Source organism: Chrysemys picta, chromosome 2 (assembly GCF_011386835.1).
Source record: "Chrysemys picta bellii isolate R12L10 chromosome 2, ASM1138683v2, whole genome shotgun sequence".
Classification (NCBI taxonomy): domain Eukaryota; kingdom Metazoa; phylum Chordata; order Testudines; family Emydidae; genus Chrysemys; species Chrysemys picta.
The window spans coordinates 205,977,449-206,240,199 of NC_088792.1; the positions used below are offsets into that span (position 1 = coordinate 205,977,449).

Consider the following 262,751-nt stretch of genomic DNA (forward strand, 5'->3'; position numbering starts at 1 on the left):
GTTGGGCCTGTCTTGTAGTAGGTGACTTCTGGGTACCCTTCTGGCTCTCTCAATCTGTTTCTTCACTTCACCAGGTGGGTAGTGTAGTTTTAAGAATGCTTGATAGAGAGAGATCCTGTAGGTGTTTGTCTGTCTGAGGGATCGGAGCAAATGTGGTTACCACTGTTTCTTTGGCTCTTTCTCCACTTTCCTATCTGAGCATTTTGAAAAGCTCCAGCATTTGCAACAGGTGTGTTTTGCAGAGATTACTTTCTAGGAGCCTTTTATGTTAGGAAGAACTGCTCTAAGCCCTCAGGCCCTCTTCTTTCCTAGGCCAGCCTGACACAATGCTAATTTAATGCAATTAATGTACTGGACCAGGAGGAGTAGAAGGCTTGCATACATGTGTGCACCTACACACACACACACTATTCATTTTATTTAGCTGCTATGTTGCTCATTGCATTACTTTTAAGAGTTCCTGGCTTTTTCCAGCATGCACAACTTTGTACTGAGCAATCCCATATATTGAAGTCCGACATTAGGAGGCAAACAAAGCATCCTTTCCCAGCTACTGAAAGTAGAGACTCACATGATGTATCAAGTCTAAACAGCAGGGATCCTTAGACAGCTCTTTGAATTTTTCTTGCCGCACGTTCTGCTTCTCCTCTAGTCAAGCTGTGCAACACGCCCAGCTAAAATATTGCTCCTTTCCCACTGCTTCAACTGTCACCCCTTTTACTTTTAACTCCCCTCACCGTTTCACACACACTCGCTCTCCATATAAAAATCAAACTTCTCTTCCTTAATTTTGCAGCTCTGCACCATCAACATCTCAACCTCAGTTTCCTCCCTCCCGTGTCATTCTGCTTTTTCTTATCATTTATTATTAGTTCTGTTATGGTAGATCCTTAAATCCCAATCAAGGTTTAGGGCCCTATTGTTGCTAGGCATTGTACAAACAAGTAATAAAGATAACTCATTCTCCAGCCAGTTTACAGTCCTGCCCCCACCTTCTGACAACACTTCTTGGTACCAATGCCACACCTTCAGCAGCACAGCTGTACCTATGCAAGATCTTGTGTAGCTGCTCCATGCCGGTGGGGGAAGAGTTCTCCTGTTGACATAGCGCTGTGCATGCTGCCACTTATGCCAGTGAAACGTATGTCGCTCAGGCAGGTGGTGTTTTTTCCCCTCACCCCCGAGCAACATAAATTTTGCCAACATAAGTGGTAGTGTAGACATGGCCTTACTCTCTGCATCATCCCATGTGAAAGTGCATGCCTATTTTCATCCTGTAACTTCCCTTTCAAAGTATCACTTCCTCTCAGATCTCACTTTTGTTTCTTTCCAGTGCTGACATCCATGCATGCGCTAGCTCTAATTCCCGCCCCCCGCCATTATCAAATCAATATTCCATTAAAAATAATAATCCGGATTTTTGTTACATCAGGTCTTCATGCAGGGAAGATCTTTCTTTTCATTTCTATGGGTCATGCTAATTTTATGATCCCACATCAATGTTTAATGGAGTTGGTTGCAATATTTTGCATATTTTTTTCCTGTTCTTAGAATTGAAATATTTTGACGAGCCCTAATATTAAATAATAGCAACTTGGCTTGGCTTTGAATAAGTGACCTACAGATTAAAGATTACATTGCCTGTTACCAGTGCCACACGCTGAATTATCATATGAGAAACTTGATTAGAGCTGCAAGGTTCCAGACAGCTTTAGGATGAAAAGGAGAGTGTATACAGGGATAGACCCCTCCTCCCCTGGATGCTCTGCTTCCCATTGGCCAGCTAGAGAGATGTAAACTAATTAATTCTTGCTTCCCACATTTATTTAAACCCTGGTCTGGGGTTTCTTAGGCCTCCTGCCTCATTTTTAGTTGAGATCACCATTTCCCACTGGGGACAAATTGCTGGGAGCTAGTGGGGTGTGGTGTTTTTTTTTTTTTTTTTGCCTTCCTTATAACATCATGGAGACACAGGTTAAGTAATCATAGGATTTAGGAATTTAATATGAGGAATTGTATTAACTGTTTGTTTATCGCAACTTATAGCCAGCATCCAGTGCAGCTAAAAGGCCAAAGGACCAGCAGCCAGAAAATAAGAGAGACATGGGCTTTTCTTGGTGGACCATATGTCAATTGGAAAAAAGGAGACCTGAGGTTCTTGCAAATCAGGATCCCTCTTTGGTACCTTCTTTACCTTTCACAGTGGGGAAGGTGAGAGGATTCAGCAGAGCTAACTGAATCCTTGGGCTAGGCATTTGGAGTGTCTATCCTGAGTTACGAGCTATATGATAGATGCCTGAAAACACCACACTGGACAATCAGCCACTTAAATGCCCAATCTGGGGAGATGAGCAAATAGCACCCCTCTCCAATGTTACAATTTAATAAAATGGCATCTGCCATTTAAAATCCAATCCTGTGTCTGTCCTCATTCTCTTTCATGTCCTGATCAATGCTAGAAGCTATCGAGCTCCATCAAGTGCCACCTGCTGCTTTTTTGTTGTTTGTTAAATGACTGCTGTGTGAGCCTGACAGTAGTATAATTCTGAAAATATTTTAACACTGAGATCAAGTCATAACTTTAGAATTTTCTTCCGTGTGATTCTATAATATCTGTGTTAAAATAGATTAGTAAGAAAAACACTATATCACTTGCATTCCAAGCGCACTGGTAAGGTACCTGTGTCAGACTCCCGAGCCATACCTGCAAATGAAATAAAAATCTAATACCAAGCAAGTAAATATAATTGCACTTGCTTAATAGTAACCATCTCCTTGTAACCCACCATTTTCTTTTTCCTCTTTGTGACTTTAAGAAACATTTGGAAAATGTGCTTATGAATTACTTACCAGTGTTGAAGCTATTAAATTAGAGGCCTCTTTCTTCAGTATAAAAAGTAGATTAAAACTCAAGTCATTTCATGGTCTGAATCTGCAAAGTGTGTCAATAAAAGAGAAATAATGTTTGTACAGTTTAGTAAAGCAGGCCAACCTTTCCTTAGAACACAGCAAATTCTTTTTGTGTAAAGAATTTCATTCCTGAATCCTTTTAGCTTCACGGCAGTATTTTTTGTAATATATCATGAAAGAAGCAAAATATCTGTATTGAGCTGCATGTATTCTTATCATTACCACTTACTAGATTTAAGATACAGAGCGGTCAAAGAATCCAACAGAACTGTCTGAAAGATCAGTTATGTCAGTCCCAGCGTCTTTTTTGGAGGAATATTTGTTTTCCTCTGCAGTACTAGGATAGTCCGTATAGAGTAGCTTTAGAAGTTTTAGCTACTGTGTGTCTACTTTATATTATGCTGAGTTCACTGCGGGTTTGAAGTGGCAAATGCTGCTTGAGACATTTCAGCAATCTATAAGCCTATTTCCTTTCACCGATGATTCAAGACAAGACTATTGGAGAGTGAAGTTCTTCTGCAAGATTACATCCATTGCTATATTAAGTGGCACAAAATCTAGTCATTCTAGCCTTTGAAAATGAGGATCTAAACTGAGTGATTGTGCTCATGTTCTTTATTTGACTGGGTGGCTGCTGCTTAGAATCTATCTTCATTAATACCAAATGACTTTGACCGTAAGAAATGGGGGAAAAAAGCATACAAAAGAACCTACAAGTGTGTATTTAAAATAGAAAAAGGTAGCGTATGTGATGCAGTGTGAAGCATTGTGTACAGTTAATCATTTTCCTTCACACATTTGTTCTGTTCCATGTAATAGCTTACTTGTAATCTAAAAATTAGCCAATTAAGAATGTAGTTTTTTCATTTTTAATTTTAGAGGGACTTTTAGAATCTTAAACCAAACCCATTTACTGTGAAAAAGCTGCTAATTAAAGATAACACATAAAACAATCACATGCTGTACTGAATATGGTTAAAGTCACCAATGTACTGAATAACCTCAGATAAATTCAGCTGCTGATGGGAACATATCCTGCTGCCTCTTTGATATTGCAGAGATTTCCCTGTCAGTTTCAAATCTATCCATTATTTTAAAATACCATAGTCCCAATGGCTTAATACTTGGCAACCAGCCCAAACCAAAGCATATTCCTCTTCATATTTTGGCTGTGACTTCCCCTTATGATGCAGCACTTCATGTTGTGCATCACAATGTAAGCTGATGTGATACATAATGTAACAAACGTTCACTCTACCAGTAAATGATGCACAGTGACCACAACCCATATTTTTTTTTTCGCCCTTTCCAGTTGATATTCTTAATTTAAACTGCTAGAGGCTGGTCTTTCAACAAACTGTGATAATAGGTAACCTACCACTCCCACCTACATATTTCAAATTACTATTCATTTTCTTCATAATTCTCCTTCTCATATGTTTTCCTCATTAATGTATATAGCAGCCCAGGATGAAGTGAAGCCAGCTAATATGCCAGGTATAAAACCCGAAGAGCTCTGTGTAAGCTCAAAAACTTGTCTCTCTCACCAACAGAAGTTGGTCCAATAAAAGATATTACTTCACCCACCTTATCCCCCAGACATAAAACGCTAATTTGTTTAATTTTTGAAACATACTTGATCAGTTTGTGAGAATTTCAGGATACTGAATTAACTGATTCAAATCCAACCTTGTTTATATCTCCAAAAAGTCAGGCCAATCCAATTATGTTCAATTCCCCCATCTTGGTGTATGCAGAGAAACTTACTATCTTGGTATCAAATTACATGCCAATTTAGGGATGCTAGCTAAATCCAGTCTCATCTTTAAGAAAAAATCTCTGACGTGAACAGATGCTCATTGAGACAAAGGTTCAAATTCATCCTTTGTATAACTCCATTAAAGTTGATTATGTTTGCCAGGGATTAATTTATTCCAGGGAGTTCATTGTTGACACCAAGGCACGTATTCAAGATGACTAATATACCATGTGATCTCAATGGAATCAACAGGGATGCACAAGTAGTAAATTAAGCAATGTATCTAATCTAAAGAGTTGATTGGAATTAAAGAAGTGGTGGGTATATACATAAACCAGTGCTACATGAACACCAAACTAAGATATATTTAAAGGGATAACAGCCCTCATACTTCAGGAGATGGTTGCCAGCAGGGACTTCTTAGAATGAGAACAAGTACTATTAGTCCATTTCTTTCTTGGGTATATTAGGATTGCTTTGAAGGTGTTTTGGCCAGTGGCAGGATACTAACCAGACGAATGGTCTGGTCTACAGGTGGCTCTATTTACAGATGATATTTACACTTCTAGTTTGTGGCAGATACATTTCTCTGTGTTTTAAGTGTTTTATTTAATGACAAAGACACTCTCATATGAAGAATGTTTCCCTTCCCCTTCAAAAAGAAACATTGGGCCTTATTCTTATTTACACTAAGGCATTGTTCTGGGAGCCTTGAGATGAACATAACTGTTTCATTACACTCTAAGGCCCCTTTACACTGCAAGAGACATGAAGAGACTTTAGTGTTAAAAATAATGGACTTGATTCTCATTAATATCATTGGGAGAGTATTAGAAAGCTACTTGTAAATTAATAAATGAGATTGGTAAGAAAGTTTAAATATAATTATGTTTGGAATATATCTCACATCTCCCAGATAAAGGATCTTATGATTAAAAGTTAACTAAAAACTAAACTTTCCCCAATATTAAATATTCCCCTGTCCTCCTCAGTTCTATTTTTGACTTTAATTATTAATCGCAATCTACGCCAATCTAGGAGTGCTCGGCTTTTCAGTCCAAAAACTGCCGGTATAACCTCATTAAAAATACGGCAGCAAAGGATAACTTGGCAGAAAACTGTTGCAAATGGCTAAACCCCCAGTTTATCCAACTACCATGATAACCAGAAGGAAATAGAAAATGAAATTGCTCACCAGGCTGACCAATGGGGATGAGGGGGGAAGGTGTATCTGTATGTGGTGGGTCTCTGCAACATGTGGATACAGGCGGGTATAATCCAGTCCTCAGTAATTACTCTATTTATTCTGATACAATGGAGTGAACAATAACTACATATATCAGCCATTCTATTGCATCTGCTTTGCTCAAACAAGCACATGTAACTTATATGGACAGGTGAGGATAGAATATCTACCTCGCACGTAAACTAAAATTCACAACAACAAAAGTTACTTGATTCAAAGGCTGTGTCTTAAAAGACAAAAAATGCCTAGCAACATTTCCTCAAGATTCTCCAAGTCACTTCTATTTAAACAAAGCAATGAAATAGATGGAATTTTACTCACGTTTCTCAGAATGTGTGATTCCAAGAGAAGGGCATTGTGATTGACAGTAGGAGGGAGGGAATCCCCTAGTGGTCAGAGCACTAGCTCACTATACCCCCTTTTCAGTCAAGTCCACAGGTTGGTGGTAGGGGAGCCCAGGCCCTCACATTCCCACCCAGAGCCCTGGGGCTAGCAGTTCAGGTGTGAATCCTGAGCAAGGATATCACCAACCCTGTTCCCAGTCACTTCCTACTGCCCCCCTGCCTCTCCAGAGGCCCATAGGGGGGCTGATTATTGACTTGCAATGCAAGTGTTGTGCTGTTTCTCCGGCGGCATCCTGCAGCTTCCTACTGAGGTCAGCTCTGGGAGGCATGGGACTCCTGCTATATCCCTGCAGGAGCTACCAGAGCAGGTCTACTCCCTCACACTGACCGAGCTATGTTGCGCCCTTTTAAGCTCAAGCTCCACCTCCACTGCAAGCACTCCCAGCAGATGAGAATGGGCAGAGCCTCCTGGGCCCAGAGCTGCTTCATAACTATTTGTTCCTCAATGTGGAGCTTGTACATCTGGTCACAGGTATAAGTAGAAAATGGCAACTTAGACTGTTACTAAATTTGAGTACGTTTGTGTCATGGAGTCATAAACTGATGGATTCCAAAGCCAGATGGGATCATTGTGATCATTCAGTCTGACCTTTATAAGACAGGCTATAGAACACCGCAAAAATAATTCCTAGAGCAGATCTTTCAGGAAAATATCCAATCTTGATTTTAAAATTGTCCATGATGGAGAATCAACCACAACCATTGGTAGGTTAATTACTCTCACTGTTAAAAATGTACACCTTATTTCCAGTCTGAATTTGCCTAGCTTCAGCTTCCAGCCATTGGATCATGCTCTACCTTTCTCTGCTAGAAAAGCCCATTATTAAATATTTGTTCCCCATGTAGGTACTTATAGACTCAACAAAGAGAAGGTGAAAGGGTGACTTGATAAGCTAAATAGATAGACTGGAGGAGCTCAATCATTATAAAGCATATTTTAATCATTCTACCAGCTCCTTTCTGAACCTTCTTCAATTTACCAACCTCCTTCTTGAATTTTGGACACCAGAGCTGGACACAGTATTCCAGCCATGGCCACACTACTCTAAACTCAAGAGTCTCCTGTTTTAAGTAATCCAGGATCACATTAGCCCTTCTTTTGGGCATCGCATCACACTAGGAATTCATGCTCATCTCATTATCCACCACAACCTCCAAATCTTTTTCAGAGTCATTGCTTCACAAGAGAGACTTCCCCATCATGCAAGTATGACCTACATTCTTTCTTCCAGATGTATACATTTACCCATGTTAAAATGTAGATTGTCTGCTTGTGCAGATTTCTCTGAATCAGTGACCTGTCCTCTCCATTATTTATCACTCCCCCCAGCTTGCGTGTCATCTGCAAACTTTGCCAAACACAATTTTAAATTTTCTTCCAGGTCATTAATAAAAATGCTGACTAGCATAGGGCCAAAAATTTGATCCCCCCAGAATCATACTAGTAGCACACCCATTCAATGATGATTCCCACTAGTTAATTGTATACCTTTCTAGTTTTTTTTTTTTTTTTTTAAACCAAAATACTAGCAAGTCAAACAACTCGCAGAAGTTTATTACATCAACACTATAACCTTTGGTGAAACAAATTTGTAATTTCAAAATAAAAGCTCCCTAGTTAGACAGGATCTATTTTCCATAAACCCAGGCTGATTAGTGTTAATAAAGCATTAAAGGAGGGCAATATAATTAATAATAAAGCATTAAAGGAGGGCAATATAATTATTAATTATATTGCCCTCCTTTAATGCTCCCATATCAGATTGCTCCATTATTTTGTCCAGAATCGATGTCAGACTGACAAGCCTATAATTATACAGATCGTCCCATTTACTCTTTTTAAATACTGGCACAGCTTTAAGTCTCTTCCAGTCTTCTGGAACTTCCCCAATTTTCCAAGATTTTTTGGGGGAAAAAAAGCCAACAAAAGAACCCCAACATTAATGGTTCAGTGAGCTCCTCAGCCAGCTCCTTTAAACCTCTTGGATGCAAGTTACCTGGACCTGCTGATTTTAAAAATGTCTAACTTTAGTAGCTTCTGTTTAACATCCTCCTGAGATACTAGTAGAATGGAAAGAGTATCCTATAATATGACATCATCATAGTTCCCCCCCCACACCCCACCCCCGCAAATGCGGAACAGAAATATTTACTGGACACCTCTGCCTTTTCTGAATTATTATTGCTAATTCTACCATCTCCATCTAGTAACGGATCAATACCATTGTCAGGATTCTTTTTGTTCCCAATATCCTTAAAAACGCCTTTCCCCTGTTAGCCATAGATTTCTCTTGTGTCCATTTGCTTTCCTTATCAATTTCTTCTATTTCTTTACATCCGTCCATATTTTTTATAGCTACCTTCATTTACTCTGTAAGCCAGGTCAGTTTTTTAACTAATACAGCCTTCTTCCTCAATTGTGGTTTTGGGGCATCTGGTAAAGTGTTCTTAAACAGTTCCCAATTATCATTCACATTTTTCTGACTAAATTCTTCCTCCCAGCTGATCTAGCTCATAATTGTTTTCAGCTTTGCAAAAGTGGCCCTTTTAGAGCACCAAGCATAAATTCTACTGGTCTAGACATTATTCTGTTTGCACATCATAAATGTGATCAAGTGATGATCACTTTTCCTAAGCTACCATTATTTTGGAGTGCTAATATAAAATTCCTTCATGTTGAGTACACTTTTTGAGTTAGGAAACTGTCATCTATAATATTTAGAAATTCCAAGGATGTTTTATTTCTGGCAGCATGAGACCTCTAGCATACATCAATAAAATTGAAGCCACACAGGTTTTTCCCCCCTACACATTATCTATAGGTATGTGAGGAGCTAGTCATCCTGTTCACAAGTGTGATTTGGTGCTCTGTAGCAGACACCAACTAATACTCCATCTTGTGCTTTATCTGTTAGGACATTGATCTATAAGCACTCAAGACCATTTTTCTTCTGAATTATCAGTGACTCGGAAATAGGTAATGCCATTTTTGAGAGAGTGCCACTCCCCTTCCCCTTTTGCCGATTCAACACTTCCTAAATAGATGATACCCATTTATTTTCACATTCCAATCATTGGATTCATCCCACCAGGTTTCAGTAATACCAACTAGATCAAGTTTATGCTCATAAATGAGCAATTCTAATTCCTCGTTTGTTACTCAGGCTGCTAGCATTGGGGTATGGACAATTAAAGTATTTCTTCTCAGAAGGGGGAGGATCAATACTGCACTGTAGTCTCTTGTCTTTTATTGCTCAGAACAGCAGCAGCTCGCCTCTCAAATAAAAGACTGCTCAGAACACATGATGTTGGGGCAGCACTGGATAAAAAAACTTCTCTACCTGCTTCTAATATCAAATCAGGCAACAATGGGCCAAATTCTCTTCTTCCATTGGCAAAACACAGCATAGCTCAGTAGGATTACACCAGGGTGAGGAGAGGAGAACTTGCTTTTAAGGAGATCAACAGATTGATGCTTCTGACTGAAAATTTGTACCTATAATTTTTGTAAGAAATATCTAAGACTACTACAATGTAAGAAGATTAGTGGGAATTTTTTTCTGTTTTCTCAGTTTATTTACTGTATTTGACAGTGCTTTGGGTATAGTCAGTTTCAACATCTCACACACACAGGCAATTATTGTATTGTTTATATTACAATAGCACCCAAGGCCCATGTCATAGTACAAGCTGCCCCAGAGCACCCTCTTGTGGTTAGGCATGGTGCCACTGGTGAGGCCTGACTTGATTTCCCTTCACCCAGAGTATAAACAAATCCACCACGCAGGCTTCAGATATTAAGGATGCCCCCTGGGTGGGTGGGGATGTGTCATTTATTTAACTGAAAGTCCACCACAAAGCATAAACAAAACCTTCATCCCAGCTAAGAGATAGTCAGACTTGGTCCATCTGTCCCCAGGTGAGTCTACATCTTGCCTCTATCCAGTCTCTTCACCTTGGGCTCTCTCAGCTCAGATCTCCTGCTACTATGTGGATAGAGCCCTTCTCTAGAGACAGGGGTTTATGCAGCTCTATCAAGGGCAGCTCTTCCCCTGGATAGCTTGCAGTACCTGGCAGGCCAGGCTTCCTGCCACTGTTTGAGACTCCCCCCTGCTGAAGCTAGATCCTCCTGGATCTCTGCCAACTGCAACTCTTCCTCCAGAATTCTCCCATCTCTAGGAACATCCCTCTGGTAAGCTCCCCAGAAGTTCTCTGGCTCCAGAAACACATCCTATACTCTCCCTGCCTTAGTAGCACACCTTCTACTTATTTCCCCAGGTAGCGCCCCTTCTCAGGAACTTCCTTTCTCTCTCTCTTCCTCCTTTAACTGAGCTTGAATGACCTTTATTAGGTCCCGGTGCTCATTTACCACTTAACTCTTAATTGACCACCTGGCCACTCAGTTGCCCCCAGATTGGCCTTCAAAAGGCAGTCACAGGCAGACTGAGGCCCTGATTCCCTTTAAGAGGCCTCTTGCCCTTTGACAGGCCCAATCACGATTAGGGCGCCATTGTGCTCAGCGCTGTACAAACATATAGGTAAACATTGTTCTTGCTCTAAATAGCTAACAGTCTAATTAGGCAAGACAAAGCAAGGCCTTGATCCTACAAAGACAGTTCCACCACAGCACAATCTATATCATGCCACGGAATTGTAATCCAGAATCTAAGCTTCCATTTTAAAAATAGCACTTTTCAAATATGAACCAATGCAGCAGTGTTGCCTTTCTAAGTCTGCAGACAGCCTGAAATAATGGCTCTGAGGTGTAAGCTGCTCCCATTCTTCTTACTCTGGTGTTAACTAAAACCCCTAAGGATCATAAATAAAATGACAGCATTATTACATATTTTGCTGCTGAATATATTAGCAGAAACATCCAGCTCATGTGCTTATTTTACATTTCCAAACCCACATTTTTCTGGGTGCCAAAAATCACCACCCGTCCCTTTCCCAGTTGCCAAAACATCCAGATTCCCTCTTGATAATACCTCGGCTTTGAGTTAAACCTCACATTAGTAAAGATTTTTTTAAAACTTACTTATTTTACTACTTCAGTTATGAAATGCTTTTCTATCCACTCAAAGAGATGAATAAAGATGATCTCGGTGTTGAAGAAGAACTGAATGAATATCATGATGGGGTTATCAGAAATTATTAGTTTTACTATGGGAATGAAAGTAAGATATTAAGGCCCTAATTCAAGAAAGAACAGTAGGGTCAAAGCAAATAAATGGAATTTAATATCAAAATGAATAGCACAAGTAATACTTTACTGATTGTAATACCCATTTTCATATTGAATTAATAAAACTTCCATCATTGAATTTATCTGGAACTTTGCCACAAAATGTTCAGTCTGTTGAACCAAAATGCCACAGAAATCAGAGAGAATTTGCCACAATGCCTCAGAAACTTGCAGGAGACTTTCAGTCCAGTTTGCTGCAGAGTTTGTAACAGAAGGCCTTGGCTACAAGTGTTCTATCATACACTACGGTGAATATTTTCCAGGAAGGTGTCTGACAGTCACTGATGCTTCCTCCCATTAATGCTCCTCCTTCAGATTGCCTGTAATTTGTGCTGTGTCAGACTCCATACTCCAGCTCAAGCAAATGAGCTGTTGAAAACATTGCCAAAGAAATTATTTCTTTATTTTGCCATACTTCTAATGCTCCTTTAGAGCTTGGGTCTGAAGCACAACGATGGGTTGGTCTTCTCAAGTTAAGGCTAAACTTTCAAATTTTTCCTTGTCTATGAAGAGTAATTTGCATTTTCACAGGTAGAGCTGTGTGTTGCAAACTGTGTTTGAATATAAAATCTCCCTGAATGCAGTTCTGTGCTCTCAGATCAGAAAACATGAGTAAGGAGAAACTTTTCAAGATGGGACAAAATTTTCCACAATACCCTCCCTGGACACCAGCTACCAGGTCACTAAGATGGTTGCCCATACTAGGCATGGCTGTGAGATATGGTTGATATGGATGCAACACTATGGGTACATGAAAATGTGTTAGCTAGAACCATGCCAGACAATGATTTGAAAGTATAATTGAGGCTAACATAGTTGTAAGTTACTGTATAGCTTTGCCCTTGGTTGTTTATGGTTGCTCGTGTCTTTGCGTTCATATTTCTCTTCTCACTCTTGATTCCAAAAGCTATCCCATTATTTTCTAAAATACCAAAAGTATTATTCTTAGATTATCCATATTACTATGAAATATTTTTCAGAATTTTTGCTATAGCACAAAAATCCTAGATTTAAGGAAAAGCTAGTCACTGGGCTGACTCTAGTGGAAGCAAATGTTATATTGGAGACTCCAATGATGAGTTTGTTTAACATGAATATTTCCAGGAATGTTATTGATATATGAATAAATGATAGAACCTTCAACCTGATTCTCCACTACAGGTGTAACCTTACTGACATGGAGTTACACTAGTGAAATGGAGAGGGGAATCAGACCCCATAGCTTAGCTTTTCTTAAAGGCTTTCAGGTGAAGCCTCTGCTTCTGAAGATATGCATTGCCAATGGCCAAAACTACATGGAGGGATGAAAGAGAGAGCTTTTATGTCAAGGCATGAGTTTGTATAATCACTGCTGTAAAAATCAAATTAAATACTTCTGTACTTTCAAATCAGAAAATATGAGTAAGGAACAACAAAGAACCTCACAAGAAACATTTCCAAATGGCACTAAAATTGATATTGAAATACCTCTTAAGCTGCTAGCCAATACAGCCTGCACTATTGTGTCAAACTTCCCCAGTCTGTCACTTTGCTAGAAATAAGGAAAAGCCTAATCTGAACTAGATCCTGCAGTCTGCTTGAAATAGACTCCACTTGTGGTCTTGGAAACAACTAATCAATAAACACTTTAAGATCAAGAATTTATTTCCCGTCACTATCATACCTTCTATGTGTCTGGCGTGGAACACTAGAAACCTTCTCTTCTTATGTACTCAGTACAAATCCCGTTTCCACTAAAGTTAGCATTTAGTTCAATACATCCTATTTTGATCTCTTATCATGGAAATATAGCATTGGTTATATTGGCCTACCACCAAGGCCCACTTGACAATGAAGTGGCAGCAACTTTGCCATCACTTCTGATGTACAGAAAAAAGGATTGGTAAGCAGGCCACACTGTGTTGGAGGATACTCAAGTTTGCACAACTGAAAGACTGGGATAGAATGTAACAAAAACTAAGGGGAAACAGGTTTCTAGCTATACTATATTTTATGATAAGTCAATCTCTGCATCTTCCTCACTATATAGTTAATCTTCTCTGAACTCTCTCCAATTTGCTAATATCTTTCTGGTATTAATGTGGTCAGAGCTGGGGAAAGAACTCCTAGTTTCCCTTGAGTGATATTTTTTATTAGATACAACAGATACTACTTTAGTGTGTCTGATATTCCAAAAATATTGTGGCTATTCTGATCTCATAGTGAAATATTCTTTTTGTATCTCTTGAGAAGTGGGGGATCCCATTAAAGAGATTTTTTTTTTAAAAAAAAGTCCTATTCTACCTCTGACCCTATAGTGAACAACTTTTCCTATGTAAGAATAAAAAAGATTAATTGTATAAATGCACTCTGAGGCAAAATTTCAAAAACCATCAGCAATGGAAAGTACAGTACTATAGATCCACTGAACCACTTAACAATTGTATCCAGACCTCTGAGTACTTCTGACATTTGACCTACAATAAGAGTAATTTATTTGGCCTCTTCCCTTCCGCAAGGAAAACAAGCTAATGGCTTATTGTTTGATAAGTGACTTCAAAGGAAACATTTCTTATTCTTCAATAACAATATAAAATCAATTGTAGAGGTCTTTGCTCAAGTGAAAGGTTGTGAAGACTCTTTCAAAAGTCCTTAGCTTAGCTCAAGAGTTTGCATAAGTAATGTGATTTTTTTTTTCCTTTGAAAACTGTTTTCACTGAGTGTGAAATCCATCCAGTTATCACAGAGAAAATAATCCAAAATCTGATACAATTTATGTTCTAATATAGTCAAATACCAACTATTTCCTCCTTATAAAGCCTTATTAACCAAAACACACAATTGATGTGTTTCTACTTCTTCCCATTTGTTATTGCAATGTGATTTTGTTCAGCTTCTTATCAAGGAATTCCTATTTTCTCTAATTTTGTCTCTTCCAACAAAACAAAAACCAAAGATTATCAACAAGTGACTCAGATGAAAAATGCTCACAGTTGTAGAAATTAGAGTGGTTACGATGTTTGCTGGGTAACTTATTTCAGCAAAGAGCCAAAAGTGTTGACTCTAAAGTAGCAGACTCATGTGCATATCTCTTATGCCCTAATACTGCAAATGAATCTGCCCAGGAAGACCTTTTGGCCAGTGTGGAGTCTCATTGAAGTCAGTCTGCAGGATCAGGGCCTTAAACTGACTCAAGGTGTGTTTAGTGAGAGGAAATGGTTGTTTAAAGTGGCAACCTTCAAAAAGAGCTACAAAAAACTATCAGTGACTATTTCTTAGACTTTGTAAAGAAATTTGCTTCTCAGCTGGTTTGTTCTTGCTTCTGTGTTTGCTTTCTCAGACAGTCTAGTAAATAAGTTCAAGAACAGGAATTTACATGGAAACAGCATTTTTTAAGTAAATATTGAAGAATATTGACAATAAGCGAATTTGACTTCATAAACATGAGTATTTGCACCAGATAACAGAAATGTGGCATGTCCTACTGTATGTATCTAAATAACTAACCAATACATCTCAATCTTATTTCCTGTGTATTATATATTTATTTTCATTTAATATCAAATGCTTTGGGATCATCATTTTCACCTGATCCAGTCAGGCTAGTGATTTGAAATGGCCTTCTTTCTATTTCTGTTCAGTATAGATCTTCAGACACAAGCTAAATCTGACAGTCATTACTATGCTGGCAACTGTTACAGCAGGTAAGGAGATTAGACAATGACAGCTGCTTTTTGAGAAGAGCAGATATAGTTTTCAGTTTTACTGGAATCACATACAGTGTAGGAAAACATTTGTTTGCCGCTGTATCCAAAATGCTCATTTGAGATCATAGAATTTTTCTCCCTTATGTGAGAGGGATCTTATACTGGATGATAATTTTGAAGATTATAGAACTTTTAATTTGCCATGTGATTAAGACCAAGGTTAGAGAAATCCTGAGATCTAATTTTAAAACATACAAATTAAACTGGACCTCTTTACAGAAGCTAATAGTAAGGATTCTAGTCTCAAACACTGGAGTTCCTTTATAATTTTCTGAAAGAAAAAACTATTTAATAGGCCCATATTTAGATTTAGTGTAAATGGGTTAAACGCCATTGAGCTCATTGGAATTTGTACCCACCTACATTAAGTCTGAATTGAATCATTAACATTTTATATCAACTGCCTCAGCAACTCACAATATGAATCAAAGTATGAAGTCTATTTTAGGAGCTACCGTAGATGGCTTGAAATTTTATAAACAAGATAAAAAGGATAACACTTCCAGTCCCAAGATATTCATTCTGGAATGATAATGCTTTCTAGGCAAGGGAGAATATGATTTTACATTGAGAGGCAGATAAAAATTGATAGTTTGTGTTGTCTTTCAAGAACATTTACCATAGACATCTCTGTAGGATTGTGTGAGCAAATCTTGTACCTTAAGTGTAAAATTCTGAAGTTGAGAATGTTTGACTTATTCTATGAAATCTTTTATTTTGAATTGTGCCTTCCCTGTTCCTAGATGCATTAGGAATGAGAGGTTGTGCAGATGACCGTTATAGATTCTTTTTTTTTTCATTTCAGGGTACAGTCAAAAGTGTTTTCATCTTTCAGGAAACATTTCATAGTGAAAGTAATCTGTTTCAAAAGTAGTAGGTTAGTCTTCTACTGGTGCTTCTACTGTAAAATTCTTGTAACTTCCTGACAAAATAATCTTATAATAATTTGATTGTAGTTTGGGAACTCAATTTTTAAAGGATATTGGACAAAAACAGTGCCATTTCTCTAGGTCTCTCGTGTCTACATGGAATGAACTGAAGTTTCTGCATTTGTTTTAGGGGGGGAAATCATTTTATGGTAAGAATAATCCATAGTGTCATAAACTCTTCTTGACAGTACTAGGAGAAGAACTATGGCAAGAAAAGAAAGGGGTTCACCATCTCCATCATGTTGACTGAATTGTTTCCCAACGCTTGCCTTTCAAAAGAATGCCGTTTGGCAATCAAGATCCATTAGCCATTTTGTTTCTGTCCTATTATCATTGGAACTGTCAAATAATACGATGGTTACCAGAAATTATTAGTTTTACTATAGAAATGAAAAGAAGATATTAAGGCCCTAATGCAAGGAAGAATTTGAATGTGTGTCTAAGTCCATCCATGTACATGAAAGCACTTAAAGCTTTGAAGAGGAGGCTTTCCTGAATTAGAGCCTAAAGCACTGTGCAATTTCATCAGAAGATCTCAAAGCACATTAAAAATATTATAATAAATAAGAAAAAAATGTGCAAATTCTGTAATTGGGTTCTGTTCAATCACCAATAATATGAAACATTTCAAAAGCTAAGTGACAATTCTAAGCACTCTGTTAGTTCTGTAAGTACGGTTATGTCCTCTGAATTGGCACACATACAGACCAAGTAATGGAACAGAAACTTGTACAATGCACAATCAACCTTCCTGCAGAAAGTGTTGATGACACCTTTAAGAGTGGTGTGTCATTGCCTGAATAGAGCCACCTCTATCAAATGCCAGTTTACACCAGCCAAGGATGTGGTACACAGTGTGCAAAAGTTAAGGTTTGGTTGAAAGCACCTCAGAAAGATTTTTAACACATAGATTAATTGAATGTGTGAAAAAACAGATTGGCAAAACAAGCCATAACAGTTGCTACATAGATAGATACATAGGTAATATATACAATGTCCCAAGATAAAGTATAGTGGGATAAAAATACTAAGATACTAAATAAAAGATACTAAGTTGCACAAATATGTCATGGTTTTCATATAAACAATATGTATATGAAAATATTGGAGAATTTGAATGTTTAAAGAAAATATATGTCTGTAATGAGCCCACTCAGATTGCGAAGCCAAAAGTAACCATTGTGAATATGCAGTCTAACCTCCTGCATAACACAAGCCATAGAACTTCCCTGAATTAATTCCTGTTTGAACTAGAGGATATATTTTAGAAAAACATCCAATCTTGATTTTAAAATTGCCAGGGATTGACAATCTACCTTCGTAAATTATTCCAACAGTTAATAACTCTCACTGTTAAAAATGTGCATCTTATTTCTTGCTGTATTTGTCTAGCTTCAATTTCATGAGTATGAGCAGACATGATTCCTCTGTTAACAAGTTCAGTCCCCATCCTGCAATTTTTTGTGCTTCGATAGACTGCTACCCCATTGATGTTATGTTCCATGTATGTGCAGAGGTTTGCCCGCAAAGAATAAATTGCAGGATGAGGGTACGGTGACCATATTTCCCAAAGGAAAAATAGGATATCACATGGGGCTGGCCCCAGCCCTCCCCCCTCCTGCAGGGCTGGCCCGAGCTGTTCGCCCAAACCCTCCTCCCCATACTAGAGAAGGTAACCATATTTCCCAAAAGCTTGGGCTGGTGTCGCTGCTCGCTCGAGCCCTGTCTGCCCCCAGTACAAGACTGTGGCTGGCGTCACTGCTCACTCGAGCCCTGCCTGCCCCCACCGGAGCCCTGCCTCCCCCCTATGTGGAGCTGGCATCGCTACTCACCCCCTGCACATTCCTCTGTACCCCCCTTGATCAGTTGGCAATAGCAAATGGGACAAATGACTTTTTTGGCAAAAGTGGGCAGGATGGCAGGGACAGGGCTTAAAAAAGGGACTGTCCCAGCTGAAACGGGATGTATGCTCACTCTAGATGAGGGACTTGCATTCAATTTTTCTTTAACTATAACTTAATTAATTTTACACTCAGTCTTTACATGCATATTCAAATTATAAAAGAAATGAGTAACATGGCACCTTCTCACTCGATATCTGCTCTCTGTGGGCCAAAGTTTTAAAAAATAGTTAATTAACTCACTGAGTTTATATCTTTTGGGTAAAGATTCTCTACCACTTTTGGTTAAACCTCACATTTAGTAAGATTTTTTAAAAAATCTATTTATTTAACTACTTCAGTTATGCAATGATTTTCTAGCTACTCAAAAGATTAATAAAGATGATCTCTGTGTTGAAGAAGAACTGAATGAATATCTGTGATGGGTGACTAGGCCCAGAGGCCCCTTGTTGGGGGACTAAGTCTCCTGCGACACCTGTCCCAGAAAAGGAGCAGTAGAGTCGTCCTCCAAGCAGCCTACAGTGGCTGCAGGGGAAGCACCCAATCAGGGCCCAGGAGGGCCATATAAAAGGAGCTGCAGAGACAGTCAGTTCCTTACTGAAGGAAGAGGAGTGCAGATGATACTTATGAAGGCCAATGGGAACTGCAGCACCATGGACAGCTCAGTGCTGGCACACACTGGGGAAATGAGAAAACGTTCCTAGCTGGCTGCTGGACCTGAAGTTAGATGAGCCGTGAGTTAAGCGTGAAGCTTTAGTGAAGGCTGGGGCCAGGGATAAGTGGCCCAGGGAACTAAAAGCACTGTAGTTAAAGGGATGTGGTGGCATGTGGCAGCTATTCTTAGGGTCCCTGGACTGGGACCTGGAATAGTGGGTCCCTTCCATAGGTCACTGAGGAACTGGCCTACAATTGGACAGTGATAAACCCCAGAAGGGAAACTGAACTACATAGTGGCCAAGCTGAGGCCAGAATAGACCAAGAGGGTGAAATCATTGCATCCTGGAAGAAAACCTGATACTAGAGCCACTACTATTTAAAGACTACAGACACACCTGACCAGAAGGGGGGCTAATTTTAGTGTCTGCAGTTGGTAAACTTTATAGCAGTAGCCCAGAAGTTTTCAAACCGTGGGGCATGCCCTCTTGTGGGGGGGAGCATGGAGGAATGTTTAGGCCAGCAATAACATGTGTCTCAGACTGGCAACACATGGTAGGACTCAGGGATACTTGCCACCTCCACCCTCTGACTCACCTCAGTGCACCACCCAGCCTGTCTACAACCAAAAATTGTAAATCAAAGGGGAGGTTCAGCTCAAAAAATTTGAAAACTGCTGCAGTAGCCAAATATACTGAAGTGTCCTATTTGAACCTAATCAGTATTACTTTTTATTTGTTGATGACCTACATTTTATTTGCGGGGTCTACTTAATACTCAAGCTGATTTGAAGTTGTTTGTGTCTCAGACAAGGACCTAATGAACATTAATAACCTTTCTGCTTTTACAATAAGTGAAAGACCTATTTAGGATCCTGTTTTAATCATTTGTGTTATTTTTCTTTGAAATTAAAATTGTGGACTCAGACACATTTCCATACTAAAGAATTATCACATTTCTTCTATCACCGATGCCAAGAAAATTAGTCTTGCCCATTCTCTTTTTAATGTTACCGTGATAGGATGTAAACTCCACATTGGCACTGAATAATTAAGGGGAACTGAGGAACTCAATTAGTGCACCCAGTTGCACCTGGAGGATGGACCAGGACCACTTTAGGATGAGACCCAGCTAGGGAGGAGCTAAGAGGTTACTAGAAAGGAAAATCTTCACATGGGTGGGAGGAGAAAGTATGTGGGCTTTGGTTTCAGAGGGGTAACCGCATTAGTCTGTATCAGCAAAAACAACGAGGAGTCCTTGTGGCACCTTAGAGACTAAGGCATTTATTTGGGCATAAGCTTTTATCGGGACGGTCCCAATTTTATCAGGACGTCTGGTCACTCTAGGTGATTATCAATCCTTGGAAGTCTCGCCTAAGAAGATGCTCTGGTAAGGGTCAGCAGAGACATGGAACAAGTTCCAGTGGGGAGTTCTGATAAAAGGGCAGGATCTGGACCTAAAGGGAGAGAGTCTTGGAAGGTGTTCAAATGAGGAATGGAGCAGGAGATAAGGCCAAGCCTGCGGAGGGAAGAAGTTGGTGTAAGTTTATATCTGCCACTGGAATTTGTTGGAGGACTCTAGAGGCAACATTGTGAGCCTTGGGCCTGAAGAAAGGTGAATCTTGAGAGGCTGTGGAGCCTGAAAAGAATGCAGATACACAATGCTCCCAAGAACAGATTGTGGGAAAGGCCTGCTGATAGTCTGAGGCAGGAAAAAGCCCAAGGAGGTAGTAGAGGATGGGTCTGAATGGACAGTCCTTGGCTGCTCGCTATAGAGTCCCCGGGCTGGAACCCAAAAGAGAGAGAGGGCCTGGGTTCCCCTATCGTGCACTGAGGAAGGTAGTGTGAAGTTCCCTGACATAAGGAGACATGGACTCTTGAAAACCTGGAGTCAAGAGGATGTATCGACCATGGGGCCCTGAGTTAGGGGCTAAAAACCTGATGTAAGGACATTGGACTATATTGTTGGTGGGAATTACATCAGGAAGGGGCAGCAGAGGTGGGAGGAAACTATAAGTAACCTGGCTGGAGGACTGAGTCATGAGAATGGGATGACCAGAGAAGGGCTGGAGCAGTTATCTGTAGGGGGCGTTAGATGAAGAGAGCTATACCATGCCTAACCAGAAGGGGGTGGCTGGCAGTAGTGAGTCCACTCTTCTACATACACGTGTTCACTTACTTTTAAGTGAATCTCCTCTAGCTGTCAGGAGGTTTTATCGTTCCCTTTTGGAGCTTGGGATATGTAGGGTGCTCAGATATAAAGAGTACAGTATAAATGCTCAGTTAGATCAGCTACTAGACCAGTGGCTACCTTTTGCACCTCCAATATGTTTTATTTTATGTTATATATGGTATCCAAATTAATAATTTTCAAAATATACAATGTATTTTCGCAGTGACTCTAATTCATGAACTATAAAACTGTAAAAACACATACAATAACCTAAATTGCTGTAATTCTAACAATAATAAAAAATAATTGCATAGATACTACATTTACAATGTGGTCAAGTTATGGCTGCTATGGAACACTTAACTTTGAATTTTTTGACTTTTAGATACCTTAATATTCTTTTTCTTCCCATTGTCTTTCTTGGTTTGCTTTTAAGGAGAAAAAGAAGCTGCAGTAAGCATGTAGGTAAGATGCAGTCTTAAGTAAATGGGATCTCATAGTTAACTAAAAACAGCTTCATTTATTTCTGTATATGACTCCCCAGATAAATGCATGTATGTAAGGGTGTATCATTATGGGTTTGTCTACGTTAGCAGATTTAGAACCTGTCACGTATACTCACATACACTGGACTTAGGCATTTTCAGCACACTGATTCTGCTCACCCTGTGCTCAATGGCAAATCTTCAATAGTACAGGATTGGGGTCTACGTCCTTTAGCTCTGCTCTATCAAAGGCTTCTAGACCTGGTGCTCAAAGTGACTGACTTCCTGCTTCATTTCTAGCATCACAGCTAGTGCACCAGTGCTGAAAAAGAGGCACAACATTTGCTGTTGTAGATATAACAGAGGTCCACAACATGACGTACTGCTAAAAAAGGAAGTGGAAAGTCATGACTCAAGAATGAACAGTATGCAATGTTCAAACACTTACAAAGTCGTTCTTTCTAAACCAGATTTCTTTACTCATAAGTAAGGCTGCGGGTTTGTCATGGAGGTCATGGAAGACACTGATTTCATGACTTTCTGTGACCTCCGTGACTTCTGCAGCGGCCGGTGAGCCTGGCTTAGCCGCAGCTCAGGCAGCCCCTGCACCAGGATGCATCAGGCACAGCTGGGGCAGTCTCAAGCCACCCCCACCCCAGCAGAAGTAAAGTTTGGGTGTGCAAGGGGGCAGGGGCAAGGGGTGGGGTGGGGTGAGGCGAGGCGAGCTCTGGGTGGCGCTTATCTAGGGGGCTCCCGGAAAGTGAAGATGTCCCCCTTGCTCAGCTGCTAGGTGGAGGCGTGGCCAGCCAATGGGAGCTGCGAAGCCAGAGCCCAACTCATCCCATCCCATACCCCAACCACCTGCCCCCTCCCACACCCAAACTCTGCTGCTGCTACGTGGGGAGGTGCGGAGCAAGGTAGGGAGCCTGCTGGCCCCACCAATCCCTGACCCCAGCACCAGCGGGAGTCCTGGGCCACGCACTGCTGCCCCTGCCTCCCACCCCCAGCAGCCGGGCTGCCCCCGGGCAGCCCCCTCCCCCAAGTTTTATTCACTGATATTTTTATTAAAAGTCATGGACAGGTCACAGGCCCGTGACCTGTCATGACTTTTAATAAAAATACCTGTGACTACAATGTAGCCTTAGTCATAAGGTCTTTGTTCTCACTGAGGACTAAGGGCCTACTTCTGTTCTCTCCTAAGTTCATGGAAATCTTCCATTATTTCACTGGTGTTTAATTCAGCATTAGAAACTTTATTTTTTAAGTTTTATTCTTCAAGTAAAAACTTACATGCAAAAATATCTTAATATAATTTTTATATGGTCAAAAATCAAAAATGGTCATTTAAACATGCAAAATTAAAATAGTCTTTGGGCTGCATGAGAAACTTCAACTCAAAGAGTAAAATTTTGTAAAAAGTTGAAAAGATGAGCTTATAATGAAGCATTGCTTCTGCAATAGCATAATATCCTGAAGGTATTTGTCGTGTCATTGGGGATGACCCATTTTCCCTCCATTGCAGCATTCCTGTAGACTGCTCTAGGAAATCAAGCTGTGACAAACATCTGGATACCTCGGTACACAAATGGCATCATATTTAAAGATGAGCAGCTGGCAACAGAAAAATCAGTGGTCCACGTAAAATTACACATTACTACAAATTCTCAGTTCAACAGGAATATGAGAGACTGAACTGCTGACGTCAACTGAGAATTGTGTGTCAGCAAATGTTCCTTTTCATGCCACAGACCATTCAGCCATGAAAACCTACCTGGAGAACAATCTAAGGGATAGTTGACTCATATTTTTCCATTTAAAAAAGCTGTTATGACTGCATGCTTTGAAGAGCACAAAGAAATGGGAGACAATTGCACAAACTACTGTCTGCATTGAAATAACAGGTGTATAAGCCTAATGCATTCAGAGAAATCAGACCAGTCTAATCTTAAGAAATTCATCAGGCTGGAGCTATTGAAGCAGCTGAAAGAGTTACTAACACAAATTAGATGTTGCTTCCTTATTTCTCCAACAATAGGCCATGGATTCCTGGGATGAGATTTTCCATCAAAAGGAAACATGAGAAAATGGCAGCGCTATCTTTGTGAAACCAGAGCTCAGCTCATCGTCAACACAACATCTATAATGGAGCAAAAGGGTATCAGTCTTGACCGTCAATATGAACAATATCTCCGTAACATCTGTGTATAAGCTCCCGGAGGAGTTATTTGCCTTTGGGTTCAGGAAACCAAGGTCACAACAAAGCCCATGTGATCATTGGTGACTTCAATAGCTGCAGCGTCACATGGGGTTATAGCGAAAACAATGAGAATCATGACTTGGTCAGGATGTGGACCGAGGCATAAATCTAAATCTGATCCATGATTCAGACCTCTCTGGGTCCTTTAATAGCTCCCGATGGAAGGGAAGATGTAATCCAGACCTCACCTTTGTTGAGAGCAACATAGAAGTTATGTGAAAAACAAGATGTTGGAACCCATCCCGCATATACAACACAGACCAATTGGAATCAGTGCAACAGCAGCCATAACTCCAAATCTGATATCAATGCATAGATGCTTCAATTTCAAGAAAGCAAATTGGAGAGGCTTCCCTAAAGACCTTGACAAAAAATGACAGGCATTGATCCAGCCTCGGAGAATTACAATCTCTTTGTGAATCGCACTGCACAGCACCTCCAAGAGGTATATACCTCGAGGATGTAGAACTAAGCACATGCTAGGCTTCACTCCCATGCTAGCAGCAGAATATAAAAAATACCAACAAATGTTCCAAAGAGACAGGGACAGCTCTAACAAGCTTCAAGAAGAAAGGCAACAGAAATGGAAGGAATAAACATGACTCACACTAGTAGGAAAGCATGGCTGACCATTTACAAATTGAATAATGATTCAAAGAAAGTAGAGCAACATCACAGACAATCAGGTGACACACCAGCTTCTGCTCAGTGTGAAAGCTCTGAACAAGAAGTCTAAAACATTAGACAGCAAACTGATCTGGAAGAAAATCATTTCAGTGCACCATACACAATAGACTAACTCAATGCCAGAATAAGTCACTTGAAGAACAGCAAAGCACCTGGACTCAACATATGCATGGAGCAGATTAAGCATTTTGGTCCTGCAACTAATTTATGGGTATTGTACCTTTTTAACAATTGCTCATCAACCCTTAGAATACCTAAATTACGGTGACAAGCCCATGTAATAGCTCTATTGAATCCAGGGAAGGATGCCTCTGACCCAAAAGAACTTCAGGCCAATATCACTTCTATAACACACTTGTCACATGGTATGCACACCCCATCCTCCTTTGGGGCATGGCGGGTTTGTAACATGGTTAGTGTCTTCCTGGCAGTCTTTAGTCTGAAAGCTCTCTGGCCCAGAGGCCAGAGACAATACGGTGGCCCTTGAGGTCCAGGCAGTGTGACTCAATGGCCAGAGTCAATTATAACTGCCCTTGCATTGAGGGTAGCATGGCCTAGCGACCAGAGTCAATATAACAGTCCACTGACACAGGGCAGTATGGCCTAGTGGCCAGAGTCAATTACAGTGGCCCTTACATTCAGGGCAGTGCGGCCTAGTGGCCAGAGTCAATATACCAGCCTAGCAGCCAGGACCCGGGGGGCTAACAGTGGCGGAGTGGTCTGCCACTGGGTCAACTAGGAATCCCATGGAAACACGCTTGCCTCACTCGGGTGGGAGATACCATTCGCTCACCGTCCCTGGGTCACTTCCTACCATGCTTCCAGAAGCTGCTGTCCATGGTGTGTCAGGGTCCCCAGGCTCCTCAGCGCAAATGATTCCCTGGGACTCCGACTCTCAGGATCTCTGGCTCCCGCAGGCAAGGGCTGTGATGGCTCTTCAGCTGGAGCCTCCACCAAAGGTCCTTCCTCTCTGGTGGTCAGCCTAGAATGAGCTGGACTGCTCCCTTTTATACTGAGGCAGCAGTTGGAGGATGCCCACCATGATCTGACGGGCAGGACTTCCACCACCTATACGTGCTGTTAACCCTCTCTTGTCCAATGCATGGTATGCACACCCTGTAACACACCTTTATAAACTCCTCATTCTCAGTCGCCTCTCAGCTCATATCAAACAGCATCTAATGCCAGAACAAGCCGGATTTAGAACAGGAAAGTACTGTACTGGCCAAATATTAAATATCATCCACCATATTGAAGATGGATTCAAGTGAGGGATGATAATGGGTGCTGTGTTCGTAGATCTAGCAGCAGCATACAATATAGTCAACCATCAAAACTTGCTTGCCAAAATCTACAATGTGATGCACAACTGCCATCCAGTGCAGCTCATCCAATCTCTTTTGGAGAGCAAACACTTACATAGAACTGTGCAAGAAACAGAGCCATTGGAGACAATAATAAATGGCCGCCCACAGGGCAGTGTGTTAGCCCAATCCTCTTCAACATATATACCAATGACCAGCCCATACAGAGCAATACAAGAAACTTTATATATGCCAATCTATGCATCACTTCACAGGAGAAGGACCTTGCCACTGTCAAGAATAGACTGAAATGTCCACTGAGCAACCTCTCGACTTATTACAATAAGAACCAGCTTCATGCCAACCTAACCAAGACATAGGTGCTGGCCTTTCACCTATGCCATCAAGATGCCAAGCGGAAATTAAGCATCACCAGGGATGGAATCCCACTGGCTAATCATCTGAACCCTGTCTACCTTGGGGTGACATTTGACCAGACCCTTTTCTTCAAAGTACATGAAGAGAAGACGAAAGGGAAAGTTATCACCCATAACAACATCCTCCAAAAGCTGGTCACCTCAAAGTGGGGAGCCAATCCAATTACTTTGTGAACCACTGCTATCGCCTCGTGCTACTCCAGAGCAGAGTATGCATGTCCAGTGTGGGAACAATCTGTCCATGCTAAGAAATTAGACCCTGTTCTAAGCAACAGTTGTTGCAGAATAACAGGAAGCCTAAAGCCAACACCAAAGGAAAGCTGGTACTTACTGGCAGGCATTGCACCACCTGATATCAGGAGGAAGGTAGGAAGCCAAAGGGAAAGATCACGGCAGATGGACGATCCAAGACATTATATGGTCACACAGGAGTAATCAGATGCCTTAAATCGCAGAAGTGTTTTGCCTTTGACTACAGCAGCTGGTAAGGCACAACTGAGGTTATGGAATTAAAGACTATATATGTGCAGTCAAATGCACTGAAATAGATCTGGAGCCCCAGGAGGACCTTCCTGGAGGGGCCAATACAGATGGTCAACATGGCAATGCCTGAACCACCTGCGCACAAAAACTGGCGGATCAAAGACTATATGATCAAATGGGGCTACTCTAATGACATGAATATATGCAAGTGCGGTGAAGTGCAGACTATGGAGCACCTGCTTGTTTGCCAACTCTTTGGGGACACCTGTACAAAGGAGGACCACACTGCAGAGACGAAAAGAACCATTGCTTGTGTATCATTCTGGAAAAACATCTAGTTTGTGACAAGGACATGAGAAGAAGAATGATTTGTCCATAAAGAAAGGCATGGTTCCATATCTTTGTGAAACAAAATGAGATGCCAACACAAACTTGGAGTAAGGCTATAAAGTTAATCTATCCTCTTAGCTTTTGTGATGGAGGGGATGAGTGATGGTATATTGGGGGGGGGGGGAGGTTTACTCCTTTTGGGATTTATGAAAACATAGTTTAAGAGTTATGATATGAGGATTATTGTGGGTTATATGACATTGCACTTTGATATTTCCCCTTGAGCAGTTAGCCAATATTTGAGCCCTTGCTAGGTTTGTTTCTATTAGGAGGAGGAGACATTTATAACAGTGAGGTATTTCTTTGATGCAATCCTTTTTCATTACACAGAACGTCCATAAAGTCCTGTTTCCCTGAACATAGTAGGAACAAACAACTGGAGGCAGTTTCCATGCTCACAATTTTCAGGAAGGCCTTTCCAGCAGTCCTGTGCCCAAAACGTGCTCTCTCAGCTACCTCTCAGGATTACACTCATGCAGCTTCTCTCACTGCCTGCTCACTTCTTGTTTCTTTTCAAACACACTTGGACACAGCGGCAACCAAATCAATGCAACTAGTCCCTGAATTTGAAATCGGTCCCCAGGGAAAATCCTTGGGCCACATGGCTCATCTTCTACTCAGGTCTAAACATGATAGCCTGTGTCTTGGGAAGTGGCTTTTATTGTTTCAGCTGTCACTAAGCTAAGGGGCATTTAATTTCTCCCTCATTTAGCCTGAGTAATAAATGGCTAGCATGCCCGGTACACGTAGGTGCTGGAACTAGGGGGTGGGCGGTGCTGCTGCACCCCCTGGCTTGAAGTGGTTTCCATTTTATATACAGTGTTTACAGTTTGGTTCAATGGCTCTCAGCACCTCCACTATACAAATTGTTCCAGCACCCCTGCCGGTACACTCCAGCGAGGACTGTGATTGCTCATAGGTCAACAACTTGTTTGACAGCACCAGCAGAACAGTATAATGCAACAAAGACTCCCAGGATTTGTAATTTAATTATATTAAGGATACATATCTGGTTTGTCTGGTTTGGACAGTAGCTTTGATTTGGACTGCTGATCTATTGCAAGGCAGACTGCTTAATCTGTGGTAGTGCAATTTCACTTGTAAATACCTTAATTTGTTTGATCAAAAACATGGCTGTATAATATTAACAGTGCATATTTTTGGACTGAAGAGACAACATTCTAATCATCTCACACTTCATATATAAATCTCTTTATTTAAAACAAACATACAACAGACCATCTATAATTTCCCTACTGATTGGGAGACCCATTGTGAATTACTCAAGCTTACAGGTTAGCAAGTAAATTAATATACACACAGAGTAATGATGATGCATAATTCAATTAGACCCAGGGGGAAATTTTGGAATGGCAATTTTTTTCAGTGAAAAATACAGATTTGGGTTGACTGAACCATTTCATGAGTATGTCAGTTTTGATAAACTGTTTTGGTTAAAAAGAAAAATCTTTGGAGATGTCAAAATGAGCCATTTTGCAATTAATGAAATGTCCTGTTTGGGCATTGGGTGATTTTTTCCCAGGCTGGATTCACACACCAAAATGCAGAGGGGGAGGGCCTCTGAATCTTTAGCCCAGTGACTAGGGCATTCCCTGGGATATGGGAGACTCACGTCTAAGGTAGGGACTTCAACACAATTCCCCCCTATTCCCAGCTGAGTGCTTTAATTCCCAGGCTTTGGGTGTTCTAGGATCGAGTGGTCTCATTCTCTCCTATTGAAGCCGTTCCATTCTGAATAGTTATTGGGCCAGAGAGAGCCACTGTAGCCTCGTTTAGGAAATGCCCTGGGGGAGGGGGTGAGAGACCTGAGTTCCACTCACTGCTCCTCTGTTTTGTGAACCTAGCTCTTCCTTTCCTTTGCTTTTATTCTACCTATCCAAAACAAAGCACTTCATTCAACCTGAAACATTTTCTGATCTTTTGATTCACCAAAAAACCTTCAGTTGACCTAAACCAATTTTTTTCTTTGGAACGGTCAGTAAATTGAGAAATCAGTTATTGACAGTTCTAAAGTCAATTTACACTGTTCATGTATTTAACAAGTGTAGCATAGCTTAATACATTTCATGATATACTAATAATGAACTGCATAGTTTGTTAGTCAATAAGTCTTAGTAATATGAGACTTCAGTATAATATTCTGTTGTTCATCTTTGAGAAATGGGGAGAGACTGCTGTTTAATGTGTAAACTAGTGGTGTTGATAAGAAAGGGTCCACTGTGAAATCCAATGTAAGTGTACTTTTCACTGTTGTCTCTAGGGGGCAAGTTGTGGAAGTTGAGACCTCAGCATATCACAAGATGAGGCCCCAGTTTTGTAGAAATTTAAAGCATTTCCAGTACATTTTGCTAATCTGAAATTATATGTTTTAGAACAGTGACATTCTCATGGAAATTTATAGCCTCGTGGGGGAAAAAAAAAAGAACATTGTGACCCAGTGAAAGAACCACATTGGGGAAAATTCCATTCCATTAGGTGAAAACATAGCGTATGATTTTAGAACATAAAGCAGCATATAATGCGAGTATGTAATCACAGAAGTCAGAGCTACAACAGACCTATCAGATTATCCACTCAGTTTCCTTGTCAAGACTGAAATGAACTTTGCACAAAATTTATATATGTTTTGTAGGTAGTGTTTGTGCTTTCTGCAAATCTGAAAAACACACTTTTGAATAAAAGTAACTACTCTGTTTCAGAGGTGGGTATGGGAGGGAGAGAGAGATGAAATCGCTACACTTCGTCATAACAGGGCCAGGTAATAGATTAAACTAATCAGTGTTGGTCCTCCCTTATAGCTTATTCTTATTTGGGTTTTACAAGAAAAATGCTATCAAGTTTTATAATCCAGTGCAAGCAGGGCAATCAATGGCAAAACCCACATTGACTTAAGTGGGCATAGAATCAAGCCTTGGGTTGTAAATTCTTGAGCCAGGGACCCTGTCTAACAGTTTTTTGGAAAGCATCAGGCACATTTGACATTACAAAAAATTATAATAGCTTTGGATAAGTCTGATCTAAAATAATCCTGGTCCTTGATTCAAAAGCAATCTCTGATGGTTGGAAAAATTCTAACCAACTATTGCTTAAAATTTATCAAACATAGTGCAAGGCTCCCTAGTTGAAAATAGAGGATTTAGACAAACTTCTTTCTATGGCTTTTTAATCTAAGGCATTCAAATTTTTCCAGGAGCAGATTTGCAGGGTAAGGGAAAGAGGATTTGTGCTGCAATGGCAGGTCTCCATGTTATGCATCAAGGGGCAGATAATGCCAGGTATGAGTATCACCAGCTATTATCCTAGTGGAGATTGTAGCCTAGAGAATAGAGAAAGGACTTTCTTTACTGAAAACTCTTGTGCAGTAAATGTGATATCCCTCTTTTGTTGAAGACAAATTTGTTTGTAAATGAAACACTGAGATTCAATTAAAGTAAAAATCCATTAGTGCAGTTCCAATAATATTAAGGGTCCATAAAAGTTTGGATTTATGAGGCCAGTCAGATAGTACTGATGTGGCCCACATCATTTCTAAAGCCTTCTAATGCTGGCAAAACATTTTGTCCGGATTCTCATCTCATTTTATACTGGTTTTGTACTGTTGTAACCACATTGATTTCATTGCAGTCATTCCAGATTTACACCAGTGTCAAGAATCAGGCCCTTTATGTCCACATGCAGAAATTCTGTGAATATTGCAGATGAATTGTTAGTGCTCTTATGGTTGCCCCATCTCTGACAAAGTCTCAAAAATGCCTTTGCTCATATTGGTTTAATTCTGTTTCAGTGCTACTACAATAGAAATCCAGCATTTGCAACTGTATTGATGCAGCTATTCCTCCCAGTGCAATCCCACAATGCTCCAGCTTTTCCTTTAGCAATTATTAAGGATGAAACTCCCTCTGTATTCTTTCTTCCCTGCCATGCTGGGGGTTATCGACATTCACTTCTGTGAGATGATCACCTCCCCAACTGGATTCAGCCACTGAACTAAACCACTGGAACTACAAACCAAACTAGCAAAACATAACTGTAATATTGGTATTATGGGATGCCTGGTAGCATACCTCTTATAAAGGTCGACTGACATTTCCCATTATAAGAACCTTTTTCAGTTGCTTATAACTTTCTCAAAATCTAAGTGTTTGGGTTGAAATTATCCATTCTAGCTCTGCTTCAGCCAGAATAGTTTTTGGAAAGTTTCAACCAAATCAGTCCAGCTGTTTCTGAGAATAAGAGTAGAAAAATATACAATATTTTGCAATGACAGAAAAATTTGACCAATTCTTTGAGACACTCTAGTGCCCCCACGCTTTGTCTAAGGACTTGATATTTGGCAGGGGGGTGGCCTTTGTGGCAGTGATGTGCCTTTTGCTATTTCTGTGAAAATGCATCCAAATTTGGGAAATTATAAGCCTCTGAAAAATAGCATTTCCACATGCTCAGTAGAGACTTGCTAGAGTTAAACTCTCTAAAGATTTCACCCTCACTGAGCATGCTCAAGCCTCTCACATCTCCAAGGCTGATCAGACTGTTCATGCACTATCCTCTACAAAACAACTTTCAAGGTACCTCTTTTGACCCAAGCAGTTAGCCGATATTTGTCTGTTGGACACCAGTCTCATGTGTTGCAGAAGTTGGAAGGTACATAGAGAAAGAGGCAGGGAATTGCAAGGGGGCGGGGAAAGGATAGTAGGATGGTAGTGTAGTTGAATGCTGCCCTGGGAAACTGGATTCTACCCCTGCCTCTGCCACACAGTTTGTGTGTGATGCTAGGCACATCACTTAAACCAAACTTTTCAGAGATGGTCACTAATCGTGTGCTCTTCATTTTCTAGGTGCTCAACTGGAGATCTTGGGGTCTGACTTGCAGTCATGCTGAGCACTTACAGCTGCAACTGATGTCAATGAGAGCTGTGAATTCAACATGTAAACTCTATAATGCTAAATACTCCAAAAAAATCTGTCCTTGGGTGTCTCAAATTGGGCACCTAAAATTAGTGCATACTGTACATTTCACCTTAATCTCTTTGTGCATCTGTTCCCCATATGTGGAATGGAGATACCATCCACTCACTTAATAGAGGCTTTGTGAAGCAAACAATAGTGTGTGTGAAGCACTCAGATATTACAGCGATGAGCTCCATAGAAAAGTTAATTACGAAATTAATAATCCTGTATTCAGATTATTTGAATGGTGTGCAGTAGACAAGGCATGGGGCTACACACTGCATATTGAGCACTGTCAGTCTTGTGCACTGAATGATGCAAGGGTCCTGTAGAAAAAAGTATATGATCATGTAATTAAAGCCTATATCACAACGTATACACACAATGGGGCAACCCTAATTCTAGCATTTCCTAACATTGAGTGCTTGAGAGTCTAATCTTAAAGTACATCTACACAGCAGGTGGGAGGGCACTTCCAAGTGAAGGCAGACATACACTAGCTATGCTAAAGCTTGCACACTAAAAATATCAGTGTGGTTGCAGTGGCACGGGCACCAGCTTGGGCTAAGTGTCCAAGTCCAACCTCATCTGACCCCAGGGTACTTACATCTCAGAAACTAGGACGTGGGCAGTCATGCCTAGTGTTTAGAGCAGGAGTCACTCCTAGTGGTTGGACAAAGAGTCACTAGCCAGGAATCGGAGCTGAGGGTCAGAGCTGGGTTACTTGAAGTGAGGGAAGGCAGGATCAGGGTTGGGTCCAAGACAGGAGCAGGAGCTATTACAGCCATGGGTGAATACTTTGAGCAGCTGACAAACTGCTACAGCTTCTGGGCTTAAGAGCTGGTCTGCTGACTCTTCCCACCAAATCAGGCAATGTTGCCACTCAGACAGCCTACTGCAGGCCAGCTGTGCTCATTAGGCTGCTCAGAGACTGGCTCTGCAGGCCCAGATTCCTGACAGTATTGCCCTCTGAGGTTGCCTCAGGGACCAGTTTCTGGGGGTACTTCCAATAGAACTTTAGCAATAGGTCTGCAGTGTGGATGTTCTCTACTGGTTCCCAAGGCCGTTCATCTGTATTGTAGCCTTCCCAGTCTACCAGGTACTGGGTCCTTCCCCTAATTTACCGAGAGTCAAGGATTCAGTGTGCCAGGTACTCTTCCTGCTTGTGGACTGTATGAGTGGCAGTGGCAGACTGGAGTGGTTTGGGTTGTCAGTGTAGGGCTTTAAAAGTGACATGTGAAAGATGGGTGGATCTTCAAGGATTCAGGCAGCTGTAACCTGAAGGCCACTGGCGCTTTACCTGTTCTAAAATCTTGAAAGGGCCCATGTATTGGTAGTCTAATTTAGTGAATGGGCAGCTCGATTTAATGTCCTGGGCAGAGAGCCACACCTTGTTCTCTACGGACAGATCCGGGGCCAGCCTGATAGTCTCGGTTTGCATGGTGTTTATAAAGGCTTTTTTGGCAAACTGCAAGTGTTCTCTGAGCTCCCAGTGTAGGTGGGAGGCTAAATCTGCAGCAGCTGGTACTGAGGAACTCCTGGGTAAATCTGGTTGGAAGTGGAAGTGCAAACAGGAGTTTGCAAAGAACAGGCTCTTCTGGGTTGAGACAGGGGTTGAATCTATGAATTTGGCCCAGCAGGAAGAGCCAGTTGTCCTCGTGGTAACTTGGAAAGCAGCAAAGATCATCAACTGTTGGAGCAGTGACTCTCTCTGTCTAATCTCCCATTAGTGGGTGGATGAGTTGAGGGATTTGATGCTAAAGAGTCTGAGAAATTTCTACAAGAATCGGAAGACAAACTTGGATCCCCATCAGACAATGCCTGTCAGTAACCGTGGGAGTGGAAGATCTTTTCTAGGAAGAGCCGAGCAGCCTTCCATGCAGTAGGAACAGCAGGGCACAGGATCAAGTGCACCATCTTTGTTAGAAAGTCAACACCAATCAGGATTATTGAGTGTCCCCAAGAGTATGGCAGTTCTACAATGAAGTCCATTGATATAATAGACCAAAGCTGCCAAGGCATGGGCAGAGGCTGGAGGACACCTAGTGTTTTTGATTCTGGCTTCTTGGTATGAGGTCACAGGACCTAATTCTTGATGCAAGCTTGTAGGACTGGCCAATAGAAGCTCCTCGATACTAGATTCAAAGTCTTGAATTGGCCAAAATGGCCTGCAAATAGCAAATTGAGGCATAGTTTCAATGCCTGAAGCCGAGGTTGTACCTCCAGAACATAAATACAACCCTTGAGAGAGGAGGCTTGTGATGGGGTGTGCATACCCCGCACTGGACAAGAGGTAGTTAACCCCACACTATGGGCGGCAGAAGTCCCTCTCCTCAGACTGTGCTGGGCATGCTTCAACTACTGCGTCAGTATAAAAGGGAGTAGCCCAGCTCATTCTAGGCTGACAGGGAAAGACCTGGGGTGGAGGATCCAGACGAAGAGCCATCACAGCCTTTGCCTGCGGGAACTGGAGACTGAGATCCAGACCGGAGGGCTGCAGCCGACGGAGCCGCAGGGAATCATCTGCGCTTGAGGAGCCCAAGAGTCCCGATGCTCAATGGACTACAATGCCTGGAAATGCGGTAGGAAGTGACCCAAGGGGGTTGCGTGAGTGGTACCTCCCACCCAAGTGAGGTCAGCATGTTTCAGTGGGAGTCCCCGCTGACCCAATGGTGGACCACTCCGCCACTGTCAGGGCCCTGGGATAAGGCCCAGTTGAGTCGGGTGGGCCGTGGCCTCCCTACCCGGGCCGCCACCACCCCCTGGTGGCAGCCCCTTTCTCCTCCCCCAGATACTGGCCATTGGGCCTCACTGCCCCACGCTTAGGGGCTGCGATATTGACTCTGGCCATTAGGTCATACTGCCCTGTACCTGAAGGCTGCTACATTGACACTGGCCATTGGGCTGCATTACCTCGTACCAGAGGGCTATTATATGGACCCTGGCTGCTAGGCCACGTTGCCCTGTGCCCGAGGGCAGTTGTATTGACTCTAGCCACTAGACCGCGCTGTTCTGTATGCAAGGGCTGCTGGAATTGACCCAGGCCACTAGGCCGTGCAGCCCTGAATGCAAGGGCCACCAGAATTAACTCTGGCCACTAGGCCATGCTGCTCTGAACATAAGGGCCACCGTAACTGACTGGCTGCTAGGCTGCACTGCCCCAAACACAAAGCCTGCTGGAAGTGACTCTGGCCGTTTATGGCCTCAAGGCTGTTGGGGAGACTGTAACGGCAGTGGTGTCACAACCCTGCCCCATCCTGAAAGGGGGAGAGGGTGTGCATACACTGCAACAAGGCTGTTCTGAGAACTCTGAACTTTCAGAACTCTGAGTTGGGTTGGATACCTACATTGTTCAAGGTCTGGTGGTTCTGGGTTAGTAAATGTGCATCAGGGAGCAGATGGAGAATGTCAGACTGCTGTCAATCATCCTGTGACGGGTTCAGTCACAGAGATCCCCATGGGACTGCCACTTGATGTGCTGAGACTACCTCTGAACCCATTTTCCCTGCCAGCTTGGGACTTCAGTACCCTGTCTTGTTGAGCCAGACATGCTAGCCTGCTGCAAACACAGCCCAAGGTCTGAACCACGTCCCCCAAAAGCTGCAGACTTAACTGAAAACAGCTAAGAAGTGCTCCTGTCTCTAGCACCCAGACACCCAGCTTCCAATGTGATCCAAACCCCAAATAAATCTGTTTTGCTCTGTATAAATCTTACACAGGGTAAACTCATAAATTGTCCGCTCTCTATAACACTGATAGAGAGATATGCGCAGCTGTTTGCTCCCCCAAATATTAATTGCTTACTCTGGGTTAATTAATAAACAAAAGTGGTTTTATTAAGTATAACAAGTAGAATTTAAGTGGTTCCAAGTAATAACAGACAGAACAAAGTAAGTTACCAAGCAAAATAAAACAAAACACGCAAGTCTAAGCCTAGGAAACTGAATACAGATGAAATCTCACCCTCAGAGATGTTCCAATAAGCTTCTTTCACAGACTGGACTCCTTCCTAGTCTTGGCCCAATTCTTTCCCCTGGTACAGTCCTTGTTCCAACTCAGGTGGTAGCTAGGGGATTTCTCATGACTTCAGCTCCTTTGTTCTGTTCCACCCTCTTATATAGCTTTGGCACAAGGCAGGAATCTTTTGTCTCTCTGGGTCCCCACACCTCCTTCTAAATGGAAAAGCACCAGGTTTAAGATGGATTCCAGTACCAGGTGACATGGTCACATGTCCTGTGAGACCCCAAGCCTTCATTATTCCTGGCCTGACTCACAGGAAGGCTTGCAAGTAAACAGAGCCATTTACAACCAATTGTCCTAGTTGATGGGAGCCATCAAGATTCCAAACCACCATTAATGGCCCACACTTTGCATAATTACAGTAGGACCTCAGTTATATTTCATATTTCTAGTTTCAGATACAAGAATGGTACATTTATACAAATTGGATGACCACACTCAGTAGATTATAAGCTTTGTAATGATACGTTACAAGAGACCTTTTGCATGAAGCATATGCCAGTTACATTATATTCATGCTCATTAGCATATTTTCTTAAAATCATATGGAGTGCAACGATACATCCTATTTACAAAGTTGGATACCTTGAGCATGATGGCGGAGGGTTAAGGTGTCTAGTAGTCCATAGGTACATTCAGTTTCTTGTAGTCTGTCAGGACTTGGACTAGGAATCTGGCTCCTTTTCAGAGGTGGTGCCACTCCTCAAAAGCTGCCTTGATAGCTGGTAGCTCCTTGCCCCAAATATTTTTTTTCTGCCAGGGTTAGCTTCTGAGAATAAAAGGCACAGGCTGGAGTTGATTGTGGGGGCCTGCATCATGAAACAATACTGCACCTATGGCAAAATTCATGACATTGGCCTCAATTGCAAATTGTTTAGTAGTATCAGGGTGAATCAGGATGAGTACTGAGGTGAATACCCTCTTCAGTTGATCAAATGCCAAACGAGCCTCCAGGGAAAAGGAGAACTGGGCCACCTTTTGCATGAGCATGATTATGGGTACAATCGGGCTAGAGAATCCTTTAATAAATTGCCTGTAGACATTTGTGAACCACAGGAATCTCTGCACCTCGGGTGTGGGCCAGTGGGAATTGCCACCACCTTGAACCAGTCCATGCTAAGTCCATTGGGTGAGACAAGATGTAGCAAGAATTCCACTGTTTCTTTATCAAACCCACATTCCTTGAACTTCAGGTAGAGGTGGTTTTGATGAAGTTTCTCCACATCAGAGCATACATGATGATTGTGGAGGGCTAGACTTTCAGAGAAAATTAGGAAATCATTCAGGTAAATGATTACATATTGGTCCAGCATATTCTGAAGATGTCATTTATAAAATGCTGGAAGGTTGCCAGGATGTTGGACTGCCCAAATGGCAAAACCAAAAACTCAAAGTGGCCATATAGGGTATGGAAGGCAGTCTTCCATTTGTCTCCTTCCTGAACCCTCACCCAGTTATAAGCTCCAAGGAGGTCCAACTTTGTGAAGATCTTGTCAGCGGAGTCTTTCAAACAGCTCATTAATATGTGGTAAGAGGTAACCGTTTCAGACTGCAATCTTGTTCAGAGCTCAGTAGTACACACAAGGCCAGAGGGATCCACCTTTCTTCACCATGAAGATGACCAGGGCCCCCACTGGGGACATAGAGGGGCAAATGAACCCTTTCTGTTGGTTAGCTCTGGAGGGCCTGAAGTTCTGAAAGGGAGTAAATACACCTGAAGAAAACCTCTGCTTCCAGCTGGAGGTTGATAGGGCAGTAGGGTATCAGCTTTCTTTTGGCAAACACATCAGCATTGTGTTGATATTTAACAGAAATCCCTGGGGATGTTGGGGAGGTTTGTGGGAGTTGCTTGGGTTGCCTTTGGATCCTTTTCACTTCTCTGAATTCTTTGGAGTACCTAATAAGCTATAAAAGGTTGTTGGGCCCCAGTCAGCTTTCAAGAAAACAGGATTGTTGGCAAGACAGGAGTCAAAGCATGTCATGGCTGATTGCCAGTAGATGTATGTGTTGTGGGCAATGAGCTAGCCAATGCTAAGGCAAAGCAGTGAATGTGGTGCATGAATTAGCCCAAATTGGAAGGCCTCAGTGGCCTCAATGGGTAGTTATCTCTAAGGGAGCCATCTGGTGGGTGACTGGTCCCAGTGAGACAAGTGACTCTTCTATAGAATCCACTAACTCAGGGCAGGGTCCTTACACTGGATGAGAGTCCTGTGTGCTCAGGTGAACTCCAGATCCATTAAACTGCCTGAGGCATCCTAGTCCACCAGCACTTCTAGAGTGGTATCAGGCATAGCAGAGTGCCAGAGCCAGAGATGAAGTTGGAGATGTGTCGGATGCTGATTGGCCATAAGCAGGGTACTGGTGGACAAGTGTTGGTGTGGACTGCTGGGGAGGAGCGGCAATGGAACTGGCAGGGCTGGTGGAAGTCAGGAGGACCAATTTTTTCTTCACAGTGTTTGGTCAGGCAGTTGTTGATCTTGATTCCTAGGTTGACTAAGGCATCCATGCTGGTCAGTGATTCCACCCCTCCAGTTCATCATTACTATCATCATTTAGGCCAAGTTGGAAATAATGCTGGGCAGCCTTGTTCCATTCAGGTCTTCTACCAAATGTCAGAACTCCACTGCATATTTAGCAACTGGCCATCGTCCCTGACACAACACCTGAAGCATGGCTTTCGCCATATACTAGTAACTTGGGTCATTGAAGATCACCACCATTGCTTGAACAAAGTTCTCAAATTGTCCCAGAATCAGGCATGATTTTACCAGGTGCAGAAATGCCAAATCAGGGCCTCCCCAGTAACTTATCCCATTTGGGATTGCAGGCATAGCAAAAATGAGAGCTGACCTGATTTAGGAACCCATGAAATTTGTCATAATCACCATCAAACTTGTCAGGCAGGGAAAGCTTGGGCTCATGTGGAACTGCAGTCAGAGCTGAAGGTCATGCAATTTAAGCTTGCAGGACTGCATTCTGCACCTGGAGGGTGGCAACCTAGCCTCGCAAGATCTATAGGGCTCCCACTTTCTCCATCACAGAGATATTGGACCTTTGTAGGGATCTCTGGTCACCATGTCAGCTCTAGTTCCTTTATGGTTGATTGTTTTAGGGCTGATCAAACTGTCAGGACATGGGCAGTTATGCCTAGTGCTAAGAGCAGGAGTCAGTAGCCAGGAATAGAGCCCAGGTTCAGACTTGGGTTACCTAGAGCAAGGCATGGCACAGGTAAGGCTGGGTTCAAAGCAGGGACAGGACTAGGACCAAGCAAGCACAGAAGCTATCACGATCCTGGGCAAATGCTTTGAGCAGCCCCCAAACTGCTGCTGGGCTTAAGAACTGGTCTGCTGACTCTTCCTGCCAATCAGGCAACCTGCTACTGGCCAGTTGTAGTCATTGGGCTGCTTGGAGACTGGATTTGCTGCAAGCTCTGATTGCTGACAATACTTAGGTGGGTTAGCTCATGCTGCCACCTATGCTGTTACAGCCACATTTTAGCATACTAGCTCGAGTAGAGCTAGTGCATGTCTGTCTACCTTTCCTGGGAAGCACGCTCCCAGAAGCTGTGTAGACATACTCTTGATGTTCTTCTACGTAGTTTTTTGTGTGTAATTATATGATGGAGGTTGGGTGGCTCCCAGCAAGCATGTCTTTAATTGATGCTTAGTCAGATCTTGTTGAGGCTATTGGTGTGATAGATGCTGCTTATTCAGGCCAACTGAAGGAACAGCTAAATGTCCCTACTGAGAGTGGGGGATTGATTTGGGTGGAGCTGTGTGGATCTGAGTCAGAAACAGCTAGGATGGCTGAAACACCCAGGAGACAGCAAGAGAAGCACTGGAAGTGTGGACCTGAGCAAAAGCCAACAGAGCTTTTTCAGCAAAGTTCTGGCTGGGGAAAAAAGCTTAGAGTTGGGAGGAAGAAAACTCCCTTGTCACTTGATCCTATTATGTAAAGGGAAACAGAGCTTTGTGTATCTTTATAAATAAACAGACTTGCCTTATACTTGGCTATCATCAATTTCTGCTCCTAATGGAAATAACCCACAAGACCCCAAATATCAGCTACCTCCTTGGGTCAAAAGGAACAATATATAATGTACCTTTTGAATTTACTATAACAAAATGTATTCATCCAAGTTCTGGGGAACTGTGCAGAGAACTGTGGGATAAGTGCTTTAATATACTAATGTAGCCATAGTTGGCTGAAGTGCCACGAACAGACATTTCAGTGGATTTATTTACCCAAACCAGAACGACTCACTGTGGACACACCAAACCACTGCAGGAATAAGTGATGCTTGGCTGCAATTTTCAACTGTCAGATAACACCCTTTTCTAGTATAAATGGCCTTGTAGAGTTATGTTGTAAATACCTCCTTTCATGCACCGCATTGTGCTTAAGATATCACATTCTGCATGGCTTTTGGGGGTTTACATCACAAACAGCATGAATGCCCTTCCTGTCACAAGCTCTCTCCTTCATATCAAACATTACTACAGGATGCCTTGCTAAGTTAGTGTAGATCATATTGACGATACTTTAATGTAGTATTTTTGTGAAATTTTTTATTTTAGAAACACATTCCAGCCTTATAATGTGTTCATACTAAACAATACATATTAAAATGGTTTCAGATCAATTACAATCTATTATGTAAATATGTATTAAATATCTACCAACTGGACCATTCGTTGGAAAGACTTGTCTGGAATGCTAGAATAGGGTGATGCGATGGGGTGGACTAGGCCCAGAGGCTCCTTGCTGGACGCCTCAGTATCCTGCCACACTTGTCCCAGGAAAGCAGCAGTAGAGGAGTCCTCCAAGCAGCCTACAATGGCTGCAGGGAGTAGCCAATGAGGGCCCAGAAGGGCCATATAAAAGGAGCTGCAGCACAAGAAACAGTCAGTTCCTTGCTAGAGCTAGAAGAATAGAAATGGAACTGCAGCACCATGGATAGCTCAGTACTGGCAGGGAGTGAGAGAGAACTCCTAGCTGGCTGCTGGGCCTGAATTTAGGTGAGCCCTGAGTAAGGGTGAAGCATTGGGAAAGTGGCCCAGAGAACTGAAGCCAGTTTTGTTAAAGGAACATGGTGGTGTGTAGCTGTCATTCTTAGGGTTCCCGGGCTGGGACCTGCAGTAGTGGGTGGGCCTGGGTCCCCCAGAGGCCACTGGGGAACTGGCTTACAATTGGACAGTGATTTAAACCCCACAACTGAACTACTTAGTGGCCCAACTGGAGAGTTGAGGCCAGAGTAGATCAGGAGGGCAGAACCATTGCCTCCAGGGAGGAAGCTCTGGGGGTATGGTCCAGTATCAGGGCCAGGACTATTTGAAGACTGCAGGCCCACCTGTCCAGAATAGACCCTTGTGAGAGGTGGGTGCCACACTGTTACTGGTGAATTTTTTTTTTTAAACCTGCCCTTAAATACACTCAGTTCCTGAAGAGTACAATGTCTTGGCAAAACTAAAGCACAAAAAGTCAGATTTCTCTTAGCAAGCATCCTGACCATTCCAATGAATATTTTTAGAACTCCTCACTATTAGGGCCTTTAATGCCTCCACAACTGTGACTAGCAGAGGCCTTTTTCCCACACCAGCATGAGTCAGCCTTTTTTCCAGTAAATTTTATCAGACTATTGCCCTGCAATTCCCTAAAGCCAGCTTCTCCTAATAGTACTTACATAACAACTGCTTTCCCTGATAGCCCTCTTTCTGCTTCTAGTCTCCTCTGTACAACAGTTTTCTTGATTCTTTCAGATCTTCCCAGTTAAAGGCCCCTGGCCACTTCCTTTACCACAGGCCTAAACTGCTCCTGCTACTCTGATGTACTGCCACGTCCTCCCCACTGAAAACTAGTGTAAATCTGCACAGCTGTGTTTAATCTAATAGGGCAAGGCTGATTTATGCCAGTAGAAGACCTGGGTCTAGTTCTCTAATCTGTTGTAGGCTCCCCTGTCTCTCTCAATACGGCTGGTGTGTGTCATAGTACCTGAAGGCTACCTGTGCTTATTCTGGTTTCTGTCTACTATGAAGCAGCTGAGGAAAAGAAAAATCCTATTGTTCAGCCAAATGGGACACCAAAGCCACCAACCAGCCAGTTGGCTGGTAATCAGAAAGGAAATGCAAACTGACTTTAAAAATCATGCACATTAATCTCATCTAGATATTTATACCTGGCTCATCACAGTATCTGAGAACCTATGCCTGACCTCAGTCTGGGAATTTAAACTGGTCTATTCTCTTAGGTCCCAGTCCTGCTGCTAAGACCTTCTGCAGAGACCTATTGATTTTACTGGCCCCTACATATACACACAAGTGTCCATGTTTGTGCATCCCAGTGTAGAACTGTAACATTAGTTTCCATGTAAATTCTACCAAGCAATAGAAAGAATGAAGGCATTGCTATTACCCAGCTATTTACTAAATTCTTTCTCTCTGGCTCATCTTAATCCATTATATCAGACTCTAATCTGGGATGTTTCCTGCCTAGGAAAAAAAAATGCAGACAACCAGCAGCCTTTCTTGACATATAACTACATTTGAGACCAAGATAACCTGGCTGAGCCAGCCTAAGAACATCTTTCTTAGCTTATCATTAAACAGTCTTGCCCTATAGAGCAATGGTTCCTAAGTCTTTGCTGCTGGTACTTGGCTAGCTACCCTTCCCTATACAATGATCTCCAGCATATACATTCTCTGCATCTTAGAGTTACATATAGTTTTAAGCAACAGCCTCTGTTGTAGGGTGTAGTGGGGTGGATACTGCTCCTGCCTGGAAGAGCTTGAAAGCAGCCCTGGAGAAGGCTTCAGCTCTAAATGCTGGGCTGATTGGGGAAGCGGCCGCAGCTGGGCCACACCCCAGTCAGGCCACAGCTGGCCTGTATAAAAAGGCAGGGAGCCAGGAGCTCAGCAGTCTCCCTCTGGGAGCTTAACCAAGTGCCCAGAATGGAGCAGGGATAGGGAAAGACCAAGGGAGCTGGGGAGCTCTAGCCTAGGAATGCCCCAGGTTGCAGGCCTAGGGTAATGCCAATGGGGCACTTGGGTTGCAGGAGGTAGCCCATGGATAGGCAGAAGCAGCAGGTCCAAACACCTTTGCCTGTGATGAGTGGCTCATACTGCAGTCTGCCCCAGTGAATGGGGGCTGAATGGAGACTGGGCAGTAGCCAAGATTGAGGTGAAGTGGGGATAGAGGGTGGGGGTTCCCCTGGGAGGGGAGACCCAGAGTGTGGGGGTACTGCCAGGGGGGTAGCAACCCAGAGAAAGAGGCACTGGGGGCCTGAGAGGGACATGGGGATCAGCTGTAAGGTGGATCACCAGCCTGCAGGGGGTGCTCCAATGGCTGAAGAGCTAATTCCCATGGATGACCTGCAGGAGGCGCTGCAGGGGCGAGTCCATACATGTGCATAGGGGAATTAAAAGCCAAAGCTGCAGCAGGAGCTTTTGTAGGCATACCTGAGACAGACCTAATGCTTCCAGGAGCTAGAGTGCACCTGCTGCTACAAACTCTGAAAGTGGGTGCTCCATGAGGGAAGGTGGAAGGCATTGCCTCTACCCCTTTAAGAGGCTAGTACCACCATGGACACAGGCACTGCACCATCCTTGTGCTTCATGAATGCAATGATTCTCATTTTGACCAGAGCGGAGGAAGTGACTTGTGACTATTCCCCTACCTCATGCACCTCTGTAGAGTGAGGAACAATTTAGATCTTAGGGAGCTACATTATTACTGATCCAGAACATTAGAATGACTTCATGTTCTGGGTGATTGCTGCAGAATATAGTAAGGGTTTTTGTTTGGTTAGGGTTTTTTAACATATATTTGTGGACCATAAGCTGCCCTCAGACTCAAGGGCTGCATGGCTACAGTTGTGTCCTCTTTTCTCTCCCTGACCTCTTCCATTTATCCTTCTCCTCCTAATCTCAAAGTGCTTTTATGCACCTGGGACTACCCATAATTTGGACAAAAGAAGGGCTTAAGCAGGACTGCTGAGGGAGGGGGAGGGGGGAAAAGCTGGGGTTTTCAAGCCATACATTTTCCCACTAAATACAAGGCCCAGTTACATAGCACCAGTCCTCCCGATTAACAGTTGAAAGGTGACTTCCCTGGGTCAATTACTGGATCCCTGTTTACTGCATGAATCATTATTCTCTCTCTACAACATTACTAATTGTATTAAACTATTTTATGTTATGCTGCAGAGGCCAAGATCAGATCATTTCTATCATTACTGCTGAGATTGGTCCCTAACATGCTTAGCTGAGGAAGATAGCACTAGATGATGCAATAGCTCTGGTATTGTTTTCCCTTTGTTTTCTACTCCTTGTAGAGAGAAAAATGATGCCTGGAAGTCTGTCACTGCATTTTCATGCATATCTTTTACAATTTCTAGAAAGGTGTGGGAGGTGAAGTTTATACAGCCTCCAGTCCTCTAATATGATTTTTCTAGAAGGGCCTGTCTAGTCAATCAGATTAAAACAGGCCTGGCCACTCTACTCCAGAACATTATCACCAAGAAATGAGAAAAGGGATGGGAGGAGTGTGGGGAAGTGTCCCCATCATTTTCCTGATATGATACAATTAGTCTAAGTATCCTCAGAGCTGTAAAGTTCTGAGCAGCCTGGAACTAGATTCTGATTTCACATGAGGAGAGCTGGCATTAGGCTTCTTAAACAGAGTGTGCAATTGGTCAGGGCCCCAAGCAGCTCCAGAGGCCCCCCCCCCTATTAATTTAGTATGTGTTGTGTGCAGGGGAGGGTCCTCCAAAATATTCCTGCTTAGGGTCCCCAATGGGCTAGCATGGGCTCTGCACTTGGGTGTAAATGCAGAACAGCGCCTCAGGATTACACCAGTGTAAATGAGATCAGGACCCTCTGTCCAAACCCTCTCCCCATCCCATCCCATCCATGTTTGCAAATTCATTCCTCTTTGGCTGCCTGGGCAGAGCCGTGAGTCATACAAGCAGCAATTCCCCGAAGCCCGCGCTCACCCACATCCCAACACCTCTGCTGCAGAGAGCGGTGGCAGTACAGGTTGGGCGCGGGCTGCGCACAGCAGGGAGGGAGGGCTGGGAGCGGAGGGCGCACCAATGGGGAGGCGCGGTGGGCGAGCGGGGCGGGGCCGGCGTGACGGGCTCGGGCGGGGCTGACTTTCAGCCCGGCGAGCGCTGCAGGTGGGAAGTTGGTGCCGCCGCAGCTCGACTCTCTCCGGCTCCCGCCGCGTTGGGTGCAGAGCGCGTCAAAGCAGCTGGGGTCGGCGGGAGAGCGCGCGCGCCTCCTCCCGGGTGCTGAGCTGCAGCCGGGGCTCCCCTGTGCCCGTGTCCTGGAGAAAGGGGCGCATCGTCCGGAGGAGCTTTTCCCTCGGAGGGCTCAGGTGAGGTGCCTCAGTTTCTTCCCCCTTCGCCTGCTCCTTGCCCTGCTGAGCCCCTGTTGTTTCTGCACGCCCCGGCCAGCGCCGGATAACGATGCGCAGAAGGAACCGCTCTGCTGTCCTTGGCTTGAGGTCAGCGGGAAAGGCTGGTGGACATCGGCTGCTTCTGCTTCCCTGCCTGCCTGCCTTTCCCAGTCTGTTCAGCTGGGGGGATGCCAGGCGCGGACTTCATCCCTGCCCATGGAAATATCTGCCCGTGCGTTGCCCTGTGCCTGCGGAGCCATAGGTTAAAACAGCTGCTCGGAGCGGGTATAAAATCTCACGCACACTAGACTGCAGTGGCAACGGGCTGACATGCAGCAGAGCGGCTCTGCGAAGCGCGTCTTCTCTCGGGCACGGGGCTGCAGGAGCTGTGTGATCCTCTAAGCTGGGCTCTGAGCGGTTAACTGGCAGCTTTCAGCAGCCGGCTGACTTCATTGCTTTGATTTTCCCTTCTGTGCAAACCCAGGCTTTTCTCTCGCTCCCCCGCTAATATGTAGTTTCGAGTTGCTTTGGGGCTTGTCTCTTCACTATCAGTAGGAGTTGAGCTGCAAGCGCGCCTGCTGTCTGCTTCTCTCCAATGCTGTCAGCTGCTGCGGGGAGCGACGGGCGCGGAGCGCGATCCTCCTTCCCCTCTTTGACTCCTTTCTCCGCTTCCAAAGCGCAAAGGTGAGAGGGTCCCGATCCTGCTCCCACTGAAGCCCACCATGGGCCAGCTCCTCCAACCAAGCGCAAGTTTGCTCCAGTGGAGCCAGTGGTAGTTTGTTTGGTCATTGACTTCATTGCTCCCAAGATCCTGCTCTGGAAGCTTGTGAGCTCTTATTTTGAAGGCTCTGATTCTTTGCAGAAGATTAGGCTGTAGCGTTCTGCATGCTGCCAGTCATGGCTGTACGGTGGGGAAACCTTATTCAGCAACTGTCTACTGCTGTAAGAGTCTTTAAAATCCCTTGGCTCTGGGGAATGCCGCTCCCCCGTTTATATAATGTATCCTAATTGAAGGAACCATGGAAGGCTTTAATGGATATAATGTAGGGGATTGTAGGTGGCTATTTACATCTCCAGCTATTATTAGCATAGGGTGGCTGGAGGGGGGGGGGGGTGTGCTAAACGTTCTCTCCGTAAACTCAGCAGCAATTAACGTTCTTCTTTAGTAAAATCGCTTTGGGATCGGACTTGTTTTCAAGAGCGTTTGTGCTCTTTCCTCCTTGGGAAGACAACGATCTTGTAGGGGTTCTGTGACCTTACTGGGCACGTTGCCTAAAGTAATGGACTTGCTGATTGTCCGAGCGCATTGCTGAGACGATGAAACTTATCGAGCTATTAGTGGCTGGGCGGTTTCATTTCATTGTGGTTAAAAGGAGGCGCGGGTCGTTCAGATGCGTTTAAAGGGAAGGGCTGGGAATCTGCTGAAAGTTGTCGTTTCCAGACACACAGCGAGCCTTAAATAGCCACAGGCGGGAGGTTGTAGCGCACTGATGACTAGCAGAGATCAGAGTACAAAGTTAAACACTGAGTCAGCAGAGTCAAGGTGGGTTTTGTCAGTGACGGGAGCTTGCTGGAGGTTTTAGCAGCATTATACAAACAATTCATTGTCTGAGTGCATGATGCTGATATTACCACATGCATTCTTCTTGACTGATAAAAAAGAGCCCACATTGTACAGGTGACTTGGACCCAGGACTACAAGGTGCTATAAGGAACACAATTTTAAATTATTGTCTAAAAAGTTATTTATTTATTGCATATTTAAGCTAATTTGGAGGACCTCAGCTTTTGAGAAGACTACAAAAGTTGCATTTCCTAATGAGCTGCAAGCTTTGTGGGTTAAACTGGCAGAGTGGATGCAGTCTTCAGGATTAGCTGAAAGCTATGTACTTACTGATTTTTGTTTTGCCTATTTCTCTGCTATTTTTCTTACAAAATATATTATTTATATTCCATGTTAAATTCTAATTACCCGCTATAAATATTGGAAATGTCCTAACATGAAAATAAGATACATACATAGGAATATGAATGGATAAATAGAATGAACAACATGATTCTAAAAATCTTCACTTCCACTGTGTCAGGAATAGTTTTTAGGGACAGTGCTGATTTTTAGAAGCATTTTGAAAGACATGTGAGTTGTGAAAGATATTGTAGGACTCAATACAATAATTTGAGCATTTAGAACTCTGCATTTTGTGTACAGTTCAGCATTGGGAAGCCATTTTTCTAACTTTTCCTGACAGAATAGGACTCAAGTGTTATTCAAAATGCTTTTCCACAGTTATTTGATTTGTAAGGGCTATTTTAACACCTGATATTGGCATTTGTGTCTGGTGGCAAGCTTTTGCCTCTGGCAGCATAATGGAAAAAGAATCCCTAGATGCCACTATGTATCTCTGTGGAGTTGGGGCTACTCTCCTAATGCAAGTGGTAATAGTCTGTATTTTTTTTTTTAAAGGAAAGCCCTAGCCTTTTTTTTTTTTAAGTTGATTATGGGTCAGCTTCCATTTCTGATACATGAAAACTCTAACATTTGCTCATCCTTTTGATCAGATACATGCGTCTTTCATAGTAATACAAATACCATATACTTCCAATGTATGATTAACTCCTCTTCATGTATAGTCCCTCTCTACTATTGTATGGATACTTTAGCTCAGGCATTGCTGCTCTTGATTTGAAAATGATGCCCACTCTAGCATTGAGATTTTTTAACATGCAAAACTTTTTGGTTTTGTAATGTTTTTTTTAAAGTACTTCTGTAGAACAAACTTTTTTATCAGAATGCAAATATCAGGTGTTTTAAGAACATTTTTCAATGGAATGTTCCCCTTTTTCCTCCGACTTCCCACTGGCATTCCGATGTGAGATCACACAAGCTGAGCCCTGCACTCTTCTATAAATACTGTGCATTCCATTATTTTTTTTCAGGAACGAAGTATGACCACTTCCAGCAAATGCACTTAATATAAGGTTGTTTGCCAAATGGTCTTATTTTCCCTTGGTTGTAATTGTGAGAGGAACATAGGAAAACAGATTAATTGATTTCCACAACCTTCCCCCATCCTTACTGCAACAACATATCCTCCAGCATGAGATTTATTACAGACTCTAAGAGGGAAAATTTTGTCGGAGCCCCTTGTTCGAACATTGGCTGCACACTGCTGCCTAGGACAAGCTTATGAAGGCACTTTGTTATCTAACATAACCTTATCTGTCATTCCAGAACTTCATAACAAACTTACTGGAACATGGAATGACCTTAAAAAGGAATCTTTCAATCTGATGTGCGGCGTTCTTGTACTTGGAATGGAAATGCTGCACACAGAACTGACATTTTTAGATTGATGCTTCTAAAACTAAAACTGATTCTCTAAAGAGAGTATAGAGATGGGTGATGCATTTAGGTGGAGGGGGGTATTTTTGGTTTGTTTACTAGTGGCAGTACCTATTTGAAGAATGGATATATTGAGAATGCACAAATTATCATGACCTCTAAATTAGAGATGAAATCAGATTGCATTTTAAATCTAAGGAAAATCAACACTGCCTCTGTCATTTGAGACAGCCTTTGTCTTACTAATAGTCTAGGAAGAATTTGCTTCTGACCATTTATGCACACCTTCAGAAGCCCCAGGTTATTAAGACTAACTAAAAGCTAGTTTGGTGTGCTAAAGCCTGATGACAGCTCTGTTTTTAAATTTATTATTATCCTACATTTTATACAGTATATTTCTTCCATTCAAAAAATGCTTCAGAGTTCTTTATAAATTGTATGCAGGAATCACTTCATCTACTGAAATGCTGCCATCTCTGGAGAGGAATGCAGCAGTAGTTTCAGAGCTCACCGCAACACTATGCAGCAGCTTAGGACAAGAACTGAGGGAAATATTGAAACTGTAGGGGAAAGGTATGCAGGCAGAATATAATGACCTAAGCTGACATTGGGCCTGAGCACTGAGGCTAATAAATCTGCTCTTGCAGAGTTTAATGACAACTGGAGCATTGGTTTAAATTCTGTCAGAAAGATGAGCCCTTTGATTGCATAGTGCCACCTAACATCGTGCTAGAGTATTGTTTGAGGGCTGACTCAGTGGTAAGATCCTACTGGATCTTAAACGCACCACCATCTGGGGTATTTTTGGGAGGGTCTGCCAAATACTGTCCAGAAGCAATCCTGCTTAGCTTGTGAGATCTGATGACCTTTCAGCCTGAGATAGTGTGGCTGTAGACTAAAACAGTACATTTGGGTTTGAAATTTTTAGCTGCAGATGGAGGAAATTTTGGGATTATCAGTATTTTATTCAGTGTTGCATTTGTTTTATTGAAGGACAATGTAATTGGGTGAGTACCTTCACTTATGCTACATAATGTTCTGATAAATTTCAAATGTGTGAATTGAGGTGGATAGCCTAACATCAAGCTGTGAAGACTTCTCTTGGGTCACTAAGGTATAATTTGAGAAAGGTAAACTAAGCATTACACTATGTATGGCCTGCTGTGTCAGATTTTGAATATCTAGAACACTCCATAACAAATGAAAAAAAAAAACAAAGTAAGAGAACCAACAAAGTAAAAGAAGCAGTTAGAGGCAAAAGAGCATCCTTTAAAAATGGGAAGTTAAATCCTAGTGAGGAAAATAGAAAGGAGCATAAACTCTGGCAAATGAAGTGTAAAAATATAATTAGGAAGGCAAAAAAAGAATTTGAAGAACAGCCAGCCAAAGACTCAAAAAGAAATAGCAATTTTTTGAAGTACATCAGAAGCAGGAAGCCTGCTAAACAATCAGTGGGGCCACTGGACAATCGAGATGCTAAAGGAGCACTCAAGGCCATTGTGGAGAAACTAAATGAATTCGTTGCATTGGTCTTCACGGCTGAGGATGTGAGGGAAATTCCCAAACCTGAGCCATTCTTTTTAGGTGACAAATCTGAGGAACTGTCACAGATTGAGGTGTCATTAGAGGAGGTTTTGGAACAAATTGATAAGCTAAACAGTAATAAGTCACTAGGACTAGATGGTATTCACCCGAGAGTTTTGAAGGAACTCAAATGTGAAATTGCAGAACTACTAACTGTCGTTTGTAAACTATCATTTAAATCAGCTTCTGTACCAAATCACTGGAGGATAGCTAATGTGACACCAATTTTTAAAAAGGGCTCCAGAGGTGATCCCAGTAGTTACAGGCTGGTAATCCTGACTTCAGTACTGGGCAAACTGGTTGAAACTATAGTAAAGAACAAAATTGTCAGACATATAGATGAACATAATTTGTTGGGGAAGAGTCAACATGGTTTTTGTAAAGGGAAATCATGCCTCACCAATCTACTAGAATTCTTTGAGGGGGTCCACAAGCATGTGGACAAGGAGGTTCCCGTGGATATAGTGTACTTAGATTTTTCAGAAAGCTTTTGACAAGGTCCCTCACCAAAGGCTTTGAAGCAAAATAAGCTGTCATGGGGTAAGAAGGTAGGTCCTCTCATGGATTGGTAACTGGAAGCTAGGAAACAAACGGTAGGAATAAATGGTCAATTTTCAGAATGGAGAGAGGTAAATAGTGGTGTCCCCAGGAGTCTGTACTGGGACCAGGCCTATTCAACATATTCATAAATGATCTGGAAAAAGGGGTAAAGAGTGAGGTGGCAAAATTTGCAGATGATACAAAACTGTAGTCTGCCTGGTACTTAACTATCTTGAGCAAAGAGCTACAAAAGGATCTCTCAAAACTGGGTGACTGGGCAACCAAATGGTAGATGAAATTCAATGTTGATAAATGCAAAGTAATGCACATTGGAAAACCTAAACCCAACTATACATATAAAATGATGGTGTCTAAATTAGCTGTTACCACTGAAAAAAAAGTTCTTGGAGTCATTGTGGATCGTTCTTTGAAAACATCTGTTGAATGTGCAGCAGCAGTCCAAAAAGTGAACAGAATGTTTGGAATCATTAAGGAAGTAGGGATGTAAAAGGTTAAGTGATAAGCATCAGACTTATCGGTTTTGGTTAACGATTAAACTCAGCTGCTGACCAGAGCCCAGGACTCTGCTTTCTCCGGGGGGCGGCGGCCAGGAGGGACACCTGGGGGCGGTGGCCAGCAGCTGGGACCCCGCATAAAATGTGGATGGTGCTGCAGTACCCCCCCACCCCAACTCTAGTTCCCCAGTTAAACATTTAACTGTGTAACCAATAAAATTTTAATTGGTTACACGGTTACTTTTTTTAACCATTATTTACATTCCTATAAGAAAGAGATAGATAATAAGACAGAAAATACCATATTGTCTCTATTTAAATCCATGGTACGCTCACATCTTGAATAGTGTGTGCAGATGTGGTCACCCCATCTCAAAAAGATATATTGGAATTGGAAAAGATACACAAAAGGACAACAAAAATTATTAAGGGTATGGAACGGCTTCCATATGAGGAGAGATTAATAAGACTGGGACTTTTTAGCTTGGAAAAGAGATGACTGACGGGGGGTATGATTGAGGTCTATAAAATCATGATTGGTGTGGAGAAAGTAAATAAGGAAGTGTGATTTACTCCTTCTCATAACATGAGAACTAGGGGTCACCAAATGAAATTAATAGGCAGCAGGCTTTAAGCAAACAGAAGGAAGTATTTTTTCACACAACGCACAGTTAACCTGTGGAACTTCTTGCCAGAGGATGTTCTGAAGGCCAAGGCTATAATAGGGTTCAAAAAAGAACTAGATAAGTTCATGGAGGATTGGTCTATGAATGGCTGTTAGTCAGGAGGGGTAGTGATGGTGTCCTTAGCCTCTGTTTGCCAGAAGCTGGGAATGGGTGACAGGGGATGGATCACTTGATGATTACTTGTTCTGTTCATTCCCTCTGGGGCACCTAGCATTGGCCACTGTCGGAAGTCAGGATACTGGGCTAGATGGACCTTTGGTCTGACCCAGTATGACTGGTCTTATGTTCCTGGTTTCTTTTCAAGGCATTGGCATCCTATTCTGACATTGTTTAGCACTTTATTTAAAATTTACATTTGCTAAAGATTCACCACATACAGAAAATGTTAATGTTATTTGGCAAGGAAAGTTTGTTTGCATAAAGCTTTTCCATTTATTTTAATATTCTGAAGTTGTCTTTACTAATTTAGCTATGACAATAAATTATAAACATGTTCTATAGTGAAGCTTGCCATTCTTTGGCAGCTCAGACAATAAAAGTAAATCTAAAATAATCTTCATTATTGTTGATTTCTATTATCTTCCTTTTCTCTCAAAATATAGGAATATATAATGGCAGATCCTGCAACTGGACCCTAGTCCCCATGTGAAACAAGTTTCAGGATCAGGGCCTTGTAGTTACTTTGTATTTTTCAATATCATATTACTGAAAGATGTGCAGTGCAGTCTGATTGTTTTCTTCATTGGCAGCTGACCTAATTAGCCTGATAGTTAATACTCTGTGTGTGTGTGTGTGTGTGTGTGTGTGTACTGTATTAACTATGTGTTAGACTGGCATTCTTGCATTTCAGTGGTGTATGATTCATTTCAAGTCTTTCTTACTCCTACCCATGGGTTAGGATGGATCCAAGATGAATCATACATGCATATATGTCTTGCAGCCAAAAACATTTAAGTGTGAAATAAATGGCTGAAAATTTGCACAACACTTTGAACACTTACTCCTTTATTTAGGATTTGTGGCATGATGTATGAGTTACAATTCTTACCACCAAATAGGCTGGGTGGAAATGCAGCAAGTAGTACACTTGCACTATATCATGAAGACTGCAAATTGGAATCAGACCCCAGCATAGAAACAAAATAGATATTTCTGACTAAAAAAATTATTATGTGGGTTGTGAGTAGAGGGTCCACACTGAAAACAGGAAATAAAAATCCACTATCCTCTGAAACCTTCACAGCTAATTTAATGCCTGGAAAAACTGTGATTTCAGTGTCTGGTGAAGAAGCAATTGACCCTAAAATTGCTGCCTGGAGCTGAACCAACACTTTCAGCTTCATAACCATTGTCTTGCACAAATGGAGAGGGTGAGGGTGGGGAGAGAGTACTTAAGGAGAGCAGTGAGAATTAAAAAAAAAAAAGTCTTGCATTAGACTACGTCTACAGAGCAATTATCTCCTTCTTACCACATGCTAGCTGCTTGATTTAGGGTATGTGCATAGCAGAAAATGTAGTAGTGACCTAGGTGATGGCCCACGTTTTCATTCCCACTTTCTATCGCTTCTGCAATATTTACAACACTCAGCATCCAAAAATCATGAGATGGCTCAGATTTTAAATTTAAAAAATACATCTCTTTCACATGCTTTCTGATTTTTTTTTTTTAAATTTATTTTAGTGGGAAGCTGCCTATACAAAATTTGTGTGTGATCATCTCAGGTTCAAAACTGAGCCTTATATACTCAGAAATGCAGGCTTCTCTGCTCACTATGTGGGGACTCCATGTAGCCTCTCCTATCCCCTAGGGTGTGGAAAGTTGCCATTCTATCCCTCTCCATCTCTACCTAAACAAGATAGGTGTCTACCTCTCTGATATTCTCCCTCTATGCTTCCCCAAAGTCACGTGCCCCCTCTATTTCCCTCCATTGCTCCTCACATTCTCCTTCTCTGCCCTACCATATCTCCCTGCATCCCTCCCACCACCTATGCGCTTTCCCTGCACCACTCTGTCAGCTGCTGCTTCCCCATGTTTTCTTGACTCCTCAGTTTCCTGATCAGTTTACTAACACATCCACTTATCTGCACCTCTACAGTCTCCTCACCTGTCATCTGTCTGGCCTTCCCAGAATGATTAAATGGCCACCATTTTTGCAGGGGGCAGTCTTGCTTTCACTTGCAAAGGCTGAGAGGATATAACAATTCTTGCTGAGCACAGCCTGTTGCTTCAGTCCTATGGACAGTAATGGTAGACAGTAGCCATTCTGGATAGGGGCAGAATGTCACAAGATTGAAGGCAGAAATCAGAAGTTAATAAGAAATCTTTCACAAGACCATCAGTAGAATTCTGAAAGTTGGCAATGCTGCTTCCTCCTTCACCCTGCGGCATTCTCTAAGAAAATTTGTTGGTTAGCAAGCTGGCAAATATATCCTCAGTTAAGTGTGTGTGGTTGGGGGGAGGGAGGAACACAGTTGAGAATATATTTGCTAATTTTATTTTTATGTGTGGAAAGCAAGGAAGATAAGTGTGGGAGGTTTCTCACACTGATTGCTTTGGGGGAAAATAGTGAACTACTTGTCTTGTCACTTCTTCTGGGAGCATAAACTACAGGAACCAACCTATAGTGGAAATTTTTCTAGGGTTATTTTTAAGAAAATGAGTTGTGAGCAATCAGGGTCTTTCATTTTTAGTGTGTTGCAGTGCAGTCAGTGGCACTGAAGTACATACTTCAGACAAACAGTAATTCTTGCCACAGTTGGCTACCTCTTAGTTCTATATCCAATACAATAGTATGTACTGACACTTGTAGCCTTTTGATTAGAGACCTGAATGGGAATTCAGTTTTGTACCTGCCTCAAATTGTGGCCATAGTTTTGCATCTACAGTTCATTCATGCTTTTCCTAGTCATTCACTTGTGGGTCCAAATTGAGTTCAAAATTGCACCTGAAAAAATGTAAGCCTGATGTTAAAAATGTAGTAGCCCATGAGCAGGTTGAACTCATTTCATTTGGGTCGCTTGCTCAGGGTTCATGACTGGTGTGCTGGGCTGTGTGTGGCTGCACCCGCTGACTTAAGGTAGTAATAACCAAATACGTGGTTTCTGCTTGGAACACACCTAGTATAAAAATTGTTCCTGCACCACTGTTCATGACACAGGCACGTTAGAACTTTTGGTGATAGATTGCAATTGTGTCCTTAAAACATGGATTAAGCAATGTTGTCTACACATTCCTCTCTTTAATACTTATTGGATTGGAAAGTAAAACATTTAACGTTCGCTCATGGTCATATACCAACTAGAGCTTAGATGTAAAGAACTTTTACTTATTATGCTGAAACTGTTTGTGAAGATATAGTTAAGGTTGTGTTCAAATGTAGACAGAATGACTTGTTCATAATGCCTGATGTTAGAGAAAATCTTGTTGCTGCAACAACCCAGGATTCTTGGCTCTAGTAAAATGAGTCGTGTCTGATCGTAACATAGTTATTGTGAAAGAAATAACTGATGAACAAGGTGAAACATACATGTGTGTGTGACTAACGAGCCATTGTCTATTGAATACAACTATAATGGCCTCCTATCATCATCATAATCTAGGGTTCAAGAATCTGGTAGTAAATCTGGTTCTTGATGTTACAAATCCTGTGGCAGATTAGTAGTAATCTGTTACAATTTATATATCATTTCACTTCAAAGTGCTTTGCTTCATTTCAGCCACCAGCTAAATGTATTTACTTCTGGGATGAAATGTGGCAGTTTTATAACAGCGTTTTAGGAATAGAAATGACAAACACAGTTTCAAGTTAAAAATGCATTGGGAATCCAGGTAGGTAAAATGTACTAAACTGTAATTTAGTCAAATTGACATACAGCCAAGACACTAAACTGACACCTCTTTTTGCAAAGTGTCATGGGCAAGGCCAAAGTAGTGGATGGATGCAAGTGATATAGGCCGTACAAAGGGAGTTGCGGTAAAACATTTGCATGAAGTGGTCGAAAGAATTTATTAATATGCTATCTTTTTGCTTCTTGTAACTTGTCTCCTTTTGCTCACCATTGTATGCACCGGGGGGGTGGGGGGGGGAGAGCAAACTTTTTGGCCGGAGGGCCACATCTGGGTATGGAAATTGTATGGCGGGCCATGAATACTCACAAAATTGGGGGTTGGGGTGAGGGCTCTGGCTGGGGATGAGAGCTCTGGGGTGGGGATGAGGGGTTGGGGGTGCTCTGGGTTGGGACCAAGGTGTTTGGAGGGTGGGAGGGGGATCATGATTGGATCAGGGGTTTGGGGTGCAGGAGGGGGTCAGGGGTGCAGGCTCCGGGCGGCGCTTACCTCAAGCGGCTCCGAAAAGCAGCGGCATGTCTCCCCCCATGGCTTCTATGCCGTGGCCAGGTGGCTCTGCGCGCTGCCCTGTACGCAGGCACTGCCCCTGCAGCTCCCATTGGCTGTGGTTCCCAGCCAATGGGAGCTGTGGGGGCAGCGTGCAGAGCTCCTTGGCTTCCCCTATACATAGGAGCCAGAGTGGGGACATGCCCCTGCTTCTGAGAGCCGTGCGAAGCGAAGCAAGGCAAGTCCCAGACCCCACTCCCCAGTGGGAGCTCGAGGGCTGGATTAAAACATCTGGCGGGCTGGATGTGGTTCCTGGGCCATAGTTTGCCCCACCCTGGTATACACCAACATTCTTTACTTCCATAGTGGTAGACATTGGAGGTACTGGGGGGAAGGGATGACAAGTGACTCAGCAACTGCCATCCATAGGAGTGTTGAGTATTAATGATGTTTGCTGGTTACAGTCTCCTTAGAGCCAGTAGATTATTTTTTCCCTGTTGCCCCATTAAGGACATTATTTCAGCACCAAGTCAAAGGGAAAAAGTACCACCTTTTGCATTGCCAGTTCTGCTTTTTGCAGTGCTTTGAGTCCTTTGGACATATAAACACTGATCATGCCAGATTCTGCTTACCTTGTGAGATCTGATCAGATCCGAGCCCAATATAGAGACAATGCGACCTATTATAGTGCTTTATATTTTCTGAAGACACTTGAAAACACACCCCTGAGCGCAGCAAGTTTCAGTGCTGTAAAGCGCCAGTGTAAACAGTACACCAGCGCTGGGAGCTACGCCCCTCGTGGAGGCGACCACACCAGCCACCTTAAAGCACTGCTGTGTAGACTAGCCCTTGGTTTGAAGAATTTGGGCAGGCCAAAACTATCTGATGGGCAGATTATTACAAACCAGATAAGCGCTCCACACCCCAACCCCCTGCCCCAGCCCTGAGCCACCTCCCACACCCTAACTCCTGGCCAGACCCTGTACCCCAACCCCCAGCCTGCTCCTGCATCCTAACTTCCTCCCAGGCCTTGCACCCCCAGCCCTGTACCCCCTCTCCCACCCTAAGTCCTGGCCAGACCAGGCATTCTAACTTTTTCTACATTTTTATTTATAAAGTGCTCTTATCCAAAGTGCTTTACAATAGGTAGCTAACGGTACAAACAATATTTGGAAAGATCAGTAAGTAGTCTGCCGAGACCCTCAGTGATTTTCAAGTGGTCTGTGGAAAAATAAGTTAGACTACAAAAACAATCAAGGTACCTCACTTTTTCATTTACTTCCTATTACTTATAGGAGGAGGATGAAGAAAAAAAGAATGAAAAACGGGGGCAGGGGAGAGAGTATTCCTTTTTCTTGGCTGGGTCCCAAGGAGGGGCCCCAAAAATGAAGCTGAGCACAGGGCCCCACTAACTCTAAATCCACCACTGGGTTAGGTATGCGTATTATCTGTGAAAATGGCATTCCTTTTCTATGCACCATGTAGCTGCAGTCTTTGCTGCCCAGAATTGTCAAATGAAAAGAATACAAGTAAAAGATGCATTATTCTTCTAAAGCCTCGTTATGATTTCATCTTTGACAGATCACTATTAAATCTTAATTTTTTTCAGTGCTAAGCTATGCCATCATGTTTCTTTGGTACTGGATTATTTTATGGAGAGAATTTTTCTGTGTTCAATCCAGTTAGTCAATGATAGAAACCATTCTGTAATGTAAACCAATTTAATGTTTGTTTTTTACATAAAACAATAACATTGTTATCGAATTACTAAATTGCTTTTCTTTTTCTTTTCTGTTTTTATCAATTGTTATGACTGACTGCAACATGAACCTGATACACTGGATGAAACTCTGGCACATGGAATGTGGATAATTTTGGGGTGAGTCTTAGAATCATCTTAAAGTCATTGATTTTTTTTTTTCTCTTCTCAGTGGAAGGAAAAGAGCATTAGTAAACTTGGATTGGATTTAATGAGAGCTCTAGTTTGTGGGCCACAAAGAACTGCATGAGTGTAGAAGCAAGATGCAACTTTTATTGAATCTGATGCTTATGTGGCTTGGGTCTATTTTCCCGTAAGCTCTGTTTTGATATTGGCAGAGATGTGGAAGATAACATTAAGAGGATTAATTCCAAATGATAAATTTTTATGAGCTTTAGTATTTATCACTCTTGCGTAATAGTTGACATGAAAATAATTTCTAAACTATTCTATGAAGCTTACAAATAATTGATTGCACCTAAGGTTTCCTAGGTTTATAATATTGCTTCTGTAAACCATTCAAATAAAAAATTAATTCACTGTGTGACTTTTCAGAAATATACTGTGCAAATCAGTTCATTTTCTCATAATACCACTGTTGCTTGTGGCATGAATCCCTAGAAGAGGTATATAACATTGTTGACTTGTTTGCATTAAATACTGTACTACATTCCTGTGTGTGTAAAGGATTTCCAACCCAACTAGTCTGTGAGATTGTTTAAAAGTAATGCAGCATAGCTACTCCATATTCTTCACACAAATTGAGGGTAGAATACCAATGCCAAGGTAACTATGATTTCTCTCTGCAGATGAGGCTAGCATCTAGCATTCTGGACTTTCAGTTAAAGGTGGTTAGACTGCTGCAGATAAAACCATTTGCTGCAAACATATCAGCCAAGAGACCCATTCCAGAAACATGTTTGGAATTCTTAATATTCACTCAGAATTGTTATAGGAATAAGGTTGCCTCTTTGAAAAACTTTACTCAAAATGTTTTTCGGTTTTAGAAAGCTTTAAACATAACTCTTGAAATTATCCATGTGACTCTTATTTTGATAGACATTTGTGACACAACAGCATGAATCTTGCATTTAGGGCGAACAGATTGAGTTTTATGATTAGTGGGCACAATTCAGGAAAGCATCTCGGATCTGAACAGAGATGAGCATCATCAATGATTTAGATAAAGGCATAAAGAATATACTTATAAAGTTTGTGGATGATACCAAGCTGAGAGGGGATGCAAGTGCTTTGGAGGATAGGATTTTAATTAAAAATGATCTGGACAAACTGGAGAAATGGTCTGAAGTAAATAGGATGAAATTCAATAAGGCCAAATGCAAAGTACTCCACTTAGGAAAGAACGAGCAGTTGCACGCATACAAAATGGGAAATGACTGCCTAGGAAGGAGTACTGCAGAAAGGGATCTGGAGGTTATAGTGGATCACAAGCTAAATATGAGTCAACAGTATAACACTGTTGCAAGAAAGGCAAACATCATTCTGGTATGTATTAGTAGGAATCTTATAAGCAAGATACGAGAAGTAATTCTTTGGCTCTACTCAGTGCTGATTAGGCCTCAACTGGAGTATTGTGTCCAGTTCTGGACTTCACATTTCAGGAAAGATGTGGACAAATTGGAGAAAACACAGAGAAGAGCAACAAAAACTATTAAAGGTCTAGAAAACATGACCTATGAGGGAAGATTGAAAAATTTGGTTTGTTTAGTCTGGAGAAGAGAAGACTGAGAGGCGGCAAACAGTTTTCAAGTACATAAAAGGTCGTTACAAGGAGGAGGGAGGAGAAAAACTGTACTCCTTAACCTCTGAAGATAGGACAAGAAACAATGGGCTTAAATTGCAGCAATGACGAAAACTTCATAACTGTCCGGGTAGTTAAGCACTGGAATAAATTGCCTAGGGAAGTTGTGGAATCTCCATCGTTGGAGATTTTTAAGAGCAGGTTACAAAAACACCTGTCAGGGATGCTCTAGAATAGATAATATTTAATCCTGCCATGAGTGCAGGGGACTGGACTAGATGATCTCTTGTGGTCCCTTCCAGTCCCATGATTCTATAAGCATATGCTTACCCTGAATTAGAGCCATAAAACATAACCGAAAATTCAAAAGTGGTATCCTCTAGATTTCCCACTAAAATGCAAGTAGTGTGGAAATGTGAGTAGATGCTTCTGTTCTGATGTTTTAATTCTCTGTTAAACGTGCACAGACTTTGTCATTAGCTGCTCTTTGATGTATTGTAGTTGGATTTAGTTATTTGTAAATTAACCCCCTTTCTTATTGATTTCTATCTGATATGCACCAAAGATCTCTCTTCCATCCCCTCTTCAGATGCCTAGGTCTTAGAAGCAGAGGGAGATTATCTGGGCTACTTCTAATACAACAGAAGAGGGTTAGTTGTGGCTTCTATAAGAGCTTATCAGCTAGAGGGGATTGCTCAGAACCATTAAGGAACCCCAGATTGTCACTCCCCCTTTTCACTAACTAAACCGGTTCCATCCATGGCACTCCCCACCCCTGCTGGCCTGGGGGCAAGAGAATGAAGGACAAGAACCCCATTTGGAGAAGACAAACATGGCTTTTTAAAGAATTCCCTAATAAAAATTAACAAAAAATAAATTTGTCGTACCTTTCCAGAGTGATGCCTTTTAATCCCTTTTTATTGACCCTGTGCTCATACTGCAGAGCTTTTTGTCTCAAAGCAGTAATATGAGTTCAGGGTCCTGGAGGGTAATGACCTTAATCATTTTCCATATGTTGTTTCATGCTGGGTGAATATATGTTGCACTGGTACTTCTTCTCATGGATACCTGTTATTCCTCAGAAATGTAGCTAAAAATGCAGTTAAGTGGCCTTCTGCATGACTGATGCACGGTAATTTCATATCTGAGTAGCAGTGGGCTCTGTAAATGAGCTGCTTCAGATTCCCCTTCTTTGATGTGCTAAGAAGCCTTCATCAACTTGAGAGAGTAATGACTCCTGTGCCCAGGAATATGTTGCATATTTTCTCTGCTATACATACTAATAAAATCTCAAGTCTGAGAACTATTGAAATATATTGTTCACTACCAAACTTAAGCAGGTATTTCATTTTACTTTTAGGCTACCTTAGTTAATATTTTACAATGTAAAAGTATAACTGACCATTCATATGCTGCATATACAGATGCAACGTTTAATACCTTGTTTTGTGGGGCAGAGGTGCTTCCTCATACTGTTATAACTAACGATGATTAAAATGGACAAACTTTGTTTCACCCAGTTTTCATTGTTGTAGTTTTGATTATATCTGGGGCTGAGAAAAAGCAATCTGGTTATATTTGAATGTCACCAAAATATAATACATTTATAACAAAAATGTAACAATTAGAAGAGCCTGAGGCTTGGTAAACAAGCTAAGTGGCAGGGGAGTGTTGTATGTCTGGTGACAGCATGGTTAGTTAGTGGTTCTGAATAAAGTTCACTTTAAGCACACTCTCACAACAGAAATGTGATATACCACAAAATCCATGCCAAACTATTGGCACATCTGGCAACCTTTACTCATTCAGCTGCTGTCTTGAAATCTTGTACGCTCCTTGCTTTCTTGTGGTCAAAGAATTCTTTGCAGTCTGATCTTGAAGAGAATCCTAGGTTATCTGATGTGAAAGCTGTAGTCAAACCAGGATACAAGAGTGTTTTGGGGTTTGGTTTTTTTGTGCCTAATTGAAATGCCTTTATAAGGCATTTTTAAATGGTGGGTTCTCGGCACTTTCTGAACACTGGGTTTCTTTAAGGTGTCTCAGGTTAGGCATGGAGAATTGCTAGTTACATTTGAAAACTTTGAACCTAAGATCTTCTGAGATCCTATGAGAGCGATATTGGGATATCAGCAAATGTAAGATGCAGATTGTTTTGGGAGGAAAAGGGTGTTGGTGACGTCATAGAAAATGTGTGAGTTGGTGGTTGTGTGGAATCAACCAGAGCACAGGTTGTAAAAGAAGCGAAGGGAAGAGAACTGGGAATGGATTGGGAGGCTAAATGGGTGGAAGAGATGAGATTTCAGGAAGAATTTGCACGTTGTAAGGTGCAAAGTTGGTATGTGGAGGGGAAGAGACTTCCTAGCAACTTGTATAAACTCTGAATAAGCATCCAAACTTTAGGGAGGTGACTTCTCAAAATGGAACCACTCCACCATAGAAAGCCTGAGGACACTGAATTTGTTAGAAACATGTTAAATAGTCCATGTCTCTCTCTTTTTGAACTGCTTGAATTAAACAGATTTTGTTAATCATTTTTTGGTTTGTGAAGGGGCCTAGGATAATTTACAAGTAGCTTTTCCCTTGCTTCATATAACCCAACAAATGGGTGGAGGACGTTTGTGCGGTGTCCCCAAGACAGTGGTTAAAATATAGATTTAGCAACTCCAAATGAGATTTCAGAGGCTTTGACCCACCACTTTATTCTACGCCTCCTTTTTCTACCATTATCCCATCTGCTCCCACCCACATAGCAGCTGAATTCTCTATGCTTGTCCTGTGGTGACCTGATCATGACCAACTGCGACCAACAGTAGAGGTCAAAAACACAGTATATGCTGCACACTTCCATTTCCAGAGGCTGAACGCACAATGACCATAATATTCTCATCATCCCCTATGAGAAGCTAAAGCCCTGAGGTTTCTCCTCCACTTGAGTCTTGAGTATGGCTGTGTACAGTGCCTGTCCTCAGAGTTGTATTTAAGGAACAATTGTGTCTTAATGTTCACTTTTCTGTTAACCTCATATACTATGCAGGCAGATCAAGCTGAAGAATTTGCCTTTTATTTTTATTTTCTTTTACATATATGCATAGGCTTTTTTGTTTGTGTGTTTTTTTTTTTTTTTTTTTTTTTAACCATAGCTGTTCATTTTCAGTTGTTGCCTGGATAATAGTGCTGATGAACAAGTATTTAGTCTGACACACAAAGGCTTCGCTGTAAAGAAAATGAAGCAGAGAAAATTACTGTGGCAAAGGTTTCTAAATTATACTTGAACAGGAAGATGTTGATAAGGAAGTAGTTTAAAAATTACTGTTTAGAGAAGGGGAAGAATGCTCTTATGACCTGTATTTTAGCTATCAGCAAAATGAGGAAACAATTGATTCATAAGGTCAGTGAGGTAATTTTGGTGCTAATAAAGTAACTGCTCTGTTGAATCCAGTGCCTGATCCAAAGCCCATTGAAATAGTCATTCCGCTGTTGTCAGTGGGCTTTGGATCAGGCCACACATGAGTATAAGTACAAGTTATTTTCATTTGCTTTGAAAATAAAAATTAAATTGTATATTTAAGTACTTGCAAAACATATTTGTTTTACTTCCACTTGGGCAGGCTGAAGATTTTTTTAATTAACGTATGTAGTGAAAATGCATGTAGTATAATAGTGCTACTGTTGGGACAGAATAAAAAATAATTTAGAAGTTTTAGTATTGTAACCAACTATATCCTTATTGAAGCTAATGAATGACAAAAATCCCGTTGTCTTTGAAGGGAGCAGGGTTTAGGTCCATGAGCCCTCATGCTGCAAAGCAGTCCAGATGCAGTTAAAGGTCCACCTACCCAGATGGTTTTGTAGGATAAGGGCCATTGTTTGTGAGAAACTTTTTTGAAGGTTTAAATAAAAGGCATGGTCTACTAGCAGTAAATCCTTCACATAATACCCTTCAGCTTGTTTTGAACCATCAGTACTAAGTAGCTAATGTAATAGTTATAATCCATATATTATTTATGGTCCCATTTCCTCATCCAGGATGTGGGATAAAGAAAACACACTGTACAAATCTTTTAACCGAATAATGAATAAGCAGGATATTTCTTTGATGGCTGAGCCCCTCCCTATACACACTTCAGTTCTGCTTCTGGAAATTGTATTTAGGATCCAACAGCAATTTTGGATTAGTAGTAATGTCCTCTGGCAAGACCTGTCCTGCCAGGTCACTTATGAAAAGTACTAAGGCAAATGACCACCACAAAATATAGCTTCTGTGATTAATTTAGTGTTAGCAGAACAAATCACTGATTATGAACAAAATGAAGTTTCTTGTAATGAAGCATGAAGGCACTTAGCTCTGTCTTAACCTTGATTAGCCCATATTCATAGCTTTGTTGGAAATGAGTTAAGTGAGGCCAATGGCCTGTACTGTTCAAAGGTTAAAGTAATCCACAATAGTTCAACTGTCAGCAAAATTGAACCTTGTATAGACTAGGTTTTCATGTAAGGCCTTAAACTACTTTTATTGTCCCCTGAGCTGATAGATATTAGCTGACATGTCCTTTATCAATCTGAGAAATGGGCAAGGGTTGCCTGTTTCTGAGTTGTATCTGAACTTTGCCTTTTGAGACAGGTTAGACAACAGTCTAGCTGAAATACTGCAGAAATTGCAGTCTTTTGTAATGCAGCCTCAGATAACTGTTTGGATTTATCCAGTAGCTGTGAGTGATTACCAAGTTAGATATTGTATCTTAGAAAGTTTTTTTTCCCCTCTTTCTCTCACACTCTCCAGAATGGCTGTACACGGGTATTATGCTGTTGCATCCTATTTTTAACACCAAAGCTCATTTACCATAGCTAAGCATAGGGTGTGTTGTGTTCAGTGAACTGGCATTTTATCAAAGGCATCCCAAAAATTTTTAGGTTTCTGATTATAACTAGTGAAAGCTAAACAAAATTCAGTTAAATTTAAGCTTTTATAGATAGGAAAATACTAGCGTAGTCTGAGTCAATATATTTGTATGTCAAAATGGAGATATCTGACTAATTGATTTTACTCCTCCATCCGTCTCAATACATTGTTTGTCATATGGCACTTTAAGTCACTGTTTCTAGTTTACCAAACTACTGTAGCTCTTTTCTTTTCAAACTAATATAAAATGTTTCTGGAAAATTCACATTCTTCTAAATCCATTTTTACGACTGCCCAGTGTTAAAACCAGTGATTTTTATTCAGAGATATAATTGTCTAGTATATATTTTGGCTGTAATGATGATTGCCACAGATGTTTGATTTTTTTTTTGGTCATGTTTATTCATAACCAGATATTGCAATTGACTTATAAGAAGATGTTGTAAGGATAGTTTTCATTCTCAGTTTTGGGAAGTGGGCTCCACCTAGTGTTTAAATTATAGGATTAAATTTCTCAAATTTGGTTTCCTGAATGCCCTTGTTATATAGTTAAAGGACACAGAAGCAAGTTGAGATGGGTATAGTTTTCAGTAATGGTTATCTAAACTAGGAAGTTTGTAGGTACAGTTAGTATACTAATGATGATGACCTGCAATACTGAAATGGTTATAATCTTTCACAGAGAAAATATAATATTCCTGTTATATACAACGGCAGGCAAGCATTTTAAAAAGAAATTAAAACAGCATGGCAATAATATGTTCCTAGATATTTTGCGGTTGATTGCCATATATTTTTTTCTGATGTGGCATATTAGAAAACAGCATGATAGTTGATTAAAATCTGATGCAGAAATACGAATTAGAGTTCTTTTTAAAAAGGCAATAAATGTGCGACAGTTCATCTGGATTAATATTGAATCAACAAAATATTTTTACTGTATACAATACCTGTTCATTAACACACACGAGTTCTGCCTATATTTCTTAATTACACCATAATTTTTCAGTAAGAGCAATTTATAGTTAGTCTTTGAGTGGTTGCAGATGTGTATTCCACTCAGGTGCATGAGTGCCCAGCACACCAGAGCCAGAGAACTTTGCTAAGCAGTGCTCATAGGGATGGCGCTTGAGCCCTGTGCCCCCTCTGCTGGCTTTTTAAGGTTAGTGCTGCCCTGACCACCACCAGAACCCCCCACCCACCCCCCAGTTCCTTCTCACCACTTGTGGCTAGAGTTGAAGTATTCTATGAGATTTAGCTCACGCGTTCCTTTTTTTTATCCTCATTCTTTTCTGGGAATTTAATTTATTGTATATAGTTAGTGTAGCTCAGTGGTACCCCTTATGTTTAGTTACAGTAGTTAGGCTAGATAGTTAATTGCCCTGGATAATGCCCTCCCTGGGGTTTAAATATGTGGAGTTGCTATCCCCAATAGTGACCACTCTCACTCTGTCTGTGGTGCTGGGAGAAGGGCATATTAAGAAAAAGTGCTCGCTTTGCAAGTCCATTTAAGAAGTGGCTAGACACTTGCATCTGAAACAGTGCTTCTGAGAGCAGATCATGAGGCCCACTTTGGCACCAGGGACCTCCTCAGATTGCCTGGTCCCACTTTGAAGTGAGGCTCCTGCCTCAAGAGTCAGTGCTTCCCTTATCCGGAAGAGGGGTTCCCTTGCATCACCATTGGTACTGGGATTGGCACCATTCCTGCAGTAAGGATATGGGTCCTTGGCCTGCTACCTACTGGCCACTAATGTCTCACCTCTATTCCTAGTTGTCTCCATGGAATCCTTGGTATGTCCCTTGGTCTGGGAAATCCCACTCTTTGGAAGACCTGGGCAGGATTGCTGATTCCAGCTGTGGTTTCTCTACCTGAGCTGCCTCTATTACAAGTGTAATTAGAGGTTATTCTTCCTGAGTCACTCCAGACTGACTGTCTCTTGCAGATTATAATTTAATAACTGTTCGGATAGTTAAGTACTGGAATAAATTGCCTAGGGAGGTTGTCTGTGGAATCTCCATCATTGGGGATTTTTAAGAGCAGGTTGGACAAATACCTGTCAGGAATGGTCTAGATAATACTTAGTCCTGCCTTGAGTGCAGGGGACTGGACTAGATGACCTCTCGAGATCCCTTCTGGTTCTGTGATTCTATTCTTGGTCTCCATGGCCTCAGCAAATATGTGATGTTCCATATGGTCCACTCTAGCAACTATCCTCCTTACAATTGAATCATGATGACTGGTTTACTGCCATAGACCTTCGGGATGCTTATTTCCACATGGCAATTCTCCTGAGCCATGGGAGACTTAAATTTTTTTTTTTATGGCAGGCCACCACTATCAATACACCATGCTTCACTTCAGCCTATCCTCGGCATCTTGTTTTTTTACAAAATGCATAACTCAGTAGTTTCACAATTTCACCTTAACCAAATGATTTACTTTTCAGTGTTTGTCACTCACTGGATGTGAAATGAGGCTTAGTGTTCTACCTAGATAGAACTAAGCTTCCTAAGAACTTAGCATCACTTCATTCTTTTGTATCCTGTGAGGATCAAATGAGTGATCAGGTGGTCTCTGTACAAACAATTTCCAGATGGATAACTTCCTGTATTACATTAGCGTATGACATATGCCTCCCTACATTGGGGCAGGAATCCCCAAATGGTCTGTTAAAACACTTTTTTGCCTATTTTGTGCTACAGGAGTGATTGGAGAACGGGGTCCAAGATCTGGTCCTGTATCTTTGGCAAAAGGCCGGTTCTTATTTCATCTGTAAAACATTCAAAGTTTACAGATTTTCCAGCTCAAGCCTGTCTGTGCTTAAACAGCAAATATAACACGAACCATCTGGTGTCTAAATGTTTTCTACTGAAATGTGTGTTGGGTACGGTGCCCATTTTAAAATAGTAAGTTAGTAGCTGTGGTGGTGGCTCAGCGTGCTGAGCACTAAGTTAAACTGCACTAAGTTTGAATTTGTACAGTTCAAACTAAGCTCCAGATTGTACCTCCTGACTCCATGGAGGGGTGGGGGTGGGGGGGGAGGGAGAAACAGCACAGCTCCCTGTCTGCAGCGGGGGGAGGGGGAGACTAAGGGGGAGAGAAGAATGTAGGGTAGGCTGTTTCTCTGACGCATAATTCCCACCTTTCCTTCCTCTCTCTGCCCACCCACTTCCCCAGAACTTGTGGAACCCCCTTGCTGGAGCATAGAATTCGCACACAAGGAGAGAGTACAGTTAAGCCATGACCAGGGATAGGAGGAAAAGATTAATTCATTATTAAATCTTGTTTTCTTCTTGCTCCACTCTCTGGGCTCTCTCTAAGGCCTTGTCTACACTACGAGAGTAGTTCGATTTTACTTGCATCGAATTTTTGGAATTGATATTGCAAAGTCGAACGTGTGTGTCCACACTAAGGACAGTAATTCGACTTTGTGCGTCCACACTAACGGTGAAAGCGTCGACATTCGAAGCGGTGCGCTGTGGTCAGCTATCCCACAGTTCCCGCAGTCCCCTCTGCCCATTGGAATTCTGGGTGTAGCCGGCAATGCCTTCTGGGTAACAAAATGTGTCGAGGGTGCTTTTGGGTAACTGTCGTCATCCGTCCATCACTCCCGCCCTCCCTCCCTGAAAGCGCCGGCGGGAAATCAGTTCGCGCACTTTTCCAGTCATTGACAGCGCGGACGCCACAGCACTGCGAGCATGGAGCACGCTGCGACCATCGCTGCAGTTGTGGCCGCTCTCAACGCCTCGCAGCTTATCATACAGGTTTCCCTGAGGCAGATGCAGAAAAGTCAGGCGAGGAGGCTACGGCACCGCGGTGATGTCCTGAAGTCTGAGAGTAGCACAGACCTCTCAGAAAGCAGGGGACCCAGCGCCGAGGATATCACGGTGGCAATGGGTCATGTTGATGCCGTGGAACGGCGATTCTGGGCACGGGAAACAAGCACTGAGTGGTGGGACTGCATAGTGCTGCAGGTCTGGGATGAATCCCAGTGGCTGCGAAACTTTCGCATGCGGAAGGGAACTTTCCTGGAACTTTGTGAGTTGCTGTCCCCTGCCCTGAAGCGCAGTGACACCCGGTTGCGAGCTGCACTGAGTGTACAGAAGCGAGTGGCCATAGCCCTCTGGAAGCTTGCAACGCCAGACAGCTACCGGTCAGTCGCGAACCAGTTTGGGGTGGGCAAATCTACCGTGGGGGTTGTTGTGATGCAAGTAGCGAAGGCAATCGTTGATGTACTGCTGCCAAAGGTAGTGACCCTGGGAAACGTGGAGGCGGTCATAGATGGCTTCGCAGCGATGGGATTCCCAAACTGCGGTGGGGCCATAGATGGAACTCACATCCCTATCCTGGCACCGGACCACCAGGCCACCCAGTACATTAACCGAAAGGGCTACTTTTCCATGGTGCTGCAAGCACTGGTGGACCACAGGGGACGTTTTACCAACATCTACGTCGGATGGCCGGGCAAGGTTCATGACGCTCGTGTTTTCAGGAACTCTGGTCTGTTTAGACGGCTGCAACAAGGTATTTACTTCCCGGACCACAAAATAACTGTTGGGGATGTGGAGATGCCTATGGTCATCCTCGGGGACCCAGCCTACCCGCTAATGCCCTGGCTCATGAAGCCCTATACTGGCGCCCTGGACACTGAAAAAGAACTCTTCAACTACCGGCTGAGCAAGTGCAGAATGGTGGTGGAGTGTGCTTTTGGCCGTCTCAAGGGGAGATGGAGAAGCTTACTGACTCGCTGTGATCTCAGCGAAACCAATATCCCCATTGTTATAGCAGCTTGCTGTGTGCTCCACAATCTCTGTGAGAGCAAGGGGGAGACCTTTATGGCGGGGTGGGAGGTTGAGGAAAATAGCCTGGCTGCTGATTACGCACAGCCAGACAGCCGGGCGATTAGAAGAGACCAGCGGGAAGCGCTGTGCATCCGGGAGGCTTTGAAAGCAAAGTTCCTGAGTGAGCAGGGTAACCTGTGTGACTTTAAAGTTTGTGTACAGAGAAGCTAAACCTGCCCCCGTTTCTTTACCCAGTTAATGTTGACTATCCTATCCAGTTACATACCCCCTTCACCCCCCTTCCAACACACGTTTCGAAATAAAAATAGTTCTACTTTGTTAATGCACACCGTTTTCTTTAATACTGTTTTCGCGGGAATTTTTTAAAACTGGGACGCAGACTGTGGTGTGGAGCGGGTGTAGTGTAGTGACGCGAATGCAGCTTCTAAACTCAAGGATTGACAGGCTCCGCTGCGGTGGGATGGTTGTTTCAACGGAGCCTGTCACCCCTCCTGATCGGGACTGTGTGTATGGGGGGTCTATGTGACTTTGTGGCAGGGGGAGGACGGTTACAGATCCCCTGCTGTGTGGCTCTGTGATCCTGCCTAAGGACCGCCGCTTAAGATCTGTAACTGCCCTCCCCCACCACAAAGTCACAGAGCAGCCCACCCCCCACCACATAACATGAAAACAACCTCCCAGACTAACCAGGGTAACTAGTCACTGCATCACTGCACTGTGTATGTGCCCTGCTGCTGTGCCTGCCCCCGCCTATGTACCCTGCCAAAGGTGACTGTCCTGTCCAATTACCAACCCCCTTTCTCCTCCTCCTCCAAAAGAACATGATTGAAACAGTAGTTAACAGAAACGTATTTTTTATTATCAACTACACATGGAACTGGGAGGTGAAACTTGGACGGGGGCTTGTGTCAGGCGGGAAGGAAAGAACTTTTCAAATTTTGGGGAATGAGAGCCTTCTGCTACTAGAGCTCTCTGCAGGGGTGGAGTGAGAGTTGGCAGGGACTCTGCCGCCTCTCCTTCTTTGCACTTTGGGTGAGGTGGGTATGGGACTTGGTGGTGGGGGAGGGCGGTTAGAGATGGACTGCAGCGGGGCTCTGTCCTCCTGCCTCCGTTCCTGCAGAACATCCACAAGGCGCCGGAGCGTGTCCGTTTGCTCCCTCAGTAGTCCAAGCAGCGTTTCAGTCGCCTGCTGGTCTTCCTGCCGCCACCTCTCCTCCCGATCCATGTTTGCTTGGTGCATTCGGGTCAAGTTCTCCCGCCACTGGGTCTGCTGTGCTGCCTGGGCTTGGGAACAGGCCATAAGCTCAGAGAACATGTCCTCCCGTGTCCTCTTCTTCCTACGCCTAATCCGCGCTAGCCTCTGGGAGTGTAATGCCAGGCTAGGTTGTGAGACAGTCGCAGATGGGGCTGTGGAAATGGGAAAAAGGGAGTGAATTCCTCAGAAAGATAAATGTAGTTGTGAACAAAGAACATAGTCTTTCTCTGTGAACAAGACCATGCACAGCACCTATCACATGCGCACTCAGCACAAGGTTGAATTCTCGGCCTTCGCATTCAGTGCCTGGGGTCTTGCACAGCACATTTGAGAAGCGGGGCAGCACAACGGAATTTCTGTTGCAGGCAGACATGGTAAGCCGTAGACTTGTGGCAGTTTAAAACTTTTATATTACCACTGGCCTCATTTCACATTTAAAGCAATGTCAGTTCCTGCTGCCAGCAATCCGGCAAGCGGGAACTCTGCCCCTGTCCCACCCCCTCGCGGCTGTCCCCGGGAACGATCCCTTTCGGCTGCCCCTCTCCCGCCTCCACCGCGTGGCTACAAACCAGCGGTTACAGTTCTGTAAAGGAACGGGCAAGCAGTCCCAACACTAACATTCCCCTACCTAATTCAAAGCAGGTCACCATGGGCGACATCACCCTGATGAGGATCTCTGAGAGCGAGAGAGAGAGAATGCTCCGGGAAAGCCTCCAAAGACCAAGGCCGTATGCCGCCCTGCTGTGCAGAGCAATGATTCCCGAGTACTTGATAGTCTCGTGGCGCGGCAACGTGTCGTACTTCGGAGGACCCAATAAGGCCGCTCTCCCCAGGAACCTCATGCAACGGCTTTCCAATTACCTCCAGGAGAGCTTCATCGAGATGTCCCAGGAGGATTACTGCTCTATCCCTGGACATATAGACCGCATTTTACTGTAGCTGCAGTAGCAGGGAATAAACAGTAGAGCGGCTTGTGCAGGACAATCACGGAAAACCGGACATTGCTAGATTTTTTTTCAAAACTTGCACTGCCCATGACTAAACCGTTAAGCGCCTAGGGCACAGTAATCATGAACAACCCATTCTTTTAATTGTTAATATTCCTGTTTTGTTAAAAATAAATGTTTAGATGTTTACAACACTTACTGGCTGATCCTTCCCCAGATTCTGTGTCCGGGGTAATGGCTGGGGACGCTTCGTAGGGGATCTCTGTAAGGGTGATGAAGAGATCCTGGCTGTCGGGGAAATCAGCGTTGTGAGCGCTGCCGACTGCCTCGCCCTCCTCATCTCCTTCCTCATCTTCCCCGTCCCCTAACATGTCCGAGGAACCGGCCGTGGACACTATCCCATCCTCAGAGTCCACGGTCACTGGTGGGGTAGTGGTGGCGTAGTGGTGGCGGCCGCACCGAGGATGGAATGCAGTGCCTCGTAGAAACGGGATGTCTGGGGATGGGATCCGGAGCGTCCGTTTGCCTCTTTGGTCTTCTGGTAGCCTTGTCTCAGCTCCTTGATTTTCACGCGGCACTGCGTTGCATCCCGGCTGTATCCTCTCTCTGCCATGTCTTTAGAGATCTTCTCGTAGATCTTTGCATTCCTTCTTTTGGATCGCAGCTCGGAAAGCACGGACTCATCGCCCCACACAGCGATGAGATCCAAGACTTCACGATCAGTCCATGCTGGGGCTCTCTTTCTATTCACAGACTGCACGGCCATCACTGCTGGAGAGCTCTGCATCGTTGCCAGTGCTGCTGTGCTCGCCACGATGTCCAGACAGGAAATGAGATTCAAACTGGCCAGACAGGAAAAGGAATTCAAATTCAAATTTTCCCGGGGCTTTTCCTGTGTGGCTGGTCAGAGCATCCGAGCTCGCACTGCTGTCCAGAGCGTCAACAGAGTGGTGCACTGTGGGATAGCTCCCGGAGCTATTAGCGTCGATTTCCATCCACACCTAGCCTAATTCGACATGGCCATGTCGAATTTAGCGCTACTCCCCTCGTCGGGGAGGAGTACAGAAGTCGAATTAAAGAGACCTCTATGTCGAACTAAATAGCATCGCAGTGTGGACGGGTGCAGGGTTAATTCGATGTAACGGCGCTAACTTCGACATAAACGCCTAGTGTAGACCAGGCCTAAGAGGGCAAGGATTCAGGGACAATGGCAAGAAGCCTGGCTTCAAGAACCCAGTCCTAGGAAAGCTGGAGTGGGGATAACCTCACAACTAGTGCAGATGCAAAGTGCCTCTGGAAGACCCAGCCAAGATCAATCTGGAGACCTAAAGCTCTGCTGCATCAGATTGTGGGGAAGGCAACCTCATGCCATCACACCCAAAGGAATAATGTCTACACAATTCTGTGAGTTTTCATTGCCCCATGTGGGAGGTTTCCTTTATACAACAAGGCTTAGTCTTGGCCTTCGTAATTGGTAGAGATGGTCAAAAAATGAAATTGCAGTTAAAAAAATGAATTTTAAATTTTCCATAGTTTTGTCATTATTCAAACAATTCCATGTTACGAGAAAATATTACAAGTGTAAAATTAGTTTCCCTGCTCCTTCACAAGATAACCCTTCACTCCCAAAAGGGAGCACGAGGCCCAAAATTTTCATTGGCATTGTGTCCTAAATTTTGTAAGCAAATGCATTTCTTTGTTACTGATAATGTGTTTAAATTACTAAAAATAAAATGTTTGTAAATCCAGTTTTCTTTTTTGCTGTTTGTGGTGCTTACTTTTTGCATTTCTCCTTGCTTGAACAATTAAAATGAATGCAATTTTGTTCCACTTTAAGCTTCTTAGCACTTCTGGGGATTGTTTATTTAGAAGCAGTAGTTTCCACTGGAATTTCAAAACAAAAACATGGAAACCTTTTTGTTAGACTTAAATTCATTAAAAGTTTGGGTTTTTGTAATCTACATTTTGGACAAAACTTGAGTTCATGATGCCCATCTTAAATCTACTTGTAAGACGTAGTGGTTTGATTTTTTTCCTCTCTTTTAGAATGTGAGTAAAATTGAATTGATGCATAGAGCACACTGCCCACAAAACAACTTACATAGGGACTATTGGCACAATTATTTGAATGTTCAAATTTATCATAGTCCAGAAGGACTTGACACCTCTTAAGACCTGTAGTGAGGTGTTGCAGGAATCAGATATTGTAGTGGATACTAGTAGAATAAATGGGCCTAACATTTTCAGTAGGCATATACAACTTTATTTTCAGTCCATTAAAAGCATAAGGTACAATAATAATATTTCCAACAGTTGGTGGTGATCAAAATAACTTGGTGGTAGTTCTGGAGCAGTTTAGGATTAAGGGCATTAATAAGTGACCCTACAAAGGTCTCTGTTGGGGTTTTAGTTTGTTTACCTTGGTACAGAAAAGACCATGAGGAGGTAACATTTTGAAAGAGGCTAAATTTAGAAAATTGAATGCTAAGTTGAAAATGAAGTAAAAACAAAATGGAAAATTTACAAGAATGGTTTATTGTGATTTATGTTCTGTATAAGAATTGTTCAGTGTTGAAGTGTAGAGTAATGAGACAAACACCAAATAATCAGTCTATCCTGGGAAAAGGTAATATGGAAGATAATCTGGAAAAAAGAAGTGGAACAATTTTCAAAATAATTGCCGCCATAAACTGTTTACTTTAACAAGAAAAGCAAAACAAGTTTTGGGAATTTGGAATGATTATTTTGGCAGAAGGAAATCACATTTGGAGCTTTCTGTGCAAATACTGGTCACCCTATTGTAGGACAGGAATTGCTGAGATGACAGTGCAGTAGACAACAGAATAAGATTAATCAGGTGGTTGAGGTTATGAAGAAAATGTGGTCTTGACTTATTTAGCCTAGAAGAAAAAGAGGGGTATTTCGGGTATGGACAACCTTAAAATAAAAGGGATGACCTGATGATGATAATTGTTAGAGAACTATTTCACTCTGTAACTTCAGTTCATGAGTGTGAACTAGTATATGAAGCATCCAGTCAGAATTTCTTTACAGTATAGGTGGCAGGAATGTATACCAAATTGTTTAAGTAATTAATAAAGGTAGGCAGTTTATATCAGCTAATCAGAGAACTACACTGTTTGTTGGGGTTTTTTGGGGGGGGGGGGGGAAGTATGAAGGGAAAAAAATGCACTATTACATCAAATAACTAGATTATTGGTGTTAAGATAAGAGCCTTAATTAGATCTATATTTCTTGCGTTTGTGAAGGCAGTCTTTGATGTCTGAACACATTATCACATTAGAATGGATTTTTTACCCTGTATGCTAGAAACATCATCATTAGGTTGCAATACGTGCACACAGTTGATTGTTTGTTTTGTTCTGTTTGAAAATGACACCTAATCAGTGGTCAGTTTTTTCCCCTTTGTTTCTCAATTTCCTGATTCTAAAAACAAGAATGTAATGTCTTCGCGTGAAGGATTGTTCAGAGCAACTGCTAATCTGTTGAGTCTACACCATCATGTAATGCAACTTTAGAGATGTGTGCTGTCGAAGTCTAATGCCAGCAAATAGACACATTCTGCTCTACAGTAAAGAGAGTTAGACAACTTTATTACCCAAAGTGGGCGAGATTGTTTTTGTTGCTTAAATTTTTTTATTTTTGGAGTGCATCAGAGAAAGAGGAGTTGGTTATATAGCAGGTTGCCAGCATACTGCATTCTTATTGTGCTTGCAGAAAATTTGGGCTAATAATGGAATGGTCCTGTATTGTCTAAAATACCTCATTATGAAGCACTTTTCCTTTTTATAGCTGTTTAAATGATTTTTTTTCAATTAATCCAATTTTTAGTTATTAATTTGGTAGGCATTTATTTGCCTGTTGTAATTGTTATAATTTCTTCTCTGGTCACTACCACCTCACATTAGAATCATATTACTGAATCTAATTTAAAAATTGCTCAGGCTAATAAAGAAGAGGTTAGCTGTAAGTGTTTTGTTGGCTCAATCCAATCTGTGTTCTTTGCATTCACTCTGGGTTTGTATCTAGCTCTTCAGTGCTGACAAGTGCCATTTAGCTTCATTTATTCATTATGGGAAAAACAATTTTAAAAGGTTAGTTACTAAGGCTACCTTCTGAAGAGGAAATAAATGAAATTGTCTAGTCCTAGAGACATAAATTGTATAACCTAATATCAAAATCCAGAACAACATGCTTAAGTCAAATTACCACTATTAAAAATATTAGAGGCTCGTGTTATGAAAAACGAGACTATCACCTTCCATCTATAATAGTTTGTAAGGCAAATAAGCTAAAAATACATTGTGCAGAAAACATTGTATGCTGACCCAACAGCAACTGTTTTTCTTACTAAATAAGAATAATACATATGCAGTGATCTGTTTTTTTTTGTTTTGTTTTAAGTATCAGGCTTTACTGTTTTACGCAATCCAGCATAATTTAGTCTGGTAATTTTATTTAAATAAGCATGACATATAACTGAACATTTTTTGATACTAGAAAAATTAGGACCTAATCTTTATTTGTGAATAAACATTTTATTTCCCTTTGAATTTGTTAGAATAGTTAGGAGAATATTGTGGTACTTTATATGCCTATTAGCTTTACAGTTTTCTTATATTTCCTATCTAGAAACCTAGACAGAACATGAATTGGTGGAGTCAATGGTGATTGGAAAGAGGTGTAAGGCTAGCAGGAGGACTTGACTGTCACTGGATGTTGAAGTGAGAAGAGAGGGCACAGTTATGAACTACTGGGGGCTTGCTAGAATCTATAAGGCCAGATTCTCAGCTGGGTATATCAAAGTAGGGACATTGACTTCAGTGCAGCTAGCTGGTTTACCCTTGCTGAGAATCTGGATCAGAGATTTCTGGAAGGCAGGCAGGGAAACTGATAACACAATTCTGTATAAATCTGGCTATCCTATTTTTAGTTTTCAGTGTTGAATTCAGAATGAGAGAGTTTCTCATAACCATGGTAAATGTGAAAACTGCTGGTCAATATGGCAAAAGTGTGAGTCAAAATTGAATTCAATCTAAAATATTTAAACTTTTTTTTCACAAAATTAATTTCACTTTTTGGCCAGCTCTTAGTGATCAGTAATTTACCAAGCATTAATGTATGAACTCTTGACTTACCAGGCCTGAAGTTGATGGAAATAAGGTGTTGACAAAAAATGATGTAAACAGCCAATTCTTTTAAAATAAAATGTAAATGTAAATATTTTCAAGAGTTAGTGAGATTTAAAAAAAAAAGAATGTAGTACATCAGTTTCTTTGGATTCTTCAAGATTGAAAGTACCATTGAATGAACTTTGTGTGTTGACTAGAAAAGCAACATACTGCTGATATTGATACTGCAAGTGAGGCATTTTAGATGTCTACATTTTGGTGACACTGGTGTGATGATAATTTGTCTTGTTCTGGGCCTTCCATCAGCTGTTCAGTATTGGCTTAATTCTGGAGCTGTCTCTTTGACTTCTGTAGGATTCTTTTATTGACTTTGAGTGTTTAACTTTCCTCAGGGTGGGAAATCAGTGCATTCTTTTTTCTTCAGATTTGTGAAAATCACAACAGGTCTGAGATCAGATGCACAGGAATTTTCTCTCAAAGAACGTGTGGGGTCCTAAATACTTGATAGTGTGCAACTCTACGAAGGAGTTCTTCTGTGGGGCATCATTTAAAAAGGTCTTAATTTGAAGACTTGATTCAATAATGTCTTATTGTTGAAAACCTCTCTTTTTAGTTACTTGACTAAAGGAAATGTTCTGGTAAATTAATTGATTGGCATATTAAAGGACTAATTTCAGGTGGAGCAATAGATTTTCACATACATTATCAATTTAGAAATACAATTTATTCCTTTCAAAATTTAGTTTTCCTGATTTTATGACACACTTCCAACTGTTTGTTAAAGTGTTTAGTGGTAACATTTCTATTACAAAAATGCAATTTTGGTTGAAACAAGCACACAAAAATCCTTCCTGTTACAGATCCAGGCTTTTCTTTGAAAAGTAATCATGTAAGGGGTATACTGAAGGGAACGAAATCAGGAGAGAAAGTAGAAGTTAGAGACTCTGTACAATTAAGGGTTAAATTAAGGCACCAAGCCTGCAAACAGTATGCACCTGCTTAACTTTGAGCATTGGAATATTCCCACTGAAACTGAAGGGGCTATGCATTGCTTATAGCTAAGTAGATACATAACTTTTTGAATAATCAAGGCTAAAATCCGTCTCCTAAGAACCTGGTTCTGAAATACTTTATCAACCTATAAAGTATATAAGAAGAAATGTTAGCATTTTTTATTTTGATAAACTACATGCCAAACTACAAACAAACTTAAGTTATGCAGCAGGTCATTTCAGAATACTAATGCAGGATAAGTATCCTCTTTTAAAAAAAAAATTACCCATACTACCACAATTGGCCTCCTCATACTCCTAGTCTTGCAATTATTGATACTACCTCATAGATATTTCTAGTGGGGGGGGGGTCCCACAGGGATTGGATCTTGGGCCTATGCTAGTCTCTCATACAGCTTTCACTATACTGAAGGATGTATAGTGAAATGACCTAAAGAAAACACAAAATTATAACTAATAGTTTGCAGATGACCCATCACTGGAAACTTTAAAATCAAGATTGGATGTTTTTCTAAAAAGATGTGCTCTAATTCAAATAGGAATTAATTAGGTAAGTTATATGGCGTGTGTTTATACTGGAGATCAAATTAGATGATCATAATAGTCCCTTCTGGCCTTTAAAAAACAAACAGATCTATGAATTGATCCATATGGCACAAGTTTTTTAAATGGTTTGCTCATCCTTCAGTATAGTGAAAGCTGTATGAGAGACTTTCCTTACGAGGCTTGTCTCTTAAGAGGCTATCCCCAAGCATCCCATATACACTGAGTACAATTCTTCTCCACCTTTACTAGAAGACCACTTCAGTCAGTTAATAGCTTTTGTTGGTCCCTTGAGTGGTCTCTGAAGACCATTTTCAACATGTAACCTTTGGAAAAGATACTTTTCCAGTAATGAAATTTAATTTTACCCCTTTTTGCCAATATTGCAGACCTGTGGGTTGTTTTGTCTTGTGGGAGATGGGAAGTGTTGCATAGGAAGTTCAATATTTTAATTATACATTGTACTTTCTTAATTTATTGGAAAAGATCTGCATTTCACTTAAATAAATTTAGTTTTGTGCCCTATTCCAGGGCAGAAATGAATTATCAGATGTTTGCTGTGTCATTATATTTCACCTTTAATATATTCTTTACAATAATAAATCTCTCCAAATTTTAAATTAATAGAACATTGTATGCCCAAGTCTCTGGAGTAGAATACGGTACAAGTAGTTATTGCTGCTTATATGTAACAGCTTAGATAAATTAATCATTTGTTAATTATAAGGATGTTTGCATTGCAACAATAATCGCATTTTGACTGCGGCCAAGAAATTTACTGCTATACTTTATAAATGTCATGAATCATGACAAAAAGCTTTTTTTTCATTAAGCATAACTCTCTGAACCTTCACTTCCTCCTGCTATCCCAATTCCTTTTTTGACTGTAAAGTGGATTTTTTGTAAGTACTCTTAAAGCATGGAGTAATGGCAGCGCAATAACCAGTTTATTTTTTATCACTGGTTAGTAATAGCATTAATATGCTACAATCTGTCTCCAATGAAAATCCCATGATCAGGCTGACTTCCTTCACTACAAATTTGTTCTCTCCTTGTTCAGTTCTGCCATCTTCCTAGCTAAGCATCTCTTTTTCAGTTTAGTTGACTCCCATGTCCTCAATCCCAGCTGCCTCTAATTCACTCCTCAAACCCTCCTATCATCCTGCCTCTGCTTCTCTTCCACCACAGGATCTCACTGATTTCTTCCAAGAAAAAACTGGAAAAAAATAGGACCTTCCTCATCCTCCTCTTGGTTTGCTTTCCTTTCCTCCTTGCCCTCATACAGCTCTCACTGCTTTTTCCCTATCACAGACGTGTGAGTTTCTCCTCTTCTTTCTTCCTTTGCCTCTGTGACCCCATCCCATCTCCTGATCTCCCTCATGCCCGCTCTCAACCCCGTCCTTACTCTTCTCCTTAACCTCTGATTCTGCTCTGGTTCTTCCCCTTCACAAGCACAACCATGCTTAAGTCACTTCCATCTTTAAAAAATAAAAAAAGCCTTGACCCCACCTGCCTCTCAAACATCTGCCTCATTTCCTTTCATCTCTAAGGTCACTGAATGCACTTACAATCACAATCTAACATTCCTGTTTTCCAGTTCCTACCTCAATCCTCCCTAATGCAGCTTCTTCCCCTTGCTCACCACTGAAATGGCTCTCAGAAAGGACCTCTTCCTAGCCAAAGTTCAGAACTCCACTCTCATCCTGCTTGACCCATCAGCCACCTTTTGACATTGTTGAGCCTTCTCCTGAAAGTCTTGTCCTCCCTTGGCTTGACTGTGACCTCTTTGTTCTCTTTCCACTTCTCTAACTGCATCTTCAGTGCCTCCTGAGAAGGAGCCTCCTTGTCCTCCCCAGATTTCTGTTGGGGCTCTGTCCTTGGTCCCCTTCTATTCTCTATATGCTTTTATCTCTGGGTAGTCTCATCCACAGACAAATTCAACTACCATCTCTATGCTATTGATTCACAAATGTCCCTCTCTACTCCACACCAGTCTCTTTCTGCTCAAGCTAAAAATCTTGGCCTGTCTCTCTGACATCTGCTTGTGTATGTCCAGTTGTCAGCTCAAGCTGGACGTGGCTAAAAGAGCTCTTAATCCATCCCCCCGCAAACCCTACCTGCTACCTCATTTCTTGATCAATGTGTTCATCACCACCATCCAGCCCATACTGGATTTGGACTTCTTTTCAGGCTATACCTAATCTTGCCAATTGTTTTTGCATAGCATCTCTAAGCTATGGCTGTCATGCTCTTTGGAGTGGCTCGCGACCCCAAGTGCTAACCTCAGGGTAGACTGTCAAAAAAGCCGGGCAAAAACCCCAAACTGGCCGTATGTTCTGTAATTAGATTTCACCAACCCGATAACAAGTGTGAACTCCTAAGACTGATATAGTGCTTTCCCATGGAGACACAGACAGTCTCCTTCTATGTGATTGATAGACGGTCACTGTGACCGGGGTCCTAGTCGGGAGTCAGCTTTGGTCACTCAGTTAGGGTGAACTGCAAAGAATGGGGCAGACAATCCCCAAAAAGCTGGTTGATATTCCAATACTTAGATTTACCAAGCCAGCATAAAACAGCTGCTTTATTACCTCACTGGTTACTAAGAAATCCAAGCAACACAGTTCCCTCAAAGTGATCCAGCCCCAGACCTCCATCCACGTACCTAAGTCAAATATGATGACTTCTGAAAATCTTATTTCATCATATAAAAGAAAAGGTTCTACCAATCCCAGAGGATCAGACATGTTACCTCCCAGGTTAATTAATGTTTCAGATGTTACCGAATACATGCTACAGCCAATTCTTATTAACTAAACTAATATTTATTAAAAAACAGTATGGTTAAAAGATCAATATACATACACATGAGTTCAATTAATTGAGGTTCAGATTCATAGCATAGATGGTGAGCTTTGTAGTTGCAAAGAGTTCTTTCAGAAATAGTTCATAGGTTATAGTCCAATAGCCAAATATCCTATTCAGGGCGTACAAGCATAACTGGGACCTCAGTCTTGTGAGTCAAACTTCCCCGATGAAGCCTAAGCAGATCTGAGATGACTGAATCAGGACCCAAGGATCTTTTATACAATTTCATGTCTTTTACAAGTTGGGAGTTCAAAAGGTAATTAGCATGACTTTTTGAAAGAGGTCCATCACTGGTACTTAGCTATAGAATTAACATAAGGCAATTTGCTTGTTCCTCCACCATTCGCAGATTATTTGCTATACATTTCAAAGAGAGATGAATACAGAGCTATCCTGTGTTTACAATTCATTTAAATGATAGGACTTTTTTTTAACCTCTGAATTATCAGAATACAGCATAGACAGGGACTGTTGATTACATTGTCAACCCTACTCATACATATGTAAAAACACAAACATTATCTCCCCACGTGTCTTTTGAGGGTTATTTATTTTGCAGGATGTTTAACCCTTTCTAGCCATGCGTCAGTCACTTTACACCCAAAATCACAACATTCAGGTTATTCCCAGTCCTAAGGGGACCAGTCACTTACCCCAGGTCAGTTGTACTCAGATCTCAAACCAAAGACCATGCCTGCAGCCAATCCTGTAATAAACTAAACATTTATTAACTAAGAAAAGAAATTAGTTATTTAGAAGGTTAAAACGGGAAACATACAAGCACAAATGAGTTAGTCTTCGATTTTAAAAGATAATATAAGCTTCTATAATAAGCAGCTCTGCTTTTACCCTTTAGGGCTGACCCGTGCCAAGAAATCTCCTTGTCAGGGATTTTTATCTGTCACCCCAGAATCTAAGCTGATGGGGTGAGTTCATGTGCAGGTCTCCCCTTCCTGCAGGGAGTGCGGAATGCAATCAACCAGGTCTCTGTCCTTTGATGCTACTGATGACTCCTTTGCCCATCTTGTGTGCAGGTTGAGCACTTTACTTTAATTAATGCTGCTTTTCCTCTTTGGGATGTTACACGACAGAAGTTTACAATGCAAACACTTGATATTTGCATCCCATAGCATAAAGTTATTTTATAAGTAAGATTAATACCTGCAGCATCCTACAAGTATTCCATAAAGTCTAAATATATTCTTATAACACTAATATCTATTTTAACTATACTTTCAGGTAAACGGGACTAGTTTCCAACTATGCATTTGTCAGAGTTCAGTGAAGGCCTGGGCCTTTACATGAGCTGGCACCTGGTCTGCCAGCATCTCAATGACCTCTCCTAGCCATCCACACATCGAAGTTCTCACCTCACATCTCAATTATTGCAACATCTTTTTCTCTGGCCTTAACACATGCAATCTTGCCTTACTCATCCATTCAGAATGCTGCTGCAAAGACCATTATAAGGTCATTTTTTTTCTTTTTGTTCTCTTTGTATATCACCTAGCACAATGAGGTCCTGGTTCAGGACAAGGGTGCTTGATGCTTCAGTAATACAAATAATAAATAATTATATATTTCTAGGTCCAGGAGGGTATGATTGTTGGTCTTAGTGGGTAGTAATCAAATCTTAAGATCATATCTCAAGGTGAGGAGGTGGGGTTTTGCCCCCTAGAACAACATACAGAGGGGAACCTTTCTACATGGGAGGGAATTTAAAAAAAAAAAAATCTGCTTTCTCTGTGTCATCTTCAAATCCTCCAGCCTCAGGGAGGATTGTCTGTGAATCCAGGGATCTCTATGGGAAGAGTTGATGAAGAGTGGATGAGAATTGGGTTTCCAAGTGTGAGGGGCTTCCATGGCTTTGAAGATTGCCTTTCTTCTCCAGCATAGTAGTATTGACTGGGATGTGTTATCTTTTCCTTCAAGTCCCTTGTGTTAGGGATTCTTATTTAGCAGGCACCTGGGGTGCAAGCAGTAGGTGCTTGAACTAGAGGTGCAGGGGGTGCTGCAGCACTCCTGGCTTGAAGTGGTTTCCATTATATACAAGGTTTACAGTTTGGTTCAATGGCTCTCAGCACCCCCAGTATAAAAATTGTTCCAGCAACTCTGGTGGCACCAGGAGCCATAACTGTAGTGGGGGATAGAGCATCTGCATATATGGCCCAGTCTTATGAAAGATTTCCCAGGATCCACACAACTTATGTCTGGGTAGGTCTTATAGCCTGTTTCACAGATGTGTAAACCCTTCTTCTTTGACAGTAACCTTCCAGGAAGAACTCTGTGAGAGGTTCCTCATGGAGACTTCTCCTTTGGGTTTCATTGTGGGAGGAGTGATTCCACCCTCGTTTTTATTTAGCCCTCAAGTGAGGGCTATGTGGAAGGTAATAGAGGAAGTCAAAAGCAGCTGCATGAGTGAAAGATAATCCACTCTCCGCCTGAATTTTTGAAAACTTTATTATAGAAAAGAAATGATTGCTGCTATTAAAATATGCTAAAATAACTTTAAATCAACATTGTTTTGCCCATTTAAGCCATTTTTTTTATTTTATCATGCTCCTTTTTCATATTTTTCCATTTTTGTTTAATGAAGTCACTTCGAGTGGACTGGCTAAAAATCTTACAATGTAGGAGCTGAACAATGTATGTTATATCTGAAATGCTGTTAATCATATGGATGCACTTTGTTTCACTTTAAAAAAATACGTCTGTCAGGATATCCATTATGAATCCTGGTTTTAGAGACTGCAGACAAGCATATAAACATAAATTCTATATATGTCTTTATAGCACAATAGAGTAAAGAGATACCATCAAAACAACTTGTGTGATAACTTGCTACTTAGTATAACAACTAACACCTTAGATCTGTTTAACTGAAAATGATTAGCACATAATTCAAAAATAATTCTCTATTTGTTCAGTGTGCTTATTTTGTGCATTTAAAAGCAGTTTGTATATAGTCAGTCTTGCTGTTTTCAATTCTCTAGTACATTTGTTCAGTTTCCCCTGTTTGAGTGTGTCTTGGATTTTGTTACAACAAAAAGTACATTGTAGAATACAAAGGTACAGCCTGGGGAACTAGAGATTGTCTATGATTGATGATTAAAGATATAATGGCATTGTTTAATGTTTAAATTTCCTTCCTTCCTCCCACCTTACCCAGTCAACGTGATGCAAAATTCAGTAGAGGGATTAGAGAGGCTTTTCATTCCCTCCTTTCTTTTTTTTCTCCTCCTCCTGTCCCAGAAACTAAATAAAACACACTCCCACTAAGCAAGCATTTTGGCAATTACCTAAGCAGCAGTATAATACCCCTGTTCTATTTGGCAGACATGAAATACAGTAGCTGCTAAATCGACAGTGAACTGGGCAGTTACTATTTAGTGGTGTTGGACATCACTAAGGAATCAAGAAAAGAATGCTTTAGAAATGGCAAATAAGTTCCAGTAGTGTGTTGTATTACACAAGCCGTGAAGCTGTTTTAATTTAGAAACTTTGCAGATATTATGGAGAATATCTGGTAGTTTCAAAATATAACCCCCCCAGTATAACATTTTGCTGTAAATATACAATTAGTATAGCATTCAGTTTCCCCTGTTTGAGTGTTTCACAGTAGTGGTTAAAGTTTGCAGCTCTCCTCAGTTACTTTCCCCTCTTCCTGCACTAGTATTTTTCCTATGTGTATCCCTCTGTGACTGGGCCTGGGCTTACTGGTGGTGGTGTGTCTAGTGGTTAGGTTGCTGGACCTCCCACTTTGCCTGGTCGCTGGTGCCTCTTGCCAGTAACCATTCCAACACTCTGACAATCCGCCTCAGGCCAGGTCACCAATTTGTTCACCCCCTTCTGGGATAAGAGTTCAAATAAATATATAAATATATAAAGCCCCACAGCTTTACAGCAATGAAGGTTTTAAATCCATCTCCTAACCCCTGTAGCTGGCTTGCCCTTGCCTTGGGGCTTCCGATGTCTCGATCCTCTCCTTACTTCTGAGAGTGGGTTGTGGAAAGGAGATTTATGCCCTCTGTGCAACCAGGGTAGCTGTTAGGGGAGCTTGGGCCCTCCTGCTTCAGCAGGCTCTGGCCCAGTGTCCTATTAAAAGCAACAATATCCGATGCCCTGGACTTTCTCGAGGTTGGGTCACTTCCTACCATTCATCTCTCCCCAAAGTCTCAAAGTCCAGCATAAGATGGCAAAAAAGAAAATAACTGAACCTTCAGCCCATCTGGGATCAGCTGATAGACCTATCCTGAAACCTCTTGAACAAGGGAAGTGCAGAAGGGGACTATCTTCCTATCCTGTATGTCCCCTTCTGAGCAGTCTGGCTCCCTTTTTAAGTTCCTTCTCTACCTGGAGCAGGATCTGCAGGTGCAAGGGGTTGAAGTCAGCTTGGGCCCAGGATCTTAATCCTTTCAGTTTCAATGTGGAGTTTATATACCCCATCACACTCTCCTTTAAAAATAGTGGTCCAAAATATTGCAGTCAGTGGAGTTGCACCTGTTTACACCAGCAGAGAATTTGGCTCAGTATTCATTTAATAGTTTATGTACTGATGATCTTGGAGAGTAACATCGCACAGACAGGTAAAAATGGAACTTTAAAGAATAATAAAATAATTTGCATGTCCCTCCACCAGCAATCTGTGGCCATATGCAAAGATATGTCATTGCAGAAGAGCAAACCAGTGGCATCCATTGGTTCTATTCCATGGGCCTTCTTAGAAGATATCCTGTCAGAGTTGTTCACTCTTCTCCCTGTCTTCCTGCTTCTGTTGTGTTTAGTCTGCTTTGGCAATCAAGGGAGCAAGAATCCCAAATTTAATCTTGGATTTAGCACATGGCAAAGCAGCACACAGCTGTTCGTGTTATGTAGAGGAAACCGATTTTGCCTAATTATATTGAAACATAAATTCTGATGAAGCCCCTTAGCTCTACTATGGGATGAATTAAAAATTGTCATTTAGAATTGCCTAAATTTGATGGTGCTGCAGTTTGGTTTAACTGTTCCATACAGGACAACTAATCAATCACTCTTTGACAGCTAGTTGGTTAAGGCCAAGGTCTTCACATTATTGTAGCTTATGTGTAGAATTTCAAAAATACTGCTACAGTGACTGTTTAACAACTCTGTGACTTGGGGGGGGGAAAAAAAGTTGGACAAACTAATTTTTTTCCCTCTTTGTCCCTCTAATCTACTAATCACTTGCATTTTTCTTGTTCAGATACTTACACTCATCTCCCTCTAGGTGAATATATTAGTATAATCAGACATGAGTACATTTTGTGATTGCTGGCTCATTTGAATGGATTGGGATACTTCTCCCCCTTCAGCTTTATTGCAGGATGGATAAAAATTATTTAAAAATGGATTTTAAATTTAAAATAAATACAGGTTTGTTTGTTTTTTTTAAATAAACCCATTTGAAATTGACAATCTATGTAAAGCCTAAACTTTCAATAATTAAATTAAAATACAATTTAAATTAAATAAAAACATAATATTAAGCAGTACATGTTTGCTACTAAGTTTTAAAGAATGTGAAACAATTGGACTGGTGAAAGTCGCTAGCTAAGCACTCGAAACCAGAGTTCCTTGAAGTGCTAAACTAACCCTTGGCAGCAGTAGCCTCTTCTGCAAGTTCAGAGAATATTTTTTTCATTTCAGTTGATTTAACTAGTTCAGTTCAATGATTAATTCATTCAAAGTTAAGAAACTAAGGGAAACTGGAAGAGGAAAACACGCTTTTCTGCTTTTTTCAATCTAAGAATAAATACCTAGTAGTGAGAGGGTGAGATCTACTAGTTCTACAATCTTGAACAACTTGGTACCCAGAAATAGTTAGTTCAGTGCAATAACTACTTTCTTTGTCTAATAAATCAATTGGGTTTTTAAATGCAAAACACGTTTGACAAACTTTATGTATCCACATTTAAGAAAGCTTTATGTAACTAATGAAAAAGTATTTTAAAATGCTGATCTTGTGCATTTAATTGAATTTGAATTTCCATCCAAGTAGAACGTGATACAAATCACAAGTTAAAAATAATCATCTAGTAAATTAGAAATGTATAGTTTGCCGTTTTCTAGCATAAAAATGTAAAAATTAAGAATTTGAATTAAACTATGTAATTGCTTAAACAAATGTGCACATATGTTGTGTATCCACCTAGTTACAAAAAGGACCACATTTAGTATAAAGACTATATTTGGTTGCAAATCAATATGTTTTAATGGTTATTGACCAATGAGAATCAACCTAAGTACAAATACAAAACATAATTAAAATTGATTAATTAAATCAAGGTTTCCTGCTTGATGATTTAAATAATGATAGAAAGTTGGTGATATAAATCAATTCACCCTGCTTTATTGTGTGCAGCAATGCAAGAACAACCGTACTGGGTCAGACCAATGGTCCATCTGACAGTGGCCAGTGCCAGATGCTTTAGAGGGAATAAACAGACCAGGACATTTATGAAGTGATCCAGTTTCTGGCAGTTGGAGGTTTAGGGACCCCCAGAGCCTAGGTTTGCATCCCTGACCATCTTGGAAAATAGCCATTGATGGACCTAGCCACCACAAACTTATTTCTCTTTTGAATCCAGTTCTCTGACTTCAAGATCAGAAGGAACCATCATGATCATCTAGTCTGACCTCCTGCACATTGCAAGCCACAGAACCTCATCTATCCAGTCCTGTAATAGACCCCTACCCTCTGGCTAAGTTACTGAAGTCCTCAAATCATGATTTAAACATTACAGAGAATCCACCATTTACACTCGTTTAAACTGCAAGTGACCCATCCCCATGCTGCTGAGAAAAGCAAAACCAGAGTTTCTGCCAATTTGACCTGGGAGAAAATTCCTTCCGAGCCCCAAATATAGTGATTAGTTAGACCTTGAGCATGTGGGCAAGACCCTCCTGCCAGACATCTGGGAAAGAATTCTCTGTAGTAACTCAGAACGTCCCCATCTAGTGTCCCATCACCAGCCATTGGAGATATTTGCTCCTAGTAGTTGCAGATCGGCTACATGCCACTGTAGGCAGTCTAATTATACCATCCCCTCCATAAACTTATCAAGCTCAGTCTTTAAGCCAGTTAAGTTTTTTTTGTGCCCACTGCTCCCCTTGGAAGGCTGTTCCAGAACTTCACTCCTCTGACCATTAGAAACCTTCACCTAATTTGAAGCCTAAACTTGTTGATGGCCAGTTTATATCCATTTGTTTCTGAGTCCACATTGGCTCTTAACTTAAATAACGCCCCTCTCCCTGATATTTACCTCTCTGATGTATTTATAGAGAGCAATCATATCTTCCCCTCAGCCTTTTTATTAGGCTAAATAAGCGAAGCTCTTTGAGTCTTCTCTTTATAAGGTAGGGTTTCCATTCCTTGGATCATCCTAGTAGTCCTTCTCTGTAGCTGTTCTAGTTTGAGTTCATCTTTCCTAAACATGGGAGACCACAGTTGTACACTATATTCCAGATGAGGTCTCACCAGTACCTTGTATAATGATACTAACACTTCCCTGTCTGTACTGGAAATACCTCACCTGATGCATCCTAGAACTGCATTAGCCTTTTTCATGGCTGCATCACATTGGTGGCTCATAGTACTCCTGTGATCAGCCAATACCCTCAGGTCTGTCTCCTCCTATGTCACTTCCAACTGATACAGCCCCACCTTGTAGCAAAAATTCTTGTTTAGTCTCTAAATGTCTGACTTTGCATTACTAAATTTCATCCCATTTGTATTACTCCAGTATACAAGGTTGCCCTGATCTTCTTGTATGATATTCTGGTCCTTCTCCTGTATTGGCAATACCTCACAACTTTGTGTCATCAGCAAATTTTATTAGCACACTCCCACTTTTTGTGCCAAGGTCAGTAATAAAAATGTTAAATAAGATTGGTGCCAAGACTAATGCCTGAGGAACTCCACTGGTAACCTCCCTCCAGCTTGACAGTTCACTTTTCAGTATGACCCATTAGTCTCCCTTTTAACCAGTTCCATATCCACCTTTCAAGTCTCATATTAATCCCTATCATCTCCAATTTAACTAATAATTTCCCATATGGAACTATATCAAATGCCATCTTGAAATCCAGGTACATAAGATCTACTGTATTTCCTTTGTCTAAAAAATCAGTTATCTTAAAGGAGGAGATGGGGTTGGTCTGTCACAATTTCTTTTTTAAAACTATTGTATTTTATTCCAATTCCTGTTAACCTCTAGGTCCTTAACTACTTTCTCTTTCAAAATTTGTTCAAAGACTTTGCATACAATTGAGGTCAAACTAACAGGCCTGTAGCTTTCTGGATCACTTCCTTTCCCTTTCTTAAAAATAGGAACTATATTAGTAATTCTCCAATCATAGACTACAACACCTGAGTTTACAGATGGATTAAAAATCTTTGCTATTGAGCTTGCAATTTCATGTGCCAGTTCCTATAATAATCTTGGAAGGACTATTTCGAGGGGTCCAGATAATCTCCCATTAAGCGGTTTGAGTTTGCTTTCTACCTTGGATGTAGTAATTTCTACATCCATAACCTCATTCCCATTAGTCACTATGCAACTACCCTCTATTCATTAGCCTCATTAAAAACTGAGGCAAAGTATTTCTTTAGGTGTGGGGCCATGCCTAGAATATCTTTAATCTCCACGCCATTCTTAGTGCTTAGCGGTCCCACTTATTCTTTCCTTGTTTTCTATTTATTTATATGGCTATAGAACCTTTTACTATTGGTTTTAATTCCAGTTCTCACTTTATCCCTATTCTTTTTGACTTCCAAGAGAGAGCTTTTCTTTTTGCTCCATTCCATCTTCCATCCCTTGTAAGCTTTCTGCGTTCTCTTAATCACCTGTTTGAGATGCTTGCTCTTCCAGCTTGGTCTGCAACTCTTTCCTGTGAATTTTTCCCTTTGCTTGGGATGCAGGCTTCAGCTAGTTTCTGCAACTTTGACTTAAAATAATTCCAAGCTTTCTCCACATTCAAATCCTTGAGTTCTTCGGTCTAGTCCACTTACCTAATTGCCTTAATTTTTTTAAGTTAGCCCTTTTGAAATCAAGGATCCTAGTTGCAGATCTATTTTTGTTTATCCTTCCATTTAGTTTAGTTACGGTAGTGCCTAAGAGCCCCAGTCATGGACCAGGACCCTGTCCTGCTAGGTGCTGTACAAACACGGTGTACTGAGGCTACATTTGGAAATTCAAAGCTTGCAATGACCACTTTCCTATAGGAGAGCAGAATATAGATGATCAGTAGCTTTCTTGGCTGTTGACAGTAACTGTAGCTGGAATAGTTTTTCTCCCCCGCCCCCCACCGGTAGTTGATGGGATTCTTTCCTTATGACACTTTAACCCAACATTCTAGCTACCTAAATCCCTCCTTTTTCTAATAGCATCCGCCACAGAGGTAGCTAATGCAGTGCAAATGTGCCTTGCCCTACCTTGTCTCTTTTTTGCTGAGGCACAGACCATTTCTAGTATGGAGTGGACATAATTATTCTGCTTTATAAGTGTACAAGTAGAAATACCCATCCCAAGACCTGAATTAAATACAGAATTCAATTAATCAGTGTCACAATACAACACCTTTATATCAACCACACTCAATACCAGATAAGAGGGAAAACATGCATCTGTAAAAATTGAAGTCTTTGCTATTTCTTCCCACACCCAGAGAAAACATTACTTTTAGTATTGGGGGACTGAGAGGGTGTTGAGGACAGGGTTCAGATCCTAGTTCTTTTTAAATGTATTTTGTCACACCCCTGCCACACAGCAACTGGAGTCTTTGGAGGAATTCTAGCTCACCCAAGCAGAATTCCCCAGGATTCTAAGGGAACACATACTGGAGCAAAAGCTCTGACACCCTTTGAAAGCATGTGTGCTTCAGGGCAGTTCTGGTGGGACAGTTGAAGGGGGTAGGACCATGGCTTTATCCTACCCTCCACATCTGTCTTGTACGTGCACCCTCTTTACCCTTTCCTCATCCTCACACATCCCAGTTATGCATTTATGCAATGCCAGCCACTAACGCGGATGTATGCTAGCAAGAAACTCCACTTAATAATTGGGCAGCTGCATTCTGTGCCACCTTCTATTCCTGACTGGCCTTAAGGTGTGACTCCATTTAGACTGCATTGCAGTAAACTCAGCTTGAGATGTTACCAAACTAATCTAATTTACTGCATCTGAAATAAACCGTTGCACTCTTCTTCCCAATTGTAGATGGAAAGCATAAAATTATATATGAGAAAATATATGGAATGATACTGGTTGATATTAGGCAATCAAAAACATCCTGAAATAGATGTGTGACCAGTTACATAGGTCAAACTTGATAGGCTACATTGACACCTTTCTGTGCGACATTCATTTGTTTTTAAGGTGTCTCTTATACAGCTGCCATTATTTGAAACCATGGAATATCCTTTATAGAGCACAGTCTAATTGTGTCATGTTTAAGGTTTCAAAAGTAAATATTTAATGTTGTGGAAGACTAAACTGTAGATTCCAGATGTGATCTAATTCTGTGTGAAAAGGGATTTAAAGCCAATGATCCCTTACTAACTGTGAGTCAGCCACCCCCTTTCTTTTCCGTTCTTCTGTTATCCTGGTGAGGAATTTCAGAATTTACTTCCAACTTGATTTGCTTTCTGTTCTTTTTCACTTTTGCTGGCAGCTTTCCTGGGCTGCATATCAAATTGCACCTCACTGAGGTTCCTCAACAACTTATGTGTAAAGCTGCTTGATTGTGACGTCCCCTGGGGCTCTGAGTTTTGACTTGAGAGAATGTGCTTGTGCTCTGTGAATACTGAGCCACTGAGGAACCTCAGGCTGAGATGTCTAGAGGCCTTTGATTTAGTTTAAAAATGGATTGCTTAGAAAGTCATTAGTCTGTCTCTGCTCTTGCTACCCTTTGTACAACCTTTCACTGCCATTTATTTTAGAAAGTGGAATGATGAAGCAATCTTGACAAAATTGAATTGAAGGCTCAAAAAACAAAAATGCAATTGTAAATGTCCTAGTTGCTAGCGGAACATAATTTAATGATCTAGTTTAATAATTTTGCTTCTAAATCTGAGAACAAGCTTTCATTCAGTGACTGTCAGCCTTAAGCTGTCTAAAGCATAGATGACAACACCTGTTGCAGACGGCAGCTAGGGCCCATTCACACTATGGGCTAGATTCTCAGCATGCAGCTATGCTAATTTACACCAGTTGAGATTCCGGCTCCATTAGTACAACTGTGTTATGTAACTAGTTTGACCCTCTCATCCAACCTAGTTACAACAAACATAGTTGAACCAGCAACCAGCAGCTTTTTTTCACAATACAACCATGTCTATCAGCCATCTTCCACATCTACCTTACTGTCTAACTGTTGGTGTATTCTGAGAAAACTGGGCAAGTATAGGATACCTGCTTGACATGCACACACAGCAGCACCGGCAGCACCTGGGGCAATGTACTCTGGGATTGCACAAAGAACTTAAAGGAAGGAGGATTGCCAAACTAGATATGCAGCCATAGTTCAGGGGTTTTGTCTAAAGAGCAAAATAAGTGTTATGACCTGATTACAGGAAGATAACCATATGCAACTAATATTGTGTGCTGTGAGTTAGTAATCTTAATGTGTGTAGACACAAAACCATGTTTAGAGCCAACCATGTCTCTCGATGTCTACACTTTTAATTAAATTTGTAACCACAGTCTAAAATGACTGTTAGCATCACAGCATCAGAACCTAGCAGCAGTACATGTAGATGATGATGATAGACCTCCCACTCTAATTTTTATTTTAGAAAAGATGGAATCTCTACTAGTAGAAGATGGGATGTAGAGTTGCTGTTGCTCAGAATTCCAGTTATTTCTTCTTACAGACTGGACCTCTGTCTTTCCCTTCAGGTTAGCTCCTTTGTCCCTTCAGTCCTTCTTGGGTAGGCAAAGGAGGAGAGTCCCATTTGACTCCCTCCCCACCCTTAAATAAGATTTATATAAGGCAGGAATCCTTTGTTTCCCAAACTTGACCCCTCCCACCCCCCTTCCCTTTTAGTGGAAAGTTACAAGAAGTCCAAGATAATGTTTAGTATCAGGTGAGCAGACCACCTGGCCTAGTAGTGTCACAGTTACCTCCTAGGACGCCTCCCAGGAGTGGGAGAGATTAGTATCTTCACAGTCTTATTGTTCCTGTCTGATGGCCTGTCCTCTGGTGGGTGTCTTCCCAATACACACCCTGTTGTAGTTGTTACAAAGTCCATATTCCTAACTTTATATACAGAAATAATACATGTATACAAATTGGATAATCACATTCAGTAAATCATAACCTTTCCAATGATAACTTAAATGAGCCATCTTGCATAAAGTACATCTGTTATGTCATATCCTTATTATAAGCATATTTCCATAAAGAATATGGAGTGTTAATGTCACAGGGAGATACAGAAAATGTGTAGGAGGAGCTGAGTGGAGATTGGGACTTGGACTGCGAGCCTGGATGGGGCTACTAGGACTGGCTGGGCAAGGAGATTGGGACTGAGATGACAAGTCTGAGGAGTGGAGACTGGGACAAAGAGCCAAAGGTGGGGAAGAGCCTGGACAGGAATAGGGATAGGGACAAGATGAAGGGGATGGAGTAGAAGGGGTCAGACTTGGGGCAAATGGGCAGAAGATCTGTGCCCACTAGAGCACTCTCACCTCCAGTGTCTGGAATGGAACCCAAGATTCTTGAGTCTCACCATTCATCTGCTGTCAACTCACAAAAAATTACATTAAATGGTAAGGCTGTGAAGTCAAGCACTCCAAAGTTAGGAAGCCAGAATTAAGAATGCCTATAGGTTTTGTGTGTAATTTTGTATAAAGTGGGGTGTGGGTGGGGGGCGGGGAGGATCTTTTTCTGCTCCTTCTCCCCCAGTCCCTGTTACACAAGCAGGACCAAACTGCTTATTCCTCTCAACTCTAGCAATCACTTTACACTTAAGGGCTAGAATCTTGTTTTTAAATAAAAGTTGATCTTTTTTATAAGACAAATAAGTCAGCTCTATTAACACGGGGTGTGCACAAACCTCTTCTATCTTGTCGGTACTAAATATATATTTCCTCCACATGTAAAGTGGCTTTATTCACACATTGGTTCCTGTTCATGGAACTGTGACTTTTTTATTTTTAGAGTGCTGCTATCTTCTTCCCTTTCTGCTATGTCTGACCATGGCTTATTGAACTCATGCCAAGATGCATTTGTTCTACATACACCAATTTTAAAGTTACATGTAAGCTTCAACATAACTTTTCTTTTTAAATATTGTTAATCTTACTTGTTGTCTGGAGTCCCTAGGTGCCATCACAAAAAAATGAATAACAATACTTATGTATTTCTACATTGAAACCTGGAAATCACTGCATTTTAACAAATAGTTCCAGTTATAGAATAGTTGAGATAACTAATTAAAACGTATATAAAAAAATTGATCCAATAAAACTTGACAGAGAGAAGCATTTATCCACTATCTTTTCAAAAGTAAGAGTGTGTGTGTGAGAGAGAGAGATACTAGGGGCTAGAGAGGAAAAGATTTTACTTGGTGACTGTGGTGATGTCTTTCTACATGATGAATACAGTAGTCCCCTGACTGTACAATGAAATGAATAGACTATAATGATGGCTTCTAGGCATTCTAAAAAATCAAAATTCTTGCCCTAGAGGACAACTTTACACCCTTTTCATTATTTTTTTTATTCTAAAGGCAAAATAAAGATGTGGTGGTGTCAGTGATAATTCACTGGACACTTGTTTCCATTTAGCACTGAAAAGCAAATACTTTCAAGCTGAAATGTAATAAAATGTGTTACCTGGAGAAGTGTATTCATGACATGTTCACCTGTGCAAGTGTTACAGGAATAATAATTTATTAATGGTCTGGATTATGGTATTCACTCCAGTGCAGACATAAGATTGGTTTTAGCTTCACAGATGTTCTGTTAACTATGAAGCATGTTGAAAATTGTGTGGTATAAGAAAAGCATGAAAGTAAGGTGTATGTTCTAAAATGCACAAAAACATACATTACAATATAACATGGATCTGTGTGTTCCCGCCCCTCTCCCATATGGTAACTGTGGCCTGATTAGCCTAACGTGGACTTGATTGCAATGCATGCTGTTAATTTTATCTGGTTAGTTCTCAGTTGTAACAAATATAGTGCTCAAAAGTGGTAACAAGATGCAGGAATGAGAAACTGTTGCTCCTTGTTTGTACAGTTATAACATGTGTCCCATTTAGGCAGACCCTCCTGTTGGAGGTGGGTGTTTGGAGCCACACAGCCATAGGCTGAATTCCTCCTGAGAACTCCCCTGTATGCACTTCACTCCCCAGGTTGCACCAATCCTGCTGTCTGGGTCAGTGTGGAGGGATTAGCGGGGACCATGGCCCGGCCTCCTTACAAGTGTTGTGCATCTGTGGGGAAGTGGGAAGGGAACACCTTCCTGGGCTCACAGACTGCAGTTATGCCAAGCCCTTGTGCAGGTTGCATCCTGGGTGGGGGCAGAGGAAGAAAGGATGCAGTTTTCACTCTTTTCACTACCCCCTGTGCACCCGAGTAAGGGCCCGCCACAGTCAGGCCCTTACTGAGGGCGGAAAATAAGACATACTCCTACTTAGAGTATTTCAAGATAGCATGTAGATGTGAAATGGATCAGCTTGTTGTAAAGCTTTTCATGTTGACAGAGATAATACAGGCATAAAAGAAAGAGGAAAGATACTGTGGTTGTGTTATGGTCTGTTCTATTCACATAAGATTCATTTAAATGCACATTACATTTTCCTGATTTACTCATCTCCTTTGTGTCCGAGAGCTATTTTAATTGGATTTACTTGTTCTGTTTACTAGGGAGTTGAGAGCTTTACTGAGTAGACACAGTACCAATGTAATAGCAAGGAAGACTATTTTACTAAATTTCTGGTGTTAAAAGCAGCTGAACTTTATGTAGTGTTTGGAGCGGGGGAAGGGAAGGGAATATAATGGGCCCAATTTTGAGAATTGTACAGATAGGTGCACAATTTCATGTGCATATAATTTGCATATGAAATCCCTGCAACTGTGCACCTACCCTGGGGATTTACACATGCAAATAGCATGTTAGCAACCTAACTGGCCTTTACTTGTACGTGTACCGCTATGCACATGCAGTACCTGCATGTATTAAGCACATAATTTTACTGTTTTGCATGCAGTAACTGTGTGTGTGTGGTTTTCACATACTAAACAGCTTTACGATTTAATTTTAAAATTGCATATTACATATAACATAATGGTATGTCATGAAGTTCATTCCAAATTTATTTTAATATTCATAATCATTACTTCACAACATGGTCATTTCTATTCGTGTGCTCTTTTCATTTATTTGAAAAAATAAAGATGGTGGTTGTTTAAAAACTGTTCAGCAACCAATGTTAGTATGGCTAAAAGATGGGCTAGTGGACAGAACAGAAGTAGAGGATAAAAGCATTAAAATAAGTGCAGTTTATTCCATGGTATGTTGTGTATTTTTACATACACAAATGTCCAGTTGTTAAAATGCTTCCATTTTTGGAATTTGTGTGTGGTGTTCATATTCCTGCTACGTGTAGACTTGCTGGGTTAAATACTGACCTGATTTCTATCCGGTGAAATCCTGGACCTATTGGCGTCTCTGATGAAACTCCTGTTAACTTAAATGAGGCCAGGATTTCACCCACTGAGTTTTCAAGATTTGACCTGTTCCATTGTGGGAGGAAGGGTCTTGTTTGCTCATATAAAGTTATTGGGTGTCAAATATTAGACTTCACTTTGATTGCTGACACAAGTTAGATTATCCAGAATTCCGATTAATTTCATTAGACTTTGATTAGGCTCTTCTTGAGCAAGAAATAGAGAAACAAGATCTTAAAAAAAAAAAAAAAAAAAAAAAAAAAAAAAAATTAAAACTCTGCTGTTCAGAAATGTGGGTTTCGTTTTTTTTTCTTGTGAAGAATTCTGTGTTTCAAGATAAAAATATCTTGATTAGTTCTAGCGATCAAGATATATTAAATATTTGATACGATAGTTTTAAATAAGCAAAACAAGATGCTTACTTGCATTGTATGTAACTTACTTCAGCTCTCAATGTTCCAATGCTTGGAAGGATTTTTATTGGTAAATGGCCAGTTTCACTGTACACCCTAAATTGGAAAAATATTTCCATCAATTTTATTGAATTCTACAGAGGAGCAAAGAGAGAAAAATTACTTCCTGAGTACTTACTAAACTTTAAGGATATTTACTTTGTATATTTTGGTATGTGATGTTGACAGTTTGTGTGTTAACATTTAAAGCTTTAACTTCATCTCAATGTCTTTCATTAAATTGTCTGACTCCTCTTCTCTTCTCCCCCAAGCCCATAATTTCCAGCACCTGGGAAAAGTTAAATAAATAAAAAATGCTTAAAATACTCATATCTATTGAAATTATAAAAAATCTAATTCTGCCCAGCATTTTAACAACTGGACATTTGTGTATGTAAAAATACACAACATACCATGGAATAAACTGCACTTATTTTAATGCTTTTATCCTCTACTTCCGTTCTGTCCACTAGCCCATCTTTTAGTAATTATCAATTCCTGCCTCAGAGTGGAATATGCATTGGAAAAGTTGTTTGGAGGACAACTGCGTGCTTGCATAGCTGCTTCTTTCCACCACGCTCGGCTGTAGCCAGCAGTCCTTCATTTTTATGCGCGCGCTCTCTCTCTCTCTCTCTCAATACTAAATTAGCAAGACCATTTTAAGTTGAAGTGAAAGGGTGATAAACAATTTTATATAAACTCATATTTGTTTCTTGTTTATACCTGTTGGTTCTAGTTCTCAGAAGCTGTAACATGGGATTATTAAGTAACAGTTAAAGATAAAAGGGATTGCAAAAAGGTCTGTTCATCTCAAGGGGATGTGGAAACAGAATTTAAGGATGATAATATTTTGTAGTACTGAAACAGATACTAGAGCTTCATGGAAACCATTCAGATTGCTGTTGAAACAGGTACCCCGAAAATTGGGCTTTAAATGGGCTTTAAATTAATTCACAGCAAGTGAATTAATTAGCCATATACAGTAACTCTCCACTTAACGTCCTCTCGCTTAACGTTGTTTCGATCTTATGTCCCTGCTCCATTACAGAACATGCTAGTTTAAAGTTGTGTAATGCTCCGCTATAACATTGTTTCGCTGCCTGCTTTGTCCACAGCTGGCAGCCCTCCTATCAGCTCCCTTACGCGCGCCCCCTCCCCCAGCACTTCCCGTCCACCAGTGGACCCCACAGATCCACACTTTCCCCCTGCTCCCCCCACCTCTTGCCCACAGCAATCAGCTGGTTTGTGGTGTTCAGGAGGCAGGGGAGGGAGGGGGAGGAGCAAGGACGTGGCATGAGGAGTAAAGGGGGAGGAGGTGGAGCAGGGGGGAGAAGAGGTTAAGGGTGGGGCCTTGGGGGAAGGGGTGGCATGGGTGGGCCAAGGGTTGAGCCCCCCGCCCCTGGTGCTTGCACAGTAGGGGAAGCTGACACTGCTGCTGCTGTGCAATAAGCTTCTCCTAGCCTACAGCACCTTCAGCCTCCTTGCCTGCCTCATTGTCTGTTGTGCCTGTTTGGGGTAAGGCAGGGGCACCTCCCATTGCTTCATACTCAGCAATGATGATTGTAGTATTAAATTGTTTCTTTAAAATTGTTTAAAATGTATATAATGCCTTTTGTCTAGCAAAAATTTTTTTCCCTGGAACCTAATCTCCCCCCCCCCCAATTTTCATTAATTCTTATGGGGAAATTGGATTTGCTTAACATCATTTCGCTTAAAGTCACATTTTTCAGGAACATAACTACAAAGTTAAGTGAGGAGTTACTGTATTTACATTTTCTAGTCATTATTAGCCTGATACAGTTTCTACTGTAGTCAGTGAAAGTCTTTCCAAGATAAGCTCCCCCAAAAATCAAATGGGGGGTGAGGGGAGAGAGAGTCATGCATTGTATTCAAATAAATGGACAAGTTCTCAGTGCAAACTATGAAAATCAGAGAACAAAATAGAATTTTTCAAACTTAAAGTATTATTTACCACTTATTTTGTGGTAGTGCCTAAAGTCCAACCAGGTCAGGGCCCCATTGTGCTTGACAGTTTACGAGCATGTATAAGTGACAGTTCCTGCCCCAAAGAGCTTGGATATGTGCAGGTCCAATAAGTTAGCTTAACATGGCTGCGTATATATGCAATTATTTTGCCCTACTGGGAAGTCAAGATTTATAAAATGCAGGCTTATTACATTAACTTAAATTTAAAAAAAATACAGTTGTTGATTCTAGATTAACAAACTGTACCACCGAACATGATTCATCCCCCAACTCCTCCTTTCCATCCTGAGTTAGTTTTTCTTTTGCTGGCAGTTCTTCTTGTTGTACTGTTTCCACGCAGTAGGACAGCTGAAGAATTCCCTCCAAGAGCTAGTAATTGCCGTTCTCTGGATCAGTCAGTCAGTGAGTCCTCTAGAAGTGCAGCTTTACTATCAACTATTTCACACATGCAGGCTCTTGTGGTCTGGATTTTGGACTATCAAGGCATTTCAAATTGAGATTTTTATATTCTGCAGCACAAAGCTGTCATTAATCAAGTTTACTGATCTTCTTCTACCTCTCAGTTTAATCAACCACTCACTCCTTTCCATTTCTACTGCGCCCTTACAGAAGCCTCTCAAAGTGCTTTACAACAGTCATATAATCCAGAAATGTAAAAAGCTAAATCAAATAACTAGGCTGAGAAGGAAGATGGAGAAGGATTCATAAAGGAAGTGCATTGAATGGGTGTCTGATAAATAGGCTCCATAAGATAAATACACGAGACCCAAAGGATAGGAATCATATCCACCGTATAAGCAAAGTCTTAAAAAGTGAATGGAGTGCCCTGATAAGCATGGGCCAAACCACTGGGACTTAAGGGGTTTAGATCCTAAGAGATTAGAAGATAAGATAACATACTGCACAGTTGTGTGATAGTAGTATTTTTCTGCTAACTGCTGTGTTCTGGGAGAGTCTATGAAGTTCTTTTGAATATGGGAATTGTATGATGAACACTCTCTAACCCAGCAAGTATGCTGTCTGATAAATTCTGCACTAGCTCTAGACATGCCATAAAACTGCAAAGTAAGAATTCTATGGGTCTAGTCTAAAGGAAACTGAGATATAAATTTAAAATTTTGGTAAATCACTACAGGGAACACAAATTTTAGCTTTAAATGGATTTGAGGAGGTAACTGAATAAAATAATCTTGTGGATGATATGGGCTTTAAAAGAGAGCTCGAATCACACAGATTTCAAGATCCTAAAAATTGTTAGAAGAACAACAGAGGGAGTCCAGCACCAAAGGAAGCTATTAGTTTTAATCTGTGCACTTAGAAAATCTTGTGCTCTTATGTGTTTAAGATTGAAAACATTTTGAGGACATTTAAGATGAATATTAGGTAGTTGTATAAGAACGTTAAACCTTTCACTGAGATTGCAAAAACTGGAGAGAATATTTTATCCCACTCAAATGGCATATTTTTGTTTTAGTTTTAAAATTTATTTTCCAGACTGCACCATTGCTATTCTTACATACTAGTAAGACAATTTTTTACTGATGAACTGAAAGATCAATTTTTGAGATTTGCTTTAGGATATATAAGGATTGCCTTCCAGCTTGCCTTTTCCTTCTGGATGACTTTAGCAATCTTTGAAGGAGGACCTGGAATGTGACCTCACAGCTGGATGTGGAAACCTGATCTGGAGCTCTTGCTAGCATAAGACTCCACATCCCCTCTCCATTCAGTTGGAGCTACAGTTCAGGTTTCATCATGCATCACTACTGTCACATTCCAGGTCCTTCAAAGTTTACCAGGATCTTCCAGGAAAAAGAGAAGAATGGTACTGGTTGTGATGTTGCACTCTATATGATTTTATGAAAGTATGCTGATGAGTGTGAATATAATGTAACTAAAATATGCTTCATGCAAAAGGTTTCTTGTAAGGCATCATTACAGAGCTTATCTACTGAGTGTGGTCATCCTATTTGTATAAATGTACAGGGCCGCCCAGAGGATTCAGGGGGCCTGGGGTCTTTGGCGGAGGGGGTCCTTCTGCTCCGGGTCTTCAGGGCACTTCGGTGGCGGGTCCCAGAGCAAGTGAAGGACCCGCCGCCGAATTGCCGCGGAAGAAGCCCTCGCTGCCAAATTGCCACCGAAGACCCGGGGCGGAAGAAAACTCTTGTGGGGGCCCCTGAAAACTCTCAGGGGGCCCCTCTGGGGCAAATTGCCCCACTTGCGCCCCTCCCCCCCCCCGGGCAGCCCTGTAAATGTATCACTCTTGTATCTGAAACTAGAAATATGAAATATAACTCTGAGGGCCTACTGTAATTATGCAAAGTGTGGGCCATTAATGGTGGTTTGGAATTTTGATAGCTCCCATCTACTAGGACAATTGATTGTGGATGGCTCTGTTTGCAGGTAGGCATCTCTGTGAGTCAGGCTGGGAGGAATGAAGGCTTGGGGTCTTACAGTGACATGTGATCATGTCACCTGAAGTGGAATCCATCTTTAACTTTGTGTTTTTCCCAGTGATGAGCTGCCAAAATATGAACAACAGGTTCCCTCCTCCTCACCCCACGAGGGGGTCGTGCCCCCCCTGCCCCATCCAACCCCCCATGTTCCTTGATACCCCACCCCTGGGGCTCCTGCCCCATCAACCCCCCTTCCCTGTCCCCTAACTGCCCCCTGCCGTCCCATCCAACCCCTCCTCTCATTCTTGGTGGCCCCCCAGGACCCCTGCCCCATCCAACCACCCCTTCTCTCTGTCCCGACTGCCCCTGGAACCCCTGCCCCTGACTGCCCCCCACTGCTCCATCCAACACCCCTGCTCCTTCCTGACTGCCCCCCCCAGGACCCTTGCCCCTATTTGATTCCCCTGTTCCCTGCCCTCTGACCACCCCGAGTCCCAACCCTAATCCACCCCCGCGCCCTCTATCCAACACCCCCTCTCTGCCCCCCTTACCGCACTGCCTGGAGGTGGGGGCCGGGAGCTGGGGGCCGTGGGCACTGGCCTGGAGTCAGGGGCCGGGCCGGAGCTGCTGGCCGGCCCGAAATCGGGGGCCGGGCCGGAGCTGCTGGCCGGCCCGAAATCGGGGGCCGGGCCGGAGCTGCTGGCCGGCCCGAAATCGGGGGCCGGGCCGGAGCTGCTGGCCGGCCCGAAATCGGGGGCCGGGCCGGAGCTGCTGGCCGGCCCGAAATCGGGGGCCGGGCCGGAGCCGCGGGCCGGCCCAGAGTCGAGGCTGGGGGCTGGAGCCGGGGCCCAGAGCCGCTGGCCGGCCCGGAGTTGGGGGCTGGTCTGAAGGCGGGGGCCGGGCCAGAGTGGCACGGGGCCGGGCCAGAGTGGCACGGCGCCTGGAGCCCTCCTCACCTGCAAGAAGCTGCTGCTTCCTTCTCAGCTCTCCCAGGTTTCCCGCTCGAACAGCTGATTCGTGGGAAGCCTGGAGGGGGAGCCTTCCGGGGAGGAGGCGGAGCCGGAGCTAGGTGAGTTGGGGCCAGGGGCAGGGCAGGGAGCTGCTGGAGCTTTTGTTAAATTTAAAAGCCCTTTTAGAACCAGGACAACCCGTTCTAAAATGGCTTTTAAATTTAACAACCGGTTCCTGTGAACCGGTGGGAACCGGCTCCAGCTCACCACTGTTTTTTCCATTGGGAAAGGGTGGGAACCCAGAGGAACAAAGGATTCCCGCCTTATGCAAAAGATATATAAGTGGGTGGACAAGAAAAAAGGGGGCGGCCATCATGAGAAATCCTCTAGCTACCACCTGAGCTGGAACAAGGGCTGTATCGGGGAAAGGATTGTGCCCAGACTAGGAAGGCATCCAGTCTGTGAAATAAACTTATTGAAACATCTCTGAGGGTGAGATTTTTATCTGTATTCAGTTTTATTATTGTACTAGGCTTAGACTTGCGTGTTTTATTTTATTTTGCTTGGTAATTCACTTTGTTCTGTCTGTTACTACTTGGAACCACTTAAATCCTACTTTCTGTATTAAATAAAATCACTTTTTACTTATTAATTAACCCCGAGTAGGTATTAATACCTGGGAGGAGAGGGGGCAAACAGCTGTGCGTATCTCAGCATTATAGAGAGCGAACAATTTATGAGTTTACCTGTGAGAAACTGGTTTTATGAGAAACTTATTTATTTGGGGTTTGGACCCCATTGGGAGTTGGGCATCTCAGTGTTTAAGACAGGAACACTTAAGTTGCTTTCAGTTAAGTCTGCAGCTTTGAGGGCATGTGGTTCAGACCCTGGATGTCTGTTGGAGCACACTGGCGTGTCTGGCTCGACAAGACAGGGTGCTGGAGTCCCAAGCTGGCAGGGAAAGCAGGGGCAGAAGTAGTCTTGGCACATCAGTTGGCAGTTCCCAAGGGGGTTTCTGTGATCCAACCCGTCACACTAGTTTTCCTAATGCAAAACAGAGGGGGAAACTCCTTGACACCATCTTTATACATCATAAAAATTGAATAATGGGTGCAAATATCTTACACTAAATATTTAAACATATACAACATAGTGTTAAGAAAAAAGTTTTCATTCTGCAATTATTGACTAAGATCCAAGAAGATATAAAAATCATTTTATTAACGGTATTTTTCTGAGGAACAGATATTCCCCCCCCCCTTTCACCACAAAAAAAACCACATGAAGAATAACTTTCTTAAGCTGAGATTTGTGCAATAGTTATTCAGTTGTACCTGTATTGTTAAATCACCGCTGTTAGCCCCCAGGTCTCCTACTGCCCTCGGTGATCTCTCCAATGGAGATGCTCCATAGCTAAGGCTACTTAAAATGTAATCAGATAATCACATTGGCTTTTGTTATTTCTCTGTTGGCTTCTGCCTATGTGGTAGGGGAAATATGCCACTTGAGGCAGCTGTTTCACAGCCACTTCCTTCCTATGACCCCTTTTTCCAGGCAGGTTTTTTGTGAATGGGGAAGCAAGAGCTTGGCAGCGTCTGATGGAACAACTCTGATAGTAGCCTTTCCCCTCGATATGGGTCATCTATGGATCCTTCTACCCCTTTGCCATGCAGGACATAGGGGAGCATAGGAGGGTCTTACTCTGAAAGCTATTTTCTTAATCCTAGCTCATGTCTTTCGCTCATCTGTGTCCCTGCTTCATTTTTGTAACTTATCATAATTCTTAAAACTATAGATTATCTTCTGCCCGGAAAGATACAAAGAGAAAATAAAAGTGCATTTGGAACCAAAGATGAAATGGTATTTTGTTGCCAGCCAGGTGAAGTGAAGGAGTGTATTTTCTAGTAAATATAGACCAAATGAATTCAGGGGATGGAAATTCTGATAGATTTCAATGCTGAAAGTCAGACTATCACAAAAAATAAATTTGACTTTGTAATACAATACAATACCATACCATACCATACTTTCCTTGTGAGGAAAATACTTTTGTGGCCATCACATCAGATGATTTCTGCAGTTCATATGTTCTCTTAGTAGGATATAAAAAGTTTGAAATAAAAAGCATCTTTCACAGTGTTTACCCCAGTTTTTCTTTTCTGTATTTGGCATTTTAAGAGTTAATTAAACTGTTGTGAATTCTAATTTCTTTTGTTAGATACACTGACATTTGGTTGACACTTTGCTACAAGAGATTGCAGCAATTGCTTGTTTCCTCCAAGTAACTTCATGGGTCAAGCTGCCTGACAGCAAGAGAATCTGATAAGTGCAATCACTTGATAAATGCTCAGTCTGAGGAGACAATAGTCTTGTCTGTCCTACTGATGAAACCATTTGGGGGAATTTGGTTACAGCACTGGTTGTAATGCAAAACACTGTTAAAAGCAAGATTCCATTTTGCAATATACACAGGATCTAACTCTGATTTTAAGAATATGTTAAAGTTTTGAAAATAATGGACTTCTGGCACTGCTGTAATTAGGAGTAACTCCATGGAAGTCAGTGGAATCATACCTGTGCAAAAAAAAAAAAAAAAAGCTCAAATAAGAGGAAAATCTGTTTGCATCTGTTTTCCTCAAACTCAATACTCTGTCCACATACAGTATGAATATCTTTTGTTTATAAGCTTTTTTCAGAAATTAATGCTTTTTAATTATATGTATGTGATGCCAATCTAGCAAGGCACTTAAACATATGTTTAAACTTTAAGCGTATGTAATCCCGTTTACTAAGTTACACATGTGCTTAAGCATCTTGCTGGATCAAGGCCTGTGTCCGCAATATTGTGCGACGGGGTGGAAAGGCAATAAGTGTTACTGTCCATTTGAATTTCCAGCGGTATAGCTAGAAAGATAGAATGCACATTGCAAATTAGTGGGGTTTAGATTCTGATTTCAACCTAAGGAGCTTCAAGCATGGAAAGTTATTTTCTTTATAGTCATTGGAATCTTGTTAATTTTATTTCCCTGTTAAAAACGGACATAAAGTGCAGACAGTATTTGAGATTTAGGACACCTGTTGCAAATGTTAGAAGAGCATATTCTTGAAAGGTCTTCTGCAGTTCAAGTTTGCCTAATGCTTCCTAGCATTAGGCAGCTTGTGACTTTTTTGACAGATGAGGCACAAATCACTAAATAGCCATTTCCACCCCCGCCTGCTGTATAATTTAAAAGTGTACCTTGTTTATAGTGAAGCAGCAGCAGGTGGGCCCAGGAGCTGCAGCTGCCATTGCAACCGAGGCTGGCATCAGGTGCAAAGCATGAGGGAGTTCAAGGAAGGGGCTGGGAAGGTGCAGCCCCAACCTTACCCTCTGTAAACCTCTTGCAGCCTGGGCTTAACTGTTACAATCTTGTTGTGGCCTCACCAAGCAGTGGTTACCACAGCAATTCCCTGATAGAGACTCCTGGGTTGGTAAATTGCCACGGTAACATGGCAGCTTCTTAAGGCACGATTAGCTGTACCAAGATCAGAGCCTCACACAGCACTACCTTCTTCAAACTTTCTGACATTGCATTTTGCTATTGGAGAGAGAGAGTTGTGACATTCAAATCAAAGCATAGTTTGTCCTTAAATCTGTTCATATTTATCAATGAAATACATTTTACATATTCTTTATTTTGTAGCTTTGGGGAATTCTTGGTTCGGCTGTGCCTTGCTGGCCTGATGAGCAGCCCCTGGTAGGGCATGTAGAGGGCAAGGGAAGGTAGAATAAATGTAAGAGACAGAGATGCCATTTGGATCCTTAGCGTTTTCAGCTGTTTGGCAACATGGTATTATATCTGTTACTTTCCAAAATCAGTCAGCCAAATGTTTACGTACAGACTGACCTATACCTGGCATTTGATAAGTAAACAAACCATGGTACTGAATTTATCTAGCCTAGTAGTTGGGGAACTATTATAAATTAAAACGTTTGCATTATAGGAAGCTGTTCATCACTGTCATTTATTAGCAAAGTATAAATAGGTTTTTGTTTTGTTTTTAAAGTTTTGAGAGGTTGTGTTGGGATTCAGGTCTTTATAGATACATAGGACACACACAATTATTAAAATACCTGTAACTAATGAGAACATGAGTTATTGGATTGCAGTTTAAGCTTTGGGGGAGGAGGGAGAAGCTTAAAATACTCTTTGTTCTCTTGGAGTAATGACAAAACCCCTTAAATATCATGACTGTGAATAGGGTTAAGCTCTAGCTGTATTTCAGTTACAAAGGAACCTGACTGATGTATTGAATCTGTTTTTATTTAGGGCTGTCAAGCGATTAAAAAATTAATCACGATTAAAAAAATTGTGATTAATCGTGCGATAATAGAATACCATGTATTTAAATATTTTTGGATGTTTTCTACATTTTCAAATATTTTGATTTCAATTACGACACACAATACAACCCGTACACTGCTCACTTTATATTGACATTGTAAGTAAGAAGTGGGCAGTATTATCGCCTGTAAATGTAAACAAACTTGTTTGTCTTAGTGATTGGCTGAACAAGAAGTAGGACTGAGTGGACTTATAGGCTCTAAAGTTTTATTTGAGTGCAGATCTGTAACAAAAAAATCTACATTTATAAATTGCACTTTCACGATACAGATTGCACTACAGTGCTTGTGTGAGGTAAATAGTTTTTCAATTTCTTTTGTATATGATTTTTACAGTGCAAATATTTGTAATAATATAAATGAGCACTGTACACTTTGGATTGTGTTATAATTGAAATCAATATAATTGAAAATGTAGAAAAACATCAAAACATTTAATAAATTTCAATTGGTATTCTATTTAACAATGGGATTAAAAGTGCAATTAATTGCAAATAATTTTTTTAATCACGATTAATTTTTTTAATCGCCTGAGTTAACTGTGATTAATCGACAGCCCTAGTTTTTATTATTTATTTCTATTGCCGTAGCACTTAGGTGCTTCAGTCATAGACCAGGTCCTCATTGTTCTATCCACTGTACAAACAGACTGAAATCACGATCCCTGCCCCAGAGATTCCTAACATTCTTCTTGATGAGAAGACTGTTCTTTGGGTGTGTTGCTTTTCTGTATCTCACAATTCTAGGACACTGACCTGTATTTTTCTGAAATGAGATCTAGAGAGTTACTTGAACCTGGTCAATGTCTCTTTATTTCTCCTTCCTCACCAAACATGAGGATAAATTGTGGGGGGGAAAGTAAATTATCTAAGCTGAGAAGAATGATGCAAGTGTTTTGCTGCATTCCACTGGACTCATTTTTATGTTTGTTCCTTGCATACCACTTGCATTCCTTCCAGTCAGTTAATGTGAATTTGAAAGTGAAACAAACTACAAATTGAATTGAAGGAATAGTATGAATGTGAAAGACAATGCTTCTTGAGAGGAACTAAGATGCTACAAACATAAACAAGGGTCGAGTGGAACTCCTATTATAGCCAATGGGAGTCTTTCAGTTGACTTCAATAGGAGCTGGATTAGATCCTGTGAACCTGATCATTCAAATACTTAGGAATGCAAGGAATGTTGTTGATTTGAGCAGTCCCACTTATGTCCAGGGGACCGCTAATATGAATAAAATTAGGTGTCTAAGGGCAAGTCTACACTAAAGCACTACATTGGTGCAGCTGGTGAAGATGCACTAGGCTGACGGGAGAGCACTCTCCCGTCGGCATAATTGCTCCACCTCCGTGAGAGGTGGAAGCTAGGTTGGCGGGGAGACCGTCTCCTGCCGACATAGCACTGGTGTGGATAGCATTTAAGTTGATGTAACTTACGTTGCTCGCGGGGAGGGTGTCTCTTTCACACCGCTGAGCGACGTAAGTTACATTGACTTAGGACTGGTCTATACTACCACTTAAGTTTTTACAGGATTTAAACAGACTGGGTATATGACTGCTCACACTGTGTTGATTTAGGGCCAAGTGAAGTCCATGGGAGTGTTACTGGTTGGGCTCACTGGTAGCCTTGCCTAGTGGTTAGGTCTCTTGCTTTCCACTTGCCCTGCCTCCAATGTCTAAGTGGTAATTACTACCTCTGTGATGGTCTGCCTTTTGGTGGGTCACAACGGGGCCTCCAGCCAGATCACCAATTTAGTCCTGCCCCTCTCTGGGGTAATAGAGTCCCAGGGAATACATAGGGTCTTATGCCCTCCTGAATTCCTTGGTTCTTAAAGAGACTAAAGAAGTGAACCAGTACATAATAGCTATATGTCTCAATAATCTTTTAAATTCTCTCAGGCAGCAAGTTGCTACAGGTATGAAAATGACAAAGGGCAATGCTGAATTAATTACAGTAAGTGAATCCTTACTCAGCTCTTTAATTGCAATAGCTCTGGGGACAGACTTATGGTTGTTCCCTCAGTAATCTTAAAAGGATGGTTTTGGCTCTGGATGGGAATGCAAGACCAATTTCAGACAATTTCAGACAATTTCATGTGTCCCTTGTATAACTCCACTGAAATCAATAAATTTATGCAAGGGGTAAATTTGACCTATTGAATCACCAAAACTGACATATTTATCTACTGTATGTCATAGGTATGTACATATGGCATCCTAGAAAGTGGTCTGTTCAGTTAATAATACACACAGCTTTATTCCCTAGAGGGCATAAGGCCTCTTCGGTCAAGATCCAGGGATCAGGGTACAAAAAAGGAAAAATCCCCTTGAAAAGATATGTGCTTCTGATACTCTTAAAGAGAGGGGAAATAAGTCAAAAATAAAAGGAGCACAAAACCAAATTTAATAAATGCAAGATTAACCCTTCTTGGAATTCATCCTCTAATGCAGGGGTGGGCGAACTATCGCCTGGGAGCCACATCCAGCCCTTCAGATGTTTTAATCCAGCCCTCGAGCTCCAGCTGGGGAGTGGGGTCAGGGGCTTGCCCCAGTCCACGTGTGCTGTGGCTCCGCACGGCTCCCGGAAACAGCGGTATGTCCCTCCCTCCGGCTCCTACAGGTAGGGGCAGCCAGAGCGTTCCGCACGCTGCCCCTGCCCCAAACACCACCCCCGCAGCTCCCATTGGTTAGGAACTGTGGCCAATGGGAGCCGCAGGGGCGGCGCCTGTGGACCAGGCAGCATGCAGAGGCGCCTGGCCATGCTTCCACCTAGGAGCCAGAGGGGGACATGCCACTGCTTCCGGGAGCTGCTTGAGATAAGCATTCCTGCCCCAACCCGATCCCCCTCCTGCCCTCCAAACGCCTCGGTCCCAGCCCCGAGCACCCTCCTGCATCCCCAACCCCTTATCCCAAGCCCCACCCCAGAGCTTACACCCCTAGCTGGAGCCCTCCCCACCCCTCACCCTCTGCCACAGCCCAGAACTCCCTCCAGCACCCTGAACTCCCCATTTCCCAGCTGGAGCCCACACCCTTTCCTGCACCCCAACCCCTAATTTTGTGAGCATTCATGGCCCGCCATACAATTTCCATACCCAGATGTGGCCCTTGGGCCAGAAAGTTTGCCCACTCCTGTTTTAATGCCTCCATTGCTGAGAAAAAGAAAGTTTTATATGACTCTCTAAAAAGATGGTTGCCACCTATTATTTTTGACTGTTTAGAAGAATAATTAAAACTTTAGGCTATATGAGGGATCGCTCAGTGGTTTGAGCATTGGCCTCTTAAACCTAGGGTTGTGAGTTCAATCTGTGAGGAGGCCATTTAGGGAACTGGGGTAAAAATCTGTCTGGGGATTGGTCCTGCTTTGAGCAGGGGTTGGACTAGATGACCTCCGAGGTCCCTTCCAACCCCAATATTCTATGATTCTATGAAAACAGGAGCTTCATATAATCTTGAAAGACTATAAAACACTTGAAAGAATGAGGTGTTTATCCCTCTTAATGCAGCTTTCAGAGAGTCAATACGCTCTAATGGAACAGCAGCCCAATAAGGACTTAAGATAAAATATTAGTTATCTATTGGTAATCCTGGGCCTTGAAATAGACACAGGTTGTGGCTGGGTTCCATTTCTTAGCACATCCTGATACAATCAATGGTGAACTACACCATTTGGTGTTGTATAGCACTGGGAGACAATAACTGTTAAGTTCTATTACCAGTTCTTCCAATGACTCATGGCATATATATCTGTTATATATATGCCAATATGACCATTGTGAGAAAAGATACAATTGATGGCATAATCTTCATCATAACAGATCTGGTTGTTGTTGTAATTTTGTTTGGCTAACATGGTGTATGTTGTTTTTGAATTCCTTACATTTTGTAGCCATATGTGTTGAGGTGAACTTGAGGGGGGAACTTGATATCCAGAGTGCACATCTCACCTTGAACTTTACTGTCTTACAAAATTTATCATAACTATAATATTAGCTTAATGTAGATGTGTAGGTTTTATATTTGCATAGAGAAGGAAGGAAGTACTAGAAGGCTCCTTCTAACTTCCAGAAGTCTTACTTTCATTCATTGTCGCACAGTGATCATTCTTAATTATTTGAATTTTGTTTCGTTGCCATGCAGAAGGCTAAGCTGCATGAGTCATGAGCAGAAGCTTGCTTTTAATAAACTGAAAATATGGGAATAAAATCAAAGTGAACCTGAAATTGTCTGACTGTCTACACCTGTAATGTCAAAGTGGTGTTTACTGAAATTTACTGAATTGTCTTACTAATACTCTTATAGTACTTTCAGTTTTCCTAAGCGCTATGTCTCAACTAATTAATTGTTTAATGGGAAAATTTACTATTTAAGAAAAAAAAGTTATAGTCACGTAACTGTATCATGGGAAAGAATTGCAAAAGTATACTTTGGTTTTGATAGTGATTGTTAGTGCTCCATGAAAGAGAGAGAGAATGGCACTGACGAGAGCCATACATAGTATATTGGGTACTACGTTGCTGATCCTGAAAACAAGCATGTGCATAACTTTACCATCAGTGCGACGACTCACATCATAAAGTTATGCACATGCTTAAATATTTGCAGGATAAGGCAGGAACTGTGCAACCTTCTTTGCATAACGCACTTCGAAGCATGGATCTCCTTTTGAGCGGAAATTGCCAATTGTGACTAATTGTACCAAATTGTAGTGGTTATTGGAGACAAACAGATGCTAATATAAAACTATTAAACTAATTTTCATTTACTACTGACACCTACATTTTAAAGACAAAGTGGGTGAGATAATATCTTATATTGGACCAACTTCTGTTGATGAGAGAGGCAAGTTTTTGAGCTTACACAGAGCTTTTCTTCAGGTCCAGGTGACCTGAAGAAGAGCTTTGTGTAGCTTGAAAGCTTCTCTCTCATCAACAGCAGTTGGTCCAGAAAAAGATATTACTTCACCCACCTTGTGTCTATCTAATATCTTGGGACAACATAGCTACAACAACACTGAATACCTAGATTTGAAGACAGTCTCCAGAGGTAAAAGGAGTGATCTGGGGTCTCTTCCTAGTGCTGCCTAGACCTTGCGTCTGATTCTTCTCTCTCATAATTGAACACTGCTGTAACTTCAATCACTACAATGGAATTATTCATGATTAAGGCTACGTTTTAGTCACAGGTATTTTTAGTAAAAGTCACGGGTATTAAACAAAAATTCATGGGCCCGTGACCAGTCCATGACTTGTACTATATAACCCTGACTAAATCTTGGGCAGTGAGGGTGGCCTGGGGCACTGCAGGGTCTCTGGGGGAGGAGCAGCCTGGGGGCGCCGCTGTGCTCGGGGAGGGGGCTGGTGGAGCTGGCAGGCTCCCTACTTGGTTCCTCATGGCTCCCCCTTAGGCGGAGGTGCGGCCAGACAGCTCCGCGTGCTGCCTCTGCATCGGCTCCGCAGTTCCCATTGGCCAGGAACCATGACCAATGGGAACTGTGGGGGTGGTGCCTATGGGTGGAGGTGGCACGTGGAGCTAGGAGCTGAAGGGTGGGCATGTTGCCGTTTCTGGGAGGGGGCCCCCTGAGGTAAGCACTGTCCAGCACCCTCCCACACCCCAGCCCTGAGCCCCCTCCCACACCCAAACCCCTGCTGTTGCTGGGGGCACGGCGACCCAAGAATGCCCCAGCAGCAGCCTGTGCGGCTGGCTCAGGGGCTGCCTGAACTGCTCAGGCGGCCGCTGGGCTAGCCGCACCGGCTGCTGCAGAAGTCATGGAGGTCACAGAATCCATAACCTCGGTGACAAACTCACAGCCTTAGTCATGATTTACGACTGGGTGGGAAGGGAGTACTAGAGCTGGTTGAAAACTTTTCAACACAACTATTTTCTGTTGGAAAATGCTGAGCTGATGGAGTTTAAACATTCTGCAGAAATGTGGCTATTCCATCAAAACTTTTGAGGAAAACGAGGCAGGGAGGCAGACTGGCTGGCCCTGTTCAGGATGAAATATTTTGCAAAAATTTGAATTTTTTTGGAAGAAAGGAAATTCTGCTTTCCAGCCAGCTCTGGTGGAGACCTTTTTGTGAGGGCCCTGGGAAAATCACAAAGACCAACGTTTTTCAAAAGTGGCCCAATCCTTTGGGATGGGGAGGTGTTTAGCTTTTGGGTTTGATTTGAGACTCCTTAGGCCTGATCTTCAAATGCTCAGTATCTCTGAAGTATCCTTTGTTTTCCACGGGAGTTGTGAGTGCTTAAAAGCTTTGAAACTCAGGCCCAAGAATCTCAAGTTTCACATCCAAAGTCCATGGCCACTTAACCTCTCTGTTGCTAAGATTTCTCATTTCTAAAATGCGGTCATAATATCATCCTCCCACAAGTGCTGTGAGCCTACATCAATGTACATAAAGCCCTCTGAGCTCCTCAGGCCTTGTCTACACTACAGGGGAAATTCAATCTAAGCTATGCAATTTGTAGCGTAACTGAAATTGATGTAGCTTAGATCTGCTTACTGCGGGGTCCACACTATGCAATGTCAATGGGAGATGCTCTCCCATCAACTCCCCCTACTCTTTTCAATCTGGTGGAATACAGGAGTCCACGCGAGAGCAATCGATTTAGCAGGTCTTCACTAGACCCACTAAATCGACTGCTGATGTATCGATAGCTGCTTGTAGATCCCATAGTAAGTGTGGACAAGCCCTCAGATAGAAGATGCTATTTATCCAGAAGTGTTGGTGTAAATCATGATTGAGGCAAATCCATCAGCGGTGTTATCAATGGACTCTATTAGTTACTTTGAAGTGCTGATGTTCTAGTGGCTTTACTGTGCTTAAAAATAAAGGTACCATGTTACTGCAGAACAGAAATAACAGCTGCAAAAGGTTAACCCAGTATATTTTATGCATCTTTTAAGTGCTTGATACTTCTCAAGTCTTCACGCTCACTTTAGAGATTCAAGATTTGATTCAAACTGTCCTTTTTTCACAATTTAAAAACTCAAATCTCATCAATTCTAGTGTATATTTTAGCTGTCAAATACTTTCTCCTGCATTTCACAATGATTTTTCTGAGTTCCTGGTTGAGAACAACATATAACTCTTGCTGTTTAAACTGCATGTCTTCTCTGAGTTGATGGCACACATTTTCCCTTTGAAGAATCTCTCTGTATTATGCATGTTACTGTATGCCAGATCAGCTGAATGGCAGTTCTGCATATAGGGCGGGGAGGGAGTTCTTTGATTATTCTACATTGGATAGTGTCTGCTGCTCTGTTTAATCAGAGAACCTAGATGGCCATTGCATGCTGTCAGAACCCTCTTTCTCTTGCAAGTCCCAGAGACACTATTAATTAAAACAGTTTTCTCCCCCTGCCATGATTCAGGTCGGGGCAAGATCCCCAGTTTTGGGCCCCAGTCAGCCCCTCAACTTCCACTGCCTAAATGGAGAATAAACCTAGCTACTCCTACTACACAACCCCTCACTCTCCAACCCCACATAGACCCCCCTACATTCTAGCACAGCAGCACTGCCAGTACTCAGATCTGGCATCAGGATCTTCTTGGATCCAGCTATTTTTGGCCCTTCCTGTGCATTCCACTGTCTAAACACAGAACAAATTTAGCTGTTCCTACTCCCACCAAAAAATCCAGAAATCAATGCCTCTAAGTGCAGTGCTGCAAAATTCCAAATCTGGATCCTGTCAGATAAAATGCGATCCATATTATTCTAGTGTACTAGGAAAAACTGCACATGTACTGAAGTTAGATGGTAAAGTTAGAGGAATGCAGCCCAAAAACTAGCCAGATCCAGGTGTTAATTTAGCGATTTGGGTAGAATAGTAGAAGCAAAATATAATCTAGTGTTGCTACAATTTCTGGTTTATGGTCAAAAGTTGACAGGCTCCAGGGTCTGTTTGTTGTGGTACTGTTGAGCTGCAGTGTAGGAGGGTCGATTCTGAAGGTGTGTGAGGAGCAGCTTCTCCTAGTCTCTCTTTAGACAGTGAACATTGGGGGCTGGGGTGGGGGGAGGATCCAGGTGATGAGTCTGCAGGTTGGTCGCGGCCTCGGCGTGCAATGATGCTTTACGCTCTAAGTCTGTGTTTGTGCGCGGGCGCGCAAATCGGAGTCGCTACACTTGATCTCCCAGCAGTGGTATTTGCACGGAAAGGGGCAAAATTTGGGCAAGATCCAGCCGTGTGCAAGGGACAGATCCGAGGTGTCTGCTGCGCGGATTACACTGGGATACATTAGGACGAGGGGTTCCCCCTGGGATCGGAGCCTCGAAGCGCCTCTTTCTCCATGTAGACAGCGCGGGGTGGGGCTGCTGAGCGCCAAAGCCGGCCGATTCCGGCAGGATCCAGCTTTTCCCGTTTTCCGCGGCGAGGGGCTTTTTGAAGGAGCCTGTCTCCACATTCCTGATTTGCTGGATATTGTGGAGGGCTCGTCCTGGGCTGGGCTGGGCTGCTGCTGCTGACGCGTGGCCGCGGCTGCTGCTGCACGTCCCTCTGACGTGTTGGAACCAGACCTAGACCCAGCAGAGACCCGGGCTCCAGCTCGCTGCTGCTGCTGCGCCGGTTTGCCAAGGTACCTTTTTCCCGGCACCTCGCTTCGCTTCCCCCCTGGCTGCTAGTGTGGTTGCAGTTTTCTCTGCTGGGGGCGGGCGGGGGGATCTGCTCAGGGTCTCCGCTACCAGGGGCGTTTTTACTATTTTTTTTTAAATCTCTTTTCGAGGAGCCATTTTAAAGTGATCAGTGGCTGGTGACGGGGGGGAACTAGGGCGAGATCTGCGTGCAGACCCCTGGGTGTCACTTGCCCCTTCCCTCTGCACCCCTGGAGAGCCGCTCGGATTAAAAAAAGCCATTGACCCGCCTGCCCTCCAGCTGCTGCGGTGCGGCTTGCCAGCCAGCCGCTATTCCGGGGCCTGGCTCGGATGGTCCCGTTGCTTTGATGCGGTTGTGTCAGCAGGAGGGGAGGTGTCTGATTGGGTGCCGAGCTGCTGGGTTTGCTGCTATTGCCCGGGATCTTCCCGCTGACAGGCTGGGAAAAGCCTGGACTGGACAACGCGTGCCAGGGGAGAGGGCGAGGGTGGTTGGGGAGGGGGCGGATGAGGGGTGTTTATACAAGGCATTTTTTTTCCTAGAGGAAACTTCTCTTTTATATAGGACAGCAGCGCCAGGGCGCCTGTGGGGGAAGTGGGGTGCGTGGATTGGGCTCTCTTGTAATGGCCCCTCCATAAAGCCCCCAAGCTGGGCAGCCCCCGGTAGAGTTGTTCCCATTCACCCCCTTGCGGAGCACAGCGGTGTGCCAACTGCATTGTTTACCTGGCTGGCGGGCCGTCAAGGGGGGTTGTTGCGTGCATCGTGTGAAGCCTGATGTGGCGGCGGGGATGCTTTTGCGAGTGAAGAGGGTTGGGAGTTAACTGTCCATCTTTTTTTCCCCTCTTGAAATCGGTTAGGCTCTTCTTGGTGCGTCTTCTTGTGGCGGCGGAGTTACTGCTTGTTGTTATCTGGCATCCCCCCCCCCCCCCCGAGCCCCCTCCAGCCCGTGGCTTCTGCAATGCGGTGGGTGTGGTTACATAGTAAATTGGAGCTCTGGACCTCTGCAGTGGCAGCGCTGTCTCCGCTCCTGTTTTTAACGTTTCCAATTCCAAGGTTCCCTCCGGTTTCTCTCGGCTGCACACTGGGCTGGCGTCTTAAGTTGGGGAAGAGAGGTTCTTGCGATCGAAAGGGAAAGCTCAGGGGAAACAGATGGTATTAATCAGATGTGCGGGATGGGGGGAGGGGTGGGAGAGAAATAAAGGGTCAGACAAGTTTTGCAATCGTGTAATTTGAGTACTTGTGTTTTCAGATGTGAATCCTGGTAGCCTTGGGTTGAAGTGTGTACTTGAAAGATGTTGCAGTGATAGATGTGTGCATGTACTTCATCGCAACTTAGACAGCAAAGATAAACCAGGTGGGCTAGAAAGTTTACAGTGCTGCCATACAGTTACAGTATTTTCATGTGTAGTTACAGAATTATTCATATTTTGGCTTTACTCGCTTTAATGGGGAGTTTGAGGGTATTTTGTGGGATTTAAAAAATAGAAGAGGGAGTGGCTCTGTCAATCTCCTGGTAATAGGTTCTGTATTAAGCTGAGAACAAGGTATGTGGAGAAAGAAGGGATAGCCGGGAGGGGTATTTTTAATTGTTTTAATTTTGTCAGATATACAATTAACTTAAAAATTTACACTTCCATAATAATTAAAGTCAGTAAAATCAGTCTTTTGTAGTTTCTTTTTATTTTCCTCTCAGCGTCGTCATTTTATTGAAGTAATAGAATGTAATGAAAGACTAGCATTACTCTGAATATTACTTCTGAATATGTGCCTAAACCTTATTTATACTTGAGGCAAAGATGTAACACACTTGCTAAACTGAACTTTGTGCATCACTTTGAGGTAGGAACAAGCAAAAATACTTATTTAACTTGACTTGTAAGTTTTTTAGGGAGACGAAGTGAAGAATCACAGGTCAAAGGTGACACTTTCCACAGTACTATTATCTCCTATGCGGTGAACCGTTTACAGTTAAATAATCCAGAAATAAAGTAGGTTTTTTCACTCTTAATTTACTGTTTGACTTTGGTTAAGTTAATATAGTGCATTGTGGCTCGTTTCAATAAATATGGAAGATAATCTTTAAGTACAATATAAGAAGCAAAGCTAATCTTCCTGTGTCACTTAATTGGTTAAAATCATTGTGTGACAATTTGCTGCATCAGTATTTTTTTCCTTCATGTTGGTGTACCAGTCTCCTTGGTTGGGAAATCTCCACTCTAACATGATGATGACATTTGCACATCAGAAATAATATAGTGGATGGAAAGAGGGGGATCACCACATTAGAGTGAAGAGCGACTGCAAGTTTATTCTGTATGATTCCATTAGAACAGGAAGGCTCCTTGTGATTCTGTTCTGCTACAGTCCTGTTCACTGCAGTGGTGAATGATTAGTACCAGAGAACATTAGCTTAAACACATTGAAATATTTTTAATGTATCATACTTTATTTTTATTTAATACACTAATACAGCCAACACTGAATCTCCCTTCACCTAATTCATCTTACAGTGGCGTCCCCTTATTAAAGTGATGTTTAATGATGCAAGTGATGTTTTTCTTCTAAAGGGTTAGCCAGTATTATTGGAAACTTGACAGGTACATTATAAGAGCTCATCTAATGTGAGTCTGCCTTTTATTTACTGCTGTGGTGTAAAGGCTTTGTCTTTGTCATGAAGAAGAGAGGGGGTGCATGCCCAGAAGCAAGGAGAACTGTAGCAATGAAGTCATTGCGCTGCCTTGTGTTATGACATCACTCTGGCTCAAGGAAATGAGGGTGGGGCACTGAAAATCAGACTGTCTGAACCATCTTTGTTTTAACTTTGTGTCTACTAAATGAAAGACTGATGCAGCCTTGCCTTAGGAACTGCAGCACAGCTGTTTGCGTTTTTTTTTCCAAAGGAGGGACAAGTAGAGGTGAATCTAAAGATTGTGTGTGTATATTTACAAATAAAACGAGATGCGGGTTTTCATCTATGGTGGAAACCTGCAAAATACTTACCCTCGCTGAACAAAAATTTCCTCTAACAGGTATTTGTGTGAGGACTTTGTTTGAGGGCTTCATTGTTTTATAAATAATGTGACTATTCACAATCAGTTTGGTATATGGAAATGTATTCATTTAACATATTTTTATTAGGTATATTGTATGTTTTGGTGTATTGGAAATGATGTATTCCTTGTTATATTTATGTAAAATGTCTTCCGTGTATTTTAAGTATTTATTTTGATTTAACTAACAGTAAAATAGAACTTGAAATGGGGTATTCATTCAGTGGGTAGTATTTAAACTTGATTCATGTAATTCTCATGTACCAGTAAATGGTGGTATATGACAGGGAGGAACAATTAAAGAATTTTTCAAGTATGTTACAAAAGAACATTTGGTTCCTAAGATACAGTGTATATATATGATACAGCGGTATCAGTTACTACACTGACAACATACTCAAAAGTACTTGCTTTTACAACCATGAAGTTTTTTTCCTTTTGAAATACAGAATATAGGTCTAATTCTGCAAGTACACGTGACTAACCTTGAGTAGGTCCATTGAAATCAGTGCGGCTACTCATTTAAGTAAGGATGTGGTTCTTTAAATGTAGATGACAATGTTGTGGTATATTTTGTTTCAGGATCCTATTTATCACATTTTATACTGGCAAGACATTCCGTTACTGAAAAAATATTTGAATTTTCAGTGTGTTCTGGTAGGGCTTTGACCTCCCTTTAATTTAATGAATTGGTGATAAATATGAGTATAACTGTGAAAAATGTGGTTACTTCCCAGCTGCACTGAGAATTGAGTGATGGGTTCCTGAATAGGGTATGTTAATTCTCTAGGTGGATTGTTTTATACTAGATATGCAAGCTGTGGAACACACACAAAAGTCTACAATTATGGAGAATAATATAAGAATGCTAAATGAAAATAGATTTAGAAAAGGGTAGTTAATCACTGAGATGTTTACTGCAGTAGCAAACTTTTTTAAAGACTTTATAGTTATGAGCAGGTTTAAAAAAAATCCTGAAAACTGTCTAACATTGGAAATAAATTAACTTCTAACCGCTTTTTTTTTTCAATTTGTGGTGATGAGGGAAATGTTGACTGATTTCTGAAATTAGGTATTTAATATATACTCCTGTGTTCACTTGTATAAACAAGAGGTCTGGCTATAGTTCTGATTCCACAAGCTTGTAACTAAGAGGAATCGTATTGATTTTTCCATATTATCAGAAGGTCCATATGTGGGTCATAAAAGGATATGAACACTTCCTTAAGCATGGCTTCCATTTCTTACCCTGGCAATGGACCTAGCACTTCAATTATCTAGTGAGAGACTCCTAGATGTGTAATAGGAAAGAGGCTGACCTTCCAAAGCTCTTGACATCTGGGAGCAGGAACAGCTTGGGTAGCGAGAAGAAATAATAGCTAACCTATCCGTTTGCCTTCAATAAGAGAAGTCCTGCAGGCTTATTGCTCCTGCCCCTGCCATTACTAATGGTTGTCACTATGGGCATTAGCGCAGAGGAACCTCAGGAGGAATGTGCAGAACTGAATGGCTGGAAAAAAACCCAGAAATGGGGTTACAGTATTTGAGACAACTGAGTTAATATGAAGATAATGTGGAAATGTCTGGATGCAGATTCAGTGTTTTTCCCCTTACAAATAACTGAATAAATAAACTCAAATAATTGACTTTTTTTCTTTTAACCTAAATTAAAATTTAATGTTCACATTTTGCCTGGTCGTTTATTATTCTGTGGTCACCAGAACTAAATGATTATATTTAATTCTTGCTTTCATGAACATTCCATATCTTAGCCTTCTAAATCACTTGTGCCTTGCTTTGGGTGCAGTCAGTGAGATACAATGTATGAAACGTGCTACATAAATAAAATGAGGCCTGGTGAGTGTTTCCTGTCTGTAGGATGCTTATATGAAATATTTGTTTTCACTTACAACCGTCAGTCTTCCACCACCCTCTCCTGTACAGATTGTTCATTTTGAAAGCACTCTGCTTTACAGAAAGACAGTTATTTTCCATTGAGTTCTTAATCCATAAAATTTGAATCCCTTTGCAAGATGAGAAACCATAGTAGTAGTAGTAATTGAGTGTGTGTGGGGGGGGGTAGAGCTGGGTTAGGGGAAGAGAGAGGAGGGAGGAAACGGGGGAGGGAGGGGAAAATTGTCCACCAGATGTCTGATCCAACTGTGAAAAGGTTTTCATTTATAGGGTTAAAAAAGAATGTAGGAACCAGGGGGACTTGGTGTGAGGGAAAAAGGGCTAGAAGAAAATTAAAAGCATATGTGATCAGTATACAAGATTTTAGGGGAAAAGAACAATTGAAATGAATGTGTACTGTTATAAGCATATACAAGTATTTACACACGTGTAATGTGTGTCTGCAGGCACTGTAACATTGATAAATATAATAGCATCCATAAATGGCATTAGAGGAGGTCTATAAAACTCTTGAATGGAGTGGAATGAAGTTGAAGTTCCTGGTTAAGCCTGAGTTAAAAGCTAGACAGACTACCTTAGTACAATATATGTACATTGTGAAGTAGATTTGGCTCTTAATAGAGCATTTTTTCCCTAAAGGAGGTGGTCAGTGACAGCTAGAGCCCAGAATAGCTGGTGGGAATGTGGGGAACAATCTCCCTGCAAGGAGATTATATTTTTCAAGTGGAAAAACTGACACGCTCTGGTCAGTGGGGGGGGAGGGGGGGGAGCTACAGGGAGAGGGGTGTTGTTGGGGATGAGGGAGAAAAGGAAAAGGGGTACTGTCTTTTCTCTTCTCTCCTACCCATTCTCCATTTCAAACTGGAGCACTTCACAGTTAAGAGCAGGATAGACAATAACAGTATATTTATCATTGTCAGTCTTCACTGTTGTCTCCTAGTTCCAATCTCTTCCCCTCAAATCTAGCTCTTACTTTACCAACTCCCCACTCCACCCACACCACCAACTGACCTACAACTTAATTCACCAACTGACTTCTTCCTTGCAGAATCAACCATGCCAACTAAATCCATCCCCTCCTGAGTCAGAACCTCTCCAACCCAATCCCTATGGCTCAGGAACACTCCTCACCCTCCTTACTTAACCTCTCCTCAGATCAGAACCACACCCTCAGCTCTTAACCCTTTCCCATCGGACAATCCTCAGAGCAACCCCTACTCCTGCCTCACACCCAAGGTTAATCATCTTGACACCTCTCTCAGAAATCCCATATTTTGTGCTGGGTCTGGAAAAGCAGGAGCAGAGGCAGCAGGGAGGATGAGCGTGCAATCTGAGGTAGTCCCTATTCCTTGCTCATTTTCTCCTCGCACTGCTGAGTGCAGCCTACATGCTTCAGGCCAAGAAGTCCCTGTGGAAACCACATGTATTGCAGCCTCAATAGGCTGGAACATGTCCAGCACCTGCTGTGGCAGCACGTGGTACAGAACCCTGCAGCAAATCAGCCACACAATGCAGTTGTGACAATATTGGAGATTATTTATGTCATTGGTCCCTGATGGGGGTGGTGATGTCTGGTCCTCATGAAACCAGAGGCAACTGTAAATGACACCTTACTGTTTTCTCGGGTGTAGTGGTTGCAATCAAAAACGTTAGTTAAAAAGACTGTAACGAACTCACTGAAGAGAAGGTTCTTGCAGACCCAGGAAAAATGTTTTAGACTGACTCAGGGCCAGATTCCTGCACCCTCACTTGTGCTGAGTAGTACCCATCGAAATCAATAAGCCTACTTATAGAGCTAGGCACTATTCAGTAAAGTAAAGGCATCATAATTTGGCCCTGTGAACGTTAGTTAGTTAGTTACACCGAGAGCTTCCCTAGGGGTTCTGGAGATGGTAAATTCTACTCATTAGGTGAAGTAATCAGAGAGATTAGCATTTTTGTTGAGTTATTACTGTTCAACTTTTTAGAAGTTGATAGCAATAGATCACTTTAAAAATTACCTTGTATACCTAATTGTCTTTCCTTTTCTTCCTTTTTCCTTCATGCTGATATGGTTTTGTTTGTTAATAGCAAGGAGCACTGATTTAGAAAAATTGGCTAGTACTTCTGCTCTCACCCAAAAGGGAGAACCTCTCCCTTCCCCTCCCATTATTGTATGATTACTTTCTGTACTTTTCCTGACCAAGAGTCTGGAGTCAATTTGAAATAAATGTACATGTTAGCGAATAGCTGTTTTATAATGGAGGGTTTTTGTCATGTTGCAGTGTTGTCATCCTCTTTGATTTCCATTTGTCAGCTCAGCAGTTGCTATGGGGCCGAATTTCTATCTTCATTCAGTTTCTATGGTCTAATATTTGCCAAGTGTTCGACCATGACTCCTTGGCATGCACTTGGAGGGCCAGATGTGCCTTTCGCTAAGTGGTCACCGCCGCCAGCTACTCCCACTAGATTTGGTGAGAGTTGAGTGAGTTGCCAGCACCAGCTGCAAGCAAACCACCCCTTACGGGTGTGGCTATCTTCTATGCAGAGGTACTACCTGTTAAACTCACCCCATACACCCCCATGATGCAATGATCTTCAATAAGAAAAGGCATAACTGGAAGTTCAGATATAAAAAGGTGACGTATCTGAATAGTGATAGGATTATTATTTTTATTATATCTCATTGTTTGTCTCACTGTTTGACTGGAAGTCCTTGTGTCCTAGGCACTGTATGCATAGTAAGAGGCACTCCCTGGTAGAGCCCTTCAACCTGACCTGAATCCAATGGGACCTGACTCCAAGTGTCAGGTCTGGGATGGGTGGGGCGGGAAAACAACTGGACCATCTTGCTGTCAGGTCAGCTGTCCTCCTGAGGTCTGTGTAAGAGGCTGAATGCCTCTGCTGGCCACTGCCACCTTGCTGCACTTTGTGTGAAGTGAAGCATGTGGGTGGAAAAGTCACAGCACCCCTCACTCTGTGGAACATTACTGCTGCTGTGCTGACCCCACAGGTAGGGGAGGACAGCTGACCCCATGGGCAGGAGGAGCTGAACTCACAGGCAAGAGGCAGCAACATTGACTCAGATTCCCGGAATGGGTTGGGAAATTTCAGATCCTCTTGGACTGAGTGGACTTGGGTCGGGCCTAATTAGACCTCTAGACCCTGGTGCAAAGACCTTTTGATCTAAACAGGTAAGACAGACAAGGTGTGTTTACACTGCCATTAGACACCCTTGGCTGGCCTATGCCAGCTGTCTTGGGTGTGTGGGGCTGTGTAATTGTGGTGTAGATGTTTGGGCTGCAGCCCAGGGTCTGGGACCCGCCCACCTTGCAGGGTCCTAGCGCCCGGGCTCAGGCCCAAGTTTGGACATTTACACTGCAATTGAACAACCCCTTATCCTGAGCCCTACCAGCCCAACTCAGCTGGGAATAGAACCCACAGCTCTTGATTCCCAGTCCTATGCTCTATCCACTAGACCAGGGGTAGGCAACCTATGGCACGCGTGCCGAAGGCAGCACGCAAGCTGATTTTCAGTGGCACTAACACTGCCTGGGTCCTGGCCACCAGTCCGGGGGGCTCTACATTTTAATTTAATTTTAAATGAAGATTCTTAAACATTTTAAAACCTTATTTACTTTACATACAACAATAGTTTAGTTATATATTATAGACTTATAGAAAGAGACCTTCTAAAAATGTTAAAATATATTACTGGCACGCAAAACCTTAAATTTGAGTGAATAAATGAAGATTCGGCACACCACTTCTGAAAGGTTGCCAACCCCTGCACTAGACCAATCTGACTCTCAGCCAGTAGTCTTGGGGTACCAGGGGCTTGATTAACCAATATGTTACTCTAGTGTTGTGCTGGTGTAGTCATTAATTTCAGTGGATTTATACTAGTGTAAAATTTAAGAAAAGAAATGGAGCATCAGGCCCAAGATGTAGTATTCAAATATGTGATAACATTGTTAATCTCTTACACTGCAACATGCATTCTCTGTCTCCTTATGGATCACTATAGAATCCAGAACATTTCTATTAATTATATACATATATAAGCGCCTTCATTTTCAGTTTAAACTGATTTTTACTGTAAAATCCCAAGTTTTACAAAAAGCATTATTCATGTTTTTTCCCAATTTTCACCCTATTTTTGTATCATTCAAATATATAAAAAATAACTTGTTTTATTAGGAAAATACAATACATTGCATGAGATATATGTATTACGAGACTACATTAGTCTGTGTGTATATGCAAACCTGCCTGTTGAAGGCTATGTATTAGTCTAGAAGATACACACAATAAACAACCAGGCAGGCATGCAAGCTCTGAAGTGCATACACATCGGAATGTACTGCTGAATCTCACGCCTACCACATACAGATTTTCATTTTCTTCCCATTTTAGTGTGTCAGATCTTTAAACAGTTATCTGCTAACAGCCTGAAATATGTATCAGAATACGTTTCAGAACACAAGGAAATATTCAAAAGTTAAAAAAGAAACAGGAGAAAAGGATGAAGTTGAGTGTATGCGCTGCAAATGGTGTGTCCCAATTATTAAATGTAAATATTTATAGGCTCATAGTTCTGTCTACAACAGTAAACTGTGTATAAAAATTAAAAGTTTTATTTGGGTATTAGAGAGTGTTTTTTTTTTAATTCAGAGGTGGCATTGTGTTTTGAGTTCTGTTTTACTTCTGTAGCAAACCACATTGAATTCCATTAATCAAAGCATTAATCTACTGAATACTTTTTCCCCTGTCCTTCCATCCACCAAAACAAACCCTGATATTACCCAGAAAAAATATTAATATTTTTTTCCACTGATTTTCATCTTTTTTGTTGTTGTTGTAATAAACACTGATAAATTCCTGGGAAAAATTAAATAAAATCAAAACCCAAAATGAAGAGCTCTGTGTATATAAAAGAAAATAGTAATGTTGTTTCCATGTATTGGAGCACTATTGTAGTACAGCTCTAGTTGGTAGCTTTTCATTCCTTTACCACCACCTTTTTCTCCTAAAAATAGTAGCAAATTTTAGCGGATTACAGGAGTGGCAAAAGAATGTTTTTGAGCAACAATTTTAGTTGAACAGTAGATTAAGAGCAGATTTAGGATGATCCAGGGGGTATAAATAGGGATAACATAATGAAATTGAGCAAAGGAAAAACTAGGCTGGACAATTAGGGGAAAATGTGCTAACAATGAGACTTATTGGACTGTGTAAACAGTCTCCTTAGGGAGCTAGGAGAAAGCCCATCACTTGAATCATTTAAAAGTTGACTAGACAGAGCACTCAGCAGTACAATATAGGGAACAAACTTGGGGTGGGGGTGGTGGAGATGGATGGAAAAGTTGACCTAATTTCCATCTCTGATTTCTATGATTTATTAAAGACTTTTGCAGGCCTTCTGTAGAGGGCTACTAATGGAATTTGAAACATGGCAATTATAAGGGTCCTTTAATAGTGTGCCAGCACACTGTTGGTTTTGAGCACTTAGTTGTAGCATTAGTGTGGATAATCCTCCCCATTGCCGCAGACTGAACAGACTGCAATTACAGGCAGGGATTTCCAGTTCATTTTAGCACTACTGTTCATACTGGTTTGAATTCTATGTTGAGTCACAGTCCTGCAGTCCTGTTGCCTTCAAAAAAGCCTCAGCTGCTGCAGGGTGGTTTGGCTGATTTAGTTTATTAAAAGCTGTGAGACCTGATGCTGCTTGTGGATCCTTTGAGGTGGTGTGTTGGGGAAGAAAAGCCCCTAGACCTCCACTGAGAGAACCCTGATGCCCTGAGAAAGGAAAGAGACAGCCCCTACCCACTTCATGCAGAGATGTAAATATATTCAGTTAGGCTCTCTCTGCATATATTAAATGCATGTCTACTTATATATGTGCACAATTGAATACACCACACCATTAAATATTGATGATATGGGGAGATACTGCACTCTCCAAAGTTGCATCTAAAGCCAGCCTGATTTTTGACCCATCCCTACTGACCCTAAGTCGTACAAAACTAAACCATCCACCTGACATTTCACAGGCATAACCTCATACCTGGATAAAAATTTTCTCACTTATTTTCTTAATGGGGATAGTGGGACTCCTGTTTCCTAGGTTGTTCATGCTTTGCCCTCTTGCCTGCTTTTGTATACTGCATGCAGCTCAGAGAAGGAGCTTTTCCACAGACTGGCTCACTGAGCAGCCAGGGGAGAAGGGAAAAGAAGACTCAAAACAACTAGGAAACTGTAGACCCTTCCTTGAAATAACAGGTTTCCCGTTCTTCTAAGATCCTGTGTCTTGTTTTTTTCCTCCCCACACGGAGTGTTCTCAGTGATCTGGTCTGCAGGCTCAGCCAAGAGGCTATGTCTACACCGCAGTTAAAATCCCACAGCTGGCTTGCACCAGGTGATTTGGACTAAGGGGTTGTTCAATTGCAGTGTAGATGTTTGGGCTCGGGCTGGTGCCTGGGCTCTAGGACCTTATCACTAAAGTAAATATCTTGATTATGCCATCATCTCTACTTTTCCCAGGCTTTGCTCAGTGTATTTACAACAAGCACAAAACTGAAAGAAAAGCTGACTTTTACATTTTTCATCGAGTCAATATATTTTTTTTATGTAGAATGATGAAATTTGTTTTCTCTTAAATCCATGCCGAATGTTTAATTCTGTCTCCATCATAACTCATGAATAAAAATAAGACTCCGTGTTTGTCACAGAGGTCACGGATTCCGTGACTTTCCATGACCTCTGTGACTTCTGCAGCAGCCCAGCGTGCCTGGCCCGGGGGCCACCTGAGCAGCAGGAGTTTGGGTGTGGGGAGGCTCATAGAAGGGCAACAGGAACTCCCCTTCCTCATCTCCTAGTTCTGCTTGCTGCCTCCACCTGTAGGCACTGTCCTCGCAGCTCCCATTGGCCGTGGTTCCCCCAAGTTTGTCATATATATATATATATATATATAGTAAAAGTCATGGACCGGTCATGAGCCATGAATTTTTTTTTTACTGCCCCGACATTTACTAAAAATACCCATGACTAAAATGTAGCTTACTCATGAATGGTTTGGCCTAGAAACACCAAATGTGTTTGGTCTTGATGAAAGTGGTGCTTTGACTATCCTTGGAGGTTATGAAGGAATTTTACATAGTGAAAGCTGCTTCCCCATATGTTATGAAACGTGCCCCCGCTGGAGTTTCTGACTTTGCACAGATTTAGTGGATTTAAGACAACCTGCAGCTGCCCACTGAATTTCTTTAACTCCTTATTTCTTCCATCAAAATGCATGCTGGTAGATCAGCAGTGGGTGGGCAGAATTAAGGTTGTGTAGGTTACCTTAACTCTGTACTTCCATACTCCCTAATTCTTTTTTTTAGGTGAATCTTTATATACAACTTCCATGCTATCAAACATTTGTGTTTTCTGAGAAAACCAAATCTTTCCTTAAAAGCCTTTCCCGCTAAGTAACAGATGGACAGTTGCAAGCTTAACTCCAGCTTAGAGTTTTGTTTGTTTTCGTTTCTTGGTGTTTTTTTTTCAAATATGTGCATCCCAAAAAAACCCTAGTTTCCCTACAGGTTTGAGATCACAGAGTAGGTAATGCCATCTCTTCACTGCACCCAATTAATGAAGAGGGAGATGCAGAGTTAAGCAACTGTGGAAGGATTTTGGTTTGTTTGTACAGTACTTAGCACTTTAGGGTATATTTACACAGCAGCTGAGTGCAAACCTCCCAGTCTGGGTGGACAGAGTCAAGCTAACATGCTAAAAATAGCAGTGTGGATGTTGCTGCGCTGGTGGAGGCTCGGGCTAGCTACCTGAGCTTGGGTGGCTAGCCTGAGCCTCTGCTGGTGCAGTTGTGTCCACACTGCTGTTTTTACCTCAAGCCCTGGTAGCATGAGTCTGCCTCTCCTGGCTGGGAGGCTCACTCCTTGCCACAGCGTAGTCAGACATACCCAGAGAGTGCTGGTCCATGAGTAGGGCTCCTAGATGCTATGGTAATGGAAGTGATTAATAATAAGGATGGTATATTTTTTTTAAAGTCGTGCTTAAATTCTCTCTAACGTTCCGTTAGCAAATGGTCTGCTATGGAAATATCTACATATTTAAAAGGCTCCTGTGAGGTAGTTTTGAAAACATGCTTTGAATCTATGCTTCGCTTGTAGATTACATTTAGAATGTTTTTAATTAACGGGAGTTGTATACTACCACTGCATTGATTAAAGATGTGTGTAGACTACATAACAAGAACCTCTGTGTCAAAGTAGATTCTTTGCCTGTTCTTGCATTCAGTCCCTACTAACTGCTACTTACCCCCGTGTCAACAAGAGCAGTGCATTTCCTGCATTCCCTCATTGTTCTGAGTATCGGCAGTGTCTCACAACAGTAGCAGCTGTACTGCTCCACTCTGCTTTGCTATTTGCCCTTCCTTCTTTCACTGACATTTTTGTAATCTTGTCAGTGTTTATTCTGTCCGAAGGGTAAGGCAACATGTGGGAATGAGGATGCCTAATACTCCACTCTGATTTCGTCACATTACTTTGAAAAAAACTCATTCAAGAATGCTTGGCCCCAAACTTGACCTGCCTTTGTAACTGTTTGCGAAAGTCTGTGCAAATATTTGTTCCCCCTCTTCCCCAGAATTGAAACACCTCTTTCTATGGTGTTTTTTCATAGAACAGATACCAGCATGTATTAGATGTTATAGCAACAAACCATTGTGTACATGCCATGGTGATACAAATTTCAATAAGGAGACAGATGTCATTTTCTAGCTTCCAGGGGGGTTATAAACTGTTAGATATATTTAGATTATTAAAAATGCCTTGCCACATTCCTTTTAGGCAGCTCTGGGGCTGGTTGTCTCTGTTCATAACCCCAGAGTTGAAGATATGTTTCCTTAATAATGTCCTCTCGGCTTATAAAGTGGTAAAAAAATAAAAACACTGTGGGATGGAGCTTGGCAAATGAGCCGAGATCTCAGCCAAGGAAATGTATTGTCTACTAATTTTCTAAACAAAACGAGTTCAGCTGAGTGCAAGTCTCCCTTTCTCTGTTTTGGATGCTTTTCACACTGGTATGATGTGGGCAGATTTGATTTTTGCAAAATAGAATTTGATAAACAGTTATTAATTTCTGTGTTGTAGGAGATTGGAATTAAAAAGCTGCTAAGATAGTGATTGAATGGTTGTTACCGTGCATGAACGGTAACTTAAAAATAAAATAAAAGTTTAGAGTACATAACCTTGAGTATGAATGAGTTTGCGTAATAGCATGAACAGAATGGTTTCCTCCTTTAAAAATTACATGAGCACTGATCAGAGGTGTTAGCTAGGCCACTATTCAGTCCTTGACCATACTATTTGAAGTCCAGTATCTGGCAACCCCTCAGGCCTTGAATCCTGCTGTCCAGTGGTATCAGGCTTTTGTTTCTAGCCCCCATAGATTTTTATAGATGTAATCTTGATACTGTGTGATGACATGTATAGAAAAGCAATTTTAAGTAACTTTTTTTAAAGTTTTACTTGTTTTCTCTGTGAGCCCAGTACTGTTGGACACCAGATAACAAAGGCACCTAGCTTTAAAAATAGAGGGATACAAAATGACTTCAGACATTACTAAAATATTATTTCTGTAAAATATGTAACATATGCTTAAAATCTGATGCGGTGTGGAATAAATGTTTTTTAATGCTCTCATGGGAGGATGTACTTAAGTCACTCATGGTTTCAGTGCTTGTGAGTAATGGAACCATCCCAAATTCATGTGCGCCATTCCTCACCAGCAAAAGAGGGCAGCTGTTTGAAACTTTGGAGAGGCTTAGAATATTAAAAATAGTCCAGTGAAAGATAAAATAAGTGAGCAAAATACAGTGAGGCATTCAAAGATGAGTTTATCACACAGTTCCACAATTTATTACAAGGAAAGCACCAAAACAGAATGACCAGATGTTTAAGGCACAGCGCACTCTCTATCCCTCAGAGAGCAGGTCAACCAAGCTTCTTCTCTCATTCTACCATTGCATCCTGCACATGGGGGTGTCTGCACATGGACTGCAATGCATAGGAAAGTGGGAAAGCAACATCACTTGCACAGTTTCCACATAGAGTCCCCATCCATTGATGTAGCCTCTAAAAACAAAGCTTCATTTGCCCAGTGCTGGTCCAGATGTGACCTATTACCCCCGGCCCTGGCAAGTCACAATTGTCTGGAGTTCTATAATTGGCCGGTGATGGGAGAAGGGCGTGTTTTATCCTCTTCATCATATAACCAGGCGCACCACTTGAGGGTTCTGAGCAATGCAATTTTTTCCCAAGTAGTCGTTTGTATTTGATTTTTACATACAGGTAGCATTGTTACCAGAAACAAATTAATCCTAATGGTAGTGCCCATCGTGCTAGACACAGTACAAATTTACCAGGACCACATCAAAACAGTAGAGCAGATTGCAAACTCAAGTTAGATGGGTAAATTTAATTTAACCCTGCGTTAGTGCATTGCTAAAGTTGCACAGTGAAAACCATAGTCAGGAGATGGAAAAACTGGAGTTTAGACCACCACATTAACTTGGCTACATTGCTCATTTTGTGTGTTTGATACATGTGTTAGGTGATTTAAAGATAATATATGAGGCTGAATCTATAATGAGGAAAACAGAAGTAGGAAATACATGTGTGAAATGCAGCCAATTAATGATGTATTGGAACCTTACCGCTTTCATTTCCTGAAATTTGTATATGGTGGAACCTTAACTTTAAAAAACAAAACAAAAAAACTTTTAAACATTTCCCCCCCAGAGTTTTTAAGGAGTTAGAACGGGGGTGGTCCCATCCCTTCCCTCCCTCTCTCCCCCCTCCCCCCCCCCAAGAAAGAGAAATTTTAAATGAATAAAAGAGGGAAACAAGTACAATCTAAAGCTCTTCACTTAAGAATCATATAAGATCATGTAAGGTCCTTGCTCTGAGGATTCAAGTGGGAAAAGATTAGAAGCGGTGATCTTCCAGAAAACAACATCCTGGCCACTATGGATGTAGAAGCCCTCTACACCAATATTCCACACAAAGATGGACTACAAGCTATCAGGAATAGTATCCCCGATAATGTCACAGCTAACCTGGTGGCTGAACTTTGTGACTTTGTCCTCACCCACAACTATTTCACATTTGAAGACAATATATACCTTCAAGTCAGCGGCACTGCTATGGGTACCCGCATGGCCCCACAGTATGCCAACATTTTTATGGCTGACTTAGAACAACGCTTCCTTAGCTCCCGTCCCCTAACGCCCCTACTCTACTTGCGCTACATTGATGACATCTTCATCATCTGGACCCATGGAAAAGAAGCCCTTGAGGAATTCCACCATGATTTCAATAATTTCCATCCCACCATCAACCTCAGCCTAGATCAATCCACACAAGCGGTCCATTTCCTGGACACTACTGTGCTAATAAGCAATGATCACATAAATACCACCCTATACCGGAAACCTACTGACCGCTACACTTACCTACATGCCTCCAGCTTCCATCCAGGACACACCACACGATCCATTGTCTACAGCCAAGCTCTAAGATATAACCGCATTTGCTCCAATCCCTCAGATAGAGACAAGCACCTACAAGATCTCTATCAAGCATTCTTAAAACTACAATACCCACCTGCTGAAGTGAAAAAACAGATTGACAGAGCCAGACGAGTACCCAGAAGTCACCTCCTACAAGACAGGCCCAACAAAGAAAATAACAGAACACCACTAGCTGTCACCTTCAGCCCCCAACTAAAACCTTTCCAGCGCATCATCAGAGATCTACAACCTATCCTGAAAGATGATCCTTTACTCTCACAGATCTTGGGAGACAGACCTGTCCTCGCTTACAGACAACCCCCCAACCTAAAGCAAATACTCACCAGCAACCACACATCACTGAACAAAACCACTGACCCAGGAACCTATCCTTGTAACAAAGCCCGATGCCAACTCTGTCCACATATCTATTCAAGTGACATCATCATAGGACCTAATCACATCAGCCATACCATCCGGGGCTCGTTCACCTGCACATCTACCAATGTGATATATGCCATCATGTGCCAGCAATGCCCCTCTGCCATGTACATTGGCCAAACCGGACAGTCTCTACGCAAAAGAATTAATGGACACAAATCTGACATCAGGAATCATAATACTCAAAACCAGTGGGAGAACACTTTAACCTGTCTGGTCATTCAGTGACAGACCTGCGGGTGGCTATCTTACAACAGAAAAACTTCAAAAACAGACTCCAACGAGAGACTGCTGAGCTGGAATTGATATGCAAACTAGACACAATCAACTCAGGATTAAATAAGGACTGGGAATGGCTGAGCCATTACAAACATTGAATCTATCTCCCCTTGTAAGTATTCTCACACTTCTTATCAAACTGTCTGTACTGGGCTATCTTGATTATCACTTCTAAAGTTTTATTTCTCTTACTTAATTGGCCTCTCAGAGTTGGTGAGACAACTCCCACCTGTTCATGCTCTCTGTATGTGTGTATATATATCTCCTCAATATATGTTTCACTCTATATGCATCCGAAGAAGTGGGCTGTAGTCCACGAAAGTTTATGCTCTAATAAATTTTTTAGTCTCTAAGGTGCCACAAGTACTCCTGAACTTTTTCATAAATGATCTGGATAAAGGGTTAAAAAGTGAGGTTTGCAGATAATACTAAACTGATAGTTAAGACCAAAGCAGACTGTGAAGAACTTCAAAAAGATCTCACAAAACTAAGTGATTGGGCAACAAAATGGCAAATGAAATTTAATGTGGATAAATGTAAAGTAATGCACATTGGGAAAAATAACCCCAACTATACATACAATATGATGGGGGCTAATTTAGCTACAACTTATCAGGAAAAAGATTTTGGAGTCATTGTGGATAGTTCTCTGCAGACGTCCACACAGTGTGCAGCGGCATTCAAAAAAGCAAACAGGATGTTAGAAATCATTAAAAAGGGGATAGAGAATAAGATGGAGAATATCTTATTGCCCTTATATAAATCCATGGTATGCCCACATCTTGAATACTGCCTACAGATGTGGTCTCCTCATCTCAAAAAAGATATGCTGTCATTAGAAAATGTTCAGAAAAGGGCAACTAAAATGATTAGGAGTTTGGAACGGGTCCCATATGAGGAGAGATTAAAGAGGCTAGGACTTTTCAGCTTAGAAAAGAGGAGACTAAGGGGGGATATGATAGAGGTATATAAAATCATGAGTGATGTGGAGAAAGTAAATAAGGAATAGTTATTTACTTGTTCCTATGATACAAAAACTAGGGGCCACCAAATGAAATTAATGGGCAGCAGGTTTAAAACAAAAGGAAGTTCTTCACACAGCGCACAGTCAACTTGTGGAACTCCTTGCCTGAGGAGGTTATGAAGGCTAGGACTATAACAGGGTTTAAAAGAGAACTGGATAAATTCATGGAGGTTAAGTTCATTAATGGCTATTAGCCAGGATGGGTAAGGAATGGTGTCCCTAGCCTCTGTTTGTCAGAGGGTGGAGATGGGTGGCAGAAGAGAGATCACTTGATCGTTACCTGTTAGGTTCACTCCCTCTGGGGCACCTGGTATTGGCCACTGTTGGTAGACAGGATACTGGGCTAGAGGGACCTTTGGTCTGACCCAGTACGGCCGTTCTTATGTCCTTATGTTTAATAACTATTGTCCATTACAATGAAACCTCCTATAAAAATGAGGTTGATATGAATTAAAATAAATGAATCCTCTTATGTTCTAACCACTGGGCTATTGGCTGTTCTAGGATGGATGCTTTCCCACACCTACCAGAAATTTCATTTGGGACCTGAAAAACCATCTCATTAGTTGTTTTTTTTCCCAACAGAAAATCATTTTGTTGAAACATTCCCCACGAGCACTAGTAATTATTAAATTGAACAGTTGTATGTAATTTTTATAAAAGACTTTTCCGTGTGAATATCTGAAGGTAAGGCATCTTAGAGATACTCAAGAAGAAAATAATCAACCTCAACAATAGTGTAATTTTAAAGTTAATACATTCCTTTCCTGTGACGGTGCCCCCACTTTGTTTAAATAGCAGATAAGTTTTAGAAAGGTGCAGCCTTACTCTCATTATAAAGTATTCTTTAGTTCCAGCAACATGAAAGCTAGATCAAAGTATTCAATTTATCTCTGACGTACTAGGCAAGACTTAAAGCCAAAGCTTGTTGTGACTTTTAAATGTTTTAAGACAAGACAAGGGACTAACTGACCTAGAATGTTCATCAACAGGCTAAATAATTGGTTCATGGTAATATTTTATTGGGATTGTTGATGGACATTTGCCATCACAACATGCTTTGGCTTTAAGTCTTGCCTAGTACGTCAGAGATAATTGAATACTTTGATCTAGCTTTTTTTTTTTTTTTATTCGTAAGAGTAGCACTTCAACAGTAAAGCAATATTGCTTGTTTGTATTCTGAAACTTCTGAGTGCTCCATCCTGATTTCTAATGTATGAAGTACAAGAGCTGTAGTTTGAAAATAAGCTACTGCACAGCCTTGTTGCTAGCAACACAATGAATTAGAAGCAAGAGCGTGTGATAGGTTTTGCAAACCTCTCAAGCTGTATTTTATTTTGTGGACACTCATCTAATCTAAGTTTGGCTTTTTTATCTGTCAGTTGTGTAATGTTTTTCCTACTGTTTCTGTGCTATGTACTGTACAAAGGATAGCATAATACCCCCTATCCAAAAAGCTAAGTTGTCACAAGTAGTTATCGTAGTTGATGTGTGTCATATAAACAGAGTATTTGGTTTCTTTTTATTTCAACCATTTTCTCTCCTTTTTCAGTTGCCAATTGAGTAATGTTTAAGTAAATCAAAATTTTGCAGCCATGATGTTCAGATGGACTCAAATTCAGGAAAATTAAGTTTATTCACCTCTATTCAGAAGACAGGATATTTACAGTCTCTTCAGGTGGTTGGATATATGATCCTAATCCAAATTAAAAGCTGCAAAGTAAGATGTTTGGTCTTTCGCTTGCATTTATTCACAATGGTCTTCCACACCCGAGCTATTTCATGGCAGTACTGGTGTCTGAGCTTTAGAATTAAACTGAACATTTTTGGAAATGGTCGTGGGTATATTGTTCTTTTCAGAATATTTTGCCATTCATAATGTGGAAGAGTTTACCCACTTTCGTTCACCATTCTTCAGTTCTTTTTCGCACTCAAGCTATTAATAAATCCACTTTTTAAAATTAAATTAATTAATAAAAGATTACCTGATTTAGAAGATAATGAGCGCATTTAATACAAAACTTGAATATCAAAAGGGGTGTGGTTCCGGTGCCTGGCTCTTAAAAACAGTAAAAAGAGCTTTTTTTAGGAAATATTATAAACCAAGTGATGCATATTGGTACCATCTATGAGCGTGGCAGCTGGAAAGTTTAATTATAGGCTGGGGAGCCCTTCAGGGATTAAGGGAAGTGTTAGCAGAAGGGGTGAATGTTAATGACAGCTGTTTGCCGCAGGCCTCAAAGAGGCGAAGTGAACGTAGAATAAAAATAAAGTGAAGTGTCCAACATATGGTGGCTTTAAACATTTTAAAGCCCCAGCTTATTTGGTTCTTGATATATGAAACTGATTTATATGAAATCATTTTAAGAGCTTATGCAAGAGAAGACTTATGTGTAAGGGAGAAAAATATGTGTTCATTTCACAAACAAGTGTGTTGGTTTGCTCCCTATTCAAAGTTAAAGCATGAAACTGCATGACAGCACTTGCACATGGCCAGATATAAATAAAAACTAGAGAATAAGCATTTTGCACCTTGAATTTGGTTATCAAAACGCTAATTATAATTGCAGTTGTGCTGGGAATCTGCATTAATGGTTAAAATTAGGTAATTCCAAATCCTTGTGCTCTTGACAGCAAATGGCATGGGGAAATCCTCCAGTTTCTATTAATAGTGCCCACTAGCATCACTGCATAGTTGAGGTTGGGTCGGTATTCCCTTAATGCCTTTTTTCTTGGGTGTGGGGTAGTTAATTATTCCATAAAATAATTTGATCTGGCCAGAACCTTCAAAGTACTTTTTCCTTTTTAAATGCAAGTTCTCCCAAAATAAGTTGATCAAAATATTTTTTACGCTTGTATAACTGAATAATTGTTTTTAAATTGGCAAATTATTAATTCATGATATGCTCTAATCACTGTTGCTGATTCTTTGGGAGGAGGAGGGGAACAATAACATGTCCAGATTATTGAATTTTGCATTCTGGTTATAATACATGTGTAGTAATGTCATTTCATCAGGATTTTTACACTAAATATCTGAGAATAATGGCATTTAAAGCGATGTTATTACTTATCAAAGGAAATAAGGTGTGTTAAGATCTGTCTTCATTAAATTAATAAGTATAACAGATCTGCAGCATCTCTATTATAGATCTTATGGTGTGGAAGCATTGGTACATTGGTGTGAAAGTTCATTCCCGGGTACAAACTAATTTAAATATCTAGCCATTATTTTAATATATTAAATATATCGCACATGATCTTATTTGGAGATTTAAAAAAATACACAATCTCATGACAATGTATTGTAAGTAAAAAAGGAACCAACGTAATCACATACATAGCACACTTTTTGTAGCGTATCAGGTCTCTGGATATTCGAACAGTTATCCCTGGAGGAATTTGAGTGTGAATACTAATATTAAATGTATAGCTAAGAGATAAGTCAGTGCAACTGACTTGCTGAAAAAGAATTAACAGTTTTAGTTTAGTATTGCGCATTTATATTTCATATTGTCTGTTATACTTGTAGTCCAAAGCTGCTTGCTAGTATAGCCACGTGGCTCATGATCCTGCAACCCTTACTCCCACAAATATTCACTACTCACATGAGTGTTCAGTGGGACTACTCATGTGAGGAAGGATTGTAAGCTCAGGCCTACATCCAAAACTGAAGCTCTTTTGCAGAAGTGAGTGATTGTTGGCTATGAGTCTAGTGCAACTGCTTTCCACTTGACAGAAAAGGACAAAAATATTTACACCTCTTTTTCTTAAAGTGCTTATGTTCCTTGGTAAACTGTCTGGCAGTGGAAGTAAAGCACTTCATTTGGTATTTAAAATGCTGGACAAGAATTTGCCGCCAGAATTTCCTGTCTTTCTGAAGTGCAAATGAACAAAATCCAAAGAAAATATAGTGCAGTCTTGAGTATGGTGAAAATTTTTACACTTTAACCTCCTTATTACTTAAGGAAAGCATTCCCACATTCCTTATGTCAGTAAGAAGACTAATGGTAGTCAAACGATAAAGTGAGTTGCTGTTCGGCATTGGCAGCTCAGTCTCTCCCTGGAATCCAAAATACCATGAGTCAGTCTTAAAGTAGGGAGAAATCTTGGGTTCAGGGTGTTTCAGATGTGTGTGTTTTTTGTTGGTTTGTTTTTTTGTAACTCCCTCTCTCAGCTTATGGGCTGATGGTGGGGGTTTTATCTGATTCTTTTCTTCCTCTGCCTGATGTACCAAAGCTTGGAAAATCATATCAATTACAACAGCAACTCTAATGATAAGAAGTTATCTCGGTGCAAAAGGCTCCGTCATGTGCCCTGTTTTATCAGTATTAATGGAGTTTGATTATACAAAAATCCTGTATCTACATCCCTAAAATATTCTGGTTGCTTTTCCTGTTAAGAACTCCTAAACACCCAAGTCCACAATAACATCTGCTAATCACAGCTTGAGGGAACTTTTCTCTAAGCTTTCACCAGAAGAATCTTTAGAATGACAGTCATTGTTTAGCAACTGGTGTGCCAGTTTATGGGAACGCATCATGTAATTGTGTGTCAGCCAGTTGTCTGGCATCTCATCCAAATGATGATTGCTGTGGATAACCCGCTTTCAGATAAACTGAGTTTTTTTTGACTGATTGTTTCTTAGGGTCTGCTGTCAATTGAAGATATTTAATTGCTGAAACAGAGGAGATGGAGGAAAAGGAAAAGCAGCCAAACCACTCCATAGTTGCTAGTGCAGCCTTGGGGCTGCACTGTTTCCTATGGTTCCTGCGCCCCTGTCCTGTGGTGGTGGAAAGATCTAGTTAGTGGCACATCCTTCAGCTCCATGTTTATGGCTTCTCTGCTTTTCCTTGTCACAAATTCCTGTAGTGAGGAGATGAAGAGGAAATTGCTATGGAGTTGAACTCTGCAGGGTGTGTCAACCTCCCATGTAGCCTCTCAAAATATTTCTCAGCCTTCCCCTACAGTGCAATGAAACTGCACTGTGCTTGGTCCCCTCATAGCTCGAATGCTGTCTGAGTGTAATCAGAATGATGTGATTTTTTTTAAAGAAGAAGTCACATACACTGCATCTAATAGAAATGCTTTGGCAGCGCAGGACAAAGTTAAGAACCCCTAAAATCGAAACATACTTGGGCTTGGACCAATGAGCATAAAGAAAAAAAACAGCCAGTGGCTGAGCATTTTTTAGTTCTGAGGCCTAACATATAATACTTTAAATGAGCATAGTGAAGTGTAAAATGCACAGAATAACATGAAGTTTTAATCTGTGTTTGCCATTCTAATACTTGGTTCAACAAGGGTTGAAAGCAGGCATTTGCCAGCATGTTTAAGGAAATCTGAAGACTCTCTTGTTGCAAATAGCATCTCTCAGAAACCCTTTCTGATGTTGCAGTAGTCTCTGAACTCTGGATTGCATCTCAATTAATCTAAACATGTTACAAGAAGTGACAGGTAGAAAGAAGTAATATATATTTAAATGTTCTTGAGTGCGATAGAAGCCAGTGAATGGTATAAACCATCTTCTGCCTTTCTCATGGACATGGATTTACTCCTAATTTATTAATAAATTATGATATTGTCAGCACTGCAACTCAGGTCACCATATGTCCTAGGAGCTCTTAAAACCAGACAAGAAAGAGAGATTCCCTCTCCCCTCCCCCCTAAAATATTAGAAGTGTGTATAGTACTGCAACAGACTGGCCAAACAATTATTCATTAATCCAACACCTCTCAGATCCTAAGGCAGGTATTTCTTGTATCATTGTTAGATCGAAGGCCGATAACTGAAGGGGAGGGAGGAAATATTTCGAAGTAGTTGCATTCACTAGCACATTTTAATAAATAAGCAGAGGTAAACAAAAGAGAAAACACCTACTTGAGTTTGCTTCAACTGGGTCTTGTCCGACAAAATTTACCATTTTTAAACCATGGATGGAGAGTATTTCAGTGTTGTTCTGTTATGAAATATTTAATATATTCTGCTTTGTTTGACTCAGAAATATAATCAACAAACTAGGCAGGAAAATCTGATTTATATAGATGACTAATTCAGTCCAAAATACTACTAGAGAGTTTACCGCTCCCCCTCCCCCCCCCATACATCTCACATTAGGCCTGTTCTAAATTCCATGTAAGTCAATGAGAGTTTTTCCATTGGCTTCAATGGGCTTATTATCATGACCAATGTGTAAATAGAAGGCATGTTGAAATGACCCCAAACTTTCTGCCCTACACACTTAACTAATATAATTCTGCTGAAAATATATGTAGAAATATTTGTCCTCCAAGAAGTAGAGAAGTTTTGATACATAAACTGTTGAACTAAAATTCTTCTTCTCCACTAAGGCATGCCCACTAACTTGGCACTGAGTTGGATCAGTCTCCAGTGTTTGGAGGCAGTCATGCAGCTCCTGTGTATTCTTACAAAATTGCTGTGTTTTGTTTATTGAACAAATTTAGTGTAGAGAGATCAGTATATGCAACTCTCAGAAAATAAAATGTGCTTATTTTATATTGGTATTGTCAACCGTCAAACCTAAATAGGATTTTACATTATTCTTTTAGCTAAGGTTAGCTCAGCAAGCAGTGAGAGGTTAAAAATGGTAGAATAAAAAACCAATCAAAGTGCTCTTTATGGAACAGAATTTTACTCTTTTGTAGACTAAGGACAGTTTCCGTGGCCTGGTCCTGCAAAAATGTGTATATGTGGTTAATTTTAAGCACTGTGAATATTCCCACTGACTTCACAATATGTAAAATTAAGCACATGTATACATGTTTTTGTGGGATTGGGTAAGAAATTTGTGATTTTGAAGAGGACATCTAGGGAGTAATTAGGTTATGTCATTTTTAGTTTGAGGTGCAATAGACATGTGAATCTTAGATGCCAAGGTTTCCACCCCCACAGAAGAGTAAGAAGATTTGCTGGAAGGCAGTATGTAGAGTTAGCAGAAAAGAAGAAAAGTGAAATCCCTTATTTTCTACTTTGTCATTTGGTTAGCAACCAAACATGGCTGTTAGGAGAAGTTTGTTGGGATCTGGAAGGGAGCACTTCTCAGAATTCTTTGCAGTTTCAGCTTTCTTCTTTGATTCCTGAAAAGTTTGGGTAACATGTTAGGATATAAAAATTGATTGTTACCGGTAAACTTTGAGACTACAGACACATTATTGGACAGATCTGATAAGCACTCCCTAAGAGGGAAGCTGGTACAATTCTCCTAGCTCTTTTTCTCTGAAACCACCTACCAAAGAGTCAAAAATAAAAAGGAAGAAGAAATAGTCTGAATTCTTCATTTGTCTGTTGTGCTCTGATCTGGAGGATGCTGATCCTAGTGCCCAAGTATATCTGACCCAATGTTTTGAAATGATGCAATGCAAACAGATATCTGAGTTGAACATGAAATGTAAATCATACAAGGCCGATTCAACAGGTGCCAATGCTCAGCAAAGGCTGGTTGTGTCCCCATTCTCTGTGGACATGTTTTGTTGGGTAACAAAAGCATTTGAGAAGACATTCACTCTCCTTTGCTAACGGGAGTAACATATGTCAAGGCCGAGAGATGCAGATTTGGCTAGTTCCCTGTGATAAATCTTCTCCTGCCACAAGGTAATAATAATATAGTTAGTCCTGTGGCTCAAGCTGACGGTTCTGTGATGCATACCATAATTGCATATAAAATAATTTGTTTGAACTTTAAAAAAAAATGGAAATTGTATATGAGAATAACTGAAAATAATATTATTGAAGTTGCAAGGTCACTCACTGAGTATGGAAATGTCAGAATTTATGTTGTTCATTAAATGGGGGTCATTTCAGAAAAATTTGGCAGGGGGATGGGGAGGGAAAGTTGGGTCAGCAGATAGAATATTGAATTACATCCTTCAAAGTCTGGTGGGGCAAAAAGAAGAAGACATAATGGAGCATATAGGCTTGTGAAAAGTCTGGAGGGCAAAAGAGTGCAACTGCTCCTCTTTCCCCCATAGCAAATGATGCCCCAGCATTTAAAAATGTTTAAAGGAGACTGTGATCAACAGGTTCAAGTCCGTGGACAACAAGATGAATTTATGTCTGAATTATAACCTCATTTACTTCTACTCCAGCAGATCTAGGAAGAAGCCAGATTTGGCCAGATGCATTCTATATCCGAGGTAGCGTGATCCAGTGTATAGGGCATTGGGTTGGAAAATTGAGCTAATAATAATAACCTTTCTTCATGGTGGAGCACTTTTAGATCTGTAAGTGAAAAGTACAAAAGCATCCCCTTCAAAAATAGCAATTTTCAGAATTGACTTGATCCGCTTCTCAATGATGGACTTTATAAGATGCCAGTCTTAGTCTTTAACTGTTTCTTTAAAGTAGGTGTAAAGACCCATTTGTGTACCAGATCTATTATTGGAAAAAGTTTCAATGTCCTGCTTCAGGATATCAGGGAAGAGACAAGATGTTTGGTCTTCATTGACAGTGGAGTTGATCATCTGTAGAAACTTAGCTAAAACAGAACTATTGTATGTTCCAATAGCATATATACTGTGTTCCGTGTTCCATAAAGCATCTTTAGCAAGTAATTGAGCAAAAGTGAACCCATTCTGTGAAACTGGCACGGTGTCCCATTTGCTCAAGGATTTTAAATGAGATTGCTGTAATATGCAACTCCATGGGTCCATCATAAATGTTCTCCTAAATAATGCATTTCCATTCTGACTGCTTAGTATATGGAAGTTTTTGCTCCCACACCATCTGTAGAACTTGATTTGAATCCAGCAAATTGTTTAACAGCTGGTACATTTTAGAAGTTGATAGGGAGGAGTTATATGTTTGACACCACATCAGTGGGCTGTTTTGTGGTACATATTTGAATTTTGGTGATACCTCCAGCAGCAAAAGCACATTTCAGCAGTATCTCCCAATTTGATCATCTGGCAGACTGTAGTCTTGTTAGAGCTACAGGAATGTTTTCATAGTGCCATTATTAAAAATGTATTTTGAAGTATGGCTATTATGGTCCAGTTAACTTGGCCAAATGAACAGGATTCTTGTAATCTGTAGCAGGGGATTAAACCATAAAGAAGCATGGGAGACCTAGAAAAGGTAAAATATAAAATTATGGCTAGCTGATGCCACAATTTCTGGTTTTATTTGTTTGCGGGAGGCAGTAGTAATTACTTCAAAAAGCCAATGGTTTGCGTAAGTGAAGTCAAAATTGGAAAGCCTGTTACTTGCCATTACAGAAAATGCTTTATATTTAGAGCCAGCTAACATGATCACCCAATACATTAAAATATAAACATAAGAATGGCCATACTGGGTCAGACCAAAGGTCCATCTAGCCCAGTATCCTGTCTTCCGACAGTGGCCAATGCCAGGTGCCCCAGAGGGAATGAACAGAACAGGTAATCAAGTGATCCATCTCCTGTCACCCATTCCCAGCTTCTGGCAAACAGAGGCTAGGGACACCATTCCTGTCCATCCTGGCTAATAGCTATTGATAGACCTATCCTCCATGAACTTATCTAGATCTTTTTAGAACCATGTTATCGTCATGGCCTTCACAACATCTGGCAAGGAATTCCACAGGTTGACCGTGCGTTGTGTGAAAAAATACTTCCTTTTGTTTGTTTTTAAACCTGCTGCCTATTAATTTCATTTGGGGACCCCTCGTTCTTGTATTATGAGAAAGAGTAAATAACATTTCCTTATTTACTTTCTCCACACCAGTCATGATTTTATAAACCTCTATCATATCCCCCCTTAGTGTCTCTTTTCCAAGCTGAAAAGTCCCAGTCTTACTAATCTCTCTTCATAGGACAGCCGTTCCACACGCCTAATCATTTTTGTTGCCCTTTTCTGAACCTTTTCCAATTCCAATACATCTTTTTTGAGATGGGGCAACCACATATGCATGCAGGATTCAAGATGTGGGCATACCATGGATTTATATAGAGGCAATATATTTTTTATCTTATTATCTGTCACTTTCTTATTGATTCCTTACATTCTGTTCTCTTTTTTGACTGCCGCTGCACATTAAGTGGATGTTTTCAAAGAACTATCCACAATGACTCCAAGATCTCTTTCTTGAGTGGTAACAGCCAATTTAGACCCCATCATTTTATATGTATAGTTGGGATTATGTTTTCCAATGTGCATTACTTTGCATTTATCAACATTGAATGTCATCTGCCATTTTGTTGCCCAGTCACCCAGTTTTGAGAGATCTTTTTGTAGCTCTTTGCAGTCGGCCTGGGACTTAACTGTCTTGAGCAATTTTGTATCATCGGGAAATTTTGCCACTTCACTGTTTACCCATTTTTCCAGATTATTTATGAATATGTTGAGTAGGACTGGTCCCAGTGCAGACCCCTGGGGGACACCACTATTTACCTCTCTCCATTCTGAAAACTGACCATTTATTTCTACCCTTTGTTTCCTATCTTTTAACCAGTTACCAGTTCATGAGAGGGCCTTCCCTCTTATCCCATGACAGCTTACTTTACTTAAGAGCCTTTGGTGAGGGACCTTGTCAAAAGCTTTCTGAAAAATCTAAGTACACTATATCCACTGGATCCCCTTTGTCCACATGCTTGTGGACCCCCTCATAGAAGTCTAGTAGATTGGTGAGGTATGATTTCCCTTTACAAAAACCATGTTGGTTCTTCCCCAACAAATTATGTTCATCTATATGTCTGACAATTTTGTTCTTTACTATAGTTTCAACCAGTTTGCCCGGTACTGAAGTCAGGATTACCAGCCTGTAATTGCCGGGATCACCTCTGGAGCCCTTTTTAAAAATTGGTGTCACATTAGCTATCCTCCAGTCATTTGGTACAGAAGCTGATTTAAATGATAGGTTACAGACTACAGTCAGTAGTTCTGCAATTTCACATTTGAGTTTCTTCAGAACTCTCGGGTGAATACCATCTGATCCTGGTGACATTACTGTTTAGCTTATCAATTTGTTCCAAAGCCTCCTATGAGGACACCTCAGTCTGGGATGTTTCCTCAGATTTGTCACCTAAAAAGAATGGCTCAGGTTTGGGAATCTCCCTCACATCCTCAGCTGTGAAGACAGATGCAAAGAATTCATTTAGTATCTCTGCAATGGCCTTATCATCCTTGAGTGCTCCTTTAGCATCTTGATTGTCCAGTGGCCCCACTAGTTGTTTAGCAGGCTTCCTGCATCTGATGTACTTAAAAAATTTTTTGCTATTACTTTTTGAGTCCTTTTGGCTAGCTGTTCTTCAAATTCTTTTTTGGCCTTCCTAATTATATTTTTACATTTCATTTGCCAGGGTTTATGCTCCTTTCTATTTACCTCACTAGGATTTTACTTCCACTTTTTAAAGGATGACTTTTTGCCTCTCACTGCTTCATTTACTTTGTTGTTTAGCCACAGTGGCACTTTTTTGTTTCTCTTATTGTTTTTTAATTTGGGGTATACATTTAAGTGAACATCTTGTATGTTGTCTTTAAAAAGTTTCCATGCAGCTTGTAGGGGTTTCACTTTTGGCGCTGTACCTTTTAATTTCTGTTTAACTAACCTCATTTTGGTGTAGTTCCCCTTTCTGAAATTAAATGCTATAGTGTTGGGCTGCTGTGGTGGTTTCTCCTGCAGAGGGATGTTAAATTTAATTGTATTATGGTCACTATTGCCAAGCAGTCCAACTATATTCACCTCTTGAGCCAGATACTGTGCTCCACTTAGGACTAAATCAAGAATTGCCTCTCCCCTTGTGGGTTCCAGGACTAGCTGCTCCAAGAAGCAGTTATTTAAGGTGTGTGTCAAGAAACTTTGTTTGCATTCCATCCGGAGGTGACATGTACCCAGTCAATATGGGGATAGTTGAAATCCCCCATTATTACTGAGTTTTTAATTTGAATAACCTCTCTAACCTCCCCGAGCATTTCACCATCACTGTCACCATCCTGGTCAGGTGATCGGTAATATATCCCTACTGCTATATTCTTATTATTAAAGCATGGAATTACTATCCATAGAGATTCTACTATATTGTTTGGTTCATTTAAGATTTAAAAACCATCAAATGAATAATCCATTTTAAGGGGCGGGGACATTTTTGCCTGCTTAACTCCGGGTGAAACCTAATAACATTGTCCTGCCATGGCAAACCCACCTAATTTCTCAGGCGGCTGAAATAGAACATTCAGAAAACTCTAGTAAAATTAAGTTGGAAAATTTTAGGCCTTGATCCTCCTAGTTGATCTCTGTTGGCAGACCCCGGAACTCACATAAAGCTCCATTTATTTTAGTGGGACTCCATGGGTGCAGGGGTCCACCCATGCAGGTCACCTGGGAGGATCAAGGTCTTAGAGAGTTTCTTCTGATTGATTAATGCTCCTACTGTCTCAGTCCTTACGTGCCTGTGGGTAATGGCAGCATATGAGGGTCTGTAGGGGGAGAAAGAACAAAGTTGGGAAACCTGAGCTGTGCCTGTTGGGGGCGGGAGGGAGAATAGGAAACAACAGGAATATAGACTTAAAATTGGCACTAGAATTGTACCTAGCCACACCTTTTCATTTTGCTCATATGTTGCACCCCTTTGCTCCATCTCGAGTCTGTATATTGCCTGCTTATATTGTAAGCACTTCAGGGAAGGGACCATGAATGAAATCCTCACATCAGTAAAGTCAGTGGGAGACTCATGCTACCCAGTAGGCCTGAAGCTGTTGTCTTTTTAACACCCTAAACGTTGACTATTAAGGGGAATGAGGAAATGAGACAATATTAATTGCAATACACAGTCTAGGGCTATTGCTGAAACTCGCTTTGTCTAGCCTGACTAACATTTGAATATCCTTTTTATGTGCATGACTTCACCGAGATCAGTGGAGTTTCCTCACTGGTGAATTTAGCCCAATTACTTTAATCCAGCATTCAAAAAATGTCATGTACTGTTCTTGAAAATTGCTGTTAAAATTGGAAATATTTGAATAGTTCCTATATGGATGGAAACTGTGCGCTGATCTGGTATAACTAAAGACACATGGGAAAAGTAGTCACCCAAGCCCCTCGTTATGCATGCGCTCTGCCAGCTGTCTGCTTGTGACATTCATAGTCTAAATGATTGATTACATTTTAAAAAAATCTTCATTCTGGACCGGTTTACAAAAATGAACTGGCATCGAAACTGAATATGAAAATGGGCAGTAACATTTTTGTGCCTTTGTTGAGACTGATCATCTTTACAGTTGTAACTTAAGAGCCATTTTCAAAAATAATGCATTAGCTACTTGTGTAAACTAATGGCAAATGATGGAAAAGGTAGGCATGGACAATACTGAATTTTTCCAGCTGACTTTGAAATCTTCATCTTCTCTGTTTCAAATGCTTTTCTCCTTCCTTTTTTGATACTGGGTGGTAGGGGAAGATATAGAAATACCGAAACCAGTAAAAATGGGGAAAATAGCCACTTACTGTAAAGGCATAATTACCTAAAGCTACATCTTTCTCCTCATACAATAATTCATGAGTGTATAAAGCAATGGTGCATGGTATTTCTTGAATAGTTTAACTGTCACCATATAATGTAAAGCAGAAGCAGTTGATTTTTTTTATTGAATTCTAGTTAAGATGCCATGGAAATTAGAATTATCTACATGCCTGCTTTAAATTATGTTGTATAATGTGAGGTGTAGGGATTTCCCCCCTCTACTTTGTAGAGTATTGCATAGAGTTAGTTTTTATTTCTCGGAGGTGGCAAAATAAATGGGTGGGAGCTGGAGGAAAGGCCCTTGCATGGGATGGGCTTGTTGCTCTAGTAAATCTCTTGCATTTCTAATTTTCTAATGTATATAATGATGGACTTGTCATTTGCTTGTGAGTGCTGAGGTATGATAATTATATATGAACAAAAGCAGGTATGTAGAATGTTGGTCTTTTCAACACTTAATTCAGTACAGTGTGTTAGCCTGAAGGGTGAATGGCCATTGTAGCCATCCACCTCCCCTTTCATGTGTGAGCAGATAGTGCAACTTTTTATTAAATGCATTCTCTTGTCTGTACTCAAGCTAAGTAAAAGTGAAGTCTGAAGAACTGATGCCTGAAGCACATTGAGTTTTAAAGCATTAAATGAAGCTTTTAAGTGGTCAATGGTGTATGTCCCCCCCCTGTAAACAAGGCATTTCACAGCAACCGTTGAGGCAATGGGTTGGGACTGACGATCCCCCTCCCCACAAGAAAGTGATGAGGTAGTAACTTGAGCTTTTTCCAGAAACTCATCTGTACCCACTGAGGTCTTTAGAGAGAGCTCACTGCAGCCTTCAGTCATAAGGCTGGAGATATTGGCTGATGCATAGCGATGAAAGTAGGATAAATGAATACTTGGCTCTGTAGTTGTTCAGAAAGGTCAAAATCTCAAGGAAATGTAAACCTGAATATTCAAAAACGCTAGTCTACAGAGAACCATAATATGCCATTTCTGTGGCTCTTTCTACTCTTCTTAATGGCTTGATGAAATATTTATCATTCGTTTGTATTCACAGTAATAGCAGTTCAGCTGTATGCATTTTTGTTATATACATGTAGTAATAGAAACCAGCAGTGGATGAAGTCAGCAATTTCTACTAGTCCCATTACCCTCCCCCTCAACTGTCTCCTGATCACTTTCTGTATCCTATATTCTTGGTTCCTTCACTTCCTTCTCCTCCCCCCCATAACATCTGTTTTCTTGCTCAATCCCCTATTGTTTTTCTACAGACTCTATTATTTTACTGTCTCACAGCACCTTATTGAGAGCACAATACAAGATGTGGATTAAACCTGTTCAGTAATAGGCAGCTTTATGGAACCACATTCTAAACAACAGGAGTTTCTCGGGTCTTTCAAATGAATTTTGATATTTTTATACAGAATGAAATAACCGTAAAAGCTTTGTTCTAATCTGTGCCGTTTTCAACAGTTAAATTAAATTCAGAACTCTCTGGAATGCTTATGTTTGCCAGCTTTGGTGTGTAGATTTCTTTTAAACGGGAATGCTAAATGAAATTGCAGCGTTTGGGGGTAGGCAGGGGAATGATGCAATACATCTTATGAGGTGGTGGGGGAAAAAACTCAGGGCCAGATTCTGTGCTGTGGGTGAGATCTGTTTGCTACAGCAGAATGGGTGGTGTCAGGGAGCTGGTTAGGGCTCCCTGTTTGTCCTTTCTCCCAGAGAGGTTAGAGCAGCCTGGGGGCAGTTCTAACCTTTGCCAACTGGTAATGATCTCAAGGGGATTATTTATTAGCTGGGGATAGCCAATACATGCTGTGTTCTGGCCACGCCCTATCTTACGTCCGTGTCCTAGAGCCTGGGCACTGTGGCAGTGTAGGATGCTACTGTTCTGGGTCTACTCCTGCTGAGAACTGCCTCTCATTAGAGAATCTCCTGCAGAGCCGACGCAGTAGTTTCCTACTGCTTCCTGCCGTTTACTGTCTTTTTAAAAAAATGTATGAATTCAGCGGTGTGATCTTAGACACTCTGTAATGCACAGCATGCTAGCGACCTAAATTCAAACACAAGAATCAATAGGCAGCAGGAGAGTAGGCAGCCTACGTGGAAAAACCATGCACTGAGTCATTGATGTGCACCAGGGAGATCATAACACAAAGTGTCAATGGTACTTCCAACCCACTTATCAGAAGGGAGATAAGAAAGGTATTTTTTAAACCCTGCCCCTCCTAGGGCCTTAATGGAGATGATGATGAGGGTGGGGTAGACAGGTGCAGCATGAGCCGCTATAGTCCTAAACACCCACCATAAGTTCTTATCTACATTTCCTGGAGGTCTTTCTCTTCCCCACTTCAATGTGTGCAGAACCAGTATTCAGCCCTAAGTCCTTCACATACGTGAACACAACATTCACACAAGTTAAGGCAAAAAAAAATACTACTTCTTCTTCGAGTGCTTGCTCATGTCCATTCCATATTAGGTGTTTTTGCTCGCCACATGCACTGGTGCCAGAAGTTTTTGCCTCAGCAGTATCCGTAGGGGACCGGCTCTGGTGCCCTCTGGAGTGGCGCCCGCATGGCGCGGTATAAGGGGACTGCTGGCTCCCCTCACCCTCAGTTCCTTCTTGCTGCCAGTGATGGTGTTGGAATGTCTGCTGCTTCGGCTACCGTTGTGTCATTCTCTGTTCTTGCGAACTGTGAAAACCTGTAATATAGTTAGTAGTTTCTTACTTACCCATAGTAGTACTTCTCAAACAGTCAATGCAGGACTTGCCCTTCAATGGCCAAGCCCTATTTGTGGATCAGACAGCAAGTTGCATGGCTTCAAGGACTCCCGCACCAACCTGAAAACCCTAGGTCTCTATGTCCCAGCCCCGGCGCATAAGCGATTCAAACCGCAGCAGCCTCAGGGCCTCTGGGCTCCACCCTCTGCCCAGTCGGGCTCGACCCGTATCAAGCAAGGGGCCAAATGGTCGTTTGAGGGGGCGCCCGAGTGTGACCTACCAGACTGTTCTCCGGCTCCATCTGTCCCAGTGTTCTCCAACCACCTTTCCCTTTTCCTCTCTGCTTGGACCGCTATAACCTCGGACCATTGGGTCCTCAGCACAGTGGAGCAGGGTTATAACCTCCAGTTCCTTTATACCTCTCTTCCCAACCGCCTTCCCTGTCCCTCTTCAGGGACTCCTCTCACGAGAGTCTCCTCATGCAGGAAGTAAAAATGTTGCTACAGATGGGTGTGGTGGAAGAAGTTCCTGTCAAGTACTGGAACAAGGGGTTCTATTGCCGGTACTTTTTAATCCTAAAGGCCAAGGGCAGTCTATGGCCCATCCTGGACCTGTAAGACCTCAACAAGTCCTAAAGAAGCTAAAGTTCCGCATGGTTTCCCTGGCTTCTGTTATCCCCTCCCTGGATCCGGAACACTGGTATGCCACCCTCAACTTGAAGGACTCATACTTCCATATAGTGATCTTTCAAGGACACAGATGCTTCCTCCGGTTTACAGTGGGGCCCCACCACTACCAGTTTGCAGTCATCATGTTCGGCCTGGTGACAGCACCGAGTGTGTTTACCAAGTGCATGTTGATGGTAGCGGCTTACCTCAGGCGCCGGGGTATCCAGATCTACCTGTAGCTTGACAGCTGGCTCATCAAGGGCAGCTCCAGGTCTAAAGTCCAAAGGCAGTCAAAAAAGCAAACAGGATGTTAGGAATCATTAAAAAGGGGATGGAGAATAAGATGGCGAATATATTATTGCCCTTATATAAATCGATGGTACGCCCACATCTTGAATACTGCGTACAGATGTGGACTCCTCATCTCAAAAAAGATATACTGTCACTAGAAAAGGTTCAGAGAAGGGCAGTCCCATCTGAGGAGAGATTAAAGAGGATAGGACTTTTCAGCTTGGAAAAGAGGAGACTAAGGGGGGATATGATAGTGGTATATAAAATCATGAGTGATGTGGAGAAAGTGGATAAGGAAAAGTTATTTACTTATTCCCATAATACAAGAACTAGGGGCCACCAAATGAAATTAATGGGCAGCAGGTTTAAAACAAATAAAAGGAAGATCTTCTTCACGCAGCGCACAGTCAACTTGTGGAACTCCTTGCCTGAGGAGGTTGTGAAGGGTTTACAGGGTTTATAAGAGAACTGGATAAATTGATGGAGGTTAAGTCCATTAATGGCTATTAGCCAGGATGGGTAAGGAATGGTTGTCAGAGGGTGGAGATGGATGGCAGGAGAGATCACTTGATCATTACCTGTTAGGTTCACTCCCTCTGGGGCACCTGGCATTGGCCACTGTTGGCAGACAGGATACTGGGCTAAATGGACCTTTGGTCTGACCCAGTACGGCTGTTCTTATGTTATGTTATGTAGTGGTGCTTCAAGCCATGTGCCGCTCTCTGGACCTACTGGTAAATGACAAAAAGTCGATATTAGAGCCCGTACAGAGGATAGAGTTCATCGGAGCGGTCCTCAACTCGACCTGTGCCAGGACGTTCTTGCCGCTGGAAAGTTTCCACACATTGACAAACCTCATCACGGAAGTTTCTGCATTCCCTTTGACTACAGCCAGGGTTTGTCTGCGCTTGCTGGGTCATGTGGCAGTGTGCACTTAAAAAAGAAAAAAAGGTTCCATGTTTGTCACGGAGGTCACAGAAGTCTCGGAATCCGTGACTTTCAGTGACCTCCGTGACTTCTGCAGTGGCCTGTGCGGATGGCCCAGGAGCTGCCTGAGGAGCTTGGGCAGCCCCCTGGGCCAGCCACACTGGCTGCTGCTGGGGCAGTTTTGGGCCCGCCCCCCCAGCAGCAGGAATTTGGGTGTGGGGGGGCTCAGGGCTGGGTGTTGGGGTGAGGGGGGGCTCCCCAGAAGGGCGACAGGAACTCCCTTCCCTCAGCTCCTAGCTCTAGGTGCTGCCTCCACCTGCAGGCACGACCCCCGCAGCTCCCGTTAGCCGCAGTTCCCAGCCAATGGGAACTGCAGAACCAAGGCTTGGGGTGGAGTGGAGTGGAGGCAGCATGTGGTGCTAGGAGCTGGAGGTCTCTGCTTCCCAGGAGTCAGGTAGGGAGTGTGCCCCAGCCCTCCCAACCCAAGCACTCACAGCACCCCCCTGGGCTGCGTCCCCTTTCCCCCCGAGCACCCGCAGCAGGAGTATATAGTAAAAGTCATGGACAGGTCACGGGCTGTGAATTTTCTGGAGCTAAACTGATTTCTACCAGCTGACAAGACAGTGGGTTGATTCCATTTTAAACAGGAGTAATTCCATTAACTTCAGGAATTGCTTCTGACTTACACTGGTGTAACTAATATGAAAATTAGGCTCCTTGAGCAAAAATCTTAGTGAATTATATATAATTTATGCTCTTTATAAATAATGCTCTTGATAATTTTATGCTATTGAGAGTTAATTTTTCATTGGTTTTTGTAGTTGTAACTTAATTTGGTTAGTTGCTAATCCGTTAATATTTGTAAACTAGAAAATCCAAATATAGTAGTTTGTTACTGAAGCTGTTGAATGAATATTTGAGTAGTGAGATAATATTATCTATGTTCTCAATTGTACAAAAGAAGGTGTAGAATTAGAGCAAGGAAATTGTAGGATTTTTTCTGTTCAGAGTCTGTATTTTTTAAAAATGTGGGTTATAATAGTGAGAAAAGGTGGTGAAGTAATATCTTTTATTGGACCATCTTCTGTTGCTGAAAGAGGCAAGCTTTCCAGCTTACACTGAGTTCTTCTTCCAAGTTTTGACCCGAAGAATTCTGTGTAAGCTGGAAAACTTGCCTCTCTTACTGACAAAAGTTGGTCCAATAAAAGATATTACTTCACCTGCCTTGTCTCTCTAATATCCTGGAGTCAACACGACTACAACAACACTGCAAACCACAGTGGTTTATAATAGTGGCAGTAGTAGCATCAGATGAAGGATAGGTCATTACATGCTGATGTGACAGATGGGCAATGCAAAACAACAAGAGATTAACCTTATTTTACAATTTATTTTTAAAGTAAACAAAAATGAATAGCGTAATGAATTGAACTCTGAGCCATGATCAGCCCTTTTAAAATGACCTCCAACAATTCTTTTTTCCTTTCTCTCCTGCTCCTCTCTGAGTTTATTTATATATTGTTAAAATGATAAGACTGTTAAAGGACATATTTTATATACCTGTGCGAAAGAAGTGTATACAGAAGTATATGTGTCCTTCTAAATAAATACCTGATAAGGTAATAGATTAAATATTTGAGGACAGATTTCCAAAGTGTGGTGTCAGTTTGCTCTCACAATTTTTGCATCATATCACTTGTTGCATACAGTGTAAGAATTTACATACACACCCTACACAAAAGTTGAACACATTGAGCATTACTGATTTATTCACCATTTATGTGCACAAGAGAGAGTGCACAAAAATTGCACACACAGAGTTATGCATGAACAAACAGAGCCCCTTTGAAAATTTGGTCTTCAGTGTATAGAAGATGTCAACCAATAGACAAATGACTTATCAAATTATATTTTCAAATACCCTACTGAACATTTTCATTTAAAACAATGGAACCCTAGTAAATGGTCTGGAAAAAAAATAAAGCTGTTAAAATGGAAAAAACAAACCGAGATAACCAAACTTATTGTACTAGCAAGCATCATTAGTTTAATCTAGGAATTGATAGTGGACTCATATACCAAATTAATAAGCGGCTTTATGTTCTGTAGAATTGCTTGTAATTGGAAAGTAACTATGGTTACCAGGTTAAAGAAATTATGACTTGATGAACAGAAATAGATTGCAAGAGCCTGATATTTTTTTTTAAATAGCTTAAAATCAAGATGTAGATCTATAAGACAGTGATGGCTAACAAGGTTCAAATATTGAAGATAATGTTAGATTTATTCATTGTGCCACTTGTGCTAATGTAGAATCTGTTCTTTCCAATCCTTGTTTGATGTAGAATGGTTGTGACAGTGTTTAACTGGGTTTTGTTCCTCTATGGTATGAGGCCCTGTGCTGACAATGTTCTTTTAATGTGAAATATTTTCTTGCTAATATTTTCATGTTGATTTATTACTGAATGAAAATAAGCTCAAACACACACTTTTCATACTGAGGCCTCTTGTCGTTTCCATTTTAAAAAACCCACAAAGTTTAGAGGTCTTGGGATAAAGTAATAACGTTTTTGGGTTTGTTTGTTTTTAATATTCAGGCGTATTGAGGGGAATGATGAAAGTATAATTGAATCATATCCGTGTGGGGCTGAATAAAATATAGGGCCAAATTCTGCTTACTCATTCAAGTAAAGCCTCATTGAAGGCAGTGGGACTGTGGGGAGCGTACTTAAAAAGTTCATACTGATTTTAGAGAGATTGTGGGTTTCAGAGAGATTCCTTTGACTTAAAATGTGAAATAGTGCTAGAATCAATAATAGCTCTAGAACCAGAATGAATTTTTATGTGCATCCACTGAACCTGTGTAAGTATAACCCTCTACCCTTTAGTTCAGGTCACTGAGCAGAATTTGGCTCATAGTAACACCTTCATTAAAAGCTAACCATGTCTCATAGCAACAAAGTGGCTAATTTTCATGCAATATCTCTCTATAACAGTTAAATATGAACACTAAAGATACTGGGTAAAATTTGCAAAAGGCGTAAGTCCCTTTTTCAAAAGTGAATTGGGAACTAAGGAGCCAGTATCCCATTGACTTTGAGTGAGACTAAGGAGCTCTTAAATGCTTAGAAAAATCAATAGGACTTAGGCTCCTCTGTCATTTACATGCTCTAGAAAATTTTACTCATTGGCTTTCAAACACTATTAATTTATTATATCTGATTATTATTATTATTATTATTTATTATATTAATGTACTTTTGCTACAATATGGTCATTAAATGACAATAAAGAGTGAAAGTATGGATGCATAAACCTCCTTAAAATTCATAAATGTAATTAGTCCTAGTCCTCTGCATCAAGAGATGCTTTTCCAAGAAACCAAACAGAGTGGGCCACAAATGAATATGATCCACTCTACACTATTAGATTTTCAGGGCCAGAAACAATGAGACGAAAAAAATTGTGATTGTCTTTCTCCATTTTCAAATGTAATTGAAAAAGAGAAAATAGCAGCAGCAGCAGCTGCAAGAATAACATTGAGTAGGTCTGGCCATCTTGTTTTACAGCATAATCAACCATGACGACAGAATCGGGATCAGACTCTGAATCCAAGGATCAAGATCAAGACCAGCAAGAAGCCCCTGCCCAGCAAGGGACACCTGGGGCACAACCTCAAGCCCAGCAGCAGCAGCAGCTCAGTGAGGAGCATCAGAACGCGCTAGACCAGTTCTCTGCTGTGGCAGCACATAGTACGCCTGTGAAGAAAGAGCAGGCAAGTGAACCATTTCTAGGTTTGCTGAACGTGGGTGATTTAAATGCTATCTTATTAACTAACGACTAGGGGGTAACCTGTGGTTTAGTCAAAATAATTTTTTTTTCTGAATTAAAAAGTTCCATTAGTTTGATGACCATTTTTTGCTATATTGATTGACTGGTCCTGAGGGCTTAAAAATATTTTAGTTCACAGTCAAGCAATATCTTTTGGAATTAATGTCAGATCTCCTACCTGCTGCACTTAATTTCAGAGTCCAATGTTATCCTTAAAGGGAGGGGGAAACCCTTCAGTCTTTCACTGCCTCAGATCACACTAATATTTTTTTTTTTTTTAGAAACAGAGAGTTTATAGGGTTTATTTTCACGCTGACACCTGCTGAAAACTGATGCTTGTTTTATGTGTGACCCACGTAAAATCTCAGAGGTTTTTTAAACCACTATAGTTCTAAAACAGGGGTTCTCAAACTGGGGGTCAGCAAAGAGGGCAAAAACTGGTTGGGCAATGGGCTTTATTTTCTTCTCATTCCTCTGTCTCAGAAGTGAGAGAGACAGTCAGAGTGAGGAGGATTGTACTGTCGTTATTACTAGTTCTGTGAGAGAATCCCTGGGACAGGATATATTTCATTGCCCAATTACAATGGTTTTCCTTACTGTCGTTACATACACAAGAAAAGCTGTTTTGTTTCCTTTTTTTTTTTTTTAAAGGAAGAAAAGTACTGTGTATTTTTTACATTGATGCTGAGCCCCTCCCACTGGAATCTACTCCAAAAATGAACACACTTTCCATCCGATACAATAATTTAATCCTCCCATCTTTCTGCCATACCCCAAGGTGATGTAGTGGAGAAGAAAGTCCACATGCTGGGCTCTAAACACTGAGCAGCTACCTAAATCTAAGACATGCAGATATTCAACAGATTTACTTGTAGTTCATGCCTGATGCAGAGGCTGGACAGCATCAAAGACCACCGTTGCTAGCTTCTGTGACTCTGAAGTGTCCCTATCAAAAGGGATTCCAGTTTCAGAGGGGTTGAAAGCGTGTTGCATCAGAGCAACATCTATTCATGGATGGAAAAGTCATAGGCCTAGTGTGTCAAGTTATATATATACACCTCGGCCTTGACACAGGCTGAGGGGTGTGTGTGTGTGTGTGTATATATATATGTGTGTATATATATATATATATATATATATATATATATATATATATATATATATATATATATATATATATATATATATATATATATATATATATATATATATATATATATATATATATATATATATATACACACACACACACACACACACACACATAGCTTTCTTATTTTTTTTAGAGCACTGAAACGTGAACTGACACTCCTCTCCAAATGCAGCTTTCTGCAGGAAAGATTTCCATTATGTAGTGTTTCTAAAATACCCAGGTGCAATCAGTTGCAATAAAATTTGTGTTCCTTATTTACTGGGGTTGAACCTGAATTATGAGTTAGTTGTAAAAAAGTAGGGGTGGAACAGAAGAAATTATTCTGGCTTTTTCTCAGACATAACAAGAAATAACCAGTCTCTGCTGAAATTCATTAAAAAATGTTAAGCTTTTTTTATATCATAGTAATAACAGTGATAATATGGATGTGGTCAGCATACTCATATAACTGTGCTAAAGGAGCTGCAATAATATACAAGAGTAACACACCTTTCAGGTACCCTGATCTGATTTACATAAAACAAATTGTTAGGCCCTTTATAGTTAATGAACTGTGAAGTGGAAAGCCAAGTAAGCTGTTGTTTGTATTTGCTTAAAGCTGAGATGGCCATACTGTTTTTAAATCTGTATTAAACCCCAAATCCCAGTGATCTATCATTCTGGTTTTTGACACTTACCCTCCATTATTTTTGAAGGAAGATAATTGCCTAATCCTCTAGACTACTTCGTAAATCTCAACCTGTGGGTCTTGAATTTTTTTGCCATTTTTGCCCAACTCAAGCTAAAAAGATGACATCCTCAAACTGCACATCCGAAATGGCCCTGTGGAGTCCTCTGACTTGTACCAAGCCCTGACTCCCTTCCTATCCTCACAATGTTCTTACCACCAGATGAGGTCCGTTTAATTATCCATTTCTTGTCCAGTTTGTGAATACTGGCCCAAATCTGTCACTTTAGGGCTCCACCAACCCAGCTATGACAATTCTCCCACTCTGATGGCCTCTATAGTTAATCCAGGTTTCCATCACATACATCCATAAATCCAGGCACCTTGAAACTTACCAATAAATAGATCTGGTTGGGGAATTTTCCATCAAAATGATTTTTCAATGGACAATGTAGTTTCCACAAAAATCAACATTTTCTGGGGAATATCTTGATTTTGCTAATATATTTTTGATATTTTTTCATCAGGAAATTTGGTTCAACCCAAATTGAAATACTTCATTTGTTGAACTGCCCTGACATTTTTAATTTAGAATCAGTTCAGTAAATCATTAAATTGCATTTTCTTATCAGTGCATTCCTTTATGGGAATTGTAGCTCAGGCCTTTTCTCTCCTATAATGCAATGAAAATTGCCCTCTGACCAAGCTATGTGTGATGCGTAATGGGAGTCGCATGACTGTGGGTGCATCATGAGAGATGTAATCCAACCAGGCCCCTAGGGGAAAATGGGGGCTTCGGGTTTCTGAACTGCAGCTCCCATAAAGCAATGTGCTACAATGGGAAAATGCAGTTTTATGTTGAAATGACTCAAAACAAAACATGTTGGGTAATTTCAACAAACCAAACTAGAACAGATTTTGGGACTGTTGAAAAGCTTTTTGTGTTTAAATTTCGGAATCAACATTTTTCAGAATTTTCATTCCACAAACATTTTTGCAACTTCAACTTTTGGTCCCAATTTGGGATAAAAACAAATGCTGGAATTTCTCACGGTATGAAAATTCCAAATCCCTCGCAGCTCTACCAGTACAGCATTCTTCCAATGCACCAAAGAAGGAGAGAGAGCCCAATCTTCCAAGGAAGGGAAATATTTTGTCATTCTTAAATATGTTGCTCAGCTCTACCTGGTGCAGGCAGCAGAAACTTCAACCAAAAAGGGTACCTGTAAAGCAGCATCAACAAAACATTGAGCCTAACTCAAGCAGAATCTCACCAATATCTTGCTTGAGGGACAGAAAAAACTTTATAGTTGGCCTCCTCTAGTGCTATAAATGGTTCATACCCATGTAGCTGGACCTTTTAATATACCCAATCCAGTAGCACCACTTAAGGCCAAAAAGTCATGTGGTGATTTGATGACTAGCCCTTCACTGCATGCCATTTAGAAGGAACTTGGGCATGGAGAAGAGGCAGAAGCAGCTCCTACAGGCTCCTTGAGATGGTGGGACTCAGGGGAAGACAGAGCAGGATGGCCTGGCAAATGAAGAGGAAGCCTCTGTTCTTTGAAGAAAATCTGTTCAGCTGTTTTTGAGTTAAGCAAGTATGAAAAATATACTTGAAAAACTGTCCAAAGTATTTTTGATGTCTCATTTTAAAAGGGATTTGTTTAAAAACTTCTAGCTTGGTGTGTACATTGTTTTCAATAAGGAAATTAGAAATTATTTTGAAGCATGTGGTGCACACTGTACTTTGTGTGCCTTAATGAAATAAGCACTTCAGATGTTCAGACAGATCCATAAGCACGGCAATTGCATGTTCAAATGACCACGGCAATGTAAATATTCACATGTTTTTATTTGAATTGCCCGTTTGAGGGCCCCTTCTCACCAGCTGAATGCAACTGTAACACAAATCTTCCAAACCAACGGCAGTTCATGATCTCTCTCCCGCACGCTCTCCATCTCCTGGTTCTCACAGAAACGTGACTCTCCCTCTGACTCCTCCTTTATTACTCTACGTGACTATCATATATCAGACTCCCAGGGCTGTGGGTCTTCTCTTAGATGCTTCACTTTTCCTTGTCCTCTCTCCCAGTCTTCCACTATTATTTTTAATCTTCTGTGTTGATGACCCTTTCACTGCAGAGAATAGCACTGAACTCCTGCTGACTTCACAGCGACTGGAAAAAAATGTTACTACTTCTTCACACATATATGTTTTGGGATTTCCAAACTGTGTTCCCTTCTGAACTAATCTATTTAGTAAATCCACCAAATTCTTGGAGGGTGAAAGACTTCATAAACAGACCCCAATTATACCAGACCAATATCCAGAGGATTTCTGGGATTTGACTGTCCTCTCTCAGCTTCTAAAGCCAACAAGCCGAAATGAAACCCATGAAAATGAAATGGGGATATATCAAACTAAACACCACATACACGCCCACCCCTGAAAGATTCAAAAGTAAAACATTTTAGTACAAAACTCCTTATTTATTCACTGACTCTGAATCCCCAAACTGGCAGTAAATTGCTTGAACAACGCCCAAATTATATGATCAGAAGACAGCCCTGCTGCTGTTCAGCTTTTCTGTCTGTATCACTAATGCTGTAACTGCAAAAATTATGTTCCAACAACAACCCTGAAGCAACTTCCGCTCTATTAGATGTTGATGGCATGGCAAGCCGTGGCATTGAAATGCTCCAAAAATACAGCATAAATGGGCCGTGAGGAGAATGTGGCTCGGGAGAGAATGCACCTATGCATGCAAAATTCAAAATAACCTAGTGAATCCGGTTGCTTCTTAGTGGTTGCTTTTGCCCTAGATAACAGCACCAACAGAATGTCAAGTTTCTTTAAGAGGAGGAGGCTTAATTCACTTTGAAATCATTTCAATGCATGGACATGTCATCACCGTTTTGGGGCCCTCTCTAATAGTTCCTGGCATGTTTTTGTGCTCTGTACAAATTATAGAAAATCCTTTGTGATTCTAACCTTGGACAGATTTCATTTAGTTTCGTTTGGGTCTACTTGATTAGTCCAACAAAATAATACCAGTGACACCTCTTGTATGCATATGTAGAGAAATTAACGTCTGTTGCAGGTTTCAGTGAAACAAATCAACAACCCATAAGGAGGAGGTCTGGGAGTTCTTTCTGACTGAAGATGCCTCTTACTCTTAAAACAGCAATCTCTTCTGCTTTTGTTATCGTTGGTCTTTCCTTTTGAACAACTTACCTGCCTTCTTAAGGGATGTTCATCCCCATCCTCCACCCTCCAAAGCTGTCCTTCATCTACACACCATGAGCACTATGGACATTAATTACTCTACGAGGCCCTAATCCCATGGCGCACTAAATGCTGTCATCGCCCATTAGCTTCCGGGGGAGTTGAGGTTCTTGCCCCTACGTGCCTGAAAGAGAAAGCGCTCAACTAATATGTAGCTAAGCTAAGACAGGAGATCCAGCAGAGATAGCAGGGATTGTTTTCCATTGTCATCCCCTGCCCGCCCCCAGCATGTTTTATTGCAGTTAAGAGGATGTGCTGGATTTTGAAAGAGGCGTCTCTATTCCTTTTTATATCTTCCTAGACTGACTCTCCTTCTTGCTTTCTGCTCCAAGATGAGGGCCAGACAGTGACCCTTACTGTGCTCCCACAAAGGGAAGCAAGAGGCATAAGGCACTGCCTTACTCCCACGGGGAGACCAGTCTCTGCATATGGATGAGGTGTGAATTAGCAGACAGGGGCATGGTAACATAGTACACCAGACAGTGTATTTAAACAGGCACAGGAGGGGAAATAATGTGAGCCAGATATAGGGCTGGTCTCTTTTAGTTCCTGCCTGGAGGAAGCGGGGAACCCAGGACCAGATTGTGAGTGTCCTCACAATCTGGTTCCTCATCTGCTCCTGGGACAGCATTGCTATGCTCTGCCCCTTGCCATGGGGCTGTAGCAAAACCACAACTGAGCACTATATTTGCAGGCTTAGATCACTTGACATGTATCCGGCCCTAAGTGCCTTCTCCCCTTCAAACAGAATAAAGAAGGAAAACTAATGTTTGGGAGACCTTTTTCCAGGAGATTCCTCAGGGAAAGATCCCTGCATTTAGGTGGAATATTGTGGTGATGCAGTGTGTGCCGTACAGTCTTGTGCACTACCAGTGTGACGCAGGACTGTTTGGTCTGAAAGCAGATTAAAGCTTTTGGACAGATTTGATCCAGTCTCATGAAGTCTTGTTGCGCTGAAGGAAAACAGACTCAGAGGATTAAATTGTGATGAATTTCAGTGCTGCTGGCTGCTGATTATATTGAATTTGTTCAGAGCCAAATCAGATGCATTTTTTTTCATGGTAGTGAGATGACTAAAAGATTAATATTTTATACTTTAGCTTAGGTATTACTATGCTTTTGTTGTCAAAATTTTGTCTGGGGGCTAGCAGGGGCACAACTGGTTATAGAGGTAACCATTACTGGAATGGAGCTTCAACTGATGTAATGCATTTACTATTAAAGGTGGCTATATGAAGGTTAGAGTGGCTCTGACAATCTGTTCCAGGGGAAAGGACCACAATCAATATTGCATCATAACAGCTTTATAGATGTCTTAAATGCTGACCCAGGGATAAGCCCAAAATAACACTGCTGCAGTGGGTTTTCCCAGCCATATATTTATCTTTCAAAGTGGCAGTTAGAGGAAGTCACACAGTTGTTTTATTGACTAAAGCAGGCTTTCCCAAACAATAAAGATGAAGTTCTTTTTTGTATGCTGCAGCTGGGTAACTGTTAGTGGTGAATAGTCTGTCCATAAGATGAAAGCCAGTTGTGCATTTTGATTCTGAATGGCTGCATTGTACAGCCACTATTTTAATCTGAAATTGAAACTTAATCTTCCCATTTGCTCTTCACAGGTCACTGACCGAGAACGGGAGTTTGCTGCTGCTGCTGCAAAACAGCTGGAATACCAGCAGTTTGAAGACGACAAGCTCTCTCAAAAATCCTCATCTAGCAAACTCTCCAGATCTCCTCTAAAGATTGTTAAAAAGCCGAAAAACATGCAGTGCAAAGTGACGCTCCTGGACGGCTCTGAATATGGATGTGAAGTGGAGGTAAATTGTTATTTGCTCTCTCTATTTTGCTTTATCTGTTGTTCCCTGTATATCCTAATTCATTCTATTGTGGAGAAAAGTTCTTCTACTAAAAAACCGAGTAGACTCAGGGGGCAAGATTTTCAAAAATGGGAGCCTAAATCTAGATCTAAATAAATGGTCTGGTTTTTCACAAGTGCCAAATGCCAAGCAGTTCTCAATGTCTTCTCTAGGAGATTGAGGACTGAACTCAGTTTTAATCCACAGAGAGGGGTATAGGAGCACTCTGGAGAAGGAGCATGGGGTTCTAGATGCATGTGACTGTATGTGACACTCAGCCTGGACCACTGACAGTGAAACTCATTAAAGAAAGGGAGCCTCTGATCTCCAAGGGCTTCCTCTTTCCCGGGTCCTGTAGTTACTCACATAGCACCTGATTGAGCTAGTGCTCTATAAACAGAGTGTAGCCACCCCAGCTCGAATGGCAGGGAGAGGCTGGCTGTCCAAGACACTACCATTACCGTCTAAACCTGTCATGTACTCAGGCTGGCTAGCCCCTCCCGCCACTCATGCTGCTACGGCTGCATTCTATTTTTAGCACACTAGCTTGATCAGAGCTAGTCCAGGTATGTCTTCTTGAGCTGGAATTTACACTTGCTGCTCCATGTGTAGACTTACCCTAAATCCCAGCAGTAGAGAGCAGCTGGGAGCTTTATAGGCAACCCAGCTTCCCTGCACTCTCTCTTCACGCAGGCTGCCCTTTTATGTGCCATGTCAGTGCTCCCATTGCAACCCGTAGGCCTCACACAGGAGCCATTTGCTTCCTCCACCCAGCATGGATCCTTTTGGTAACTGAGAAGTGTGTGGTAGGGAAGAAAAGCCACCAGGTACAGAAGAGGAAGGGGAAAATGAGACCGTAAAAGTGTGGAAGAAGGTGAAGCAGGGAGAGGCAAGAGTAGAGATAAAATAAAAATGGAAAGCAAAATCTGTGAAAATATGTAGAAAAGAAGAAGTTCTGATGGTGGAGGGAGGGGAAAGGCTGGAGAAAAACAGCACCAAAGAGAAAATGTGGGAGTGGAGAGAAGAAGGTGAGATGTGGCAACCACACCAGGGGAGGACATGAGGGGCCCTAAACCGTGAAGCAGCCATTACTCCATCACAAATTTTGGGGCTATAATCCAAAAAGGTTGGGAGCCACTGTTCTAAAGGTAGAAGGTTGCTGCTGCATGTGGGGCCAAATTCTGAAGTTCTTACACAGTTTTCACTCAGTCTTGACTATTGATTTCAACGAGAAGCGTTGTTTGAGCAAGGTCTTCAGAATTTTATTCATGACCACGCTTTAAAATTTGGAGCAAAAGTATTTTTGCAATGCCAAGAGCTTAGCTGTAAACAGCAGGTGTGATTTATTACATACATAGTAACTTGAAAAATCTGCTGTCAAGTACATTTTAGTTTCATTGGCTGAGTACTCTACAGTTTCTTTCTAGACTAGCAATAGATAGCTGGTGTAATACGCTGCTGTGACATTACCACTAATCTCAGATTGTTGCTTTACTTTTTGACCTCCAGACCTGTTTTTATATCTGACAGCAAATAGTGTGGAAACCCACACATAGGTACTTGCTTTAATGGGAAGAGTTGAACTTACTGAAGTCTTAATCACTTAGGTGGAAAATCGAAGTCACTGTGTGGAGTGCAATCAAGCAAATTTCACTAGATAGATGAAAATATTATGAGTAAGACAAGTTTTATGAGGACATAGGATGAAGTAGAAGGAGAAATTTATTAAGTTAGACTCTGATTTATGTAAATAAAGTAGTATGAATAATGTTTTCTTCTAGGAATTTCTTCTAGGAATTTGCACTCTTTCTCCAAATATGTACTGAATGAAAGTTGAAGTGTCAAAATGCTAGCATATAGATGTCATTGTCTTATTGCCTGTCTTCTTTCTCTCCTATAAGTCTGTATGATTACTCAATGTCTGTCCTCACAAAATGTCCAATATCCAGTATAAATTGCACTATGATTTATGAACTCAGATAATTAAAATATCCTTTATTCATAATATTCACTATCATCCAGAAATGCTTTTGTCTGTCCAAAAATTATCCAATTTAAGTGGATAGCACTTCAACTGTTACATGTGTAAGGATATGTAACTGCATTCACCAAAGCAGATGTCAGTACAGGTACTGGAAAGGCAAAATTAAACACATTTGAGAGGACCAAAGTTCCACTGCTTTGCAGATTTGTACATGTGAATTTGTGAATTTGTGCACATGGCAGACAACGATGTTGGCATTGCAGTCCTGTATCAGGCCTTCCTACCAATATATTAAACTATCAGCATGTTTGTGTATTAAACTTGTGCTTTTTCAAGCCAACTGTAGGCTTCTGTGCAGCGCTCAAGAATGCATGGTAGATCCCAGGAGAGTCTAATTTCTCTGTGCAAAAGGTTCCGCTGCTGGCACAACTGATCTGGCAAGGGAAGGATATGACGACATGCCAAGAGGAATAATGCCTTTTAACTCTATACACTGACCTCCCGAGAAGGGTTAGTTGGCCAGGGAGACTGAGGAAAGAACTCCATGCCTCAAATAGAAGTGGAGGGAAAAGTTCCTGTGCAGCAGCTCTGGCTAGCAGTAGAGTTATATGGCTGATCCAAAGAGACTATAGCATAATGATGATAAGGGATAACCTCACCTGTCACATCTCCAAAAAACCCTATCAACATTTTAAGGACAGCCCCAAAAGACAGAACTTATTATGTTCCTGGGCGCAGTTATGCTAGTTCCATCTTGGTAAGCTGAACACTAGAGATCAAGGGGAAAGGCCTAAAAAGTCATGCATGGATGTGATGTGATCGCCATAAAAACCAGATGCTCTTTTAGAAAAATATACTCAAAGATTAAATGCTGAAGTTCCTTGTGCTTCTGTCCACTTAATTCCCTCTTACAAGAGGTGTAGCGTTCATTTTTAATTTTTAAGGCAGTGAGCCAATGTGAAATGTGGCAAACCACCAGCTGTTGACATAAGCATCACCACGTAGTAATAACCCCATCAATGCTATCGTGTTGAATGCATCATATCCCATCCCAAAAGGGGCCAAGAGGAAGCAAAATCTCAAAGTTAGAATCCCAGTCCTGAGTTACAATCATAGCTTTCCCAGTCACTCCTTGTGTGGCCTTGTGCAAGTCACTTACCCTTTAGAACTGCATTCCCCAGACTGTGAAATAAGGATGATATTTCGCTACTTGACTCTCTGAGGACTGTGAGGATCAATTAGTTGGTTGTAGAGTGCTTTACAGATGACAAGCACCTTATGAATGCTAAATATTAATATTATTTAAAGCAGTATATTGCTCTCAGGTAGAACACATCCTACAGCATATCAATTATGTGCTCATCAGGGTAATAAGCTGACAGTTAAAATTGCACACACTCGTGGAGTCAGACACATCAGAAACAGGTTTTACTAATCCATTATCTCCTTGCCATTCTCTGTATCATCAGTCACACCCTCTTCTTCCATTATTACCGCGTAGGAGTCTTCACCTCCTACTAACTTACCTTTCTGTCTCTCTCAGGCTTCCATTATTTTGTATTACACCAGGATACTCTCTTTTGATAGTGCTCCAATGCATATTTGCAAAGAACTTAACTTGAGAGTAACAGTGGGCAGACCCAAAGCTCTGTAATGTGGCTTGTATTCACAGAGAAAAAATTCTAAGACTCAGCTGAAAACTTCCTCTTTTGGTCCTCCAGCATCCCTGGCTGTGGTGGTTTTTTTTTCCCTGGCCCAGGAATATGTTTCATGGCATGAAGGCATTCCAAACCAGAAACAGACAAAAATAGGTCACAAACCTCCTTTTTGTTCTGCGAAAAATATAAAACAGTAGGTTCAATGCCACAAACTCCACTGCATTTTTACATTATGAATCTACTGAGGGTAGCAGTTGGCTTATGTCTAAGGATGCCTTTCTTTTGAGGTCACAGAGACTATGTGTAACTGTAGATGGGGAAGGGCACGTATTTTGAACCCAAACCCCCCACCCCCAAAAGAAACAAAAATATAAACCTGGCAGAAAACTGGGTGGGCACGTGACCCAACAGCCTCCCTCCCCTCGCGTCACCTCTGGAACAACTACTACTAGAAGAGCAGAAGTCTTTATTCATACATTGTTCCTATATATACAATACAGTTGTCATTGAAAACACAAAATGATAAAAATAAAGAATTAGGAGCTACTGTATGTTTCTTGTAAAGGAGTTCCATGCCAAAAAAAAAAAAAAAGTCTTGGAATTTCAATCTTTCTAGAGTCACTGGCTCACCGATCAACAGACTTTCTCTCAGATCATCTGAAGTGTCTACTCATGGTGAGAGTTCTATCTTATGTTTTGGTGCAGCTATTGTCAATAAGGTTAAAATCCTCACCTAATAGTTCAGAAAATACAACTCCTGCCGACAAAATAAACTGTGCAATAAAGAATTATTGGTCTATGAAAGACTTGAAAGAGTGGTGGAAAGGACAAAAAAAGGATAATGTGAGGACATAAATCCCTTCCCAAAACAAAACAGCCACTGACTTGGAATACACTACAAGTGCAGCAGAAGTCACAGAAAGCATGCAATCTGATACAACCGTGAACACGAGCAGCTGTATGTAAAGTATGTGGTATGTAGCACATCTAGCAGCACTACGGAGGTGGAATACCAGGCCCAAACATGGTGAAAAAGTGATAATAAACTCTTGGGAGAAGGAATAATCTCACAAATGCCTGAAGAAGGAAATGAAGAAGATTGACACCTAGAATGGGCTGAAGATAGCTCATGAATTGCTGTGCTTTCTAGGGAGATTACAGACAGATGAGTGAAATGAAGCAGAAAAGGAACAGGTCCATGGTTCAAATTGTGAAGGATTAAAGTACTTGCCAGTTATGAAAATCATGAACTTGCCATATTTAGAGATTGAGTTGAAAGGATAAGAAAGAAAAGACTCTCATTCAGTATTGTTAGATACACAACTCAAGGACTTGCTCTGTGGAAAAGGGAAACCTGAGCTAATCCAGTTGAATGAGAGACAGAGACGAATTTTAACCTCTAATGGGGAGATTATAGATGAAGAAAATTGTAATTATTTTTGTTTGTCAGACTATCTTTCTTAGAAAGATTATTGCATCAGCTGTATAGCCTGCTATACTAAGCATCCTAAAGAGAGAGAATCTGTTTTTCAGCATCTCTAATATAAAATCACAGCCCAAGAGGAAAGGAATCTATCCAGTGCTGTACAGTTTAAGAGCTTGATTTATGAATAAGCAGTACTCAAAGTACAATTGTCTTAGACTTTATATTCGCCAGGTTTTGAATGTGAAAGATTTGCTTTGATAAAATGTTTCATGCATTATTATGGAAATTATCTCAATAAATTAGCTCAATTTAGAAAGTATTTCTGCATTTCTGAGTGCAAAACTGATACCTAGATATATATTTTTGTGCATGCAGCTGCAGTGTTCTCAGACAAATTTGAATGTTCATGTGCACAAGCTTACAGTAGGTGAAAAATGTATTTTTGCTTACAAAATTTGGGACCCAAGTTTTATGCCTTTTTGAGAACTTGGTCATTTGTGTTTAGATTGTGCTGAACAAAGTTTTTGCTTAAGTGCTTTTAATATCTATATATACAGTTAGACGACTCAATCATGTTGGAATGAATTGCTTCATAATATGTAAAATGATCAATGACAGTATTAGATATTACAAGATTTATGAATACAAAACTAATCCTCTAAGGCAAGGGTAGTGAATAGGTGGACCACGAGTCAAATCCGGACGACCAGATGCTTTTGAATGGACCCCAAGATCTTATTATTTATTTCTTATCTTTATTTTTTTATAATTATTATTTTCTCTGGAGTCTGGACCTTGACTATACCTTGACCAAGAAATTCGGACCTTGACAAAAAATAGACTACGCCTGCTCTAAGACCTGGTCCTGAACCAGTGTAATCAATGGAATTGTTGTCAGTGACTTCAATCAGTTTAGGATTTGGCCCGAATTCCAAAGGGCATTCTATGGGAGAAGAGTCTTTCTCTCAAATATACATATGACATCATCCGTGAAATGTGGGCAGGCATCAGTGTCAGATGTCTGAGTATCAAGTGAGCTGTCTGACACTTGGCAGGGCGGCTTATCCTGCTCCACCGAGCAATGCAGCATAGTAGTCCTGCAGTGTGTACTACCAGCCTGCCAGTGATACTGCTTCTTGCCCTTTGATGTAATCCCATGGTAAAGATCAGGATTGATCATAGAAATTAAATTAAATGCATCATACCTCAACGATATGGTCAGGTCAAAAAAGGCGCTGAGTACTATTTCCATCAAACTTTTCTCACCTTGGAAGAAAGCCCAGTGGGAGATGTTCCCCATTCTTTCTCAGATTACTTTTGACAAGAATCAGAAACCTGATCTGATGAATACATCCAGGACAGGGGTTTGAGTCCAAACTAATCCTGCTGAGGAGAAGAATCCTAGAGCTATGTAATCCTCTAGCCAAGCAGTGCAGAAATCAGTTAAGTAAACTTCTTGGTCTCAGGCCTGACCTGTACTTTAAAGAGCCCAATATCAAAAGAGATCTAGAACTGCACTTTGACAATATATCCCTAGATTTCAGATCCTCTGAAACATTGAAAATGAATTCTCTGATTCAGGGTTTCCTAAAATGAGGAAAAATGAATATTGTTTTTCCTTCTGAGCTCCTCCAGCTTCAAGCAGAGCATTTCCAAGTGAATTCGTATAAGAATTCTATTTCCCTTCCCCCTCCCCCCGTTTTGGCTTTCTATTCGACAGGTTGGTGCAACTTAGCTGGATGCCTTGGAATCTTTTAATTATCGACCATTCCGTACAGATGGTCTAATATGGAATGACTTCCTAAAACAGACTGTAGTCTGTCTTCATGGCTTTTGCTCTAAACCTATAAATGTGAGTATTTACAGACAGGGGATAACCAATTTCTTGAATGAGCAGAAAGATACAATCTACTAGGTCAAAATAAATGGCAGAATATTTGTTTTATTTTCAAAAGGCTCAGCAGTTAGAGCCCCCTGAGAATTTATTCTTCATCTTCAGTCCTGTATCTTTGAGTTTTACCAGACAGGTAGAACCCTGCGCAGATACGCAATCCGCAAAAATTATCTGCGGATTTGCAGGGCTCTACACTGGGGGCCAGGCTGAGGCTCTGAGGCATCCCTCCTCTCCCCCGCTGGAGCCCAATCGGAGAGAGCTGCGTGGGCAGCTGTGGGGAGCCCGTGCAGATTCGCGGACCCTCCACCTGCTCTTGGCCAGGCAGGGAACCAGGGGGGAGCGAAGACACGGCTGGGGGCTGCCTCACACTGCAGGCAGGTAGAGGGTCTGCTGCAGCTCCCCACGGCTCCCCGGCTGAGCTCCATGCTGGCCTGGGAGGGGGGAGACCTGTGGAGCTGCCCAGGGGCTGTTCAGGCCTTCCCGCCCAGGGCAGGTGGAGGGTCCGCACGGGCTCCCCACAGCTGCCCACACGACTCTCTCCGACCAGGCTCCAGGTGGATGGGGATGACTCAGCCTGGCCCACAGTGTAGAGCCCTGCAAATCAGCAGATAATTTTTGCAGGTCGCTGTGGGGAGCTGCGGCGGATCCTTCACCTGCCCTGGGCCAGGGGACCGAGCAGCTCCCGCCCAGTGTCCTGGGACCCAGGCTCCCCACAGCTGCCTGCATGGCTCTCCCCAACCCAGCTCTGGTCAGGGGGGCAGCTTGGAGCCACAGCCCAGCCATGATAAGTGGCGGGCGGCTGTGCGGAGACTTCGTGGACCCTCCACCTGCCCTGGGCGGGGGGCCCAAGCAGACCCCAGCCCAGAGTCCCTGCCCCCCGCCTCTCTGCCCAGGGCAGGTGGAGGGACCCAGGCTCCCTATAGCTGCCAGTGCAGCTCTCCCCAATCCAGCTCTGACTGGGGCAGGAGCGGCTCGGAGCCGCAACCCAGCCACGATAAGAGCCGGGCGGGCAGCTGTGCGGAGACTCAGCGGACTCTCCACCTGCCCTGGGCATGGGGCCCAAGCAGCCCCCCGCCCAAGGCAGGTGGAGGATCCACGCTGTCGTTCCTTACAGCTGCCCGCCCAGCTGTTACCATCAGAGCCCTGTGCAGATACGAAATTTGTAACCACATCCGCGCCGCTATCCGCAAAAATGGTCCACGGATATTAAGCAGATACCCGTGGATTTGCAGGGCTCTACAGACAGGGTTTCAGGAAAGGAAAACAAAAGTTTCCATGGTAACTATTTCTGTGGTCTCTACAGCATTAAATAAAGCAAGTTGGGTTATTGCCATATTATTTTGATATTCCATAGAGAAGTTAGGTAACTGATATGTCAAAGAGCACGGTTAGTTTTGTCCCTCACTTTCCCCCAGGACTGAATCTTTCTTTCATCCAGTTCTTTCAGTCAACTTGATGTTCCTGGGTAATAATTGGAAGAACATGTCGATTCCATGTATTTTATTAAAAATGTTCTATGAGAAAATAATGAAAACCCCACATCTTAACACCAGAAGTTTCCCTCGGTTCCCCAGGCAGTATAGGGAATAGCTCAGTGGTTTGAGCATTGGCCTGCTAAACCCAGGGTTGTGAGTTGAGGGGGCCACTTAGGAATCTGGGGTAAAAATCAGAACTTGGTCCTGCTAGTGAAGGCAGGGGGCTGGACTCGATGACCTTTCGGGGTCCCTTCCAGCTCTATGATATAGGTATATCTCCATATATTATATTATATTATATTATATTACAAATGTTCATGCTTAATTTGAAATGAAATGAGAGGTTTTATGTTCAAACATTTGTGTCTGGCCAGTTACATGATTTATTAGATATCTGGCATTTCTCAAAATAGTATCCTAAATTGAAAGGGGAATACTGGAATAAACAGATTATTTGTTCCACCAGTGCATGGTGGAATTCCTATTTGGGAGACATACTTAAGCTAGATAAATAGTGCTTCGCATATCACAGAGGCATATTATATCTCCTTCCCCTTTGAGAGAAAGTTCTTTAAGTGGGAGTATGTAGATCCTTTCCAGGAAGAACTAGACAAGGTCAAAATGGCATCTAGTTCTAAAGGACTATCACAGGGTAGATTTCAAATGTATACAATATGCAGTCTCACTTTTTCCTTTACCACCATTGCAAGCAATTAAGAGGCATGGAAAAGAAAACTTGGTAACTTACTTTAGTGGCACCTGTATTGGTTTTTCTTCATTTTTCACACCCAGCTCGTAATACTACTTTTGGATAGAAGATCCCATGGAGATTATTTTCTTTACTTGACAAATGGGTGTAGTACTTCCCTTACCTCCCAAGGAGTTCATGAGGCTACAGATCCATTAGTGATTGTGAGATGCTCACATACTATAGTGATGAGAGCCATACAAGTAGACAGATACATTGGGCCTCTTGAGGGAAGGAGAATATGGTGCCTGTATACAGGAGCTCAGGAGACACTGTCTCTCTGAGGGAGAATGGCTCTGTATTGCCTCCAACGCAGATTGTGCCTAAGTGGCATGATCTATTCTTTTGCTATAGTTTTGGCTTTTAGACTTGTTTAATAATGTTGAACTTCCTACATGTGCTGAGGGAGCATACTAAAAGGGAAATTCCAAACATGGTCTCTTACACACAGCATATACACTAAACTTATCGCTGGATACAAGAGGAAGTTTTTACTCATGCTGCTTCAGTTGAATGAGTCATCACTTACAATTAAAGCAGCTTAACAATATTAGTTTTGGTTTTGGGAGGTTTTACTGACACATCCTTGGTAAGGAGTGAAAATGTAACTGGATTGAAAAGCATCATCATACAGAATGTTTTCTTTCCCCACGCTCCCTAATTAGGGCAGACTCGGATTATCCAAGGAATTCAGCTAAGGCTATGTTATCTGACACATGTCGGTAGGAGGCTTCCAAGCTTCAGTGTGCTCTTAATAAATATAGTAATACATGCAACTTTGCTAGCTTTCTATCTAAAATTACTGTTTCTGAATATAAATACTTAATTTCAAAAGCAGAGTGTTCTAGAAATCAATAGCTGGTCTGTGGTATTTTCCAGCTTTTTCCTGTTTCCTGCCACTCAACAAACAAGTTGAAAATGAGCTGATGGAGGGAGCCTTGCTACCCTCTGAATAATGTTTTGGTTTGTGGCTCAGCGTGGAAATCCAGATAATCCATAATCCCTTATGGTAGCTATCCCAGCTTGTAGATAGCCCCAAGTAAGATTTGGAGAGGATAGACTGCTCCACCATCACTTTGCATCTCCGGTGCAAGGGCAGCCACAGATGCAGTCTTGCTTTGTCCTCTGCATGAGAACTGCTGCTTGCTAGCAAGGAAAACTAAGCTCCTGGAGAGCTAAGGGAGTTAGGGGTAAGGCAGGGTGATGCCTTCCTTCCCATTCACTCTGCACAAGCCAGCAGAACTTGCTTGATGTACAAGGGAGTATGTGCTGCACCTTGACGGAATGTTGCCGCAAGGGCATCCCCTCTGCACCACAGGAGGCAATGTGAGTTCTGAAGCCTAAATGCCTCTGTTACTTCTCCTGATTGTGGCTAAAAGCCACAGCAGTGCTTTACGCGTCCCTAAAATTGTTCCTTAAAAATAAATTATCCATGGGTCTTTGCCCAGGTTAACCCTTAGCTGTACATTTGTCATTTGTGATTGCACTGTAGACTAATACTGTATGTTTCTCCATAAACTTTGCTCCAGACCACCCCTTTCAGCTACTTAACATGGAAAACAGTGTGGTCTAGTGAATAGGGCACCTGAGTGGGGGTTTGAAGACTGGGGTTCCTGCCTCAGTTGCTCACTGCCTATTTGACCTTAGACAAGTCATTTCTCTCTGTGCCTGATTCCTTTCCACTCCAAATTTGTCTTGTCTACAGAGATTATAAATTCTTTGGGGCAGGGACTGTCTGTCTCTTACTACATGTTAGTACAGAACCTAACACAATGGGGACCCAATCTTGGTTGAGAACTGTAAGCACTACTGTAATATAAATAATCCAACCTATCCTCAGCATCTGAAGTGTCCTGTTTAACCTTTCCTCTCCCCCACCAAGTAACCTAACTTGTAACTAAATCCCAGAAGCTAAAGCCTCCTGCTACTTCTGAACCATCTACTCATTTCCATAGTGATTCCAGTTCTAGCTACTCCACCCCAGACCTTTGATAAGAGTCATTATCCAACCCTCCCAGATATCTGATTTTCCTGCCACCTGCCCAAATCACCGTGCCGCTGAGCCTCCCTGATGTTTCCTGGCACATGTCCTACCCCTCTTTTCAGTTGCTGAATTGCCCTTCTATCCATTCCCCTTCACCCCTGAACAACCCACATTAACCTCCATCTCGGAAGTCAGTTGCTCCCATTTTCATCTATATGGAAATTACTGTTCTATGTGATAACAGGCCATAACAAAAAATAAAAACCCCACACCCATTTGTATCAGCTTCTAAAAACATTAGCTGCCATATGTATATAAAGTCCTAATATGTCAGCTGGGTAACTCTCCACTCAAACCCAGTGCAATGTTCTCTGGGTTTTCAAACAAAGGCTGTATCTACGAGCTTAGGGTGTGATTACCAGCTCACATACACATACCAGCACTAGCTTGATGAGTGCTAAGGTGAATATAAATGGTAGTGGAGTCGCTTTTAACATGGGCAGCGGTGGCTCAGCTTAGCCTGCCAAGCACAAACCCATCGGAACCCCATGGGTACGTACTCAGCACTGGTAAGCCATGCCACCACTGCCTGTGCTGCTGCTGCTATTTATATTCACAGTAATGCTCATCAAGCTAGAGTGAGTATGTATAAGCAAGCTGGGAATCTCACCCCATGCTTATAGTATAGACATAGCTTGAACTATGTATTTTTTTAATATTCGCTGTTGTTTTTTGGCTATTTTTCTTGACAGCTACAGGCAGTGAATGGTGTGATTATTTATAGCGGAATCTCAAATCTAAGAACCTGAATGCCACCAAGGCCTGTTCCATTGCAGAAAGTGTCTGTCTGTGCTTTAGTTGCGTTATGATTTTTCTTTTTCCCCTCTGAGTGACAATGTAGGTCAGGGATAGCTCCATGGCTATGAAATTCAAATGGCAAGATTAGACATTAAATCATTTTGTATTGACTGGAGATTTCTTCCTATTGAAAATAAACAAAAATGTTAACATTAATACAACAGACAGATGTTATAAACTAGCCTAGTATGTAGTGCTTGATTACTCTTCTAATGCAGGAAACAATCAACTGTCTTTATGGCAAGTTTACATCAGTGAATCCTCTGCATCATCTTGCAACAGCTCGACATCACAAATGAAAGGTGGCATGCAGCACAGGAAAGAGGAGAGTTTGCTGATGCCATTTAAGAACATGTGGAATGAGGAAAATGTCTACATTTATTATGCCAGTTGGAAGGCTTCAACTGCAGCATTTGAACCCAATAGATCCACCTAATTACTGCAGAATTTTTATGGAAGTATCTAGTGTTGTTTTTTAAAAACAATCACACAATTTCAGAAAAATACCTTGTACTCCAAGACATTGTACGTAGCTAGTTTTATCTCGATCAAGAAGTCTCCAGATGTAACAAACATACTGGATATTTAATTCATGCTTCAGAAATATTCTCCTGATACATTTGCTATTTGGAATGCCCAAGTACTTGATAATTATCACATTGGACAGTAGAAATGATGGGCTACTATACATTTAAGCAGCTGGCATGCATGTGTCTCTATGGCTTGTTTCTGCTCCCATGTGCAGAGACACATACTCTTCAAATCTTTGTTATTTACATATTTCCTTTTTGATGCTTTGGATTCCAGTACACAAGTTATTCTGAGATGTGCATTTTATACAAAAACATGCAAATTCTGTGACCCAAACCAATGTAGTCAGAGTTCATATAATGCTAGGTCTACTGTGATCTCTGCTGCTGATGTAGCAGTCAGAGATCCTAATTTGGTCCAATTCCAGAATCGGGACTAGGTCACCAATCTTCTTAGCAGGATTTAGCAATCCTTTTTTTTTTTTTTTTTAGATTAGTGCTGGCTTTTTAGAATTGTGAGCTCAAACAGTATTAAAGAAGGTTGTCCCCAATAGAAACTATGTCATGTTATACAATGTCACTGACATTTGGCCTATACATGTTACTATAGCATAGTACATACATACTTGAATTAAGCACTTCAGAATCTAGGTCAGATATTTTCAGGAATGGAAAGGTGGTTGAAGGTGCTAGATACAATGAATGTGAAGGACCTTGTATATTATAGTAGCATAATACACAGAATAATTAAATGAAAGCAAATGAACACCCTTAATTGTACATCAAGATGGTACTTTCCAATCTGTAATAAGAGGTTTATTTTTTATGAGGCATTAATTTAAGTTTGACCCTATGTGTAGCACTGAAGTAATTGGAGATAGAGTGGAGTTTTTAGTGTAGCAAATACATTTCTTTAACAAATAATTTCTGTAATGCAATTCTTTAGTGTTCAAGATATGTATCTTTTAGTCAGTAAGACATATATAAATAAAATATGCACTGATCCACTTAGAGTGAATAAACAAATGGAAGTACTGCTTGCAGTGTCTGTGTGCAAAAATAATACATATATATTTCTCCTAAAAAACTGATTTTTTTTTTAAACCCACAATTTTTATTAAAATAAATCTTTTTGAATTGACCAGGCCTCAGTGATTTCTCATATCCAGTTAAATACTGTCCAGTGAATAGATTTTATTCTGAGGTACACTTTTCAACATCTACCAGTGGATTTACCATCAAAATTCTTGAGTGCACAATCAGTGATAACTATAGTTAATATATTTACTTGAAAAATTAATGTTCATTTTTAACTACCATAAAACTGATTATGTTTATTCTCTCTCTCTCTTTTTCTCATTTTATGATGAATCTTTTCAGATTAGGAGCCTGAAAGATTGGCAGAAAGTTCTTTATACATGCTGTGTAACTAGTTGTAAACTGAGCTTAGAATTTTATGCTGGTCCAAGAGAAGCACATGTCTGCATAAACATTTATTTACAGTAGTCTGCATATCTGTTTGATTATGAAACTGAAAGGACAACAATTGCAGTAGAAAGAGACAGGTGGCTCAGTGCTTATATACAGTAATTCCTCACTTAATGTTGTAGTTATGTTCCTGAAAAATGTGACTTTAAGTGAAATGATGTTAAGCGAATCCAATTTCCTCATAAGAATTAATGTAAATAAGCGGGGTTAGGTTCCAGGGAAGCTTCACTTACTCTGCAAGCACCAGAGGTGGGGGGGTTCAACCTTCAGCCCGCCCACTCCACTCCTTCCCCCAAGCCCCTACCCTTGACCCGCCTCTTCTCTCCCCCCCCCCACCTCCTCTCCCTTTACTTTGCTCACTGCGTCCTGGCTCCTCCCCTCCCTTCTAAACGCCGCAAGCCAGCTGATTGCTGAGTAGGGGAGGGAGGGGGGAGGTGCGCCGAGTCCTCGCTCCTCCCTTCTACCTGGGGCAATCAGCTGGCTTGCCGCGTTCAGGAGGGAGGGGGAGCCAGCGCGCCAAGTCCTCGCTCCTCCCCCCTACTTCCTGCCTCCAAAACGTCGCAACCCAGCACTTGCCGCTGGTAGGAGGCAGGGGAGGGACTGGAGGTGCGCCGAGTCCTCGCTCCTCCTGCCCAGGGTAATCAGCTGGCTTGTGGTGTTTTGGAAGCAGGAGGGAGGGGGGAGGAGCGAGGACTCGGCACACAGGCTCCCCCTCCCTCCCCTGCCTCCCGAAACGCGGCAAGCCAGCTGATTGCCCCAGCTGATTGCCTCGGGCAGGAGGGAGGCGGGAGGAGCGAGGACTTGGCGCTCAGGCTCCCCCTCGTTCCTGCCTCCTGCCCGGGGCAATCAGCTGGCTTGCCGTGTTCGGGAGGCAGGGGAGGGAGGGGGAGCCTGCGCTCCTCCTCCCTCCTTCCTGCCTCCAAAACGCCGCAAGCCAGCTGATTGAGGAGGCGGGGGGAGGGGGGAGGAGGGTGAAGGCACTGATCCTCAGAGTCTGCCGGCAGGCGGGAGGCACTGCGGGGGAGGGGGCCGTAGGGAGGCTGCCAGCTGTGGAGAAAGCAGGCAGCCAAACAACTTAAGAGTGGAACATTGCACAACTTTAAATGAGTATGCTCCCTGATTGATCAGCAATCAGCACCTCAGAGACTTAGGAACCTAAATTCAACAGTTCAATCACATTGGTGCTTCTAAAAATTCTATGCCTTAACCTGCAAGCTATGCATGTGCAAGCTGAAGGATCAGGCAAGGGGCACGTTTGTTAAAATTGGCTTTTGCTCTCATTTGATTTATAAATGTTAATATTTGAATATATGAAGGCATTAGTGGGAGTAAGAAAATAACTGTTTTCCTTTAACGATGTGCTGAATTGTGTAGGTATTCTATGTGTGTATATGTAACACACACATGAATGCAGAATCCAGTTCAGGGTCTCTGCCCTAATATTCAAAACTCTCCATGGGATTCATTGGCCAAAGCAATCGGAGAGATCACACCAAGCCTCCATGATCAGAATATCATTCAACAGCTACATTGACCAACAGGGGAAAGCTTATGCATGCAGGAGCCAGAACTTTCACAAGAGATGGATCTTGAGCAGTGGGGCTGTCTGTCAGCCTGAGGGCTAAACCTACTTCAAAAAGGTCACGATGCTCCATCAGTACTTTGGGGGAGATTCTCTGCCCTATTCTGTTCCCTTTGCACTCTTCAGATGATAAAAGTGGAATGGAAATGATCCACAAATCTCTTGATGGGGATTTCCCCAACATGGGGGGGGAAGTAGAAAAACAGTAAGGAAATGGGAAAAGTAGGTTTTGTCTCAATTTCACATCCTTTTTTTCCCCACTGAACCCCTCTTTAGTTCATAATCAAATACAAATATTCTTCTTAACATGGTTACCCTTTAGGGTCCCAATTTAAGACCACAAGTTAGACACCTCTGATTAGAAAATGGAGCTAATTCCCAAAGAGATAAGAATGATTGATGGATCACTGCATTTGAAACTAAATGCAAAATTCAGTTGGTATAGCGCTCTCTCTCTGTGTGTGTGTGTGTGTGTGTGTGTGTGTGTGTGTGTGTGTGTGTGTGTGTGTACACATACACACAGCAAACAAAAAATGTAAACTAAGTGAGAGAGTTCTTCTACAGTGTGGGAAAGAAGAGAGTATTGTTTCAATTTTTAAATATTTGGGAGTCACTTAGTATCAAAGGAATCATAGAATATCAGGGTTGGAAGGGACCTCAGGAGGTCATCTAGTCCACCCCTCTGCTCAAGGCAGGGCCAATCCCCAATGACCCCGATCCTGGAGACTTGTCTGTATGTGACTAGTTCCACTGACTTCGCTATAACTAATCATGAGAGTAAACACTAGGTTTTTCAGGATTGGTCCCAATTTTGTATAAGACCTCTGACATCTGAGGAAAGAACGTGTGCAATTGTATTGCCATTAGACTGTCATGGAAATCAACAGTTCAGAGAATGATCTACTGTAGAGAATAAAATCTTTCCGCTAGGGGAAGTGGTAGGGGATGGAATGCTCGCTACACCAAATACAGAATATTTCTGACAACCAGCTAAGGATTTATGCATGTTTCTGCTACTGGGTTAATTGTGGAAGGTGGAACACTGGGGAGATCAGGGCCGGCTCCAGCTTTTTTGCTGCCCCAATCAGCGAAGGAAAAACAAAAAAGATAAACCCGTGATCGGCGGCACTTTGGCGGCAGCTCTACCACACCGCTTCATTCTTCGGCGGCTGGTCCTTCCCTCCGAGAGGGACTGAGGGACCCGCCGCCAAAGACCCGGACGTGCCACCCCTTTCCATTGGCCACCCCAAACACCTGCTTCCTGCGCCGGTGCCTGGAGCCGGCCCTGGGGCAGATGGTGGGTGTGGGTGTGTACACACTAGAGAGAGAAGGTGGGTCAGGTAATATCTTTTATTGGACCAACTTCTGTTGGTGAAAGAGACAAGCTTTCCAGTCACACAGAGCTCTTCTCCCGGTCTCCGCTCTGTGTAGCTTGAAAGCTTGTCTCTTTCACCAACAGAAGTTGGTCCAATAAAAGATGATATCTCACCAAACTTGCCCATCTAATATTATGGGCCCAACAGGACTACAGCAATATTACAACACACACACACACACACACACTTTTTCCATTTCTCTCTTTGATTAGCAAAAAGATTGCGAAGAGGCTACCATGTGATTTTTGCAATGCAAAAACTAAAGTTTATAAGAAAATAACCTATAAAACGTATGGGGCCAAATCCTGTCCTTCTTACTCAGACAAAACTCCAATTAAAATAGTGGGATTGATTAAAACTATAAATTAGTATTGAGGTAAAATATTACCTTTTCCATAAGGCACATTGTGAAAGAAAAAATGGTCAGTAGACCTGCACTGAAACGAATGAGAGGAGATGGAAAAGGTCTGTACTGCCACATGGCAAAACATATTACACTATGCAAGATTAGAGTAAGCACACAGTTATATTGTTAAGATCCACTGAAAAGTGCAAATGCGAATTAGGAATGAGAATCAGATAACCTCAAAATAATTCAAAATCCAATTATTTCTACCAGTGTTGCATGATGTTAATCTGTGTCTTTGTTCCAACGTTCATGGGCACTAATTTTTATAACAATTGTGTGCTGAAATAAACAACCTAAAAGTCACTCGTGCTAATTCTGATTGTGTGTGTGTGTGTGTGTGTGTGTGTGTGTGTGTGTGTGTGTGTGAGAGAGAGAGAGAGAGACACACACACACATACTCACATTTTCAATTTAAAATTAATGCCCATAGCCACAGTATTTATTTGCACTGCTGTGCTCCTTGGCCGATGAACAGAAAGAGTGTGTTTGAACTCTGTTTTGTCCTGGCCCTGTAGTTATCATACAGGGAGAAGATGGGCACCAGTGATGAAAATAAATTCATTTATAGCTAGCCTTTTGTAATGTTTTTCCATCTTCGCTTTTTCCTCTTGCCTATAGAACTTGTGCTGAATGTGATCACTTTTAATTGCCTTCAGAAGACAGACATTCCTTGCCTGCTGCAGTGGGCTGTGGCTTTTTGTCCTCCTTGTTCAGCATTTTGTATACACATGAGACTGCAGCATTGCATGCAAAAATAGCTTCACTGTAAAACGTGGCACTTTGGCCGCTGTAATAGCCTTAAGTTCTAAGAAAATGAGAATGTTGTGTTGTGCTCCTAACCTGCTCACCCTATATCTGATACATCTGCAAAGGGAAAGTAAATCAAGTAGTGAATTAAAAATAGAGGAAGGGGGTAGCCTGCCACTCTACTACTCAATCAGGTATATAGAAGTAAGAGTAATTAACTCTTAAGTGACTGTACCCACACACATGTAGATACAAATATGAATGTTGTGTGAATGTATAGGACTGGATTCTGGATACAAATGGCCAGCATGAAATTCCCCTGACATAGGGGAACTTCCCCCTGGGATAAATCTAGCAGAGACGGCATCTATGCAGACCATGCTCTCCACACTAATAGTAGATTGTCAGGGGAGGGCGAGGACAAGGAGAGGCATGACAAAGCTAACTGTGCCAATGCCGGGGAACTTCCCACTGGCATAAAGCTTATAGAGGCGGGTCCAGTGCCAGCCACACATCCCCACCCCATAGGGGATGTATCTGGGAAGGAAGGGAAAGGAGCATGATGGAAAGTATCAAGGGGTAGTCGTGTTAGTCTGACGAAGTGGGTTTTTAACCCACAAAAGCTTATGCCCAAATAAATCCCTTAGTCTTTAAGGTGCCACCAGACTCCTTGTTGAATATGATGGAGTACGTTACGCTATGCCATGCCTGTCCCATGGGCCCTATGCCAGGGCAGAAATTAAAGCACCTTGGCCCTCAGAATTGAGAAGCCATAATCTGCTCCCTGCCATCTCAGCCTGACCTTTTCAGTGCAACTGAGAGAAGGCACCCAATCTGCTTTCTTCCTGACTATATTTTTGCCCTCTCACCAGTCCCATTATTATACCTTAAGTTCTCCTAAGTTTTGAAGAGAGAAGTTTTCTGTGATCCTCACGGCACCAGCATGACCAACAAGCCAATGGCATCTCTTTCTGCTGGAGGCAATGGTGGACCATTCTGTTCATTGTCCATCCTCAGTAGACTTTCACTAAGATGCAGTATCTTGTCCCAATTCTGTAGTCTTTGGTTTGACAACCCAGGTGCTGTAGAGCAAGGGTTGAGTGAAAAACTAGTAGGAATCGGCTCAACTTGCTTCACTTCCCCAGGAGAAGATTCAATACCATGACGTAAGCCAGAATCTGAAAGAAGATTAGATAGTGGGGCAAGGATAAAGAGAAACATGTGTTGAAGGATCAGCTTCCATGTATTTTGGATTTCATAGAAGAAGGAATCTGAATTGGTTTTACTCTGATTGCCCTCAAGATGCAGCAAACTATTGCTAGCATTCTCAGCTAGAATAGAAAGTTTGGTTAGCTTCCTGAGTACCTCTTGTACCTCTCAACTCCAGAATATCTATCTTTTGCAAAGTCTTAACTTGGCTGCTTGTTCATTGAGAGTTTCAATACTCACTGTCCCCATGTCAATTGCCTGGAAAAAAAACTAGTACAAGGTGGATGTTACCCTAAACAAATAACATTCATCCCTGAGGTCATTGATTCATAGATTTATAACACTGGTCTACAATTTTTGAGAAGTCGTCTGCTTCAGAGATAAAATGTGCTATTTATTATGTATTTTGATGTGCTGAATTCAAATATGACAATTAAAACAACTGATTGGCTACTGTTTCTAAGATATTTAAGTTTTTACATTTTATGTGTATGTATATTGTGTAGATAGTAGAGTTTTAATCATAAATTGTAAACCTAGGACTTTTCATGTGTTTATGGTTGCTTTACATGATAATATTTCACCTGTCCTGTTTATGTAACACTTTAAAAATCAGCAACAGGGTTATATAAATAAAATTGATTATGAAACAAAAGGCAAAAAACTATTATGTACATAGTTTAGTCCTATTCAGTGTCTACTCGGCGCTTCTTGGCTTGTCTCTTGTATTCATTAAATAGAGCATCTCTTGTCACTGGCCAGCAATAGTCTGCAAGCATTGATGGGCTCCATTTGCCCTGATAGCGTTTCTCCATTGTTGCAATGTCCTGGTGAAATAGCTCGCCGTGCTCGTCGCTCACTGCTCCACAGTTCGGTGGAAAAAAATCTAGATGAGAGTGCAAAAAATGTATCTTTAGTGACATGTTGCAACCAAGGCTTTTGTATGCCTTGAGGAGGTTTTCCACCAACAACCTGTAGTTGTCTGCCTTGTTGTTTCTGAGAAAATTTATTGCCACTAACTGAAGGCTTTCCATGCCGTCTTTTCCTTGCCACGCAGTGCATGGTCAAATGCATCATCTCGAAGAAGTTCACGAATCTGAGGACCAACAAAGACACCTTCCTTTATCTTAGCTTCATTTAACCTTGGAAATTTTCCACTGAGGTACTTGAAAGCTGCTTGTGTTTTGTCAATGGCCTTGACAAAGTTCTTCATCAGACCCAGTTTGATGTGTAAGGGTGGTAACAAAATCTTCCTTGATTCAACAAGTGGTGGATGCTGAACACTTTTCCTCCCAGGCTCCAGTGACTGTCGGAGTGGCCAATCTTTCTTGATGTAGTGGGAATCTCTTGCACGACTATCCCATTCGCAGAGAAAACGGCAGTACTTTGTGTATCCAGTCTGAGGACCAAGCAAGAGAGCAACAACCTTCAAATCGCCACAAAACTGCCACTGATGTTGGTCATAGTTTATGCACCTCAAAAGTTGTTTCATGTTGTCATAGGTTTCCTTCATATGGACTGCATGACCAACAGGAATTGATGGCAAAACATTGCCATTATGCAGTAAAAGAGCTTTAAGACTCGTCTTCGATGAATCAATGAACAGTCTCCACTCATCTGGATCGTGAATGATGTTGAGGGCTGCCATCACACCATCGATGTTGTTGCAGGCTACAAGATCACCTTCCATGAAGAAGAATGGGACAAGATCCTTTTGACGGTCACGGAACATAGAAACCCTAACATCACCTGCCAGGAGATTCCACTGCTGTAGTCTGGAGCCCAACAGCTCTGCCTTACTCTTGGGTAGTTCCAAATCCCTGACAAGGTCATTCAGTTCACCTTGTGTTATGAGGTGTGGTTCAGAGCAGGAGGATGGGAGAAAATGTGGGTCCTGTGATATTGATGGTTCAGGACCAGAAGTTTCATCCTCTTCCTCTTCCTCGTCTGACTCAAGTGAGAATGATTCTGGTGCATCAGGAACCGGCAGCCCTTCTCCGTGGGGTACTGGGCGTATTGCTGATGGAATGTTTGAATAATACACAGTCCACTTTTTCTTCTTTGACACACCTTTCCCAACTGGAGGCACCATGCAGAAGTAACAATTGCTGGTATGATCTGTTGGCTCTCTCCAAATCATTGGCACTGCAAAAGGCATAGATTTCCTTTTCCTGTTCAACCACTGGCGAAGATTTGTTGCACAAGTGTTGCAGCATATGTGTGGGGCCCACCTCTTGTCCTGATCTCCAATTTTGCAGCCAAAATAAAGGTGATAGGCTTTCTTAACCATAGTGGTTATACTGCACTTTTGTGATGCAAAAGTCACTTCACCACAAACATAGCAGAAGTTATCTGCGCTGTTCACACAAGTACGAGGCATCTCTGCTCACTTTGGCTAAACAGAAATGTGTCCCTTTGCAAAATCAAACACTGACAAATAAGAGAGCATGACACTGTATGATTTCTAGAGCTGATATAGGGCAATTTGTTCAGCAGAGTGATGTAAGCTTTGTTATGATTGCATCATCCATGACTTCTAGGAATAACATGATGCAATTCATATCATGTATGACGCAATACCAGCTTCAGATTGCATCATTCATTGTTTTGCCTAAAAAGCAAGTACTGTCCAAACCCAGTCATAGATTTATTCATAGATCCAGTCAAAGATGTGTATTAGTCATTTCTGGTTTAAATTGAGATCCCTTCCCTTTATAACTCACTTATCCTCCGCCATTCCCAAGTCAAGGTTCGTATATACTGACCCAATAGCATATCTTGAAAACTAGAGCCAATCAACAATTTTAAGCATCATTTTCGTTCTCAGTGACCCAGAATTAGTAAAGTTTGACTACATTTATTTCAGAAGCATTTTGGCTGTAGAGCAGTGTAATAAATAAAATGCTTTTCTAGCGTAAATTTGATGAGAATAATTCACAATACTTATTTTGGTGACTAGAATGGCATATGTATAAAGAACAAAAGAATATACAAAAGCTTTTTCTACTATGTCACTGTTATGTCCTTTCATCTTGTCGAATACAATGCAGTTCATGGGTTTAATGCATAAGTGAACAAAAACTTCCTCCTTATTTCCCTACTCTAAGAAACATCAGGGATTGTACCCTGCTGTTAACAAGTGAGAATAATTGGCTTGATAGTAAGCCTGTTATCCATACAATGCTAGGCTGAAGTGTTTAATTTTCAGGCTTCTCATTCACGTCTGATGAGTAATGTGTTCCTTCAGTCTCATATTTTATTGCTGAAATGTGAGGAGTGGAAGTGTGTGTGTATTTGTAATGGCTTGGATGAATACTGTGGTATGAGAGGCTGAAGAGAATTTCAAACCTCTATAACTTCCTCCCAGTGGACACGTACCTAAAGAATATAAATTTGTTTCACTAACCAGGATATTATGCCATTATTTTTCATACTGTTAGTCCCTTCACTCCAGCCTTTCTCTCCAATATCGTGGGGGGTGAAGAAATCAGTGGCTAGGAGCCAGATAGGGAGTGTGTTCATAGGACAGGGAAGGGGAGAAGGGTCAGGTGGGTTGTGGCAGCTGGGGGTGCTCTTAAACAATGGGAAAAAGAGAAGAAGCAGTCAGGGGAAGAAGAGGGAACTGGAGAGGGGTAAGGAGGGAAGCCAGAGTGACCAGGGAGAAGGGAGGTGAAGTGGTGACTAGGGATTGCTAAAGTAGGATAGGAATAAGGAACAGAGTGGGAGAGGCAGGCTGTCCATCACGGTAGGATCTGCAGAAGCCAGTTGGGGGAGCTTGAGGAGGGAGAGGTGCAGATCCCAGAATAGAAAAGGGGGTAACAAAGAAAAGATGCTTCTTCTCCTCTCCCTTGCATATGGGAATCACTGACACAAGTGCAGACCTGCCAAGTCTACCGCTTTTAGCCCTTTCTACTAGGAAGCTTGACTAATTTACTGCCTTTTCTGGTTCCCAGGTCAGTGAGAATTGTGGGTTTCATATGAATTCAGAGAGCAGAGTGTGTGTATGTTTTGAAATAGACCTGGCACTACAATTCTGAAGAGTTATCTTTTTACTCCACAACTTCTCTCCTACTTTTATATTATCCAAATCTAGATTTCTCATATACTCTATCACTCGCTTGCTCAAACTAATTCTAAGTAAATATTTTTCTCAGTGACTTTTAATGGCCACATGTTTCATTTAATCCCATTCATGTTTGAAATGTGTTTGAGAATGTGTTGAGGAGGGCGCTGTTATGTTTGAATTGTGTAGGGTGTTCTCTTGGATTAGAGGGCAAATGTTTTTGAAGACAGGGAAATTGGAATATATCTTTTTTGACCCGTGACTTTCCACTGTACAGACTTAAGATCTCATTCTGATTCTGCCAAGCACATCAGTACAGATTGCTGAGAATGGCCTGATGCCTTTGGCATTGAGAGAATTAAGTTATGAGTCTTACTAACAGACAATTGTTCCTCCCATTACTTTACTTCTTAGGGCTTGTCACCAGGGAATAGATGATAGGCATCATATTAGAAATATTATGGCATAAACTGAGAAGCTTTGTGATCTTGTTGCTGTACCCACTGTCATTCCCCCTCTTTCTTCCCCTCCAGTTTGTTATCCCTCTTAAGGGGCAAGACCATGTCTTATCTGTACTGTAATGTGCCTACCACACCTTTGGGCACTGCAAAATAATATTAATTAATAATGGCCTGGAAGTTTTATTTATTTATTTGTTTCATTGATATATGGCACGTAACTAAAACACTGTGTCCCATCTATATATGCAATTATCTCCCCACATTAGCATAATTTTCAAATGGGAAGGTGCATGCGTCTAATGGTGTTTGTATACTAGAACTGGTTGGGAATTTGTCAGTGAAATGTTTTTTTTCCCAATGACGTTTTCATCAGGGAGGTTTCTCAGGCCCATGGTATGGGGGAACAAGGAGGAAGAGAGGAGGGGAGAAGGTGTGTGTCCTGCCTGGTGATTAGGGCAGTCACCTGCAGTGTGAGACCCAAGTTCATATACCAACTCTAAATCAGACAAGGATTTGAACCTGGGTCTCCCACATCCCAGTTGAGTGCATAACCCCTTGGCTATTCTGGAGTGTCTCTCTCTCTTATGGGTTTGTTGTTGTTGGTTTTTTGTTTTTTGTTTTTTATTTAAGAAAAGTTTGAAAGGTATTGTTTTCATTCCTGTGTGGAACAAAAACAGATTTCAAAAGCGCAACATTTTTTATTAAACAGGGTTCTTGTTTTATGGCCAGCCCTAATGTATACAGGAATTTTTGGAAGTATATGAACAATTATGCAAATCTGCACAAATTCTTTGGCTGTGGCTTGTGGGTGGGAAGCATGTGTCTTCTTTTCTCTTTTCTTGCTGTTTGCAGCAGGAGGTCTCTGACATAGGTGGTTGCACCTCTTCCAGAACTCATTCATATACTGTATAACAAGGGCCATATAAGTACCCAGACATATAGCATAAGATAATTTACAGCAACTCATTAAGATCTGATTGTGGCACTAAGGGGAAATGGAAGGGTTTGACATATGAAGCTCATCTATCCTAATACCAACAGGCACTGATGTGATGGGCAGGTAGGAATGTAATCCCAGCAAGGCTCCTCCCTTAGCCACCTCCTCATCACAGGTTTACATCAGATGCACTGGGATAAGAAGGTTCCCTGCAGTAGTACATATCACTCTCCAGCATCCTTTTTAGCAGCTGCCAGAGTAACAAGAAGCAGATTTTGCCATATTCTGTTCCGATGCAGCTACAATGCTGTGGAGATTTCCTGAGTAGGTATAGGGTATCTGCACAGGGGAAAAAAAGGCTAGAGAAAGTAGAGAGCATTTTATAACAGCTAAAACATAAACCGTCCAATTTTGCACACAGCTAGCCAAACTTATTGCTCTTACCTTCATCACCTATACCCACTGAGCACAGTGGGACCCTGATCGGGGCTTTTGGGTGACACTTCAATAATAAAAGTGATTAGAGATCACATTTGGTCTTTAACAGTACCTTAGCTGCCTTATTTTTATGCTTATTGTACAATATAGCTACACATTAAAGGCAATTTCCATTCACACACATCTTCTTTAACATATCTTAACTTGCAGCTGCTCTGTATTATTTGTCAAAGCTGCAACTGCATGGATCCTCCAGCTGAAACAGCTTCAGTTTTGACCTTGTGTGATAAATGAAAGGAGATGGGGGTATCTCCCTTTTATGGACACCTAGCCAGCCAGTAGCTATAAAATCCTTCCTTGTAGCTGTTCTCTAATTGCTCTACCTCTCACTGCTATGCATAGGTAAAAGGAAGTGAGTAGGCACCTGGCAAAAAGAGCCAATGGGAAGGCTAGAACTTTTTAAAATTGAGCAAAGACTCCCCTTTTGTCTGTCTGTGGTGGCTCTATCTGCTGGAGAGGGGACAGAGCAGCAGTTATGCTGTAAGAAGCTTTGGGCCAGGTATGAAAAATCCTCAGTATCATACCTAGAAACTACTCATTTAAAACCCCAGATATGTAAGTAGATCAGGGAATGTCTAGGAAGACGCGATTAGGTTTATCCTTTTTATTTCTTTATGGCTTGTGGACTCCTCTGGGCTAAGCCCAGGTGCTTTTGTTTTGCTTTTAACCTTTAAGCTGGACCTCAAGAAAGCTATTCTTGATGCTTAATCCTTGTATTGCTCTTATAAAATCTAGCAATAGCCTGAGTTCCCAGATTTATTAATAAAAAAAAGAAAGAAAATACAATTTACCTTTTTTAAGAAGAGAATTGGATTTTTGTGTCTTAAGAGGTTTGTGCACATGGTGTTTAATTAGCTGATGGCAACAGCTGATTTCCTTCTTTTTTCTTTCTCAGCTCTTCCCCGGAAGGGGGGTGAAAGGGCTTGAGGGTACACCACAGGAAAGAACTCCCAAGTGCACCTTCCTGGGCTCTCAAAGGGGTTCTGCACTTGAGTGGTGGCAGCATCTACCCATCCAAGGTCAGAGAAAAGCTGTAACCTTGGGAGTTTAATACAAGCCTAGAGTGGCCAGTATTAATTTTTAGAATCCTTGCAGGCCCCCACCCTCTGCACTCAAAGTGCCAGAGTGGGGAATCAGCCTCGACACCTTGCATGACTTTTAAATGACAGGACACTGAGCTGTCATAATGCAAATACATGTAAATATAACAGTTGTGTCGTATTATTTTTCTTAAGACAAATTTTTGTAGATTTAAATCCACCACTTACTCCCATACAGAGTTCTAGTCATTTAGATTGATATTAAAAAGTAAAGCAACAGTGTGGAGAAAACCTGTTGTTGTCTACTGTTTCAAACCAAATAGTTTTCAGATTCTGCTAGAAAGTCTTGATTTCCTTCCTTCTCAGTGTCTCAGTAGTAGGTTCTGTCTTTTGGATGTAATTAAAAAGCTATATAAAGCTTAAAGAAAAAAACAGCTGACTTCTATTATCTGTTGAATTCTGGGTTTTAGGAGAGTGGATCTGTTGCTGGAGGAATAGACTAAATATTTGTTTGACAGTATATAGCAACAGTGGCTACATAGCCAAGCACTTCATTTAATCTAGTGTTTAAAGCAAGTATCAAAGGAGTAGCCATGTTGGTCTGGATCTGTAAAAAGCGACAAAGAGCCCTGTGGCACCTTATAGACTAACAGACATATTGGAGCATGCTCCAGTACGTCTGTTAGTCTATAAGGTGCCACAGGACTCTGTCGCTGTTTAAAGCAAGTGACTAGTACAGTGCCCTGGGGCTAGATCCTCAGCTGGCATAGGCAGGCATAGTTCCATAGTAGTAAATTACTCCAATTCACACCAGTGATGGAGCTGGCCCCTGTGGTCTATGCCCTACAGATTTCCTGTGTGTTCTTGGACAAGTCACTTTAACATTTCATTTCCCCATCAGGAATATTTTTTTCCTACCTTTTTTTAAGTGCCCTGAGATCTTAAGAAGAAAATGTAAAGTTAGTGTAAAGTGTTACTTTGTTGTTGTTAATGTACCAGCTGCTCTTACCATTTCCAAAATGTTTTCTCAAACACTTGATGGTCAATTGTACAAGAGCCTTCATTCACATTTGTTTATTTGTTTGATTTTACTTAAAACAAATCTAAAACAGTTTGAGACTTTAAATGGCCAGCTTTTGTGGAGTGACAGACTGTAATGAATTTACTCCGTGTTAGTCAAAACACAATTTACTGTCATAAGAAGTAGACTGAAATAATATCTACAGTGCTCTTTAGTCATGTTCATTATTTTAATGAAAATAATATCAACAAGTACTAGAGTATTACTATTCTGCTTATATACATGTTGAATTTTGCTAATAATGAAACTGTTCTGCTTATATCCATGTTAAACTAAAAAATTGTGTGTGTATATATATATGTGTGTGTGTGTGTATATATACACACAAAATAAAAGAAACAGAAGTATTCATGCTTAATATAAGAAGATTCTGCAAAGGGTCTAGCTTTGAGGGATGTGTAACACATGATGAAATGATGGTCAGAATGCTGCTTGAATTCTGTGTAGTATGAACTTTAGATATGACTAAATTACATAACAAGGCATAACTAACGAATGTGCATTGCCACACAGGCAGATCATAAAAAGAGGTCTTTTGCCTTGTAAACCTTATGCTTAGAGTAGGAAATAATTTGAGTTCTTAAGATCCAGCCCAAAATTTGCTGAACGTCTCCTGCTGTGTGTGGAATATTTACCACTCCCATTAGTCTCAATGGAAGGGACACGTGCTCAACAGTTTACAGGAGACACTTTAGTGCCTCAGAGAATCTGTCTCTCACGCAGCATAATACAGCTTAAATACTCATTGATAAATAAAATACTCATTGATAAACCTTAAAATTGATTGATTTAGGTTTCATGCTGCTAGCACTGTTGCCTGTTGAACTGTAATATCACTCACTATTGTAACCGTTTTACTTCAGCTGTTTGTTTATTAATAGAAACTGTTCCCTCCAGGTCACCAGTTTTATCTGGCTCAGAATTACAGCATTTGAAAGTTGCTATAAACTCATGGCTCTCGTGGACTCAATGTACTTCGTAAGGGGCATATACCCATATAACAAAACCATCACCACAACTGGTACAATCTCAGCAGATAGCCAGGTTCTAAATGAGCATAAAAAACTAGCTATCCTCTCATAGAGGCGGTCTGGGCTGAGAAATGTCAGTGGGATTCTGGAGAATCCTGCGCTTTCACTTTCTTAACCCAGTCCAGCTCCCAATGATGGTAATGGGAGTTTTCCGTTGACTTCTGTGTGTGCTGGATCAGACCACCCCCATACGTAAACATAAAAGGAGGACTTCATGGAGCCAATCCACACAAATGCCTTTGCTCCATCATCCACCGGTTTCAAACCCGCTTAGGGAAGTATTTTGGACCAATGTTTGTTACTACTGTTGCATATAAAGAAGGCTATAGTTCTAGTGCAGTGTAAACTCGGAATATATTAAGTGCCAGTATTTGTGAGATAGAGGAAACCTTCTAAGCTACCACTTAAAAATAAATCAATAGATGTAACATTCAACTCCACATTGAGACCTGAATTTTTACCGAGGCAAATTAGCCCAGTTCAGCAGATTTTGTACAGTTCCAAATCAATGGTTTTGAAAGGTGTGTAGGTTAAGATAAATCAATATTGGTTTTTTAACTTTATTATACCGAAGAGGATTTATTTAAATGTTGCTGTACTTTGAAATTGATGAAAATGTTCTTTTGTTTTCCATAGAAACGTTCCAGAGGTCAAATATTGTTTGACAAAGTATGTGAACATCTAAATCTTTTGGAAAAGGACTACTTTGGGCTAACATACAGAGACATGGAAAACCAAAAGGTAAAAAAAGACACATCAGCCAGGGTTTTCTTGAATTAAAAGGAAGTAGAATGAAAGTCAACAGAACTGGAATCTTGCTAACTGGCATTGATCTTGAGTTTGCATGGGATAAGACATGTGGCCATCAGATTTTTTTTCCCGGTGATCAATCCAGAACTGATGTTTTAGTTTTACCTCCAAAAGGATGCATCTTTATTTAATGCCATCTCCTTTTTAATTGTTTGTGCCTCCCAAGAACAGGAACAATGTTCTCCTGTCTTCCTTTTGCCTTAGAATCATAGAATCATAGATTATTAGGGTTGGAAGGGACCTCAGGAGGTCATCTAGTCCAACCCCCTGCTCAAAGCAGGACCAATCCCCAACTAAATCCCCAAATTGCCCCCTCAAGGATTAAACTCGTAACCCTGGGTTTAGCATGCCAGTGCTCAAACCACTGGTTATTTATGATGTAAGAGAAGTTAATCATGTAGCTTTTCTCGTATGGTTTGTTCCAATACTGCCTTGAAAGTCCGATTTACATTCATAAATATATTTTAATACTAAAAACAGTTTATTTAATGTTAAGGTTGTGACACAGACAGGCAGAAGTTAATTCACTATTGCTGCTAATTCCCTTTCAAGACTCATGTTATCTTTACCTGAGCATTATTGCTCAATTAGTACTGGGATATGATGATCTATGATCCATGCAACATACACATTGTACACACATTAAGATGAGATAAGGAGCAGCAAAGGACCCTCTAAATATTTCTTTAAAGTATTTTGTTAACTCCCTTTTGATATGTCTTAGTTAAAATGTGTATTATAAAAGAGTCCCCTAACAGGTTTTCATATAAGTATGTGATGGTTTTCTCTCTGAGAGAGAACTCTTACTTTCTATATTTATGGACTTTTTAAAATGAGGATTTTGGCACTGATGCAAAAAGCAATTAAACAGGTGCTTAGTTCCATCCTGATTCAAGAAAGCACTTAAGTGTGTACTTAACTTTACGTTAAAGCTCAAGGTAAGCATGTGCTTAAATTCTTTCCTGAACAGTCATGCTTTCCTGAAGTGGGGCCAAAATAAGTGTGTATTTAGAAATCCTGTCAGATTATTAATAATGATGATGTTCAACATTTATAGATCTCAAGTTACTTTACAAAAGTGGCTAGAATAAGTCAATAATTAATTTTAAAAACATGTACATGATAGTGTCAGAGCAATAGTTTATTTTTAATTTTTACATATATTTTTAAATTTTACAATGTAAAAACAGCTTGTTCATCCTCCCCCCCCCCCCGCCCTCACTCCCCCCCTCCACCATAGAAAAAACATCTTCCAGGCTGAAGATCTTTATGCTATATAAGAATCCACATCAAATTTTTCCATCTGAGTTACCTGAGTTACAAGTATCTGAAAACAGGGCTTTAAAAAGAAACCCTGAGGCAATCTTAATTGTAGTGGCATATTATACTCTTGTAGCCGCATACTTTGGAGTTCAGACTAATTGATTCTGGGCAGCTGCCAGCTGATTAAGGGAAGGCGGGGTAAGGTGCAAGGGTTCTTCTGGGGTTTGTTTGGTTTTGGTTTTTGCTATATTTGTTTATCTTTCCTTGAAGAAAGTGGAATTTTTCCTAGGGGATTAACAAACTGCTTTTGTTATGAACTATATACATATTAAATATTAATTTGCATTGGTTAAGACAATGCTGAAGGTCAGGGACATAACCTCCCAATATCTGAGAGAGAAAAACAGGTACAACGCAGTCTAGGCTGTGGATTTTAAACCATGCCGCCTGCCGAAATGGTTAGCGATACTATGCTGCAGTAAGATATCCCAAGCGGAATTGTGAGGCAGCCACAATTCCTCCTTGACTGCCAGGGAGCATGCACTGCAGTGGCAGTTCCCCATCCTTTCAACAGCTGTATTGTACAGTTCTCTCATACACCTGACAAGCTCTGCTGGTCAGTGTGGATGATGGCACTGCACAGAACACCTCACCCTTTTGGATAGCTAGCACTGGAGGAAATTCTAGCAAGGGACAATGTCTGAACACCTCAATGGATTAAAGCCTGATTCCTGCACTGGGGCACAAATAGAGGAGAGGCTCATGTCCTCTTCCTCCTCTTTATGTACTTAAGCAGGGCCAGACTCTTCAGTCCCTCCAGCCTTTCAAGGTTTAAGCAAACAAGAGCCTCCTGGTGTGCTAATGAAAGGTCAGTGGACATGCTGCCAGAGGATGCCTGTGTTCTAACCCAGTCTGCAGGTTCCTGTGATCTAAGAAGTTCTTACGACAACAACGAAACCCTTCAAGGAATCAAGTAAATGTATTAGCGTAAAATAATTGCTGTAGCTACAGTATTCCAAAGGAAAGAGATGGCGCAAGAAGTTAATTTAGCCAACAAATGTGGCATCTGCTGCTGAGTTTTTAAAAGGCCACTGAACACATGTAACTTTACTTTGTCTCATTTCAGTGCTGTTAATATCAATGTTTAAAAATAATTTTCACTGTATTTTTAGTCAAATTAAAAAAAAATTTCTTTTCAGAACTGGTTGGACCCTGCAAAGGAAATCAAAAAGCAGATCCGAAGTAAGTTGTAATCAATCATGTGTCTGTGTGAGGAGATCTGGGAAATGTTTTAATAAGGAGAGCAGTGTTGATAATATGAAATACTTTTGAACAAAATTAAAACATTTATTGAAAAATAACTTCACAATGCTCTGTATAAAATGGGAAATGCTGCTTTCCCTGGTATTCCACATTGTTTGCATGTAATAAATGGTGTGAGGAAAGTCCTACATACTCATACAAAAGAGCTTCACGTTAACACACTTTCCCAGCTTGAGAGAACATATTGCCAATATAAGTGACTATATAAAGCAGCAGTAACTACTGAGAGATCATTTTCCAGGTAGAACCCTACTAAGCACACTGACACAACACATATGGTTTAAGGCCTCCAGATGCAACTTCATTTATGAACCAAGTTAACCTGGTACTTAACTATTAATTTATTGCCCAACAAATATGCACCAAGCAAACTAATGGTTACCCAAAAAAGATTCACACTTTCTCCAAGCTGTGTGTCCCCCATGGCCATCTCCTTCTGAGAGAAATTAAACTCTTCACTGGAAGTGCCCCACACCATATACCTGCTATTATCTCGCCCAGTGCTCTGGGTGCCTTTTGGACATTAAAAATAATATCCCCCTTAAAAGATCCAAAAAACATCATAAATACTTCACACCATAACAAATTGCTACCCATCCACCCACATCATCTGCCTACACCAAAACACATGTTTATAATTCTATCAGGACTCTGCCAGACCAAGTAGGGAAGTGGAGGACGACCTGACCCCAAATGTGACAATCTATCTAACCTGCTGTAAGGCACAGAGACCCAGAAAGAGTGGAGGACAAGGACTATTGAACTCCATTTAACTGTGCCATAAATAACATATTGCCTCAGTGGGAGATTCCAGTCCAATGTAGTGTGTAGGGGTGGATCACTGCAAGAGAAGTTCTCTGGCTGGCAGCCTGTGGAGCAGGAATATTCCTCACCCACACATGTGGTTCTCTAAATGCCCTCACCCCTTGGGCCTGAGTTACCAGTTAGAATGACTAGTGGGGTGCAAACCTACCAATCACTTGCAGGCCTGCGCTCCAACCTCACCCTCCCCAGCCTCAAAGACTGGTACTGTATGGGGAAGGCATACAGGGGAGCAGCAGGTAGTTGGAGAAGTCTCTGTGAATATTGCACTCCCTCTTCAAGAGAAAACATCACTTTTATCATTAAGCCCCATCTCAAATGTTAAGTTTCATATTATTTATTCAGGTCTGTTTCTGAGTCTGTAGAAGAAGAATTGTTGGATGTTTTTCTTCATCTTTTTTTACTCTCTAATAAAATCAATCAATTGGTCAGGATCATGAAATATAAATGTCTCATTGCTAAAAACAACTTGACATTTACAGAGAGGGAAAAGTCTAAACTCAGCATTAAGCAATATAATCTTTGGGGCCTAGGTCACAAGATATAAATTGTTTTCTTTGAATTACTGTCATTTGGGTCACGTCTGGGAACACTGCTGGCCTTACATACCAAAACACGTAACTGTGTTAGTACAGATATCCCTCTACCCAAAACATCTTTATCTCATTCCTGCATTTCTCCAATAACTTGAACTTTGTTCCTAAGATGACTTACTGCTTCACAAGGAGAATCAAATGCTGTGTTAGTAATCCAAAAATGTTTTGAAGGGACCCTGTGTCAAGACTGCTAGGCTCAAACTGTGACCTACCTTTCTTTTCCTCCAATAGCTCTTTGGAAACCTGTTGTAATGTTTATAAATGTGATTTTATTTTGGCAAGAAAACTTCAGTATTCTCCTCCACACATCTTATAAATAATCACTTTCAGCAGCCTAGCATTTACAAGGAATTACATCTGGTAGTTTGTGTTTCTAGGATCAGGCCCTAAAATAGTAGGTTACCATTTCAGGATTCAAAGGATTAATTTAAACTTAGTGTGGAAAATTTCCCTTAGAGTATTTTTCATAATGATTAACTTCACCTTTTCCAAACTATCCTAGATATTATATATACTATCTAAAAATGAAGTGCAATGAAAAATAATTGAAATCTGTGTTCCATTGTGTAATTGATAATAGGTTACTGAAAAGTTATCACAGGAAAAGAAAGTGCTGTAGACTTTGATAACAAGTTATGTAGATTGTTGATGCAATTAAGGCAGTCCAACTACATACAGTTGATTGCAATGTATTTAATGTGTGTTTTAGCTAAGAGCTAGACTATGAAAGGTTGTGACAGCAAGAGACTAACCAGAGCAGAAAAGCCTAGTCCTACAGTTGATACTGGGAACAGTTAGAGTTGTCCTAGATGACAGTGTTAATTTGCTTGGTTCAGATAATTCTGTTAAGAACTTTGGAATAGTAAAACTATCTTACAAGTGAACTATTTCATGAATGATTAAAACCACAGTTGTATTGAATACTGATGAGAATATAGGATAAATGTCTGCTTTCAAGAGTGCTCGGTTCCACTGCAGGCAGGAGGAAATCCGAGCCAGTATTTGAGAAAAGAATTTGGCCAACACTGTTTATAGAGTTGCTGGGTCCCCACACCAGTTTAAAACCATGGACTTCAATAGAGTTATTCTTGATTGAAACCAGCATAAGCAAGAGGAGAATCAGGCCTGTTATACTTTTTTTTTCCTTACAGAATCATATTCCTGAGGGGCACAATGTGGATTTAATTTATTTCTTGTTTGTCAGGGGGATCTTCTCTCTCCCTTCTTTCTCAAACAAGGGTGTGTATCCAAAAATTTCACAGAGGATTTGGGGCTATCTTCTTCTATATCAAATGTCAACCTCTTTTAGCATATGAAATCTATGTTCTCGAATAGATTCAGCAAATTAAGGCCCTGATCCTGCAATGAGCTCTGTACAGCTGAAGATCTGAAGGCCCTGAAATCATGAGGCAAGGAATGAACCATGCAGATCTCATTGTAGGCCCTAAATGAACAGTCCCAAATACATGATCAAGAAAACAATATGGAATTTTAAAAGTAGCATTTGCAATATAGTCGACATTAACACTTCCTCTCTTCTATCCAGCATAAAATCCAGTAGTAGAAGTTGACACACCTTCAAAACATACGTTCATCACAATTTAGACAGTGCAAAATACCTGTTAGTTGTGTTAGAATGAAAGAATACATTGTAGAGTTTATAAAGAGGAGTCCTATTTCACATAGTGCCCACAAAGAATCTGTAACCATCATTATACAAGTGTCTTGGACATTTTTTTAAAGTGTATTTTTCAGTTCAGTGCTGTATTTTAATAGGTTACCATATTTTAGAAAATAAAAGCATCAGGTTATCTTGATGTCCATTTCTCAATTCCCACAGTAATGTCACCTCAGATATTGGTTGTGTGCAGGGGGGTGATCAATTAATATAGGGTCTCTGTAATAGTAATATAGGTGAAGAGCTATGTAATTAATGCAACAGAATCTTGGTTGCTGATAGGCTGTACCAGAGGTGGGGGGGGGGGAGTTGTGTGTGGTTTGTTTGTTTTTTTGCTTGCTAGTTCGACAAGCATTTGGCTTTTTTATCGGTGCCATTTATTAAACATGAGACATCGGTTTTCTAGGAATCCTTATCCCCTTAAATTTTCCCTATTTTTTTGGAATGTTCTTGGTATTTTTTTATCTATAGTTTTGAAAAGTAAGGTCCTATTAAAAATGTCTTATAGGATGTGTAAAGTTATTGCCTGTGACAGGAGTTATCTAAAGTACTACGATTATTGTTTCCCTTGTGTTAAAAATTTGGGTCCATTTCTTTCATTAATGGCCTTTAAATTTGTCCTTGCAATTTTGTCTATATGATAATTTATGCCGGCTACAGAGACAGTGTGTGTGCTAAAACAGCATTCAGACACTGCTGAGTGCGGGGTTATAGAATAGAATGATCTATTTTGCACATAATTGTGGTCACATATTTAAAGCCCATTTTCATTTTTAGCCTGTGGTGTTTCCAATGCTTATCTCCACGTTTTGTTTTCTTTTTATTTTATTTCTATAGGCTACCTTTTAATACATCTAATCTCAGTAAACAGACTCTTTTCTTGCTCAATTTTCAGGGCATTAGAAATAAATTACTGTTCACTATGCAAGAAAAGAACTGTAGGCCTCAAACTGTAACTGTGAGAAGTAGGAAGGTATCTTAAATATTGTATACAAGAAGAAGAATATAAATCCTGTCATTACTGAATATTTGACTGGAATATTTCCTAATTTATCTTTTAGATTGCTAGTAACCTAACAGTGTGAACATCTTCATTTGTACTTGTGTAGGCAATTTCAGTGAACCTGTGGGTTTTTTTCAGGTGGTGCTTGGCAGTTCTCCTTTAATGTGAAATTTTACCCTCCCGATCCTTCCCAGCTGTCTGAAGATATTACCAGGTATTTGAAACAATAAATACCTTTCCAAAAGTGCTTTTAAACACATTTTTGACAGCAGTGACATTCTATCTGTCTGGAAGCATGAATGTTTTTGTTTTACTATCAGCCGCCTTCTAATTATGAGCTAATGGGAAATATTTGATGTTCTCTTAGTAGAGAAAAGGTTAATAGTTGGGGTTTTTATTCATTGTTTTGACTTCCAAACTAGAAGACTTTCACATTTGATAAACTGATACCAAAATCAGGCTTTCTCAATACGTATTTCTAATGAGAAGAATTAATTCTAGCTTCCGAGTTCACAAACATTGCAGTACCCAGTCTTGCCTATTAGTGTTTTGTTGGGTCCTCTAGACACTGTGTGACACAAATACAACTATAATCATCAAACTGGACATGAACATGAACCAGGATTTCGAAAGTAAACATTACTTACCTCTTTCCCTCAATTATGTGTTTTCAAATTTAAATCCCCAGCTCTAAACCTGTTCCCATGGTTTTGGTTCAGGGTTGATCCAAACCCCAGAAGTGGGTTAATTCCCAGCTTTATTTTTGGATACAGCCCAAAGTAGCAGGAATTCACATCAATTGGTCTAATGAGACTTCTGCCATTTGGGGGGCCAAAATTTCACAAGAACAGCTCAGGATGCCTTTGAATCTGAATCCTATCCTTGGTTCACCCTGAAAACTAAGTCCACAACTAGATCCTAGCCTAACCTAATTTCTGGCAGTCCCTTCTCACTATGAAGGACCTCTTGGGGCTAAGTGACCCTGGCTGTCCCAATGGTGCAGCACCCTTCTGCTGACTTTTTAACCTAGTCATGCAGTGCAGTCTAAAGCATTCTGCATCCCAGTCTCATGCAGTCTGGGCTGTTGTGAAATTTGGAAAAGACACCAGGCTGCAATGTTCACTTACACAAGTAGAATGGCCCAGAGCTGCAAGGAAATATGAGGCCTCAAACAAAAAATAAAACTGTGACTCCCCTGTAAACCATTATTTTGCACAAACTTTTCTCCCCCTCTGTTTCTCCCCCTCTATCTTACACTTCCTAGTTTCACCTCTATCCTCTTTTTGGTTTTAACCAGATTGTTCACTTGCAACTTATACTTTTCTTTTGTCCACTTCAGACTACCCTTTTTTCACACCACTGTTGCCAACCACCAAAATCACGAGTCAGACCCCAAAAAATCATGAGATTGGCCCCAAAATCATTCAATTCTTTAATGTTTATGAGCTATTTTCTGAAATTTTTTAACTCCCCCACATCATCATCATCATCATGGAGAAATGCGATTTTAGCCACCTAATCTCTACAGCAATTAATTCTGCCCCACCCTTCCATCACATTTGCTCCAGACCCACATCAGCTCCGTCCACCCAACCATACAACAATCCTCCTTTGCTCCACAGCTGCTCCTCCTGCAACTGTGGAGGAGGTTCTCCCCATTGCTAGCCCTGGTGCAGCAGCATTAGAGAGGAGCAGAGGTGGGAGGAACCAATCCCTTTTCACAGGAGGGGGTTGGGGGAGAAAGGAGCAATCCTATAATGAGAGGCTGGGATCTCTCTGCTCCCGCCTCCCTGGCCCCCTCTTGTGCAAATGGTATTGCCTGTTTCCTCTCTGCTCCTGAGGGGAGGGGAGAAAACGTTGCCCGCCTGCCTCCTGTAGCAGCTCTGATTGGCTGCTCTTCCCCAAAAGGTGGTTAGTGAGAGAGGGCTTTTTTCCCCTAGGCAGGAGAGATTACAGAGATTAAGCAATTTGCCCAAGGTCTCGCTGTAAATCTGTAGTAGGGTCAGGATTTTCTCCCAGTCCTGTGCCTCAGCCACTAAACCACCCTTCCTTTCTAGTTCCTCTGAAACTATTTTCAGTTTCTTCTGTCTGGCCCTCACATTGCATGATTAATGGGATCATTTTTAGCAGCATAGCTACCCTTATGGGAAGTAGTCATTTGTTGTTTTTGCTTTTTAGCTAATCAATTAACTGGTATTTCTTAAGTGCTTATTACAGAAAATTATAAATAAAATAAGATGAATTGCTCAGGATATCTGTATGACAGTAGATACCTTAGTATAGTTAATATCTAATGGGGAATTTTCTCTGTAACTTATACCAGAGGTTCTCAACCCTTTGGGGCCATGAGCAGGTTTCAGGGGGTCCGCCAAGTATGGCTGGCATTAGACTCTCTAGGGTCCTGGGCAGAAAGCCAAAGCCCTGCCTCATGGGACTGCAGCCCGGGACCACGGACCCCACCTCCTGGTGCTGAAGCTGAAGCCTGAGCAACTTAGCTTCGCGATGCCTCCTGTGGTTTGGGGCCCCAGGCAATTGCCCTACTTGCTATCTCCTAACACCAGCCCAGGTTTTTATATGCAGAAAAACGGTTGTTGCGGCAAGCTGGGCTGGGGAGTTTTTGTAGCATATTGGGGGGCCTCAGAAAGAAAAAGTTTGAGAACTCCTGACTTATACTATAGTTATAAAACACAGAGTAGCCTATTTCATCAATGAATCTCAAAGTGCTTTACGAAGATTAGTTATTTAAGAGTTAGCATTCATTTGTTACATAGACAAGCATTTATCCCAGTTTTACACATGGAGGAACTTGGGCATAAATTGGGTGTTTTGCTCAAGAACTGTGAGTGGCAGAGTCAGGAAAAGACCCCAGAAATTCTTACTAATGACTGAACCACATCACTTCTCTAAAAGTGCTGGAAGAACTCCTATAAACTCTTGCTCTTATTTATTGTAGGTACTACCTCTGCTTGCAGCTGAGAGATGACATAGTGTCTGGAAGGCTGCCTTGTTCTTTTGTTACTCTTGCTCTTTTGGGGTCCTATACCGTTCAGTCAGAACTTGGAGATTATGATCCTGATGAATATGGAAGTGATTATGTCAGTGAATTCCGGTTTGCACCAAATCATACTAAAGAACTGGAAGACAAAGTAATCGAGCTGCACAAGAGCCACAGGTGAGCAGCGGACCTCCACTCAACTTCCACTCAACTTTGGAGCTTGAGCATCCTCCATGTGAAATATTAGAATCTGCTGCAAAATATTTTGAGGAAACTAACAGTTCTGCACAGGTCTTTTGGAGGAGTGAGACTGTTTTGCTAGGAAAAAAATGTTCTTTAGCATGGAAGATAATGATGCAAAGTGTGTAATGGCTTCTAACTAAATTCTGACAGAATGTGTTTCCCATGTACCGAAGTTTATTCCGTATTATTCTTGCTCAAAACTGATATTAGTAATGACTGTTTTTCTTCAGGGGAATGACACCTGCAGAGGCTGAGATGCATTTCTTGGAGAATGCCAAAAAACTATCCATGTATGGAGTGGATCTACATCATGCCAAGGTCTGGACTATGATTAAAAACTCTTTGTTTCATATTATGGGGCCCATTTCTATACCCCTTCTCAGCTTGACTAGTACTTTATTTCAGAAGGTCCTGTTGATTTCATTTTTCTTACTGATTTCAGTGGAAAAACTGGTAGATTAAGTAACTACTCAAGGTGAGCAAAAGTGGCAGAAATAGGCCCAAAGTGATTAGTGTGTCAGGATGTAAACGCAGCTACATTTTGTAGTTGTTGCAGAACTTAACTAGTTGATTCCAGTTCCATCAACTGTTGGTACGCATGTTTCAAAAAGTCTGTGAAGCTGATTAAACAAACAAATCTTTTTTGAAAGCTGTGATCTGAGAAACAGTTAATGTAATGAGCCTCAGAGCTATTGACTGGATTTGTTTGAAAAATATGCATTTTTATCAGAAGACATCCAGACAATGATTGATTGTCATTTCATTCAGCTGAATTTTCCAATTTAATAAAGTCAATTATGGTGTTTTATCTAGACAAGCAGACCACTTCTAACACTGCAAAAGTCCTTTGAAGCACTTTGTTAACCATACTGGAACTTAATCAGATTGGTAGTGATAAAGGGACTGACGGTTAGCTCTCATTGAAAGAAGTGTATTTGTTTCAGTTAGCCCAATGAATAGGAACTCTCTTGGAATCAATCTCCCATGATGAAACTGTCTCTAAAATCCTCAGCTAGGTTAGGTACATTCACAGATCAAGAGGTACTCACTCAGTGTGGTTGATGAGAGATCGCCAGTCATTTCGTAGTCTTGTGGGGGGGTTGTTTTTGAATTTTTCTGTTTCACTATTCAGAAAAAGATTCATAGATTCCAGCAACTGTAGAGTGAAGTCAGTAAATGTCCTTGGCAAATTGATGCTGGACAAAAGACCAGAGCTTTGGAAGAGCACCACATTTTTTGTGAAGGGTCAAATTACTGTAGAGCCATTTTCATTCTGCATCAGAACCTTTCAACAGCTGAGATAAATATGCTGCTTGGATCTTGAAAGGGCCTTCATCCATGTGCATGAGGCATTTCATAGGAACTGTGTATGTGTATTACAGACTTCAAGGTAATCCTTTGTAGTCTATTAATTGCCTACACTGAAAATGAAAACGCTGTCTATGGCTCAGTGGACATGCATTCTCCCAATAGGCATGCTGTTGCTTTTCTTGTCTCTTGCATGTATGCTCAAGATCTTGAGGCACATTTGGAGCAAAGCTAGAACTGGAATAGGAAATGTCACTCCTTTCTTTGTAGCATTTTAACATCCTCCATCCCTCAGAGGGAGATCAACAAAGAACATTTATGAGTTTTTGTGCAAAATATGTTTTGGTCTTTGATACCAAAAGTTAGTTACTTTGCATTAGGGCCTAGTTATTCTCTCAAAAAATTATGTAATGCTGGAGAAATGCTGGTAACTAGAAGAGTACAACTATTGGAGTAACCTATTCTGTGCAACAAAGACCTTGTTACCCAGTTTTATCTGACAGAGAATGAAAAACAAAAAGGATCAGGGCAAAACTTTCAGTAAAGTTGATGTGTATTTATATCAAAGCTGCTTACTGTCTAGAGAAGGTATCATAATAAAAGCTGCATCAATGAGCTGAAGGCTGCAAACAATCACTAAGTTAATTATTCTGTTCCTTGATTAAGCAATCTCCTTGAAAACTGGACTGACAGTTGTGTTCATAAATGGGAATTAATATTTTGATAATTATGTAAGTCGCCTACATATGCAAAACTGTACAAGTATGTGTAATGTATTCTCCAGTGTGGCTACGACCTTGCTGCTCTTTAGAGCTGCCTTGGATAGTCTCTTCACCCATATACTAAGAGCCAGAGTCTGTCATTCTTACTCACATTGAGTAATACCTGCTTCCTCAAGTACTCCCACTTAAATCAGCAGGACTGTTTGGGGAATAGAGGTGGCAGGATCTGGGCCTGAATGCAGGTATAACTGGTACAAAGGTTAAAGTTCAGGAAAGAAATCTTTTCTTAAACAGGTAATATGAAATAGTCCCTTGCATCTTGGACTTTGTGCATGCATTTTGCATATGGACCTCAAGCCTTTATTTTTGAAAATATGGCTCAGTATATTTAAACATTTCTTTGTTCTTAGAAAAATGAAAAATTGAAATACACTGCAGACACTAAATTTTATTTTTGGATAGTACATCCCAACACTGAAATCTAGTTTTATTTAGACGTCATTCCCCTTTGAGGGCCCCACACACATTATTGCTGTATCTCTTATTGATCTCTCATTCATGGTGCAGTACGTTTTACACACTGTCTAGTTCTTTGGTGTATATCTCACCTTGAGAAAGTTCAGCATGAGCAATTTTTGAATTGCAGTAGAATTTTCAAATTGTGAATTTCCTTTACAACTAAATTAACTATGCCTCTGGTCTTTTGGTTCACCTTAAAATGCAGCCAGATTTTCAGTATATCTTTAAAAGATGATTTGCTAGGAGACTAAACGAAACCAATTCACTCATTTCATGACTGTCATAGTATGAAAGTTTTGTAAGTTCTGTTGTCAGATTGCTGTTAACTTAAAATTGTTTTAAAATTGTTTTTAAAAAAGCCTCCAAGCTTAACGTGATAACCTTTTTGTTTCCGATGGTACTTAATAAGCTAGATGAAACAAATATAATGAAAAATGAATCCTTTACAAATCTCCAGTTGCATGCATCTGTAATAGTAAATGGCAAAGAGAGATTTTTAGACTATTTTGTAAGATTTCTAAAGGGGTGCTTTTGACACCTTAAAGTCCTGAGAAATGTGAACTGCAGCCTGGTTTCTCAGGCAAAATGAGTGACAGCACAAGCCCCATAAGCAAAGACTTTAAGGAACCATTCCATTCTAAATGCTGCTCTTTTATTATTTTTTTTTGCTTTTTTTTTTGCTATTTACTAATTCATTTACGCTGGCAGAGAAATGAGGAAGAAAGAGTATTGGGCATAGGTGCAACTACATAAATAAATAACCTGGGGAAGAACTAGATATGAAACTGCACAAGACCAACAATCATGATGATGAGGGATATAGTAAACAGGATAGTAAAGAAATGTCCCTCATCACTCCCAGTCTTATGGTTGTGCTTATAGCATTAGGGAGGTAATACTGTTTAATAAAGCAATTATCAGTGTAGTTAAACCTCTTATGCTATTTTTTTTCCTTTTTGGAGTCTTTCAGAGAAGTTTTTAACATTCAGTAAAATCTTTCATCTTCTTTGTATATGATGTTGTTAAATATGGCACCTTACATCTGTTTGTATAGATATGAATAAGTAAGCAAGCTAAGGTTACCTAATGAGTCACCACAGCTAACACAGTTCAAATATGTAGCTCAAATAAGAACAAGACATATAAAATTATGGAACTTTGGAAAAGGAGAGAAGAAATCCACAAAGTATGTTGCTTACTTTTTCAGGATTCTGAAGGAGTTGAAATCATGTTAGGGGTTTGTGCCAGTGGTCTCTTAATATATCGAGACAGACTCAGGATAAATAGATTTGCCTGGCCAAAGGTTCTGAAAATTTCATACAAGAGGAACAATTTCTACATCAAAATCCGACCAGGAGAGGTAAGCAGACCCTGACACATATACTAGTAAAAGAAACTTATTCAAAGTACCTTGTGACCTCATGGACTGGTTTGTTTGCCATTTTTCACAAGTTTGTATCAATACTCTTCATCTAAATTTTTAAGATGTATTGAATTTTTTCCCCCTTTCTTAGGAAAGATTAGGCAAATCCCTTATTTAAAATATGTCTAAAATACATTCTGGGTCATGAAATAACATGAAGGATGAATTTGTCCTGTTGCATTTAAAGATAATACTCTCATATACCACGTCATAAATATTTTGTGAATGTGAATAATATGTTGATAAAATATTAGTAAATACACTTATTTATTGGGTGCTTCTCACTGTAGCTGGTCAGAGATTACACATGGTTTAAACGGGTCTGTTCCCCCTTTCCAATCAGAGGAGCACATAGGCCATGCATTCAGAGCTTTACAGATATCCTGGAATACTAAATCAATGGAATAAAATATCTATCCATCAGTAATATTGGTACGTAAGAATGTTAGTCGTTTCAGATCTACAACACTTCATCTTCTGAAGTGCTTGAAGGTGTTTTGAACTATTGTATGAAGAGTGCCCTCTGGTGGTTTGATTGGATGCATAGCATCTACCACAAACCCTTTCAATGACCTGCCCTTCTCATTTGCTTCTGAAGATATTCAACCCCATAGAGATAGATTAGACAAATGCTTCCCACTCTCGTTTACTAACTCCAGTTCCTTTCCTATATACCTCCTTAATCCTAGTGGTCTCTGAAACCCAAATCAATCTCAGGGGACTCTTTCTCACCTCAGGCTATTGTCAGAAAATTCAAATGTTTTCTCATTGCAGTTAAGTTGCTAAAACATTAGAGCAACAAATAGTTGAAAGGCACTAACCACATAATTCTTTCTCCTAAATCTCCCAAGCCCTTTCTTTAAAAGTCTGTGCTGTGCTACAATGCATAGCGCAGCCATCTTAATCAATAAACTCTCACTCCTCATTCGGAGTCCTAACAAACTATTCCATCATCACCCAAACTGGGATTTCAAGACAGGAATCAGGAGACTGTATGTGTATATATTTGTAGAGATATGCAGGTATGTACATATGGAGTAATGAAATGATATAGGTAGAGAAAATTAATATGAAATTGTATCTAGACAAACTGGAGAAATGGTCTGAAGTAAATAGGATGAAATTCAATAAGGATAAATGCAAAGTACCCCACTTAGGAAGGAACAATCAGTTGCACACGTACAAAATGGGAAATGACTACCTAGGAAGGAGTACTGCGGAAAGGGATCTAGGGGTCATAGTGGATCACAAGCTAAATATAAGTCAACAGTGTAACACTGTTGCAAAAAAGCAAACATCATTCTGGGATGTTGTGAAGGGGTGGATTAGGCCCTGAGGCCCCCTGCTGGAGGCTTCGTGGCCCTGCCACACTCCACCCCAGAAAAGGCCAGAAGAGAGGTTCTCCAGACTGCCTAGAGCAGCTGTGTGGGAAGCCGCCAATCAGGGCCCAGCGGGTCAGTATGAGAAGAGATGCAGGGCAAGAGTGAGGTTCAGTTCCTTGCTAGAACTGGAGGAGTGTGCATGGTGTGTGCTGGCTGAGGGAGCTGCACGACCTTGGATTAAGTAGTGCTGCCAGAAGCCAGTGAGGCTGCAAAGGATCCCTGAGCTGGTTGCAGGGACTCCATCAGGACAAGGCCCTGAGGTAAGGTGAAGATGACATGGGGCCACGGGGAAGTGGCCCAGGGAATTCGAGCAGTAGCACGACTTAGGCTATGTCTACAGTACCGCAGTAAGTCGACCTACGCTACACAACTCCAGCTACGTCATTCATGTAGCTGGAGTCGATGTACCTTGGTTGAGTTGCCGCAGGGTCTACACCACGGGGGGTCGACTGGAGAAACTCTCCCATCGACTTACTTGACTCTTCTTGTTGGGGGCAGAGTACAGGGGTCGACTGGAGAGCAATCTGCTATCGATTTGGTGGGTCTTCACTAGACCTGCTAAATCGACCGCCGGTGGATCGATCTCAGAGTGTTGATCCCATCTGCAGTGTAGATGAAGCCTGAGATAAAGGGACATAGGGACAGCGGCTAACTACAGGGTTCCTGGGCTGGGACCTGGAGTAGTGGGTGTTCCCCAGTTCCCCCAAGCTCCCCATTAGTCACTGGGGGAAGTGGCCTAGACACGGAGGTACCCCAGAGGGGGAACTGAACTGTAGAAGTCCAGCTGAAGAGCTGGGGCCAGAAAGGTCCTGAGAGGGCAAAGACATTGCCTCCAGGGAAGGAGCCCTGGGACACCGTTCTATTCTGGAGCAGGGACAAACTGAGGCATTATTGAGGGCACTGAGAGAGGACCCTGTTGGACTTGTACCCCGGAAGGGATTTGCTTTGCTTTTAACACGCAGACAGACTGTGTGTGACTTGGCTGGAGGGCTGAGTCATCAAAGAGACACCACATAGAGTACAGGCGCACACACTTGGCCGGAGGGCGGGGGGACTCACGAGAGGTGAGTATGCCCCGTTATAGATCTATGAGGAGGAATGTTGTAAGCAAAACATAAGAAGTAATTCTTCTCTACTCTGTGCTGATTAGGCCTCAACTGGAGTATTGTGTCCAGTTCTGGGCACCACATTTTGGGAAAGAAGTGGACAAATTGGAGAAAGTCCAGAGAAGAGCAACAAAAATGATTAAAGGTCTAGAAAACATGACCTATGAGGGAAGATTGGGAAAAAATGGGTTTGTTTAGTCTGGAGAAGAGAAGACTGCGGGGTGGGGGCAGGCATGATAACATTTTCAAGTACATAAAAGGTTGTTACAAGGAGGAGGGTGGTAAATTGTTCTTGTTAACCTCTGAGGATAGGACAGGAAGTAATGGGCTTAAATTGTAGTAAGGATGGTTTAGGTTGTACTTTAGGAAAAACTTCCTGTCAGGGTAGTTAAACACTGGAATAAATTGCCTAGGGAGGCTGTGGAATCTCTGTCACTGGAGATTTTTAGGAGCGGATTAGAAAATGGTCTAGATAATACTTAGTCCTGCCTTGAGTGCAGGGGACTGGACTAGATGACCTCTCAAGGTCCCTTCCAGTCCTATGATTCTATTATTAGAAAACATGCTTTATAGCGATAGACTTAAGTAGCTCAATCTGTTTAGCTTAACAAAGAGAAGGTTAAAGGGTGGTTTGATTACACTCTATAAATACTCACACAGGGAACAAATATTTGATAATGGGCTCTTCAAATTAGCAGAGAAAGGAATGGCTGGAAGTGAAGCTAGACAAATTCAGATTTGGAAATAAGGTGAAAAATTTTAACAATGAGGGTAGTTGACCAGTGGAACAACTTACCAGGGGTTGTGGGTTTTTTTTTTTTTTTATTAATTTTTTTTTAATCAAGGTTGGATGTTTTTGTAAAAGAGACACTCTATTTCCAAAAGGAATTAATTCAGGGAAGTGCTATGGCCTGTGTTATGTAGGAGGTCAGGCTAAATGATAATAGTGGTCCCTTCTGGCCTTTGAATCTATATAAATCTGTAACTACTCAGTTTTTCTTTCTTTCTACCTAGTTTGAACAGTTTGAAAGCACTATTGGGTTTAAGTTGCCAAATCATCGTGCTGCAAAGCGTTTATGGAAAGTATGTGTTGAACACCACACATTTTTCAGGTATGTGGGGTTTCCTTCCTAAAGGTTTAGAATAAAGCCTGACCCCCCACCCCCCCCAAAAAAATTGTGCTAATACAGCCAAATGACTTGGGATCAAATTATTACTCTCTGATCGCTGAGATATTTGGAAAGATTACTATTCCCAAAGTATTTGTAATGCTTCACCAAAATTATTCCAACTGTGGCTGGTCCTTAATTGGACCTTAAAATATCACATGATTTTGATTGCCAGCTTGATATTTTTCATTTCATATGCACAATGATGTTATCAGTTAATGTTTGTCTAACACCTACAGTTTATGGGCTGATTGGAAATTTGTCCCATAATTTCTGTACACATTCTCTTTCTCACACACACACACAACTTGTGTGGCAACTGGAAATTTTTTGTTAGACTTGAATAAAAATAAAAAAAATGACATTTTGGTTGATTTAAATATGAAACTGCAGAATTCAATCATGATTCTTGGGATACATATGTAGATGTTTGAATCAACTTATTTTATCCATCCCATAATTTTCATTATTTAATGAGCCTTGGGCATCTGAGGGATTTAGCAACTGTGAAGATACAGCCAGGCTTTTGTCACCCAAAAATGCCTGAGAGACAGGTTGGGAAAGTGGAAGAAAAACACTAGCTGGATTTTTTTACTAAGGTAATAAGCAATGGGATATTTAGTAATGTTTACCTATGAGAGTGGGATTTTCAAAGGCACCAAAGGCATCCAGTTCCCACTGAAAATCATCTAATTCCACTAGGTGCTATAATACAGTAAGTTTGGGCTTTAACATAGGTTCTGAACTTCTAATTTAATTTAAAATTGGTTTATTGTTTAAAAATAAACCCGTATTTAATTTAAATGTAAAAATTCCAATTTACATTAAAAAAAAAATTTAAGTCATCGTTTTTTTTATCCATCCTATTGATTACATTTGGTTCACATTTGGAAAGTTTTCTTTGCAATCACAAGGGGTAAAAATACGTTACTCCCCTCCCCCACTCCCAAAGGAAAGGTTAGTTTTTGCAGTACGACTCCATGGTAAGAAGGGGAAAGAGCAAATTCCACTACCTGTGTAATTGTAGAGTACAGGGGGCCCCAACTTCAAAAATTCGAACACCTGTATGCATGTAGGGCCTTGTGTACATTGAGAATCTGGCCTGACTGCAAGGATCGATGGCCAGTCTCCAGTGTAGCTGTATCAACAAAAACCTCAACTGTAGGCAAGGGCCTTATCCTGGCTTCAGGCAGCATAACTGACAGTCCACAAGAACATTGAATCTTTGTTTCTCTTTTTGATGATTAGAAAAAAACAGTGTTGAGGTGTCTCTCTTTATTTTAATAAGAGATTCATTCACTAAATAACCTCATTTTCCCCATAAAGACTTTTTGTGAAAAACTCAGTCTTTCTGTATACCATTACAAAATTACTTAGCCAATGTCGAGGGCATGCTCTATGTTTCCCTTTACACAGAGGTTGACAGAACACAGATTAAGATAGGTAAAGATACACAACATTTTACTTTTTTTTAATCCACAAAATAAATTCTTTGTGTGTGGAATAATATTTTTACTGTTCTGTGTGTATTAGGCTATTGTTACCGGAGGCACCGCCAAAGAAATTCCTTACACTGGGTTCCAAATTCCGCTACAGTGGAAGAACACAAGCCCAAACCAGACGAGCCAGTGCACTAATAGACCGTCCTGCACCTTACTTTGAGCGTTCTTCCAGCAAACGTTATACTATGTCTCGCAGTTTAGATGGGGGTAAGATCCTCTTGATTGTCTTCCTTGGAGTTTTGTCACAAATTATAATCATAAAGGACAGTGCTAGAGAATAGCTATAAACCTCTTGTGATCTCGTATCCCTTCAGCTTCTGCTGAATGAGACCTGTAAGTATATTCACGATGATTCTTTATTATAAGTAGATAGCCTTTAAATAAATATTGGCCCTTCTCCTGCTTTTAGTAACTTTGCACAGTCTGTAGCATAATACTTATGCGGCAAGAGAACCAAACATTTTTCTGTATGGTTGTTCATCTAGGTGGATTTTAAAAGGTTTTGATTCTGGACAGATGTTATGTGATGCTAAATAATCACGCCACTGAGCACCTTTCTCCAGTTAAGCAAGCAGGGTGAGATTTTCAAAGGATCCTAAGTCACTTAAGCTCCCAAGTCACCAAGATTTTCAAAGGCTCCAAAGTCACCAACTCCTACTGACTTTCAAAAGAAATTGTTCTCCTCTGTCACTCAGGGCCTTTGAACGTACCATCCACTGTCAGTTATATGCACTCAAGTCTGGATTAGGAAGCTAATGAGCTAGTTATTTTCTTGAACTAAAGGGCTGGTCAGCTCCCCCTTGCTTGCAAGCGCACTGACTGTATCCTGGAACCAATGCCCCTCTGTTAGCTACTGGTGTATAAGGAGCACAGTGTATGATGGGACAAGACATAGAAATAGCACCCTGTTGACTTCTGCTCCATGCTGCTGATTTCAGTTACAGTAGAATCTCAGAGTTCCGAACAGCTCAGGAATTGAGGTTGTTCGTAACTCTGAAATGTTCGTAACTCTGAACAAAACGTTATGGTTGTTCTTTCAAACGTTTACAACTGAACATTGATTTAATACAGCTTTTAAACTTTACTATTCAGAAGAAAAATGCTGCTTTCCCTCTTTTTTTAATAGTTTACATTTAACACGGTACTGTACTGTATTTGCTTTTTTTCCCCGTCTCTACTGCTGCCTGATTGCGTACTTCCAGTTCCAAATGAGGAGTGTGGTTGACTGGTCAGTTTGTAACTCTGGTGTTCATAACTCTGGTGTTCTACTGTATGAAGAATCTCAGCAGGCATTCCCAGCAGCAACGTGCATAGGCCAACTCCCCCTTTCAATGCCTCCTGGCTCCCAGCTACAAAGATGGGCCTTACCATTCACCTTGCTATCCAGCCAGGATGAGGCAGAGGCCCAGCTCCCATGTGCTTCCTATGGTGTACTTGATCTCCACTAGAGAGCAAGAATCCCTTGCACTGAGAGGTTCCTTTCTAGGCCTCAGGAGGAAAAGAGATGATCTCGAGAGAAAGCAAAGATCCCCTTTGCTCGATCAGCTTTTTAATCCAGCCAAAGAAGGAGAAAAACAAATTTCCTAGCCTCTGAAGACTGTGAAAGGTACCCAGCCTAGTATGCCCCTTCCCTTCAAGATACATTGCAGATGCACTAGCCAGAAAAAGGGATGAGTGAGTGCCTAGAGGAGTGGGTGAAGTTAAGCTGGGAGGGAGGAGAGTAAGAGAGAGAGCTGAATGCGCATGCAGAGGTGGACTGTGAGAAGGACGGGGTAAGGCTGGGGTAAATACATAATTTTAAAAATAGTGAACAAAAATATGTAAAGTTGAATGGAAAACAGTTACAATAAAATACACCTGCTGTCAGATTTTACATAGATAAAAACTCTCGCTGGCTTTCCCATCTTGGAATGTTACTAGTCCATTCCTGCCAGTGATGACTTCTTTATCCTGGACTCATAAAGACCCTTCTGAAGAACACTTCACAGAGTATGGGATGCACTAAACTGCATGTACAATAGTTTAAAAAAAATGTTTGGAAGAAACATCATTCCTGGGCTGCATTCCTCAGCCCCATCACTGCAAAGTACTTTTGTCTTTTGGGGGCTGTTCAGAAGTGTTTGTGGGGGCTGCTAGCATCTGCCAGTATGTGTGCAGCAAACCAGCATTCAAAGTTTTCTCCAGGATTTAGATGAATTATTGGTTTTGTATGAAGGTTGTAATTTAATTTTCTGCGTGGAAATGGCATAGGAATATGATAGAAGTTCACAGGTGAATCATTTCTCTTCAATGAGTAACAAATAGCATTTGTTTCTTATTTCCAGTCTAGCATAGCTGCTTAGCATGATATGAGATATAGCTTTTTACGTAAACTAATTCAGATTATGTAATATTAAGGATAATATGGCATAGGTTAATATTACTTCCTTCCTCCTCCTTTTTCCTTCTTTGTAGCTCATGGAAATCAAGGTCCTGCTTCTCCTTTAGGTTAAACCAGCATGCTGTTCAGAAATCTAAACTACTTGGTCAGTTTTTAGTACTGTGCTGTTTCACCCCACATTCCTAATTGGTTTTTGATTTTTTTTGTGTGTGTGTGAAAAAAGTCTTTTAAGAAGCTTTATTTGAAATGACTGCATTTTTAAAAAATGAATGCTGACAAAAGGATATCACAAATGCTACACAGATTATACATAATGAAGACTACTGAGGTTAGGGGGAAAATCTGTGATTTTAAACATATTAGTGACAATCCCTCCCTTCTCCCCATGAAACGGATGCCAACGGTGCTTATCATTCATTAATTTGGATCCTTCTAATTCTAATATGCTTCATGCTGGTTACCAAGCAACTAGTGACCTGACTGCTGTGCATGTATCTCCAAGCACAAATTACCCTTCTGTGTTATTTTATTTTATTTATAATATCCAAACAGTCCCCATCCCCCCCCTCCAAAGGTCATCTAAGAGACAAGAAATTTGAAATGCTTTCTTATGAGTGTATTAGGATCTGCCAGGTTTAAAATACATTAATTTGCATAGATAGACCTAGTAGGGTGGGGAAGAGAGGTCTTTTGGCATTCATTCAGATTTCATTGCATGAAATTGCAGGATCAGGGCTAGTGTAAACTTTCACATGTGCTAGTAATCTTATGGGTGTGAGCAATCCCATTGGATTAGGAACTGATTACATGCATAAAGTTATTCCTGTGCAGGATCTAGGCATATAGTTGTATTTATTTGTTAATCTGCTACTACTTTTGGAATCATTAATATGTATTTAGGTTTATAGATTATTGAACATTTAAGACCTAAAATACTGAGAAAAGCCATATCCTGTTTGGCTTACTCACATAGATAGTCCATGGGCCTAAACACAATATTTTTGCCATCCTGTTTTTGAGGTTGTGGGCATATTTGACTGTCAGATTTTAATTCTGAATAATAAGAAGAAGAAGAGAGAAAAGCTGTTTCTTGCTTCTCAGATGTTATGCATGTGTTACATTAAGAATGTCATTTTGTGTAATGCAGTGCAGCTATATACAATGCATTTGATTTGCATTAAGTTATATTGTGACTAGAGATTCAAAAAATTCCTTTGTTCCTCTACTCGTGGCTGAAGTCATAGCTATTTTTTCTTACATTCCTGGCCTACTAATATGGCAATGCATTAGTTTCATTCAGATATTGAATCATGGTAAGCGCTTTAACAGCTTACTAACAGTTCAAAATAATGCGTAATGCATGCATTATGAATGTAGTGTGTGTATACACATACATCTGAAAAATAATGTGTGTATGTATGTCTATACAACCCAGACCTTTAAAGTAAGTACACAACACTTTTATTTAAGTATATATGCATGTTTTTGGATACCTGAAATATATTTTCATGTTTTCAGCAAAATAATGTTTTACTAACCCAGCTTCTAATTTTATTCAGATCTGCAGAACAAGCTATTTCAGACTTTATCTCTTTAAATTATATTTGCTTTTAGCATCAGTGAATGAAAACCATGAAATGTACATGAAGGATTCTATGTCTGCTGCAGAGGTTGGTACTGGCCAGTACGCCACAACAAAGGGCATCTCTCAAACCAACTTGATAACCACTGTGACTCCAGAGAAAAAAGCAGAGGAAGAAAGAGATGAGGAAGAGGGCAAAAAAAAAGGAGAGGAAATCACTCCAGTCTCTGCAATACGCCATGACACAAAGGTAATGTTTTCAGGTTTACTATTTAACTCACCCAGCTGTGAAGTACTTGAAGCACCACAGTAATTATTAGAGAGAGAAGCAAAATTCAGTAAGGATAAGAAAGAGAATGTGTATTAAACGCATAACAAGAAAACTTTGTACGCTGCTATGTACTCTCTGAGAGTGAGTAGGTGATGTGTTTGAAGTTAATTCATGCTTTCTGCTATTTGGCTTAGAAACAGTTTGATTTAGCAGTCAGTGTGATATGGCTTTCAACAGGGAACATCTAAAAGAAGTGGCATTTACATACTACACTTTTGATCTTTTTTGTTTTTGTTTTATTTATTTTGTTATTGTTCACTTTTCAATAGGCAACAATATTTTTCAGGGTTTTTTTGCACAGTTCAGTGTTTGAAGAATCACTTGGGTTTTTTTCTGGTCACATTCCATACCTCAGCACATACTTAATGGGCATATAATCTCTACACCTAACTGTTTGGTGCTAGTGTACTGTAGCATGTTTTTTTCTGGCTTAGTAAGTTGTTGGCTTCCCTTTTATGTAGTTTTGCACTGAAAAGCCTATTTTTACTGGCATTTCTCTACTCCTTAGTCATATGGTATAGATTTCTGTCATTCACCACATCCCATTCTCCTCTCCCAATAACTCTGGAATTCAATTTGCTCTATTTTTGATAAAGAGTAAATCAAACAGAGCAAATGCCGAGCTTCAGAGATTAACACTGAAGAAAAAGCAGGTAGAATCAGGAAATATGCAGCCAAACAATCTTCCTGTTCTACATCAGAAAAAAATAGCCTGTGAAATATTTGTACCTAGGATATAATGCAAAGGGACATTTTTTGAACTTTGATGCTCCACATTTTCAAAAAGGGTGAGGCCCAGCCTGCTTAGAAGCACAAAATTGCACCTCCACATTTTATACCCACAAATAAATTATGGATACAAATCTGAGAGCTTGCACTTCTCACTACCTGAGATATGCCTGCAATAAGGTAAGTAATTGGAGGTTTAAGTCTCTATACAGACACCTACAATTAAGTTGCAGGTTCAAAAATTCAGGGAAAAAAATGTACACATGCAAATTGTACCCCAAAACAGAGTCCACCCTTTAGAGCTCTCTTTAAAAAATAATACCTTTTGTAATTTTTAACAAGGATTGTGAATGAAAAAGACTATATTGAAATTCAAATGTATGTCGGGGGGGGGGGGGATGGGGGAGAAAATATCCACTGGAAATAAATGCTGTCCCTATGGGATTGTTAATTTAGGTCAAGCAGGAGAGTGAGCTGCAGTTCAAAGGAGACATATAGCTGGAAATTGCTAATGAGACTTTCAGAAGAACATTGTGAAGTTACTTACCCACCCCCAGAATACATAATTTATTTTTCAAAAATAAAAATTGTGTTTAAGTAATCAGTTAAGAGGGCTGCAATTTTAAAACACTATTAAAGACCCAGTTCGGTTTCTATTGAGGACCATGGGAGTTTTGCCATTGACCTAAATGGGAATATGGATCAGGCCTTAAGAAGCAACTGGACCAATTTTCAATTCGATTCTTATTCAAAGAAATCTAAACTTTTGTATATAGTTTTTCAGCTTTTCTGATAAGGGATTTTACAGTTTGAATTAAGCATTGCAGGTCTAACTGGTATACCAGGAGAAATTCTAAATGTTAATTCTCCCAGCATGTAAATAAATTCATTAAAATATTGCTGCAGAGGAAGAATTTACAAATTATGACTTTTGGCTTCATATTGTAAAGAAATGTTTGTGTGCATATATCACATATAATAAAGTAATTTCATCCAGATTTAATCTGTTTGGACACTTCAAAACAGGTATGGACTTGAACATAGCACTTGACCATAAAATTATTGGCAGAGAGTTAAAAAAGGAATTCATTTTGAATAATGTTTAAAATTGATGTTATATTAAACATAAGTATCTCAAATTTATAAAATGGTTTTTTACTTGTTTTTTTTTTAATTCTGGAATACTATGAAATTGGATGCATCATTACCTAAATTAACTGGAATCAGGAAGTGTGTAGTTATGTGATCTGTTTGGATACTAGGCTAAAGGAAAATAATGGGGGAAATCGGTAATTTTTTAATGTAAATGTGAATCTTAAGGGGACCAGCTCCTGCTACTAAAATGCGTAGTAAGGTTTACACACAGTAACTAGTGATAGTAGGATATGGCATTAAGGCCCCTTATCTTGCAATTGGCTCAGTGCAGGCGGGTGCCTGTTCCCACATGGAGCTGGTTTTGGGATCAGGGTGTAAGACTGTAAATGCATGTGAAATGTAGAAAACTGGTCTAGGAAGACAGTAATAATGGGCGCAGTTCAAGTTGTCGCAGTTTGGGTAATGGAGCTGGTTCTCTGTTTCATTTATTCACAGTGGGCCATATTGAATTTGACCAAGTGTGTCTAAAAATAAACAAACATTATGATGAATCTACTGGCCTTTTTCTTTTCTTTTTTTAAAGAATGCCAGTGAGAGGCTACGAGGGAATGTGATAGTTACACAGCACACAAATAGAGTGTATTCCCTCGTGGCAACTCACACCATTGTCTTGTTTTATTTGTTTAAATTTTAAATATTGTGTTGAATGCCTTTCTAACATTCTTGCATCTCAATGAAAGAGTAGTAAATCCTGCCTGTTCTTCATAGGTAGAGCGAACTTTCTAGGAAGAGTATTGGCTGCATTTTTTTTTGCCTGTGCATAAAGGGTAAAAGAAAAAAATTACTCTTCTAGCACAAAACCAGAGGGATTTGGCTTTGTATGTAATTCAGCCCTTACCCACAAGGCTCATGTAGTTAGAACCCTAGCCCATAGACTGCAATGGTATTCCCTTGCACAGCCAGTGAGGGGCTGTTGGGGACATTGCATCTGCATAGCCCAGGATCCTATGTCCCCTCCTCCAGTCTGCTCCCAAACTTCCTGTACCTAGTGGTCTGTTTGGGGCCAGTGCAATTGCTCTTTCCTAGGGATACGGAAGTCACACTGTGTACTCATGTAGTCCTTGGTGAAGAGGGCCATTCCTGGGCCTTCTGAAAAGTTATTTACAACTATTATTTGTAGGCGAGGCTTCTTTCCATGTGGCCAAATTGATTATGGGTTTGATGGCCCCAGTCACAAAACAGAAGTGGGACCGGAAATTTAAATATACTGAGTAGATCTTCACCTGTTGTAAAGCCAGCTGAGGATCTGTCCCACTGTGTTCATCTGCTGAGTATGATTTTTCTGCTGAGTTACCAATCCATGAAACTGGCATCGGCTGAGGTAGTAATTTTTCCCAAAACCAGAGTAAGTTTTCATTTTTGATCATCTTTAATTTTGGGACATTTTATTCTGTTAGATATTTTTCTGTGGAGGAGACTTGGGAAAAGACTATTGAAAGCCTTGATTTTTCAGTCATTTTGGGGGAGATGTTCAAAATCTCAGATGACAGACATCTAAATGCCTTTTGTGCTTCTGAAAATCTCCCGCTTTGTGCCTAGTCCTTGCCCAGGCTAATTTCCCACTGACTTGACTGAGTAAGGACTACAGGACATGTCATAAGCAGAATAGTTATTAGAAGTTCTTTTCCTTGTTTCAATGCCTTTTTTTGTTTTGGGATTTTTGTCTTTATTTTTAGGGGGGGGGGCGTTTTGTTATCCACGTACTTTATGTTTGAAAGCACTTATGATAGATAGGAATCCACAGCATCTGGAAGTGCACATAGACAAGGTTCCTTTAAAGGACTTTTATTTAGATCGTGTACTACAGTATGACTGGACAGACAAATGTTGAATGAAGAAGTTGCTTTTGTAAGCTGCAACCCTCCATCACTAATAATTGGCATGCAGTGTGAGAATTCGTCTCATTTAACTCAGTGAAAAGCTTTGGTGTTAAAATTCTGTTTTGTATATATAAACACAGAAGAAAATTAACTAATTACAGTTTTCTTTTTGTCCTTTTGCTTCTGCGCCTTGTTTGCTGCTCTCTCTCTTTCATCAGTCATCTTTGCTTGGCACTGATTCATTTCATTCCTCATCAACCTCACAGTCTGGTCCCCCTGTATCTTCAACAAAGCTTCGTAGGAGATGTAAGGAGAATGCTCAAAACCCATTAAGTTGTGAGTCATCTAAAGACATTATGCAAATGCACGGTGAGTCTGACTTGGACTCTGATAGAAAAGGAAGAGTTTGCTCTGCTGAACAAGACATGGCTTTTAGTTATAAGCAAAAAGCTGGTAACGGCGGAACACTGTTTTCCTTCTCCTTGCAACTTCCAGAGTCATTTCCTGCTCTCCTGGATGATGACGGCTACCTTTCCTTCCCTAACCTCTCTGAAACCAACTTCCTGCCTGAAAGTGTGCAGCATTACCTTCCCATCCGATCACCATCCCTCGTGCCTTGTTTCCTTTTCATCTTTTTCTTTCTGCTGTCTGCCTCATTCTCAGTGCCATATGCTCTCACTCTCTCCTTTCCTCTGGCTATGTGCCTCTGCTACCTGGAGCCCAAGGCGGCCTCCTTGAGTGCCTCACTTGACAATGACCTGAGTGACAGTTCAGAGGAAGAGGTGTGTACCTCGGCATAGAACACACTTCTTTTTGTGTTCAGTGCTTCAGTCCTAAACAGTGGTAGAATGCTGCAATAGTGGTCCTACTTTCAGAACCTCATTTCTGTCTGTGCTGATATGTAAGAGTTTTTTGTGTTGGGAGTGCAGCTTGGGTCCCAGGGTTAGGCACAACACTGTGAATGAGATAGCAGCTTGGTTCAAACTTTATCAGTTGTTGTGCAGTGAATTACACTTACGATTTGCCACAAATCAACTCTAAAGAACAATATCTGAACTCTCTCTCTCTTCCAATCAGCTTTTTTCTTCCAGTTAATACTAGTTTTTACTAAAGACAGTAGAAGAGTTGTTTAAATAACAAGTAGTTAAGTAAAATTGTATGCATAGTTACATATCAAACAACTAATAATTGGCACTATCCCAAATTTTGGGGTTGCTCAGAATCCAAACCAGAGTCAGAATTTTGAAAATGGACTTTAATTTTGTAACAGGACAAGCAAAATCCCCAGTTCCTAATATCCCAAACTTTGAATGTCAAAATCTGGATCTGGTCTTTGTGGCTTGATCCTGTCTCTACTGTAGATTCAGCTAGTATCCCATTCAGTGCAGCATTCTACTGAAAATCTGCATTGGTACGTTTTTCAATTGCAACTGCAGCATTTCCTAGTTACCACTACCAAAATTAATGCTTTCTGTCAGTAAACTGGATGGCTTATAACAAAATACAGCTAAAGCAATTTGCCTGGCAACAAAATCTGTAGTGCTGGTGAGAAATTTGGATGTAATTACGTAGAAGAAGAAGAAAGGGAATCTACTTGATGGTATAACAGATACTGAGTAATTGGTATCTCTTTTACTCCTGATCCTTTCTATGCTGACAGAGTAAAAGCATGGGGTCAGATTTTTAGAATCTTTAGATGCACAACTACATGCCTGTTTTGTGCATACAATTGTACCGTCCTTGCCGACACAAATCAGGTAATTGCATATATAAATTACCATTAGCCATTTGTACATGCAGTTCTTAGTCTGACGTGCATTGTATGCACATTCTGTTCATCTAAAGATTTTTAAAATCTGCCCCATGAGTTTCAGCAACATTTGGCCCTAGGATTGTGATTCCCTTTTATGGAATGCCAGAGTTACATCTGTTTGCACCATAACATTTTCTTCACATGTTTTTGGTTCCAGTCTTTAAGAAAAAAAACTGCAATTTAGGATGAAAGGCGTCCAAGATCCATTTTACTGTCTCATTTCATGTCTTCACTTTGAAATAGCATTAAATTTCAACTTACAATAGCTCTGCACTCAGATGATTATAATAGTAAAAACATAATATATTGTCTGTTATAAAAGCAGAGTGTATAGCCAAAAATAATAATAAGGCAGTGTTTATAGAATCCATTTGTGTATTCTTCTTTCAGTCTTTTGGTATTAGACTTAGTGGTCAAAGTGAATATCATCATAACAATGTGTAAAATAAACTTTGCAATTTAGTCCTTTTGTGATAATGGTTACCCCAGAATCCGTACTTGTATGGCAAATTACACAGACTTGTGCCTAATCCAGGGTGTATTTCTTGTTCAAAATATTGCATGAAAGTTAATATGTTTTAAAGTTGGGCATGTCTGCATTACATTGGCAAAACAAATCACAGCAGTTATTGTCACAAACTAGAGGACAAAGCAACTGAAGCTTATCAGAATATAGCTATCTTTTTCCTTTCGTGTCCCCTAGCCTGCCAATAGTGCCAGCAGCTGCATATCATTCAGAGCACTACAGTTGGTCTATAATTTTAACCAGCCATTCTTTTAACTCTCTGTGCCTAGTGAAATCTGCCTTGCTGAGCCTCTTAAACCTCCATTTCACTGCTTTTTAATGACTTCAAATCTTTATTTGACAAGTAGTTCAATAACATCAACTTTTAGCCTCTTGGTGTAGACTTGTTTATTAGTAGATTTGTCCATCGTGATTATAGACTGATTTCTAGATTTCATTTAGAATTTCAGTTTCATTAAGGAAGAAATAGAAAAAAAAACTCTGTATAAACATGTACTTTTAGTTAACAGTAGTGTACCCAATGATGTGCATGACCTATTTAAGAGCTACAATAAGTAGCCTGCCCCTGCGGACTGTATTCTGATCAAACCTCTTCTTTGACCACATTCTATCCTGAGACGTGCATCGGTGGCAGGCTGTGTGTCCAAGGGCAGAATTTGTCCCTTTATATTTCATTAGCTGTACGATTCACACCTTAGTGATTAAAATTCTTGATAGCCTTTTCTTTCCAAATCGTAACTGTTGTAATAACAATCTGTGCCAAAATTTAGCATTACAGTGTCTTGGCCCCAGAATATTTATTATTTTTTAAAAAATACCTGGACTCATCTATTCAGATGTTTTTAAGTTACAAGTGTAAATTGGATTTTAGTTGTACTGTTTTAACTCAAAAACAGTTTTGCTTATAAAATTGTAATGTCTGATCTTTTAGTTAGTATAAAAAATGAATGACTGCTTTGCTAGCAAGGCAGCTACTTTATAACACTTTGTTTATAATCAGTGTATTTTGATTTATGATTTATTCTGGCACTAAACTTTCGTACAAAAAAAGTAGTCTGTCCAGTCAAACCCACTTACTAGAAAATTGTATATACTATTTTGTATGTACCCCAGTAGACCAAAATGACTTAATCAGTTCTGGCTAGCCTATGAATAATGCACATTCTGTATCCTCTATTCAAAATAAGTAGTGATAGCCAAAGGCAGTGAAGGAAGTATCAAAAGTGTCTTTAAGGTAACATTAAAATTGTCACAAACTGACAGAAGATAGGAAATTCAAAGTTGAGTCTGACCCTCCATCCGTACCTTCAACCGTGTTGCCTTTTTTCTCTCTCTTCATGTTGAAGAGACTAAAGGATGAAGAGTATTGTCTTAACTATAAATTACCTGACTTTTATTACTTTATATATAGTCTTATGACCATTTATGATCCTTGGTCAGTTGAAGAACTCTCATTGATTTTAGTGAAAGTTGTGCATGCAGATCAAGGGCAGGTGACTTAATGATATTTAATTTTTGCTTTTAAAGTCGTTATTTTGATGATCTGCAAGTCTATTAACCATTTTAACAACCACTTCATGAGGAGTTACCTAAATTTGACTCTATATGTGTTAAATTATTGACACTCATATTGTCTATTCCAAGATGTACTTGACCGTGTCGATGTTCTACTTGTGCAGCCTAAAAAGTAGGGGTACATTAGGCTGCATAATGCTGTGCTTTGTTTCATATTTACCACCTGTACTTGGTTTGGTTTGGGGTGTTTTTGTTTTTGTTTGGTTTGGTTTTTTTGGGTCAGTATTTTTAATTGGAATGAAAAGTTTTTAAAATTGTATTCTTTTTTGAAATGGTAAGTTTGTTCCTTTTTAATATTCAAAACAATATCGGCAGCTCTATCTTAGCACTAACAAATGTGGGGTGAGCCATACAAATGACATAGGTGGACTGTAGAGGACTATGTATATACTTATTTGAACTCCGTGGTAATGCAGACAGCCTCGTAATGTTTAAATGTGGGGACAATAATAAAATCTGTACAGATGAGGGGCTGAAAGTCAGGTGACTGTTAAAGTAGCTTTTTTTCTTTTTTTAATTATCATCTTTTCCCCCTCTAACTACAAAATCAAACACCACCGTAACTATGTATACTAGCATAAAAAATTGATTAACAGGATTGTATTTATTTTTATGTTGTGGGGGAAAAGTTTGTTAATTATATATATTTTTACAAGGTTTTAGTTCTTTAAAAAAGCCACCTGGCTTTCTTAAGAGGAAAAACCTGTGATTCAAATAACATTTTTTCAGGTAATGTTTTGTCTGGCTAATAAAGCTGTTATGATAAAGCCATATACTGTGTACATTATGCCTTGAGTCTTCCTCTGAGTCTGTTCTGTTTATTAAATATAGCATTTTTTTGTTGCTTCTTTAAATTATATATGGTTTAAAAAGCCACACCACAGGGTTGTAGACTTAGCAATTCAAGCTGTGACCTGCATTTACTGACAAGATGGGTTTATTCTTTATTCCTGCTTACCTCTTGGAACCTGGTTACTTGTGTAACAAAATAGACTGACAGTGAACAGACGGATACCGCAGCTGATGGTGAAACTACTGCCACAGAGGTTTGTACAGTCACCAGCATATAGTTATCAAAGAATGTAGCATGTAGCTTCACCTCTCTCAGATCCTGTATATTAGCACTATTCTGTGCCTCTGTTGCTGCAGTTTAGATACCTTTCTGTATATATGTGTGTGTTGAAGAGTTTGATTCCTTAAGTTTCAAACATCCATTCTAGATTCATTTTATTTTGGGTTTCTTTTTGGAAATTTGGGTAAACTACTTTGTGTATTGTGTAGGTAACAGATGGTAGTAAAGTAACTTGAACAAATGCTGTTTCCCTGGGCTGTAATGCTGACTGAGGTTGTGTTATCTTGTTTTTAAGATGAACATGTTAAGGAGAATTAAATGTGAGACTGTGCCTTGAATTCTGTTTAACATGTAACATTTATAATACATGTATTGTTACATGTATTATTTTCAGAGGATGAAAATAAATAGCTTAGTCCTCTTCCTCAAATAAACAAACAAAACCCTAAAAACATATACAATATAGTAAGTATACTGAATACACAAAATTCAGCCCTATTACAACTCCAGTGAAGAGGGTGTAACTTCTCGTTAATGGAGTTGCAGCTGCATACACCAGGGCTGAATTTGATAAAATATGAGGTAAAGCCGCACAGTGTTATCACATATATTATTAAAGGGTTTCAAAAGGATCCAATCACTATTTCAAATTATTATAATTTAAATCACCATCAGGGAAATATTCTGTATGCAGCATATCAGTGGCAATCAGATCTTGCCTGTAAATACAGTAGACTTGAATTGAGTGATAAAGTGAATGTCAAATACAGAATTTGCAGTTGTTTGAATAATTAAGAGTAAATTTTAAAATATCAACAAGAAAATAGCGGCCCAAAAATCAGCAGAACCCATTATGAAACTGACATTATTAATGTTGATACCAGTAGAAAAAATAGAATTCTGTATTGTGTTTCCTGTCTAAAAAATTATTTTTAACTATACTGAAAGGATATATTGAAAACATTTAAGCTAAATTTTCACAGATAGAGATTTTGGAACCCTGAACTTTTGAGTTCCTAACATAGTGTCTTATTAGGGACCTGCTTTTTCAGAAAGCGTTGAGCACCTGACAGCTAATAAGGGCCTGATTTTCAAATGTCTCAAGTTGGGCACTCACAAACTGAAGCAACCAGCAAATCATCAGTCACTTCAGAAAATTTAGGATCCCAATGAGTATGCCATTCCAGAGTGCAGTTCCTATAAGTGGATCCAATATAGCTAAAATGTGTGTATAAAAACACTCAGAGACAGAGAGAGAATGAATAAAATTAGTGAAATAGCATTTTATGGAATCAGATGATGCTCCAGCTTTGTATGCAGCATTGTGCACTGTTACCCTGCTTCAAAGTTTGTAGGAGATTGCTAGTGGACCATTATTTATAACTTTTAAACTCGGGGTGTCATATAGATCTGAAGCTCTTACTATTAGCATTAAAGTATAATACAACATTACATCTCAGTAGGAAGTCTGAATGCTGGCTCATAAATGGATAGAGGATCTGTGAATATTTGAGCACAAAGACGTACAGAAAAAATGAAGTTTTAATATCCTTTTTTCACATATAGCAAGTTCAAAAGAAGGCTCTTGTATTAGATATGAGAACTATGCAAGGTTGGGTTGATAAATGTGTCCACCCATTTCTCCAACGCTCTCAGTGGAGAGAAAATGTGATCTTAGCATTATAAAATATACGGATCAGCTTTTGTCACCTTACGTTGATTTGTGTTGGTAAGGTTTTGTTTTCACATCTTTCCTATGCTGGCAGTCGGATCAAGAGGAAGATGGAGATCTCAAGGCACAGGTACAGAATGGAAGGCCATGAGCATTACTGAATTGTGGGTGTCCGCAGTGTTCATATCTCTCAGCATGCCATTTGCCAAGTCTTTGTGAAGCAATGCATAGAACAGCATTTTGTATCCTTTGAATATTGTGTCCCTTACCTTTCCCTTTCTTTTCACTTCTTTCAGAATAGTCTGATTAAGCGAATAAAGGGTGAAAATGTGTATGTCAAACATAGTAATCTTATGTTAGAGGTTGGTATTGGTATATACCAGTGCATGTACTGTACATGTGTGTTGGTTTTAGTGGTAAACCTGTGGATCTGCACTATGATGCATGAACCGTGTACTCCCACCTGCTAATAAATTAAATGGCTATTTTTTTCTCAGATTACGATGGCTTTCTCTACCTTGTTCCATAAATATGTGTGTATATATGTTCAAAGTTCTTTATCAGGTATAGCTTATAGTGTATATGGGTAAACTTAGGAGTATTTTATTGCTCACATGAACTAGATTTTCTGTGCAGTTATCCTTCAAAATATCACATTTTCACAAGTGTTGTGTTAGTGCCGTGATCCCTGATCCCCTAAAATACTTACTACCTTCTTCACTAACCAATTTGCACATTTTGATTTTTACATTTTGGCAGCTTAGGTGAATGTTACAAAATGCCCTTGTTTTTATATTATCCAGGAGCTAGATAAAAATCAAGAAGACCTGATGAAACACCAGACCAATATAAGTGAACTGAAACGAACTTTCTTGGAAACCTCCACAGACACTACAGTGTCTAACGAATGGGAGAAGAGGCTTTCGACATCTCCAGTTCGGCTTGCTACAAGACAGGAGGAAGCTCCTATGATTGAACCACTTGTGCCTGAAGAGGTCAGTGCCCATCTTTTCATCAGACTCAGAATCATAGAAATGTAGGGCTGGCAGGGACCGTGAGAAGTCATCAAGTCTAGCCCTCTGTGCTGGGGCACAACCAAGTAAACCCAGACCATCGTTGATAGATGTTTGTCCAACCTGTTCTTTAAAACCTCCAATGATGGGGAATCCACAACCTCCCTTGGAAGCCAGAACTTAACTGCCCTTAGAGTTAGAAATTGTCTAATCTTCCCTTACTGCAAATAAAGTCCATTACTTTTTGTTCTGTCTTCAGAGGACATGGAGAAGAATTGATCCACAGTCCTTTTTATAACAACCCTTTAACGTATTTGAAGACTATTATCAGGTTCCACTCTCCCTCAGTTTTCTTTTCTCAAGACTAAACATTCCCAGTTCTTTAACCTTTCCTCGTAGGTCAGATTTTTTAAACCCTTTATCTTTTTTGTTGCTCTCTTCTGGACTCTCTCCAATTTGTCCACATCTTTCTTAAAGTGTGGCGTCCTGAATTGGACACAGTACTCCAGCTGAGGCCTCACCAGTACCAAGTAGAACAGGAAATTACCTTCTTTGTCTTTCATACACACTCCTGTTACTATATCTGTCAACTGCTCTTGGTGCAGTCTCTCTAGAGGTCCCAGCTTTTTCCTAACGGTCCCGTTAAATTCATCTGCAGTTTAAACCAGTCCATAATTTCTTAACTTAAATTGAGTCTACCAGCCTTTAAACTCCAGGGCTTACCGTCTCCTTTTGTCAGTTTCTCAGAGGCCGCCTGTTGCCCCTCTTCTATCCCAGACCTTTCTGCCCCCTTTCTCTCTCTGTTCTCCATCCTTTATAGCTGGGCTTGTTTTCTTTATTGGTCCGATCTGTGAGTGCATGTTTCCACGATTGGTGGTTCTAGTAGCTGTGCTGGGGTGTGGTCAGCCTGATTGCCTGTAAACAGGAAAGACTCTCCTCTCCCTTCTGCCTATGCTCAGTATAGGGTTTGCAAACCCCATTACATAACCCCAGAATGATTATTAGGCTTTTTTGCAACTGCATCACGTTGGTGACTCATATTCAATTTGTGATGCACTGTAACCCCGAGATCCTTTTCAGCAGGTCTACTCCCTCACCAGTTAGTCCCCATTTTGTAGTTGTGCATGTGATTTTTCCTTCTGAAATGAAGTACTTTACACTTACGTTTATTGAATTTCATCTTGTTGAATTCAGACCAATTCTCCAATTTGTCAGGGTTGTTATGAATTCTAATCCTGTCCTCCAAAGTGCTTGCAACTCCTCCCAGCTTGGTGTCATCTGCACATTTTATAAGCACAGTCTTCATTCCATTATCCAAGTCATTAATGAAAATATTGAATAGTTTTGGACTTTGGACTGACCCATGCCATGCACCACTGGATACGCATTCCCAGTTTGACAGTGAACCATTGATAACTACTCTCTGATTTGTTCTTGACAAATCCATGCTGTCTATTCTTTATCACCTATTACCCTCTATGTATTTTATTTGCGGTCGCTCCCATTAGGTGCTAGGTGCTTACCAAGCACTTGAAGGCATTCTCTGTTCTGAGGAACTAGCAATCTAAAGGCAGAGGTCAGGGAAAGGGGAAGAACAGTAGGCAACTTGTATGCAATTTACAGATGACTTAATAAGATTCACTGTAAGCAGCATAGCAGAGGTAGGTCTTTAAGAGGGACTTAAATGTGGATAGGGTTAGGGGGTCTGATGAGCTGGGGGTGGGAGGGTGAACCAGCCCAGAGGGCTTCATGAAAGAAGGCATGGAGGCAATTGTATGAAAATCTGGCAAATGTGTGGACAAAGGTCAGGAGCATTAGCAGAGCAGAGGAGGAGGAGGGGGTGGCAAGAGGGAGTAGGTAGGGAGGAGCAGAGTTATTTAGAACTTTGAAGATGGTGATGTGTTAGTTATGCCCAATTTGCCAGTTTCATAATCCGGACTAACATTTTGTAGGCACTATCTGTAAACTATGTGATAAATTTTCATTTGCAACCAGCTTGAAAGGCTAGATTGCCAAAAGTAAAAAGCTGGTGCACTAAGTGGTCAGGAAATGCTCGTAGAAGAACTTTCCAACAAAAATGTGTCTTTTAAGTTAAGCATAAATCGTGTGGTTTGCGATATTGACAGAAGTGGTATTGTAACATCAAAACAACCTAAGATGCTGGGCTGCCTTACCATTCCTAAGCGTTCAAAGAGAATGGGGAATATGGAGCCTTCCATTAGTTTGAATCTAGTCCAAGTCAGTAGGGACTCAGAGTTGTTACCAGTGGTCTTCATGAGAAAACTCATACTCTTAATCCAGTTCCAGAAGCATCATCACTAATGTCACTAACTGTTAGTATTAAAGTCCAGTGACTGAATGATCATGGAAACTGAATGCCTGTTGGGTTGTACTTACAGAAGGACGTGTGACAAAGTTCCTCCTCTGCCTTGGTGGGTGTCATGAATATAAAGGGACGGGTGACCACCTTTCTGTATACAGTGCTATGAGGGTCCCTCCTGGCCAGAGGCACAAAATCCTGTAAAGGGTTAAGAAGCTCAAGTAACCTGGCTGGCACCTGACCAAAAGGACCAATAAAGGGACAAGATACTTTCAGATCTGGGGAGGGGGAGGAAAGGCTTTTGTTTGTCTGTTCTGTTTCACCCCTTTATATATCTTTTGCATAAGGGGTGAATGATCATTCATGTTTAATTCTGTTTGCTAGTGTTGTGGAAAATTGACCACACGGTTGATTTTGGATCAGACGGCCTGAGGCTCCTTTATTGATCAATCAAACATGCATGCATGGGGGAATCAGCTAAGGCAGCCGAACACCCCCGACAGATAAAATGCAAGAGATTATATAGGATAAAACCACAAAAATTACATACACTTCCTTAAAGTTTTACATCCATATAAGAAATAAAGCAAAACAAGTTTTCCTGTTTTTCTTAGGGGTTTTTTTGCGCTTTGCGATTTCTTGCTCTGTCACCTGACATCTATTAATCATAGTCTGTTACAAAGGTTAATTCTACTTTTATAATTTCTACAGTTAGTTCTGCTTTTATGATTTTTGTCTACTCTTCTCCTTTTACTCCCCCCCCCACCTTTTCTCCTTCCTCCAGGCCACACATACAGTTCACCTGACCCTACATACAGTTCACTTGACCAAAGTTTAGGCCTTAGAGCATTTTTCCTCCACACTAGTTTCTCATATGAAATAGTCTGGCAATGAATGGTATGCTTGTACATTAGAAATGTATGAAACATAGATAAGTTTATGTATGGTATAGAATAAGAATGCATTTCAGTTATTAAAACTGTCTACTCCCTGGCCCTCTCTTATTCATTAGACCAAAGAAGAAAAAGAAAAATCTGAAAAACTTATATTTTTGCAGAAGGGAAGTACTACATTCCTGGAGTCGCAGGTAAAAACGAAACATACTTTCTTAAAATGCAATCAAATAGACTGGCACGGAGTTACTCTTTTGCTATCATTTTCCTTTTCAAAACCACAACATTCTGTTAAAAAAAGCTCCACAAGTAGGTATGTTATTGTGGGCAGAATGCTGGGGAAGGAGAACAAGTATCCTACAAAGTTTTTGTCTACCTCCTAGAGATTTGTTTCACTGTGGTTAACAGCCTTGGGTGAGTGGATTTGGGCGAGGGGAGAGTTCTCTAACTGTGCATGCATTTGCAGAGTACAGAAGTCTCACTGAAAATGTTAGTGAATGAGGCAATGTTGTTATTAGAATGAATTTCCTTTATGGTGTCAAGTGAATTCAGATGATCTTGATGATTAAGTTTGAATTCTTACTGGTTTTTCCATTAGCCAAGGGAGATAGAGAAGAAGCTGCAGGAAGGAGAATCTGCTGGCACTGTTGTTACTTCTCATCAAATCATTTTCCAGAAAAGTGTTCCATCATCCTTAGAGGTTATTTTTAATTAATTTTTATTTAAATCAGTGCATTGATTTAGTTGAATAAATTAAACTATTGTAGGGATAAATAATTGGACACTGTGTACTTTGAAACTAGGGTGACCAGATGTCCCAATTTTATAGGGACAGTCCCGCATTTTGGGTCTTTTGCTTATATAGGCTCCTATTACACACACACCCCGTTCCAATTTTTCACACTTGCTGTCTGGTCACCCTAATTGAAACTAAATCACATAGCATACTTGTATATGTATATAGGCACATTACATTTGTATATTATGTTCAAACAAAATCCACAATACTCAGGATATTTAATATACTGTATAGCTAAATTTAAATGCTAGGGGAGTCTGATTTAGTCCCATAAAAGCAAGGAAACTCAGTTAAGACTCTGGCATATACAAACATGTGCTGTCCTGAGACCTCAAAATACTTTCACAAAATAATATTTGCATGGGAGTGGGGGGGGGTGACTGAATGGGCTAGTTATCCTATTTTTATAACTTGACCTTCATTTTAAAGAAATAGGGTATTGTTATGGTGCATGAGCTTACAGCCAGCCAGGATTACTCAAAAACAGCCAGTCAGATGTGTTTTTAATTTTTTTAAAATGCTACTCAGCTGCAAGTTATCAGAGTCAGACTGTGCCACATTATAAATGGCCTCAAACAGGGGTCACAAAAGAAACTCTTCGCAGATTTGATGTTGCAAACAGTGATGCTGTTTATAAGTTTAATTGCTGCTGTACCCGGTACAGCTATTACATGTTCTCAAAATAGCTACCTCAGATTTCTTAAGTTTTTAATATTTTAGTGTTCCTAAAACAAAAATAAACAATTGGATAATCTAATGTAGCTTTTATATTTCAAATATAGGGCTCTGAGGATTGGGTTATTGTAGACAAAATACCTACTGAGGTAGTTGATGGTGAATCGAAAAAAATTGTGACATACAAAGTAATGACTGTGCGCAGTAAAACTGGTGACATTCCACCTGAGATATTAAAATCCAGTACCATTGAAATGCAAAGCTTTGAGGACTTGGAATATGAAATACAATCAAAAGAGGAGAATAAACAGAAAATGTACACCTTAGGAAAGTCCTATGACGCTGTATCCGGGAAAATTGTAACCATGACAAGTAAAGCTAAAGAGGGAGAGAAAACAGTGCAGTCATCACTAGAAGCATTTCAAAAAATGGAGAGGGGAATGCCAGAATCTGTGAAAATCATTCCAGTAGTGGCTGAATATGAAATTCTAGAGCCCATCACAGACGAAAAAGCCAGGAGGGGATCCGATGTACAGAGTACAAAAAGAAAGCTGTCCGAATCTTTGACACCTATAAAGGAAGCAGAGTCTCAGTTGCATAGTCCTGAAGAGGAAAGTTTGAAGAAAGCACAAAAGATGGACCAGGATTTTCATGGTACACTGGGAAGTTTGCAGTTTGGCAGAGCTGAAAAGCACCTTGACAGTGAAGCTCTGAAAGCAGGGGCATTTGGTCGGAAAGATAAGAGCCTATCTGAGTGGAGATATTCCAGAGAACAGCCATTTACCATTGCTACTGCTCACTATGTTTCTGAGTCGTCTGCATCAAGAGTAGTGGTAACAAGTGGCTTTGACTTTGTGCCACAATTTAAAGATTAAAGCATGACTTTTTTAGGCAATACCCTCACACTACCCTACCTTTCGGTTCTCTTGCTGCTTGGCTTTATGTTGACAATAGCCAACCCAGCTTATTTTTTTTTCTCATGGTTTAAGTCAGTACCACAGTCCAAAGCAGGCATTATAATGCTTTAAACTTTTCAAGTTTATTTGGAGATTCATGTTGCTGAAATGTAGTATTGCTGCTGTGGCTTGTAATGGGGGTGGAAAAAAAAGGTTTGCTTGAACCAGCAAAATCCCAGTGCTAACAAGTATGCTTTTAAATTACTGCTTATAGTCATTACAGATTTGTGCTCATTTATTTTCCCATTCTTTTCCTGTTTTCAACCTGTCTGTGTCCTTGCAACCTTATCCTCCTTTCCTCTGTCTCAGCCTAGAGTTTTGTCAATTAACATATCTGTGTGTGTCTGTCTGTCTCTCTTTTGTGTATGACTCTGCATTTCTTTGTCCACTTAGACTAAACAGTCCTCCAGTGAGAAAACCTTGGATGGTTCAGATATCTTCAGTTTATTAGAGTCTGCGAGAAAACCAACTGAGTTCATAGGAGAGGTTACTTCTACTTCACATAGCAGGGCTCAGGTGGCCGTTTGATTCCATCTATGAATTTTATAACTGCACACTACTGATTTTTGTTTTTATTTTGTTCCCTATATTTGCACATAAGTGTGTTTGACTCATAGATATTTCAGAATCTGCATGGTTAATATTAATGCAAATGGTTGGTGTGCCTTTTACTTCCTAAGCTAGATCACAACTAGAAACCTCACAAGAAAATCAAGTTCTATTCCTTTTTTTTTTCTTTTGTCATTTTACAGGATATTTTATTTGCGTTTAGAATGCTAGGGCATTGATACAAACAAAAAGGATAGTATGAGATTTCTTCTCCCCTTTTTAAATGCTGATTCATGGTGCGCTTTTGCTATAATAATTACCTTAAAGTGAAAACTTAAGCAACTCAGGAGAAACAAAATGGCAAACTTTAATATCATTTGTTACTTATATTTACAGTACATTGGCATTAGGAGCTGGGTTAAGTTTTATTTTTCACTTCTGACATTTAGATCCATTTCCCTACAGAGAACGGAAACAAAGACCGGCCAGGAGATAAGTGTCAGCGAAATGAAGGAAGAGATTCGGCCATATCAGGATGCAGTGAAGAAGGTTGTGCAGGAGACTGTATTGGTCGAGGAGAGATATGTGACGAATGTGCATGCAAGTGGGGATGCTGTTAAATTGGCTGGAGATCAGCTGGATGCTATGGCACAGGCAGGATCTGCTGTTGCTTCTAGTATGAAAGGAAAGGAGGGTTCAGCTGTGACTGAGGGGGCTACAGAGGAAAAAAGGGAGGAGGCTGATAAAGCTGTAACCAAACGGGAAGAAATTGCTGCTGCTTCTCATCAGCAAGAGGAGGAGCAGAGTGCAACAGTCCACGTTTCTGATACATTGGAAAGAAAACCTCATTTTGAGGTAACTAGTTATTAATAATCAGTTATTTCTGCATTGAAGTATAAGGCAGTGATACTCAGACTGAGGCTCGGGAGCCGCATGTGGCTCTTTAATGAGTCTCCTGCAGCTCTTTGCAGCACATGATATTAAAACACCGTGTGATTTAATTATTAATCAGTCAGGATATTTTTGCTATATTATTAACCAATTGTAGAATACTTGGTCAGTCATTTTGCTGTGAGGGAAAAAAAATCTATATCTATATCTAGATATATAATATAGACACACATACATACTCACATGCGTGTGTGTGTGTGTGTGTGTGTGTGTGTGTATATATAAAAAAAATAAATGAAACAATGAATTTACACTACCGTGGCTCTTTTGGGTAATGATGATTGCTAATTTGGTTCCTGACCCGCTGAGGTTTGATTATCACTGGTATAATGTATACAGTATTGGACTAAATTAACTGCACTGATGAAGAGTTAAATAAAATATACGCAGGTAGTAGATTACATTATCTCATCTTTATAGTGGGCAGTTTGTTTCTCCTCTTATTTCTTTCTTGCATGGCAGTTCTGAGGCTTGTTGCTGGTTTCCATTATCGACAACATCAGGGCCGGCCTTAGGGAAAATGGCGCCCTGGGTGAACTTGTATTTTGGCGCCACTGGTCCCTGCTGCCTCCCTGGGCTCCCCAGCCCTCCATCGCCCTCAGGCCCCGCTATTTTCTTCCCCATTGCCCTGAGCTCCCTTCCACAGCCTCACATCCCAGGCCTGCCCCACTCCTTTCCTTTTGAGCATGGCATCTCCCTGGACCACAGAACCCTGGGCAGTCGCCCAGGTCGCCCACCAGTAAGGCCGGTCCTGGACAACATGCAATGTATATTTTACCTAAAGGAGTGTGCAGTGCTGAAGACTGTTGTCTTTTATGTAACTGATCATAAGGATCATAAGGAACTTTCCACTGCCTGTGGAAAGTTCATTAAGATTTATAGAGTTCACTTGTCCAAAAGGAACAGAAAATAATACATTCTTCTATGTTTGTCTCAATTGTAAATAATTTACCTTGTTTTAAACTACTAAATTTTCTCATTTTAGCCTCATTAGCAGGATTTCTAAACCTGTTTGTACTAAGGTGTTAAAAACCTTCATATTGTTTTGCTTCTCTTTCTGAGAGGTAATTACAAGAAAATAAACTTGTAATGTCAATCTGTTCTACTGTATTTTAAAATAAGCAAATTTTTAATATTGACATCTTTTCTAAAGTCGACTTTCATGAATTACAGCTTAGCATTAGATATAAAAACTGCCTTGGAGTATTGTTAACATATATACATGTATGGACCATTATGCTGACATTTTTTTCCTTCCTGTAATGCAGAGCACATTTATTTTATTTTTTTCCACTCCCAAACAAAAAAAAAAATCTCTGAGAAATCCAAAAGCTTTAATAAATGCTCCAATTACTTTTCCATTGAAGCAGTCACCAGTTGTGAAGACTGAAACCATCAGCTTTGGCAGTGTTTCTCCAGCTGGGGAGAAGCTTGAAATGTCTACCAAGGAAGTTCCCATAGTTCATACAGAAACAAAAACCATTACATATGAATCATCACAGGTAAGAAACTCTGCAAGATCCAAGACCTAATTTACCAAGGGCTAAAAAAGTACCTGAGTGTCAGCCTCTTTAAATATGTTACAGTATTAAATAGTAATATCACCCATAGTAAGTCTATACTAAACAGAAGAACTATATAAATATGTAGGTTTATCTGAAGGTACTCTTATTTGTACCAGTATACAGTCTTTTGTGAACACTGCTTAGACTACAGGACTTTGATGTATATGTTTAAACATATATCCTTAAAAAACTGTATGAGACACATCGTAATACAAACAAAAGTACTGTTGTAAACTTATGAGGTGATGCAATATTCTGAAGTAGAAATAATGAAACAATATCTAAGTCCTATGGGACAGGTCTGACAGGTCTCCTGGCCATTAAAGAACCACATGATTCTTTTTGTAAGAGTATTACAAAAAGAATATTAAGAGATTCTCAATACAATAAAATATTAATTTTGGTGTTCAGATTAAATACCAACTCAAGCAATTACATTTTACCTCTGAATTCTCCAGGCAGTTCCAGTTGCACGTAGAATTCTTTACTTCATGTTCCAACTGTTGATGAATATTGTTAAGCAGCTGCTGCATTCCACTCTAGAAGTGGCCACAATAGGTGCTATTTGCAAAGCACTTTGAACACCACCAGGCATAATAGAAATGCTGTTGTTTCAGTCAAATGAAGTAGCCTGTCAGCTATAAAGGAACATCCCAGCAGCAATTAGTTTATATCATCAGCCACATTCTTTATGCAGAAGTCTAGAGACAGGAAAGCTCAGCCAATAGCTCCATTTTTCACGAACAATTTGTGGCATTTTTTTTTTCTTTTGGCTATTTAGGCAGATTCTGGTGCTGACTCAGAGCCAGGTGTGTTGATGAGTGCACAAACCATCACATCTGAAACTACCAGTACTACAACTACTACACATATCACAAAAGTAAGACAATGAGGGGTTCAGTCCTTGAATAGATGTATTTCAGAACTTGGACATGACTGTATAAATCAATATTTATTTCAGAATATGGATGCATGCTAATATTTTCTGTGTGAAATCCTATCTAGCGTATATACTTATGTAGTCCCCACGGCAGTAGTGTCTGAGCACCTCACAACATCCCTGTACGAGGCACAAAGAGATTAGGTGGCTTGCCCAAGGTCACCCAGTAAGTCTGTGGCAGAGCAGGATATTGAATCTCGGTCTTCCAAGTCCCAGGCTAGCACCCCAATCTCTGGACCATCTTTTCTCCCTAAGCATAACTCCCATTAACCTCACCGAGTATGTCTATACAGCAAAGAAAAACCTACGGCTGGCCCATGCCAGCCGACTCAGGCTGCGGGGCAGTTTGATTGCTCTGCAGGCTTCTGGGTTCAGGATGGGGTCTGGGCTCTAGGACCCTATGGGGTGGGTGGTCCCAGACCTCAGGCTCCAGCCCAAACCCAGAAGTCTACACAGCAATAAAACAGCCCCACAGCCCAAACCCCGCAAGCCCACGCCAGGTGGCACAGGCCAGCTGTGTGTGTCTAGTTGCTGTGCAGACATACCTACTGGGGCCGGGATTTAAGCCTATCTGGGTGAAATTCATCTCTAGGCAAAGGAGTCACACAAGGCCACACCCCATTTAAGAACCCTCACAATAGGACTTAAGTGGGAGCAGAGGCTTTGTGTTTCCCCTGTTGTGCGTATAGATATGCTGTGTATCCATGCTTTTCTTCATATGTTGGAAGTGTTTCTTTTAACAAGCAGCACCACTTTTAAATGTGTGTGTGTTTATTTGTATTTGTTCCTCTCACTTTTAGACTGTGAAAGGAGGCATTTCAGAGACAAGAATTGAAAAACGAATAGTCATCACAGGAGATGCCGATATTGACCATGATCAGGTAGAGTATATAAGCTACGAAAAGCTGCCTTGAACTGAAAACTACCAAAGAGGGAATATTTAACCTTAAGCTTTAAAACACTGTTCATACTGGCATGCTTTAAACTGGATTAGTATTTAAATCAATGATAGTATATTTTAATCATTTTTCCTCATTTGTAAATTGTGTAATTTCTCATGAATCTCTCCACCTTGCTACTGATCATGCATGTTCCACCTCCTTTTTGTTTTTGCCCTTCTGTGGTTTCCTTGGGCTAGGCGCTGGCTCAGGCAATTAAAGAGGCCAAAGAGCAGCACCCTGACATGTCAGTGACCAAAGTAGTGGTACATAAAGAGACAGAAATCACACCAGAAGATGGGGAGGATTGACCCACAGGTAAGAGGAATAGATGATTTTCCTAGGCACTCACTGGGCTGGCATGCAGCAAAGGCATTCTCCTTCCATAATTCACCTCTAACTCCTTATTTCTCTCACTGGCATTTGCAAAACCATGTGAGCCAAGTATTAATTCTGGAATTTGCCTCAGATGTAAATTATACACATTTAGTTCAATGTATTTTTCTTTGTCTAATAGTGCCAGTTAGAGAAATGGAAATTGGCTTTTGTTGGCTCTCTGGATGTTACTCATCCATGCTTTGATGTATTCCTAAAATTTCTAACTCTGCGATCAAAAATCTGTTGTCTGTTTATATATGTGTCTTAAGAACAAAGGCATTTTGTTCTTAAAGGTACAATTTTAATTTCTTTTAAAATGCTGAGGGAAATAATTATAGCTACTTACCCTATTTTAGGCACAAATATGGCACAATTTAGGGTTTTAGTTCAAACTTGTAAAGCTGTGTGGTCCAATTTTCTTTTTTTAACCCCAAATTAATTGTTGTGTCAATATTTGGCTGTCTTGACTTCCTTGTATTTTGTAAGGACATTTTGTGTTTGTAAGTGGCATTGTTTCTCAGGATGAGATAATAATGCAGCTTTTCTTGTGTCAAGCTGTCTTCAGTAAAGGCATGCTCTCCAACTAAGTTTGGCTAAACAGTCATCTTGATAATATTGTATTTACTGTATGTGCAGAAACATATCATGCATACTAACCTGCTATGCAAGAGCTCTTAATGACAGCATCATCCATAGGCTGCTTTGAATGCTGTATGCACACACACAAAAAGAGGCTGCTTGTCTAATTTGTCTGAAATGATAGCAGCATCATATTCTTGAAGCACTATGTATTCCCTAGCATTTGGTATAAGTAACATTAATATGATGTGCAGCATCTCTTGAAAGTTTACTGCTTTCCTGCTTTGGATGAGGAAATATAAATGCCTAAAGCAAATGTGAGTAAGACCACTACTACTTATTTTGGAAGATGGAGACAGTCCTTAAGGAATGAGCACCAATAACAATTATGGTCTTCTGCTAATCAGTTCAGAGAAAACAGTGAAGTGGCCTGATCCAAAGCCCACTGAAATCAATGGGGGTCTTTCCAATGCACCTTGGATCAGGCCCAAGGTTGGCAGTTACTTATACTGGAATCATGTGGTTATAATATTGTTGTCACCTGAAGTATTCAACATGAGCCCCTTTTCACCTATGATTTGAGAGAGAGGGAAACTCAGTTGTTTCAAATAATTAACTCGGTTCTCTTTCCTGCAGGAATAATTTAGCTTGCATACGAATCCAGTCATGCACACCCTTAGGAATACCAGAGCCTATATGGAGTCTCAGTTCTAACCTGACTGACTTGTATCTGTCCATGGAAAATTTCAGTACCGAAGAATTGATCTTAAACACTAATAAAGACACTGGCAGAGATATTTTCCCGTATAAAGCAATCTGAATCAGCATCAGTAAAACAATATTGCATGAAGCAACGATAAATTTACAGAAAAGCAGCATTTTAAATTTTCATTATATCTAAGTTTTCCGCTATACCTGCACGTTCATAAACAATATAAACAGTGATCTAATGTAACACATAAACAGTTCATGCCTTTCACGTTTTATTAAATCTAAACATATTACAATTTGTTAGGTGGCAAACCTTTTGTTTATGGATACTGTAAATGAAGATTACCCTAAACTGCTAGAAGCTGTATAGGTACTGTGTATAATGTTTTATCACACATTAGATGTGCCAATAACACAGTTTATTCAGGAAACAATTTGAATCTTGTATTTGTTTTATCTGGTTTTATTACTGTTGCCTGATAAAAAATGATGAATCTCTAATCTTATCAAAATATTTAAATTCTTACAAAATGTGCTTTGCATACCTGATTTAATACCTTGTGAGGTAGTAAAGATTTCAGCACATTTACTTGACTTCAAGATTTTTTGTCAGCATTGTTCAGCGTTAAAGTCAGAAAGTTTCCAGTCACCCTTCAGAAGTTCTAACCCTGTTAATTGTATGTAGTTATTTTGGAGAAAATCTGTATTTTCCTTAGTTTATAGTGTTACAAAATTATTATTCTGAAATAACCTTGATGGTTTTTTATTGACTTCCCTTTTGTTCTCAGAGAAAAAAACGTTTCATTTCAGAATCTGGTTAGCAGCATTTACTATCTAGTTCAGAGCCAAGCCTTAAACTGTACAGAACATCCACTGAAAACTCATTAGTATTCCATTATAATATCCACTGAAGGGATATAGTCTCCATTACACTCTCAGCTGCGTCACAATACATGGTGAATGTATGTTTCTGCATAGTGAAATAAAAGTGGTAAATGCATCCAAAATTGTATTGTTCTGTGTCTAAAAGAATCCAGTGTTTTTTATATTCAAAACCCAAGTAATATCTGTATGATATCAAAGGCTTTATTCATCTGCATAGTAGATGTGTCCTGTCTTACAATGGACCACAGTACGCCGTGCAGACAACTGGAGTTTGCAGGGGAGCCTACGGGATAATAATATGAAAATGTACTCCTTTGAGTAAAATGATGTTCGCAAAGGAAAAAGAACATTATGCTTCTTTTTTCTATAGCGGTGTACTGTGTTTCAATTACGTTAAATGGAAATTATTTGTGTTTGGCTAACAAAATTATAATGAAAATGTAGCACTGGCTCAAGATCTGTTTTCGTTTCTATTTTTGCTCTGAATCATGGATGAATTATCTATTTAAGAGAATCCTTACTTTTCTGTTTGCTGTTGCTTGCTCCTTGACCACACTTGGATGGCATTCCCTTGGGGATTTAAGATGGATTTGTAGAGGCTTAAATCATCCTTCAATCCATAAACCCTGGTAGGATGCAAGAAATAAATACAAGTGAACTTGTGTACATGGGGCTCCCTCTCATTGACTTCAGTGGAGGGCAGGATTTGGCCCATAGATTTGTTACAAGTATTTATTTTCTTAATTTAGAAAGAAAGAAAAGAGAATATATCAAGAGAATAATTTGTAGTTAATAATTAAAAAGAAATCGCCTGAGGCTTTGACTGCTCTACTGTCTCTCTAAAATGATGTTTTAAATCAGCCATTCTTCATGTCTTTGTTGTTTAAGACCTCCCTTTATGTATCTCCCCTTCTAGCACATCAGTCATCTCTCACCTATTACCTAATGAATAATGCAAAGATTGTGTTCTTATGTTCATATTTTTGGAGTTCTCTTCCTGACCCTCTTCCTAATATAACAGAATGTGTCTATAAATTCTGTTCCTTCCTAGAATTGGATTTCTTTCCTCCCCTCTCCCCCCCTCCCCCCACTTCAGCTACAGAGAGAAGAGGTATCTACCCTGTTTCTCAGCAGACTACATTCCAGGCTCTTGCTTCTGTATTAAGAGTTTAAAAATAGACTCTGAAGCCATATTGATCTTCCCTCAGGTGGCCCTTACCTTGTCAGCTAAGAAACAGCATTATGTTACCTCAGAGATGTGAGTGGCTACTATACTGCCTTCTGTCCAGAGTTACCCTTAGCATTATATTTTAGCATGGCTTGAGGGAAATGTACTATAGTGATTATGTACAGTATGTATGCTGTCTGAAGATACTGTATCTTTGAGGTTAGTCTCCTTCAAAAGCTAGGGTATGGCCTAAGCATGTTACAGAGTAAGAGAAGATTAGAGTGGATCGGCGATGACATCTCAGTCATTGTTAGCAGCAGACCTTTGTTTGGGGTAATTCCTCGGAATGGTCCTGGGAATAATAGTTTTGATTTTTGTTAGTGACTGTTTCTTGGGTTGTCTGCCTAATGCTGTGCCACATGAAATAAAGAACACTTTCCTGTTTCTACCAGATGCCTTTTGTCTCAGTCTCTTCTCACTTGTCCAGCTCTGAGCTGTACGACAGTCCCTACAAACAAACTGTCACAAGACCTGCACCATTACTAACACAGACCAATACAGAGAGAAATCTCACTCATTACAGCTGGAATAATAATTTCTGACAATACAGCACTGTCTGAACAGGCTGTTCTGCATCATTAAGATAAGGGATCCTGATGTGTAGGTAAAAAAGAAACATAGCAGGCGTCACCATTCTAGATACAGAAAGTATAAATACAATAATCTCATAATCATTAAAAACAAATACTGTCCTTAGGAATCAGTTAGTATTGATCTTTCTTAAGCTTTTTGAGGCTACTACCACATAAATAATAAGTAATGTTGACCAAGTTCAAGCATTATAGGAATTTTCTGATGGGCCTCTCTATTCAGAAATTAGATCAGAACCTGAACCAACGTCTTCACCCATATTCTTCAAATAGACAAGACTTGTTCAGATGGAGAAAGGGTGGGGGCTGACAAATATTCACTTTGTCAGCTCCCATTCAGATATTGTTCCTTGTTAGCACATTTTCAGGTAAATTAGACAATGAGGCCATGCTTCAGTCTTGCAACCAACTTGTAATTCAGGAAAATCTGATACCGATTTCCTTTGTTTTCTCATAAAAGATTGTGGGACATAATCTGAATTTCAGTATTTCATTTAATGTCATTTATTGGCTTTTCCATGTAGTTGTGAACCATAGAATCTTCCCAATTCACAAGTACTAGTGGTGAGATATTAGTATCCCCATTTTATAGATGGAGATTGAATGCACAGAGAGGCTATATGACTCGCTCAAGAAATCTGTGACAGAACTCAACCCTGATCTTCTGAATCCTACTCCCATGCCTTAACCTTTCTTCAACTTGAGTGCTAGTTTAACTTATGTAAATATTTTGTTTATACATCCGTTGTTATAACATCTGGGCACATGGCATATGTTATATATAAAATATTGAAGCTGCCAGCAGTAGACAACACTTTAGATTATCCTTGCCTGTCATAAAGAAACATAACAGTGCACAGTTAATAATAATAAATGGAGATATACCTATCTCATAGAACTGAAAGGAACCTTGAAGGGTTATTGAGTCCAGTCCCCTGCCTTCACTAGCAGGACCAAGTACCAATTTTGCCCCAGATACCTAAATGGTCCCCCTCAAGGATTGAACTCACAACCCTGGGTTTAGCAGGCTAATGCTCAAACCACTGAGCTATCCGTCCCCCAAATGCTTGATCAGTGTTACCTTGCATCATGCTTTGATAGTCTGTCAAACCTTGGGTTACTATCAGCGACCCTATACTAAAACCCCTATACCTTCATTCTTCAAAGGTCTGTTAATACTAGCAAGAGGTCTTTAGCTGATTTCAGCCATTGCGGTGAAACATAAGGAAAAAAGGCAGCATCTCAGGCAAGCAAGTCACAGACCATATACAGGTGATTGGACTGGAAGAGTGATCTCAACCTTTTTCATATTATGGACACCCCTTCCCTCCCTACCTCTCAGTTTTGAATCCATGTCATCCCTGCAGCGACTATAGTGCCTGGTTATATGAAGTAAAAGTGTAATATATCAGGCCAATATTAAGGAGCTATAATGAAAACAAGCTACTTGGTTGCATCTCTCTGGGAAGAGGTTTTTTGTTCATTAATATTGAATCTCTTCATGTTGTCTGCAGCCCTTACTGCTCTAATCTCTCTCAAGATCCCTTTGCAGTTTAGTTCTGCCTCTCTGTATGTTTTATAGGTCTCCAATTTTGGTGGTGTCCACAAATTTGACCACAGCCAAATATATACCAAAGAAACTCCCAAAGAAGAGGGACAAAAAAGCAGTTGTTCAGGGAGATGCTTGTTTCTTGGAGTTTAGCTGATTAAAAAAAAAACCCTCTGGAAACCCTAGGAGTTTTGGATTGAACTACAGCTAGTGACAAGAAGCACAGCTGCTTGAATAAGACAAATGGTTCCACTTTGTGACAGAAGAAATTACATAGAACACCGTGAAGTGCTCTGTGGACCACCAGGCTTAGTTGCAAATATTTACTAAATATGAGTGCCAAGATGAGGGTTCATTCTATCATATAATTTCTATGTGGAAAAGAAAATGAAGGATTGTATTAATTCAATAACTCCCAAAGAGGGCATCATTCTCCAGGTGCAAATGCTGCTTGAGTTAAGAGTGCACAGAGGAAGCACCTTTATCACTAAAGTTTGTGCAACTTCAGAAACAAGAGATTCTTCTTCGAGTGCTTGTTCACATTGATTCCAATCAGGTGTGCGCATGCCGTGTGCATGGTTGTAGGAAACTTTTTCCCTTAGCAGCTCCTGTCAGGTCAGCTAGGGAGCCCCCTGGAGTGGCGCCCTCGTATATATGACCCTGCCAACCTGACCCCCCTTCAGTTCCTTCTTACCATCTGTGGCGGCATTGGAACTGTGTTTCGCTTACTTGCAAGTGTTCCCTTAGCCTGGTACCTAGTCCTACCCAGTTTCTTATTTTAGTAGATAGTGTATTGTTGTTTATAATTAGTATAGAAATTGGTGAGTGGGATCGTTCCTGTCCCGTTACCCTGCCTTGGGCTTCAGGGCATGCCTCAAGCCCAAGGGTTTAAGTCTTGCAGTGTATGCCGAAAGCCTATGCCTAATAGCGATCCCCACAACTCAGGCCTGAGGTGTCTAGGGAAGGTGCATCAGTCTGAGCACTGCAAGATTTGTAAGGCTTTCAAGCCTAGAACTAGAAAGGAGCGTGACTTCCATTTAAAACAGTCACTGATGGAAGCCACGCTCCATCCAGCAGCACCTGACTGCCAGGGCCCAGTGCGGAGCGCCCCAGCATGGGTCCGTGAATCAATGCCGAGGAAGGATGCTGGCACGAGAGATCCGTGGCACCGCAGCAAAGAGCAGGGCCCTGGCACCGCTCCACATTTCTGGTGCCCCACAACTGCCATAAGAAGGTGGACAGAGGGCGTTCTCCTCAGAGAGCTGTGAGACCATCAGTGGAGGCTTTGCTGCTCCAGAGGAAAGTCTCAGCTCCCAAGCAGCAAGAGCTCATGCCATCGACTCCGGCACCCCAAATGGCACCATTGAGCCCAGCACTTAGTGACTCTCCAGCGGGACAGGTGTCTACCCCGGTCACTTTTGAGGCTGCTAAGGAGCTCGTTGAAATAACTGCACCTCAGCCCCCGGCCATTAGAGAGAAACCTCCAGCACTGCCTAGACAGGTACCGTGTAGAGGCAAGCCCGCAACGATGAAGCTCTCCTCATCACTGGGCCAACACCGTTTCAGGTCCCCATTGCCATAATATTCCCCGGCACCAGCCTTGGTACAAGATCGCACTTCACCAGGAGCACGACTATCTATGTCTCCAGCACCGAGGGCCGGCACCGACACACAGCACCGGAGCACAACAGTTGTTCCCCGGCACCGGACACAAGGCACCGGTCTCAGGACAGCTGGCACTGTGTGACGGGTTGGATCACAGAACCTCCTTTGGGAGCTGCCAACTGATGTGCCAAGACTACTACTACCTGCTTTCCTGCCCCATCAGCTTAGGACTTCAGTGCCCTGCCTGGTTTGAGCCAGACCCACTAGCCTGCTGCAAACCCAGACCCAGGTCTGAATCACATCCCCTTACAGCTGTAGGCTTACCTGAAAGCAGCTAACAGAAGTGTGCTTGTCTTTAGCACTCAGATGCCCAACTCCCGATGGGGTCTAAACCCAAATAAATCCATTTTACCCTGTATAAAGCTTATACAGGGTAAACTCATAAATTGTTCGCCCTCTAGAACACTGATAGAGAGATATGTACAGCTGTTTGCCCACCCAGGTATTAACACATACTCTGAGTTAATACATAAAAAGTGATTTTATTAAATACAGAAAGTAGGATTTCAGTGGTTCCAAGTAGTAACAGACAGAACAAAGTAAGTCACCAAGCAAAATAAAATAAAACTCGCAAATCTATGTCTAATCAAACTGAATACAGATAATCTCATCCTTAGAGATGCTTCAGTAAGTTTTTTTCCTCAGACTGGACACCTTCCAGGCCTGGGCACAATTCTTTCCCCTGGTACAGCTCTTGTTCCAGCTCAGGTGGTAGCTAGGGGATTCTTCATGATGGCTCCTCTCCCTCTTTGTTCTGTTCCACCCATTTATATATCTTTTGCATAAGGCGGGAATCGTTTGTCCCTCTCTGGGTTCCCACCCCCTCCTTCTCAATGGAAAGACACCAAGTTGAAGATGGATTCCAGTTCAGGTGACATGATCACATGTCACTGCAAGACTTCATTACCCACTTGTATACAGGAAGACTTACAGGTAAAACAGCCATTTGCAGTCAATTGTCATGGTTAATGGGAGTTATCAAGATTCCAAACCACCATTAATGGCCCACACTTTGCATAATTACAATAGGCCCTCAGAGTTATCTTTCATATTTTTAGTTTTAGATACAAGAGTGGTACATTTATACAAATAAGGTGATCACACTCAGTAGATTATAAGCTTTGTAATGATAACTTACAAAAGACCTTTTGCATGAAGCATATTCTAGTTACATTATATTCACTCATTAGCATATTTTTTATAAAATCATATAGACTGCAACGTCACACACTGATCCTCAACATGATCGTTACATCACCGATCCCTGACCACCTCTTCATGGCACCGACCGCCAGCACAGGGGTTGTCGGCACCACCGTGGTCGTTTGCCCTCAGGATCTTCGGACTCGGAGGCCGACTCATATTAGTCAAGGCGCAGTAGACATAGATCTGGTAAGTGCCGAAGAGACGTACAAGCGGCATGGCAGCCACAGTGGCCACTCGTCGCACAATGGCCCTTCTGAACCCCCTGGGCTTACCATCAGGCCCAAGGCACCCCGTTGAGGGCTTCTAGGTCGGTAGCCTCGGGATGTCACTGTTCATAGATTCTAGGACTGGAAGGGACCTTGAGAGGTCATCGAGTCCAGTCCCCTGCCCGCATGGCAGGACCAAATACTGTCTAGACCATCCCTGATAGACATTTATCTAACCTACTCTTAAATATCTCCAGAGATGGAGATTCCACAACCTCCCTAGGCAATTTATTCCAGTGTTTAACCACCCTGACAGGAACTTTTTCCTAATGTCCAACCTAGACCTCCCTTGCTGCAGTTTAAACCCATTCATCCTGTTCATGCAACCCTGGGGAGACCGTCTAATGTATGCCTTCCTGCAGATACCATTCATCCACAAAGTGCTGCTTAAGATCCACAGAAACAAGGCAGAGGTAATTCTGCTAGCCCCTGCGTGGCCACACCAACATTCGTACACCACGCTTCTGGAGCTGTCAGCGGACACCCTGATCACACAGGACCATGGTCACCTCCTTCACCCAGACCTCCAGTCCCTCCATCACATGGCTTGGAAGCTTCATGGTTAAACCCAATGGAGCTCCAATGCATGGAATTGTTGAGGGAGATGCTGCTTGGTAGCAAGAAATCTTCCACCAGGCCCACTTACCTAGCTAAGTGGAAAAGATTCTTGTGCTGATGTGAGCAGAGTCATGTACCTCCACTTCAGGCATCTATACCATCCATCCTGGAGTATTTACTGCATCTGAAGCAGCAAGGTTTGGCTGGATTATGCATCAAAGTACACCTCGTGGCCATCTTGGCGTTCCACCCGGAGAATTGTGGCGCTCGGTATTCACCAACCCTATGGTGGGCCATTTTCTGAAAGGCATGGAAAGGCTATATCCACAATCCTGACCGCTGGTACTTGCTTGGGATCTCAATCTGGTCCTCTCTAGGCTAATGGGGGCCCCATTTGTATCACTGGCTACATGCTCCCTTCTGTATCTCTCATGGAAGGTGGTATTTCTGATTGCCATCACATCAGCCAGGAGGATGTCAGAGTTAAAAGCGTAAACCTCTGAACCCCACCCCTCCCCCAGTGTTCCATAAGGACAAAGTACAACTCAGGCCTCACCCAGCCTTCCTGCCCAACGTGGTATCCCAATTAAACATTGGCCAAGACATTTTTCTACCAGTCTTCTATCGCAAGCCACATGCTAATAATGCACAGGAACAGTGGCTTCACTCACTAGATGTCCGGCTTGTGCTAGCATTCTAGATTGAGCGCACGAAGCCTTTCAGGAAGTCGAACCAACTGTTTGTAGCAGTGGCAGACCGGATGAGGGGATTTCCGGTCTCCTCACAATGCATTTCTTCCTGGATCACAGACTGCATCCATACCTGCTACGAACTCGCCAAGGTCCCAGCCCCGGCTATTACGGCCCACTTGACATGAACTCCAGCCTCGTCCGCCGCTTTCCTGGCCCAGGTGCCCATCCAGGAGATCTGCAGAGCGGCAACCTGGTCTTTGGTGCACACATTTACAACCCACTATGCCATCACCCAGCATGCTAGAGAGGACGCAGCTTTCGGCAGGGTGGTTCTCCAATCCAATCTGATTCCTTAACTCTGACACCACCCCCGGGGGAGAGCTTGGGAGTCACCTGATTGAATCGACGTGAACAAGTACTCAAAGAAGAAAAGACGGTTACTCACTGTGACGATGTAGTTCTGGTGGGACCCAACTGAGAGTGCTAATTCAGGACAAATCCCTAAAAACAGGGCAGTCACAGCCCAAGGCTAGGGTTTTTCCACCTCTAAAGCAAACCAAACCAGCCAGACTAAGAGGACTTCGGTCTCACCCCACTGGCTAACCACAAGGAATTCCCTTAGACACTCCAGTTTCCCAGTATCACTACCAGTGCCACTCGTTATGGGGATGAATGGTTATGAAAACCAGCACCCCAGTAAAAGAAAAAAGGTTCTCCTGATCCCATAGGACCAAGCCCCAGATCCAGGTCAATATACAAATCAGATCTTACTCACAAATCACGCTGTTGCCAATCCTTTAGAATCTAAAATCTAAAGGTTTATTCATAAAAGGAAAAAGATAAAGATGAGAGTTAGAATCGGTTAAATGGAATCAATTACATACAGTAATGGCAAAGTTCTTGGTTCAGGCTTGCAGCAGCGATAGAATAAACTGCAGGTTCAAATCAAGTCCCTGGAACAGCCCCAGCTGGGATGGGTCATCAGTCCTTTGTTCAGAGCTTCAGTTGTAGCAAAGTCCCTCCAGAGGTAAAAAGCCGGATTGAAGACCAAATGGAGATGAGGCATCAGCCTTATATAGTCTTTTCCAGGTGTAAGAACACCTCGTTGTCCTTACTGTGGAAAATTACAGCAAAACGGAGTCTGGAGTCACATGGGCCAGTTCCTGCATACTTTGCTGAGTCTCAAGGCATATTTGCCTTCTCTCAATGGGTCCATTGTATAATGGTCCTTAATGGGCCATCAAGCAGGCTAGGCAGAGCTAACACCAGCTTGTCTGGGATGTCACCCAGAAGCATAGCATAAGCTTGCAATACAGACAGTATAGAGCCAATATTCATAACTTCAACTACAAAACTGATATAGACAGCATAATCATAACCAGTAAGCCATAACCTTGTCTTAGATACCCCATTTGAACCCCTTTATACAAGATTTGGGTGCCACTACAGGACCTTGGTTGCAACAATGGTCTATATGGTCCCAGATTATATCAATAATGTCACACTCACCTTCTTGTAACTGTTGCTCTTCAGGATGTGTTGTTCACGTCCATTCCAATACCCACCCTCCTTCCTTCTATCGGAGTAGCCAGCAAGAAGGAACTGAAGGGGGAGTCACGTTGGCAGGGTCATATATTGGGCGCCACTCCAGGGGACTCCCTAGCCGACCCAAGGGGAGCAGCTAAGGGAAAAAGTTTCCGATGACCGTGCACGCAGCACACACACACCTGATTGGAATGGACGTGAACAACACATCTCGAAGAGCAACAGTTACAAGAAGGTGAGTAACCATCATTTGTGGCTGGCTTGCTCCAGGTTCCTTCCAGTAACACAGTGGAAAACATGATTAGATTTCCTAATCTAGGAATAAGTAGCTTATTGGACAGCTAGTAACACCATTACCACCTATGCATCTTATAGTTCCATGTCAAAGTAGAGATTTAAGTGGAGGTAAGCAGTAGGTGTGACACTGCTTATTCTTACCGAGCAACCACAAAATACTGTATTCATTATCTTGAAGACTAAATAGTACATTTTATTGGAAGTAATAGTAGCCACTTAGTAATTTTGTTAAAAATTCTTTGTGCTTCTTCATATCTGATTTGTTTCCCTTTCCTTGCTCCTATTCGAGTGCACAGTCATGCTTCTCAGACTGTTGGCTCCAGGATTTAAAAATACTAATTTGAAAGAAGCCGGATCTGCTTATATGTAATCCACAGTACCCCCTCTGCTTTCATCTCACGGACCAGAGTTCAGATCTCACCATTATAGTCTGATGGCCTCATTCTAGTCTGTAACATAATCACCATTCCACATAATTAGGATTAATGGCTATAGTGGAGAGAGAGTCTTAAAGGAAAGTAATGAAGATGACAGCAATACTTTTAGCCTCATTACTATTTTACTTTTATCTTTAGAAGGCTCTATCAGGTCTGTTTTCTCCAGTACAATAGCTTAGCTAACAGCCACTTTGTGTTCAGAGAACACTCCTGCCTTTCAAGATGTACCATGATTTTTTTTATTTTATTATAAGAAATTGCTCTGCTATTTAGCAGGAAATGTTACAATGATACAAGAGCTCCTCCATTCACTCACACAAACATACCCCAACAGTGGTGCCAGCCTCAGTACTATTCTGCTTTGCAAAATTCTAGAACATTTATTCTAGAATCTGGATTCTAAAACATTTTACTGGTTCTAAGGTTCCTTCTGAATCACAAATTGTACTGTACTTTTCAACGTGGCTGGATTAAAGTTCACCTTATATTCTAAGCCAGTCTTTATTATTATGTATTGTGTATTATTTATTTTATTTATTATTAAGCACTGACAGAGTGTGTTTTCCAGGATAAGGCCCAGTCTTATTTCTCAGGGTGATGATAGTCCCAAAGATAAAGCTTAGATAAAACGCATGACAGGACCCAGAGAATGGATATACACAGCATCCAAATTCTTCTTTTAGAATGGGGTCAAAGGAAGTGATTTGACATTGAAGGTAAGAAAAATAAAATGTGAAAGTACAAAATCAAATATCCATGAGTCTACAAAACCTCTTCCAGTAGGAGTCAGGCCGAACACTATGTTCATCCCTGGCACAATGAGTGGAAATAGCACAAGTAGTGCATCTCTCAGCTAAGTGCCCTTCTCACAGGGACTTTTAAGCCAATAGGGGCCTAGTTCTGCAGGCATTTATTCCATTGATCTAGACCACAGCCTGCACATAATTCCCACAAGTGTAAATCTTGTTGCACAGCAGGAGGGGGTGTTGTTAATCTACTCACTAGGACTTAGCACCTCCTAGTTCCCTAGCTACCGATGAAACACATACATGTGCACCATGGTCATAGCTCCAATGCCAAAGCCTGTCAGTGATACTAACCTGCAGCGCAGTACTGCGGTACAGCTTCTGGCAAAGCAGTGCTTGCTTTATGTCATCCTTGGAATAGACAGACAATCACTTAAGTCATAATTACATATGGAAAACTTATAAATAGTTAATGCTAAGCACATACCTGTGGCATTACTGTCACAAGATGTACAGTGTTTTTAGCATTCTCCTGTATAAGTGTATACCTGACATAGGAGGACTATGTGGGGTAAGGACAGCAACACTCTCCTTCCTCCTACTTCCTTGACAAATTAATCTGGACTTTCCATGTGCCTCTACGCTAGGAACATACATTCATGGAAAGGTTGCTTGAATCCCTTTGTGGGGAAATAAGAGGGTCAGCGTAACTTTCTTTGGAAGCCACTGTCAAGTTGCCAGTACATACAATTTTCAGAATTTATGCCTGTCCTAAAGATCTGGTAACTTCTTGTAGTTCCAATCAGACTTCTGAGCAAACCTAGGAGTTTATTTTTGGAGGATTACCCTTACAAAATTGCTACAATTTGTATGAAGTCATGTTGCCTCATATTTTGCTAATAACCAACTACATACATGTCTGCAAAGACATGTCTGAATATCCATTATTTCATGATGCTTCCCCATAATGGACAAATAAGTTGCCTTTCTTCATGCCAGAATCATTCTTGGCAATTTCTTGACCATACATGAAGGCAGTATGCAATGATTACTATGTAATATGCTACCTACTAGTGTAATGGAATAAATTAATTGCATCATCAATAAATTGACACCTACTTGTTCTGAAGTCCTACAGCCTGTGTCACATGCATTATAGATCAATCCCTTCAGAAACAAAACCTAGTTAGTGCCCAAATGCTGGTAGCAAACCCCATGAAAGTTGGTTCCTTGCTCAAACTGCATAGAATTACATACTCACTTTTGACCAGGAAGACAAGTCAGTCATTGAGGGCTGACACTGTCCTCTCTGGTGTGGAGTGGGCTTTTCATCATTGTCGATAGCTGACATCTAACACTGCAGAGTAAGAGAAACCAGCTAATGCCTCAACAGGACAAAGTTCACAACTCTACTGAGTTGGAAAAGACCTCTCTCTCATAAAACATCAGGTAATGTTATCAGCCTGTTACACTGAACCTGATTAATGACAATGTGTCTCATGGGATACACAATTCGGGAGAAAAAATTCTCAGCAGTCTTTACAAGGATTCTTATAAGGTATTCAACGGAAGGCACAACTCAATAGCAGCCATCCTCTGCATCTCTGGGCATCCAAAGCAGAAACCACACTTCAGAACCAGTCCTCAGATGACCTCGGTCCCAGTACCTTTGAGAAGCTAAGGTTGGAAGTCTACCAGCTGCTGAACGACAGAGAGCAGAAGATGCTGCAGAGTCTACAGAGCTACTTTGAGAGTAGAGCGGAGACCCTACACCTGGTAGAGAAATACAGAGAAGATATTATTTGAAGCATAACATCTCTCCAGGCCAGTGGTGTAGCTACCAGCAGGGGGAGCAAACACGTAAAAAAAAGGCAGCGAAGAAAAAAAAAAAGAAAAACCCAAGTTTTGCCGCCGAAGACTGAAGGACTTGCCACCAAAGACCCGGAGCGGCTGAAGGACCTGGACTGCTGGGGTGAGTGTAAAATTGCCGCTGAAGACCCGGACTGATGGGGTGAGTGTAAAAATTAAAAAGGCCCCACTTTGGGGAAATGTGCTCATTGGGGAGCGGCCACTCCCCCGCTTCCCCCCCCCCGCCCCCAGCTAAGCTACTGCTCCAGGTGGGCTGAAGAGCTATCTGCAAGTCTGAAGAGGCCACTGATATCCAGAAAGGCCAGCACAAGTTAGACCATCTGCAGGCTGGGTACATGAAAGCCATTGAAGGGAAGGTGAGCAGGCTTATGAGGGACAGGATAGAGATGAAGATGGTGCTGAAACCCAAGGAGGTGGAATGGGAGTTTGCAAAAATGTGGAAGGAAACCTTAACAGAGCTGCCAATGGAGAGCTTTCCCCAGCTCCAAATCCACAAAGATGTCCACCACCAGCCATATAGGGGACCTGGAGAACAGGAGGAGTCTGGTCAAGTAAAAGCTGAGCTACCAAAGAAAACCTTTCCACATAAAGGAGGAGTATCTGGACCTGGCATGGTACAATATGGTCATAGAGTTTGTAATGCAGGAATGTTGGTGTAAAGTGAGTTTGCTACGTCTCTAGAGGAATAGGCATTTTGGGCAGAAGGTCCACTTATGTGGGGATTACTGCAGGGAATTGCTGCAGATAATCAGTGAGAGGCTTCAGCAGGAGAACCATGGGAAACTTCACACCAGTGCTTCCTTCCAAGTCAAAGTGAAGCTTCATAATCCGGAGGAGGCTGCCAGAGCCTTCCAGAAGATGCATGAAGACTTTTGCAAGAACAAAAGTCTTCAGCATCACCTGAAGGAGCTGATACCTCAGTATTGCTCCACCTTCAGAGACCTTTACTACAAGAAGGATGCCTGCCAGAAGAGGGCCTTTGATTTCTGCAATCCAATGTCTGCAACCTACCCTGCGGGACTGTATGAGGACAGGATAGAAAAACAGGAATGATTTTTTTCTGTTGCAGAGAGTCCATTAAATCCAGCAGCCAGAGCTTCTTCAAATTCACCATGCAGAAGAAGCTGTTGGACTAGATGGACTTCAATGACTGTGTGAAATACATTGACAACAATGAAGAGTTTGTCAAGGTCTGGATCCAGACATGCCTGATCGATTGCTACAGAGAGACTGGGATCTTTGGGGAAGCTGGAGAGAGGGATTATAGCCATAATAATGAAGAGCACAAAGATACCTTCATGGTTTTGAGTTCTGGGACACATTATGCAAGGAGCTGGTCATCTCCAAGTCTGGTATGGAGATTATTCTCTTCAGAAATATTGCTGGCATCAGGCAATTCTCAGCCACCATCCAGACCTTCCTCCCCCAGGTGTAAGAAGGAGCTGAGTGTGGAAATGACCTTCACGCAGCTCCAGTTCAAGTCCCAGAATGAGCTCTTTGAACGAGTGTTGAGTTGTAGGAAGCAGTATCCATTCTTCATAGACCCTGTGAAGCCAGAGGCAGCAACCACAAGGAACTGTCCACCCTCATCTTCAGAAAAGTCATTGTCTTCCTTGTCAAAGCTATCTGCAGCAACAGTATCATCCTCATTCAAGGGCAGAGTTCTCGGCCCCTCAAAGTTGTGCAAAGTGGCTCTTCAACTACATAGCCAGCCAGTAAGCCTTTCTGTGTTCTATCACTCTGTCACAGAGTGGTGAAGGCCATGAAAGTACATCTTCATTATCCCAAACAGACTTTCTCATTTCTATTACTCATCATGTTTTGCAATGGGAAATATTATAAGCTGCTTCTGCCAGAGTTGACTGGCACCAGAACAGTGTAAGTAAATACAGATGGACTTTCTCTTCCACATCTCCTGCAATGACAGAACATTAAGGTGCTGATCATTTTCTGTCATGTTGAAACCATCTGATCATAAATAGCACAGTACCCCTTCAGTGCACTGCATTTATTTTATCCATCTGCCACAGTTAATGCATTGGATACCACACCCATTGTTATCATTTAGTTCATATCACACAAACACGCTCAGCATTGCTCCCAGCTAATATCTGCAGTTAAAAACAAACCTGGTCAAACAATACTTCAAAATAATATTTGGACAAATTGTCCTAAGCTCAAGGCTCTGGCAGATGAAAATTTACAATGAAACACCAACTGAATAGAGCACAAATGAAAGCAATAAATAATTGGATTTGCTTTAGAAAAATACACCGACTGAAATATGTGGATACCTTCTTATTTATTGCTGAACAAAAAATATTCATGGAGGTTACACTCATTTCACTGCCCTGCTCCCTCAGGCCTTGCAGATAAATGCGTAGAGATACGGATCATATCACTATTATGTACATTCACAATTACCAGCCACATGTCATTGATTACGATATGTAGTCTGTAAGCTCTTTGGACCAGGTGATCTTTTTGTTCTGTGTTTGGAGAGCACCTAGCAGAGTGGTGCCCTGATTCATGTCCATGGCCCCTAGGTGCTACCACAACACAAATAACTACAATATCTTAGGAACTTGTACAGCTGCTATTACCAGAGTATCTGAGTGCCTCACAATCTTCAACGTATTTATCCTCGCAAAGCCTCGGTGAGGTAAGGAAATGCTATTATTCCCATTTTACAGACGGGGATCAGAGACACAGAGAGATGGAAGGGACTTGCCTAAGGTCCTTCAAAAAGTCTGTGGCAGAATAAGAAATTGAACTGGGAACAGGTCTGCAAAATCCCAGGGTAGCATCCTAACCACTGGACAGCCCTTCCTCTCTCTAATAAATACTTCATGCACAAATTGCCATGCTATCCCATTGGCAATTTGCATACTACTCCTGTTTTTAGAACCTGGCATATCACAATTCTTAAAGCGTCCACTGACTCCAAGTGACTTAACACTGGGATTTGGGTTCTAAGGTAAGGGAAATCACTCACTGAAAATTAAAATAAACTAGAATTCAGATTGAAGAATCTGGCATCAGTCTGGTATGAGCAAGCGCATAGGATCACGTTTGCCAGAAAGAAAAATGCTATGTATCACATCAATCCATGGAGCTTGCTTATTCACCATTATCACCTCATTCGCAAGGTTCTGTTACACTCAGCCTGGCATACACATCCTACTGTCTACAACTAGACACAGAGTGCTCAGGAGAATTTAGATTATAACTAAACATGATCACTGTGCTATCGAAAAAAATACCATCTTGCGTTTCCTAAGATAAAGGATGCATCTGCTGCACATCGTTCTGATGCACAGTTATCTTAATTTACACAAGCAGTGCTGTAAGGATGAAATCCACTTCTTGGCAGAAGACCAGCACAAGACTAGCTCTGCACATTTTAAATCACACACATGCCCTCAAAATAGCAATTAAATGTTTCTTGGGGCTTCTGGAGGCCTGCTGCATGGAGGTGAATTTCAACTCCTTGGCAAGATTCAACCCTAGTGCTATTTCTGCTGCTGTGGCCAAGGCACAAGCTAGGGCTGTCATGGGGCTGCTGTATCTTAATTTTCTTGGTGCCATAATTTTATGGTGTATGCCCCTGGGGAATTGTAAACCATGGCCACACTCTGTCTTGTCCCACTGCCTCCTCTGCACCCCCAGCCTTCCTTGGGAATATCCCCTGCTCTGGGGTTTTTGTGCTGGCTGCACAACCCTTTTCTCACCTATTAGCCACCCTATCCCTGCAGACCACACAGCACAGGCTCCTTGCATAGCGCTCCCATCAGAGTCATAATGGGAAGCCTCATTAATTAGCATGAATATTTCTAATGCTGTTACGCACACTGCACATACACCCAGACCCTTCTTGCCCTGGAAATGTTTCCTGTTGATATATGTCTCGGTTACTGGGCAGACGGTGCACTGGGTTGTGCCATCCATCTATAGCACCCAGTACATTGGGGAAATTCGCTGTAATCTAAAGAAACATCTTTTATCACTGGTATGGCTGCAGGTGTACATGGGGAAACGATAAAAGCAGCAATATTTATAACTAATACATTGATCAGGGCTACCATGCAATGTAAAACTAATGACTGAGGCCAGCTACCCCAGCTATTACATGCTGAAATGTTACAGCTACTAGAACTGCCATAGTACTGCTTGATCATTGCTCAGAGTAAGTGCAAAATGCCGATAATAGAAGACTTGTCTAGATAAAATCTCCTAATAGTCTCATGATTAGTCATGTTTAGAGTCCTATTCTGGGGCTTTCCAAGGCAGCCCTCTACATCCATGTCTTTCTTTCAAAGTGTGCTATTAGTGTAGCCATAGATACAAATTGGATGCTTATTTATAGCCTCCATCACTAGTGACTTTCTATCCTACCATCTAATTGCTCTTTGGCACTTGCACATCTATTAATAATGCAATGCAGTTCAGCATTATTGAAAACACTGCATTGGCGGGTAGGTGGCAGTTTTGCTGGCTAACTGAGATCCTCATTTAATGTCTGTCACTGTTACAGGGTGAGCTGTGCTTTAGACCCCTTCTTGTCCCTCTTGAAGGCACTCATCAGGTGCAGGCCTGCTCTCCTTCATCTTTCAAGGATGGAACCAAGCAGTTCAAGGGTCTCTAGGCTGTTTCCCACCCATGTTAATACAACAGACAACTGGTTTTGGCACGTGTAAGCCCTTTCACTCCAAGGAACTGTGACAAGAAGCTGATTAAAGCGGCTGAAAAACAGCATCTTCAAAACAAAGCATTCTTTATTTGTTTACCCAAAGATACATAGCAGTCGGAGACAAGTGTTAAAACTATAAAGGCCTCTATGCCTGGGTCATACCTACACTATATTCATGCCTTGCCCGCGTTGGGTAAATTCTACTGAGCCCAGCCTTCCATATGCCTGGGCTGGGAGTGATAGAAAATGCCCTGCAGCATCCTCTCGCTCTCTTTGTCAGAGACTTCTCCCTAGACGCTGCTGCATAGATGCACCCTTCATCCCTAGGCCAGGATCTTTAGATGATCACAAAGGTCCCTTCTAGCCTTGGAATCTATGAAATTTTATAATGTATCCCCTAGGTTGGGGGAGACTAAACCATGCTATCCTGGATGGAGACAGACAGGGACATTCCCCAATTAATTGTATTCCCATTGTTTCCTCAAGAAGATTCTCTCTAGCTGTACTTTATTTTATTATTCACAGTTTCATTTCCTGTTTGTGCCCCCATCCACAACCCAACATCCCCCTCTGATTCAGTTCCTAGCAGTCAAGCAGGATAATAAGCAGATAAACTGAAGTGCATTTGCTGTTCATACAAAATACAGATAACACCTTCATTCTCCACAGTGTACAACTAACAGTATGAAACAAATAGTTTACTGGCAATAAATGACAATCATTGAATGCTAAACTAGCTACACTTTGCCAATACCTGCAAGTCACTAAGTATATGAGTCTATGGATTAAACCTTAATGTGGTGTAAATTTCATTTTGAGGGACATTAAGAACTAGGCAAGACTATCACTACATTTTCTGTCTTTCATTTTGTCAAAGCAAACAAATCTAACATGCAACGTTAGTGGTTAATAGTTTGACATAAAGTCTTGCATCACAGCAGCTACACTAATCCATAACTATTGCAGTCACATGGCCTGCCAATCAAAACTCAATAAGTAATTAATTGACTCCACCCACAAATAAATAGGGATGTGAATCCCCCTTTGTTGGGAATAACAATGTACAGCCACACTTGCTTCTACATTCTTATAATAACTGTAATCACAGCATATTTCTTATGACTAAAACATATTTAAGTGCATTCAATTCCAGTAGCAGTTGTGGGCTTTGCAGTAAAAATCCTCTGTACATGGCTCTAAAAAGCCAAATTTCAGTCAGTGAGACTGATTTGAGAGTTAAATGGTGTATAGATCATAGCAGAGAAGCCCGCCATGTGGACACAACTGCTCTACAAGCCATGGACCTGATATATCATTGCCTTATGCTGTATGTAGTCACTTAAACCTGTGCCAAGTAAGTGGAAAAACTCGACCATTTTGATTTGGTATCAAGTTCACATCCTCTTTACACATCTGTCAATAACTAAACAAGGGACAAGACAATGGAGAATTGAAGAAAACATGGTGAGTTTTAGCTACCTGGGATAGCACTGCTGAGAAACGTATGTGTGATGGAATGCATGTACCCTTGCTAACTTACAGGTGTATAGTGGAGATAAAACTGGAGAAAAATACAGCCCCTGCCTCGGTTAGAGGGGTAAGAGTAAAAAGACTTCTCATAGAAAAGGTATGATTTAGTTTGGAGAAAGATGGTTCCACTGACGAGCTGGAGCTGAAGGGCCCAAATCAGTACCACCAAAAGGAACTTAAAGTTTTGGACCAAAACAAAGCGTAAGATACAGTTAAGGGAGGGGACCTCACTTAGGGATCAAAGTAAATGCAGTAAAGATCTGATTGTTATTGTTTGTTTGGGATGGAAGGAGCCAAGGATTTTGTTTTGACTTTTGAATAAAACTTTATGGGAAGCAGCAAAATTGGTTAGTAAACAACGTAATAGGAACATTAAAAAAAAGCCCAGTTTAACCTCTTGAATATATTTCTAGTAAGTCACTTAATTATTACATATGTTGTTTTGGATAGTCATAATTTCAGGCATCGGATAACAGTGATGTACACACACTTGTAACAACAGTTACAACTTGGAAACGTCTGCTTTGCTCTTACAACCTGTGGTCTCCAAAGTCCTCTTAAAATTGCTCAATTTATGTGATTCCTGGAGAATGATCTTGTGTCATCAATATAGATTATGGGACCAATGATTTTTTTCTGCCCAAGACCTGGAAAAAAGCCCAAAGCAAATTATTAAAACTACAATATTATGGCTGCCTCATAAATATAGACACCAAACATAAACAAAGCAAGTGCAACCATAAGACAGCAGATGTTTTGGGATGATCGGTTGTTTCCAGCATGTGATGGTAGTTCATATGGCAAATATGCATATGTTTTGAACTGCAGTGCCTTTTTTTCCCCCGCAGGAGAAACAAAGAAAACACACTGTCCAGAAAATTCTGGTATCAGGTTCAGGAAAATCAGGAAAATGTATTGTAATAGATGTTGTACATCATGTGTGATATGTCAATATCCTGTGGAAATAATTATTCTGGAAACATGTCAGAAAATCTGCAGGAGAGGGGAGAACCTAATACAGAATTAACTGAAACACATGATGCTGTCCCAGCATTGCTAACACTCACTGCAACCCAAACCTACAAGTGAAGCAGGGACTGCCTGATCCAATCTGGAAATGATGATGGGCCAAAGGTATTTTTTGAGGCATTTGTATTACTGTTGTGCTTAGGAGCCCTGGTCCATGACCCATTGTGCTAACTGCTGTCTAAACACAGAACAAAAAGATGGTTCCTGCCCCAAAGAATGTATAATTAAGTATGAAACGAGACAACAGGTGGACACAGATAGACAGGGCATACAAGAAAACAATGAGACAGTATTAAATAGCATGATAGACAGTGGTACCAGCACACTAGCAGACTAACTGTTGTCAAGTTTTTTGTAGGCATCCCAGAAAAGGGGAGTTTGGGGGAGGGTTTGAAGGATGATAATGAGGTAGCTTTGCAGACATTTACAAGGAGCTCCTTCTAAATGTGAGGGGCTTCCTGGATGAAAGCATGAAGGTGTTTGACATTTAACAAATGGGCACTGGAGGCTGGCACAATGGTCTGCTCAGAGGCAGTGGGTGACATCTTGATAGTGAATGAGAGATGATAGTAGGGTGGGAATATGCCATGAAGGGCCTTGAAAGTGAAGACAGGTAGCTTATGTTTGATGTGGTAGAGAAGGGGAGCTAGTGTGGGGATGCAAAGTACGGATCACATGGTCACAGCGACAGGCTAGAAAGATGATGTTTGCAGCAGCACTCTAAATGGCTGTGAGCAGGGCAAGATTGCATTTGTCAAGGCCAGAGAGAAGGATGTTGCAGTAATTGAGACATGACCTGGTGAGCGCCTGGATGAGAATTTTGGCTGTGTGGCTGGATAAGAGAGGCCATATCTTAGAGATATTATGCAGAAAATATCTGTAAGATTTAGCCATTGTCTGGATGTGAGCACCTAGAGACAGATCTGAGTCAAAGATGACACTCAGGTTATGGGCCTGCATGACTGGCAGGATGGTGGTGTCCACAATGATCAAGAAAGGAGGTAGTAGGGAGGACTTTAGGAGGAGGGAGCGATTAAGAGCTGTCTTTTTAGCCATGTTGATCTTGAGCCAACAGCTAGATGTCCACAAGGAGATGTCAGGGAAAAAGGCTGAGATTTTTGGTTTAGACAAAAGACAAATCTGAAGTAGAGGGTAGAGCTGTAACTTGCCAACATAGAAATGGTAGTTGAATATGTATTTGTGGATGAGATTACTCAGAGATAAGGTGTAGAAGGAGAAGAGAAGGGGACCAGGGACAGAGCCCTGTGGAACTCCTGCAGAAAGTTGGAGGGTGCAAGAGGACGCTTTGAAGAAGCGATTAGAGAGGTAGGAGAAAACCAGAAGAGGTTGAGAAGAAATATACCCACTGCTGTGAAATTAAAGCAAAGCGGCAAAACACAGTATTAGAAAGGATGGCAGGCTAACAAAGTCTGCTTAACAAAATGATTTTTAATCAAAACAAATGAATTACAAATAATAATAAATCCTTGAACAAATTCATGGAGGTGGAGCTCTGAATCCCCACCTGTGCTACTGGCTTGAAACACTGTTAAAATGAAGAAACAGCTACCAGATCATCTACAGATGAGTGACCAAGAAAATAGGAGTAAACTCTACATTATGGTAGCTGCAGAAATAAAGAACTTTCCAAGGGATTTGATGGAAAAGATACAGCCGCTGTCATTGGATACATACAGTAGGAAACACACAAAGCAAAAAAGGGGAACAAAAAATGCCAAGACTCAATCTCGGTGACCGAGAGATTGTGGAAGAAATAAACAGTGTACTTGATTCTCATTTGTGCTTGGGTCCCTTAGCACCACTCTGGAAGTGTAATGGGGCCTTAAAGTGGGCATGAATTACACTTATGAACACTTTAAGGCCCCCCTACTCAGCCAGCGTAAACGAGAACAGACCTGATGTTTCTATATGCTTACTGTAGCCTACCATTGCTAATTACAATGTATAATTGGGATACCATGTGTGTTTTGTGGTTCTTGAGTTCTGTCATTTATCATAGTATTACTAGGTTTTAGCCCTAAAATCATGGTTAAATAATTCAGTGTCTGTGATGAGTGTCCAAGAACTCAATAAGCCTCATTTGTATTATTGTTTTCATAGACTACTGTAAGCAACACATGGCACATTTGAAGGCAAGTAACGGTAACTTGAATGACCAAGATTTATGGTTTTGTTTTTTCCCTTTAAAGAATTTGTATGTATAGGTACTTTGGGGCCATTACAGGATAAGTAATGCTTATCAAAGAATATTGGAAGAATAAGCCGTTTGATATAAGATTTACACATGTGGGCGCTGAGCTGACTACATACAACCATGCAGTTCTTGTAATTGTGATGGCAAACTATGAATACTGTGAACAGTATGCAACATACTAATCAAAAGGTAATAGAAATAGCAGCTATGTACTACACTGGGTGACTAGTGGTACATTATCAAACTCAGTAAACATTACTACTGATATGTTTCTGACTTCTGCTCCACAGTGCATGAAATATTAGTGCTCTCTTAAATATGTAGGTACAGAATAAAAATCAAAGTAAACACAGAGCAGTGTTATTGCCTAGAGATACTGTGATCTACCTTCTCTGGTATGTGCTACTCTGATAGGTCAAGATTTTCATAAATGGATACAGTACTTACAACCAGTGACCTAAGTAAGGGCTGCCCCTGTTGGTCTCCTGGAGAATCACACCCATAATTGTGAGTGTGT

General features: G+C 41.1%; 1 protein-coding gene across 50 annotated transcripts; it reads left to right on the forward strand.

Annotated features, from left to right (window-relative positions):
* Positions 1-45,022: 45,022 nt before the first annotated feature.
* Positions 45,023-240,237, forward strand: EPB41L3 (erythrocyte membrane protein band 4.1 like 3). Of its 50 annotated transcripts, none has more exons than XM_065585274.1 (26): positions 45,151-45,369; positions 155,767-155,951; positions 162,736-162,933; positions 192,088-192,192; positions 194,724-194,766; positions 199,085-199,160; positions 201,900-202,118; positions 202,415-202,502; positions 205,941-206,093; positions 209,659-209,756; positions 211,347-211,522; positions 215,310-215,527; positions 224,219-224,272; positions 226,065-226,100; positions 226,267-226,332; positions 226,774-226,965; positions 230,316-230,390; positions 230,795-230,896; positions 231,778-232,503; positions 233,020-233,142; positions 233,641-234,030; positions 235,494-235,628; positions 236,473-236,571; positions 237,432-237,512; positions 237,770-237,887; positions 239,163-240,237. In XM_065585274.1, the coding sequence occupies exons 3-25, from the start codon at positions 162,880-162,882 to the stop codon at positions 237,878-237,880; spliced, it is 3,420 nt and encodes a 1,139-aa protein (XP_065441346.1). In that variant the 5' UTR covers positions 45,151-45,369; positions 155,767-155,951; positions 162,736-162,879; the 3' UTR covers positions 237,881-237,887; positions 239,163-240,237. The 50 variants fall into 50 exon arrangements, with proteins under 50 accessions (XP_065441347.1, XP_065441381.1, XP_065441382.1 ...); XM_065585265.1 differs by lacking the exon at positions 45,151-45,369 and adding an exon at positions 115,196-115,837 and having other exon boundaries at positions 155,746-155,951; XM_065585275.1 differs by lacking the exon at positions 226,267-226,332 and having other exon boundaries at positions 45,023-45,369.
* Positions 240,238-262,751: the final 22,514 nt, after the last annotated feature.

What these genes read in the sequence shown, in the direction of transcription:
- EPB41L3 (XM_065585265.1), top strand. Translation starts at nt 155,757, where the DNA reads ATGACGACAGAATCGGGATCAGACTCTGAATCCAAGGATCAAGATCAA. An exon ending in ATAGTAATCTTATGTTAGAG is followed by an intron (nt 226,333 to 226,773) that starts GTTGGTATTGGT and finishes TATATTATCCAG; the next exon opens with GAGCTAGATAAAAATCAAGA. An exon ending in CGTCTGCATCAAGAGTAGTG is followed by an intron (nt 232,504 to 233,019) that starts GTAACAAGTGGC and finishes TTGTCCACTTAG; the next exon opens with ACTAAACAGTCCTCCAGTGA.